Genomic DNA, 288358 nt, shown 5'->3' with positions numbered 1-288358 from the left:
GTCGGAATCCCCGCGGCGGTGCAGCAAGCTGCGCCGCCGCGGAGGATTCAATGGGGCCGCGGTACACTGGCGGGACCCCGCCAGTGGTGCCGGTCCGACCGCGGCTTTACCGCCGCGGTCGGAATCCCCATTGGAGCACCGCCGGCTTGTCGGCGGTGCTCCCGCGGTCCTCCGCCCTGGCGGTCAAAGACCGCCAGGGTCAGAATCAGGCCCTAAGCGTTGAAGACATTGTACCTGGTTATTGATAGCACCAGGTATTTTACCTTGTTACTAAGTGTTGAAGACAATGTACCTGGTTATTGATAGCACCAAGTATTGTACCTTGTTATTAAGGGTTGAAGACACTGTACCTGGTTATTGATGGCACCAGCTATTGTACCTTGTTATTAACGGTGGAAGACATTGTAACTGGTTATTGATGGTGCCAGCTAGTGTACCTTGTTATTCAGTGTTGAAGACATTGTACCTGGTTATTGATAGCAACAGGTATTGTACCTTGTTATTAAGAGTTGAAGACATTGCACCTGGTTATTGATGATGCCAGGTATTATACCTTGTTATTAAGTGTTCAAGACATTGTACCTGGTTATTGATAGCAACAGGTATTGTACCTTGTTATTAAGAGTTGAAGACATTGCACCTGGTTATTGATATCACCAGGTATTGTACCTTGTTACTAAGCGTTGAAGACATTGTACCTGGTTATTGATAGCACCAGGTATCGTACCTTGTTACTAAGTGTTGAAGACATTGTATCTGGTTATTGATAGCACCAAGTATTGTACCTTGTTATTAAGGGTTGAAGACACTGTACCTGGTTATTGATGGCACCAGCTATTGTACCTTGTTATTAACGGTGGAAGACATTGTAACTGATTATTGATGGTGCCAGCTAGTGTACCTTGTTATTCAGTGTTGAAGACATTGTACCTGGTTATAGATGGTGCCAGGTAGTGTACTTTGTTATTAAGTGTTGAAGACATTGCACCTGGTTATTGATGAAGCCAGGTATTATACCTTCCTATTAAGGGTTGAAGACATTGTACCTGGTTATTGTTGGCGCCAGGTATTGTACCTTGTTATTAAGGGTTGAAGACATTGTACCTTGTTAATGATGGTGCCAGGTATTGTACCTTGTTATTAAGGGTTGAAGACATTGTACCTGGTTATTGATGGCACCAGGCAATGTATCTTGTTACCAAGTGTTGAAGACATTGTACCTGGTTATTGATAGGACCAGGTATTGTACCTTGTTATTAAGGGTTGAAGACACTGTACCTTATTATTGATGGCGCCGGGTATTGTACCTTGTTACTAACTGCTGAAGGCATTGCACCTGGTTATTGATAGCACCAGGTATTGTACCTTGTTATTAAGTGTTGAAGACATTGCACCTGGTTATTGATAGCACCAGGTATTGTACCTTGGTATTAAGGGTTGAAGACATTGTACCTGGCTATAGACGGAGCCAGGTATTGTACCTTGTTATTAAGGGTTGACAACAGTGTACCTTGTTATTGATGGCACCAGATATTGTACCTTGTTACTAAGTGTTGAAGACATTGTACCTGGTTATTGATGGCACCAGATATCGTACCTTGGTATTAAGGGTTGAAGACATTGTACGTGGTAATTGATGGCCCTAGGTATTGTACTTTGTTATTAAGGGTTGAAGACATTGCACCTGGTTATTGATAGCACCAGATATTGTACTTTGTTATTAAGGGTTGAAGACATTGCACCTGGTTATTGATAGCACCAGGTATTGTACCTTGTTATTAAGGGTTGAAGACATTGTACCTGGTTATTGATGACACCAGATATCGTACCTTGGTATTAAGGGTTTAAGACATTGTACCTGGTTATTGATGGCACCAGATATCGTACCTTGGTATTAAGGGTTGAAGACATTGCACCCGGTTATTGATAACACCAGGTATTGTACTTTATTATTAAGGGTTGAAGACATTGCACCTGGTTATTGATAGCACCAGGTATTGTACCTTGTTATTAAGGGTTGAAGACATTGTACCTGGTTATTGATGGCACCAGATATCGTACCTTGGTATTAAGGGTTTAAAACATTGTACCTGGTTATTGATGGCACCAGATATCGTACCTTGGTATTAAGGGTTGAAGACATTGTACCTGGTTATTGATGGTGCCAGCTAGTGTACCTTGTTATTAAGGGTTGAAGACATTGTACCTGGTTATAGATGGTGCCAGGTAGTGTACTTTGTTATTAAGTGTTGAAGACATTGCACCTGGTTATTGATGAAGCCAGGTATTATACCTTCCTATTAAGGGTTGATGACATTGTACCTCGCTATTGATAGCACCAGGTATTGTACCTTTTTATTAAGGGTTGAAGACATTCTACCTGGCTATTGATGGTGCCAGATATTGTACCTTGTTATTAAGGGTTGACGACATTGTACCTGGTTATAGACGGCACCAGGTATTGTAACTTGTTATTAAGGGTTGAAGACATTGTACCTGGTTATTGATGGCACCAGATAACGTACCTTGGTATTAAGGGTTGAAGACATTTTAGCTGGTTATAGACAGCGCCAGATATTGCACCTTGTTATTAAGGGTTGACAACAGTGTACCTTGTTATTGATGGCACCAGATATCGTACCTTGGTATTAAGGGTTGAAGATATTGTACCTGGTTATTGACGGTGCCAGGTATTGTACCTTGTAATTGAGGGTTGAAGACACTGTACGTGGTTATTGATAGCGCCAGGTATTGTACCTTGTTTTTAAGGGTTGAAGACATTGTACCTGGTTATTGATGGTGCCAGATATCGTACCTCGTTATTAAGGGTTGACGACATTGTACCTGGTTATAGACGCCGCCAGGCAATGTATCTTGTTACTAAGTGTTGAATACATTGTACCTGGTTATTGATGGTGCCAGGTATTGTACCTTGTTATTCAGTGTTGAAGACATTGTACCTTGTTATTGATGGCACCAGATATCGTACCTTGTTATTATGGGTTGATGACATTGTACCTGGTTATAGACGGCGCCAGGTATTGTACCTTGTTATTAAGGGTTGAAGACATTGCACCTGGTTATTGATGGCGCCAGGCACTGTACCTTGTTATTAAGGGTTGAAGACATTGTACCTTGTTATTGATGGCACCAGATATCGTACCTTGTTATTATGGGTTGACGACATTCTACCTGGTTATAGACGGCGCCAGGTATTGTACCTTGTTATTAAGGGTTGAAGACATTGTACCTGGTTATTGATAGCACCAGATATCGTACCTTGTTATTAAGTGTTGAAGACATTGCACCTGGTTATTGATGGCACCAGGTATTGTACCTTGTTACTAAGTGATGAAGACATTGTACCTGGTTATTGATAGCACCAGGTATTGTACCTTGTTACTAAGTGTTGAAGACATTGTACCTGGTCATTGAGAGCACCAGGTATTGTACCGTGTTATTAGGGTTGAAGACATTGCACCTGGTAATTGATGGCGCCAGGTATTGTACCTTGTTATTAAGGGTTGACAACAGTGTACCTTGTTATTGATAGCACCAGATATCGTACCTTGGTATTAAGAGTTGAAGACATTGTACCTGGTTATTGGCGGCGCCAGGTATTGTACCTTGTTATTAAGGGTTGAAGACATTGTACCTGGTTATAGATGGCGCCAGGTATTGTACCTTGTTATTAAGGGTTGAAGACATTGTACCTGGTTATTGATGGCACTGGAAATCGTACCTTGGTACTAAGGGTTTAAGACATTGTACATGGTTATTGATGGCACCAGATATCGTACCTTGGTATTAAGGGTTGAAGACATTGCAACTGATTATTGATAGCACCAGGTATTGTACTTTGTTATTAAGGATTGAAGACATTGCACCTGGTTATTGATAGCACCAGGTATTGTACCTTGTTATTAAGGGTTGAAGACATTGTACCTGGTTATTGATGGCACCAGATATCGTAACTTGGTATTAAGGGTTTAAGACATTGTGGGGGTCATTCTGACCCTGGCGGGCCAATGACCGCGGAAGCACCGCCAACAGGCTGGCGGTGCTTCCGGGGGCATTCTGACCACGGCGGTAAAGCCGCAGTCAGAAAAGGGAAGCCGGCGGTTTCCCGCCGGCTTCCCGCTGCCCCAGGGAATCCTCCACGGCGGCGCTGCAAGCAGCGCCGCCATGGGGATTCCGACCCCCTTTCCGCCAGCCTGGTTCTGGCGGTTTTCACCGCCAGAACCTGGCTGGCGGGAACGGGTGTCGTGGGGCCCCTGGGGGCCCCTGCAGTGCCCATGCCACTGGCATGGGCACTGCAGGGGCCCCCTAACAGGGCCCCACATAGATTTTCAGTGTCTGCGTGGCAGACACTGAAAATCGCGACGGGTGAAACTGCACCCATCGCACCCCTTCCACTCCGCCGGCTCCATTCGGAGCCGGCATCCTCGTTGAAGGGGGTTTCCCGCTGGGCGGGTGGGCGGCCTTCTGGCGTTCGCCCGCCAGCCCAGCGGGAAACTCAGAATGACCGCCGCGGTCTTTTGACCGCGGTACGGTCTTCTGGCGGTTCCCGCCAGGCCGGCGGCATCCGCTGCCGGCGGGGGTCAGAATGACCCCCTGTATCTGGTTATTGATGGCACCAGATATCCTACCTTGGTATTAAGGGTTGAAGACATTGTACCTGGTTATTGATGGCGCCAGGTATTGTACCTTGTTACTAAGTGTTGAAGACATTGTACCTGGTTATTGATGGTGCCAGCTAGTGTACCTTGTTATTAAGGGTTGAAGACATTGTACCTGGTGTAGGAGGCTGGACTGGCTTGTAGTGAGTACCAAGGGGTACTTGCACCTTGCACCAGGCCCAGTTATCCCTTATTAGTGTATAGGGTGTCTAGCAGCATAGGCTGATAGATAATGGTAGCTTAGCAGAGCAGCTTAGGCTGAACTAGGAGACGAGTGAAGCTCCTACAGTACCACAAGTGTCATATGCACAATATCATAAGAAAACACAATACACAGATATACTAAAAATAAAGGTACTTTATTTTTATGACAATATGCCAAAAGTATCTCAGTGAGTACCCTCAGTATGAGGATAGCAAATATACACAAGATATATGTACACAATACCAAAATATGCAGTAATAGTATTAGAAAACAGTGCAAACAATGTATAGTTACAATAGGATGCAATGGAGACACATAGGGATAGGGTGTGAGAAGGTAGCCTCTTTCTAGCCTTGTTATCCCCACTTTTGGCCTGTTTGTGAGTGTATGTCAGGGTGTTTGTCACTGTTTTCACTGTCTCACTGGGATCCTGATAACCAGGCCTCAGTGCTCATAGTGAAAACACTATGTTTTCAGTATGGTTGTTATGTGTCACTGGGATCCTGCTGGTCAGGACCCCAGTGCTCATAGGTTTGTGGCCTATATGTATGTGTCACTGGGACCCTGTCACACAGGGCCCCAGTGCTCATAGGTGTGCATGTATATGTTCCCTGTGTGGTGCCTAACTGTCTCACTGAGGCTCTGCTAACCAGAACCTCAGTGGTTATGCTCTCTCATTACTTTCAAATTGTCACTAACAGGCTAGTGACCACTTTTACCAATTTACATTGGCTTACTGGAACACCCTTATAATTCCCTAGTATATGGTACTGAGGTACCCAGGGTATTGGGGTTCCAGGAGATCCCTGTGGGCTGCAGCATTTCTTTTGCCACCCATAGGGAGCTCTGACAATTCTTACACAGGCCTGCCACTGCAGCCTGAGTGAAATAACGTCCACGTTATTTCACAGCCATTTTACACTGCACTTAAGTAACTTATAAGTCACCTATATGTCTAACCTTTACCTGGTAAAGGTTAGGTGCAAAGTTACTTAGTGTGAGGGCACCCTGGCACTAGCCAAGGTGCCCCCACATTGTTCAGAGCCAATTCCCTGAACTTTGTGAGTGCGGGGACACCATTACACGCGTGCACTACATATAGGTCACTACCTATATGTAGCTTCACCATGGTAACTCCGAATATGGCCATGTAACATGTCTATGATCATGGAATTGCCCCCTCTATGCCATCCTGGCATTGTTGGTACAATTCCATGATCCCAGTGGTCTGTAGCACAGACCCTGGTACTGCCAAACTGCCCTTCCTGGGGTTTCACTGCAGCTGCTGCTGCTGCCAACCCCTCAGACAGGCATCTGCCCTCCTGGGGTCCAGCCAGGCCTGGCCCAGGATGGCAGAACAAAGAACTTCCTCTGAGAGAGGGTGTGACACCCTCTCCCTTTGGAAAATGGTGTGAAGGCAGGGGAGGAGTAGCCTCCCCCAGCCTCTGGAAATGCTTTGTTGGGCACAGAGGTGCCCAATTCTGCATAAGCCAGTCTACACCGGTTCAGGGACCCCTTAGCCCCTGCTCTGGCGTGAAACTGGACAAAGGAAAGGGGAGTGACCACTCCCCTGACCTGCACCTCCCCTGGGAGGTGTCCAGAGCTCCTCCAGTGTGCTCCAGACCTCTGCCATCTTGGAAACAGAGGTGCTGCTGACACACTGGACTGCTCTGAGTGGCCAGTGCCACCAGGTGACGTCAGAGACTCCTGCTGATAGGCTCCTTCAGGTGTTAGTAGCCTATCCTCTCTCCTAGGTAGCCAAACCCTCTTTTCTGGCTATTTAGGGTCTCTGTCTCTGGGGAAACTTTAGATAACGAATGCATGAGCTCAGCCGAGTTCCTCTGCATCTCCCTCTTCACCTTCTGATAAGGAATCGACCGCTGACCGCGCTGGAAGCCTGCAAACCTGCAACATAGTAGCAAAGACGACTACTGCAACTCTGTAACGCTGATCCTGCCGCCTTCTCGACTGTTTTCCTGCTTGTGCATGCTGTGGGGGTAGTCTGCCTCCTCTCTGCACCAGAAGCTCCGAAGAAATCTCCTGTGGGTCGACGGAATCTTCCCCCTGCAACCGCAGGCACCAAAAAGCTGCATTATCGGTCCCTTGGGTCTCCTCTCAGCACGACGAGCGAGGTCCCTCGAATCCAGCGACACCGTCCAAGTGACCCCCACAGTCCAGTGACTCTTCAGCCCAAGTTTGGTGGAGGTAAGTCCTTGCCTCACCTCGCTGGGCTGCATTGCTGGGAACCGCGACTTTGCAAGCTTCTCCGGCCCCTGTGCACTTCCGGCGGAAATCCTGTGTGCACAGCCAAGCCTGGGTCCACGGCACTCTAACCTGCATTGCACGACTTTCTAAGTTGGTCTCCGGCGACGTGGGACTCCTTTGTGCAACTTCGGCGAGCACCGTTTCACGCATCCTCGTAGTGCCTGTTTCTGGCACTTCTCCGGGTGCTACCTGCTTCAGTGAGGGCTCCTTGTCTTGCTCGACGTCCCCTCTCTCTGCAGGTCCAATTTGCGACCTCCTGGTCCCTCCTGGGCCCCAGCAGCGTCCAAAAACGCCAAACGCACAATTTGCGTGTAGCAAGGCTTGTTGGCATCCATCCGGCGGGAAAACACTTCTGCACGACTCTCCAAGGCGTGGGGGATCCATCCTCCAAAGGGGAAGTCTCTAGCCCTTGTCGTTCCTGCAGTATTCACAGTTCTTCAGCCTAGTAAGAGCTTCTTTGCACCAACCGCTGGCATTTCTTGGGCATCTGCCCATCTCCGAGCTGCTTGTGACTTTTGGACTTGGTCCCCTTGTTCCACAGGTACCCTCAGTCAGGAATCCATCGTTGTTGCATTGCTGATTTGTGTTTTCCTTGCATTTTCCCTCTAACACGACTATTTTGTCCTTAGGGGAACTTTAGTGCACTTTGCACTCACTTTTCAGGGTCTTGGGGAGGGTTATTTTTCTAACTCTCACTATTTTCTAATAGTCCCAGTGACCCTCTACAAGGTCACATAGGTTGGGGGTCCATTCGTGGTTCGCATTCCACTTCTGGAGTATATGGTTTGTGTTGCCCCTATCCCTATGTTTCCCCATTGCATCCTATTGTAACTATACATTGTTTGCACTGTTTTCTAAGACTATACTGCATATTTTTGCTATTGTGTATATATATCTTGTGTATATTTCCTATCCTCTCACTGAGGGTACACTCTGAGATACTTTGGCATATTGTCATAAAAATAAAGTACCTTTATTTTTAGTATAACTGTGTATTGTGTTTTCTTATGATATTGTGCATATGACACTAAGTGGTACTGTAGTAGCTTCACACGTCTCCTAGTTCAGCCTGAGCTGCTTTGCTAAGCTACCATTATCTATCAGCCTAAGCTGCTAGACACCCTATACACTAATAAGGGATACCTGGGCCTGGTGCAAGGTGTAAGTACCCCTTGGTACTCACTACAAGCCAGTCCAGCCTCCTACATTGGTTGTGCAGCGGTGGGATAAGTGCTTTGAGACTACTTACCACTCTTGTCATTGTACTTTTCATAAGAGAAAAATATACAAAACAAGGTCAGTGTATATACACATAGCCAAAAAGTTTTGCATTTCCTCTTTTCACTCTTTTCTAAGTGCTGAAAAGCACTTCTAAACTTTCAAAAAAGTTCTTAAAAGTTTTACAAGTTTTTTCTGTCTTTCCAAAAAGTTCTGAAAACTTTTTTATCTTTGTCTATCACTTTAACTCTCTCTAAAAATGTCTGGCACAGGCCAAAAAATTGAACTGTCCAAACTTGCATATGATCACCTTAGCTGGAAAGGAGCAAGGAGTCTCTGCATAGAGAGAGGTTTGAGTATAGGGAAGAATCCTTCCTTAGAACTGTTAATTAATATGCTTAGAGTACAGGATAAGGCCATAAGTGCCCAATCTGTAGAAAAAGTAGCTAATGGTTCTCAATCTGATCCAGGGACTCCCCCAGGAAAAGGTTCAGGAAAGAAACTTCTCAGCCTGCCCATTACTAGACAGTCTAGCATAGTTGGTACAGAGGTTGAATCACATCATACTGATGATGTGCTCTCACATTATACTGGTAGCCAAGCTGTTAGGGTGCCCTCTGTAAGGGACAGGTCTCCTTCTGTTCATTCCCATCATACCTCTGTATCTAGAAATGTCCCTCCCACCCACCCTGATGACAGATTGTTAGAAAGGGAGCTCAATAGATTGAGAGTGGAACAAACCAGACTGAAGCTCAAGAAGCAACAGCTGGATTTGGATAGACAGTCTTTAGAAGTAGAGAGGGAAAGACAGAAGTTGGGTTTAGATACCCATGGTGGCAGCAGCAGTATTCCCCATAGTCATCCTGCAAAAGAGCATGATTCCAGGAATCTGCACAAGATAGTTCCCCCTTATAAGGAGGGGGATGACATTAACAAGTGGTTTGCTGCACTTGAGAGGGCCTGTGCTGTACAGGATGTCCCTCAAAAGCAGTGGGCTGCTATCCTATGGCTATCATTTAGTGGAAAAGGTAGGGATAGGCTCCTTACTGTGAAAGAAAATGATGCCAATAATTTTACAGTTCTTAAGAATGCACTCCTGGATGGTTATGGCTTAACCACTGAACAGTACAGGATAAAGTTCAGAGAGACCAAAAAGGAGTCTTCACAAGACTGGGTTGATTTCATTGACCATTCAGTGAAGGCCTTGGAGGGGTGGTTACATGGCAGTAAAGTTACTGATTATGAAAGCCTGTATAACACAATCCTGAGAGAGCATATACTTAATAATTGTGTGTCTGATTTGTTGCACCAGTACCTGGTAGACTCTGATCTGACCTCTCCCCAAGAATTGGGAAAGAAGGCAGACAAATGGGTCAGAACAAGGGTGAACAGAAAAGTTCATACAGGGGGTGACAAAGATGGCAATAAGAAGAAAGATGGTGAAAAATCTCAAGATAAGCATGGGGATAAGGGTAAAACCAAAGATCCCACTTCAAATCTTAAACACTCTTCAGAGGGTGGGGATAAAACAAATTCTTCCTCTTCTTCCCAACCTGCACACATTAAAAAGCCTTGGTGCTTTGTGTGTAAAAATAGAGGCCATAGGCCAGGGGATAAGTCCTGTCCAGGTAAACCCCCTGAGCCTACCACCACTAATACATCAAGCTCTAGTGCCCCTAGCAGTAGTGGTACTAGTGGTGGGACTGCTGGCAACAGTCAAGCAAAGGGTGTAGTTGGGTTCACTTATGGGTCCATAGTGGAAACTGATGTCATCAGTCCCAAGACAGTTTCTGTCACACCTAGTGGCATTGGCCTTGCCACACTGGCTGCTTGTCCCCTTACAATGGATAAGTACAGGCAGACAGTTTCAATAAATGGTGTTGAGGCCTTGGCCTACAGGGACACAGGTGCCAGTTTCACTTTGGTGACTGAAAACCTAGTGCCTCCTGAACAACACATCATTGGACAACAGTATAAGATTATTGATGTCCATAACTCCACTAAGTTTCTTCCCTTAGCTATAATTCAGTTTAGTTGGGGTGGAGTTACTGGCCCTAAGCAGGTGGTGGTATCACCTAGCTTACCTGTAGACTGTCTCTTAGGTAATGACCTAGAGGCCTCAGGTTGGGCTGATGTAGAGTTTTATGCCCATGCAGCCATGCTGGGCATCCCTGAGGAATTGTTCCCTCTCATTTCAAGTGAAATGAAAAAGCAAAGGAGAGAAGGCCTGAAAACTCAGGATCCCTCTCCATCAACAGGTAAAAAGGGTATCACAGTATCCCCTAACCACCCTACCATTCAGGATACTATTCCTGTGGTGGGAGAAACCTCTCCTGGGGTGGCACCTGTTCCAAGGGAATCATCAGCTGGCAAAGCTGGACTCCCTGAGGTGGAAGTACCTCTCTGTGGGATAACTAACATTGGTGAGAAAAACAGCACCATTTTAGTTAACATGGAGCATCCCTCCAACCCTCCCAGAGAAACTTTAGTGCAGAAACCCTGCACTACCTCACAACACTTAGGACAGCATCCCGGCCCTAGTGTGGAGCTCATAGGACAGCATCCCTGCCCTGCTCCAACTCAAGAGAAACAGCATCCCTGTTCTCTCTTCCAGCCAGATGGACAAAGTTTTTGCCCAGCTATGGCTTTTCTGAGACAGCATCCCTGTCTGGCATTTCCATCACTACAAATAGGTTCAGTGGACAATTCCCACTGCTCTAAACTAAAACTTACTGAAAGAAACTCTGAAAATACATCTTCACATTGTTGCTTAGCTAAAAAACTTCAAACTGGGTGGTTTACATCCCCACAGGGAAGTAACCATATAGTGGATGATAAAGGGAGTAACCAGTCTATTGCAGAGCTACTCTCTACTTATCACCACTTAGACAATAAAGTCTCAACTGGCCAAGGTTAGCCTTATTGTCCTTCGTTTGGGGGGGGGGTTGTGTGAGAAGGTAGCCTCTTTCTAGCCTTGTTATCCCCACTTTTGGCCTGTTTGTGAGTGTATGTCAGGGTGTTTGTCACTGTTTTCACTGTCTCACTGGGATCCTGATAACCAGGCCTCAGTGCTCATAGTGAAAACACTATGTTTTCAGTATGGTTGTTATGTGTCACTGGGATCCTGCTGGTCAGGACCCCAGTGCTCATAGGTTTGTGGCCTATATGTATGTGTCACTGGGACCCTGTCACACAGGGCCCCAGTGCTCATAGGTGTGCATGTATATGTTCCCTGTGTGGTGCCTAACTGTCTCACTGAGGCTCTGCTAACCAGAACCTCAGTGGTTATGCTCTCTCATTACTTTCAAATTGTCACTAACAGGCTAGTGACCACTTTTACCAATTTACATTGGCTTACTGGAACACCCTTATAATTCCCTAGTATATGGTACTGAGGTACCCAGGGTATTGGGGTTCCAGGAGATCCCTGTGGGCTGCAGCATTTCTTTTGCCACCCATAGGGAGCTCTGACAATTCTTACACAGGCCTGCCACTGCAGCCTGAGTGAAATAACGTCCACGTTATTTCACAGCCATTTTACACTGCACTTAAGTAACTTATAAGTCACCTATATGTCTAACCTTTACCTGGTAAAGGTTAGGTGCAAAGTTACTTAGTGTGAGGGCACCCTGGCACTAGCCAAGGTGCCCCCACATTGTTCAGAGCCAATTCCCTGAACTTTGTGAGTGCGGGGACACCATTACACGCGTGCACTACATATAGGTCACTACCTATATGTAGCTTCACCATGGTAACTCCGAATATGGCCATGTAACATGTCTATGATCATGGAATTGCCCCCTCTATGCCATCCTGGCATTGTTGGTACAATTCCATGATCCCAGTGGTCTGTAGCACAGACCCTGGTACTGCCAAACTGCCCTTCCTGGGGTTTCACTGCAGCTGCTGCTGCTGCCAACCCCTCAGACAGGCATCTGCCCTCCTGGGGTCCAGCCAGGCCTGGCCCAGGATGGCAGAACAAAGAACTTCCTCTGAGAGAGGGTGTGACACCCTCTCCCTTTGGAAAATGGTGTGAAGGCAGGGGAGGAGTAGCCTCCCCCAGCCTCTGGAAATGCTTTGTTGGGCACAGAGGTGCCCAATTCTGCATAAGCCAGTCTACACCGGTTCAGGGACCCCTTAGCCCCTGCTCTGGCGCGAAACTGGACAAAGGAAAGGGGAGTGACCACTCCCCTGACCTGCACCTCCCCTGGGAGGTGTCCAGAGCTCCTCCAGTGTGCTCCAGACCTCTGCCATCTTGGAAACAGAGGTGCTGCTGACACACTGGACTGCTCTGAGTGGCCAGTGCCACCAGGTGACGTCAGAGACTCCTGCTGATAGGCTCCTTCAGGTGTTAGTAGCCTATCCTCTCTCCTAGGTAGCCAAACCCTCTTTTCTGGCTATTTAGGGTCTCTGTCTCTGGGGAAACTTTAGATAACGAATGCATGAGCTCAGCCGAGTTCCTCTGCATCTCCCTCTTCACCTTCTGATAAGGAATCGACCGCTGACCGCGCTGGAAGCCTGCAAACCTGCAACATAGTAGCAAAGACGACTACTGCAACTCTGTAACGCTGATCCTGCCGCCTTCTCGACTGTTTTCCTGCTTGTGCATGCTGTGGGGGTAGTCTGCCTCCTCTCTGCACCAGAAGCTCCGAAGAAATCTCCCGTGGGTCGACGGAATCTTCCCCCTGCAACCGTAGGCACCAAAAAGCTGCATTACCGGTCCCTTGGGTCTCCTCTCAGCACGACGAGCGAGGTCCCTCGAATCCAGCGACACCGTCCAAGTGACCCCCACAGTCCAGTGACTCTTCAGCCCAAGTTTGGTGGAGGTAAGTCCTTGCCTCACCTCGCTGGGCTGCATTGCTGGGAACCGCGACTTTGCAAGCTTCTCCGGCCCCTGTGCACTTCCGGCGGAAATCCTGTGTGCACAGCCAAGCCTGGGTCCACGGCACTCTAACCTGCATTGCACGACTTTCTAAGTTGGTCTCCGGCGACGTGGGACTCCTTTGTGCAACTTCGGCGAGCACCGTTTCACGCATCCTCGTAGTGCCTGTTTCTGGCACTTCTCCGGGTGCTACCTGCTTCAGTGAGGGCTCCTTGTCTTGCTCGACGTCCCCTCTCTCTGCAGGTCCAATTTGCGACCTCCTGGTCCCTCCTGGGCCCCAGCAGCGTCCAAAAACGCCAAACGCACGATTTGCGTGTAGCAAGGCTTGTTGGCGTCCATCCGGCGGGAAAACACTTCTGCACGACTCTCCAAGGCGTGGGGGATCCATCCTCCAAAGGGGAAGTCTCTAGCCCTTGTCGTTCCTGCAGTATTCACAGTTCTTCAGCCTAGTAAGAGCTTCTTTGCACCAACCGCTGGCATTTCTTGGGCATCTGCCCATCTCCGAGCTGCTTGTGACTTTTGGACTTGGTCCCCTTGTTCCACAGGTACCCTCAGTCAGGAATCCATCGTTGTTGCATTGCTGATTTGTGTTTTCCTTGCATTTTCCCTCTAACACGACTATTTTGTCCTTAGGGGAACTTTAGTGCACTTTGCACTCACTTTTCAGGGTCTTGGGGAGGGTTATTTTTCTAACTCTCACTATTTTCTAATAGTCCCAGCGACCCTCTACAAGGTCACATAGGTTTGGGGTCCATTCGTGGTTCGCATTCCACTTTTGGAGTATATGGTTTGTGTTGCCCCTATCCCTATGTTTCCCCATTGCATCCTATTGTAACTATACATTGTTTGCACTGTTTTCTAAGACTATACTGCATATTCTTGCTATTGTGTATATATATCTTGTGTATATTTCCTATCCTCTCACTGAGGGTACACTCTAAGATACTTTGGCATATTGTCATAAAAATAAAGTACCTTTATTTTTAGTATAACTGTGTATTGTGTTTTCTTATGATATTGTGCATATGACACTAAGTGGTACTGTAGGAGCTTCACACGTCTCCTAGTTCAGCCTGAGCTGCTCTGCTAAGCTACCATTATCTATCAGCCTAAGCTGCTAGACACCGTATACACTAATAAGGGATAACTGGGCCTGGTGCAAGGTGCAAGTACCCCTTGGTACTCACTACAAGCCAGTCCAGCCTCCTACATAGGGGCAACACAAACCATATACTCCAAAAGTGGAATGCGAACCACGAATGGACCCCAAACCTATGTGACCTTGTAGAGGGTCGCTGGGACTATTAGAAAATAGTAAGGGTTAGAAAAACAGCCCACCCCAAGACCCTGAAAAGTGAGTGCAAAGTGCACTAAAGTTCCCCAAAGGACATAGAAGTCTTGATAGGGGAATTCTGCAGGAAAGACACAAATCAGCAATGCAACAACAATGGATTTCCAGTCGAGGGTACCTGTGGAACAAGGGGACCAAGTCCAAAAGTCACAAGCAAGTCGGAGATGGGCAGATGCCAAGGAAATGCCAGCTCTGGGTGCAAAGAAGCTGCTACTGGACAGTAGAAGCTGGAGATTCTGCAGGAACGACAAGGGCTAGGAACTTCCCCTTTGGAGGACGGATCCCACACGCCGTGGAGAGTCGTGCAGAAGTGTTTTCCTGAAGAAAGACCGCCAACAAGCCTTGCTAGCTGTAAATCGTGCGGTTAGGGTTTTTGGGTGCTGCTGTGGCCCAGGAGGGACCAGGATGTCACCAATTGCGTCTGGGGACAGAGGGTGCGTCGAGCAAGACAAGGAGCCCTCTCAGCAGCAGGCAGCACCCGCAGAAGTGCCAGAAACAGGCACTACAAGGATGCGTGAAACGGTGCTCACCCGAAGTCGCACAAAGGAGTCCCACGTCGCCGGAGACCAACTTAGAAAGTCGTGCAATGCAGGTTAGAGTGCCGTGGACCCAGGCTGGACTGTGCACAAAGGATTTCCGCCGGAAGTGCGCGGAGGCCGGAGTAGCTGCAAAAGTCGTGGTTCCCAGCAATGCAGTTTGGCGTGGGGAGGCAAGGACTTACCTCCACCAAACTTGGACTGAAGAGTCACTGGACTGTGGGAGTCACTTGGACGGAGTCGCTGGATTCGAGGGACCTCGCTCGTCGTGCTGAGAGGAGACCCAGGGGACCGGTGATGCAGCTTTTTGGTGCCTGCGGTTGCAGGGGGAAGATTCCATCGACCCACAGGAGATTTCTTCGGCGCTTCTAGTGCAGAGAGGAGGCAGACTACCCTCACAGCATGCACAAGCAGGAAAACAGTCGAGAAGGCGGCAGGATCAGCGTTACAGAGTTGCAGTAGTCGTCTTCGCTACTATGTTGCAGTTTTGCAGGCTTCCAGCGCGGTCAGCAGTCGATTCCTTGGCAGAAGGTGAAGAGAGAGATGCAGAGGAACTCGGCTGAGCTCTTGCATTCGTTATCTAAGGAAATCCCCAAAGCAGAGACCCTAAATAGCCAGAAAAGAGGGTTTGGCTACTTAGGAGAGAAGATAGGCTAGCAACACCTGAAGGAGCCTATCAGAAGGAGTCTCTGACGTCACCTGGTGGCACTGGCCACTCAGAGCAGTCCAGTGTGCCAGCAGCACCTCTGTTTCCAAGATGGCAGAGGTCTGGAGCACACTGGAGGAGCTCTGGGCACCTCCCAGGGGAGGTACAGGTCAGGGGAGTGGTCACTCCCCTTTCCTTTGTCCAGTTTCACGCCAGAGCAGGGCTAAGGGGTCCCTGAACCGGTGTAGACTGGCTTATGCAGAAATGGGCACCATGTGTGCCCATGAAAGCATTTCCAGAGGCTGGGGGAGGCTACTCCTCCCCTGCCTTCACACCATTTTCCAAAGGGAAAGGGTGTAACACCCTCTCTCAGAGGAAGTCCTTTGTTCTGCCATCCTGGGCCAGGCCTGGCTGGACTCCAGGAGGGCAGCAGCCTGTCTGAGGGGCTGGCAGCAGCAGCTGCAGTGAAACCCCTGGAAAGGCAGTTTGGCAGTACCAGGGTCTGTGCTACAGACCACTGGGATCATGGGATTGTGCCAACTATGCCAGGATGGCATCGAGGGGGTAATTCCATGATCATAGACATGTTACATGGCCATATTTGGAGTTACCATTGTGAAGCTACATATAGGTAGTGACCTATATGTAGTGCACGCGTGTAATGGTGTCCCTGCACTCACAAAGTCCGGGGAATTGGCCCTGAACAATGTGGGGGCACCTTGGCTAGTGCCAGGGCGCCCACACACTAATTAAATTAGCACCCAACCTTTACCAGGTAAAGGTTAGACATATAGGTGACTTATAAGTTACTTAAGTGCAGTGAAAAATGGCTGTGAAATAACGTGGACGTTATTTCACTCAGGCTGCAGTGGCAGGCCTGTGTAAGAATTGTCAGAGCTCCCTATGGATGGCAAAAGAAATGCTGCAGCCCATAGGGATCTCCTGGAACCCCAATACCCTGGGTACGTGAGTACCATATACTAGGGAATTATAAGGGTGTTCCAGTGTGCCAATGTAAATTGGTAAAATTAGTCACTAGCCTGTTAGTGACAATTTGAAAGAAATGAGAGAGCATAACCACTGAGGTTCTGTTTAGCAGAGCCCCAGTGAGACAGTTAGTCATAACACAGGTAACACATTCAGGCACACTTATGAGCACTGGGGCCCTGGCTGGCAGGGTCCCAGTGACACATACAACTAAAACAACATATATACAGTGAAAAATGGGGGTAACATGCCAGGCAAGATGGTACTTTCCTACACCTGGTTATAGACGGCACCAGGTATTGTACCTTGTTATTAGGGGTTTAAGACATTGTACCTGGTTATTGATGGCACCAGATATCGTACCTTGTTATTAAGGGTTTAAGACATTGTACCTGGTTATAGATGGCGCCAGGTATTGTACCTTGGTATTAATGGTTGACGACATTGTACCTGGTTATTGATGGTGCCAGATATCGTACCTCGTTATTAAGGGTTGACGACATTGTACCTGGTTATTGACGCCGCCAGGCAATGTATCTTGTTACTAAGTGTTGAAGACATTGTACTTGGTTATTGATGGTGCCAGGTATTGTACCTTGTTATTCAGTGTTGAAGACATTGTACCTTGTTATTGATGGCACCAGATATCGTACCTTGTTATTATGGGTTGACGACATTGTACCTGGTTATAGACGGCACCAGGTATTGTACTTTGTTATTAAGGGTTGAAGACATTGCACCTGGTTATTGATGGCGCCAGGCACTGTACCTTGTTATTAAGGGTTGAAGACATTGATCCTGGTTATTGATGGCACCAGATATCGTACCTTGTTATTATGGGTTGACGACATTGTACCTGGTCATAAACGGCGCCAGGTATTGTACCTTGTTATTAAGGGTTGAAGACATTGTAGATGGTTATTGATAGCACCAGATATCGTACCTTGTTATTAAGTGTTGAAGACATTGCACCTGGTTATTGATGGCACCAGGTATTGTACCTTGTTACTAAGTGTTGAAGACATTGTACCTGGTTATTGATAATAACAAGGTACAATACCTGGTGCTAAGTGTTGAAGACATTGTACCTGGTTATTGATGGCACCAGGTATTGTACCTTGTTACTAAGTGTTGAAGACATTGTACCTGGTTATTGATAGCACCAGGTATTGTACCTTGTTATTAAGTGTTGAAGACATTTTACCTGGTCATTGAGAGCACCAGGTATTGTACCTTGTTATTAGGGTTGAAGACATTGCACCTGGTAATTGATGGCGCCAGGTATTGTACCTTGTTATTAAGGGTTGACAACAGTGCACCTTGTTATTGATAGCACCAGATATCGTACCTTGGTATTAAGAGTTGAAGACATTGTACCTGGCTATTGGCGGCGCCAGGTATTGTACCTTGTTATTAAGGGTTGAAGACATTGTACCTGGTTATAGATGGCGCCAGGTATTGTCCCTTGTTATTAAAGGTTGAGGACATTGTACCTGGTTATTGATGGCACCAGATATCGTACCTTGGTATTAAGGGTTTAAGACATTTTACATGGTTATTGATGGCACCAGATATTGTACCTTGGTATTAAGGGTTGAAGACATTGCACCTGGTTATTGATAGCACCAGGTATTGTACTTTGTTATTAAGGATTAAAGACATTGCACCTGGTTATTGATAGCACCAGGTATTGTACCTTGTTATTAAGGGTTGAAGACTTTGTACCTGGTTTTGATGGCACCAGATATCGTACCTTGGTATTAAGGGTTTAAGACATTGTACCTGGTTATTGATGGCACCAGATATCGTACCTTGGTATTAAAGGTTGAAGACATTGTCCCTGGTTATTGATGGCGCCAGGTATTGTACCTTGTTATTAAGGGTTGAAGACATTGTACCTGGTTACAGATGGCGCCAGGTATTGTCCCTTGTTATTAAAGGTTGAGGACATTGTACCTGGTTATTGATGGCACCAGATATCGTACCTTGGTATTAAGGGTTTAAGACATTGTACCTGGTTATTGATGGCACCAGATATCGTACCTTGGTATTAAGGGTTGAAGACATTGTACCTGGTTATTGATGGCGCCAGGTATTGTACCTTGTTACTAAGTGTTGAAGACATTGTACCTGGTTATTGATGGTGCCAGCTAGTGTACCTTGTTATTAAGGGTTGAAGACATTGTACCTGGTTATAGACGGCACCAGGTATTGTACCTGGTTATTGATGGCACCAGATATCGTACCTTGTTATTAAGGGTTGAAGACATTGTACCTGGTTATAGACGGCACCTGGTATTGTAACTTGTTACTAAGTGTTGAAGACATTGTACCTGGTTATAGATGGCGCCAGGTATTGTACCTTGGTATTAAGGGTTGAAGACATTGCACCTGGTTATTGATGGCACCAGGTATTGTACCTTGTTATTAAGGGTTTAAGACATTGTACCTGGTTATAGATGGCGCCAGGTATTGTACCTTGGTATTAAGGGTTGAAGACATTGCACCTGGTTATTGATGGCACCAGATATCGTACCTTGGTATTAAGTGTTGAAGGCATTGCACCTTGTTATTGATAGCACCAGTAGTGTACCTTGTTACTAAGTGTTGAAGGCACTGTACCTTGTTATTGGTAGCGCCAGTATTGTGCCTTGTTACTAGGTGCTGAAGGCATTGCACCTGGTTATTGCTGGCACCGGGTATTGCGCCTGTTTATTTGGGGTGCTGTGTACTGTGCCTTGTGATTTCGAGGTTCGTGGCACTTTACCTAGCCCGCACCGAGGACTGTAGCTGCCTGTGTTGGCCTGAAGGCCTGGTCCCCCGACAACCTTACCAGACCCCATGCCCGGCGCCCCCTGCTCCTGAAGGGGGTGGGCCCATGTCTGGCCGCACCAGCCCTTGCCCTGGACCCAGCAGGAGGGGGGGAGAGACAGAGAGAGAAGAGAGAGAGGGAAGATAGAGGGAGATGAGAGAGGGAGAATAGAGAGGGGACAGAGAGAAGAGACAGTGAGAGGAAAGAGAGACAAAGAGAGGGAAGAGAAAGTGTGAGAGAGAGAGAAAAGAGACAGAGAGAGCGAGAGAGACAGTAAGAGAAGAGAGAGCCAGAGTCACATAGAGAGGGAAGAGAGGAGAGAGGAGATAGAAGGAGGGAGGGAGAAGAGAGAGAAGAGAAGGAGAGCCAGAGAGACAAAAAAGAGAGCTAGAGAGAGCCAGGGAAGAGAGGAGAGTGAGAGAGACAGAGAAGAGAGAGAGGTTAGAGAGAAGGAGAGAGATAAGGAGGGAGACAGAGAGAAGAGACAGTGAGAGAGAAGAGAGACAAAGAGAGGGAAGAGAAAGTGTGAGAGAGAGAGAAAAGAGACAGAGAGAGCGAGAGAGACAGTAAGAGAAGAGAGAGCCAGAGTCACATAGAGAGGGAAGAGAGGAGAGAGGAGATAGAAGGAGGGAGGGAGAAGAGAGAGAAGAGAAGGAGAGCCAGAGAGACAAAAAAGAGAGCTAGAGAGAGCCAGGGAAGAGAGGAGAGTGAGAGAGACAGAGAAGAGAGAGAGGTTAGAGAGAAGGAGAGAGATAAGGAGGGAGACAGAGAGAAGAGACAGTGAGAGAGAAGAGAGACAAAGAGAGGGAAGAGAAAGTGTGAGAGAGAGAGAAAAGAGACAGAGAGAGCGAGAGAGACAGTAAGAGAAGAGAGAGCCAGAGTCACATAGAGAGGGAAGAGAGGAGAGAGGAGATAGAAGGAGGGAGGGAGAAGAGAGAGAAGAGAAGGAGAGCCAGAGAGACAAAAAAGAGAGCTAGAGAGAGCCAGGGAAGAGAGGAGAGTGAGAGAGACAGAGAAGAGAGAGAGGTTAGAGAGAAGGAGAGAGATAAGGAGGGAGACAGAGAGAAGAGACAGTGAGAGAGAAGAGAGACAAAGAGAGGGAAGAGAAAGTGTGAGAGAGAGAGAAAAGAGACAGAGAGCGAGAGAGACAGTGAGAGAAGAGAGAGCCAGAGTCACAGAGAGAGGGAAGAGAGGAGAGAGAGAAGGAAGGAGAGGGAGGGAGAGAGAGAAGGAGGGAGAAGAGAGAGAAGAGAAGGAGAGAGAGAGGGAAAAGAGGTTAGCCAGAGAGAGAGAGAGTGAAAAAAGAGAGCTAGAGAGAGCCAGGGAAGAGAGGAGAGTGAGAGAGACAGAAAAGAGAGAGAGGTTAGACAGAAGGAGAGAGATAAGGAGGGAGATGAGAGAAGAGAGAGAGAGAGAGAAGGAGGGAGAAGAGAGAGAGAAGAGAAGGAGGGAGAAGAGAGAGAGAAGAGAAGGAGAGCCAGAGAGAACGAGGGAAGAGGGGAGAGTGAGAGAGAGCGAGCGAGAGAGAGAGGGGGGGAGATAAAATACTGGAGGGACAGACACCATGTGGATAGTCACATTCCCCTAGGGGTGCACCCCCTGTAGCCGAACCCCCTTTGGGGTGTGTAGTGTAGGGTAAGGCACTGCGGTGAAAGTACTTCTATCACTCAAGAGACAGCCCGGGCTGGGCTTTAGGGTCCAGTATCTGTTGGTTTGCAGGGCGAACCCCAGGATACCAGTGGCAAACAACCTCAACTACCGTGGTTGGGGCCAGTAGGTGGGGACTGACACAGGCCCTTCCTGTCACGCCTTCCCCTATTGCTCTGCTCCGCTGTCATTTACGTTTGGTTCCGCCCAGGCCACCAGAGAAGCAGCACGTATGAATGGACCCGCCCACTGCAGGCATTGGCTTTCTGCTACTGTCAGTCACAGCAAAAACTGATCACATGTGCACATCCACCTAAAAAGAAGTGCATTTGAGTGTCCGGGCAGGTGCGCCAGTAGTGTACTTTGCCAATGTTTTGTTTTCTTTTCTATTCGTTGTTTGTTTTTATTGGGTTTAGGTATCATTGTGTGTTTCAACCTTGTTCACAGATAACTGTAATTAAAACACACTAGTAACTTTTCTCGGCACTACTAAGAAGCATAATTTCCTGCGATGTTCTTTACAAAACATGACATTGAAAAGAAGGGTTTTTATGCCTATTACCAGGGACCTCCCTACCAGGAAGCACTCCATTACTCTATAAATGTTATATGTAAAGTGATTCAATTTGTATTTATTTATTTATCATTTTTTAAGTATTTGTCAACCACCTTTAAGTGGTCGCATGTGTTTTCTTTTTTTAATTTAATGTTTGTGTCATATGCTTGCAATAAAAACCGTGTAAAAAAGACCCCATCCCCCCACACCAGTGCGCCAGGCCTGTTAGCTTTGCCAAGGCTTGTTTGGTTTTGCCTCTTCTCCTGGGAGTGGGTGTAAGTTAATCAGGCTGTGTACGGTCCAGGGGTCGGCGAAGCCATTGACTCACACAGACACATCCTCAGGCTGGAATACATCTTTATTGTCATAAGTTACACAACAGTGTGTTTATTTCAGTGGCATCTGTGGGGCCCCAGTGTGCACCCAGCACCCCCAGTCACCCCCACATGGCTCATCGCTGGTAGAAACATAAAGACACGTTGATGTCCGGGGTGAGGAGTGGGGTATTGGGGGACGCTTCAGGTCTGGGGACATACTTTATCCAGAGGACATTCCATCCCGGGGAGGGTCCTGGGGTCCCCCCTCTCTGATTGGGGTCTCTTAATGCACAGTTTCTTCGCGTGCCGTGTGTTTTACCAGCCCCCCCACATGGGGAGAGCTTTGTCGGAGGGGGTGGGGGGTGGAAGGACGCCAACCTTGACCGTGGACCTTCTTCCCCCTCCCCCCCCCCCTCCAGAGGCCCAGGGTCTCTCTCTATGGGGCACTCAGAGTCGCACTTGCTGAGATAGCGCCCTGGGCGGAGAGACATTTGGCCCCTTGCTGACGGCAGTGAATTCAGTGAGGCAGCAGGGGGGTCCCTCTTGGGTTCACTGTCAGTACCTGGGGGAGCACCCACTGACCCCTGAATACAAACACCCCCGCCCCCCAGGTCACCTAAGTCACCCATAGCTGAGTTGCCTCACCAGAGGAGGGTTTGATGTGTCAGCAGGGGTCGGGGGTGAAGGGGGTAAAAGGGCGTTAAAAACATCGCCCGTGGTATGAAAATGAAAGAATAAAACCACTTTAAACTGGCACATCGGAGAGAAAGGGGCAGGCAGGGCAAAGGCTGGCGCAAGACGAGAAGCCGCTGCTGTTGGGGTCACCTTAATGCACGCAGCTCCGTGCGCCCCTCGGGATACTGGCGCCCCGGGCCTGGGCCCAGCTCGCACATGCTAAGGCCGGCCCTGGGGGCACCAGCAGGGCTGGGGTCGGGAAATGCGATCTCTTATTCCGAAAACACCGCCCCCTACTCCGAGGCGAACCCGCCCTTCGGAAATAAACCCCATCTGGCATCTCTTTCAATATCCGCAGCGCCTGAGGGCTGCAGTCCAGGTTGAGGCGCTATACAAGTGTTTGCGTTTAATCCGTGGTATATACGGAGCATGCAACACAGGAGGGTACACCACAGGAGGCCCTCCCATCTCTCAGCTGCCTGTTCTCGAGGGGACCCTCTCTCGTCGGCCTGCTCTCCAGGAGACCAATCAGCTGCCTGCTCCCAAGGGGCCCTCCCTCCGCTGCCTGATCTCTGTGGGGGCCCTCCCTCAGCTGCCTGCTCCCAGGGGGCCCTCCCTCCGCTGCGTGCTCCCCAGGGGGCCCTCCCTCCGCTGCCTGCTCTCCAGGGGGCCCTCCCTCCGCTGCCTGCTCCCTGGGGGCCCTCCCTCCGCTGCCTGCTCCCCAGGGGGCCCTCCCTCAGCTGCGTGCTCTCCAGGGGGCCCTCCCTCCGCTGCCTGCTCCCTAGGGGCCCTCCCTCCGCTGCCTGCTCTCCAGGGGGCCCTCCCTCAGCTGCGTGCTCTCCAGGGGGCCCTCCCTCAGCTGCCTGCTCCCTGGGGGCCCTCCCTCCGCTGCCTGCTCCCTGGGGGCCCTCCCTCCGCTGCCTGCTCCCTGGGGGCCCTCCCTCCGCTGCGTGCTCTCCAGGGGGCCCTCCCTCCGCTGCCTGCTCTCCAGGGGGCCCTCCCTCCGCTGCCTGCTCCCTGGGGGCCCTCCCTCAGCTGCCTGCTCCCTGGGGGCCCTCCCTCAGCTGCGTGCTCTCCAGGGGGCCCTCCCTCCGCTGCCTGATCTCAGGGGACCCCTCCCTCCGCTGCGTGCTCCCCAGGGGGCCCTCCCTCCGCTGCGTGCTCTCATGGGGACCCTCCCTCAGCTTCCTGCTCTCAGGGGACCCTCCCTCAGCTTCCTGCTCTCAGGGGACCCTCCCTCAGCTGCCTGCTCCCTGGGGGCCCTCCCTCCGCTGCCTGCTCCCTGGGGGCCCTCCCTCCGCTGCCTGCTCTCCGGGGGGCCCTCCCTCCGCTGCGTGCTCTCCAGGGGGCCCTCCCTCCGCTGCCTGCTCCCTGGGGGCCCTCCCTCCGCTGCCTGCTCCCCAGGGGGCCCTCCCTCAGCGGCCTGCTCTCATGGGGGCCCTCCCTCCGCTGCCTGCTCCCCAGGGGGCCCTCCCTCCGCTGCCTGCTCCCAGGGGGCCCTCCCTCCGCTGCCTGCTCCCCAGGGGGCCCTCCCTCCGCTGCGTGCTCTCATGGGGACCCTCCCTCAGCTTCCTGCTCTCAGGGGACCCTCCCTCAGCTTCCTGCTCTCAGGGGACCCTCCCTCAGCTTCCTGCTCTCAGGGGACCCTCCCTCAGCTGCCTGCTCCCTGGGGGCCCTCCCTCCGCTGCCTGCTCCCTGGGGGCCCTCCCTCCGCTGCCTGCTCTCCGGGGGGCCCTCCCTCCGCTGCGTGCTCTCCAGGGGGCCCTCCCTCCGCTGCCTGCTCCCTGGGGGCCCTCCCTCCGCTGCCTGCTCCCTGGGGGCCCTCCCTCCGCTGCCTGCTCCCCAGGGGGCCCTCCCTCCGCTGCCTGCTCCCTGGGGGCCCTCCCTCCGCTGCCTGCTCTCCAGGGGGCCCTCCCTCAGCTGCCTGCTCTGTGGGGCACCCCTCAGCTGCGTGCTCTCCAGGGGGCCCTCCCTCAGCTGCGTGCTCTCCAGGGGGCCCTCCCTCAGCTGCGTGCTCTCCAGGGGGCCCTCCCTCAGCTTCCTGCTCTCAGGGGACCCTCCCTCAGCTTCCTGCTCTCAGGGGACCCTCCCTCAGCTGCCTGCTCCCTGGGGGCCCTCCCTCCGCTGCCTGCTCCCTGGGGGCCCTCCCTCCGCTGCCTGCTCCCAGGGGGCCCTCCCTCCGCTGCCTGCTCTCCAGGGGGCCCTCCCTCCGCTGCCTGCTCCCTGGGGGCCCTCCCTCCGCTGCCTGCTCCCTGGGGGCCCTCCCTCCGCTGCCTGCTCTCCAGGGGGCCTCCCTCAGCTGCCTGCTCCCTGGGGGCCCTCCCTCCGCTGCCTGCTCCCTGGGGGCCCTCCCTCCGCTGCCTGATCTCCAGGGGGCCCTCCCTCCGCTGCCTGCTCCCTGGGGGCCCTCCCTCAGCTGCCTGCTCTGTGGGGCCCCCCTCAGCTGCCTGCTCTCCGCAGGGGGTCGCTCAGCAGCCTGACCTGAGGGGCATCTGCAGCAGGACCCCCTGCCTGCTCTCCAGGGGGTGGCACTTGCTCAGGTGTCTGCTGAGTCCCGAGGAGCTGTAGAAGGAGGCCGGGCAGTGTCTGCAGGGCAGGATCTCCTGTGGCCCCTGGGGGCCCCCCTGCAGCCCCAGGGGCAGGAGCAGCTCGTCGCGGACGGCGTGCCAGAGCCGGTGCTGGTGCCTGCTGTCCGCCGAGGGCAGGTGGGCCCCACACGGGGGGCACAGGTGGGGGGGCTGGGCGTGGCCGGCCCGGTGCTTGCGCAGGTGAGTCTGCCTGCGGGGGCCCTTCTGGCAGCAGGGGCAGAGGTGGTCGGACCCGGGCCTTTCAGGGCTGCTGGGGGGCGGTGGGACCCGGCACTCCTCGGGCTCCCGGGGGGACAGTGGAGCTCTGAAGCCCTCAGGCTCCAGGGGGGGCAGTGGAGCTCTGCGCCCCTCATCTTTCACCTCTGCATGACTCGGGCACCTCTCGGGTCTCTCTTCAGCCAGCGGTCCAGGAGGGGAGCTGTCCTCGCCCCGGGGGTGCTCGACCAGCTCTACGCCACGGGGAGAGCTGTGTAGCTCCCTTCCCGGAGTCCTGTCCAGGTGATGAACTGGGCTAAGAGAAGTTCCCTGCTGCCCAGTTCTGTGTTCAGAGCTCCCCAGTTCCCCAAAGTGCTGCTCTCTCTCCCTAGAGCTGTCCAGTGACTGAAAGTCTCGAGTGGAGCTGTGCCTGTCCTGTCCTCTCACAGAGGAGTTGTCCAGGCGCTGAAAGTCTCGAGTGGAGCTGTGCCTGCCCTGTCCTCTCACAGAGGAGCTGTCGAGGTGCTGAAAGTCTCGAGTGGAGCTGTCCATGGACTGTTCTCTCACAGGGGAGCTGTCGAGGTGCTGAAAGTCTCGAGGGGAGCTGTGCCTCTCCTGACCTCTCACAGGAGAGTTGTCCAGGGGCTGAAAGCCTTGAGTTGAGCTGTGGGTGTCCTGTCCTCTCACAGTGGAGCTGTTGAGGTGCTGAAAGTCTTGAGTGGAGCTGTGCCTCTCCTGGCCTGTCACAGAGGAGCTGTCGAGGTGCTGAAAGCCTCGAGTGGAGCTGTGCCTGTCCTGACCTCTCACAGGAGAGTTGTCCAGGGGTTGAAAGACTTGAGTTGAGCTGTGGGTGTCCTGTCCTCTCACAGGGGAGCTGTTGAGGTGCTGAAAGTCTCGGGTGGAGCTTTCCATGGACTGTTCTCTCACAGGGGAGCTGTCGAGGTGCTGAAAGGCTCGAGGGGAGCTGTGCCTGTCCTGACCTCTCAAAGGAGAGTTGTCCAGGGGTTGAAAGACTTGAGTTGAGCTGTGGGTGTCCTGTCCCCTCACAGGGGAGCGGTCCAGGAGCTGAAACTCTAGAGCTCCCCTCTGGGAGCTCTCCGGGCCCGGCACTCTTACAGGGGAGCTGTCCAACTGCTGAAAGTTTCCATCTCTGCCCAGCTGGTGACCACTCCCCTGGAAGCTGTCCAGGCGCTTCCTTCCCTGCCCGCTCGTCTGGGCGCTCTCCACGTGCCGAACCGCGTCCTGGGAGTTGCCTGGGTGCTGACCGCTTCCGGAGCTCTCCATCTCTTGAACTCCGTGCTGCTCCCTCCTGAGGGAGCTCTCCAAGGGCCACAAGCCTTCCCCTCTCCCCTGGGACATGCCCAGGCCCTGCCCTCTCCACGGGGAGCCGTCTTGTGCCCCCGGGTCTCGGTCTGTGGGGGCTCCGGCCTCTCCTCGTCTCTCGGACGCACTTGGGTTCTGGGTTGGGCACCTTGGTACTTTTGTGCGCTGGTCATGGCTACCGTGCAGCCCGTGGCTCTCTGCTTTGGGGTTTAGCTGGTCCTGCATGCCTGGCACCCCCAGTTTGTTGCTTGGGAGTCTCGGACACTGGGTGGGTGGCATCCCTGGGTGCTGGTCTTGGGTGGTTGGCATTCTTGGATACTGTGGTTGGCAGCTGGGCACTCTTGGGTGTTGCACTTGGTTACCTGGAGCCCTTGGACGAGGGCTATGGCTGTTTGAGAGTCTCAGAAACTGTTCCTGGCTGCTTGGCACCCTTGGGCGCCTGTCGTGGTTGAATTGCCCTCTCAGCTGCTGCTCGTGGGTGGCTGGCATCCTTGGGTGCTGCTCGTGTGCCCTTTGAAATCTCGAGTTCGGTTCATCTACATTTTGGCCGTTTAGATGGTGGTCTGGGCTGGCTGGCACCCTCTGGGGCTGTTCGTGGATGCCTGGCGCGTCCCCTGGCACCCCGCTGTTCTCCTTTCCCTCGGGGCTCAGCGAGTGCCCCAGCAGTGGGTGCTTGCTGGTCACGGTACCCACCAGGGGGTGCTTGGTGGTCCCATGCCCCGGCGGTGCGCTCTTGGTGGCCTCGGAGCCGGGAGCCGGGGCCCCCGGGCGCGGCTTGTGCCAGCGGCGATGGGATGCCAGGTTGGCCGGGCAGCTGAAGACCTTGGCACAGTCGGGGCAGCGGTACTCCACGCGCACGATGCGGGAGCAGCGGTGCTGGGCCAGGCCCAGGGGGTCCGGGTACTCCTCCCCGCACAGCTGGCAAACGAAGCCCCCCAGGGGCGCGGCGGGCGCGCGGGGGGCGCACCCCGGCTCTTCCTGCTTGATCCGCAACCCCAGCACCGGGGACGTGGTGACCTCGTCGGCGAAGCTCAGCCTCCTCATCACCTTGGGTTTCTTGGGGGGCAGCCGGCTCCTGCAGGAGGGGGCTGCCCTGCTGCCCCCGTCCGCCTCGGGGGTCCGGAAGGGGCTGCCATGTGCCAGGACCGGCCGCTCCATGCAGGGGAAGACCCCATCTGGGGAGAGGCAGCCGAGCCCCCTCTTCAGGAAGTACCTCCTCAGACCCGGGTCCCCGTGCAGTGGGGGCCCCTGGGGGCCGCAGGGGCCCGGGCTCCAGCCCCCCTCGGGTGTGGGACTCCCCTCCTCCGGCGCCGGAGGCTGCCTGCTGAGCCACGGGCATGCCTCTTTCTGGGGCAGTGGGGGTCCAGGCAGGTCAGCTGCGGGCTGGACAGCGGGGGTCTGGGGGTCTCCCTCGTCGGGCCGGACCCGGTAGGAGCCCCAGGGTCTCCAGCTCCGCTTCACCAAAAAACCCCGGGGCATGGTGTGGCCACTGTGCCCGGCTCAGCAGCGAGGAGGCACTGGAGGGTGCGCTGCTGGTGGAGGCAAGAGGAGGCACCGGGGGTCACCGGCTGTGGTGCGTGGAGTCACCGCTGTGGTGCGTGGAGTCACCGCTGTGGTACCTGGAGGCACCGGCTGTGGTGCGTGGAGTCACCGGCTGTGGTGCGTGGAGTTACCTCTGTGTTGCGTGGAGTCACCGCTGTGGTGCGTGGAGTCACCGGCTGTGGTGCGTGGAGTTACCTCTGTGTTGCGTGGAGTCACCGCTGTGGTGCGTGGAGTCACCGGCTGTGGTGCGTGGAGTTACCTCTGTGTTGCGTGGAGTCACCGCTGTGGTGCGTGGAGTCACCGGCTGTGGTGCGTGGAGTCACCGCTGTGGCGCGTGGAGTCACCGCTGTGGCGCGTGGAGTCACCGCTGTGGTGCGTGGAGTCACCGCTGTGGTGCGTGGAGTCACCGCTGTGGCGCGTGGATGCACCGGCTGTGGTGCGTGGAGTTACCTCTGTGTTGCGTGGAGTCACCGGCTGTGGTGCGTGGAGTCACCGCTGTGGCGCGTGGAGGCACCGGCTGTGGTACCTGGAGGCACCTGCTGTGGCACGTCGGGGCACCTTCTGTGGTGCATGGAGTTACCGCTGTGGTGCGTGGTGTCACCGGTTGCGGCGCGTGGAGTCACCGCTGTGGTGCGTGGAGTCACCGGCTGTGGCACGGGGGCACCTGCTCTGCCCCAGCCCACGGTGGAGTGAGACCCCTCGCCTTCGTCTGATGCTTTTATACATCTGAGCTCTGTGTTTGGGGGGGAGGGGGGGCTGGTGGAGGGAGGATTCGAGGGGTCAGGCCAGTCCCAGGGGGCACCAGGCCCGCCCACAGCTGCTCCGAGCCCAGTGCCGCTCTGTGCACACAATCAACTGACACAGTACACACAGCAAGCGTGTTACTCAGCAAGAAGCTTACCCTACATGCATCACACACAACATGTTATGCACACACAGCATGGATCGCACGCTGTAAACACACAAAGTACTCTTCAGTACATGCATCCCACACAACATGCTATGCACACACAGCATGGGTCGCACGCCGTAAACAGAACACAGGGCTCTTCTGTACATGCATCACACACAACATGCTAGGCACACACAGCATGGATCGCACGCTGTAAACAGAACACAGGGCTCTTCAGTACATGCATCCCACACAACATGTTATGCACACACAGCATGGATCGCACGCTGTAAACACCACAGTGTCCTCGGTGCATGCATCCCACACAACATGTTATGCACACATAGTATGGATCTCACGCTGTAAACAGCACACAGTGCCCTTGGTACATGCATCCCACACAACATGCTATGCACACAGCATGAATCGCACGCTGTAAACAGAACACAGGGCTCGGTAGTACATGCATCCCACACAACATGCTATGCACACACAGCATGGATCGCACCCCGTAAACAGCACAGTGTCCTCGGTGCATGCATCCCACACAACATGCTATGCACACAGCATGGATCTCACGCTGTAAACAGCACAGTGCCCTTGGTACATGCATCCCACACAACATGCTATGCACACAGCATGGATCGCACGCTGTAAACAGCACACAGTGCCCTTTGTGCATGCATCCCACACAACATGCTATGCACACACAGCATGGATCGCACGCCGTAAACAGCACAGTGTCCTCGGTGCATGCATCCCACACAACATGCTATGCACACAGCATGGATCTCACGCTGTAAACAGCACAGTGTCCTCGGTGCATGCATCCCACACAACATGCTATGCACACAGCATGGATCGCACGCTGTAAACAGCACACAGTGCCCTTGGCACATGCACCCCGCGCAAACTGCGTCACATCCAACCCTCACAACACGCAGAGCACACAACATGCTGCGCACACAACATCCAGGCCTACATATACTACACGCCACACAAGCAACATAACGTACAGTAGAAACAGAGACACGCACACCACAAAGATACACACACAGGAAGGGCAGGAGGCGAGTGTCCCAGGAAAGACTGACAACCACAGGCTGTGACAGCAGAGCACCGATGCAATGGGGGGGGTGGGAGGGGGGGTGCGAAAGCACAGTAGGGAGACCCTGAGAGGAAGGCAACAACACACTGACAAGCAAACACCGACACACACTCAAAACACAGACGAACACACAGACCCAGCGTTACACCCAGAATATCTAACTACAGGAGACCAGACACGCACATCAAACAGCCACGAACAAACACCAATACACACTCAAAACACACACAAACACACAGACCCAGCGTTACACGCAGAACAGCTAACTTAAGGAGACCAAGGACGCACACCGACACGCACATCAAACAACCAGGAACAAACACCAATACATACTCAAAACACACACGAACACACAGACCACAGAACATCTAACTTCAGGAGACCAAGCACATACATCAAACAACCACGAACAAACACCAATACACACTCAAAACACACACGAACACACAGACCCAGCATTACACACAGAACATCTAACTACAGGAGACCAGACACGCACATCAAACAGCCACGAACAAACACCAATACACACTCAAAACACACACAGAACATCTAACTTCAGGAGACCAAGCACACACATCAAAGAACCACGAACAAACACCAATACACACTCAAAACACACACAAACCCATCATTACACACAGAACATCTAACTTCAGGAGACCAAGCACACACAAACAACCACGAACAAACACCAATACACACTGAAAACACACACGATCACACAGACCCAGCGTTACACACAGAACATCTAACTTCAGGAGACCGAGCACGCACAGCAGCACGCATATCAAACAACCACGAACAAACACCAATAGACACTCAAAACCTACACAAACATACAGACCCAGCTTTACACACCGAACATCTATCTACAGGAGACCAAACATGCACATCAAAGAACCACGAACAAACACCAGTACACACTCAAAACTTACACAAACACACAGACCCAGCGTTACACACAGAACATCTATCTACAGGAGACCAAACACGCACATCAAAGAACAACAAACAAACACCAATACACACTTAAAACACACACGACTCATCGTTACACACAGAACATCTAACTTCAGGAGACCAAGCACACACATCAAACAACCACTAAAAAAACACCAATACACACTCAAAACCTACACAAACACACAGACCCAGCCTTACACACCGAACATCTATCTACAGGAGACCAAACACACACATCAAAGAACCACAAACAAACACCAATACACACTCAAAACCTACACAGACCCAGCATTGCACACAGAATATCTATCTACAGGAGACCAAACACGCACATCAAACAACCACAAACAAACACCAATACACACTCAAAACCTACACAAACACACAGACCCAGCCTTACACACAGAACATCTATCTACAGGAGACCAAACATGCACATCAAAGAACCACGAATAAACACCAATACACACTCAAAACCTATACAAACACACAGACCCAGCCTTACACACAGAACATCTATCTACAGGAGACCAAACACGCACATCAAAGAACCACGAACAAACACCAATACACACTCAAAACCTACACAAACACACAGACCCAGCCTTGCACACAGAATATCTATCTATAGGAGGCCAAACACGCACATCAAAGAACCACAAACAAACACCAATACACACTCAAAACACACACAAACACACAGACCCATCGTTACACACAGAACATCTAACTTCAGGAGACCAAGCACACACATCAAACAACCACGAACAAACACCAATACACACTCAAAATCTGCACAAACACACAGACCCAGCCTTACACACCGAACATCTATCTACAGGAGACCAAACACGCACATCAAAGAACCACGAACAAACACCAATACACACTCAAAACACACACAAACACACAGACCCAGCGTTACACACAGAACATCTAACTTAAGGAGACCAAGCACATACATCAAACAACCACGAACAAACACCAATACACACTCAAAACCTACACAAACACACAGACCCAGCCTTACACACAGAACATCTATCTACAGGAGACCAAACACGCACATCAAAGAACCACGAACAAACACCAATACACACTCAAAACACACACAAACACACAGACCCAGCGTTACACACAGAACATCTAACTTAAGGAGACCAAGCACATACATCAAACAACCACAAACAAACACCAATACACACTCAAAACCTACACAAACACACAGACCCAGCCTTACACACAGAACATCTATCTACAGGAGACCAAACACGCACATCAAAGAACCACGAATAAACACCAATACACACTCAAAACCTACACAAACACACAGACCCAGCCTTACACACAAAACATCTATCTACAGGAGACCAAACACGCATATCAAAGAACCATGAACAAACACCAATACACACTCAAAACACACACAGACCCAGCCTTGCACACAGAACATCTAATTTCAGGAGACCAAGCACGCACCCCAACACACACAACAAACAACCCCGAACAAACACCAATACACACTCAAAACACACACAGACCCAGCGTTACACACAAAAATCAAAGTACAGGGCACAGGAGAACAAACACGCACACCAACACACGCACACCAAACAACCACGAACAATGAAGCGGCCGCTCAGGCACCCATCATGCACCATCACAACAGAAAAGAAGAAAAAACACAGACAACTGCACATCAAACGGACACAGAAGCAACAGACCGCTGCTGCACACTCCAAGAAACTGTCACAGATGGACACACACACCTGTATGCACACACACAAACACGTTCGCTAGCAAACACCGACAGAGTAAGGTGAGGGAAAAGGGCACAAACAAAAACAAAGGCACAACCCCTGGGACAAACACATTTAACAATGCACCCTGCTCCGCAACAACCAACACACACGGCAGATAAACAAAGAAACTTTGGAGTGTGAAGAGAAAACTGAAGAGACGCATCAGCGAAAGGTACAGAGACAGCTATATACAGAGGAGAGACACACACTTTCTTCAGAAGTGAAGACATGAAACAGAAGTGGGACTGAGGGCTAACAGGGGTCTGCAGTGACCATTACAGCTCACACGTCTGCAGTGCCTACAGAGTCCACACATGAGCTCACACACGTCTGCAGTGCCTACAGGGAGCTCCCACACGTCTGTAGTGCCTACAGGGAGCTCACACGTCTGCAGTGCCTACAGAGACCACACATGAGCTCCCACACGTCTGCAGTGCCTACAGAGAGCTGACATATGTCTGCAGTGCCTACAGGGAGCTCACATATGTCTGCAGGATCTACAAGGACTCGCATGTCTGCAGTAACTACAGTAATAACAGAGTGCTCACGCGTGTCTGCAGTACCTACAGGGAGCTCACACATGTCTACAGGATCTAGAGGGAGCACACGTCTGGGGTGGGCACACACGTCTGCAGTACCTACAGAGAGCTCAGACACGTCTGCAGTACCTACAGGGAGCTCACACACGTCTGCAGTACCTACAGAGAGCTCATACGTGTCTGAAGTACCTACAGAGAGCTCACATATGTCCGCAGTACCTACAGGGAGCTCACACACGTCTGTAGTACCTACAGGGAGCTCACACACGTCCGCAGTACCTACAGGGAGCTCACACACGTCCGCAGTACCTACAGGGAGCTCACACACGTCCGCAGTACCTACAGGGAGCTCCCACACATCTGCAGTACCTACAGGGAGCTCCCACACGTCTGCAGTACCTACCGGGAGCTCACATATGTCTGCAGTATCCAAAGGCACTCACACACGTCTGTAGTGAGCGCCATGGCTCACAAGTGAGCATACAGAGTTCACAGGAGTCTGCAGAGGGCACAGAGGGCTGAACAGGTCTGCAATGGCCACAGAGAGCTCACACAGTTCTACAGTGGGCACAGAGGGCTCACACAGGTCTACAGTGGGCGCAGAGGGCTCATACATGTCTGCAGTGGGCACAGAGGGCTCACACAGGTCTGCAGTGGGCACAGAGGGCTCACACAGGTCTACAGTTGGCACAGAGGGGCTCACACAGGTCTACAGTTGGCACAGAGGAGCTCACACAGGTCTATAGAGGGCTGATACAGGTCTGCAGTTGGCACAGAGGGTCACACAGGTCTACAGTAGTCAAAGAATGCTCACACATGTCTGCAGTGGGCACAGAGGGCTCACACATGTCTGCAGTGGGCACAGAGGGCTCACACAGGTCTGCAGTGGGCACAGAGGGCTCACACAGGTCTGCAGTGGGCACATAGGGCTCACACAGGTCTACAGTGGGCACAGAGGGCTCACACAGGTCTGCAGTGGGCACAGAGGGCTGATACAGGTCTGCAGTGGGCACAGCAGCTTTCCCGGGTGTACAGGGGACACACCCAATTTCACATAGAATAGCAGTGAGCACATCGGGCTCAAGAAGGTCTGTAGTGGCCACGGAAAGCTCGCATGAATGTGCAGTGGGCACCGGAGCTCAGCAGGTTTGAAGTGGGCACCGGAGCTCACAAAGGTCCACAAGTGGGAACCGCGGGTTCCCATAGGTCCGCAATGGATTTTAGAGTTCACACAGTAAGCACCAAGGCTCATAGGGATCTTCAGATGGCATCAGAGCTCACACAGACATGCATTAGGAAGAGAGGGCTCACACATGTCTGCAGTGGGCACCTGAGCTAACACAGACATGCACTAGCCAGAGAGAGCTCACACATGTCTGCAGTGGGCACCTGAGCTCACACAGACATGCAGTAGCCAGAGAGAGCTCACACATGTCTGCAGTGGCCACCTGAGCTCACACAGACATGCAGTAGCCAGAGAGAGCTCACACATGTCTGCAGTGGGCACCTGAGCTCACACAGACATGCAGTAGGCAGAGAGAGCTCACACATGTCTGCAGTGGGCACCTGAGCTCACACAGACATGCAGTAGGCAGAGAGAGCTCACACATGTCTGCAGTGGGCACCTGAGCTCACACAGACATGCAGTAGGCAGAGAGAGCTCACACATGTCTGCAGTGGGCACCTGAGCTCACACAGACATGCAGTAGGCAGAGAGAGCTCACACATGTCTAGAGTGGGCACCTGAGCTCACACAGACATGCAGTAGGCAGAGAGAGCTCACACATGTCTGCAGTGGGCACCTGAGCTCACACAGACATGCAGTAGGCAGAGAGAGCTCACACATGTCTAGAGTGGGCACCTGAGCTCACACAGATGCATTAGGCAGAGGGAGCTCACACATGTCTGCAGTGGTCACCTGAGCTCACACAGACATGCAGTAGGCAGAGAGAGCTCACACATGTCTGCAGTGGGCACCTGAGCTCACACAGACATGCATTAGGCAGAGAGAGCTCACACATGTCTGCAGTGGGCACCTGAGCTCACACAAACATGCATTAGACACAGGTGTGCACGAGGTTTCCCAAACTCACACAGGTGTGCACTAGATACCCAGAGCCCACACAGGTGTGCACTAGATACCTAGCGCTTGCACAGATGTGCATGTGATACCCAGAGCTCACACAGGTGTGCACGTCATACCCAGAGCTTCCACAGGTGTGCACTTCATACCCAGAGCTCACACAGGGGTGCACTTCATACCCAAAGCTCGCACAGGTGGCACTAGATTCCCAGAGCTCACACAGGTGGCACTAGATACCCAGAGCTCATACAGGTGGCACGAGATACCCAGAACTCACACAGGTGTGCACTAGATACCCAGAGCTCACTCAGGTGTGCACTAGATACCCAGAGCTCACTCAGGTGTGCACTAGATACCCAGAGCTCGCACAGGTGTGTGATAGATACCCAGAGCTCACACAGGTGTGCACTAGATAACCAGAGCTCGCACAGGTGTGTGCTATATATCCAGAGCCCGCACAGATGTGCGCTAGATACATAGAGCTCACACAGGTGTGCACTAGATATCCAGAGGTTACACAGTTGAGCACTAGATACCCAGAGCTCGCACAGGTGTGCAATAGATACCCAGAGCTCACACAGGGGTGCGCTATATACCGAGAGTCTGCACAAGTGTGCACTAGCTACTAAAAGCTCACACAGGTGTGCACTTCACACCCAGAGCTCACACAGTTGAGCACTAGATACCCAGAGTTTGCATAGGTGTGCACTTTTTACCCAGAGCTCATACAGGTGTGCACTATATACCCAGAGCTCGCGCAGGTGTGCACTAGATACCTAGCGCTTGCACAGGTGTGTCCTTCATACCCAGAGCTTACATGGTTCCTCACTGGGCACCGAAAGCATACGTGCCTCTTCATTGGGCACCAGAGACTTCGCATGGGTCAGCAGAGGTGTGCATGTGCAGTCAGAGCTTACAAGCGTCTGTAGTGACACAGGTCTCTATGGGCACCAGAACTTGCACGGATCTGCAGTGGGCAATGACATCTTGTACAGGTCTGCAGTAGGGAAAGCGGGCTCACACACATCTGCAGTGTGCACTGGGGCTCACATAGGTGTGCACTGGGCACCCCGAGCTCACACAGGTCTGTAGTGGGCACTGAGAGGCCTCACATAGATGTGCACATGGGTCTGTGGTGGGCACTGAGAGCTCACACACTTCTGCATTGGCCACCAAAGCTCACACAGGTCTGCAGTGTGCACCAGGGCTCACGTAGGTGTGCAATGGGCACCCAAAGCTCACACAGGTGTGTTGCGGGCTCTGAGAGCTCACACAGCACTGACAGCTCTGCGCTGGCTACCAAAGTCACAGAGGCGTGCAGTGCACCATGAGAGCGCACATGGGTCTTCAGTGGGCACAGCGAGCTTACATGGGTCTTCAGTGGGCACAGCGAGCTTACATGGGTCTTCAGTGGGCACAGCGAACTTACATGGGTCTTCAGTGGGCACAGACAACTTACATGGGTCTTCAGTGGGCACAGCGAGCTTACATGGGTCTTCAGTGGGCACAGACAACTTACATGGGTCTTCAGTGGGCACAGCGAGCTTACATGGGTCTTCAGTGGGCACAGCGAGCTTACATGGGTCTTCAGTGGGCACAGCGAGCTTACATGGGTCTTCAGTGGGCACAGCGAGCTTACATGGGTCTTCAGTGGGCACAGACAACTTACATGGGTCTTCAGTGGGCACAGCGAGCTTACATGGGTCTTCAGTGGGCACAGCAAGCTTACATGGGTCTTCAGTGGGCACAGCGAGCTTACATGGGTCTTCAGTGGGCACAGCGAGCTTACATGGGTCTTCAGTGGGCGCCAAGAGCCCGGACTCTGAAGTTAGAATAGTAAATCTGGCGCCTCCAGTTGCATGCACTCTCGTAAATATTTATTGGATTGCAGTTACAGTGAAACCCGCCTTCTCCGGTGTAGAGAGTTTCACCCATATTTGTAGCTCTGCGATTACTGCATCAGCTCTTACTTCTGGGAATGTCAGCAGCTTTAGCAACTGTGCCAGGTTGAACTTGCAGTAGTGAAATGATTTAATGATATGAATTATATTAGTAAAGTAATATTTGTGGACTGTTACTCAGACAATTGTCACATCATCTTTAGAGTATATTCAAATTAGCGATAAAAATATTTTAATCAAAAGATGCTATTTAAAAATATAAATAATACAATTAGTTTACATTGAAATCAAATACAACTATGTATAGTGTAGGAGGCTGTCCTGGTGTGTGGTGGGTACGTATGGTACTTACACCTTATACCAGGTCCAGTGAAGTGTGGGCAGTGCCTAGAAGCCATGCTGTCTAGACGTAGCTGTGGATGAGCAGCCAAGGCTTATCTAGGAGACATGCAAAGCTCATGCAATACCACTGTAGTCACACAGTGCTCACACAGATGAAAGAAAACACTCAGTTGTACAAAAATAAAGGTACTTTATTTTTGGAACACATTATCCGAAAATACTAGAGAGGCAACCCTCCAATAGGAGGTAAGTAAATACCTTATGGCCCTCATTACAACCCTGGTGGTCGGTGATAAAGCGGCGGTAACCAAAATGGAATTATGACCTCGGTGGAAACCGCTCACACAGACAGCCACTTTTACACACCGACCGCCACGGCGGTAGGAACAAGCACCGAAGCGGTAACCGCCAACAGCCTGGTGGAAAACAATGTACCGCCCACACTATTACAACAGGCGTATCCGCCACCTTTTCTGGGGCAGTACCAACGACATCAAAAGCACGGCAGAAACAGTACACAGAAGGCAAACGACTCACCCCTAGAGACACAAGGAAGAGCCACAACGCCATGGAACCTGAGTTGCAGGTGTACCCCATGCTCGTCTACCTCCTTCTTCACTATGAATACCAATGCCAGCGAAGATAACCACGGTGAGTACTGCCGCCTAGCACACAAGGGAGGGGGGAGGAAAAAGAGAGTGACACACACATGCAACACGCAACGGCCCCACCCCCAACACCATACACATAAACTGATGCAGCAATAAAAAATATTTACACCGCACCCATCAGGAATAATGCAAAGACAAAAGGAAACAATTAAAGTGAGTGTAATAATATAAAATTGTAGAAAATCGTGCTTCAAAATCAAAACAGTATATACATATATATAAATGGCGGGACACAGCCCAGTCCACAATGTCTGTGGGCCACAGGGCCACATCACATAGGCCAAGGCCCCACTTGACTCCTGCAACAACACGGAGAGAACACCGCAGGGGCATCAGGTCGAAAATACACAGGCACCTCAGGGGGACGGGGAACGGGGGGCACCTCAGCCGGAAGATGGTACAACACTACTGGTCCTGGAGGGGCCAACATGCCCTGTGTGCTGTCCTAGGGAGTGCAAGGCCACAGTCTCTCAAGTGGGCGGTTTGCCCACTGCTTGGTCCTGGGGAGTGCAAGGCCACAGTCTCTCTAGTGGGTGGTTTGCCCACTGCTTAGTCCTGGGTAGTGCAAGGCCACAGTCTCTCTAGTGGGTGGTTTGCCCATTGCTTGGTCCTCGGGAGTGCAAGGCCACAGTCTCTCTAGAGGGCGGTTTGCCCACTACTTGGTCCTGGGGAGTGCAAAGCCACAGTCTCTCTAGTGGGTAGTCTGCCAACTGCTTGGTCCCTGGGAGTGCAAAGCCACAGTCTCCCTAGTGGGTGGTCTGCCAACTGCTTGGTCCTGGGGAGTGCAAAGCCACAGTCTCTCAAGTGGATGGCTTCTCCACTGGTTCTGGAGGGGGCCTTGTGCCCAGTGTGCTTCATCCTGACAAGGACGGGGTGAGTGGATGGCTTCTTCTACTGGTTCTGGAGGGGGCATGGTGCCCAGTGTGCTTCATCCTGGCAAGGAGGGGGTGAGTGGATGGCTTCTTCCAGTGGTTCTGGAGGGGGCATTGTGCCCAGTGTGCTTCATCCTGTCAAGGAGGGGGTGAGTGGATGACTTCTTCCACTGGTTCTGGAGGGGGCCTTGTGCCCAGTGTGCTTCATCCTGGCAAGGACGGGGTGAGTGGATGGCTTCTTCTAGTGGTTCTGGAGGGGGCATGGTGCCCAGTGTGCTTCATCCTGGCAAGGAGGGGGTGAGTGGATGGCTTCTTCCAGTGGTTCTGGAGGGGGCATAGTGCCTAGTGTGCTTCATCCTGTCAAGGAGGGGGTGAGTGGATGGCTTCTTCCACTGGTTCTGGAGGGGGCTTTGTGCCCTGTGATGCAGCACTCGGGAAGTGCAAGGTCACAGTCTCTCACCTGGGTGCCACACCCACAGGATTTGCAGGGTCCAGGACGCACTACAGCTCATGGAGGCAGGACTACACACTGCCCGCCGGCGGTGACGTCTGCACAGTGGTGGCAGTGGCGGTGCTGGCAGTGGTGGGGGAGGCTCCAGCCCATCCCTTGCAGCCTCAGACGGCTGCCCACTGGGGCTGCTGCTGCTGGCAGTGCTGCAGGCAGTGGTGCTGGTGGCGGTGCTGGTGTCGGGAATGCCAGTGGTGGGGGGAGGCTCCAGTCCTTCACCTGCAGCCTCGGATGGCTGAACCGCCATGGTTGGTGTTGGGGGCTCCAAATCATTCCCAGCACCAGGCCTCCTGTCCTTACTGCCTGCAGGGGCAGGCCCCTTGCCCTTGCCCTTCCCAGCTGGTGGTGCCCCCTTGCCCTTGCCCTTGGCAGCAGGTGCTGCCTTCTTGCCCTTCCCCTTGGCAGCTGGTGGTGCCTCCTTGCCTTTCCCATTGGCAGCTGGTGGTGCCTCCTTGCCTTTCCCCTTGGCAGCTGGTGGTGCCTCCTTGCCTTTCCCCTTGGCAGCTGGTGGTGCCTCCATGCCTTTCCCCTTGGCAGCTGGTGATGCCTCCTTGCCTTTTCCCTTGGCAGCTGGTGCAGGCACACTGTCAGTGCTGATGGCTGGTTCCCTGGACCCTCTCCCACCTGCAGTAGCTGCCGACACCACTATGACCGTGGACTGGGTGGCTGAGGTGCTCGGCTGGGTTCTGACCACACTGGCCCGACGTGAAGGACGGGGGGAGGGGTAGGGAAGAGGTCAAGGGTGGAGAGGAAAAGCTTCTTGGGGACACTGGGGCGGGAAGAGGGAGAAGGTCTGGGAGTGGAGGAAGAGGGAGTGGTTGTAGGAGGTGTCAGTCTGCTGTGTTTGGGTGCAGGTGCATTGGCTGGATGCTGTTGTGAGGTGGATGGGTGTTGGGTGTCTGAGTGCATGCGTTTGTGCACTTTGGGAGGACGGGGCACAGACACACTGGGAGAGGACAGAGGGGACGTGTGCATGGATGTGGGGGTGGTGACTGCCAGTGAGGGGTGTGTAGTGATAGGCGTGATGGTGATGGGTGTAGTGGATGAGGATGTAGTGCATGCAGGTGTGAGTGGAGACGCTACTGGGAGGGTGGTGGAGGAGGAGGGGGACACAGTGGAGGCAGTGGATGTTGGTGTGTCTGCATCTGGATGGTGTTTGTGTGAGTGCCTGTGGGATGATGTGTGGTGCTTGTGTTTGCCTGAGCCACTCCTGTGTGTTGTCATGGGTGCATGCTGGTCTGAATGTGTGCTTGGGATAGGTTGGGGTTGAGGGCAATGGGACTGGGTAGAGGAAGCTGGAGGGGGGAGGCTAGAGACCGGGACAATTGCTGCCATCAGGGAGGAGGCCAGAGCCTGGATTGATCTCTGTTGGGCTGCCATGCCAGAGTGAATGCCATCAAAGAATGCATTTGTTTGTTGCAAATGGCCTGCCAGCCCCTGGATGGCATTCACTATGGTTGACTGCCCAACAGAGATGGATGGCAGGAGGTCAATAGCCTCCTCACTCAGAGCAGCAGGGCTCACTGGGGCAGGGCCTGAGATGCCTGGGGTGAAGGAGATGCCCACCCTCCTGGTGAGCAGGCACGGGAAACTTGCTGAGGGGCTGCTGGGAGGGTGCTGCTGGTACAGCGGTGGCGGCTGTACCTGTAGTTGGGGTGGCCACAGAGGTGTCCACCTCCACCAGGGAGCTTCCATCGGAGGAGGTATCACTGTCTGAACTGTCCCCTCCTGTCTCCGCCGTGGTGCTCCCCTCGCCCTCCGTCCCACTGGTGCCCTCACCGTCGGTGGATTCAGCCTTATGGGCCATGTAGGATGCAGCTCCCTCCGTCGCTGGTGCCTCTGCTCCTCCGCCAGATGGTGCTAATGCACATAAGGACAGGGTGACAAAACAAAAAGGGGGGGGAGACAAAGGATACACTTGGTCAGTGACTGCACCAACACCACTGTTGCCGTACACAGCACCCTCACACAGGGAACAGGCCTACGTACTATGCAATGCAGTACCAGTCACAATGCTATTCACCAGCCCAAGGACAGGAATACCTAATGCCAATAGCAGCACACCTGACACCCACAGACCCCTGCCCAGTAGTGGATGCCTTCTAGCTTTGTAGGAGGTGGTGTTCATCAGCCCCTGCCCAACATGGCACCTACCCTGCAATGTCAGGCCTGGCCTAGGGGGACCCACAGTACCACATCCCGACCCGTAGATCACCCCACCACGCACAAGTAGTAGATTTGGAAACTGTACTCACCCCCTTGTGGCTGCTGTAATGCTCTCAAGCGCCCACCCAGCTCCGGATAGGCCACCACCAGTATACGGAACATCAGGGGTGTCAGGGTTCGACGTGCACCCCTTCCTCGTTGGGAGGGCATCCCCAGCTGGGACTCCGCCGTCTTCCGTGCCCAGTGTATCAGGTCCTCCCACCGCTTGCAACAGTGGGTGCTCTGTCTGCTGTAGACCCCCAGGGTCCACACGTCCTTGGCGATGGCACGCCATATACCCTTTTTCTGATGGGCGCTGACCTGCAGACAAATAAACATAGAAAAAGGTATCAGCCATACCGTCTGGCCTCTTGCACTCATGGCCCACCATAGCCCTCACATCCCCTGACGCACAGACATTGCCCACCATACATGTAGCACGCTGCCCAGGACCCTTCCACCAACCCCACCCTTACATGAGGCCCTCACACACAGCACTACATTCATTCATGCCCCATGCATCGTGCTCACAGTGTACTCACCTTTTGGTCTGGAGGCCCATACAGCATTCGGTACTGGGGTAGGACTCCATCCACCAGTCTTTCCAACTCCACCGAGGTGAAGGCAGGGGCCCTTTCCCCAGTGGCTCGAGCTATGGTCGGTTTAAGACACAGGTCACAGCAGCACTTGCAGTGTAGGTCCTCTCCTGTTGAATGTTAGGTAGCAAGTGAGAGAACAGATAGAAAATGGTGGTCACCTCCGCGGCGGTGCGTACCGTCACTGTCGGCATACATCAGCATTGGCTACTGTTACCCATAGGGCCCAATGACAACCAATGAGGAGTTGCACGGCGGTACTCGACCGCCTCCCGCAACGGCGCACAACGTAAGTGGCATTACCTCATTTCCACATGTCCATCCACACAGGACAGGCGGCCACCATTTCAGGGGGGGCAGGCCATGGCACCTAACTGCGTCACAGTACACATAGGCACCATTTGGGCCTATCCAAAAACATACTGTTTCTGTCACAACATGCAATGTAGTGTACAGTTTGGAAATGAGGAATACTGACCAGCTGCTCACTCTTTTGCCCCCTAGATTACAACTGCTGCAGACAAATAGGAGATGGAGACATCCCCCGTGTACAGACCCCTGGTGGACTTGGCAACAATGGAGGACAGGCACATTATCCTCACATATAGACTTGACAGCGCCACAATCACAGAGCTGTGTGCCCAGTTGGAGCCAGACCTGATCTCTGCTATCCGTCACCCCACTGGGATCCCCCATCTTGTGCAAGTTCTATCAGTGCCCCATTTCCTAGCAACTGGTTGTTTCCAAGTGACAGTGGGCTTGGCAGCAGGAATGTCTCACCAATGTTCTCAATACTGCTGACCAGAGTGTTGTCTGCCCCGATTAAACACATGCGCAGCTACATTGTTTTCCCCCAGGTTGAGGATTTGGCCACGGTGAAAGCTGACTTCTATGCACTGGGACATATCCCCAACATTATTGGGGCTATTGATGGAACACATATTGCATTTGTCCCCCCTCGGAGAAATGAACAGGTGTTCAGCAATCAAAATAGCTTTCACTCGATGAATGTGCAGATAGTGTGCCTTGCGGACCAGCACATCTTACATGTCAGTGCAAAGTATCCTGGGTCTGTGCATGATGCCCTTATCCTGAGGAATAGCAGCATCCCATATGTGATGGCTCAACTCCAGAGACACCTGGTGTGGCTAATAGGTGAGCCCATGGTTCCAACCCAGTATATGTTGGTGTATGGGTATGGTGTTGGCCATAAGGGTTAGTGTTTGGCTAACAGGTATCCATCAATATTTGCAGTTGACTCTGATTACCCCAACCTCTCATGGCTACTGACCCCAGTGAGGAATCCCAGGACAAGGGCAGAGGAACGCTACAATGAGGCACATGGGCAAACAAGAAGAAGAATCAAGAGGACATTTGGCCTCCTGAAGGCCAGGTTTTGTTGCCTCCATCTAACAGGTGGTTCCCTGTGCTACTCACCCAAGAAGGTCTGCCAGATCATCGTGGCATGCTGTATGTTGCACAACCTGGCCTTGAGACACCAAGTGCCTTTTCTGCAGGAGGATGAGGCTGGAGATCGGCGTGTGGCAGCGATGGAGCCTGTGGACAGTGAGGAAGAGGAGGCAGAGGATGAGGACAACAGAACAGCAATCATACAACAGTACTTCCAGTGACACGCAGGTAAGACACTGTAACTTCACCTTCCATTGATAATTTTGTGTTGGACATTGTCGCTGGCAGGCTGATTTTCCCACTACTATGGCCACTTACTGTACCCTTTGGCATCTCTATTTTCAGATATCTGTGTCCCACTCTGGCTCCTGGTGTGTTGACTGCTGCCAACTACAGGTCATACCTATGTATACATAACTGTACAGTTGAATTGCAATGCTTACAGCTTGTTAAACGAATACATATTTCAATCAATTGACAGACTCCATACTTGTATTTGTTCCAAGAGTGTTTATTTAGGTGCTAATAAGTGGAGGGGGTATTGCAATGGGCCGGGTTGCTGATGGAGGAAAGTCCAGTATAGAGTCCAGTCTATTTGTATCACAGGTGCATTGTCCAAGGGGGCATAGGAAGGGGAGCAATGGCAGTTCAAGGTGGACAGGATGATTGATTGGGACACAGGGTGACATTCAGGAGAGTCTTATTTCCTGGCGGGGGTCTTGGCAATGTTATCTGGCTTCTGCCTGGATCGCAGGGACTGGTTGCAGGGTGCTTCTCCTTCTGCAGGGGGTGGGGTCCTGGTGGCCAGTTGGTCCTGTGGCCAGACCTCCTGTCCACTAGCGCCAGCATAGGTGGAGGGCTGTTCATCGTTCAGGCTACTGTCAGGGGCCCGTTGGTGTGCGACTTCGTCCCTCTTGGTATTGCCCATGTCTGCCAGCACCCTTGCAATGGTGACCAGGGTGGTATAGATGTCCCTTAGGTCCTCTGTGATCCCAAGGTACTGTCCCTCCTGCAGCCGCTGGGTCTCCTGCAACTTGTCCAGTATCTGTCCCATCGTCTCCTGGGAATGGTGGTATGCTCCCAGGATGTTGGTGAGTGCCTCCTGGAGAGTCGGTTCCCTGGGCCTGTCCTCCCCCTGGGGCACAGCAGTCCTCCCAGCTTCCCTGTTGCCCTGTGTCTCTGTCCCCTGAACCGTGTGCCCACTGCCACTGACCCCAGGTACCTGATCGTCCTGTGTTTGTGGGGTGGCCTGGGGTCCCTTTAGCGGTGGACACACTGCAGATTGATGTGTCCTGGGGACAGAGGTATGGGCCCGCTGGTGGGTGCTGTGCTGGTGTTTCCTGAGGGGGAGGCTCTGTGGTGGTGTGTGACTGTGCCTGGGTCACCGACTGTCCGGAGGTCCCTGATGGGCCAGGTTGGTCATCCAGATCCAGGTGTCCAGAGCTGCTGTCATCACTTTGGGCCTCTTCTGGGGGGGGGGGGTGGACTGGAAGTTGCTGGCACCTCCTCTCCGGTGACTTTGGGTGGGTGACCTGTTGGGATGTAAATGCAGTGTTATTGTTTCTGTGTGTGCCATCTTGTGCATGGGTGTGTTGCCCTCTATGGTTGTTATTGCCCTGGCAGCTTAGCCTTGTGTGAGTAGTGATTTGGTGGGCTAGGTGATTCTCTCTAGTGTGCATGCTTTAGTGATAGTGTCCATGCAGGTCTGTGAGTGGTGTCCATGCATTGGTATGGCATTCAGGGTTTGGCATTGGGATGAGTGAGATGTGATGGTGGGGGGTGTGGGACATGGTGATGTGATGGGAGTGAGGGTGAGGGTAGGGGTCTGTGATGGATTGGAGGTGGGGGGGGGCGATAGTAATAGAGAGTTGACTTACCAGAGTCCACTCCTCCTGCTACTCCTGCGAGGCCCTCAGGATGCATGATTGCCAAGACTTGCTCCTCCCATGTTGTTAACTGTGGGGGAGGAGGTGGGGGTCCGCCGCCAGTCCTCTGTACTGCTATCTGGTGTCTTGCTACCACGGAATGCACCTTCCCCCATAGGTTGTTCCACCTCTTCCTGATGTCATCCCTTGTTCTGGGGTGCTGTCCCACGGCGTTGACCCTGTCCACGATTCTCCGCCATAGCTCCATCTTCCTAACAATGGACGTCTGCTGCACCTGTGATCCGAATAGCTGTGGCTCTACCCGGATGATTTCCTCCACCATGACCCTTAGCTCCTCCTCTGAGAACCTGGGGTGTCTTTGTGGTGCCATGGGTGTAGTGTGTGTGGTGTTTGTGAGGGTGTGTGGGGTGATGTGTTGGGGTGTGTGCTGTAAGGTGCGTGGAAGGTGTATGAGTGATGGTGTTTTGTGGCTCTGGTTCTGTGGTTGCTCTTGGTCTGTCTCTCTCAGTTGGCAATATTTTTTCGTCGTAAGGAGTTGTGGATATTGTGGGTGCGTGTTTTATAGAGGTGTGGATGTGTGGGTGTGGTTTGTGTATGTGTATGTGTGTCAGGTGTGTGTAGTTTGAATTGTCCAATGTGATGTAGTTTTGTATGTGTGTATGTATTTTGAGCACCGCGGTACGTACCGCCAATGGTTTACCACGGTTGAATGTCCGCCGTGGTGATTTGTGGGTCATAATGCTGTGGGCGTAGTTCTGTTGGCGTAACGGTGTGGGTTTTGGTACCGCCAATTTAGCACTGACCTTTGAGCTGGCGGACTTGTGTGTGTGTCTGTATAGTGACGGATTGGTATGTGTGTGTCATAATATGGGTAGCGGTAATCCGCCACTGCGCCGGTTTGTTGGCGGCGGTCGGCATGGCGGTAAGCAGGACTTACCGCCTATGTCATAATGAGGGCCTATATATATATATATATATATATATATATATATATATATATATACACATATACACAAATAAACATTCAGAGGCATGAAAAGGTTGGGAAACAGTGTAAAATAACAATATGCTATAGTAGCCCTAGTGGGAGCCCAAACCATATACTAAGAAAGTGGAATGCGAACACAGGAACCCCACCTAGGTAAGTAAATCATGTAGAGGAGAGCTGGGAGTACTAGGAAACCACACGAGTAAGTAGTGCAGTACCCCCCTGCAAACAGGAATGCAGGAGTAAAACACTGGAAATTATCCAAACTCAGGAAAACGAAGAAAAGAAGACACCCAGACAAGACTGCAAGAAAACCAGCGGTAGATTCCTGAAGGACCGGCAGAGAGAGTGGACCAAGTCCAAGAGACACAGTGGAGTCCAGGAGAAGTAGGAGCTACTACCCACCCAGCTGTACTTGCAGGAGTTGGTCGGCAGTGAGAAAGAACAGGTCAACACTGCAGCCCTGGAGCTGGAGAAGAGTTCCTGATGGATGCAGGAGATGCCCCATGCTGGAGTGAAGATTGCAGATGGGTGTCGGTGGAAGAACTCCACCAACTAGCCTTGGCAGAGGCAAACTCGCACTTAGTGGAAAAGTGGTGCTGCCGGGGACCAACAAGGCCCAGGAGGACTCAACCCAGGAGGGGGATTTACAGGGACCTTCAGCATCACAGAGAGTCCACAGGAGCAGAGGCATCGCCCACAGGAGGGGGGACACAGAAGTTGCAGAAGGAACCCATGCAGCGCTACACAAAGGGATCCCAAGCTGGAGGAGAACCATCAAGAGGGCTGTACATAGCAGGAAGAAGTGCTTGGGACTGGAGCTACACTTCGCCTGAAAATCCCTTGGAGGAGATACAAACAAGCCTTGGCAGCTTCAAGAGACGAGGTGCATGGGGATACTGTCCTGCATAGAAATACAAGGGCTTACCTCCAACCAAAGACAGCTGGCAGAGAGGACCAAGAGGACTACTCCAGACCACCATCCATGATGCAGGATCCACGCAGCTCAAGATGAGGGGAGATCCCCGCAGCTGATTGTCGTTGCAGCAGGTGCCTGCGGATGCAGGGGAGTGACTCCTTCACTCCAAGGGAGATTCCTTCTTCTTCTTGTGCAAGCTGAAGAGTTGCTGTCTTCTGAGGATGCACGGCTGGGGAAATGTTGCAAAGCTGGCAGGAGCCATGGAAACAAAGTTGCAGAAAAGTCTTCTTTGTGGATTGCAGCGTCGTCGGTTCCTGGAAGATCCAGTCACAGTTCCAGTGGCCAGAAGTCAAAGTGGAGGCTGCAGAGGAATGCTGCTGGAGTCTTGCAAGCTGAGTCTGAGGACTCACCAAAGAGAGACCCTAAATAGCCCTGAAAGGGGGATTGGTCATCTAGCCAGGTAAGCACCTATCAGGAGGGAACTCTGACATCACCTGCCTGGCCTGGTCACTCAGATGCCCCCAGAGTTCCCTGTCAACCTTGGAAACAAGATGGCAGAAGCCAGGAACCCTCTGGAGGAGCTCTGGGCACCACCCCTAAGGTGGTGATGGACAGGGGAGTGGTCACTCCCCTTTCCATTGTCCAGTTTCGCGCCAGAGCAGGGACTGTGGGTCCCTGAACCGATGTGGACTGGTTTATGCATGGAGGGCACCAAATGTGTCCTTCAAAGCATACCGGTGGCTTGGGGAGCCTACCCCTCCCAAGCCAGACACACCTAATTCCAAAGGGAGCGGGTGTTACTTCCCTCTCCCAAAGGAAATCCTTTGTTCTGCCTTCCTGGGCTTGATCAGATCAAGCAGCAGGAAGGCAGAAACCTGTTGGAGGGGTGGCAGCAGCCGGGGCTGCCCTGAAAACCCTGTAAGGCTGGTGGTAGCAATGCTGGGGGTCCTCTAAGGAGTTCCCAGAGTGCATGGAATCATATATCCAATACTTGAAACAGTATGGGGGTATGATTCTGAGATGTTTGATACCAAACATGCCCAGGTTTGGAGTTACCATTATGTAGCTGGACATAGGTAGTGACCTATGTCCAGTACACGCGTAAAATGGTGTCCGGGCACTCACAAACTCCAGGAAAATCGGCCTGGAGTTAGTGGGGGCTAGTGCAGGGGTGCCAACACACACAGGTACCTGCACCCTACCCTCTGGGCTTTGAGGGCCTACCATAGGGGTGACCTACAGTAACCTGGTGCATGCACCCGTTTCCCATAAACTGCAATGGCAGGCCTGCAGAACTCTTTGCATGGGCTTCCTATAGGTGGCAGAATGACTGCTGCAGCCCATAGGGATCCCCTGGTACCCAAATGTCCTGGGTACCTATGTACCATATACTAGGGACTTACACGGGGGTACAGTTACCAAGTTAGTAGGGAGAGAGCATAATCACTGGGGTCCTGGTTAGCAGGATCCCAGTGAACATAGTCAAGCGCACTGATATCAGGCAGAAAATTGGGGGTAACCATGCAAGAAAGAGGACACTTTCCTACATATAGGCCCACATTATGACATTGGCGGTATAAACCGCCTACCGCCACAGTGACGGCTGCCAAAAGACCGTCATCCCGGCTACTATCCGTCCGTCAGATTATGGTCACAGCCGGAATTCCAACATAAGAAGCGTGGTCATACTGGCGGATCGTGGTAAGGTGGCGTTGCTACCACCAGCACCTCCACACCAGTAGACTGCTGCCAGCCGTATCAGGACCTGTGATATGGCCTGGCAGTGTTCTGCTGGCGGGCGCTGCTGGCGGTAACAGCGCCCCGTCCTGTTCCCTAACAGAAGACCACCTGGATGAAGGTTAGTTGTGCTTCCGACAGGGGAGGTGGATGAGGGGTTTTGTGTGTGTGTGTGTCTGGGGTGGTTGTGTGCATGAATGTGTGTGTGTGTGTGCATGAATGCGTCTGTAGTGTTGTTTGCATGGGTGTATGCATGTGTGTGAATGCGTGTAAGAATGAAAATGTGAATGCGTGTCTGCATGTCAGTGTGAATGTGTGTACGGATGTGTGCGAGCATGACCGGATGTATGTGTGTATAAATGCGTGTATGCCAGTGTGAGTGAGTGGGTATATGCGTGGTGCGTCTGCGGGTGTGTGTGTATGGGGAGTGGGGGATCGGAAGAGGGGAGTGTAGATGGAGAGGGGTGGGGGGTGCCTGGGGAGTGTCTGGGGGGGGTGAGCCTCCTACCAGTGACAGGTAAGGAATTTCCTTTTACTAGTAGGGCCTACCACCATGGTTTTTGTGGCGTTGCTAACGGTAGGCTGACTCAAAATGCCACCAGTGGTACTATAGTGGCCGCCGGGCTGGAGATTGATATCTCCTGCTACTGCCATGGCGGCCTGAGTGGAGAAGTGGTGGGTTGGCTGCAGCCAACCCACCATTCTCATAATGTGGCGGTATGTACCGCCAGCCTGTTGCCGGTACTGCCGCCAAATTACCACTCACCGCCGGGGTCATAATGACCCCCATAGTCTTTTACATCAATATTTGCACAAAACATGCATCTGTACTTTAGGAAGAACATAACTATTGTAAAAGTGAATTAGAAGTACATAATACATCTAAATATATTACACATTTATTGCAATTAAAATACATTGTTTAGTCACAATACATAAAATGGCAGTAGATTAAAACAAATATAGCTACATTTGATAAACATGATAGTGTTTTTTTTAATATGTTTCAGGTCACAACTTTAAAACAGTAAAACTTTCAGCACTTTTGTGAAGGAAAATAAAATTCATTTTAAATATAGTATGTATTATAGTAAATTGTTTTTGAAAAATATAGAAAAAAGTATATATGTTGCTGTGATAAATTGGGTTGTTGGATGAGCCCTAAATTAACCTGTGCTTAACTCTCAGGTAACTTGGCACAGAGCAGTCAGGCCTAACTTAGAGGAAATATGTAAAGTTTTTGTGCACAGTTCAAACAGTATTAAAGTTGAAACACCACATAAACAAGATACCACACTAACTTAGAAAAATAGAACTTTCTTTAATAAAACAAGACCAAAATGCCAAACATCCAATTAGTAGAACCAGAGAGATTCAATTTTAAAGATTTTAGTGGAACTAGCCCTGATTGCGATGGAGCTTTGGCCAGCTACAGGGACCCAGTTAGTCAATCTGAACAGAGTATCTTAAATCCTGGTTTTAGGAGCGTGCGTGGATCTGCTTTGAAGAGGTGCCACACATATCAAACTAATGCGTCGGTTCCCAAGTGCGGTGAGATTGCAATGCGAGGGTGTGTGTCATTGTTGAGGATCCTATCGACGGAGCTTGCAATGCAAAGTCCGGCATCAAAGGTGCAGCATGCATTTGGGGTGATGCATTGATTCCAAAGAGCTGCGACACTTAGGATGTGGGGCCCGTCATCGTTGTTGATTTAGCCCATGAATAATCCCTGATAATTGAACCACTGTAAAGGCGATATATCATGCTTTGAATAACACTGTTAGAATGCCTACTGGATGTTTTAGTAAGGAACATTTCTGCTATACATATAACGAGCCTTGAGAAAGGCCCAGGCTTTCAGCCAGATAGGGGGCAAAACATGCGATGGCTGCTCTCACGGTGATCTTGTATTGAAAACACATTATTGGCTGTAATTATCCATTTGGGAGGAATTAGCTTGCAATAAAAATTTAATTATTCAAGTATTAAGACATCCTATTTTGATATTTAATGCTGTTTGGATCAACCATCTTCTTTCTATACATCATTGTCGTTGAGGCTGCCATCGATGATGAATGGGAGGGCCTGGTTCCAAAGACGTTGCAGGTTGTGGAGACGATGCAGGTCTTTGTGATGAGTTCAATCTACGGAGCACCGGAGATGCGTCAGTTCTGCTTGGGTTGCGCCGCACAGCAGAGGAGATGTATTGGTTCTGCTGGATCCACTGAGGCTGGCAAAGCACCTTAAGCTTACTTACTAGGGTACAGGGACTTGGGTGGCACTGCTTGGCAGGCTAGACTCACAGGTAGCACATGCCAGGTGCAGGTGTAATGTTGTTGGAAGCCTGTTGTGTCCCTGGGGCTTCAGATCAGCAGACCAGCCATCTAGCGCTTAGTGTCACTCTGGGTTCTGGGTTCAAGAGAAACAGGTCCAGTCCTTCTCACCCAGGCAAGAAGACAGCCAGTAGTAAGTTGGCAGAGCAGGGGAGAAGTTCTGTCAGAGCAGCAGTTCAGCAGAGTGGCAATCCTTGTAGCAGCACAGCAGTCGTTCTTCTTGGCAGAGTATCCACAGGTCCAGAAGTGTACTGAAGAGTTGGTGTCTGAAGCCCAGTATTTATAAACAGTTCTGCCTTTGAAGTGGAGAGAAGCTTCCAGAGGCTTGTCTTTGAAGTGCACAAGTACTCTTTCCTCTTGGCCCTGGCTCCAAACTAACTACAGGGGATATGTAGCCCTTTGTGTGAAGACAAGACACAGCCTATTCAAGTGTAAGTGCCCAGCTCCTCCCTCCCATCCTGCCACTAATGGCCCATCAAGTCACACCTAACCACCCCCCATTGTGTGTGGCTGTCTAGGAGGAAATCACAAATCCCAGCTTTCACCCACACCCAGTCATATGACTCAGAGAAAGGCTGCAGGCACCAAATGGCTTAGGCAAGAAAATGCCAACTTTCTAGAAGTGGCATTTTCAGACTTGTAATTTAAAATCCAACTTCACCATCAGCTAGGATTTTAAATTGCGAATTCAGAGAATTGAAAAGTGAAGGCGTAATCTGTTTCCATTTGGAAATTACGCTTATAAAATGTAATAAGGTAACTCCTATGTTATCCTGTAGGAGAAGTAGGCCTTGCAGTGGCGAAAAACAAATTTAAGAGGTTTTCACTACCAGGACATGCAAAACTTACAAAGTACATGTCCAACGTTTTACATACACTGCACCCTGCCCTCTGGGGAGTCCAGGGCCTAACCTAGAGGTGTCTTACATGTATTAAAAAGGAAGGTTTGAGCCTGGCAAAGGGATTATTTTGCCAGGTCAAAATGTCAGTTTAAAACTGCACACACAGACTGCAATGGCAGGCCTGAGAGATGTTTAAAGTGCTACTTTATTTATGATAGTCATATGTCATTCAGCAGTGTTTATTTGGAGTCCATGATCTTTTAAAATATTGGTGGTTATTTGTAAATGTATATTTTGGATAACATCATAACCACAGTATTATCTGTCAGTCTGGATTGTTTTTAGTTTTTGGTTTCATTAGACAGCATCACAATAATTTTGGTTTTCTTCACACAGTTGGGTGAAGCCTCCGGCATGGCTCACATTATTTGTTCATTTTTATTATCTGGTTTCGTTGTGGGACACGTGTTTCACTGTAATCACATGGTTTATTTTAGAGCACTCGATCCAACTGTGTTTGGAGGTTTCATTGCGGGGATCCCTATTGGGCAGTCCAGTCACCGGAGAGTTTGTTTTGTTTGATCACTGATGAAGGAGTGAGGTATGTTTCAGGCATGATGTATACACATTTTCTTTCTGTTTCACGTGTTTTGGGAAGTGAGCACATATTGTGACAGGGGGGTATTTTTCGTTACGGTGGGGCTTCATCGCATGGCATTAACTGTTTCGTTTTAATTTTGGCATGAGGAGGCTGTTTTTATCACGTGGGTTAAATTCAGTAGGCACTTTCAGTTAACTACGCTGAGAGCAGTGCTTAATTTGTGCTTGTTGTTTCCGGTGCTGAGCACCAGCACTTATTTTTGAGGCCCGGGGCTTATTCTTCTGCCTCAAGCATTTGCTGCGAGCAAAAGACACATACGGGAAAGACAGAGGAAGGAAAAAATGAAAAAGCGTCACAATAGGAGAATGTAGAAAGCTGCAAGAGTGAGCTGAAGGGACAGGGAGCACCTGTAAATGGATTGAAGAGGCCCAGGATGGCTTCAGGGTTACGCTGCCTCAGTAATCCGTGGTCGCACATTTAATTGCAGCAGCCGCATGTTTAAGAGGAGGACTTTGGGCAGCGGCACGTTTTTTTATTTACAAATTAAGCACTGGCTGAGAACTGCTCTGTGTCTGAATGAGTTTGAAGTAAACAGTGGAGAAAATGGATGAGAAAATTGACTAAAATGAAATAATTGAATAAACCGGGACAAGACTATGAGCTACATTGGCCTATGCGTGTCAATTGTGCCACATTTATGTTGCGCATTCTGGGACTGGTGAACCTGTGACACAAGATATTTTTTTAAAGGATATTTTGCCAGGTCAAAATGTCAGTTTTAAAACTGCACACACAGACTGCAATGGCAGGCCTGAGACATGTTTAAAGTGCTACTTAATTTGTTTTTATTTATTTAAGAGTTTTATATAGCGCTGGTAAGACCCGAGGGTATTAGAGCGCTTTACACCAGTACTTATTCATAAGAAATCAGTCATAAAATCAGTATAGCTGACTTCAATCAACATATCAGAGTATAAACAGGAGTTAGGAAGAGAAATCGTAGGAGAGGTGAACAGGTGTTGGGGCGGTGGATGACCCGTTAGCTGAGATGTTGGTTGAGGAGGAGATCCTTTAGCTGTCTTTTGAAGATCAGGAAGGAGGGGTTGGTCCTGATGTGTACTGGAGTTCTAGATGCTAGGGGCATTGCTAGCAAAGGAGCGTGTCTGAGTTTTTTGTTTGTGGGCTTTAGGTGGCCAGGTCGGATCGTTGGCGGAGGGCCCTTGGATGAGTTAGGAGTTGACTATTAGGATGACTTAACTATTCTTGTGATTCGATTCTGTTTCTTGTTCAGTTTCTTATCCTTTGTAGAGAGGATGTCCATGGGAGCTCCAGGGTTTTCAACGGATGGTGATCTCATCCCTCAGGAGCTCATCTTCGATGCTCATTCTCTGGCGGCCATCTCGTACTTCGACTTAAGTGGGTGGCACACTCAGTTAATTTAGAGGCCCTGGGCACAAATAGTGCCATTATCACTAGAGACTTACAAATAAATAAAATATGCCAATAGAGTATAGACCAATCTAACATGTTTTAAGGAGCGAGTATAGGCACTTTAGCCGTGGTTAGCAGTGGTAAAGTGTACAGAGTCCTAAGGCCAGCAGAAAGGAATTCAGCAAAAATATAGGATGAGGAAGGCAAAAAGTCTGGGGTTGATCCTGCAGAGAGGGCCACGTCCAACAGCTGCGTCAGAAAAATATTTTAATTAAACATTTTACATGTTAAAAAAATATTTTTTCTACATTTTTTCCACTGTACGTTTTGCTTTTATTTTTACTTTGCCACCATTTTGTTTGTCTATTGCATAGTTTGTTTTATATTATTACTGTGAGGGGTCAGACAGCATATCAGTTCCTGGTGTCCCCTTCCCTGTTTCACCATTCTGAAGCTTCACGTTTACTATTGCTCCACCACTGTGGGGTCAATGGGGCTCTTTGAAGTTAGTTTGGGGGTAATACATTTTTCCCATGTTCCCCTGTAATCAGGACTCGGAAGATTCTCCTTGGCTCCGGGAGAAGCACAGTTTCTCCTATTTACCAGCTTAAGTGGGAGAAGCAGATTGGCTGTGACCCACACATCTCCTACAACCTATGTGTATTTAATGTATATTGGGCACCTATCAAATTCTGTCAGAGATGGTCATTAGTGCATTTTATTTTAGTGGCTTCCTGGATTTTTTCCCAGAAGGTTCCACTCACAGGAAATCCACACTATTATTTTCAAATGCCTCATTAATATATTATAGTCCAATATCTGCACAGAATATATAAAAGGTGCATTGCAGATACAAGCACATTATGGTGAAGGATATGGAAGCCAAACAGGTAAAGAGAATGGAAATTGGCAGCATAATAGCCATGTTTGTGGAATTCCTTCTTTCCTAGTCTTAGCTAGTGTCTACATTTGTACCCAAATCTTGCCAAAAGCTGAAGCTGCCTGAGTGGCAGACATGCCTGCTGGCCACATGTGTGTCTCTTCCAGTGCACTGGCTGCCCGTGGCAGGACCAGTCTTTGCAATGGGTTCTCCCTGGTCTCAAGAGGCCCAGATGGCAAAGAGAGAAGAAAAGGACATTGAGGATGTGACTGAAGAGGGGGAAGGAAGTCGAAGCGAATGTCTTCACAAGCATTGTACAAACACCACCCCACTATTCTGTGTGCACAAACAAAAGATTTCACACGGATGGCCACTGATTCTTACACTTTTGAAAACATTAACAAGCTCTGATGAAACCTCACCAGAATTCACAACAAATCAAAACTGAAAACAGGGAAAGCCTACATCAGATTTGATTTGTTGACAAATGATACATAGCTGTGGGCATGTGCTGGTGGATGTGGGCACTAGTGTTGCTCCTGTGGCACCGATGGTGCAACTTTCACTATTGACTCTGTACCACCAAAGTGTCTGCATGGATCTTTGATTGAGATCAAGTTACAGCAACAACCTCACAGATGCCATCACTTTCATCAGCCTCTGTGCTGATAATGACCAGGTGTAGGTCAGCCCCTTGGACACTCACCTTTTCCTAAAGCTGCTTAGCTTTTATCAGTTTACACTTTGAATTTCTGAATCCCTTTACGTATCAGTGGGATAGGTCAATATTACAAGCGAGTCAACACTATGAGTGTTGGGACTAATGGATCAGATGTTTGAAGGGCCAGGAAGAGCTAATCCCAGCCTCTTGTGCAGGCGAATCAGCAAGTATCTTACTATGTCTACGAAGCACCTCAAAGTCGCCACCTTGAGAAGCTGAGTGCACGTCCGAGCAATCTGCAAGTCACGGCTTGTCACCGGTGCCTGGCCCCACTGCCACCTGCCACTGGTCCTTATACACCACCTCTTATTGAGGGCATAGACACTTAGGGGCATATTTATACTCTGTTAGCGCCGAATGTGCGTCAAAACTTTTGATGCTCATTCGGTGTAAACCATGCACCATATTTCAACTTTGACGCCTGAGCCCGCGGATGTCAAAATTCCTCTGTGTGCGTAATTTTTTGGATGCGGGAAACTGCCTTGCGTTAATGACATGCAAGGTAGGCGTTCCCGCCCAAAAAATGACTTTAAGGCCTGTGCGCCTTATTTATACTCCTGTGTCATTTTGATGCACAGGAGGGGCGGGCCTTAAAAAACGGCGCACAGCCTGATGTGCACCGTTTTGTAATGCCTGGGGGAGGGCAGGCGTTAAGGGACCTGTGGGCTCACTTCCATGGTCTCTGACCATGGAAGGAGCCCAGAGGTGCCCTTCCCTACCCCCAGGGACACCCCCTGCCATCCTCGCCCACCCCTGGAGGACACATCCCAGGTACGTACAGGTAAGTTGAGGTAAGTCTTTTTTTTATTTTTGAAGTGGCATAGGGGGGCCTAATTTGGGCCCCCCCCTACATGCCACTGTGCCCAATGATCATACACAGGGGACAGAAGTCCCCTGGGCATGGCCGTTGGGCAAGGGGGCATGACTCCTGTCTTTGCTAAGACAGGAGTCATTTCAATGGGGGTTGTGCGTCAAAAAATGGCGCAAGTCCGATTTGAGGCATGATTTTTGCCTCAAACCTGACTTGCACCATTTTTTTACGCACAACCCCCATTTTCCCCTACGCCGGCGCTGCCTGGTTTGAGTCATTTTTTTACTCTGACCAGCCAGCAGCGCCGGCTACCGTCATTCCTTAAATAAGGCGCCCGCATAGCGCGTAGGAATGGTGTCAGCCAGCGGTAAAAATGTTGACGCAAACCAGCACCTGCGCTGGTTTGTGTCAAAAAGTATCACTATGGGCCTTAGGACGTTGAACTCACTGCATTAGAGAAGTCACGCCACCAACGGTGGTGCCCCCATCCCCAGTACGGTCAATCCTGTCTCCATGCGGGTCTCACACTCACTCACTGTCATGTCCATCTGGTGCTTCGGGTCCCACACTCACTCACAGACCTCCAAGGTCTCACCGTGACTCACAACCCTGTACATAAGACGGCTCCCAGTGAATCACGTCATGCCCATCTGGGGTCTCAGTCATTCACAGTCCTGAACTTCTGAGTTTTCATAGTCACTCGTAGTCAAAGCTCCTCCAAAGCCTCATAATGACTCAGAACACCATATATAAGTCACTTCCCAGTAATTCACAGTCCTGCCTGCTATGCGTCTCATGGTTTTAGCCACCTGGGGTCCCACAGTCACTCACAGGCCTGCCCATCTAATGTCTCACACTTACACATAGCCTTGGACCACCAAGGTCTCACAGCAGCTCACAACTCCACCCATAAGGCGGCTCTTAGGGACTAACAGTCCCGCCTGTCTGGAGTCTCACTATCACTCTATGCCATTCGAGGTCTCAAAATGACTCACAGCCTTGTGTCTATGGTGTTTCCCCCCCATCTGGGGCCCCACAGTCACTCATAGCCCTACTCATCTCCCATCTTGAGTCTCACAGTCACTCATAGCCCTACTCATCTCCCATCTTGAGTCTCACAGTCACTCATAGCCCTACTGATCTCTCTTCTGGAGTCTCAGTCACTCACAGTCCTGCGCGTCTGGGGTCTCAGAGTTGTGTACACCTGGTGTCTCAGAGCCAATCACAGCCTTGCCAGTCTAGGCCTTACAGTCACTCAGAGTCTAGGCCACTTGAGGTCTCACAGTCACTCACGGTCCTGCGTCCATGGCCACTGAGAGCCACCTGCAATCTTGTCTGTCCAGGCCCTCACAGTGCCAGACGTTCCTGGCTGTCTGGTGTCTCAGTCTTAGTCATCAGTGGTCTCACAGGCGTATGCGCCTGGAATCTCACAGTAACTCATGGCCAGGCTATCCAAGATCTCACAGCTGCTCACAGTGCAGAATATAGGACAACTCACAGCCCAATAATCTCCAGACTTAAACTCACTCACAGCCCAGCTCAGCCCAAATATTACAACTTAGAAGAGCCCAGACCACCCCTGGTCTCACAACCATTGTTGGAGGCGGCACATTCTGGTTGGCTGAGGCAAGACCCGAGCCAGGCAGAACCTGCCCCTCCCGTCAAGGGTGGGTGATTACCCTTACCGTATAGCCCGTGCTCACCCTTGGGGAGTTTGGCATAGAGCAGTCAGGCTTATCACAGAAAGAATGTGTAAAGCAAAGACACAGCACTTCCCCGCCACAACCATGCTGAACGGCACAAAGGAGACTTTGCACGCAATATATGTGTAAAAAGATTGTATTCAACACACACCTTGCCAACACAGTCTAGGTAAAATGTAACTCTGGGCCCCTGCCCCAATTTGCAGTGGAAGCCACGATATGATCCAGCTGTGTTAAACACTACTACTGTATGTAAACATGAGGAAAACAATACATTTCCTCCCCGCACCCACATAAGGTGCCAAACGTTGTCAGCACAAGACCCACCCTAGAATTCCCCACGATCAGTGTAACACATAAATTCAGGGTGCACCCCGGGTCACAATGTTAGCAGCAAAGTGTATATACAAGGTTTACTACACATTTGTGTTGCATTGCGGCCACACTACTAAGACGTAATGCCAACTGTACAAACTTCCTGGCAGGGTAAACGTGCCCAGCAGCAACCACGGTACTGCCTTTGCATTCTCCCGCACTCACTCCTATACATCCACTCTGCCCCGTTGTGTGTCAGCCGGCGCTGCACACACTCACTCGTACGCACTCACTTCCAGCACCCTAATGCGGTGCCCTGATAACCGGATAGTGGATGCCACTGTGTTTGCGAGCATCCTGGGTCTCAAACCACCCCTCATCCACCAACCAACCAACCTCAACTATCCTGCTCCACCACGAACCAAAGATTGCATCAACTTTTCCCTGGTACTGGGCCGCTCGCGACTAGTCACCAGTCTCAGAGCTCCAGAGTCAAGGTGGAGGAATGAAAAGACAACAACCAGTAAACAATTAAGGAGGAGACGTTCGGGCTCCCCACAGGAGGTTACACAGAGGTTCTGCAAAACACAGGTGGAGGGACACAGGGGCCGCTGTTAGACACTGAGGCGCCCAGCCCAGTCAGACAGTACAATGTTAGCGAATAGTTACCAATCTCGGCACCTCCAGAACAGAGAGGCGCTGTCGGGGCTTGTTGTCGTGAGTCGCCCTCAACACTTCCAGTTGCACACAACAAGTTACTAGGCCCGCACCTCCTGTACCAGGAGATGCCACGTCCGGGGCACGAAGACTCCAGTGACCCCAGACGGTTATGATTCCACGTGAAAAGTGCTCAGTGCTGTACCTCTGCAAAAAGGTGGCACAACGTCAGGGGTCCACTGATATGGGTCTCCCTGACCATACAATCATTCACAAGCCAGTTCCCAAGATGGTACCTGTAGGAAAGTACCATCTTGCCTGGCATGTTACCCCCATTTTTCACTGTATATATGTTGTTTTAGTTGTATGTGTCACTGGGACCCTGCCAGCCAGGGCCCCAGTGCTCATAAGTGTGCCTGAATGTGTTACCTGTGTTATGACTAACTGTCTCACTGAGGCTCTGCTAATCAGAACCTCAGTGGTTATGCTCTCTCATTTCTTTCAAATTGTCACTAACAGGCTAGTGACCAATTTTACCAATTTACATTGGCATACTGGAACACCCTTATAATTCCCTAGTACATGGTACTGAGGTACCCAGGGTATTGGGGTTCCAGGAGATCCCTATGGGCTGCAGCATTTCTTTTGCCACCCATAGGGAGCTCTGACAATTCTTACACAGGCCTGCCACTGCAGCCTGAGTGAAATAACGTCCACGTTATTTCACAGCCATTTTTCACTGCACTTAAGTAACTTATAAGTCACCTATATGTCTAACCTTTACCTGGTAAAGGTTGGGTGCTAAGTTACTTAGTGTGTGGGCCTCCTGGCGCTAGCCAAGGTGCCCCCACATTGTTCAGGGCCAATTCCCCGGACTTTGTGAGTGCTGGGACACCATTACACGCGTGCACTACATATAGGTCACTACCTATATGTAGCTTCACAATGGTAACTCTGAATATGGCCATGTAACATGTCTATGATCATGGAATTGCCCCCTCTATGCCATCCTGGCATAGTTAGCACAATCCCATGATCCCACAGGTCTGTAGCTCAGACCTGGGTACTGCCAAACTGCCTTTCCCGGGGTTTCACTGCAGCTGCTGCTGCTGCCAACACCTCAGACAGGTTTCTGCCCTCCTGGGGTCCAGCCAGGCTTGGCCCAGGATGGCAGAAAAAAGGACTTCCTCTGAGAGAGGGTGTTACACCCTCTCCCTTTGGAAAATGGTGTGAAGGCAGAGGAGGAGTAGCCTCCCCCAGCCTCTGGAAATGCTTTCATGGGCACAGATGGTGCCCATTTCTGCATAAGCCAGTCTACACCGGTTCAGGGACCCCTCAGCCCTGCTCTGGCGCGAAACTGGACAAAGGAAAGGGGAGTGACCACTCCCCTGACCTGCACCTCCCCTGGGAGGTGCCCAGAGCTCCTCCAGTGTGCTCCAGACCTCTGCCATCTTGGAAACAGAGGTGCTGCTGGCACACTGGACTGCTCTGAGTGGCCAGTGCCAGCAGGTGACGTCAGAGACTCCTTCTGATAGGCTCCTTCAGGTGTTGCTAGCCTATCCTCTCTCCTAAGTAGCCAAACCCTCTTTTCTGGCTATTTAGGGTCTCTGTCTTTGGGGATTCCTTAGATAACGAATGCAAGAGCTCATCCGAGTTCCTCTGCATCTCTCTCTTCACCTTCTGCCAAGGAATCGACTGCTGACCGCGCTGGAAGCCTGCAAAACTGCAACAAAGTAGCAAAGACGACTACTGCAACTCTGTAACGCTGATCCAGCCGCCTTCTCGACTGCTTTCCTGGTGGTGCATGCTGTGGGGGTAGTCTGCCTCCTCTCTGCACTAGAAGCTCCAAAGAAATCTCCCGGGGGTCGACGGAATCGTCCCCCTGCAACCGCAGGCACCAAAGAACTGCATCACCGGTACCCTGGGTCTGCTCACAGCACGACGAGCGAGGTCCCTTGAATCCAGCAACTCTGTCCAAGTGACTCCCACAGTCCAGTGACTCTTCAGTCCAAGTTTGGTGGAGGTAAGTCCTTGCCTCCCCACGCCAGACTGCATTGCTGGGAACTGTGACTTTTGCAGCTACTCCGGCCTCCGTGCACTTCCGGCGGAAATCCTTTGTGCACAGTCCAGCCTGGGTCCACGGCACTCTAACCTGCATTGCACGACCTCCTAAGTTGTCCTCTGGCGACGTGGGACTCCTTTGTGCGACTTCGGGTGAGCACCGTTTCACTCCACTTCGTAGTGCCTGTTCCAGCACTTCTGTGGGTGCTGCCTGCTTCTGAGAAGGCTCCTTGTCTTGCTCGACACCCCCTCTGTCCCCAGACGCAATTGGCGATATCCTGGTCCCTCCTGGGCCACAGCAGCATCCAAAATCCCTAACTGCACGATTTGCAGCTAGCAAGGCTTGTTGGCAGTCTTTCTTCAGGAAAACACTTCTGCACGACTCTCCACAGCGTGAGGGATCCGTTCTCCAAAGGGGAAGTTCCTAGCCCTTGTCGTTCCTGCAGAATCTTCAGCTTCTACTGTCCAGTAGCAGCTTCTTTGCACCCACAGCTGGCATTTCCTGGGCATCTGCCCATCTCCGACTTGCTTGTGACTTTTGGACTTGGTCCCCTTGTTCCACAGGTACCCTCGTTTGGAAATCCATCGTTGTTGCATTGCTGATTTGTGTCTTTCCTGCAGAATTCCCCTATCACGACTTCTATGTCCTTTGGGGAACTTTAGTGCACTTTGCACTCACTTTTCAGGGTCTTGGGGTGGGCTATTTTTCTAACCCTAACTGTTTTCTTACAGTCCCAGCGACCCTCTACAAGGTCACATAGGTTTGGGGTCCATTCGTGGTTCGCATTCCACTTTTGGAGTGTATGGTTTGTGTTGCCCCTATCCCTATGTGTCCCCATTGCATCCTATTGTAACTATACATTGTTTGCACTGTTTTCTAATACTATTACTGCATATTTTGGTATTGTGTACATATATCTTGTGTATATTTGCTATCCTCATACTGAGGGTACTCACTGAGATACTTTTGGCATATTGTCATAAAAATAAAGTACCTTTATTTTTAGTATATCTGTGTATTGTGTTTTCTTATGATATTGTGCATATGACACTAGTGGTACTGTAGGAGCTTCACTCGTCTCCTAGTTCAGCCTTAGCTGCTCTGCTAAGCTACCATTATCTATCAGCCTATGCTGCTAGACACCCTATACACTAATAAGGGATAACTGGGCCTGGTGCAAGGTGTAAGTACCCCTTGGTACTCACTACACGCCAGTCCAGCCTCCTACATTGGTTGTGCAGTGGTGGGATAAGGTTCTCTGTAACTACTTACCACTTTTGTCATTGTACTTTTCATAAGAGAAAAATATACAAAACAAGTTCAGTGTATGTACACCTAACCAAAAAGTTTTACATTTCTTTTCTCACTTCTTTTCTAAAGTGCTGAAAAGTACTTCTAAACTTTCAAAAAGTTCTTTAAAAGTTTTTTAAAAAAAATTCCTGTCTTTCTAAAAGTTCTGACAAACTTTTTTTCCTTTTTCCGTCACTAAAACACTTTCTAAAATGTCTGGCACAGGCCAAACTGTTGATCTGTCCAAACTTGCTTATGATCACCTTAGCTGGAAAGGAGCAAGGAGTCTCTGCATAGAAAGAGGTTTAAGTGTAGGGAAGAATCCCCCCAGAGAACTATTGGTTAACATGCTTATAGAACAGGATAAGGCTAGAGGTGCCCCATCTGTTGAAAAAGTAGCTAATGGTTCCCAATCTGATCCAGGGACTCCCCTAGAAAAAGAGTCAGGAAAGACACTTCCTAGCCTGCCCATTACCAGACAGCATAACATAGTTGGTACTGATGTAGAGTCACACCATACTGATAGTGTTGTCTCACATCTTAACAAGAGTATTCCTTCAGATCATAGTAGAAGTGATGTTTCTGTTAACCAAGCTGTTAGGATGCCCTCTGTAAGGGATGGTTCTCCTTCTGTACATTCTCACCATACTTCTGTTTCAAGGAATATCCCACCCACCCACCCTGATGACAGAGTGTTAGAAAGGGAGCTCAATAGATTAAGAGTGGAACAAACCAGACTGAAGCTCAAGAAGCAACAGCTGGATTTGGATAGACAGTCCTTTGAACTAGAAAAAGAAAGACAGAAATTGGGTTTAGAAACCCATGGTGGCAGCAGCAGTATTCCCCATAGTCATCCTGCAAAAGAGCATGATTCCAGGAATCTGCATAAGATAGTTCCCCCTTATAAGGAGGGGGATGACATTAACAAGTGGTTTGCTGCACTTGAGAGGGCCTGTGTTGTACAGGAAGTCCCTCAAAGACAGTGGGCTGCTATCCTATGGCTATCATTTAGTGGAAAGGGTAGGGAAAGGCTCCTTACTGTAAAAGAAAGTGATGCCAATAATTTTGCAGTTCTTAAGAATGCACTCCTGGATGGTTATGGCTTAACCACTGAACAGTACAGGATGAAGTTCAGAAAGACCAAAAAGGAGGCTTCACAAGACTGGGTTGATTTCATTGACCATTCAGTGAAGGCCTTGGAGGGGTGGTTACATGGCAGTAAAGTTACTGATTATGAAAGCCTGTATAACTTGATCCTGAGAGAGCATATACTTAATAACTGTGTGTCTGATTTGTTGCACCAGTACCTTGTGGACTCTGATCTGACCTCTCCCCAAGAATTGGGAAAGAAGGCAGACAAATGGGTCAGAACAAGGGTGAACAGAAATGTTCATACAGGGGGTGACAAAGATGGCAACAAGAAGAAGGATGGTAAGTCTTCTGACAAGGGTGGGGACAAATCTAAAAATGAGTCTTCATCAGGCCCACAAAAACACTCTGGTGGGGGTGGTGGGCCCAAATCCTCTTCTAATCAAAACAAAGAAAAGAAACCATGGTGCTATTTATGTAAAATAAAAGGCCATTGGACAACAGATCCCAGTTGTCCAAAGAAAAGCACCAAGCCTCCTACCACTACAACTCCTACTGCTACACCTAGTGTCCCTACTAATAGCAGTGGTGGTGGGAGCAAACCTACTAATAGCCAATCCAAGGGAGTAGCTGGGCTCACTTTTGGTAACTTAGTTGGGGTTGGTCTTGTTAGGGAGACCACAGAGGCTGTGTTAGTCTCTGAGGGGGCCATTGATTTAGCCACCTTAGTTGCTTGTCCCCTTAACATGGATAAGTACAAGCAACTACCCCTAATAAATGGTGTTGAGGTTCAGGCCTACAGGGACACTGGTGCCAGTGTTACAATGGTAATAGAGAAACTGGTCCACCCTGAACAACACCTACTTGGTCTCCAGTACCAAGTAACCGATGCTCACAACAACACACTTAGCCACCCCATGGCTGTTGTAAATCTCAACTGGGTGGGGGGTTACTGGTCCAAAGAAAGTTGTGGTAGCCTCAGGTTTACCTGTAGACTGTCTACTAGGAAATTATTTGGAGACATCAGCTTGGTCAGATGTGGAGTTGGAGGCCCATGCAGCAATGCTGGGCATCCCAGGGCATATTTCTGCTTTAACCAGGGCTCAGGCCAAAAAGCAAAAAGGACAGGGTGACTTGGATCCTGGAACAATGGACCAAGTGCTCCCTAAAGCTAGGGCTAGTAGAAGTAAAGCACTACCTACTATCCCTCCCTCTACAGTGGATTCTACTTCTGAGGAAGAAGAATTTCCACCCTGTGCAGAACCTACACCAGAGGAGCTGGAAGCAGACACTGCTGAGCTTTTGGGTGAAGGGGGGCCTGCCAGGGAGGAGCTGAGTGTGGCACAGCAAACCTGTCCCACACTAGAGGGTCTAAGACAGCAAGCTGTCAAACAAGCTAATGGGGATGTCAGTGACTCTCACAGAGTTTACTGGGAGGAGAATCTCTTGTACACTGAAGCAAGGGATCCTAAACCTGGAACTGCCAGGAGGTTAGTGATTCCTCAGGAGTACAGAAAGTTCCTCCTAAGTCTAGCCCACGACATTCCCCTAGCTGGACATTTGGGACAAATGAAAACTTGGGACAGACTTGTTCCCTTGTTTCATTGGCCTAGAATGTCAGAGGACACAAAAGAATTTTGCAAGTCCTGTGAAACCTGTCAAGCCAGTGGCAAGACAGGTGGCACTCCAAAGGCACCCCTTGTCCCACTGCCTGTGGTTGGGGTTCCCTTTGAAAGGGTAGGGGTTGACATAGTTGGCCCCCTTGACCCTCCTACTGCTTCAGGCAATAGGTTTATCTTGGTGGTAGTGGACCATGCCACGAGATATCCTGAAGCAATTCCTCTAAGGACCACTACAGCACCTGCAGTGGCAAAGGCCCTCCTGGGAACATTTTCCAGGGTGGGCTTCCCAAAAGAGGTGGTATCAGACAGGGGAAGCAATTTTATGTCTGCTTACTTAAAGGCCATGTGGAAGGAGTGTGGTGTGACTTACAAGTTCACTACACCCTATCATCCACAAACAAATGGACTGGTGGAGAGATTTAACAAAACTCTCAAAGGCATGATTATGGGACTCCCTGAAAAACTCCGCAGGAGATGGGATATCCTTTTACCATGCCTCCTTTTTGCCTACAGGGAGGTACCCCAGAAAGGAGTGGGCTTCAGCCCCTTTGAACTCCTCTTTGGACACCCTGTGAGGGGTCCACTAACACTTGTCAAGGAGGGTTGGGAACAACCTTTAAAAGCTCCAAAGCAAGATATAGTGGATTATGTACTTGGCCTCAGATCAAGGATGGCTGAGTACATGAAAAAGGCCAGTAAAAACCTTCAGGCCAGCCAAGAGCTCCAAAAGCAATGGCATGACCAGAAGGCTGTTTTGGTGCAGTACCAACCAGGGCAGAAAGTGTGGGTCTTGGAGCCTGTGGCCGCAAGAGCACTCCAAGATAAATGGAGTGGACCCCACACAATTGTTGAGAAAAAGGGGGAAGTCACCTACTTAGTTGACTTAGGCACTGCCAGGAGTCCCCTTAGGGTGCTCCATGTCAATCGCCTGAAACCCTACTATGACAGGGCTGATCTCACCCTGCTCATGGCAACTGATGAGGGACAGGAAGAAGAGAGTGACCCTCTCCCTGATCTCTTCTCTTCCACAGAACAAGATGCTCTAGTGGAAGGGGTAGTTTTGGCTGATTGTTTTACTGCTGAGCAGAAAGACCATTGCATAAATCTCCTGGGTCAGTTTTCTGAACTCTTCTCTACTGTGCCAGGTACCACTTCTTGGTGTGAGCACACTATAGATACTGGAGACAGCTTGCCTGTCAAAAGTAAAATCTATAGGCAGCCTGACCATGTCAGAGACCGCATAAAGCAAGAGGTGCAGAAAATGTTAGAACTGGGAGTGGTTGAGCACTCTGAAAGTCCATGGGCTTCTCCTGTGGTACTTGTACCAAAACCTCATTCCAAGGATGGAAAGAAGGAAATGCGGTTTTGTGTTGACTACAGAGGTCTCAACCAGGTAACCAAAACTGATGCTCACCCTATACCCAGGGCAGATGAGCTCATAGATACACTGGCATCTGCCAAGTATCTAAGCACTTTTGACTTGACTGCAGGGTATTGGCAGATCAAATTATCAGAAGATGCAAAAGCAAAAACTGCATTTTCAACCATTGGAGGCCATTACCAATTCACAGTAATGCCTTTTGGATTGCAAAATGCACCTGCCACTTTTCAGAGGTTGGTGAACACAGCCCTGCAAGGGCTGGAAGCTTTTAGTGCAGCATATCTGGACGATATAGCTGTCTTTAGCTCCAGCTGGGATGATCACCTGGTCCACCTATGGAAAGTTTTGGAGGCCCTGCAAAAGGCAGGCCTCACTATCAAGGCTTCAAAGTGCCAGATAGGGCAGGGGAAGGTGGTTTATCTGGGACACCTTGTTGGTGGAGAACAGATTGCACCACTTCAGGGGAAAATCCAAACTATTATAGATTGGGTTCCCCCTACTACTCAGACTCAGGTGAGAGCCTTCCTAGGCCTCACTGGGTATTACAGGAGGTTAATTAAGAACTATGGCTCCATTGCAGCCCCTCTTAATGACCTCACATCCAAGAAAATGCCTAAGAAGATATTGTGGACAGCTAGCTGTCAGAAAGCTTTTGAGGAGCTGAAGCAGGCCATGTGCTCTGCACCTGTCCTGAAAAGCCCTTGTTACTCTAAAAAATTCTATGTCCAAACTGATGCATCTGAATTAGGAGTAGGGGCAGTCCTATCACAACTTAATTCTGAGGGCCAGGATCAACCTGTTGCTTTTATTAGTAGGAGGTTGACCCCTAGAGAAAAGCGTTGGTCTGCCATAGAGAGGGAGGCCTTTGCTGTGGTCTGGGCTCTGAAAAAGTTGAGGCCATACCTGTTTGGCACTCACTTCATTGTTCAGACAGACCACAAACCTCTACTTTGGCTAAAACAAATGAAAGGTGAAAATCCTAAATGGTTGAGGTGGTCCATATCCCTACAGGGAATGGACTATACAGTGGAACATAGACCTGGGAGTAGCCACTCCAATGCAGATGGACTCTCCAGATATTTCCACTTAGACAATGAAGACTCATCAGGTCATGGCTAGTCTTATTGTCCTTCGTTTGGGGGGGGGGGGGGTTGTGTAGGAAAGTACCATCTTGCCTGGCATGTTACCCCCATTTTTCACTGTATATATGTTGTTTTAGTTGTATGTGTCACTGGGACCCTGCCAGCCAGGGCCCCAGTGCTCATAAGTGTGCCTGAATGTGTTACCTGTGTTATGACTAACTGTCTCACTGAGGCTCTGCTAATCAGAACCTCAGTGGTTATGCTCTCTCATTTCTTTCAAATTGTCACTAACAGGCTAGTGACCAATTTTACCAATTTACATTGGCATACTGGAACACCCTTATAATTCCTTAGTATATGGTACTGAGGTACCCAGGGTATTGGGGTTCCAGGAGATCCCTATGGGCTGCAGCATTTCTTTTGCCATCCATAGGGAGCTCTGACAATTATTACACAGGCCTGCCACTGCAGCCTGAGTGAAATAACGTCCACGTTATTTCACAGCCATTTTTCATTGCACTTAAGTAACTTATAAGTCACCTATATGTATAACCTTTACCTGGTAAAGGTTGGGTGCTAAGTTACTTAGTGTGTGGGCACCCTGGCACTAGCCAAGGTGCCCCCACATTGTTCAGGGCCAATTCCCCGGACTTTGTGAGTGTGGGGACACCATTACACGCGTGCACTACATATAGGTCACTACCTATATGTAGCTTCACAATGGTAACTCTGAATATGGCCATGTAACATGTCTATGATCATGGAATTGCCCCCTCTATGCCATCCTGGCATAGTTAGCACAATCCCATGATCCCACAGGTCTGTAGCTCAGACCTGGGTACTGCCAAACTGCCTTTCCCGGGGTTTCACTGCAGCTGCTGCTGCTGCCAACCCCTCAGACAGGTTTCTGCCCTCCTGGGGTCCAGCCAGGCTTGGCCCAGGATGGCAGAAGAAAGGACTTCCTCTGAGAGAGGGTGTTACACCCTCTCCCTTTGGAAAATGGTGTGAAGGCAGAGGAGGAGTAGCCTCCCCCAGCCTCTGGAAATGCTTTCATGGGCACAGATGGTGCCCATTTCTGCATAAGCCAGTCTACACCGGTTCAGGGACCCCTCAGCCCTGCTCTAGCGGGAAACTGGACAAAGGAAAGGGAAGTGACCACTCCCCTGACCTGCACCTCCCCTGGGAGGTGCCCAGAGCTCCTCCAGTGTGCTCCAGACCTCTGCCATCTTGGAAACAGAGGTGCTGCTGGCACACTGGACTGCTCTGAGTGGCCAGTGCCAGCAGGTGACGTCAGAGACTCCTTCTGATAGGCTCCTTCAGGTGTTGCTAGCCTATCCTCTCTCCTAAGTAGCCAAACCCTCTTTTCTGGCTATTTAGGGTCTCTGTCTTTGGGGATTCCTTAGATAACGAATGCAAGAGCTCATCCGAGTTCCTCTGCATCTCTCTCTTCACCTTCTGCCAAGGAATCGACTGCTGACCGCGCTGGAAGCCTGCAAAACTGCAACAAAGTAGCAAAGACGACTACTGCAACTCTGTAACGCTGATCCAGCCGCCTTCTCGACTGCTTTCCTGCTGGTGCATGCTGTGGGGGTAGTCTGCCTCATCTCTGCACTAGAAGCTCCGAAGAAATCTTCAGTGGGTCGACGGAATCGTCCCCCTGCAACCGCAGACACCAAAGAACTGCATCACCGGTACCCTGGGTCTCCTCTCAGCACAACGAGCGAGGTCCCTTGAATCCAGCAACTCTGTCCAAGTGACTCCCACAGTCCAGTGACTCTTCAGTCCAAGTTTGGTGGAGGTAAGTCCTTGCCTCCCCACGCCAGACTGCATTGCTGGGAACCGCGACTTTTGCAGCTACTCCGGCCTCCGTGCACTTCCGGCGGAAATCCTTTGTGCACAGTCCAGCCTGGGTCCACGGCACTCTAACCTGCATTGCACGACCTCCTAAGTTGTCCTCCGGCGACGTGGGACTCCTTTGTGCGACTTCGGGTGAGCACTGTTTCACTCCACTTCGTAGTGCCTGTTCCGGCACTTCTGCGGGTGCTTCCTGCTTCTGAGAGGGCTCCTTTGTCTTGCTCGACGTCCCCTCTGTCCCCAGACGCAATTGGCGATATCCCTGGTCCCACAGCAGCATCCAAAAACCCTAACCGTACGATTTGCAGCTAGCAAGGCTTGTTGGCGGTCTTTCTTCAGGAAAACACTTCTGCACGACTCTCCACGGCGTGAGGGATCCGTCCTCCAAAGGGGAAGTTCCTAGCCCTTGTCGTTCCTGCAGAATCTTCAGCTTCTACTGTCCAGTAGCAGCTTCTTTGCACCCACAGCAGGCATTTCCTGGGCATCTGCCCATCTCCGACTTGCTTGTGACTTTTGGACTTGGTCCCCTTGTTCCACAGGTACCCTCGTTTGGAAATCCATCGTTGTTGCATTGCTGATTTGTGTCTTTCCTGCAGAATTCCCCTATCACGACTTCTATGTCCTTTGGGGAACTTTAGTGCACTTTGCACTCACTTTTCAGGGTCTTGGGGTGGGCTATTTTTCTAACCCTAACTGTTTTCTTACAGTCCCAGCGACCCTCTACAAGGTCACATAGGTTTGGGGTCCATTCGTGGTTCGCATTCCACTTTTGGAGTATATGGTTTGTGTTGCACCTATCCCTATGTGTCCCCATTGCATCCTATTGTAACTATACATTGTTTGCACTGTTTTCTAATACTATTACTACATATTTTGGTATTGTGTACATATATCTTGTGTATATTTGCTATCCTAATACTGAGGGTACTCACTGAGATACTTTTGGCATATTGTCATAAAAATAAAGTACCTTTATTTGTAGTATATCTGTGTATTGTGTTTTCTTATGATATTGTGCAGATGATACTAGTGGTACTGTAGGAGCTTCACTCGTCTCCTAGTTCAGCCTAAGCTGCTCTGCTAAGCTACCATTATCTATCAGCCTAAGCTGCTAGACATCCTATACACTAATAAGGGATACCTGGGCCTGGTGCAAGGTGTAAGTACCCCTTGGTACTCACTACAAGCCAGTCCAGCCTCCTACAGTACCTCCTCAGACAGAGGCATGCATCCGGTACGTGATTACCTGAACTGCACAGTTGTATGACTGAACCACGCTTGTTAGAACCACGCATGGCTGAACAACGCGGTTGGAATCATGACCACGTCTTTACCACGCATGCCTTAACCACAAATGCTTTTACAACAAATTTTGTTGTAAAAGCATGCCTAGTAAAGGCATGTGTGGCAAACATATGCCTGGTTCAGCCATACAACCTCCCCCTTAACTTGAAAAACGACCTGACTCCCCACCCACCCTAAGGCCTAAAACTACCCCACCCCTAAAAATGTCCACCCCCAAAACCTAATGCTAAGGCTCTCCCCGCCCTAAGCCCTAAAACCTTGCCTCTGCAAAAAAAAAAAGAAAAACTACCCGAGCCCACCCCCTTAAAAACCTTGGCCCTTGTTATAAAAAAAAGAAATACCCCCAACACCCCCCACCCTGTGGCCTAAAACTTTCTCCTGCACTAAAAACAAAATAACCCCACCAACCCCTGAAACCTGGCACCAGACCCTCCCAGCCCTGAGACCTAAAACCATCCCCCACCCCTAAAAACTGAATTACTACGACACCCCCTGTTAGAAATGGGGTTTCTAGTTTGGCTAGGGTATGCACCCATGCCAGGCAGAACCCACCCACTCTAGTCAGGGCAAGGGAGTTACATGTCCAAGATTACCCCTGCTCTCCCCCTTGGTAGCTTGGCACGAGCAGTCAGGCCTATCCCAGAGGCAATGTGTAAAGTGTTTGCACAACTCACGTGACACGCTACCCCACCACAAAGGAAACACAACATCAAGTTCTATAAAAATGAACTGTATTGTACACAGCATTATTAGACCAAACACAACATGTCAGTTATACCCTGCTACCCAAACAGTTGTCAGAACATTACACAGCGTCTATACTCTGCAAAAACACGCAGTAGTCACATATAATGAGCAGGTAATTATTATTCTGCAACATAAGTAGTAGTCAGGAAAAACATTAGTACAATAATGCACGTCATAAGATCCTCATAAATGCCCATACAAGGAACATCAGGAAACACTTTGCAAGTCCTAAAAACATATTAGCATAAAATGCCCATAACAGGAACATTAGCAAACACATGGCAAGTCATGAAAACATATCAACATGTCATGCCCATAAAAGGAGCTTCAGCAATTATATGGCACATCATAAAGAAAACAGGTTGCCTACACGTCCCAGCATGCCCAGAGAAGGAACATTAGCAAAGCATATGTCTGTTCAGAAGTACCTGTCTCTTTTGTGCAAGGCACCTCCAGTGCCATGAAGATACGACAAGAGGGCCCCAGGTGCTCCCTGTGCAGAACGGGAGCCCTTTGGTGATTTTGGGGGGCAGCACGCACCCCCACCACTTCTTCTATTAGGGCCCCTCTGGGGGGGGCAAAAGGGAGTGACCTAGTGGTATTGGGGGCCATCGGCGAGGCTTCCGCCCTGCCCAGGACTTCCAAACAAAAATAAGGGCTCCGGTGGGGCGGGGAGCCTCTGATGAGGCTTCATTTTCTGCCCTTCATATGAGCACACTGGGGCCTGGCGGGATGGGGAGCCTTCGATGAGGCTTCCTCCCCACTTAGGCCCTGACAGGGACTCACCCGCACCCGATCTGGTGCGCAATTCAAGCAGCCCGGGCTGTGGCATTGAACAGGCACCGAAGTAGATGCCTTCCTGTGCCCCGGGAGCACTCCTCGGAGTGTGCCTCGCCCCAAGGGCACGCTAGGAGTGCGCTCGCTCCTGACTTCACTTATGGGGTGTCCCAGGGGTACCGAGGGCAGCATGTCTCCGGCATGCTTGGAATTTACAACACATGGGTCGTGGCAGTGATTCTCAAAGCGGCAAAGCGCTTTCAGGTGCAGAACGAACCTGCTTAGGATAATTCCAGCAGAGCGCTCTCCAGGCACTATGGGATTAGGATGGAGCGCTTCTGCACTTCGGCAGATGATGGCAGGGGCCACAGCACCCAATCCCTGGGGTACACAACAGATGGAGCACAGGGCGGCAGGGCCCAGCAGCAGGCAGCACAAAGGGTTGCAGACAGTGGCAGTTCCTCCTAGTGACCCGGCAGGTCACAGGTCAGCACAGCAGCAGCAGTCCAAGGCGGCTCCTGGTGAGTCCCTCCAGGACCATTCTATGTCCAGTTACAAGAATGTTTCAGTTCCAAGGGGTTCCGAAATTGTGGGGAAAAATCCCCTGTACTAATACTCAGTTTTGCAGTGGTTTAACAAAAAGGGGAGAGGAAGTTTCAGCCAGTTACAACTGGTTCTGGGAGTGCCCCCTCTCTCCTCCAGCACAGGCTCCAAACATCAGTGGGGGGGTAAACGACCCCTTTGTGTGAGGCCAGGGCACTGCCTTTACTAATGCATGTGTGTCCCGCCTCCCCCTTCTCTCAGCCTAGGAAGACTATTCAGTATGCAGATGCACCTCTGTGACACCTCCGCCCTCCCTGTGTACAGGCTGTCTGAAAACCACACCAGTAAGCAGCATTTCTCACTACCATTACAACCATACCAATCATGCCTACGCTACCCCTCATAAATTAGACAATACCCCCTAGACATAAGGCAGGGCTTTTCCAATACAATCCTATGAGGAGGCAGCACTCACAGCAGTGAGAAACCAATTGGGCTGTTTGTCACTACCAGGACAGGCCACGGTACTAGGCACATGTCCTGCCTTCTACATACATAGCACCCTGCCCATAGGGCTAGCTAGGGCCTACCTTAGGGGTGACTTACATGTAGTAAAAGGGGAGTTCTGGGCCTGGCAAGTAAATTTCGATGCCAGATCCCTGTGGCAGTAAACTGAACACGCAGGTCCTGAGACAGGTTTGAAAAGGCTACTTCTGTGGGTGGCGCAAGCAACGCTGCAGGCCCACTAGTAGCATTTAATTTACAGGCCCTGGGTATAGGGATACCACTTACAGGTAAATTAAATATGCCAATTAGGTATACGCCAATCATACCAATTTTAGAAGGGAGAGCACCTGCACTTTAGCACTGGTCACCATTGAGAAAGTGCTCAGAGTCCTAGAGCCAACAGCGAGAGGTCTGAAAAATAGGAGGAAGCATGCAAAACGTCTGGGGATGAACCTGCAAAAACCACCCGATCCAACACCCCCCACCTGCCCTGAGCCCTAAAACTGTCCCCCCATACTTTGGAATGCTACACAGCAACCGGTAATCAGCCCCAGGCCGGTCCCTAAGCAGAAAGGGGAGTGAGGGTTACCTCCTCGGAAAGTTATCCTCTTGGACACAACAGATTCCTCTGGCATTGTGCCCACATGGTCCAGCAGCACCAGTCTCACGTCGCTGTAAAGGTTACTCTGCCTTGCTGACGTTAAGGGGCATATTTAAGGAAAGTGGAGTTGCAACCAGTGCAGCGCCACCTTCCTTGCGCCCCTTAGCCTCCCCCTACTGCCACCATGTGTGTACCATATCTAAGATACAGTGCACCATGGCACAGGGTAGGGGGTAAAAGCATAATTTTTATTTACACTATTGATGTACTCTGCAGGAGTAGCACCAAAATATTGACACTAATCCTGCAGAGTACTTGGGGGCCCATTATAAATCATGGAAGCCCCCTTTTAACGCCTGCTCTGAGCAGGCGTTGAAAGTACCATAAAAAATGATGCAAGGAAATCTCTTAGATTTCCTTGTACCATTTTTTCGTCCCCCTAACAGGGGAATGCCCCCTTTGCATACATTATGCCTGGCGCAGGTATAATGTAGCACAAAGGGCCACAAAGTGGTGCAATGCATGCATCGCGTGCGCTACTTAGTAAATATGGAGCGAGGATTTTCGCGTTGTTGGGCCACATTAGTGTAAAAAAAACATAAGCTAATGGGGCTGAAGGTGGCGCTAGGTGCTCATAAATATGCCCCTAAGTACCCCTGGTTCCTTTGAAGTTCGGGTGTTCCAAAGGATTCTCCTTTGAACCACACATGTCTCCCCTCAGTTTCCTCCCCGTCTGCCCTGAGGCTCTGGAATGCAGACCTTTACCTTTAGTGGGGCCATGCCCTGAGGGCCAAGTGTCAAAAACCTCTCCCCCAAGTCTATCTATCCAGGCCCCAAATGGTAGGGATCTGTCCTTCTGGATGTCCACGTTTTATAGCGCTCAACTGGTGAATGCAGAGATGTGCTCTACCCCCATTCCCCGTCGAATGCAGCCAGATTTATAAGACACCAGAACCCTTTCAGGACCTAGAAATGCCCACCTCCTAGAAGTGGTATTCCTAGGGCATTTATGACAAAACCACCATTACCATCAGAAGGGGTTTGTCATTCTGAATCCAACGATACTAAACATCACAAGGCTGCTCCCCCGCAATCCACTATTGCAGCCAGACTTAAAGAGCTCATTCTCCCGTGTTACCTTATGGGCAGAGCAGCACTCATAGGAAATGCACACACACATGGGTATTTGGCACTTCCTGGGCACATATGCCCTGACGCACACCCATGCCCGCTGGGGCATGTGGGGCACTTTAGTTAAAGCCACCACAAAGGTGCCAGTGTGCCAGCACTGCCCTGCTCCATCAGGCTCAGTTTCTATCTTAGAATACCCATGCTCACATTTGTACACCCTGGCAAGTGATGCCAGCTCCAGTGTCTATATATAGAAAACACACCCGGGTACGAGCTGCACACCCAGATGAGTGTTACTGCCAGGTGGGTGGAAGGATAGCGATGGCTCTTTCACACTGTGCTTCCAGTGGGGAAGTGCCCATGGCCAGTAGGCCCTTTGTGAGAACCACGTGTCAGGCTTAACTACCAGGATCAGTCCTGGCCTTCTGAAATACCACTACTTCTCTCTGCGAAGGATTAGAGGGAACCAAAACAGGTCACAGCCCAAGGCCATGAATAATCTTACAACTTCTTACAGACCAGACCCTCTGGGAGCTCATAGCAGCTCACAACCCTAGGCCAAATAGAGTCTTACGACTTCTTACAGACCAGACCATCTGGGAGCTCACAGCAGCTCATAATCTTAAATCGGGTAGTGTCTTACAACTTCTTACAGACCAGACCATCTGGGAGCTCACAGCAGCTCATAACCCTAGGCCGGGTAGTCCTACAGCTTCTTACAGACCAGGCCGCATGGGATCTTACAGTCCTGTTCTATGTAAAGCCTTACAAAGTCTTACAGCAAAGCTGTCAGGGAGGCCACAGAAACTCACATCTCTAGGGCATGTGGACTCTCACAGCCTACTCCAGGCACAGCAACTTCCAGTCTGCGTCATGTAGGGTCTGACAGCCAATTTCAGCCAAACCAGTCAGGGATCTCACAATATGTAGAGACATAAAGCCTGTTACTGCCCAAGCCTTCAAGAACCTCACCCCAGCTCACAGCCTGGGCCATGTCGGCGCCTACACCCTCTTACAGCTCAAGCCATCATGGAGCTCACAGAAGCTCACGACCGTAGGCCATGTGGAGGCTTGCAGCGTCTTATAGCTATGCTGGTTACCGCTCGTCCCCTCCACACTGCTGGTTACCTCTCTACCCCTCCACACTGCTGGTTACCTCTCTACCCCTCCACACTGCTGGTTACCTCTCTACCCCTCCGGACTACAGATTACCTTTCCACCCCCGCACTGCTGGTTACCACCCCTGCACTGCTGGTTACCTCTCTACCCCCCCCCGCACTGCTGGTTACCTCTCTGCCCCTCCAGACTACAGATTACCTTTCCACCCCCACAGTGCTGGTTACCTCTCCGCCCCTCCACTCTGCTGGTTACCCCCCGCACTGCTGGTTACCTCTCTACCCCTCCGGACTACAGATTACCTTTCCACCCCCACAGTGCTGGTTACCTCTCTACCCCTCCACTCTGCTGGTTACCTCTCTACCCCTCCGGACTACAGATTACCTTTCCACCCCCGCACTGCTGGTTACCACCCCTGCACTGCTGGTTACCTCTCTACCCCCCCGCACTGCTGGTTACCTCTCTGCCCCTCCAGACTACAGATTACCTTTCCACCCCCACAGTGCTGGTTACCTCTCCGCCCCTCCACTCTGCTGGTTACCCCCCGCACTGCTGGTTACCTCTCTACCCCTCCGGACTACAGATTACCTTTCCACCCCCACAGTGCTGGTTACCTCTCTACCCCTCCACACTGCTGGTTACCTCTCTACCCCTCCGGACTACAGATTACCTTTCCACCCCCGCACTGCTGGTTACCACCCCTGCACTGCTGGTTACCTCTCTACCTCTCCACAGTGCTGGTTACCTCTCCCCCCTCGCACTCCTGGTTGCCTCTCTCTCCCGTACTGCTGGTTACCTATCCCCGTCTTCCCTGCTGGTTATTTCTCCACCCATCCGTACTGCTGGTTACCCCTCTCTCCTTTGAATACTGTTTCTCTCCCCTCCCTCTCCACCAATAGCAGTGACCATATACTGGTTAATTCCTGGCCCTGTCGGTTTCCCTGAGTTCCAGACAGCTGTGATTGCATTTTGAAATACCGTACACTGTCTTACACCCCGGAGCCGTGATCATATAGTGAAGTACTCTGCATTGTGGGCTGCCCCCGGACCCCGAGAGCTGTGATCATATAGTTAAGTACTCTGCATTGTGGGGTGCCCCTGGACCCCCGAGAGCTGTGATCACATAGTGAAGTACTCTTCCCTGTGGGGTGCCCCTGGACCCCAAGAGCTGTTCATATAGTGAAGTACTCTGCATTGTGGGGTGCTCCTGGACCCTGAAGGCTGTGATCATATAGTGAAGTACTCTGCATTGTGAGGTGCCCCTGGACCCCCGAGAGCTGTGATCACATAGTGAAGTACTCTTCCCTGTGGGGTGCCCCTGGACCCCAAGAGCTGTTCATATAGTGAAGTACTCTGCATTGTGGGGTGCTCCTGGACCCTGAAGGCTGTGATCATATAGTGAAGTACTCTGCATTGTGAGGTGCCCCTGGACCCCCGAGAGCTGTGATCACATAGTGAAGTACTCTGCATTGTGGGGCACCCCTGGACCCCGAGAGCTGTCATCATATATTGAAGTACTTTGCATTGTGGGGTGCCCCCGGACCCTGAAGGCTGTGATCATATAGTGAAGTACTCTGCATTGTGGGGTGCCCCTGGACCCCCGAGAGCTGTCATCTTATAGTGAAGTACTCTGCATTGTGGGGTGCCCCCGGACCCTGAAAGCTGTGATCATATAGTGAAGTACTCTGCATTGCGGGGTGCCCCCGGACCCTGAAGGCTGTGATCATATAGTGAAGTACTCTGCATTGTGGGGTGCCCCTGGACCCTGAAAGCTGTGATCATATAGTGAAGTACTCTGCATTGTGGGGTGCCCCGTACCCCAAGAGCTGTCATCATATAGTGAAGTACTCTGCATTGTGGGGTGTCCCTGTACCCCAAGAGCTGTCATCATAAAGTGAAGTACTCTGCATTGTGGGGTGCCCCTGTACCCCAAGAGCTGTCATCATATAGTGAAGTACTCTGCATTGTGGGGTGCCCCTGGACCCCGAGAGCTGTCATCATATAGTGAAGTACTCTGTATTGTGGGGCGCCCCTGGACCCCGAGAGCTGTGATCACATAGTGAAGTACTCTGCATTGTGGGGTGCCCCCGGACCCTGAAAGCTGTGATCATATAGTGAAGTATTCTGCATTGTGTGGTGCCCCCCGACCCCGAGAACTGTGATCATATAGTGAAGTACTCTGCATTGTGGGGTGCCCCCGGACCCTGAAAGCTGCGATCATATAGTGAATTACTCTGCATTGTGGGGTGCCCCCGGACCCCGAGAGCTGTGATCATATAGTGAAGTACTCTGCATTGTGGGGGGCCCCCGGACCCCGAGAGCCCTGATTGTATAATCGTTTGTACTCTGCATTATTGATTGCCCTTGACTTCTGATTATTTAGTGAAATACTCTGCACTCTTGTCTGTGCCATGATTCTATACTGGTTAGTACTCCCCACTGTTAGCTGCCCCCGGAGATGCCATCAGACATGATGGCACAGGGGTAAGTACTTTGCACTGTTGGTTGCCCTGAGACCCAATGAACAGTGATGGTATAGCAGTCAGCACCCCACATTCAGTGCCCCCCTCCCAGGCTGTCCCTAGGAGTTAACACAATACAGGATTGTTGTCATGCTTTAAATGTGGCTGATGCATGCGGCTGTGCTCGCCGGCCACCGTACAGCTGTTCGATTACAGACCGTACATCCGACGCTTCCTCCAGGGTCGCTAATGGGACATAACTTGTTTGTTTCTTCCAGACACCAGCCCCGCTGCCTGCGCCAATAAATTCCTGTAATACCTAATGTGCGTCTGGAAGAATTCTTGTCCTTATTGGAATCTGCGCGGGATGCAGGTCCGGGGAGGCCGGGGCAGCTAATCAGACATGCAGTATTCATTAGCTGCCCCCTCCGCGCCTCTAATGGCGCTAATGAAAGATCACGCAAAGTGCGCGACGCAGCAGATGAGTGCGTAGCGGCTTACCAATGTCTGATTAGCGCCACGCCGGCTGGCGGCTTCCGACACAGCATGTGTGTGCATGTGTGTGAGTGCGCACGAGTGTGTGTGTGTGTGTGTGTGTGTGGCGGCAGTGCTGGGGCTGGGCAGGGCAGCCTGAGGCACTCACAGGGGGTTCATTTACCACCTTTCACCCGGCTCACCCACCACCTTACTGGCCACTCACCCACCACCACTAGCCCACTCACCTGGGTTCACCCACCACCTTACTGGCCACTCACCCACCACCACTAGCCCACTCACCTGGGTTCACCCACCACCTTACTGGCCACTCACCCACCACCACTAGCCCACTCACCTGGGTTCACCCACCACCTTACTGGCCACTCGCCCACCACCACTAGCCCACTTACCAGGGCACACCCACCACCTTACTGGCCACTCACCCACCACCACTAGCCCACTCACCTGGGTTCACCCACCACCTTACTGGCCACTCGCCCACCACCACTAGCCCACTCACCTGGGTTCACCCACCACCTTACTGGCCACTCACCCACCACCACTAGCCCACTTACCAGGGCACACCCACCACCTTACTGGCCACTCACCCACCACCACTAGCCCACTCACCTGGGTTCACCCACCACCTTACTGGCCACTCGCCCACCACCACTAGCCCACTTACCAGGGCACACCCACCACCTTACTGGCCACTCACCCACCACCACTAGCCCACTCACCTGGGTTCACCCACCACCTTACTGGCCACTCGCCCACCACCACTAGCCCACTCACTTGGATCAGACTATTCACTCGGGGTTACATGACACACTGCCTGCTCAGCCTACTGCTGACTACCTATCCCCTGCACTGCAGATTACCTCTCTGCCCCTCCTCACTTCTGGTTACCTCCCCCCACAATGCAGATTACCTCTCTGCCCCTACGCTCTGCTGGATACCTCTCCTCCCCTCCATACTGCTGTTACCTCTCCGCCCCTCCGCACTGCTGGTCACCTCTCCCCCCACACTGCAGGCTACCTCTCTCTCCCTGCACTGCTGGTTATCCCTTTCCCCCCACAATGATGGTTACCTCTCCGCCCCTCCGCATTGCTGGTCACCTCTCCCCCTCCTCAAAGCTGGTTCTCGCTCTCTCCCTCCACATCGCTGGTTACCGCTCTCTCCTCCACTCTACAGGTTACTTCTCTCCCCCCTTCGCACTGCTGGTTATCTCCCCTCCCTCTCCACCAATAGCAGTGACCATATACTAGTAATTCCTGGCCCTGTGGGTTTCCCTGAGTTCCCGACAGCTGTGATTGCATTTTGAAATACCGTACACTGTTTGTCTTACACCCAGGAGCCGTGATCACATAGTGAAGTACTCTGCATTGTGGGGTGCCCCCGGACCCCGAGAGCTGTGATCATATAGTGAAGTACTCTGCATTGTGGGGTGCCCCCGGACCCCTAGAGCTGTGATCACATAGTGAAGTACTCTGCATTGTGGGGTGCCCCTGGACCCCCGAGAGTTGTGATCATATAGTGAAGTACTCTGCATTGTGGGGTGCCCTCGGACCTTAAGAGCCCTGATTGTATAATTGTTAGTGCTCTGCATTATGGAATGCCCCGACTCCTGATTTTGTAGTGAAATACTCTAAAATCTTGTCCGTCCCATGATTTTATGCCGGTGATGGCAACAGACATGATGGCACAGGGGCCAGTACTTTGCACTGTTGGGTGGCCCCCCAGACCCCATGATGGCACTGGGGTCAGTACTTTGCGCTGTTGGGTGCCCCCTCAGACCCCATGATGGCACTGGGGTCAGTACTTTGCGCTGTTGGGTGCCCCCTTCGACCCCATGATGGCACTGGGGTCAGTACTTTGCGCTGTTGGGTGACCCCCCAGACCCCATGATGGCACAGGGGTCGGTACTTTGCGCTGTTGGGTGGCCCCTCAGACCCCATGATGGCACTGGGGTCAGTACTTTGCGCTGTTGGATGGCTCCCCAGACCCCATGATGGCACTGGGGTCAGTACTTTGCGCTGTTGGGTGGCCCCTCAGACCCCATGATGGCTCAGGGGTCAGTACTTTGCACTGTTGGCCCTCACATCCCATTATGGCTCAGGGGTCAGTACTTTGCGCTGTTGGGTGGCTCCCCAGACCCCATGATGGGTCAGTACTTTGCACTGTTGGGTGGCCCCCCAGACCCCGTGATGGCACTGGGGACAGTACTTTGCGCTGTTGGGTGCCCCCTCAGACCCCATGATGGCACTGGGGTCAGTACTTTGCGCTGTTGGGTGACCCCCCAGATCCCATGATGGCACAGGGGTCAGTACTTTGCGCTGTTGGGTGGCCCCTCAGACCCCATGATGGCTCTGGGGTCAGTACTTTGCGCTGTTGGTTACCCTCAGACCCCATGATGGCTCAGGGGTCAGTACTTTGTTCTGTTGGGTGGCCCCTCAGACCCCATGATGGCTCAGGGGTCAGTACTTTGCACTGTTGGGTGGCCCCTCAGACCCCATGATGGCACTGGGGTCAGTACTTTGCGCTGTTGGGTGGCCCCTCAGACCCCATGATGGCTCAGGGGTCAGTACTTTGCGCTGTTGGGTGGCCCCTAAGACCCCATGATCGCACTGGGGTCAGTACTTTGCGCTGTTGGGTGGCCCCTCAGACCCCATGATGGCACTGGGGTCAGTACTTTGCGCTGTTGGTTGGCCCCAGACCCCATGATGGCACAGGGGTCAGTACTTCGCACTGTTGGGTGCCCCCCCCAGGCCCCATGATGGCACTGGGGTCAGTACTTTGCACTGTGGGTGGCTCCCCAGACCCCATGTTGGCACAGGGGTCAGTACTTTGCGCTGTTGGTTACCCTCAGACCCATGATGGCTCAGGGGTCAGTACTTTGCACTGTTGGGTGGCCCCTCAGACCCCATAATGGCACTGGGGTCACTACTTTGCGCTGTTGGGTGGCCCCTCAGACCCCATGCTGGCTCAGGGGTCAGTACTTTGCGCTGTTGGTTACCCTCAGACCCATGATGGCTCAGGGGTCAGTACTTTGCACTGTTGGGTGGCCCCCCAGACCCCATGATGGCACTGGGGTCAGTACTTTGCACTGTTGGGTTCCCCCCAGACCCCATGATGGCACTGGGGTCAGTACTTTGCACTGATGGGTTCCCCCCAGACCCCATGATGGCACTGGGGTCAGTACTTTGCACTGTTGGGTTCCCCCCAATCCCATGATGGCACAGGGGTCAGTACTTTGCACTGTTGGGTTCCCCCCAGACCCCATGATGGCACTGGGGTCAGTACTTTGCACTGTTGGGCTGCTCCCCAGACCCCATGATCGCACTGGGGTCAGTACTTTGCGCTGCTGGGTGGCTCCCCAGACCCCATGTTGGCACAGGGGTCAGTACTTTGCCCTGTTGGGTGGCCCCCAGACCCCATGATCGCACTGGGGTCAGTACTTTGCGCTGCTGGGTGGCTCCCCAGATCCCATGATGGTTCAGGGGTCAGTACTTTGCGCTGTTGGGTGGCTCCCCAGACCCCATGATCGCACTGGGGTCAGTACTTTACACTGTTGGGTGGCCCCCTAGACCCCATGATGGCTCAGGGGTCAGTACTTTGCGCTGTTGGCCCCAGACCCCATGATGGCTCAGGGGTCAGTACTTTGCGCTGTTGGCCCCAGACCCCATGATGGCACTAGGGTCAGTACTTTACACTGTTGGGTGGCCCCCTAGACCCCATGATGGCTCAGGGGTCAGTACTTTGCGCTGTTGGGTGGCCCCTCAGACCCCATGATGGCACTAGGGTCAGTACTTTACACTGTTGGGTGGCCCCCAGACCCCATGATGGCACTGGGGTCAGTACTTTGCGCTGTTGGGTGGCTCCCCAGACCCCATGATCGCACTGGGGTCAGTACTTTACACTGTTGGGTGGCCCCCTAGACCCCATGATGGCTCAGGGGTCAGTACTTTGCGCTGTTGGCCCCAGACCCCATGATGGCTCAGGGGTCAGTACTTTGCGCTGTTGGCCCCAGACCCCATGATGGCACTGGGGTCAGTACTTTGCCCTGTTGGGTGGCCCCCCAGACCCCATGATGGCACTAGGGTCAGTACTTTACACTGTTGGGTGGCCCCCCAGACCCCATGATGGCACTAGGGTCAGTACTTTACACTGTTGGGTGGCCCCCCAGACCCCATGATGGCACTAGGGTCAGTACTTTACACTGTTGGGTGGCCCCCCAGACCCCATGATGGCACTGGGGACAGTACTTTGCGCTGTTGGGTGGCCCCTCAGACCCCATGATGGCACTAGGGTCAGTACTTTACACTGTTGGGTGGCCCCCCAGACCCCATGATGGCTCAGGGGTCAGTACTTTGCGCTGTTGGGTGGCCCCTCAGACCCCATGATGGCACTAGGGTCAGTACTTTACACTGTTGGGTGGCCCCCCAGACCCCATGATGGCTCAGGGGTCAGTACTTTGCGCTGCTGGGTGGCTCCCCAGACCCCATGTTGGCACAGGGGTCAGTACTTTGCCCTGTTGGGTGGCCCCCAGACCCCATGATCGCACTGGGGTCAGTACTTTGCGCTGTTGGGTGGCCCCTCAGACCCCATGATGGCACTAGGGTCAGTACTTTACACTGTTGGGTTCCCCCCAGACCCCATGATGGCACTGGGGTCAGTACTTTGCGCTGTTGGGTGGCCCCTCAGACCCCATGATGGCACTAGGGTCAGTACTTTACACTGTTGGGTGGCCCCCCAGACCCCATGATGGCACTGGGGTCAGTACTTTGCGCTGTTGGGTGGCTCCCCGACCCCACGAACAGTGATGGTATTGCCGTCAGCACCTCACCTTCAAAGCCCCCCCAGGAGTTTCCACTACGCCGGCTTGTTGTCGTGCGGTAAATGCGGCTGATGCATGCGGCGGAGCTCGCCGGCCACCGTACAGCTGGTCGATTAAGGACCGGGGCCGCTAATGGGACGTAACTTGTTTGTTTCTCCCAGACGCCGATGAATTCCTGTAATACCTAATGTGCGTCTGGAAGAATCCCTGTCCTCGTTGGAATCAGCGCGGGATGCGGGCCCGGGAGGCCGGGCCGCTAATCAGACATGCAGCATTCATTAGCTGCCCCCGCCGGGCCTCTAATGGCGCTAATGAAAGATCGCGCAAAGTGCGCGGCGCGCAGGCCGGGCGCGCAGGGGCCTCCCGATGTCTGATTAGCGCCGGCGGCCGGGGGCTTCCGGCGCAGCACCTGTGTGTGGGGTGCGTGGGGGTGTAACCTGACTGTGTGTGTGCGCGTGACAGTGTGTGTGCGCGTGACAGTGTGTGTGTGCGCGCCAGACAGTGTGGGTGCGTGCCTGAGAGTGTGTGCGCGTGACAGTGTGTGTGTGCGCGTGACAGTGTGTGTGTGCGCGTGACAGTGTGTGTGTGCGCGCCAGACAGTGTGGGTGCGTGCCTGAGAGTGTGTGCGCGTGACAGTGTGTGTGTGCGCGTGACAGTGTGTGTGTGCGCGTGACAGTGTGTGTGTGCGCGCCAGACAGTGTGGGTGCGTGCCTGAGAGTGTGTGCGTGCCTGACAGTGTGTGTGTGCGCGTGACAGAGTGCTTGTGCGCGTGACAGTGTGTGTGCTGGCCGGACAGTGTGTGTGCGCGCGTGACAGAGTGCTTGTGCGCGTGACAGTGTGTGTGTGTGTGTGTGGGCGTGACAGTGTGTGCGTGCGCGCCTGACAGTGTGTGTGTGTGCCCGTGACAGTGTGTGTGTGTGCCCGTGACAGTGTGTGTGTGTGCGCGTGACAGTGCTTGTGCGCGTGACAGTGTGTGTGTGCGCGCCAGACAGTGTGGGTGCGCGCGTGACAGTGTGTGTGTGCGTGCCTGACAGAGTGCTTGTGCGCGTGACAGAGTGCTTGTGCGCGTGACAGTGTGTGTGCTGGCCGGACAGTGTGTGTGCGCGCGTGACAGAGTGCTTGTGCGCGTGACAGTGTGTTTGTGTGTGTGGGCGTGACAGTGTGTGTGTGCGCGCCTGACAGTGTGTGTGTGTGCCCGTGACAGTGTGTGTGTGTGTGTGGGCGTGACAGTGTGTGTGTGCGCGCCTGACAGTGTGTGTGTGTGCCCGTGACAGTGTGTGTGTGTGTGCCCGTGACAGTGTGTGTGTGTGCGCGTGACAGTGCTTGTGCGCGTGACAGTGTGTGTGTGCGCGCCAGACAGTGTGGGTGCGCGCGTGACAGTGTGTGTGTGCGTGCCTGACAGAGTGCTTGTGCGCGTGACAGAGTGTGTGTGCGGGCCTGACAGTGTGTGTGTGTGCGGGCGTGACAGTGTGTGTGTCCGCGCGTGACAGTGTGTGTGCGCACGTGTGGCAGTGTCTGTGCGTGTGTGTGTGTGAGAGTGGGCGCGCGGGAGCACTGGGGGTGGGCAGTGCGGTTTGACCCACCCTCAGATGGACACAGTGCGTGCACCTCCCTCCTCTTTAATTTCTGCAGAGGTTCCTAAGACTCCCAGGTGAAGGCCATCAACTGCTCGGGAGGTGTGCACATGCCTACTGCTCAGGGGGTGCGCAGCCCACTTTTGAGACGTGCTCAGGTAGGGTGACCGGATTTTGAGGAGCAAAAAAGGGACAGGTCAGACATAAAAGAAGGACTAAAGACTTCACACCCACTTTTCCATCTGACCTGTCCAGTTTTTTTGCGTAGCTTTGTGAATGTGTGCCTATACATGTGTGTGTTTACATATATATATATATACATATATATACACACACACACACATATACAAGACTACACATATAAAATTAGCTATGGCTTGACCTCCCATCCTGCAAACCCCCCCCCCCCCAACCTGCCGTCACCCACCTCTCTCTGCTCCCCACTTTGGTGTCTCTGTTGGGAGCAGACAGGGGACTGTGTTGCCTCACAGTAACAGATAAATTAATGTAATTATTACATACTTTGTAGGCGTCTGTTAAAGGAGAGCATACCTTTAATTTATGCTTCCTAGATAATCTGTCCTTTGTCCCAAAAACCGGGACATTTGTTTAAAATTGAGAGGCATCGGAACACTGGGACAGTCCTCTAAAAACCGTGACTGTCCGGGAAAATCCGGGATGTCTGGTCACCCTAGCTCAGGGTGTGTGCACCCCACCTTTCAGATGTGCTCAGGGGGTGTGCACCCCACCTTACAGACGTGCTCAAGGGGTGTGCACCCCACCTTTCATACATGCTCAGGGGGTGTGCACCCCACCTTGTGCTCAGGGGGTGTGCACCCCACCTTTGAGACGTGCTCAGGGGGTGTGCACCCCACCTTTGAGACGTGCTCGGGGGTGTGCACCCCCCCTTTGAGACGTGCTCGGGGGTGTGCTGGTTGACGTCCCTGGTCTCTCTGGAGCTGAAGCCGCTCCTGTCCTTCAGTGTGTCAGATGAGGTGTGGCCACAGCGCCCGTTGGGCTCCTTGTCCCCGGCTACTAGTCCCAGCAGTGTGGAAGCGGCTGCCCCCTAGCGTTCAGCGGCAGTCATATATCTGTCTGCCAGAGGGGGCAGTGTGCTGTTATGTGCATTTGTAAAGCGCATTAACACCCGCGGGGATCCTGGCTCCGAGCTCTGCCTATAGTAGGCTGGTCAATAGAGAAACCAGTCCTTCTGCTTCTTGCAAAATTAAAGAGAAAAGGAGGCTCTAATGTGCTGTGGAGGCCTTTCAAAGATGTAGGAGCAGTGTCCAAGAACGCCCAGCCTGCTGACTTCGTGCTGAGTATGCATGGGATGTGTGAGTGGAACGCTAATCCTCCTGAGTATGCATGGGATGTGCGAGTGGAACGCTCATCCTGCTGAGTATGCATGGGATGTGTGAGTGGAACGCTCATCCTGCTGAGTATGCATGGGATGTGTGAGTGGAACGCCCATCCTCCTGAGTATGCTTGGGATGTGTGAGTGGAACGCCCATCCTCCTGAGTATGCATGGGATGTGCGAGTGGAACGCTCATCCTCCTGAGTATGCATGGGATGTGTGAGTGGAACGCTCATCCTGCTGAGTATGCATGGGACGTGTGAGTGGAACGCTCATCCTCCTGAGTATGCATGGGATGTGCGAGTGGAACGCCCATCCTACTGATTTGGTGCTGAGTATGCATGGGATGTGTAAGTGGAACGCTCATCCTCCTGAGTATGCATGGGATGTGCAAGTGGAACGCCCATCCTGCTGATTTGGTACTGAGTATGCATGGGATGTGTGAGTGGAACGCCCATCCTCCAGATTTGGTGCTGAGTATGCATGGGATGAGTGAGTGGAACGCCCATCCTCCAGATTTGGTGCTGAGTATGCATGGGATGTGCGAGTGGAACGCTCATCCTGCTGAGTATGCATGGGATGTGCGAGTGGAATGTACATCCTGCTGAGTATGCATGGGATGTGCGAGTGGAACGCCCATTCTGCTGATTTGGTGCTGAGTCTGCATGGGATGTGCGAGTGGAACGCTCATCCTGCTGAGTATGCATGGGATGTGCGAGTGGAACACTCATCCTCCTGAGTATGCATGGGATGTGTCAGTGGAACGCCCATCCTGCTGATTTGGTGCTGAGTATGCATGGGATGTGCGTGTGGAACGCTCATCCTGCTGAGTATGCATGGGATGTGCGAGTGAAACGCTCATCCTGCTGAGTATGCATGGGATGTGCGAGTGGAACGCTCATCCTGCAGAATATGCATAGGATGTGCAAGTGGAAGGCCCATCCTGCTGATTTGGTGCTGAGTATGCATGGGATGTGTGAGTGGAACGCCCATCCTCCAGATTTGGTGCTGAGTATGCGTGGGATGTGCGAGTGGAACACTCATCCTGATGAGTATGCATGGGATGTGCGAGTGGAACGCTCATCCTGCTGAGTATGCATGGGATGTGCGAGTTGAACGCTCATCCTCCTGAGTATGCATGGGATGTGTGAGTGGAACGCTCATCCTCCTGAGTAGGCATGGGATGTGTGAGTGGAACGCTCATCCTCCTGAGTATGAATGGGATGTGTGAGTGAAACGCCCATCCTCCAGATTTGGTGCTGAGTATGCATGGGATGTGTGAGTGGAACGTCCATCCTCCAGATTTGGTGCTGAGTATGCATGGGATGTGTGAGTGGAACGCTCATCCTGCTGAGTATGCATGGGATGTGTGAGTGAAACGTTCATCCTACTGAGTATGCATGGGATGTGTGAGTGGAACGCTCATCCTCCTGAGTATGCAAGGGATGTGTGAGTGAAACACCCATCCTCCAGATTTGGTGCTGAGTATGCATGGGATGTGCGAGTGGAACGCTTATCCTGCTGAGTATGCATGGGATGTCCGAGTGGAACGCTCATCCTGCTGAGTATGCATGGGATGTGTGAGTGGAACGCCCATCCTGCTGATTTGGTGCTGAGTATGCATGGGATGTGCGAGTGGAACGCTCATCCTCCTGAGTATGCATGGGATGTGTGAGTGGAACGCTCATCCTGCTGAGTATGCATGGGACGTGTGAGTGGAACGCTCATCCTCCTGAGTATGCATGGGATGTGCGAGTGGAACGCCCATCCTACTGATTTGGTGCTGAGTATGCATGGGATGTGTAAGTGGAACGCTCATCCTCCTGAGTATGCATGGGATGTGCAAGTGGAACGCCCATCCTGCTGATTTGGTACTGAGTATGCATGGGATGTGTGAGTGGAACGCCCATCCTCCAGATTTGGTGCTGAGTATGCATGGGATGAGTGAGTGGAACGCCCATCCTCCAGATTTGGTGCTGAGTATGCATGGGATGTGCGAGTGGAACGCTCATCCTGCTGAGTATGCATGGGATGTGCGAGTGGAATGTACATCCTGCTGAGTATGCATGGGATGTGCGAGTGGAACGCCCATTCTGCTGATTTGGTGCTGAGTCTGCATGGGATGTGCGAGTGGAACGCTCATCCTGCTGAGTATGCATGGGATGTGCGAGTGGAACACTCATCCTCCTGAGTATGCATGGGATGTGTCAGTGGAACGCCCATCCTGCTGATTTGGTGCTGAGTATGCATGGGATGTGCGTGTGGAACGCTCATCCTGCTGAGTATGCATGGGATGTGCGAGTGAAACGCTCATCCTGCTGAGTATGCATGGGATGTGCGAGTGGAACGCTCATCCTGCAGAATATGCATAGGATGTGCAAGTGGAAGGCCCATCCTGCTGATTTGGTGCTGAGTATGCATGGGATGTGTGAGTGGAACGCCCATCCTCCAGATTTGGTGCTGAGTATGCGTGGGATGTGCGAGTGGAACACTCATCCTGATGAGTATGCATGGGATGTGCGAGTGGAACGCTCATCCTGCTGAGTATGCATGGGATGTGCGAGTTGAACGCTCATCCTCCTGAGTATGCATGGGATGTGTGAGTGGAACGCTCATCCTCCTGAGTAGGCATGGGATGTGTGAGTGGAACGCTCATCCTCCTGAGTATGAATGGGATGTGTGAGTGAAACGCCCATCCTCCAGATTTGGTGCTGAGTATGCATGGGATGTGTGAGTGGAACGTCCATCCTCCAGATTTGGTGCTGAGTATGCATGGGATGTGTGAGTGGAACGCTCATCCTGCTGAGTATCCATGGGATGTGTGAGTGAAACGTCCATCCTACTGAGTATGCATGGGATGTGTGAGTGGAACGCTCATCCTCCTGAGTATGCAAGGGATGTGTGAGTGAAACACCCATCCTCCAGATTTGGTGCTGAGTATGCATGGGATGTGCGAGTGGAACGCTTATCCTGCTGAGTATGCATGGGATGTCCGAGTGGAACGCTCATCCTGCTGAGTATGCATGGGATGTGTGAGTGGAACGCCCATCCTGCTGATTTGGTGCTGAGTATGCATGGGATGTGCGAGTGGAACGCTCATCCTGCTGAGTATGCATGGGATGTACGAGTGGAACGCCCATCCTGCTGATTTGGTGCTGAGTACGCATGGGATGTGTGAGTGGAACGCTCATCCTGCTGAGTATGCATGGGATGTGCGAGTGAAACGCTCATCCTGCTGAGTATGCATGGGTTTTGCGAGTGGAACGCTCATCCTGCTGAGTATGCATGGGATGTGCGAGTGAAACACTCATCCTGATGAGTATGCATGGGATGTGTGAGTGGAACGCACATCCTCCTGAGTATGGATGGGATGTGTGAGTGGAACGCTCATGGTCCTGAGTATGCATGGGATGTGTGTGAGTGGAACGCTCATCCTCCTGAGTATGCATGGGATGTGTGAGTGGAACGCCCATCCTCCTGAGTATGCATGGGATGTGTGAGTGGGACGCTCATCCTGCTGATTTGGTGCTGAGTATGCATGGGATGTGCGTGTGGAACGCTCATCCTGATGAGTATGCATGGGATGTGCGAGTGAAACGCTCATCCTGCTGAGTATGCATGGGATGTGCGAGTGGAACGCTCATCCTGCAGAGTATGCCTGGGATGTGCAAGTGGAACGCCCATCCTGCTGATGTGGTGCTGAGTATGCATGGGATGTGTGAGTGGAACGCCCATCCTCCAGATTTGGTGCTGAGTATGCAGGGGATGTGCGAGTGGAACACTCATCCTGCTGAGTGTGCATGGGATGTGTGAGTGGAACGCCCATCCTCCAGATTTGGTGCTGAGTATGCAGGGGATGTGCGAGTGGAACACTCATCCTGCTGAGTGTGCATGGGATGTGCGAGTGGAACGCCCATCCTGCTGATTTGGTGCTGAGTATGCATGGGATGTGCGAGTGGAACACTCATCCTGATGAGTATGCATGGGATGTGCGAGTGAAACGCTCATCCTGCTGAGTATGCATGGGATGTGCGAGTGAAACGCTCATCCTGCTGAGTATGCATGGGATGTGTGAGTGGAACGCTCATCCTCCTGAGTAGGCATGGGATGTGTGAGTGGAACGCTCATCCTCCTGAGTATGAATGGGATGTGTGAGTGAAACGCCCATCCTCCAGATTTGGTGCTGAGTATGCATGGGATGTGTGAGTGGAACGTCCATCCTCCAGATTTGGTGCTGAGTATGCATGGGATGTGTGAGTGGAACGCTCATCCTGCTGAGTATGCATGGGATGTGTGAGTGAAAAGTCCATCCTACTGAGTATGCATGGGATGTGTGAGTGGAACGCTCATCCTCCTGAGTATGCATGGGATGTGTGAGTGGAACGCTCATCCTCCTGAGTATGCATGGGATGTGTGAGTGAAACACCCATCCTCCAGATTTGGTGCTGAGTATGCATGGGATGTGCGAGTGGAACGCTTATCCTGCTGAGTATGCATGGGATGTGCGAGTGGAACGCTCATCCTGCTGAGTATGCATGGGATGTGTGAGTGGAACGCCCATCCTGCTGATTTGGTGCTGAGTATGCATGGGATGTGCGAGTGGAACGCTCATCCTGCTGAGTATGCATGGGATGTACGAGTGGAACGCCCATCCTGCTGATTTGGTGCTGAGTACGCATGGGATGTGTGAGTGGAACGCTCATCCTGCTGAGTATGCATGGGATGTGCGAGTGAAACGCTCATCCTGCTGAGTATGCATGGGTTTAGCGAGTGGAACGCTCATCCTGCTGAGTATGCATGGGATGTGCGAGTGAAACACTCATCCTGATGAGTATGCATGGGATGTGTGAGTGGAACGCACATCCTCCTGAGTATGGATGGGATGTGTGAGTGGAACGCTCATGGTCCTGAGTATGCATGGGATGTGTGTGAGTGGAACGCTCATCCTCCTGAGTATGCATGGGATGTGTGAGTGGAACGCCCATCCTCCTGAGTATGCATGGGATGTGTGAGTGGGACGCTCATCCTGCTGATTTGGTGCTGAGTATGCATGGGATGTGCGTGTGGAACGCTCATCCTGATGAGTATGCATGGGATGTGCGAGTGAAACGCTCATCCTGCTGAGTATGCATGGGATGTACGAGTGGAACGCTCATCCTGCAGAGTATGCATGGGATGTGCAAGTGGAACGCCCATCCTGCTGATGTGGTGCTGAGTATGCATGGGATGTGTGAGTGGAACGCCCATCCTCCAGATTTGGTGCTGAGTATGCAGGGGATGTGCGAGTGGAACACTCATCCTGCTGAGTGTGCATGGGATGTGCGAGTGGAACGCCCATCCTGCTGATTTGGTGCTGAGTATGCATGGGATGTGCGAGTGGAACACTCATCCTGATGAGTATGCATGGGATGTGCGAGTGGAACGCTCATCCTGCTGAGTATGCATGGGATGTGCGAGTGAAACGCTCATCCTGCTGAGTATGCATGGGATGTGCGAGTGAAACGCTCATCCTGAGTATGCATGGGATGTGCGAGTGGAACACTCATCCTCCTGAGTATGCATGGGATGTGCGAGTGGAACGCTCATCCTGCTGAGTATGCATGGGATGTGCGAGTGAAACACTCATCCTGCTGAGTATGCATGGGATGTGTGAGTGGAACGCACATCCTCCTAAGTATGCATGGGATGTGTGAGTGGAACGCTCATGGTCCTGAGTATGCATGGGATGTGTGTGAGTGGAACGCTCATCCTCCTGAGTATGCATGGGATGTGTGAGTGGAACGCCCATCCTCCTGAGTATGCATGGGATGTGTGAGTGGAACGCTCATCCTGCTGAGTATGCATGGGATGTGTGAGTGAAACCCCCATCCTGCTGAGTATGCATGGGATGTGTGAGTGGAACGCTCATCCTCCTGAGTATGCATGGGATGTGTGAGTGGAACGCTCATCCTCCTGAGTATGCATGGGATGTGCGAGTGGAACGCTCATCCTCCTGAGTATGCATGGGATGTGTGAGTGAAACGCCCATCCTGCTGAGTATGCATGGGATGTGTGAATGAAACGCTCATCCTCCTGAGTATGCATGGGATGTGTGAGTGGAACGCTCATCCTCCTGAGTATGCATGGGATTTGCGAGTGGAACGCTCATCCTGCTGAGTATGCATGGGATGTGCGAGTGGAACACCCATCCTGCTGATTTGGTGCTGAGTATGCATGGGATGTGTGAGTGGAACGCTCATCCTGCTGAGTATGCATGGGATGTACGAGTGGAACACTCATCCTCCTGAGTATGCATGGGATGTGTGAGTAGAACGCCCATCCTGCTGATTTGGTGCTGAGTATGCATGGGATGTGTGAGTGGAACGCTCATCCTCCTGAGTATGCATGGGATGTGTGAGTGGAACGCTCATCCTCCTGAGTATGCATGGGATGTGTGAGTGGAACACCCATCCTGCTGAGTATGCATGGGATGTGTGAGTGGAACGCTCATCCTCCTGAGTATGCATGGGATGTGTGAATGGAACGCTAATCCTGCTGAGTATGCATAAGATTTGCGAGTGGAACGCTGATCCTGCAGCGTATGCATGGGATGTGCAAGTGGAACGCCCATCCTGCTGATTTGGTGCTGAGTATGCATGGGATGTGTGAGTGGAACGCCCATCCTCCAGATTTGGTGATGAGTATGCATGGGATGTGTGAGTGGAACGCTCATCCTCCTGAGTATGCATGGGATGTGTGAGTGGAACACCCATCCTGCTGAGTATGCATGGGATGTGTGAGTGGAAGGCTCATCCTCCTGAGTATGCATGGGATGTGTGAATGGAACGCTCATCCTGCTGAGTATGCATGGGATGTGCGAGTGGGACGCCCATCCTGCTGATTTGGTGCTGAGTATGCATGGGATGTGCGACTGGAACGCTCATCCTGCTGAGTATGCATGGGATGTACGAGTGGAACGCCCATCCTGCTGATTTGGTGCTGAGTATGCATGGGATGTGCGAGTGGAACGCTCATCCTGCTGAGTATGCATGGGATGTACGAGTGGAACGCCCATCCTGCTGATTTGGTGCGGAGTATGCATGGGATGTGCGAGTGGAACGCTCATCCTGCTGAGTATGCATGGGATGCACGAGTGGAACGCCCATCCTGCTGATTTGGTGCTGAGTATGCATGGGATGTGTGAGTGGAACGCCCATCCTCCAGATTTGGTGCTGAGTATGCGTGGGATGTGCGAGTGGAACACTCATCCTGATGAGTATGCATGGGATGTGCGAGTGGAACGCTCATCCTGCTGAGTATGCATGGGATGTGCGAGTTGAACGCTCATCCTCCTGAGTATGCATGGGATGTGTGAGTGGAACGCTCATCCTCCTGAGTAGGCATGGGATGTGTGAGTGGAACGCTCATCCTCCTGAGTATGAATGGGATGTGTGAGTGAAACGCCCATCCTCCAGATTTGGTGCTGAGTATGCATGGGATGTGTGAGTGGAACGTCCATCCTCCAGATTTGGTGCTGAGTATGCATGGGATGTGTGAGTGGAACGCTCATCCTGCTGAGTATGCATGGGATGTGTGAGTGAAACGTCCATCCTACTGAGTATGCATGGGATGTGTGAGTGGAACGCTCATCCTCCTGAGTATGCAAGGGATGTGTGAGTGAAACACCCATCCTCCAGATTTGGTGCTGAGTATGCATGGGATGTGCGAGTGGAACGCTTATCCTGCTGAGTATGCATGGGATGTCCGAGTGGAACGCTCATCCTGCTGAGTATGCATGGGATGTGTGAGTGGAACGCCCATCCTGCTGATTTGGTGCTGAGTATGCATGGGATGTGCGAGTGGAACGCTCATCCTGCTGAGTATGCATGGGATGTACGAGTGGAACGCCCATCCTGCTGATTTGGTGCTGAGTACGCATGGGATGTGTGAGTGGAACGCTCATCCTGCTGAGTATGCATGGGATGTGCGAGTGAAACGCTCATCCTGCTGAGTATGCATGGGTTTTGCGAGTGGAACGCTCATCCTGCTGAGTATGCATGGGATGTGCGAGTGAAACACTCATCCTGATGAGTATGCATGGGATGTGTGAGTGGAACGCACATCCTCCTGAGTATGGATGGGATGTGTGAGTGGAACGCTCATGGTCCTGAGTATGCATGGGATGTGTGTGAGTGGAACGCTCATCCTCCTGAGTATGCATGGGATGTGTGAGTGGAACGCCCATCCTCCTGAGTATGCATGGGATGTGTGAGTGGGACGCTAATCCTGCTGATTTGGTGCTGAGTATGCATGGGATGTGCGTGTGGAACGCTCATCCTGATGAGTATGCATGGGATGTGCGAGTGAAACGCTCATCCTGCTGAGTATGCATGGGATGTGCGAGTGGAACGCTCATCCTGCAGAGTATGCCTGGGATGTGCAAGTGGAACGCCCATCCTGCTGATGTGGTGCTGAGTATGCATGGGATGTGTGAGTGGAACGCCCATCCTCCAGATTTGGTGCTGAGTATGCAGGGGATGTGCGAGTGGAACACTCATCCTGCTGAGTGTGCATGGGATGTGTGAGTGGAACGCCCATCCTCCAGATTTGGTGCTGAGTATGCAGGGGATGTGCGAGTGGAACACTCATCCTGCTGAGTGTGCATGGGATGTGCGAGTGGAACGCCCATCCTGCTGATTTGGTGCTGAGTATGCATGGGATGTGCGAGTGGAACACTCATCCTGATGAGTATGCATGGGCTGTGCGAGTGAAACGCTCATCCTGCTGAGTATGCATGGGATGTGCGAGTGAAACGCTCATCCTGCTGAGTATGCATGGGATGTGTGAGTGGAACGCTCATCCTCCTGAGTAGGCATGGGATGTGTGAGTGGAACGCTCATCCTCCTGAGTATGAATGGGATGTGTGAGTGAAACGCCCATCCTCCAGATTTGGTGCTGAGTATGCATGGGATGTGTGAGTGGAACGTCCATCCTCCAGATTTGGTGCTGAGTATGCATGGGATGTGTGAGTGGAACGCTCATCCTGCTGAGTATGCATGGGATGTGTGAGTGAAAAGTCCATCCTACTGAGTATGCATGGGATGTGTGAGTGGAACGCTCATCCTCCTGAGTATGCATGGGATGTGTGAGTGGAACGCTCATCCTCCTGAGTATGCATGGGATGTGTGAGTGAAACACCCATCCTCCAGATTTGGTGCTGAGTATGCATGGGATGTGCGAGTGGAACGCTTATCCTGCTGAGTATGCATGGGATGTGCGAGTGGAACGCTCATCCTGCTGAGTATGCATGGGATGTGTGAGTGGAACGCCCATCCTGCTGATTTGGTGCTGAGTATGCATGGGATGTGCGAGTGGAACGCTCATCCTGCTGAGTATGCATGGGATGTACGAGTGGAACGCCCATCCTGCTGATTTGGTGCTGAGTACGCATGGGATGTGTGAGTGGAACGCTCATCCTGCTGAGTATGCATGGGATGTGCGAGTGAAACGCTCATCCTGCTGAGTATGCATGGGTTTTGCGAGTGAACGCTCATCCTGCTGAGTATGCATGGGATGTGCGAGTGAAACACTCATCCTGATGAGTATGCATGGGATGTGTGAGTGGAACGCACATCCTCCTGAGTATGGATGGGATGTGTGAGTGGAACGCTCATGGTCCTGAGTATGCATGGGATGTGTGTGAGTGGAACGCTCATCCTCCTGAGTATGCATGGGATGTGTGAGTGGAACGCCCATCCTCCTGAGTATGCATGGGATGTGTGAGTGGGACGCTCATCCTGCTGATTTGGTGCTGAGTATGCATGGGATGTGCGTGTGGAACGCTCATCCTGATGAGTATGCATGGGATGTGCGAGTGAAACGCTCATCCTGCTGAGTATGCATGGGATGTACGAGTGGAACGCTCATCCTGCAGAGTATGCATGGGATGTACGAGTGGAACGCCCATCCTGCTGATTTGGTGCTGAGTACGCATGGGATGTGTGAGTGGAACGCTCATCCTGCTGAGTATGCATGGGATGTGCGAGTGAAACGCTCATCCTGCTGAGTATGCATGGGTTTTGCGAGTGGAACGCTCATCCTGCTGAGTATGCATGGGATGTGCGAGTGAAACACTCATCCTGATGAGTATGCATGGGATGTGTGAGTGGAACGCACATCCTCCTGAGTATGGATGGGATGTGTGAGTGGAACGCTCATGGTCCTGAGTATGCATGGGATGTGTGTGAGTGGAACGCTCATCCTCCTGAGTATGCATGGGATGTGTGAGTGGAACGCCCATCATCCTGAGTATGCATGGGATGTGTGAGTGGGACGCTAATCCTGCTGATTTGGTGCTGAGTATGCATGGGATGTGCGTGTGGAACGCTCATCCTGATGAGTATGCATGGGATGTGCGAGTGAAACGCTCATCCTGCTGAGTATGCATGGGATGTGCGAGTGGAACGCTCATCCTGCAGAGTATGCCTGGGATGTGCAAGTGGAACGCCCATCCTGCTGATGTGGTGCTGAGTATGCATGGGATGTGTGAGTGGAACGCCCATCCTCCAGATTTGGTGCTGAGTATGCAGGGGATGTGCGAGTGGAACACTCATCCTGCTGAGTGTGCATGGGATGTGTGAGTGGAACGCCCATCCTCCAGATTTGGTGCTGAGTATGCAGGGGATGTGCGAGTGGAACACTCATCCTGCTGAGTGTGCATGGGATGTGCGAGTGGAACGCCCATCCTGCTGATTTGGTGCTGAGTATGCATGGGATGTGCGAGTGGAACACTCATCCTGATGAGTATGCATGGGATGTGCGAGTGAAACGCTCATCCTGCTGAGTATGCATGGGATGTGCGAGTGAAACGCTCATCCTGCTGAGTATGCATGGGATGTGTGAGTGGAACGCTCATCCTCCTGAGTAGGCATGGGATGTGTGAGTGAAACGCTCATCCTCCTGAGTATGAATGGGATGTGTGAGTGAAACGCCCATCCTCCAGATTTGGTGCTGAGTATGCATGGGATGTGTGAGTGGAACGTCCATCCTCCAGATTTGGTGCTGAGTATGCATGGGATGTGTGAGTGGAACGCTCATCCTGCTGAGTATGCATGGGATGTGTGAGTGAAAAGTCCATCCTACTGAGTATGCATGGGATGTGTGAGTGGAACGCTCATCCTCCTGAGTATGCATGGGATGTGTGAGTGGAACGCTCATCCTCCTGAGTATGCATGGGATGTGTGAGTGAAACACCCATCCTCCAGATTTGGTGCTGAGTATGCATGGGATGTGCGAGTGGAACGCTTATCCTGCTGAGTATGCATGGGATGTGCGAGTGGAACGCTCATCCTGCTGAGTATGCATGGGATGTGTGAGTGGAACGCCCATCCTGCTGATTTGGTGCTGAGTATGCATGGGATGTGCGAGTGGAACGCTCATCCTGCTGAGTATGCATGGGATGTACGAGTGGAACGCCCATCCTGCTGATTTGGTGCTGAGTACGCATGGGATGTGTGAGTGGAACGCTCATCCTGCTGAGTATGCATGGGATGTGCGAGTGAAACGCTCATCCTGCTGAGTATGCATGGGTTTTGCGAGTGGAACGCTCATCCTGCTGAGTATGCATGGGATGTGCGAGTGAAACACTCATCCTGATGAGTATGCATGGGATGTGTGAGTGGAACGCACATCCTCCTGAGTATGGATGGGATGTGTGAGTGGAACGCTCATGGTCCTGAGTATGCATGGGATGTGTGTGAGTGGAACGCTCATCCTCCTGAGTATGCATGGGATGTGTGAGTGGAACGCCCATCCTCCTGAGTATGCATGGGATGTGTGAGTGGGACGCTCATCCTGCTGATTTGGTGCTGAGTATGCATGGGATGTGCGTGTGGAACGCTCATCCTGATGAGTATGCATGGGATGTGCGAGTGAAACGCTCATCCTGCTGAGTATGCATGGGATGTACGAGTGGAACGCTCATCCTGCAGAGTATGCATGGGATGTGCAAGTGGAACGCCCATCCTGCTGATGTGGTGCTGAGTATGCATGGGATGTGTGAGTGGAACGCCCATCCTCCAGATTTGGTGCTGAGTATGCAGGGGATGTGCGAGTGGAACACTCATCCTGCTGAGTGTGCATGGGATGTGCGAGTGGAACGCCCATCCTGCTGATTTGGTGCTGAGTATGCATGGGATGTGCGAGTGGAACACTCATCCTGATGAGTATGCATGGGATGTGCGAGTGGAACGCTCATCCTGCTGAGTATGCATGGGATGTGCGAGTGAAACGCTCATCCTGCTGAGTATGCATGGGATGTGCGAGTGAAACGCTCATCCTGAGTATGCATGGGATGTGCGAGTGGAACACTCATCCTCCTGAGTATGCATGGGATGTGCGAGTGGAACGCTCATCCTGCTGAGTATGCATGGGATGTGCGAGTGAAACACTCATCCTGCTGAGTATGCATGGGATGTGTGAGTGGAACGCACATCCTCCTAAGTATGCATGGGATGTGTGAGTGGAACGCTCATGGTCCTGAGTATGCATGGGATGTGTGTGAGTGGAACGCTCATCCTCCTGAGTATGCATGGGATGTGTGAGTGGAACGCCCATCCTCCTGAGTATGCATGGGATGTGTGAGTGGAACGCTCATCCTGCTGATTTGGCGCTGAGTATGCATGGGATGTGCGAGTGGAACGCTCATACTGATGAGTATGCATGGGATGTACGAGTGAAACGCTCATCCTGCTGAGTATGCATGGGATGTGCAAGTGGAACGCTCATCCTGCAGAGTATGCATGGGATGTGCAAGTGGAACGCCCATCCTGCTGATTTGGTGCTGAGTATGCATGGGATGTGTGAGTGGAACGCCCATCCTCCAGATTTGGTGCTGAGTATGCATGGGATGTGCGAGTGGAACACTCATCCTGCTGAGTATGCATGGGATGTGCGAGTGGAACGCTCATCCTGCTGATTTGGTGCTGAGTATGCATGGGATGTGCGAGTGGAACACTCATCCTGATGAGTATGCATGGGATGTGCGAGTGGAACGCTCATCCTGCTGAGTATGCATGGGATGTGCGAGTGAAACGCTCATCCTGAGTATGCATGGGATGTGCGAGTGGAACACTCATCCTCCTGAGTATGCATGGGATGTTTGAGTGGAACGCCCATCCTGCTGATTTGGTGCTGAGTATGCATGGGATGTGCGAGTGGAACGCTCATACTGCTGAGTAAGCATGGGATGTGCGAGCGAAACACTCATCCTGCTGAGTATGCATGGGATGTGTGAGTGGAACGCACATCCTCCTGACTATGCATGGGATGTGTGAGTGGAACGCTCATTGTCCTGAGTATGCATGGGATGCGTGTGAGTGGAACGCTTATCCTCCTGAGTATGTATGGGATGTGTGAGTGGAACGTCCATCCTCCTGAGTATGCATGGGATGTGTGAGTGGAACGCTCATCCTGCTGAGTATGCATGGGATGTGTGAGTGAAACCCCCATCCTGCTGAGTATGCATGGGATGTGTGAGTGGAACGCTCATCCTCCTGAGTATGCATGGGATGTGTGAGTGGAACGCTCATCCTCCTGAGTATGCATGGGATGTGCGAGTGGAACGCTCATCCTCCTGAGTATGCATGGGATGCGTGAGTGAAACGCCCATCCTGCTGAGTATGCATGGGATGTGTGAATGAAACGCTCATCCTCCTGAGTATGCATGGGATGTGTGAGTGGAACGCTCATCCTCCTGAGTATGCATGGGATTTGCGAGTGGAACGCTCATCCTGCTGAGTATGCATGGGATGTGCGAGTGGAACACCCATCCTGCTGATTTGGTGCTGAGTATGCATGGGATGTGTGAGTGGAACGCTCATCCTGCTGAGTATGCATGGGATGTGCGAGTGGAACACTCATCCTCCTGAGTATGCATGGGATGTGTGAGTAGAACGCCCATCCTGCTGATTTGGTGCTGAGTATGCATGGGATGAGTGAGTGGAACGCTCATCCTCCTGAGTATGCATGGGATGTGTGAGTGGAACGCTCATCCTCCTGAGTATGCATGGGATGTGTGAGTGGAACACCCATCCTGCTGAGTATGCATGGGATGTGTGAGTGGAACGCTCATCCTCCTGAGTATGCATGGGATGTGTGAATGGAACGCTAATCCTGCTGAGTATGCATAAGATTTGCGAGTGGAACGCTGATCCTGCAGCGTATGCATGGGATGTGCAAGTGGAACGCCCATCCTGCTGATTTGGTGCTGAGTATGCATGGGATGTGTGAGTGGAACGCCCATCCTCCAGATTTGGTGATGAGTATGCATGGGATGTGTGAGTGGAACGCTCATCCTCCTGAGTATGCATGGGATGTGTGAGTGGAACACCCATCCTGCTGAGTATGCATGGGATGTGTGAGTGGAAGGCTCATCCTCCTGAGTATGCATGGGATGTGTGAATGGAACGCTCATCCTGCTGAGTATGCATGGGATGTGCGAGTGGGACGCCCATCCTGCTGATTTGGTGCTGAGTATGCATGGGATGTGCGAGTGGAACGCTCATCCTGCTGAGTATGCATGGGATGGACGAGTGGAACGCCCATCCTGCTGATTTGGTGCTGAGTATGCATGGGATGTGCGAGTGGAACGCTCATCCTGCTGAGTATGCATGGGATGTACGAGTGGAACGCCCATCCTGCTGATTTGGTGCGGAGTATGCATGGGATGTGTGAGTGGAACGCTCATCCTGCTGAGTATGCATGGGATGTGTGAGTGAAAAGTCCATCCTACTGAGTATGCATGGGATGTGTGAGTGGAACGCTCATCCTCCTGAGTATGCATGGGATGTGTGAGTGGAACGCTCATCCTCCTGAGTATGCATGGGATGTGTGAGTGAAACACCCATCCTCCAGATTTGGTGCTGAGTATGCATGGGATGTGCGAGTGGAACGCTTATCCTGCTGAGTATGCATGGGATGTGCGAGTGGAACGCTCATCCTGCTGAGTATGCATGGGATGTGTGAGTGGAACGCCCATCCTGCTGATTTGGTGCTGAGTATGCATGGGATGTGCGAGTGGAACGCTCATCCTGCTGAGTATGCATGGGATGTACGAGTGGAACGCCCATCCTGCTGATTTGGTGCTGAGTACGCATGGGATGTGTGAGTGGAACGCTCATCCTGCTGAGTATGCATGGGATGTGCGAGTGAAACGCTCATCCTGCTGAGTATGCATGGGTTTTGCGAGTGGAACGCTCATCCTGCTGAGTATGCATGGGATGTGCGAGTGAAACACTCATCCTGATGAGTATGCATGGGATGTGTGAGTGGAACGCACATCCTCCTGAGTATGGATGGGATGTGTGAGTGGAACGCTCATGGTCCTGAGTATGCATGGGATGTGTGTGAGTGGAACGCTCATCCTCCTGAGTATGCATGGGATGTGTGAGTGGAACGCCCATCCTCCTGAGTATGCATGGGATGTGTGAGTGGGACGCTCATCCTGCTGATTTGGTGCTGAGTATGCATGGGATGTGCGTGTGGAACGCTCATCCTGATGAGTATGCATGGGATGTGCGAGTGAAACGCTCATCCTGCTGAGTATGCATGGGATGTACGAGTGGAACGCTCATCCTGCAGACTATGCATGGGATGTGCAAGTGGAACGCCCATCCTGCTGATGTGGTGCTGAGTATGCATGGGATGTGTGAGTGGAACGCCCATCCTCCAGATTTGGTGCTGAGTATGCAGGGGATGTGCGAGTGGAACACTCATCCTGCTGAGTGTGCATGGGATGTGCGAGTGGAACGCCCATCCTGCTGATTTGGTGCTGAGTATGCATGGGATGTGCGAGTGGAACACTCATCCTGATGAGTATGCATGGGATGTGCGAGTGGAACGCTCATCCTGCTGAGTATGCATGGGATGTGCGAGTGAAACGCTCATCCTGCTGAGTATGCATGGGATGTGCGAGTGAAACGCTCATCCTGAGTATGCATGGGATGTGCGAGTGGAACACTCATCCTCCTGAGTATGCATGGGATGTGCGAGTGGAACGCTCATCCTGCTGAGTATGCATGGGATGTGCGAGTGAAACACTCATCCTGCTGAGTATGCATGGGATGTGTGAGTGGAACGCACATCCTCCTAAGTATGCATGGGATGTGTGAGTGGAACGCTCATGGTCCTGAGTATGCATGGGATGTGTGTGAGTGGAACGCTCATCCTCCTGAGTATGCATGGGATGTGTGAGTGGAACGCCCATCCTCCTGAGTATGCATGGGATGTGTGAGTGGAACACTCATCCTGCTCAGTATGCATAAGATTTGCGAGTGGAACGCTGATCCTGCAGCGTATGCATGGGATGTGCAAGTGGAACGCCCATCCTGCTGATTTGGTGCTGAGTATGCATGGGATGTGTGAGTGGAACGCCCATCCTCCAGATTTGGTGATGAGTATGCATGGGATGTGTGAGTGGAACGCTCATCCTCCTGAGTATGCATGGGATGTGTGAGTGGAACACCCATCCTGCTGAGTATGCATGGGATGTGTGAGTGGAAGGCTCATCCTCCTGAGTATGCATGGGATGTGTGAATGGAACGCTCATCCTGCTGAGTATGCATGGGATGTGCGAGTGGGACGCCCATCCTGCTGATTTGGTGCTGAGTATGCATGGGATGTGCGAGTGGAACGCTCATCCTGCTGAGTATGCATGGGATGTACGAGTGGAACGCCCATCCTGCTGATTTGGTGCTGAGTATGCATGGGATGTGCGAGTGGAACGCTCATCCTGCTGAGTATGCATGGGATGTACGAGTGGAACGCCCATCCTGCTGATTTGGTGCGGAGTATGCATGGGATGTGTGAGTGGAACGCTCATCCTGCTGAGTATGCATGGGATGTGTGAGTGAAAAGTCCATCCTACTGAGTATGCATGGGATGTGTGAGTGGAACGCTCATCCTCCTGAGTATGCATGGGATGTGTGAGTGGAACGCTCATCCTCCTGAGTATGCATGGGATGTGTGAGTGAAACACCCATCCTCCAGATTTGGTGCTGAGTATGCATGGGATGTGCGAGTGGAACGCTTATCCTGCTGAGTATGCATGGGATGTGCGAGTGGAACGCTCATCCTGCTGAGTATGCATGGGATGTGTGAGTGGAACGCCCATCCTGCTGATTTGGTGCTGAGTATGCATGGGATGTGCGAGTGGAACGCTCATCCTGCTGAGTATGCATGGGATGTACGAGTGGAACGCCCATCCTGCTGATTTGGTGCTGAGTACGCATGGGATGTGTGAGTGGAACGCTCATCCTGCTGAGTATGCATGGGATGTGCGAGTGAAACGCTCATCCTGCTGAGTATGCATGGGTTTTGCGAGTGGAACGCTCATCCTGCTGAGTATGCATGGGATGTGCGAGTGAAACACTCATCCTGATGAGTATGCATGGGATGTGTGAGTGGAACGCACATCCTCCTGAGTATGGATGGGATGTGTGAGTGGAACGCTCATGGTCCTGAGTATGCATGGGATGTGTGTGAGTGGAACGCTCATCCTCCTGAGTATGCATGGGATGTGTGAGTGGAACGCCCATCCTCCTGAGTATGCATGGGATGTGTGAGTGGGACGCTCATCCTGCTGATTTGGTGCTGAGTATGCATGGGATGTGCGTGTGGAACGCTCATCCTGATGAGTATGCATAGGATGTGCGAGTGAAACGCTCATCCTGCTGAGTATGCATGGATTGTACGAGTGGAACGCTCATCCTGCAGAGTATGCATGGGATGTGCAAGTGGAACGCCCATCCTGCTGATGTGGTGCTGAGTATGCATGGGATGTGTGAGTGGAACGCCCATCCTCCATATTTGGTGCTGAGTATGCAGGGGATGTGCGAGTGGAACACTCATCCTGCTGAGTGTGCATGGGATGTGCGAGTGGAACGCCCATCCTGCTGATTTGGTGCTGAGTATGCATGGGATGTGCGAGTGGAACACTCATCCTGATGAGTATGCATGGGATGTGCGAGTGGAACGCTCATCCTGCTGAGTATGCATGGGATGTGCGAGTGAAACGCTCATCCTGCTGAGTATGCATGGGATGTGCGAGTGAAACGCTCATCCTGAGTATGCATGGGATGTGCGAGTGGAACACTCATCCTCCTGAGTATGCATGGGATGTGCGAGTGGAACGCTCATCCTGCTGAGTATGCATGGGATGTGCGAGTGAAACACTCATCCTGCTGAGTATGCATGGGATGTGTGAGTGGAACGCACATCCTCCTAAGTATGCATGGGATGTGTGAGTGGAACGCTCATGGTCCTGAGTATGCATGGGATGTGTGTGAGTGGAACGCTCATCCTCCTGAGTATGCATGGGATGTGTGAGTGGAACGCCCATCCTCCTGAGTATGCATGGGATGTGTGAGTGGAACGCTCATCCTGCTGATTTGGCGCTGAGTATGCATGGGATGTGCGAGTGGAACGCTCATACTGATGAGTATGCATGGGATGTACGAGTGAAACGCTCATCCTGCTGAGTATGCATGGGATGTGCAAGTGGAACGCTCATCCTGCAGAGTATGCATGGGATGTGCAAGTGGAACGCCCATCCTGCTGATTTGGTGCTGAGTATGCATGGGATGTGTGAGTGGAACGCCCATCCTCCAGATTTGGTGCTGAGTATGCATGGGATGTGCGAGTGGAACACTCATCCTGCTGAGTATGCATGGGATGTGCGAGTGGAACGCTCATCCTGCTGATTTGGTGCTGAGTATGCATGGGATGTGCGAGTGGAACACTCATCCTGATGAGTATGCATGGGATGTGCGAGTGGAACGCTCATCCTGCTGAGTATGCATGGGATGTGCGAGTGAAACGCTCATCCTGAGTATGCATGGGATGTGCGAGTGGAACACTCATCCTCCTGAGTATGCATGGGATGTTTGAGTGGAACGCCCATCCTGCTGATTTGGTGCTGAGTATGCATGGGATGTGCGAGTGGAACGCTCATACTGCTGAGTAAGCATGGGATGTGCGAGCGAAACACTCATCCTGCTGAGTATGCATGGGATGTGTGAGTGGAACGCACATCCTCCTGACTATGCATGGGATGTGTGAGTGGAACGCTCATTGTCCTGAGTATGCATGGGATGCGTGTGAGTGGAACGCTTATCCTCCTGAGTATGTATGGGATGTGTGAGTGGAACGCCCATCCTCCTGAGTATGCATGGGATGTGTGAGTGGAACGCTCATCCTGCTGAGTATGCATGGGATGTGTGAGTGAAACCCCCATCCTGCTGAGTATGCATGGGATGTGTGAGTGGAACGCTCATCCTCCTGAGTATGCATGGGATGTGTGAGTGGAACGCTCATCCTCCTGAGTATGCATGGGATGTGCGAGTGGAACGCTCATCCTCCTGAGTATGCATGGGATGTGTGAGTGAAACGCCCATCCTGCTGAGTATGCATGGGATGTGTGAATGAAACGCTCATCCTCCTGAGTATGCATGGGATGTGTGAGTGGAACGCTCATCCTCCTGAGTATGCATGGGATTTGCGAGTGGAACGCTCATCCTGCTGAGTATGCATGGGATGTGCGAGTGGAACACCCATCCTGCTGATTTGGTGCTGAGTATGCATGGGATGTGTGAGTGGAACGCTCATGCTGCTGAGTATGCATGGGATGTGCGAGTGGAACACTCATCCTCCTGAGTATGCATGGGATGTGTGAGTAGAACGCCCATCCTGCTGATTTGGTGCTGAGTATGCATGGGATGTGTGAGTGGAATGCTCATCCTCCTGAGTATGCATGGGATGTGTGAGTGGAACGCTCATCCTCCTGAGTATGCATGGGATGTGTGAGTGGAACACCCATCCTGCTGAGTATGCATGGGATGTGTGAGTGGAACGCTCATCCTCCTGAGTATGCATGGGATGTGTGAATGGAACGCTAATCCTGCTGAGTATGCATAAGATTTGGGAGTGGAACGCTGATCCTGCAGCGTATGCATGGGATGTGCAAGTGGAACGCCCATCCTGCTGATTTGGTGCTGAGTATGCATGGGATGTGTGAGTGGAACGCCCATCCTCCAGATTTGGTGATGAGTATGCATGGGATGTGTGAGTGGAACGCTCATCCTCCTGAGTATGCATGGGATGTGTGAGTGGAACACCCATCCTGCTGAGTATGCATGGGATGTGTGAGTGGAAGGCTCATCCTCCTGAGTATGCATGGGATGTGTGAATGGAACGCTCATCCTGCTGAGTATGCATGGGATGTGCGAGTGGGACGCCCATCCTGCTGATTTGGTGCTGAGTATGCATGGGATGTGCGAGTGGAACGCTCATCCTGCTGAGTATGCATGGGATGTACGAGTGGAACGCCCATCCTGCTGATTTGGTGCGGAGTATGCATGGGATGTGCTAGTGGAACGCTCATCCTGCTGAGTATGCATGGGATGCACGAGTGGAACGCCCATCCTGCTGATTTGGTGCTGAGTATGCATGGGATGTGCGAGTGGAACGCTCATCCTGCTGAGTATGCATGGGATGTACGAGTGGAACGCCCATCCTGCTGATTTGGTGGTGAGTATGCATGGGATGTGCGAGTGGAATGCTCATCCTGCTAAGTATGCATGGGATGTGTGAGTGGAACGCTCATCCTCCTGAGTATGCATGGGATGTATGAGTGGAACGCCCATCCTGCTGATTTGGTGCTGAGTATGCATGGGATGTGTGAGTGGAACGCTCATCCTGCTGAGTATGCATGGGATGTGCGAGTGGAACGCTCATCCTCCTGAGTATGCATGGGATGTGTGAGTGGAACGCCCATCCCGCTGAGTTGGTGCTGAGTATGCATGGGATGTGCGAGTGGAACGCCCATCCTCCAGATTTGGTGCTGAGTATGCATGGGATGTGCGAGTGGAACGCTCATCCTGCTGAGTATGCATGGGATGTGTGAGTGGAACACTCATCCTGCTGAGTATGCATGGGATGTGCGAGTGGAACACCCATCCTGCTGATTTGGTGCTGAGTATGCATGGGATGTGTGTGAGTGGAACGCTCATTCTGCTGAGTATGCATGGGATGTGTGTGAGTGGAACGCTCATCCTCCTGAGTATGCATGGGATGTGTGAGTAGAACGCTCAGCCTCCTGAGTATGAATGGGATGTGTGAGTGGAAAGCCCATCCTCCTGAGTATGCATGGGATGTGTGTGAGTGGAACGCCCATCCTCCTGAGTATGCATGGGATGTGTGAGTGGAACGCCCATCCTGCTGATTTGGTGCTGAGTATGCATGGGATGTGTGTGAGTGGAACGCTCATCCTGCTGAGTATGCATGGGATGTGTATGAGTGGAACGCTCATCCTCCTGAGTATGCATGGGATGTGTGAGTGGAACGCCCATCCCGCTGAGTTGGTGCTGAGTATGCATGGGATGTGCGAGTGGAACGCCCATCCTCCAGATTTGATGCTGAGTATGCATGGGATGTGCGAGTGGAACACCCATCCTGCTGATTTGGTGCTGAGTATGCATGGGATGTGTGTGAGTGGAACGCTCATTCTGCTGAGTATGCATGGGATGTGTGTGAGTGGAACGCTCATCCTCCTGAGTATGCATGGGATGTGTGAGTAGAACGCTCAGCCTCCTGAGTATGAATGGGATGTGTGAGTGGAAAGCCCATCCTCCTGAGTATGCATGGGATGTGTGTGAGTGGAACGCCCATCCTCCTGAGTATGCATGGGATGTGTGAGTGGAACGCCCATCCTGCTGATTTGGTGCTGAGTATGCATGGGATGTGTGTGAGTGGAACGCTCATCCTGCTGAGTATGCATGGGATGTGTGTGAGTGGAACGCTCATCCTCCTGAGTATGCATGGGATGTGTGAGTGGAACGCCCATCCCGCTGAGTTGGTGCTGAGTATGCATGGGATGTGCGAGTGGAACGCCCATCCTCCAGATTTGATGCTGAGTATGCATGGGATGTGCGAGTGGAACGCTCATCCTGCTGAGTATGCATGGGATGTGCGAGTGGAACGCTCATCCTACTGAGTATGCATGGGATGTGCGAGTGGAACGCCCATCCTGCTGATTTGGTGCTGAGTATGCATGGGATGTGTGAGTGGAACACTCATCCTGCTGAGTATGCATGGGATGTGTGAGTGAAACGCCCATCCTGCTGAGTATGCATGGGATGTGTGAATGAAACGCTCATTCTCCTGAGTATGCATGGGATGTGTGAGTGGAACGCTCATCCTCCTGAGTATGCATGGGATTTGCGAGTGGAACGCTCATCCTGCTGAGTATGCATGGGATGTGCGAGTGGAACACCCATCCTGCTGATTTGGTGCTGAGTATGCATGGGATGTGTGAGTGGAACGCTCATCCTGCTGAGTATGCATGGGATGTGCGAGTGGAACACTCATCCTCCTGAGTATGCATGGGATGTGTGAGTGGAACGCCCATCCTGCTGATTTGGTGCTGAGTATGCATGGGATGTGTGAGTGGAACGCTCATCCTCCTGAGTATGCATGGGATGTGTGAGTGGAACGCTCATCCTCCTGAGTATGCATGGGATGTGTGAGTGGAACACCCATCCTGCTGAGTATGCATGGGATGTGTGAGTGGAACGCTCATCCTCCTGAGTATGCATGGGATGTGTGAATGGAACGCTAATCCTGCTGAGTATGCATGGGATTTGCGAGTGGAACGCTGATCCTGCAGCGTATGCATGGGATGTGCAAGTGGAACGCCCATCCTGCTGATTTGGTGCTGAGTATGCATGGGATGTGTGAGTGGAACGCCCATCCTCCAGATTTGGTGATGAGTATGCATGGGATGTGTGAGTGGAACGCTCATCCACCTGAGTATGCATGGGATGTGTGAGTGGAACACCCATCCTGCTGAGTATGCATGGGATGTGTGAGTGGAAGGCTCATCCTCCTGAGTATGCATGGGATGTGTGAATGGAACGCTCATCCTCCTGAGTATGCATCGGATGTGCGAGTGGGACGCCCATCCTGCTGATTTGGTGCTGAGTATGCATGGGATGTGCGAGTGGAATGCTCATCCTGCTGAGTATGCATGGGATGTACGAGTGTAACGCCCATCCTGCTGATTTGGTGCTGAGTATGCATGGGATGTGCGAGTGGAACGCTCATCCTGCTGAGTATGCATGGGATGTACGAGTGGAACGCCCATCCTGCTGATTTGGTGCTGAGTATGCATGGGATGTGCGAGTGGAACGCTCATCCTGCTGAGTATGCATGGGATGTACGAGTGGAACGCCCATCCTGCTGATTTGGTGGTGAGTATGCATGGGATGTGCGAGTGGTATGCTCATCCTGCTAAGTATGCATGGGATGTGTGAGTGGAACGCTCATCCTCCTGAGTATGCATGGGATGTATTAGTGGAACGCCCATCCTGCTGATTTGGTGCTGAGTATGCATGGGATGTGTGAGTGGAACGCTCATCCTGCTGAGTATGCATGGGATGTGCGAGTGGAACGCTCATCCTCCTGAGTATGCATGGGATGTGTGAGTGGAACGCCCATCCCGCTGAGTTGGTGCTGAGTATGCATGGGATGTGCGAGTGGAACGCCCATCCTCCAGATTTGGTGCTGAGTATGCATGGGATGTGCGAGTGGAACGCTCATCCTGCTGAGTATGCATGGGATGTGTGAGTGGAACACTCATCCTGCTGAGTATGCATGGGATGTGCGAGTGGAACGCCCATCCTGCTGATTTGGTGCTGAGTATGCATGGGATGTGTGTGAGTGGAACGCTCATTCTGCTGAGTATGCATGGGATGTGTGTGAGTGGAACGCTCATCCTCCTGAGTATGCATGGGATGTGTGAGTAGAACGCTCAGCCTCCTGAGTATGAATGGGATGTGTGAGTGGAAAGCCCATCCTCCTGAGTATGCATGGGATGTGTGTGAGTGGAACGCCCATCCTCCTGAGTATGCATGGGATGTGTGAGTGGAACGCCCATCCTGCTGATTTGGTGCTGAGTATGCATGGGATGTGTGTGAGTGGAACGCTCATCCTGCTGAGTATGCATGGGATGTGTGTGAGTGGAACGCTCATCCTGCTGAGTATGCATGGGATGTGTGTGAGTGGAACGCTCATCCTCCTGAGTATGCATGGGATGTGTGAGTAAAACGCTCATCCTCCTGAGTATGAATGGGATGTGTGACTGGAACGTCCATCCTCCTGAGTATGCATGGGATGTGTGTCAGTGGAACGCCCATCCTCCTGAGTATACATGGGATGTGTGCGAGTGGAACGCTCATCCTCATGAGTATGAATGGGATGTGTGAGTGGAACGCTCATCCTGCTGAGTATGCATGGGATGTGCGAGTGGAACGCTCATCCTCCTGAGTATGCATGGGATGTGTGAGTGGAATGCCCATCCTGCTCAGTATGCATGGGATGTGTGAGTGGAACGCTCATCCTCCTGAGTATGCTTGGGATGTGTGAGTGGAACGCCCATCCTCCTGAGTATGCATGGGATGTGTGAGTGGAACGCCCATCCTCCTGAGTATGCATGGGATGTGCGAGTGGAACGCCCATCCTGCTGAGTATGCATGGGATGTGCGAGTGGAACGGCCATCCTGCTGAGAATGCATGGGATGTGTGATTGGAACGCCCATCCTCCTGAGTATGCATGGGATGTGCGAGTGGAACGCTCATCCTCCTGAGTATGCATGGGATGTGTGAGTGGAACGCTCATCCTCCTGAGTATGAATGGGATATGCGAGTGGAACGCTCATCCTCCTGAGTATGCATGGGATGTGTGAGTGGAACGCTCATCCTTCTGAGTATGCATGAGATGTGTGAGTGGAACGCTCATCCTGCTGAGTATGCATGGGATGTGCGAGTGGAACGCTCATCCTTCTGAGTATGCATGGGATGTGTGAGTGGAAGTCCTGCGCAGCGGAGATGTCTGGCTAGTTGGTGGAAGGACACGCGGCAGTCGGTGGGTCTATATTTTCCATTTGACTTCAGTGTGTGTGAGAGGAATTTGAAATGTTCGTGGTTCGGTGGTGCCCCGAGGTGTGATGTGAGTCCTGCGTGGGGGGTTGCGGATGAGTTTGGCTGCCTAGTTCTGGATGGTTTGTAGTCTTGTAGTGAGTTGCTTGGTGACGCCAGCGCACAGGGTGTTCCCTTAGTCCGTCTTCCTGATCACTGGGGCACAAGTGGCAGTTTTTTTGTGTTGCTTGGAAGCCATTTGCAGGTCTTTGTGCGTGTCCTCAGGGTGTGGAAGCAGTGGCGGTGTTGACTTGCAGTCGTGTCCCGATGATTATTCCGAGCCTCCTGGTGTAAGTGGTGGTTGTGGCTCTGATTTCAGATGGCCCTCAGTGGAGTCCCACAGTGAGGCATTCTTGCCAGAGATCACCACTTCTGTCTTGTCGGTGTTGTGCTTGAGACAGTTGGTTTCATTCAGTTAGTGGCTTTGGTGCTGAACTTGTTTCTTGTATTAAGGGACTTGTCCAAGAGGGCGATTATGAGTTGTGTGTCACCAACATGGGAGAGCCTGCTGACAGCATATGCGTGGATGACGTTGGCCAGAGAGATCATGCATGCGTTGAGGAGAGTGGGACTGAGCAGTGAACCTTGAGTCACTCCTCGGATGAGTGTGCAGTCTTCCAAGGTGTAAGGTGCCCGGCCGACGGCTTGTGTTCTATCTCCAAACAACTACTACACAGACTGAAGACCACCCAGGACGCAGCTGCAAGACTCATGCTCGGTCTCCCATGTTGTGCTTACAGCAGGCCGCACCCCAAGAAGCTTCACCGGCTCCCCCTTACAGCACGCCACACCCCAAGAAGCTTCACCGGCTCCCCCTTACAGGACGCCGCACCCCAAGAAGCTTCACCGGCTCCCCCTTACAGCACGCCGCACCCCAAGAAGCTTCACCAGCTCCCCCTTACAGGACGCCGCACCCCAAGAAGCTTCACCGGCTCCCCCTTACAGCACGCCGCACCCCAAGAAGCTTCACCAGCTCCCCCTTACAGCACGCCACACCCCAAGAAGGTTCACCGGCTCCCCCTTACAGCACGCCGCACCCCAAGAAGCTTCACCAGCTCCCCCTTACAGGATGCCGCACCCCAAGAAGCTTCACCAGCTCCCCTTTACAGGACGCCGCACCCCAAGAAGCTTCACCGGCTCCCCCTTAAAGCACGCTGCACCCCAGGAAGTTTCACCGGCTCCCCCTTACAGCACGCCGCACCCCAAGAAGGTTCACCGGCTCCCCCTTACAGCACGCCGCACCCCAAGAAGGTTCACCGGCTCCCCATTCACAAGCGCAGCCAATTCAACCTTCTCACGCACACATACAAAGCCCGACACACCACAGGACCAGAATACTTAAACACATGTGTTCACCGACCCACCAGACACCCACACTCTGCTGCACACACACCTACATCCGCAGACAGGCCGCTGTTTCTCCCACATCGCACCCAGGACATGGAAGAACCGTCCTCCACAGATCGGAGCCGCCTCCTCCTCACTTCTTGAGTTCTGCAGGAAGCTAAGACCTGCCTCTAAGCACCTTGGGGAGCACACACCTGCCAAAGCGCCTGGATACCCTCTCGGGGATTAGTGCACTGTACAAATCAACACAACATAAGATCCTGAGTGTGCAGACTGCACGTGCAGCACACAGCTTGCAGTCGGTCTCTCTGGCCTGTCCCAGTACTCTCCAGCAGCCTACTGGGGTGTTTGTTGTCTCCAGTCCTCTGATCACCCGGCTTCTCTCTCCCTCCCCCCCCCCCCCTCTGTCCTTGTTTCTCTTCCCCCCACCCGGCCCCTACTGCCCACTACCTACATGTACGGGCTCTCTTCGGCGGGGTGCCCTCGCTTTGGGGCGCCACCCTCTTCACAGTGCTCCTTCTTCGTCTCCTCTACCCCGCTCTCAGCCTTTCATCCCTCCCCAGCGCTGTGAAGTGCGTCAGTGTGCATGGAGCGCTATAGTAGCACAACTGACACAACAAGATGAGGTGCAGAGTGCAGTGCCCGTCATTTCTCCCAGGAACACCGCGTGGCGCCCCCAGGACCTCAGTGCGCACAGCCCCCCTCTCTCCACCCAAGGTGAGTGAGGCCGCAGCACTGAGGTCCTGGGGGGCGTATATTCATGTTTTTCCAGCAAATGTTTTGCAATTTTCGCCTGTAATCAGTTTTACAAAGAAAATGAAATACGTGAGGAGCCCTGGGGGCCCCTAATGCTGTTAATAACCTGATACACATTCACATGCAGCCCCCCCCCGCCCCCCCCCGGCAGGACCGGAGCCTGTACTGAAGAGGCAGCCGCTCAGAGTGAGGGCTGTGACTGGCACTGGTCCTGGCACTGGTACCGACCCTGGCACTGCTGCTGGTACTGAGCATCACTGCCGACCCCCTCCCTGACAAGGGCCAGTACTGAAGAGGCAGCCGCTCAGAGTGAGGGCTGAGACTGGCACTGGTCCTGGCACTGGTACCGACCCTGGCACTGCTGCTGGTACTGAGCATCACTGCCGACCCCCTCCCTGACAAGGGCCAGTACTGGAGGGGCAGCCGCTCAGAGTGAGGGCTGAGACTGGCACTGGTCCTGGCACTGGTACCGACCCTGGCACTGCTGCTGGTACTGAGCATCACTGCCGACCCCCTCCCTGACAAGGGCCAGTACTGGAGGGGCAGCCGCTCAGAGTGAGTGCTGAGACTGGCACTGGTCCTGGCACTGGTACCGACCCTGGCACTGCTGCTGGTACTGAGCATCACTGCCGACCCCCTCCCTGACAAGGGCCAGTACTGGAGGGGCAGCCGCTCAGAGTGAGGGCTGTGACTGGCACTGGTCCTGGCACTGGTACCGACCCTGGCACTGCTGCTGCTACTGAGCATCACTGCCGACCCCCTCCCTGACAAGGGCCAGTACTGGAGGGGCAGCCGCTCAGAGTGAGGGCTGAGACTGGCACTGGTCCTGGCACTGGTACCGACCCTGGCACTGCTGCTGGTACTGAGCATCACTGCCGACCCCCTCCCTGACAAGGGCCAGTACTGGAGGGGCAGCCGCTCAGAGTGAGGGCTGTGACTGGCACTGGTCCTGGCACTGGTACCGACCCTGGCACTGCTGCTGGTACTGAGCATCACTGCCGACCCCCTCCCTGACAAGGGCCAGTACTGGAGGGGCAGCCGCTCAGAGTGAGGGCTGTGACTGGCACTGGTCCTGGCACTGGTACCGACCCTGGCACTGCTGCTGGTACTGAGCATCACTGCCGACCCCCTCCCTGACAAGGGCCAGTACTGAAGAGGCAGCCGCTCAGAGTGAGGGCTGAGACTGGCACTGGTCCTGGCACTGGTACCGACCCTGGCACTGCTGCTGGTACTGGCACTGGTACCGACCCTGGCACTGCTGCTGGTACTGAGCATCACTGCCGACCCCCTCCCTGACAAGGGCCAGTACTGGAGGGGCAGCCGCTCAGAGTGAGGGCTGTGACTGGCACTGGTCCTGGCACTGGTACCGACCCTGGCACTGCTGCTGGTACTGAGCATCACTGCCGACCCCCTCCCTGACAAGGGCCAGTACTGGAGGGGCAGCCGCTCAGAGTGAGGGCTGAGACTGGCACTGGTCCTGGCACTGGTACCGACCCTGGCACTGCTGCTGGTACTGAGCATCACTGCCGACCCCCTCCCTGACAAGGGCCAGTACTGGAGGGGCAGCCGCTCAGAGTGAGGGCTGAGACTGGCACTGGTCCTGGCACTGGTACCGACCCTGGCACTGCTGCTGGTACTGAGCATCACTGCCGACCCCCTCCCTGACAAGGGCCAGTACTGGAGGGGCAGCCGCTCAGAGTGAGGGCTGAGACTGGCACTGGTCCTGGCACTGGTACCGACCCTGGCACTGCTGCTGGTACTGAGCATCACTGCCGACCCCCTCCCTGACAAGGGCCAGTACTGGAGGGGCAGCCGCTCAGAGTGAGGGCTGAGACTGGCACTGGCACTGGTCCTGGCACTGGTACCGACCCTGGCACTACTGCTGGTACTGACACTGGTCCTGGCAGTACTGCTGGTCCTGGCACTGGTACCGACCCTGGCACTGCTGCTGGTACTGAGCATCACTGCCGACCCCCTCCCTGACAAGGGCCAGTACTGGAGGGGCAGCCGCTCAGAGTGAGGGCTGAGACTGGCACTGGTCCTGGCACTGGTACCGACCCTGGCACTGCTGCTGGTACTGAGCATCACTGCCGACCCCCTGGTCCTGGCACTGGTACCGACCCTGGCACTGCTGCTGGTACTGAGCATCACTGCCGACCCCCTCCCTGACAAGGGCCAGTACTGGAGGGGCAGCCGCTCAGAGTGAGGGCTGTGACTGGCACTGGTCCTGGCACTGGTACCGACCCTGGCACTGCTGCTGGTACTGAGCATCACTGCCGACCCCCTCCCTGACAAGGGCCAGTACTGGAGAGGCAGCCGCTCAGAGTGAGGGCTGAGACTGGCACTGGTCCTGGCACTGGTACCGACCCTGGCACTGCTGCTGGTACTGAGCATCACTGCCGACCCCCTCCCTGACAAGGGCCAGTACTGGAGGGGCAGCCGCTCAGAGTGAGGGCTGAGACTGGCACTGGTCCTGGCACTGGTACCGACCCTGGCACTGCTGCTGGTACTGAGCATCACTGCCGACCCCCTCCCTGACAAGGGCCAGTACTGAAGAGGCAGCCGCTCAGAGTGAGGGCTGAGACTGGCACTGGTCCTGGCACTGGTACCGACCCTGGCACTGCTGCTGGTACTGAGCATCACTGCCGACCCCCTCCCTGACAAGGGCCAGTACTGGAGGGGCAGCCGCTCAGAGTGAGGGCTGTGTCTGGCACTGGTCCTGGCACTGGTACCGACCCTGGCACTGCTGCTGGTACTGAGCATCACTGCCGACCCCCTCCCTGACAAGGGCCAGTACTGGAGGGGCAGCCGCTCAGAGTGAGGGCTGTGACTGGCACTGGTCCTGGCACTGGTACCGACCCTGGCACTGCTGCTGGTACTGAGCATCACTGCCGACCCCCTCCCTGACAAGGGCCAGTACTGGAGGGGCAGCCGCTCAGAGTGAGGGCTGAGACTGGCACTGGTCCTGGCACTGGTACCGACCCTGGCACTGCTGCTGGTACTGAGCATCACTGCCGACCCCCTCCCTGACAAGGGCCAGTACTGGAGGGGCAGCCGCTCAGAGTGAGGGCTGAGACTGGCACTGGTCCTGGCACTGGTACCGACCCTGGCACTACTGCTGGTACTGACACTGGTCCTGGCAGTACTGCTGGTCCTGGCACTGGTACCGACCCTGGCAGTACTGCTGGTACTGACAATCACTACTGGCCCACACCTCCTCCCAGACGATACTGGCGAGTCAGACGCTCAGAGTGAGGGCTGAGACTGGCACTGACCCAGGACCTGGCACCGACCCTGGCACTGGTGCTGGCACCGACCCTGGCACTACTCCCTCCCTGACAGGGGCCGGTACTGGAGCGGCACCAGGGAGAGGGCAGGAGCTGAGACTAGCACTCAGTCACACAAGCAGTAATCCCCAGGGCCCGCTGTCCCCGACAGGAGCTGCGCCTGACATGAGTACTGACAGCGGTACTGGTCCTGACACCGGACTCAGTCTGGCCGATGTACCGATGCTGCCGCTTCTGAATGATATCCGTACCTCTTCAGTGCTGGTGAGTTTCACCCAGACGTGTAGCTCAGTGCATCCAATGTGCTTCACCTCGACAGGTACGTCCGTGCACCAGGTGTGTTTTACTAGAACAGGTAACTCAATGGATCCGGTGGGATCCACCTAAACATGTAGCTAAGTGGATTCGATGTGAATCACCTGAACAGCTAACTCAGTGGCCGGGTGTTTCATCTGAATAGGTAACTCAGTGGATCAAGTGTGTTTCACCTGAACAGGTAACTCAGTAGATCTGGCGTGTTTCACCTGAACAGGTAACTCAGTGCATCCAGTGTGTTTCTCTTGAACATGTAACTCAGTGGTCCGGTGTTTCACCCGGTGTTTCACTTGTATAGGTAACACAGCGGATCTAGTGTGTTTCACCTGAGCAGGTAACTCAAAGGATCCCATCTTTCACCTATATAGGTAACTCAGTAGATCTGGTGTGTTTCACCTGAACAGGTAACTGAGTAGTCTGGTCTTTTGCCTGAACAGGTGGCACAGTGGATCCAGTATGCGTCTCCTGAACAGGTAACTCAGTGGTCCAGTCTTTCACCTGAACAGGTGGCTCAGTGGATCCAGTATGCGTCTCCTGAACAGGTAACTCAGTGGTCCAGTCTTTCACCTGAACAGGTGACTCAGTGGGTCCAGTATGCATCAGTTGAACAGGTAACTCAGTGGTCCAGTCTTTCACCTGAACAGGTGGCTCAGTGTGTCCAATATGCATAAGCTGAACAGGTAACTCAGTGGTCCAGTCTTTCACCTGAATAGGTGACTCAGTGGGTCCAGTGTGCGTCACCTGAACAGTTAACTCAGTGGTCCAGACTTTCACCTGAACAGGTGGCTCAGTGGATCCAGTATGTTTCGCCTAGACAGGTGACTCAGTGGTCCAGACTTTCACCTGAACAGGTGGCTCAGTGGATCCAGTATGTTTCGCCTAGACAGGTGACTCAGTGGTCCAGTACTTCACCTGAACAGGTGGCTCAGTGGGTCTAGTATGCACCAGCTGAACAGGTAACTCAGTGATCCAGTCCTTCACCTGAACAGGTGGCTCAGTGGATCCAGTATGTTTCACCTGAACAGGTAACTCAATGGTCCAGTCTTTCACCTGAACAGGTGGCTCAGTGGATCAAGTGTGTTTCACCTGAACAGGTAACTCAGTAGATCTGGCGTGTTTCACCTGAACAGGTAACTCAGTGCATCCAGTGTGTTTCTCTTGAACATGTAACTCAGTGGTCCGGTGTTTCACCCGGTGTTTCACTTGTATAGGTAACACAGCGGATCTAGTGTGTTTCACCTGAGCAGGTAACTCAAAGGATCCCATCTTTCACCTATATAGGTAACTCAGTAGATCTGGTGTGTTTCACCTGAACAGGTAACTGAGTAGTCTGGTCTTTTGCCTGAACAGGTGGCACAGTGGATCCAGTATGCGTCTCCTGAACAGGTAACTCAGTGGTCCAGTCTTTCACCTGAACAGGTGGCTCAGTGGATCCAGTATGCGTCTCCTGAACAGGTAACTCAGTGGTCCAGTCTTTCACCTGAACAGGTGACTCAGTGGGTCCAGTATGCATCAGTTGAACAGGTAACTCAGTGGTCCAGTCTTTCACCTGAACAGGTGGCTCAGTGTGTCCAATATGCATAAGCTGAACAGGTAACTCAGTGGTCCAGTCTTTCACCTGAATAGGTGACTCAGTGGGTCCAGTGTGCGTCACCTGAACAGTTAACTCAGTGGTCCAGACTTTCACCTGAACAGGTGGCTCAGTGGATCCAGTATGTTTCGCCTAGACAGGTGACTCAGTGGTCCAGACTTTCACCTGAACAGGTGGCTCAGTGGATCCAGTATGTTTCGCCTAGACAGGTGACTCAGTGGTCCAGTACTTCACCTGAACAGGTGGCTCAGTGGGTCTAGTATGCACCAGCTGAACAGGTAACTCAGTGATCCAGTCCTTCACCTGAACAGGTGGCTCAGTGGATCCAGTATGTTTCACCTGAACAGGTAACTCAATGGTCCAGTCTTTCACCTGAACAGGTGGCTCAGTGGATCCAGTATGTTTCACCTGAACAGGTAACTCAGTGGTCCAGTCTTCCACCTGAACAGGTAACTCAGTGGTCCAGTCTTTCGCCTAAACAGGTGGCTCAGTGGATCCAGTATGTTTCACCTGAACAGGTAACTCAGTGGTCCAGACTTCCACCTGAACAGGTAACTCAGTGGTCCAGTCTTTCACCTGAACAGGTGGCTCAGTGGATCCAGTATGTTTCACCTGAACAGGTAACTCAGTGGTCCAGTCTTTCACCTGAACAGGTGGCTCAGTGGGTCCAGTGTGCTTCACCGGGAGCCCTCAGCTGCACTTGTAATGAGGCCCTAAGAGGTCATAAGCTACAGGGTCTAACAGACAGCTGTTATAGACATCCTGGCCTGGGTCTGGCGGCGAGGGGAGAGCTGGGGGTGCGGTGTTCCGAAGTGGAGTTTACGCAAGAAGTGGAGTTTTCCATCCGGCCTGGGGCTCCATGAAGTCACAGGTGGTCCTGGCCCATAGTGGGTGGACTCAGAGGACACAGGCCCTCCCAGGGTGACTGGCACATGGTCAGTATAGGCTCCTGCTGGGCATGACACTAATGCATCATGCAAGGAGAGATGACCTGGTGCACTGACTGGCCCCCAGTTCATAGAACAGATGGAAGGAGTGCTGAGTAGGTGATCATAAGGAGGAGCTGAGGGGACCTCAGCAGAGAGCCCTCAGAGGGGCAGCTACAAGGAGAGATCAGGAAAGTGTATAGAAAAGTTACTATTCATTTTTGTTTTAGGTTTAAGGGAAGTTAGCAAGTGTGAGGTATTCACGGCCGCCCTTGTCCAGTAGCACAAGGTTTGCTGACCATCAGCAGGTCCCAGTACTCAGGAACCAAGACATCTAGCAGTTATTATGAGACCGGGAGATCTGGAAGCTATTCAGGGACAGAGGGATCTAAAAGTTTTTCAGGAACTGAAAGGCCTAGAAGTTATTCAGAGACATCTAGAAGGTAGTCAATGACGAGCGTATTCAGGACTGAGAGGTCTGGAAGGTAGGGACGAGAGATCCAGAAGGTATCAAGATATGTAGAACATATTCAGGGACTGCAAGTTCTAGAAGGTATTCAGGGAGCGAGAGGTCTAGAAGTTATTCAGAGATGGATAGGTCCAGAAGGTACTAAGAGATATAGAACATATTCAGGGACTGCAAGATCTAGAAGGTATTCAGGGAGCGAGAGGTCTAGAAGTTATTCAGAGATGGATAGGCCCAGAAGGTACTAAGAGATGTAGAACATATTCAGGGACTGCAAGAAGGTATTCAGGGAGCGAGAGGTCTAGAAGTTATTCAGAGACAGAGGGATCTAGAACATACCAAAAGATCTAGAAGGTATTTAGGGACCAAGAGAGTTCAGGAAGTTACAGAGAGATCTAGAACATGTTCAGAAAGAACACGAGATCTAGAAGTTATACAAGGATCAAGAAATCTGGAAGCTATTCAGGGACAGAGATAACTAGAAGGTATTCAGGGACTGAGAGATCTGTAGGTTATTCAGAGTTAGAGAGCTCTAGAAGGTATTCGGGGACAGAGAAATGTAGAACGTGTTCAGGGATTCAGAGGTCTGGAATCTATTCAGGGATGGGAAGTCTTGAAGGTACTCAGGGACTGAGAGATCTAGAACATATACCAAGAGATCTAGAACATATTCAGGGACCAACAGATCTAGAAGTTATTCAGGGACTGAGAGATCTAGAAGGTAATGAGAGATTTAGAAGGTATTCAGGAACACTGAGATCTAGATGGTATTCAGGGACCAAGGGGGTCATTCTGACCCTGGCGGTAAATACCGCCAGGGCGGAGGTTGGCGGTAGCACCGCCAACAGGCTGGCGGTGCACCGCCGGGCATTCTGACCGCGGCGGTACAGCCGCGGCCAGAAGCGGAAAGCCGGCGGTGTACCGCCGACTTTCCGCTGCCCATGGGAATCCGCCATCGCCATGGGGATTCTGACACCGCATACCGCCATCCTGTTCCTGGCGGTTCGCCCGCCAGGAACAGGATGGCGGTATGGGGTGCCGTGGGGCACCTGGGGGCCCCTGCAGTGCCCATGCCGATGGCATGGGCACTGCAGGGGCCCCCGTAAGAGGGCCCCACAAAGAATTTCAGTGTCTGCTCTGCAGACACTGAAATTTGCGACGGGTGCAACTGCACCCATCGCACCTTCCCACTCCGCCGGCTCCATTCTGAGCCGGCGTCCTCGTGGGAAGGGTGTTTCCCGCTGGGCTGGCGGGCAGACTTTCGGCGGTCGCCCGCCAGCCCAGTGGGAAACCCAGAATGACCGCCGCGGTCTTTCGACCGCGGTACGGTCTTCTGGCGGTTCCCGCTTGGCGGGCGGCGGGCATCAGAATCACCCCCCAAGTGTGTGAAACCTATTCAGGGACAAAAAATCTAGAAGATATTCAGGAAGCGAGAGAGATCTGGAAGGTTCCAAGAGATCTTAAACCTATTCAGAGACAGAGAGAGCTAGAAGTTATTCTGGGATTAAAAGGTCTAGAAGTTATTCGGAGACAGAGAGATCTAGAAGGTATTCAGGGACTAAGAGATCTAGAAGATATTAAGGGACCAATGGATCTAGAAGGTATTCAGAGAGATTTAGAAGGTGTTTAGGGAAAAAGAAATCTAGAAAGTATTCAGGAATTGAGAGTTCTGGAAGCTATTCAGGGTTAAGAGATCTTGAAGGTATTCAGGGACTGAGAGATCTAGAACATTTGCTGAGAGATCTAGAATGTGCTCAGGGACCAAGGGATCTAGAAGGTGTTCAGGGACTGAGCGATCTAGAAGGTAGTGAGATATTTAGAAATTATTGAGGGACACTCAGATCTAGAAGGTATTCAGGTACCAAGAGTTCTGCAATCTATTCAGGGACAACAAATCTAGAAGCTATTCAGGGAGCAAGAGGTCTGGAAGATACCAAGATATCTAGAAGGTATTCAGGGACCAAGAGAGATCAGGAAGGTTCCAAGAGATCTGGAACATATTCAGAGACCAAGAGAGCTAGAAGTTTTTCAAGGATAGAGATATCTGGAAGCTATTCAGGGAGGGAGAAATGTAAAAGGTATTTAGGGACCAAGAGGTCAAGAAGTCATTCAGAGACAGAGAGATCTAGAAGGTATTCAGGGACCAAGAGATCTAGAATGTATCCAGAGACAGAGAGATTTAGAAGTTATTCAGGGACTGCGCGATCTAGAAGTTATTCAGGGACTGCGCGATCTAGAAGTTATTCAGGGTACTGCGGCGATCTAGAAGTTATTCAGGGACTGCGCAATCTAGAAGTTATTCAGGGACTGAGAGGCCTAGAAGCATTCAGAGACATTAGATGGCATTCAGGGACCAAGAGGTCTAGAAGATACTGAGAGATCTAGAATGTATTCAGGTAATGAGAGATCTAGAAGGTATTCAGAGACAGAGAGGTCTGGAAGCTATTCGGGGACAAGAAATCTAGAAGATATTCAAGGATAGAGAGATCTAGAAGATACAGAGAGATCTAGAACATTCTCAGAGACTGCAAGATCTAGAAATTATTTAGGGGGCGATAGGTCTAGAAGTTATTCAGAGACAGCGAGATCTAGAAGGTATTCAGGGAGGCTTCTGGAAGCTATTCAGGATGAGAGATCTAGAATGTATTCAAGAACCAAGAGATCTAAAAGGTACAGAAAGATCTACAAGGTATTCAGGGACTGATAGATCTAGAAGGTATTCAGAAACCAAGAGATCCAGAAGGTACCTAGAGAACAAGAATATATTGAGGGCATCACCTGGGCACCTCTGACGGTGCTGGACTCTGTCCACATCCCTTGCAGGTCCTGCACATTTGAAATTTGTCCCTGGGCTCCACCCGCGTGGTCCACTGGTCGTGGCAGAAGCTGGACAATGCGAGGCTTCGACTGACTTTAGAGAGAGTCCCTTTTCCCCTCCGCATTGGGGTCCCCTGATGTAGGTACTACTGCCTTCTGGTAACCTTGGGCATGGGCACTCTCCAACCTTCCTCTTGTCTGTTGATTCCTTGGGGTGTACTGGGAAGGGTCCTCCTGAAACACACAAACTCCAACCACTACTTCCCTGTGTTAGTCTGTGGGACGACTGGGTGGGTAACCACTCTGCACCTTGTAGTTGGGACTGTTACCGTACTTACCTCTGGTGTTTTCATCCCCCCTCAGCTAGCTACCACACTTACCTTGGTTCGGTTCACTATTTCACATTCCACTTTCTTAGTATGTGGTTTGCCCTCTCCCCACCCCCCCAAATACGTCCCTTTACATTTTATGCAATTTCTGCTGGTTATTGTGCATATACCATGTGTAGATATCTCCAAAGGGAGATATACCAATGCCAGTTTAGTAGTAGTGCTGTAATAAAGAATCCTTTATTTTTGTAACACTTGTGTGGTTCTTTCTTGTGAGTGAGTTACTGTCTGACTACTGTGGTACTGCAAGTGCTTTACATGCCTCCTGTATAAGCTTCAGCTGCTCGTCTCAGCTACCCTAAGAGAGCGTCTTCTATCTAGACACCTATTCACTATCACTAAGGGTTGCCTGAACTCAGTATAGGGTGCCGCACCATAGGTGTACACCATAAACTGAGCCAGCATTGCCTCTTACAGGAGGGACTCAGTCCAACATCAAAAATAAATAAAACTGGACGTCAAGCAGTTAAAACACTTCTCAGAGTCCAAAGCTGGAGGTTATGTTTTTAATTTCAGTGCAGTCTAGAGAAGATACAGATATCTCGTCAGGATTAAGATAGGGAGAGTCAAATGTTCAGTTTCCAGGTCTTAAGGGTTACGTGAAAGTAGGAGAGATGAGGAAACAACAGAAACTACAAGTCCCAAGATGCCTTGCAAGAAGAAAAAGGAGACTGTAGAGAATGTGTTGTTGGAAAGTTGGAGGAAAGACTTGACCAGTAACCTGAAAGTGCACTCGCTTCCAGGTCGGACCTACCACTTCCAGGGCTTGGTAGGCAGATGGATTCATAAGACTCGCGAGAGCATGTACAGTTCTTCATCCTGTTCATCTTTCCGTTCCTTATACGCCATTTCCCTGCCCTGTTCCCTTCTCGAACATCTGAAGTTGACAAGAATTACCTGTTTCACTCTTTCTTGGTCACTTCATTCTTTCCGACAGGTTAGCGGGAGGAGCCGGATTCCGTAGCTGCCAAGTTACCCAGGTCCATGCATGATGTGCTGCTCCAGGCCAAGTTTTTTCCTCTGAATTCTGGGAGCTGTAGTCCTGTTTTATAATAGAATAAACAAAACTTCAAGCCCCAGAATACAAAGAAAAAACCTGTACTGACATAGCACATCATGTATAGACCTGGGAAACTTGGCAGGGCTGAGATACTCATCGGAACTACAACCTTGCTCGCAGAGTGTACCACATTTTGGCTATTAATGTTAACTTTTTTTGTACAGAAAAGTAAGCATTTGCAATGCCAATAGGTGTGGCTTATAACAGAGAATGCTTCTTCAGTCACTGGTGAGTTTAGATACTTCATACCTCATGAGACATGCACTTTGTCAGTCTTCCTAGCACTTGTTTGTTCATTCATCCGCACACTTAATCATTCTCGTGTTCACTCACTCCCTTGCCACATTAAAACTCATGCACAAACGCAAAAGCGTATGAAAGATACATCAAAGGGATAAAAGTTCAAAACAAAAAAAATAATGCTGCCAGCTAAATCTGACGTCCACGTGCTTGCATTAAAAAATAAGCAAAAATGTTAACTATAGCAATATGACCTTCTTTGGAATTTGCTTCACGTAGTGTATTGTTATTTTAAAGTGCAAACATGACGGTCACTTTAGAAGCAATTTGTCAGCCATCTTGAAACTATAAAAAAATAATACTCTATACACTGCCCCACTTCAAGACTGTTGTTCACATCACAGTGGGTGGCCATCTTCGAATGGTATTGTGCATAGTGTATCATTTTTGTACCAAGCCAAGAATGCCAATATGCTTCTAAACATGGCAGACATCTTGTAATGGTAAAAACATCATAATATGCTGCGCGGCGGAGTGTTCCAAGATGGCTGTCACGTTTAAAAGCCGACACAGGATCTGGCACATGACTGATGAAATGAGCTGCAAGCGAACAGCCCAGTAGCATGACATGGAGAGCTGCAGGCACTCTAAAAAGGACAAGCAAAATAAAAAAAATAGAAGAAAGAAATGAAAGGAGAAATAGAAAATAAGAAGATGCGGACTTGAGGCGCCCTCATTTTTGGCAGTCGTGCACATATGATCTGGTGAAATGCGGTCACTCGCAGGGCAGAAGATCCAATGGCTGAAGTTGGCTGACCTAGTGCTGTCTGAAAACCAGCATCTGACAAAGCGGGCAACCAATACCAAGACTCTTGCCTTGTGATTCCATCTAACATAATCTGTGTCTATGCTTTAACACTATGCAATAGCACCCACTGTTAAAGATCTATTGTTTGCAACGTATGCTTTTCCCAATAAATATGCCAAGACTATTGCCTTTGTCGTACCTTTTCATAATAAACAGATCAGGCCCATAGCATCTGGTATAAGCTTTCACAATGACCCAATCAGGTTTGTAGTGTTGTTTACTGGATTGTCACCATAAGTTCCTTAGACCTCCTTTATGGACTACAACCTTTACTGACAAAGGATCCCTTTTCAGTGAAAGCACCAAAGTTCTGCCCAGTCATGCGCAGTAGGAAGTGTAGGAAATTAGCCTCTTTCTACCTTGGTTACCCCCACTTTAGGCCTGTTTGTCAGTGTGTTTCACTGTATCTACTGGGATCCTGCTAATCAGGACTCCAGTAGTTATGCTCTCTCCCTTAAATTTGGTTAACACAGTATTTCATCCACAATTGGCACACTGGACCCCCCTTATAAGTCCTTAGTAAATGGTACTTAGGTACCCAGGGCATTGGGGTTCCAAGGGATCCCTATGGGCTGCAGCATTTCTTTTGCCACCCATAGGGAGCCCATGCAAAGACTTCCACAGGACTGCCATTGTAGCCTGTGTGAGATGGTGCATGCACCCTTTCAATGTCATTTACACTGCATCAGGTCACTTATAAGTCACCCCTATGACAGGCCCTCCAGTCATGAAGGCAGGGTGCAGAGTATCTGTGTGTGAGGGCACCCCTGCACTAGCAGAGGTGCCCCCACAACATCCAGGACCATTTTCCCAGACTTCATGAGTGTGGGGACGCCATTTTAAGCTTGTTCTGGACATAGGTCACTACCTATGTCCAGCTACATAATGGTAACTCCTAACATAGGCATGTTTGATATCAAACATGCAGGAATCATACCCCTATACTTTTGCAAGCATTGGTTATATGATCCCATGCACTCTGGGGGCTCCTTAGAGGACCCCCAGTACTGCCATTCCAGCCTTCTGAGGTTTTCCAGGCAGCCCCAGCTGTTGCCACCTCACAGACAAGTTTCTGTCCTGTTACTTGAAAAGCTCAAGCCCAGGAAGGTAGATCCAAGGATTTCCTTTGGGAGAGGAGTGTTACACCCTCTGCCTTTGGAAATAGGTGTTACAGGCTTGGGAGGAGTAGCCTCCCCAAGCCACTGGAAATGCTTTAAAGGGCACATTTGGCTCCCTCCTTGCATAATCCAGTCTACGCCGGTTCAGGGACCCCCAGTCCATGCTCTGGCCCAACATTGGACAAAGGAAAGGGGAGTGAACTCTCCCCTGTCCATCACCACCCCCCGGGGTGGTGCTCAGAGCGCCTGCTGAGGGTCCCTGAGGTTTGCCATCTTGAATTCGTAGTTGACAGGGAACTTTGGGAGCATCTGAGTGGCCAGTGCCAGAAGATGACGTCGGAGCCCTCCCCTGATAGGTGCTTACCTGTTTAGCTGACCAATCCCCCTTTCAGGGCTATTTAGGGTCTCTCTTGTGTGATTCTTCAGATCCAGATTGCAAGACTCCAGCAGGAATCCTCTGCATCCTCCACTTCAACTTCTAACCAAAGAAACTGCATCTGGACCCTCCAAGAACTCTACAAACTGCAACAAAGAAGCAAGACGCCTTCTGCTATATTGTATCTTCAGCTCCTGCCAGCAACTGCAACGGTTTCACAGTTGTGCATACTCTGAGGACTGCCCATCTTCAGCCTGCACCAGAAGAGCGAAGGAATCTCCCTTAGGGTGAAGGAATTACTCCCCTGCTTCAGCAGGCACCTACTGCAATGACAACCGCCTGCGTTGATCCCCTCTCCTGCTGAGCTGTGTGAATCCTGCATCACGGCTGGTGGACTGAAGTGGTCCTGTGGTCCTGACATCCTACTGCCCAACTTTGGTGGAGGAAAGAGCTTGCCTCCTCACGCAAGACAGTACCCCTGTGCACTGCATGTTTCGAAGTTGCCAAGGCTTGTTGGCATCCTTCCACGAAGTTCTTCGTGCACCGTGCAGCTCCGGCCCCAGCACTCTATCCTGCAACGTACATCTTCCTGAGCGGCGGCATGGGTCCCTTTGTCATAGTGCTGCGTGGGCCTCCTTTTGCACCTATTTTGTCCTTGTGCTGTGGGACTCCTGTGCACACTGCCTGGACTTCTGTGGGCTCTCTGAGTTGCTGAGAGCCCTCTCTGAGTCCCCCTCTTGGGTGGAGTCCACCTGGTCCTTCCTGGTCCCGGGCAGCACCATTTTCCACTAACCGCAAACTTTGTATGTGCCAAGCCTTGTTGGCGGACTCCAGCGAGGCAAACCAGACTGCAATCATCCATCCGGTGTGGGACATCACTTGCACCAACCAGGAATCCGACTCCGTCTTCTTGGGTGCAATAGTGACTGTTCTTCTTCACCAGTGGTTCTTCTTTTGCACCTTCATCCGGGTTACCAGGGGCTCCTGTTCTCCCTTGACTCTTCAGTGTTTCTTGGACTTGGTCCCCTTCTTCCACAGGTCTTCAGGTCCAGGAATCCACTGTTGGTGTCTTGCAGTCTCTTCTGTTTCTTGCATAATCTTCTTTCTTGTGTTTCTCTGTGTTCTAGGAACGTTACTGTGTTTTACTCCTGCTTTCCTGGGCACTGGGGTGGGTTCTAGTACTTACCTTTGGGGTTTTCTAGCACTCCCAGCGCCCCTCTACACACTACACCTGCCTAGGTGGGAAACCGACATTCGCACTCCACTTTCTTAGTATATGGTTTGTGCTCTCCGTAGGCCCATTTTAACTATTGTGATTTTCACTAATTGCACTGTTTTCTAACTGTCTTTACACCTGTTTTTATATACTAGTGTATATAATTTGTGTCTTACTTACCGCCTAAGGGAAGTATAGTCTCTATGGTATTTTTGACATTTGTGTCACCAAAATGAAGTACTTTTATTTTTGTAATACTGAGTGTTTTCCTTCATGTGTGTAAGTGCTGTGTGACTATAGTGGTATTGCATGAGCTTTGCATGTCTCCTAGATAAGCCTTGGCTGCTCATCCACAGCTACCTCTAAAGAGCCTGGCTTCTAGACACTGACTACACTAATAAGGGATAACTGGCCCTGGTATAAGGTGTAGTTACCTTAGGTACCCACTACAAACCAGGCAGCCTCCTACAGGAATGAAGTTCAACATGCAGGCATAGCCTAAAATTTAACACGTCTTCTAATAGCTGCTTTACTAGTGGTTAGTGATCACATGTGGTCTTGAGCAACAACGCCATCAGGGCAGACCTAAAAAAAGGGCTTAACTGAAGCTCCTGAGTAGTGAGTAGGCATGAGAGGGAGCTGCTATGGGGAGATCATGACGTAATGGCGGATGGGATAATGACGTGGGAGACAGGAAGCCAGGGCTGAGAGATCGCCATCTTACTGCTGGTGTGTTGCTCCGCCTGCCATACAGTGGGTCCGCTTGTGACAGGCGGCGACGTATCACGGAGGACCAGCGGCGAGCAGTGGTGCATTATCTAGAAAGAAACCACAGCGGGATACAGGTAGGGTTAAAAAAGTACATAGTGCTGTGTGTGTGTATGTGTGTGTGCATGAGTGTGTGTGTTGCAAGGGTAATGCACAACCCCTGTTGTAACACTGGTTCTGGCTTGTTATTGTTTATTCCTGACATTTTGTGGGCATTCATTGCATGATTTTACCCTCTACTGTGCTGTCCCTGGCATCTCTGTAGTAATTCTTGATACATTGTAGGCCTTAGGGGCATAAGGCTGCCCGCACCTTGTCTGGCATCATGGTGGTAGCCATGGCCAAGGGATCCATGACATGAGATGGTGAAATACAGGGCCAGAAGCTATGCATGTGTGGCAGTAGTACAAATGAATGATGAAACTGATAAACAATGTTTATGCACCAAAGTGTACCAAAAACTAACAAAAAAAGATGCTTTTAGGGATAAAGATATATATTTTTTTAATATGACAAACTTTGGTTTTCAGGAATGTAGTTTATTTTTCCAAAATGTGAAGCGTGCATGTTATGTTGTGGTATGTTATCTGTATTTGTAAAGTGTACTTTCACCCGGGAGGGTGTCCTGGCGCTGAGCAGGTGTGTGTGTGCCTAGCCCTGCCTGTGGTATGTTGGTTAATTGGAAAAACAGGTCCTCTGCTTCTTGCAGAACTCAAGAAGAGAGGAGGATGCTGTGATGTGGAGTGGGAGGTTGTTCCACCCTATAGGAGTGACGTAAGAGAATTCTCGTCCTCCTGATCTGGTTCTGTGTATGCATGGCATGTGTGCAGTTAGGAGTCCTGCATAGTGGAGATGTCTGGGTGGTTGGTGGAATGAGATGCGACTGCTCACGTAGGTGGGGCCTACGTTCTGTAGTGCCTTGAATGTGTGTGATGAGTTTAAAATGAGCCCATTTACTGTATGTATCGGGAATCAATGGAGCTTCCTAAGATATGGTGCTATGTGTTCTGTGTGGGTAATTGGGGATGAGTCTGGCTTCAGAGTTCTGGATAGTTTGTGGTCTTCTAGTGAGTTGCTTGGTGAGCCTGGCATAGAGGGTGTTCCCGGATTAGACTTGCTGGTGACTATGGCATGGGTGACAGTGTTTCTAGTGTTGCTTTGAAGCCATTTAAAGAGCTTCCTCAGCATCCTCAGGGTGCGGAAGCTGGATGCAGTGAAGGCGTTGATGTGTGCAGTAATGTCCAGTTTGCTGTTCATTACTATTCTGAGGTTCCTGGCGTGGGTCCTGGGTGTGCGTCTGATTTCGGCCGGCCATCACCTGGAGTTCCATAGTGAGGTGTTCTTGCTAAAGATCAGTACTTCAGTCTTGTTGGTGTTTAGCTTGAGACAGTTGTCTTTCATCTAGTTGGCACTTCAGTCACTGAAATTGTTTCTTCTGTTGGGGGTCTTCTCCGAGAGGGAGACTATGAGTTTCATGTCATTGGCATAAGACAGGATGTTGATGTGTGCATGGATGGCGCTGGCCAGAGGGATTATGTATGCTTTGAAGAGGGTAGGGCTGAGTGATGAACCTTAAAAGAGTCTGCAGATGGGTTTGAGGGATTCCGAGGAGTAAGGTGCCAGGCTGACCATCTGTGATCTATCTGTTAAGAAGGAGCTGATCCAGCAGAGTGCAGGTCCTTGGATGCCAATCTTGCGCAGGCCTCTAGGATGAGGTGTGAGACCATGCCAAAAGGTGCAGAGAGGTCCAGGAGAAAGAGGGCTGCAGTGTCTCCTCTGTAAATGTCATGTGGATGTCATCTGTGATGGCGTGGAGGGCCGTTTCTGTATTGTGGTTGGGCCTGAATCCGCACAGAGTGCCGTCAAGGAGCTAGTGGTTGCTGATGCTGAGGTGTCAGTTGATTAGTTTCTCTAAGACCTTTGCAAAGAGGAGAGAGAGAGATGGGTCTGGAGTTGAAAAGCGTCGCTGGGTCAGCGAATGGTTCCTTGAGCAGGGACATGACAGTGGCATGTTCCCATGTATATGGCTGATTCAATGGAGGCGTAATGGATGGGGTTTAGTGCTTCACTGCTCTGTAGGAGTCCTTTGTGAAGGCATGGTAGAGGCAATTGTCTGATGTGGCCTCCGTGTGGATGGTCTTCAATTTCAACAGTGATGACGGCAAAGTACGAGGTCAATGGCTGTTCTTTGCCTGTGATGGGAAGTTGAGTTGCAGGGGTGATGGGGTCCAATTGAGGGTCGAAGTTGCTGTACATGGAGCTGATTTTGTTACTGAAAAATTCTAAGAGCTTGTTGCAAATGTCTTGTGAGGGGGTGATGTTGCTGAAAGTGGCAGGAGGCACTTGAGATTATTGATGATGGTGCTTTTAGTTCTAGTATCTATGCGACCTGCAAGATCTTTGCACTTGGTGTTCCGTATCTGTGGGTGGTAGCGTCGGGTTAGTTTGTAGATCTTTATCTGATGTGTTTTGACTCATTCTTCATTTGCGCTCCAGTTGTGTTTCGTCACTCTGAGTTCCGTTGTGGACCGACTGGTCTCTGGTCGGGCTGTTGCCATTGGGTTGCAAATGAGAAGACCCAGGGTGTTGGTGCATGTGGTGATATAACTGTTTGATGTCTTTTGGGTAGTAGCTGGTGTTCTCAGGTTGGAGCAGGGGGAGAGTGGAAGCCCACTCCTCTTTTGTGATGCTCTTCCAGCTGTGGCAGGCAATTCTGGTGGTGATAGGTCTGATGGTGTGGGAAGAGTATGCTAAAACTTACGAAGAAATGGTCAGTCCAGGTCATGGTTACCAGCTTGTCGACTGTGTTGTTGCAGATTGAGGAGAAAATCGGATCCAACAGGTGTCTGGCAGTGTGGATGGGTTTGGTAACATTGAGGGTGAGGCCAAGGTTTCCGAGGTTTTTTAGAAGGACAGTAGAGTTTGGGTCAGTGCAGTCTTCTAGAGGAAAGTTAAGGTCTCGGATGAGGAAGAAGGTGCTGGCGTTGATGATGAGGGGTGCGACAATGTCTACAACATTGTTGGCGAAACTGATGCAAGGTCCTTATGATCCATGTTTCAATGGTTCCACCCAGGGAAAAGTTGGCTGATGCGTGTCTTGAATGTAAGGTGTTCCACGTAGCTGGCGGGGGTGTCACTGTAGGTGGTGCAGCCTTGAATATGATGGCAACTCAACACCCAGGTTGCGCTGATGGTCCTGCCTGGAGAGCATGTAGCTGGTGCGAATGGCTGTAGCCATGTTCAATGCAGAGTTTGAGTTTAGCCATGTGTCCGTGAGGAAGAGCAGGTCCGGAGCGTGTTTGCACAGTAGGTGCCATACCTCGGGAGCACATTTAGTGAGCATGTGGGTGTTGAGGAGCTTGCCTAGCAATTTGTCATATTGTGTGGGTGGTGTTTGTTAAGTGTGAGTGGATGGCTGGTTTGTATGTGAGCAAGAGGGGTGCTGGGGGCTGTAGTGCAGGAACAGTGGGTGTAGAGTGTGTGAGAGTGCATGAGCACTTGCAGAAGGTGCATCTAAATGCTCTTTCCATGTTGTGTGGTGTAGTGTGGCAGCACCACGGTGAGCAGTGTTTGAGGCTGAGAGCACAGAGGCGCCATGATTCCTGGTGCTCGCCAAGGTCCATGCGCAAATTGGTACAGACAGGGTTACCTTTGGCGCACCTTCAACAGCGGCGCATTCGCTGCATGTGTCCTCTGCATGTCCGCACTGCAGCTGCCATTAAATAGATCATGGGAGAGTGGAGAAGCGCAGGGTGACGTGGGCGAGAAACAAGTGATGTCATTTCCTGTGCAGATGGATGACAGGGCATCCAGTGATGTCAGTTCCTGTGCAGATTGGTGGTGGAAAATGAATTCCTTTTGCTTGGCTTCTTCTTTTAAAGAGTGTTTTGCCAGAAACCAGAAATGTCACTTCTTGTGCAGATTGGGGTTGGGAATTCCAGTGATGTAATTTCCTATGCAGATGGGGGATGGGAAATCCAGTGATGTAATTTCCTGTGAAGATGGGTAATGGGAAATCCAGTGATGTCACTTTCATTGCAGATGTGTGATGGGAAATGAAGTCCTCTTGCCTGCCTTCTTCTTTTAAAGATGGTGTTGGTGGGAAATCAGAGATGTCACTTCCTGTGCTGATGATTGATGGGGAATGCAGTGATGTCCCTTCCTTGAGAACAAAACTTGTATTTCATAGCAAAATTGGTGTGCGCTCATAAATATGAAAATCTGATGTTTGGGGACAAAAACGACTGCCTGCCCAAATAAATAATTAAGACTGGTATTTGTCATTACTGCTGTGTGTGGCCCAGGCCCTTACATCTGCTGTCCAACCCTGAAAATCTCAGTACAATCTGTAGTTGTGATGTCTACAGACTGAGGCTCTGAGGGTTGTGTTATTTTTAGGGTCGCAGCCAGACGCTTTAAGTATTAGAAAAGGGCTCGGAGCCCTGTCAACGTCACGTCAGTGTTTTTCATTGGTTCGTGGGCTTGCCTATTAAAATCTGCTTGCTTTCATTAGTTGAAGGCATGCATACGTCATGCCTTTTCTGGTGGCTAGCCCTCCTCGAGCGCATTGACCAAGTACAGAAAACATGCGAGGCTCGCTGTTTTCTGTCCGGCTCGTGGACTACTTGTAGGAGGCTGGCCTGGCTTGTAGTGGGTACCAGAGGTACTTACACCTTGTGCCAGGTCCAGTTATCCCTTATTAGTGTAGAAGAGGTGTTTCTAGCAGCTTAGGCTGATAGAAGGTAGCTATGGCAAAGCAGCTTAGGCTGAACTACAAGACATGTAAAGCTCCTACTATACCACTGGTGTCACATGCACAATATCATAAGAAAACACAATACACAGAATTACTAAAAATAAAGGTACTTTAATTTTATGACAATATGCCAAAAATATATCAGTGAGTACCCTCAGTATGAGGATGTTATATACACAAGATATATATACACAAACCAAAATTAGGTAAGTAATAGCAAGAAAAGTAATGCAAGCAGTGTAGAATGACAGTAGATTGCAATAGGAGCACATAGGTATGGGGCAACACAAACCATATAGTCCAAAAGTGGAATGCGAACCACAAATGGACCCCAAACCTATGTGAGCTTGTAGAGGGTCGCTGGGACTGTAAGAAAACAGTGAGGATTAGAAAAATAGCCCACCCCAAGACCTTGAAAGGTAGGTGTAAAGTGCACCTACTACCCCCAGAGAGCACAGAAGTCGTGATAGGGGGATTCTGCAGGAAGAGCAAACACCAGCAATGCAACAACAGTGGATTTCCGGACCTGAGTACCTGTAAGACAAGTGGACCAAGTTCAATAGTCGCGACAGTGTCGAGAGTGGGCAGGAAATGCCAGCTGAGGGTGCGAGGAAGCTGCCACCTGTTGGAAGAAGCTTGGAGTTCAGCAAAAAAGAAGAGGACTAGGAACTTCTCCTTTGGAGGATGGATGTACCGCATCGCGATGAAGCTTGCAGAGGTGTTCCCACACAGAAAGACTGCAAACAAGCCTTGCTAGCTGCAAGGGTCGCAGTAGAGGTTTTTGGGTGTTGCTGTGGCCCAGGAGGGACCAGGATGTTGCCACTTGGAAGAGGAGACAGAGGAGGCACCCAGCAACTCAGGGAGCCCTCACAGAAGCAGGCAGCACATGCACAAGTACCTGAACAGGCACTTGGAAGGAAAGTGAACCGGAGTCCATGCGAAGTCACAAAAGAGAGTCCAACGACACCGGAGGACAACTCAGAAGGTTGTGCACTGCAGGAAGGAGTGTCGGGGACCCAGGATTGGCTGTGCATGAAGGAAATCCTGGAAGAGTGCACAGGAGCTGGAGCAGCTGCAAATCACGTGGTACCCAGCAATGCAGTCTCACGTGGGGAGGCAAGGACTTACCTCCACCAAACTTGGACTGAAGAGTCACTGGACTGTGGGAGTCACATGGACAGAGTTGCTGAGTTCCAGGGACCACGCTCGTCAGGATGAGAGGGGACCCAGAGGACCGGTGATGCAGTCTTTTGTTGCCTGCGGTTGCAGGGGGAAGATTCCGTCGACCCACAGGAGATTTCTTCAGAGCTCCTGGTGCAGAGAGGAGGCAGGCTACCCCCAGAGCATGCACCACCAGGAAACAGTCAAGAAAGCCGGCAGGATGAGGCGATACAAGGTTGCTAGTAGTCATCTTGCTACTTTGTTGCAGTTTTGCAGGCGCCCTGAGCAGTCAGCGGTCGATCCTTTGGTAGAAGGTGAAGAGGGAGATGGAGAGGAACTCTGGTGAGCTCTTGCATTCGTTATCTAAACAGTTCCCCAAAGCAGAGACCCTAAATAGCCAGAAAAGGAGGTTAGGAGGATTGTCTACCAAGAGAGGTAAGAGCCTATCAGAAGGAGCCTCTGACGTCACCTGATGGCACTGGCCACTCAGAGCAGTCCAGTGTGCCCCCAACACCTCTGTTTCCAAGATGGCAGAGGTCTGGGACACACTGGAGGAGCTCTGGGCACCTCCCAGGGGAGGTGCAGGTCAGGGGAGTGGTCACTCCCCTTTCCTTTGTCCAGTTTCGCGCCAGAGCAGGGCTGGGGGATCCCTGAACCGGTGTAGACTTGCTTATGCAGAGATGGGCACCACCTGTGCCCATCAAAGCATTTGCAGAGGCTGGGGGAGGCTACTCCTCCCCAGCCTTCACACCTATTTCCAAAGGGAGAGGGTGTAACACCCTCTCTCACAGGAAATCATTTGTTCTGCCTTCCTGGGCCAGGGCTGCCTGGACCCCAAGAGGGCAGAAACCTGTCTGAGGTGTTGGCAGCAGCAGCAGCTGCAGTGGAGACCCCAGAAAGGCAGTTTGGCAGTACCCGGGTGCTGTGCTAGAGACCCGGGGGATCATGGAATTGTCCCCCCAATACCAGAATGCTATTGGGGTGACAATTCCATGATCTTAGACACGTTACATGGCCATGTTCGGAGTTACCATTGTGATGCTACACATAGGTAGTGACCTATGTGTAGTGCACGCGTGTAATGGTGTCCCCGCACTCACAAAGTCTGGGGAATTTACCCTGAACGATGTGGGGGCACCTTGGCTAGTGCCAGGGTGCCCACACACTAAGTAACTTTGCACCCAACCTTCATCAGGTGAAGGTTAGACATATAGGTGAGTTATAAACTACTTAAGTGCAGTGGTAAATGGCTGTGAAATAACGTGGATGTTATTTCACGCAGGCTGCAATGGCAGGCCTGTGTAAGAATTGTCAGAGCTCCTTATGGGTGGCAAAAGAAATGCTGCATCCCATAGGGATCTCCTGGAAGCCCAATACCCTGGGTACCTCAGTACCATATACTAGGGAATTATATGGGTGTACCAGTGTGCCAATGTGAATTCGTAATTTTAGTCACTAGCCTGTTAGTGACAAATTTGGAAAGCAGAGAGAGCATAACCACTGAGGTTCTGGTTAGCAGAGCCTCAGTGAGACAGTTAGGCATCACACAGGGAACACATACAGGGCACATACTTATGAGCACTGGGGCCCTGCCTGGCAGAGTCCCAGTGACACATAGACTAAAACAACATATATACAGTGAAATATGGGGGTAACATGCCAGGCAAGATGGTACTTTCCTACACTGCTTTTTCTCTATTTTCCTAGCGCGATTTCGCTTTGCAGAAGTCGAGCGCTTTACACAGTTAATTGCACTTTTTCGGGTTACGTACATAAATGCACTTTTGCCGATAGGTGAAAAGTCGGGTTAGGAGTTTACAACGCTATCAGCTCTAACATGAGCAAACGCGAGACCCGTTGCATTGCAAATGCTTGTTGTTCTTGTTTTTCCGCCCTTTTCTTTTCCAAGGGGATTCTCAGTCATAGTAAAAATAAAATTGACCCCTCAACTGCTGCGGCTTTCAAACTTCAATGCTGAAGTCTTTTGTTGCATTTTGGTATACTTTGTGCTTAGGCCTCCAAAACTATTTTCCACATAAGGCATGCACACCAGGTTTGCCCCCCTTTTTCCCAACATCCCTTAGAGGCGACCAAGAAAATTGCAAGAATACAGCTACATTTTGGGTTTTTGTGAAAAAATGGGACAAAATTGCTGTGCACGGAAGTGTGTTTTTTCAAAAAATGGCATCAACAAGAGGCTTGCTGTAGTTAGATCACCATCTTGCCAGCTTTCAGAAACAAGCAGAGCTGTATCGGGAAAAAAAGTTACAGCAATTTCATCATTTTCCCCAATTTTGGCGGTTTAGCCTATGTGCCGTTTGTGGAGGAAACACTTGTGAAACCCCTGGGTGATGCTTTAAAGCCATACATTTCTGAAACATAAACAATTTTCTGAATTCAGCAAGGGTGATTTGTGTAGATGCCTCAAGGGCTTCCCAGAGAAACTAACTGTTGAAATAAAAAATAATCAAAATGAGTAGGAAAAAAGTAGCAATTTGTGACAACTTTTTTTTCAGTAACTTCTTGTCAATGGCTGGGTCACAAAAGCAATATACTGTTATGTCAGATAGATCCATCTGGTTGCAGGGGTATATAGGATTTGTATGTTCTGCAAGAAACTGAGATACATAGTGCCAGCAATTGAGCTGCACCCTACAATGATTTGTCAAAGTGTACGGAGTATAGAGCAATTCATATATTTCTGAAATGTACACAAGAGACTAAGGGCCTAATTATGATATTGGTTTAAAAGCAGTGGTTATTTGTTTACCTGTACATTTGTGGTTACTCTTACTAGCAACGATTCAGAGGACATTTTGCAAGATGCTTTCTTTCGTTCAAATTGTTGTACGTTTCTGTTAGAACAGGGGTCTCTAGTTGGCAGTTAGTTTACACCCTGTCCAAGCAGGGACCATCACTCTTGTCGGGGTAAGGGAGTCACACACCTAAGATAACTCCTACTCACCCCCTTGGTAGCTTGGCACACGCAGTCAGGCTTATCTCAGAGGCGATGTGTAAAGTATTTGCACAAACACAGTTAGTAACAAAGTAAGAACACTGCAAAAGGACTCCACACCAGTTGAGACATATAGCCAATATTTTTCTAAATCAAACAAAACCAAAACCACAAAAATCCGACACACAAAAGTAAAGATATCAATTTTTAAAATTAAAAGAGTCTTAATCCATAGGAATCAATGGATGCATTGTTGTAGCACAAAGTACCTGATAAGCATAAAAAATAAAGCTGCAGGAGAGGTGATGCGTCAGAAAAGCAAGCAAGGCGTTGATTTCTTACTTGCAAGTGAGGCCATGCGTTGATTCTTTCCCCACCAGGTAGACGACGCCACACAATAGGGGGCTGGAGAATGTATTGTGTGAGGTCAGGCACAGCCCTTGCAAGTGCAGATGTCAGCCCCTCCCTCCCACACTTGCCCAGGAAGACTCAATGCAGGACACACCTCAGATTTCTTTGTGTCACTGTCTAGAGTAAATACACAAACAGCCTAACTGTCAGTCTGACCCAGACGTGAATTCAGCAGCCAAGCAGAGGCACAAAATGGTTAAGCAAGAAAATGCCCACTTTCTAAAAGTGGCGTTTTCAAACTCACAATCTAAAAAACAACTTTACCAAGAGATATATTTTTAAATTGTAAGTTCAGAGACCCCAAACTCCAGATCTGTATCTGCTCCCACTGGGAAACTAAACTTAAAAGGTATTTAAAAGCAATTCCCATGTTAACCTATGGGAGAGATAGGCCTTGTAATAGTGAAAAACGAATTTGGCAGCATTTCACTATCAGGACATATAAAACACACCAGTACATGTCCTACCTTTTAGATACACTGCACCCTGCCCATGGGGCTGCCTTAAGCCTACCATAGGGGTGACTTACGTGCAGTAAAAGGGAAGGTTTGGGCCTGGCAAGTGGGAACACTTGCCAGGTTGAACTGGCAGTGCAAAACTGCCCACACAGGTCATGGTATTTTGCACTTGCAAAATACCATTCTGCGAAAAATCGCAATTTGCGATTTTTTGCAGAATTGCATTGCGACCTAGATTTTGCGAATCGCAAATTGCGATTCACAAAATCCAGGTCGCAACGCAGAAAATCGCAATTTTTGCGATTTTCTGTTTTTGGTCTGCGAATGCATTTGATGCATTGCAGACACTGATTTTGCACTCGCAAACGGCCGATTTCGCTGTTTGCGAGTGCAAAATCAGATGATACATCTGGCCCTTAGTTTTAAATCAGATATGCCAATCATGGATAAACCAATACAATTTAGATAGAAAGCAGGTGTTCTTTAGCACTGTTCAGCAGTGTTAAAGTGTCCAGAGTCCTAATGCCAGCAAAAACAAAATTCAGCACAGGATCAAGAACTGGAGGTCAGAAGCAAAAAAGACAGGAGAAACTATGCCAAGAGCTGACAAGTCTAACAATTTGGAATCCAGCAAAGCAGAGAAACCCAATTGATAAAAATATATGTTTTACTATTCTATGATCTCACAAATGGGTTGGGGGGGCCTAGGCCCTGAGCGGAAGAGATTCTGCCTCAGACCCACCCTTCGGCTGGAAAATAGGATGCCTTTGGTACAAGCATGGGAGGTTGCTTTGTAGCTCTCCCCAGCATCAGCCATCTGCTCGCTGCACTGGGGTCCAGCTGACACCCGCAATAAAGGGTGGATGTGGCTTAACAGCCAGAGCTGCATACTGTGGAGATGGGGAACCAGGTTCGAGTCGCGGCGTCGGCTCCACATCCTGTGATTCTAGACAAATCACTTCATCTCCCGGTGCCTACCAAAAAAAGAAGGTGTCCTTATGTAATGTAATCGGTGGTTATGTATAGCGCTCTGGTACCTTTGGGTCGTGTTTGCGCTATATAAAAGCTGACAAAAATAAAAAATTAAGTGGTTAAAGAAAGATGTTATGAAAAACAAAAGACCACATGGCATTTCATTTTTAGAATTGCCTGTTTCACATATAGCTTTTTAGAAATTTATAGGAAAATTGAGGTAAAAAATCCATCATTTTAGCTCCATTGCTCAATCTTTTCTTGGGGCCCAGTGACCCCCGCCAGGCACTGCACAAGTTCTAAATATGTCCTTCACAACCTCTAACCTTTTTACAAATGGTGAAAGTTGAGCTGTAAAACGCCCCGTTTGCTCTGATTTTCTAAAGATTTTGCCTGGGACGCTCTTCCGCACCCCCGTGGGACGTCTTGTTAGCTCAGTTGGTTTGCTGGATGCTGCTCAGAGTTCGTGTTCACGCCAGACAAGCAAATACATCTCAAGCATTTTGGGGGCCCGGGGCCAAGCGTATTTTTTTTGGGGGGGGGCTGTTCGGAACAGCTTAGAATTTATGATCCAGTTTCAGCTCTTTCAAGCCCTCAGTCCAGGGCACTGACACCCCACAGGCTCACTCGTCCTGTCTCCATCTAATATTCCGGGCAGGGACGTGTGTTTTTAATATTGTAACAGCAGCTCATGAATATTACTGCAAATAATCTCTGTGACATCCTCCCGGGTCTCATATGTGAGGGCCTGTTTTGATCTAGAATAAAGTTTTTTTATGGCAGTTGCATGGAAATTAAACACATTTATCTGCAAAATGCCCGTAGTAGACTCCCATATACAGGGAGTGCAGAATTATTAGGCAAGTTGTATTTTTGAGGATTAATTTTATTATTGAACAACAACCATGTTCTCAATGAACCCAAAAAACTCATTAATATCAAAGCTGAATATTTTTGGAAGTAGTTTTTAGTTTGTTTTTAGTTTTAGCTATGTTAGGGGGATATCTGTGTGTGCAGGTGACTATTACTGTGCATAATTATTAGGCAACTTAACAAAAAAAAATATATACCCATTTCAATTATTTATTATTACCAGTGAAACCAATATAACATCTCAACATTCACAAATATACATTTCTGACATTCAAAAACAAAACAAAAACAAATCAGTGACCAATATAGCCACCTTTCTTTGCAAGGACACTCAAAAGCCTGCCATCCATGGATTCTGTCAGTGTTTTGATCTGTTCACCATCAACATTGCGTGCAGCAGCAACCACAGCCTCCCAGACACTGTTCAGAGAGGTGTACTGTTTTCCCTCCTTGTAAATCTCACATTTGATGATGGACCACAGGTTCTCAATGGGGTTCAGATCAGGTGAACAAGGAGGCCATGTCATTAGATTTCCTTCTTTTATAACCTTTCTTGCCAGCCACGCTGTGGAGTACTTGGACGCGTGTGATGGAGCATTGTCCTGCATGAAAATCATGTTTTTCTTGAAGGATGCAGACTTCTTCCTGTACCACTGCTTGAAGAAGGTGTCTTCCAGGAACTGGCAGTAGGACTGGGAGTTGAGCTTGACTCCATCCTCAACCCGAAAAGGCCCCACAAGCTCATCTTTGATGATACCAGCCCAAACCAGTACTCCACCTCCACCTTGCTGGCGTCTGAGTCGGACTGGAGCTCTCTGCCCTTTACCAATCCAGCCACGGGCCCATACATCTGGCCCATCAAGACTCACTCTCATTTCATCAGTCCATAAAACCTTAGAAAAATCAGTCTTGAGATATTTCTTGGCCCAGTCTTGATGTTTCAGCTTGTGTGTCTTGTTCAGTGGTGGTCGTCTTTCAGCCTTTCTTACCTTGGCCATGTCTCTGAGTATTGCACACCTTGTGCTTTTGGGCACTCCAGTGATGTTGCAGCTCTGAAATATGGCCAAACTGGTGGCAAGTGGCATCTGCACGCTTGACTTTTCTCAGTTCATGGGCAGTTATTTTGCGCCTTGGTTTTTCCACACGCTTCTTGCGACCCTGTTGACTATTTTGAATGAAACCCTTGATTGTTCGATGATCACGCTTCAGAAGCTTTGCAATTTTAAGAGTGCTGCATCCCTCTGCAAGATATCTCACTATTCTTGACTTTTCTGAGCCTGTCAAGTCCTTCTTTTGACCCATTTTGCCAAAGGAAAGGAAGTTGCCTAATAATTATGCACACCTGATATAGGGTGTTGATGTCATTAGACCACACCCCTTCTCATTACAGAGATGCACATCACCTAATATGCTTAATTGGTAGTAGGCTTTCGAGCCTATACAGCTTGGAGTAAGACAACATGCATAAAGAGGATGATGTGGTCAAAATACTCATTTGCCTAATAATTCTGCACTCCCTGTAGCACCCGCATTGAACATGAATTAGAGGGAAACAGCCTGTTTAAGAATGATTCAGAGCCTCGGGGGAAGCCTCTCTGCAGAAGAGAGCTGGCCCTGTCAGGGGCCCCTGGGAGACTGGGGCCCGGGGCCAGGGCACACTTTTGCCTTCGCACGTCTCAGCAGACCAGCTCCAGAGACCAGCAGTTTGCAAATGTCAGCCTGCCCCGCGCGCTGCGTCCGCTCTGCTCACAATGCGGCTAAAATTGAGCAGAAATTGTTAAAATGCCGGAGTTTTCTGTAAGTGCAACTTGGCTTCACAGAGGTGGTCAACTTTCAAAAACCACTTTCGGGGGCATTTTGGCAAAAGTGGTGGCGTCATTCAGCAGGAGTATTTTAAATTCCCATTTGCAGCTTGGATAGCAAAGGGGCAGCCAGCATTGTTCAGGTCACGTGTGCCCCCGTCTGTGCCAGGCAGGAAGTGGCCTCCCTCCATGTGGCCTGTGCCTCCGGGTGTACCATTATACACAAAGCTGCAGGGGGGCTCTGTAAACCACGCACTGCACACTTTCTTGTGGCCGCAGGAGAAGGCTTGTGTGGTGACAATGTGTTTCAGCATGGGAGCAATAGCCCTCGCCCTTCCCCAGGTGCATGCCTGGGTGCCTTGGCAGCCCTCCCCACAGGGCATCCCCTGAAACCCCTTCACGCAAACCAGCCCCATGGATGATGTTGTCACTTATGTGACCACCGCATTCTCTACCAAAGGTGCCCACCAATAAGCAGCCAAGGTGCGTTCCCAAACAACATGAAACTCACATTTTCCGTTGGTTGTAAGGTTAAAAACTGGGTATGGGTTTGCATCTGCCTGTTACATTCCTAGCGCCTTGAAGTCCTATCACTGATTCTGTGTATTTTACAAATGACCCATGTTGGAGGTGGCACGCTCCGGTTGGCTGAGGTGAGGCCCTAGCCAGGCAGACCCTGCCACTCCCGTCAGGCGTGGGTGATCAAACTCACTGTATAACCTGCGCTCACCCTTGGGTAGCTTGGCTCGGAGCAGTCAGGCTTATCACTGGGGCAATGTGTAGAGCATTAGCACTGCACTACCACACAACAATTACACTGAGCATCACAAAAGAGACTTCACACAAGGTGCATGTAGATAAAATGTATATTCAACATCCACATTCGTTAGCATAACATGAACAACATGTCAGTTTGGGCATAAATCACATTTAGAAATATGACCAGCAGTACTAGGCACAACTCTGTGAAAACGACATTAGCAATATGTGCACGAGAGAAGAAATACTTTCCCTACCAGCACCCTCATGCGGGGCATAAACCTTTCCAGCCCAAGACACACCCTAGCGATTACCCCAGTTCAATATCATACAGTTATAGGGTGCACGTTGGTTCACATTGATAACAGCAATGCAGACATACAGGGAATTGCAATATTGTTTATTAGTTCCATGGCCTAGGCCACACAGCTAAACCCAAGGTAAATCGCAAAGATCTTTTGACAAGTTCACAACGGGCATGGTAACAACAACGTACGATATAGTCAATCACAGGCAGTCTCTCCCACACACTCACTCACTCCGCATCCCAACACGGTGCCACGGATATCAGGCAGACTCTAATAGCATCCACACACATTCGCTCTCAGCACCCGTATGTGGTGCACTGATATCCAGCAGATCAGTTATCCCTGTGTTCCCAGATCACATGGGCCCAAACCTTCCTCCACCCTCCAACCACTTCCTACTACTCCGTCCCATGAGCTGGAAATGAAAAGCAACCTCTCCCTGGATAATAAGCTGATCGCGGCCAGAGTCATACATTCAGGCTCCCGAGAGAAAGATGGGGGTAAGAATAGATATCAGGCAAACGTTGACAAATAGAGGTTTGGCCACCACTCTGGAAATTCACTCAGTTATTTCCACTCCGTTCCTTCTGGAGCAGGCCCCGATCTGCCAAGTGCAGGAGGAGGGGCACCGTGGGACACTCACTGTTCACAGGAGCACCCAGCCAAGCCAGGCACTCCAATACCCAATAGTTACCAATTCCAAAACCCCTCAAGTTGCGCAAGAGTATTCAAACATGCTGGCTAGTTTAGGTATGCTTTGAAAATAACACGTTGGGATTTGGCCACAATCCCAAGATGTCAAGTCAAAGCAAGGACGTTGCCTGCCGTCTGAGTACATTCTTATCAGCCAAATCCCTTGGTGGGAATTAATACGGGAACAACACAGAATGCACAGTTTACAATGTGGAAAATTACGGGCAGCCTTTAACATGGCAGGGTCTAAGGCTATGATAAAGTCAATAGGCAGAATGAAGCTAAGGCTAAACTGAATACAAAATGGAGTCTGTAACTGGTGAACACTGGACAGCTAGGCCAGGTGCAAAGCGGTGCAACACGAAATTAGTGGTCAAAACACACATTTCACTACAGCCACGCAGTGTCCCGTAACCGGTGAATACGCTCAGTACCAACCAAACACTTATGCGTGTCATGGCCCTGCGATGAAGTGCCACAATCCTTGAATGCAGGCCGTACTTTGAGGGTTCTGCTCCAGGCAACTCCGATCTACAGGCACTTCACTTAGTCCCATGCTCACACTGCTGCTGCTAGGTGACGTCCATCAGCTGGTGTATGCACTTACGAGGGCACCACTCTCAAGATGACACAGGTAGAAGGTGTAGGTCCCTCACGGGAGGTCTTTGACAGCAGCAGGCAATCCGCCCAGTCCAATCACAATTAAGGAAGAGTGTCTCTTACCTCGGCAGCACAACAGAATTCTCTGGTATGTGTACGACGCAGTCCAGTATCTCCGGTCCTACGCCTCCACAAGAAAATCTCTAATTTGCTGCAATATAGCACCAGTAGTTATACTGTAGTGTGCCTTTGAAGTTGGGGAGAGGTACAAAGGGTTCCCTTTGAACCACAGATGTCTCCCCTAAATTTCAGTCCTGTCTGCCATGTGGCTTGGAATGTAAATCTTATTCTTTGGTGGTGCCATGATCTGGCTCCGAGAGGCCAAGTGTCAAAACCTCGCTCTCCAATCTATCCAGCCAGACCTGCAGATGACAGAGGTCTTCATTTGAGCTGTGTGCCCAAGTTTGATAGCTTTCGCTGGGGAATGCACAGATGTGCTCTCCCCAAATTTCAGTGTGGACTTCAGTCAAATTATTAGGCACACAAAGCATTTAAGGGCAGAGAAATGCCCACTTTCTAATAATGGCATTTCTCCATGATTATGGAGAAAACCACCTTTCACATAAAAAAGGGTCTGTAAATACGATTACAGGCTTCTCTGCTACAGTCCACTGTAGCGAGTACGCACACAAGCTTGCAACGTCAGGCGGGATTCTTGTTCAAAGCACCAGTCATGCTTGGGCGCACACACAGGCCTGTTATGACAGGCTGGACTCTTGTTGCAAAGTACCATTGGTGCATGGGCGTGCATAGGCCTGCTATGGCAGGCTCAGCCCGTGTTGGGCACACCAGTGGGCACGCATGCGCACACTGACCAGCACCATTTCCCCATATGGAACACACTTTCCCACTGTCAGTACAGTCGGAAAGTGCCTGAGGCCCTAAGGCCTCTGGGTATGGAATCAGCAACCCCTATGGGAAGAGTTGACCCCCCAGGTAGAGAAAACCCATGTGGGGGGGTCTTCACTACTGGCATGGGACACCCATGTGTACCTGCCCAGCCCTCCATCTTCTACCCGCTCCTCCCTTTGGGCGGGTGCTCTAGGGGTAGCGGAGGGTCAACTCAGGATTGGCTACCAAGTTAGTAGTGCCAACCTAAGCCCAAACACAACTGCGTCTCCACCAGCCTGCATTGGCAGGCCAGAAACATGCCTAACAGGCTATTCTAGTGGGTGGCACACCCAGTGCAATGTTCCACCGATAGCCGGCCTGTCCCCGCTCCGGGTATGTAGTGTACCTTGTTACAGGGCACTCTGGGGTACAGCGCCTGAATCAATCATGTAAGTGCCCCCTCTAAGCATGTGTAGGAAGGGTGCGTGCACTTTCCCACTGTCGTACAGTAAAAAAGTGCCCAGAGTCCTAATGCCACGCAAAGAGAAGCAGCAAAAGGCCGGAAGGAAGAAAAAAAAATCCAAGGAAATCCCCTGTGAAGAGCCATCCCCAACAACCCATAACAGAAGTTTACCCCTAAAGGAAAACTATTCTCCCATGTGGTGTGGATTTTCTATTACTAACCTGAAAGGGCCGATATTTTTTGTAAACAATATTTATTTATTATTTCCTTCAGGTGACATACTGCTTACAATATTCTGGTACTTTACAACCAATGAACAATGTGGTCAAAGTCAAGTGACCTCCCCCATCAAACGCCAGAGACAGCAAATCAGCAACCGTCATCATTTACCAAACCTCCACTATGGCGTCCACCGTCCATGGCCCAGAGCAAAGCATGAACCTGGCCAGTGGCCTCTTTGTGTGGTCCTGGTGGGGCCAGTGGAGGCCTAACAGCTGGAACACATACACCTCTCACCTGAAATAAAACAGACCAACAAACTTGCATGTGTGCTTCCTCCTACCATCTCCATTCCAAATCACAGCCATCTCTTACACACGTTGCAACCCACACACCAGCGCAACCTGTATCAGCAACCCCAACAACCTCAAACATTCTAGCCATCACCGCCCACACCAAATGCACCCACCACACCATGCCCAAGGAACCACCAGGCGACGTACAGACTGCCAGCACAGCAGATCTCACTACCATCAACAGCCGCCATGCCATTTTTATTACAAAACCATGCATTACCAGGACATTCACTCACAGCCTCAAAGTTGTGAGCTTTCAAGACTGGAGTACCCACCACATCAACAGGCCAAATCTCCATATAGGAGGCACCGCAGTCATCCACAGAACATTGTGTCCCTGCATGTGCCAGCAGCAACAAGCGATCAGACTCTTCAAGCTCCTCCCGTGCCACTTTTCTCTGAGTGCCACACTGATGACCTCAACTCATCGTAGCCAGCCACACAGCTCCAAGCAAGCACTCAGCAATGACCTCATCACATCAGCCTCCAACAGTAATGGAAGCCCCATCTTCCATGGTGACTTCAACCTCAAAGGTGATGCATCTACAAATGCCATGATGGATTAATGTGTCAGTCTGCTGGGCACCGTTCACATTATATACTACCAACCCAAAACCAAGGGAAACATCTCTGGCCCTGGTAGGAACGTATGTGACCAACATCATCTGCCACCTGCCACTGCATCTTTGCTGGACCGATCAGGGTTCTGTCTCTCTTGACCTATGATACACCTGCCCAAAGGGGCCACCTCAAGCCAGTGAAGACATTGTGCATCTCCTGTAGAAACTTCCCACCGGCAGCTCAATCCTCATTCGGCCCCAACAAAGACGTCAGTTTCCTGCACGAGGACTCTCTATGTGTGTGCAGATGCCCACACCATGCACACATCCTGCTCAGGGAAAGCTAATGCATCCATGCCTTGGTACAGCAAGGAGCCAATCTGCAGCAGATATGGTAATAAATGCCAAGAAAAGAAATGGAGGGAGACCCACCTGATAAACAGCCTGACGCCCCCAAAGCAACTACAGATCTCCAGTAAGCAGCTCATAGGAGGCTAAGTCTAGACCCCCTGCTGCTTTACTCGTGGAGGGACTTTGTCAAGGTGCCCAATGGGGCCCCGGAGGACTCATGTATCCAGCAGCCAACTCGCCCGGAGGTTCGACAGCAGCGTGCATCGGCGAGGAGCTGTGGTCAGGCATAGATATGCTGAAAAGTGCCCTCAGCAACCGCACCGGGACAGCGCCCAGGGCAAGGGCGGGCACATCCACAACCACCAGAGCATGGAGGAGGCTGGCTGGGCACCCCTTTAACGTTCTTTGTCTGGGCCTACTGAGGTACTGTTTACTGTCTTTCTCTCCAGTGCCCAACTGACAAAGGACTGTGCAGCTTTGGGAGGCTTTGGTTGTTTAGAAACTGAATTAATTATCTTTAAATGGGGAAGAGGAAGGCTGTAGAGGGTGGCACTGGGCTAGATAAAAAGAAAACTAGAAAGCAGCTGAAGCATGCAGGAGATAACTGTGCGATGGGTAGAAGTGACAGTATTTAGTAGAGTGTGAGGAAGAGCTTGCATCCCCCTTACAACCCCTATGGTTTCCCCAGAGACTTCTCCTAACCCCGGAAAGGAAGTGAGTAACCCAAAGAGATTCCAAGAATGTTTAACAAACTGAAGAAACCAGGGCTGGAACCACTGGGGGACGATAGTGTGGCTTTAGTTACTGTGCAAGACCCACTTACCTCTGTGAATACCACTCAGGTGGGCCGTGGGCACACCAACCTTGTCTATAGCAATCGCCATGCTCTCCTATGCAACATCCCGGAGGATCAGGGCCACGCCACCACACAGCCCCGACTGCTGAGCTGATTACACCAAATGTGGCTTCGCATTCTGAACATCTAGAATGCACCTTCCTCCTTTCAGAGATAAATGTGGAGGTGAGGGTATGGTAGTGTCTGACCTCTACACCAAACCAACTGATGGCTGACAAGGGGGAGAAGACAGAAAGGTCAGTGCAGGTGGTAGGTGATTGCTCCAGTCGACATGCACAACCATTTACTGAATCCTTGCCGCTTGTTCCAAATAAGCTTTCCTCTGTTTCTCCTAGGCGCTCAGTCATTTTTGACCCTCCCATTGCTGGCTGGAATGATATGCAAAAAGTGGGGTTAAATCATCAAGGGCTGAATGGTCTGGACCCTAATTCCAGGCAGTTGCCGAGATGGCAATTAGCAGTAGAACGCAGTGCCCCCGCAGGTCTACCAGCAAGAGTGTGGTAAACCATCCTGAGCATCTAACTAGGAATGGCCAATACAATTCAAACATTGTATGGCTAGTTAATGTTCCAAAAAGTACTGTTTCGCAAAGCATTGAGGACGACGAGTCCATTAAGAACAAAGCTGCGCATTGGATTTGGCACGTTAGAGGCTGTTACTCTGTAAATCATGGTGGTATAGTTGGGGCCCACAGGCTACCAGAGCCTCGGCTGCCGCATGAGGGAGAGGAACGTGGTGGATAGCTGGTAGCCCTTGATGTTAGATCATGCCCCCCACAAATACGTGCATTCAGTTCAAGGATCTAAAACATTGCAGAGTCCAACTATAGTACTGCCACTGCCTTGCACGATTAAGTGATATTGATTGACATGTGGGGGCCGACGAGTTTGCTTCGGGTCTTTCTGTTTTCTGTTATCTACCACTTCTGTTCCCTTGGTCCCCGCAAGTAGACAGGATGGGGTTGGACCAGTCAATGGGTGTGTACAAGAAGCTTCGGGGGACCAAGTTCAGGACCATCTCCAGGGCTCCATCCCCCTATGGTGGTGTGGCCGCCTTGAATGGTCTGTTGGTGAAAGATAATTTAAATGTTTTCGATGGATACAACATCTATCTCTTTCAAGAGTCGTCGGCTTTGGAAGCTGTTTATAGAACAGGTTTCTTGAACTTCTCTACCCCAGCATTAACGCGCAAGAGGGGTAGGCCATCGTGTGATTTAGGTATATGGGTGAAAACTACGTTGAAATGTCGTTTCTGATAGCTTCCAGTTGTAGGAGGCTGGACAGGTTTGTAGTGGTACCTTGGGTATTTACACCCTATACAGGTCCAGTTAACCCTTCTTAGTGAATGTAGCAGTGTTCTAGCATCTTCGGCTGATAGAGGTAGCTATAGCAGAGGAGCTTAGGCTGAACTAGGAGACATGCAAAGCTCATGCAATATCACTTATAGTTACACAGTACTTATACACAAGCAAAGACAATACTCAGTGTTACCAAAAATAAAGGTACTTTATTTTAGTGACACAAGGCCAAAAATATCTTAGAGGTAATACTTCTTCTAGAGGTAAGTATTATACACAATATATACACTAGAGACCAAAATCAGGTAAGTAAACAGTCATAGAATAGTGCAAACAGTACAGAGAACAATAGAATGCATTAGGCCTAGGGTCAACACAAATCATATACTAAGAAAGTGGAATTGAGGTACTGGGTTTTTCAGAACCGGTACTGATCCGGTAACCCAGTGGTGCCAGGGTACACCCAAAGACCTCGGGTACTTTCCTGATTCAGACCACAGAAACTCAGAGTCTTCTAGGTGAAGTCAAAGATCGAATTTATTGGCTGCAACCAAGTGACAAGCGTCCTAGAAGTACAACAGCACGGTTTGTATGTTCTCAGGAGACTGTGTTTCAATGCAAAGTCAGGTTTCCTTATATACAGTTTTTTAAGCTTCAGGCAAACATTCTTGACATTTTGGTTGGTCATTCACATGTTTTCACTACAAAGGAAAAAACTGTGTCATGATGAAACCTCATATTTCATGTCATCCAACCCATAATAAATTACCCGGCAAGGCCTAATATTTTACATCAGATAAGTGTGGACCCCCAATAAAAACGGGCACCTCCCCCTCGTAAAGTAAGAAGAAGAAAAGAGCAGGTGCAGGTGTGAGCAAGATTAGGCAGGGTGTGTGAGCGATAATAAGGGTTTTATGGCATGGTGTGCCTTGATGCTATCTGATTCGGCCACTGGGAGAGGGACTGACCAAACAGGTTTGGCCTGAGGCAATGGTTCCAGCTTGCCCAGGTCAGAGAAAAGTCAATCAAGGTGTACGTGTCCTTGGAATGAAATCTGACTGTATTATAAGCCTATGTGAGGGCAACTTTTAAAAATGGCTGCCGTGTATAAAATGGGAGCCACGAGTGCAGGACGAAAATGGCGATTTCGAGGTGAAAACGCTGCTGGAATTGAGCGAAAATGCTCATGCTTAGTGTACTAGTCATTATCGGTCTTTTGATACTAAAATCGTACTGCTGTGGCAAAGTAAATTACATGGGTCCAGAATTTTTAGAACCACAGATTGTGAATCACAAATTTCCCCCTAGGCAAATGTAGAGTAGAGGGTTGCTGGGAGTGTAAGAAATCACCAAAGGTAAGTAATATACCCCACCCCCACAGCCCAGGAAAGTAGGAGTCAAGTACTGCAAGTTTCCTCAGGACACACTACGTCGTGATAAGAGTTATTGCAAGAACCAAGCAATACTGCAAGCAACAAATGGGGGATTCCTGGACCCGAAGACCTGTGACCAAGTCCAGAAGTCGCAGAAGATCCCAGAAAGGACAGGAGCCCCTGCCAACCTAGAAGATGGTGCAAAAGAGGATTCTCCGGTTAGAAGAAGTCTGTAGAAGAGCACCAAAGATGATGGTTGCGAGTTCCTGCATGGTGCAGGAGATGTCCCATGTCAAGATGTTGGATGCAGCCTGTTTGCGTCGCTGGATTCGTCCAACAAGCCTGGGTTCAAGCAAGGTCAAATTTTGCGTCAAAATGGTGCTGCCTGGACCCAGGAGGGACCTGGGGGCCTCAACTCGGACTGAGGAGGCAGAGGGGGCTTCCAACCAGGCAGCACCCACGGGAGTCCCAGGACACGGGGACAAAGAAGGTGCAAATTGCGGTTGGTGCACCACAACAAAAGAAGGTCCCACGCCGCCGGAGAACACCTCAGCGAGTTGTGCATCGCAGGATGGAGTGCTGGGGACCTTGGCTACACTGTGCACGAAGGATTCTTGGAAGAAGTGCACAGAAGCCCAAGGAGCTAGAGATGACGTGGTGCAAAGGGGTACTGTCGCAAAGCAGGAAGGCAAGCTCTTACCCCTGACAGTTTTGGACAGCTGGACCTTAGGACAGTCTGGGTTGGATGGATCCACCACCTCTGTTCCAGGGAGCACACTCGTCATCAGGAGAGGAGTCCCAGAGAACCAGTCGTCGTCTTGGAAGGTGCCTACAGGAGCAGGGAAGTCACTCAGTCACTCCACTGGAGATTCCTTTGGTTCTTCTGGTGCAGGGTGAAGGCAGGGAGTGCTTAGAGCATGCACACCTTGGAAACTGTTGCAGTTGCTTGCTGGAGCTGAAGTTGCAGTAGCCTTTCTGGGTACTTTGTTGCAGTTACAGCGGTTCCTGGAACAGTCTGCGGTTGGTCTGACAGTCAGAAGCTGAAGCAGAGGATGCAGAGGATTCCTGCTGGAGTCTTGCAAGCTGAATCTGAAGAGGAACTCACAGGAGAGACCCTAAATAGCCCTGAGAGGGGGATTGGCTACCTACCCAGGTATGCACCTATCAGGAGTGGTCTCTGACATCACTTGCTGGCACTGGCCACTCGGAGATCTCCACAGTGTCCCCACACCGTGCAATACAAGATGGCAAATGCCAGGGATACACAGGAGGAGCTCTGGGCACCACCCCTGGAGTGGTGATGGACAGGGGAGTGGTCACTCCCCTTTCCTTTGTTCAGTTTCGTGCCAGAGCAGGGACTAGGGGTCCCTTAACCGGTGTAGAGTGGCTAATGCAAGGCACCATCTGTGCCCTTCAAAGCATTTTCAGAGGCTCTGGGAGGCTACCACTCCCAAGCCTGTAACACATATTTCCAAAGAGAGAGGGTGTAACACCCTCCTCCCAAAGGAAATGCTTTGTTCGGCCTTCCTGGGACTGAGCTGCTAGGACCACAGGAGGGCAGAACCCTGTCTGTGAGGTGGCAGCAGCTGTACCTGCAGTGCAAGCCTCAGAGAGCTGGTTTGGCAGTACTTTGGGTCCATGGTGGAGCCCACATAATGCATGGGATTGGCCCCCCAGTACCATATTTGGAATGGGGGGAAAATTCCATGATCTTCAACACCTTACATGGCCATATTCAGAGTTACCATTGTGACGCTACACATAGGTGGTGCCCTATGTGTAGGGCACGCGTGTAATGGTGTCCCCGCACTCACAAAGTCTGGGGAAATTGCCCTGAACAATGTGGGGGCACCTTGGCTAGTGCCAGGGTGCCTTCACACTTATTAACTTTGCACCTAGCCTTCAGTAAATGAAGGTTAGACATATAGGTAACTTATAAGTTACGTAAGTGTAGTGAAAATGGCTGTGAAATAGTGTGTGCGTTATTTCACTCAGGCTGCAGCGGCAGTCCTGTGTAAGAATAGTCAGATCTCCCTATGGGTGGCAAAAGAAATGCTGCAGCCCATATGGGTCTCCTGGAACCCCAATGCCCTGGGTACCTAGGTACCATATACCAGGGACTTATAATGGGGGTCCAGTATGCCAATTGAAATTGGTAAATGAAGTCACTGGCCTACACTGACAAATTTAAAGGCAGAGAGAGCATAAGCACTGCGGTTCTGGTTAGCAGAGCCTCAGTGACACAGTTAGGCACTACACAGGCATGCACATTAGGCCACAAACTATGAGCACTGGGGTCCTGACCAGCAGGATCCCAGTGAGACAGGCAAAAACATACTGACATACATGTGAAAAATGAGGGTAACATGCCAAGCAAGATTGTACTTTCCTACAGTCGGTGATAAAACGGCGTCAATACCGCCAACAGGCCGGCGGTAACAAAAATGGAATTATGACCACGACGGAAACCGCTAAGACAGACAGCCACTTTAACACTCCGACCACCACAGTGGTAGCAACAAGCACCACGGCGGTAACCGCCAACAGCCAGGCGGAAGACAATGTACCGCCCACTGTATTAAGACCGGCCTATCCGCCACCATTTCCGGGGCGGTACCAACGACATCAAAAGTCAAAGGACTCACCTCTGGACACTCAGGGAACAACCATGACTCCATGGAGCCCGAGCTGCACATTTTCCCCATGCTCGTATAGCTCTTCCTGCATTACGAGCAGCAACGCCGGTAAAGATGACCACGGTGAGTACTGCCGCCTAGCACACAAGAGAGGGGGGAGGAAAAAGAGAGTGACACACGCACGCAGCACCCCCACCCCAACACCATACACACAAACAGATGCAGTAATATTACATATACATCCTGCACCCTTCAGGAATAAGGGAAGGACAATAAGATTGGAAGAAAGTGAGTGTAATACGAATAAAGAACATGAATAAGTGCATCAAAATACAAACGTATATACATATTTACAAATGGAGGGATACTGCCCAGTCCTCAACGTCCGTGGGCCACAGGGCCTCAACACATAGGCCAAGGCCTCACCTCACTCCTGCAACAATACGGAGAGAACACTGCAGGGGCATCAGGTCAAAAACACACAGGCTCCTCAGGGGGGCAGGGAATGGGGGGGCACCTCAGCCGGAAGATGGTACAACGCCACTGGTCCTGGAAGGGGCTACATGCCCTGTGTGATGTCCTGGGGAGTGCAAGGTCACAGTCTCTCTAGTGGGTGGTTTGCCCACTGCTTGGTCCTGGGGAGTGCAAGGCCACAGTCTCTCTGCTCAGTGGTGGCAGTGGCGGGTTTGGTGTCGGGGCTGGCAGTAGTGGGGGGAGGCTCCAGTCCATCCCCTGCAGCCTGGGATGGCTGCCCACTGGGGCTGCTGCTGCTGGCATTGGCGGGTCTGGTGTCGGGTTGGCGGTGGTGGGGGGAGGCTCCAGCCCATCCCCTGTCGCCTCAGATGGCTGCCCACTTGGGCTGCTGCTGCTGGTGGCGGTGCAGGCGGCGTTGCTGATAGCGGTGCTGGCAGTGGTGAGAGAAGGCTCCAGCCCTTCCCTGCAGCCTCGGACGGCTGAACCACCATGGTTGGTGGTGGGGGCCGATTGAGTCCCAGCACCAGGCCTCCTGTCCTTCCTGCCTGCTGGTGCAGGCCCCTTGCCCTTCCCTTCCGCAGCTGGTGGTGCCTCTTTGCCCTTCCCTTTGGTAGCTGGTGGTGCCTCCTTTACCTTCACTTTAGCAGCTGGTGGTGCCTCCTTGCCCTTCCCCTTGGCAGCTGGTGGGGCCTCCTTGCCCTTCCTTGATGCACCTGGTGCAGGCACACTTCCAGTAGTGCTGGCTAGTTCCCGGGATCCTCTCCCACCTGCAGTAGTTGTCGACACTACTGTGGCCGTGGACTGGGTGGCTGAGGTGCTTGCCTGGGTTCTGACCACCCTGGCCCGACGTGAAGGACGGGGGGAGGGGGAGGGAAGAGGTCAAGGGTGGAGAGGAAAAGCTTCTTAGGGACACTGGGGCAGGAAGAGGGAGAGGGTTTGGGAGTGGAGGAAGAGGGAGTGGTTGTAGGAGGTGTCAGTCTGCTGTGTTTGGGTGCAGGTGCATGGGCTGGATGCTGTTGTGAGGTGGATGGCTGTTGGGTGTCTGAGTGCTTGCGTTTGTGTACTTTGGGAGAAGGGGGCACAGACACAGTGGGAGAGCACACAGGGGACGTGTGCATGGATGTGAGGGTGGTGACTGCCAGTGAGGTGTGTGCTCTGATAGGCGTGGTGGTGATGGGTGTAGTGGATGAGGATGTAGTGCATGCAGGCGTGAGTGTAGACAAAACTGGGAAGGAGGTGGATGAGGAGGAGGAGGGGGCACAGTGGAGGCAGGGGATGTTGGTATGTCTGCATCTGGATGGTGTTTGTGTGAGTGCCTGTGGGATGATGTGTGGTGCTTGTGTTTGCCTGAACCACTCCTGTGTGTTGTCTCGGTGCATGCTGGTCTGCCTGTGTGCTTGGGATAGGTTGGGGTTGAGGGGATTGGGACTGGGTAGAGAAAGTTGGAGGGGGGAGACTGGACACAGGGACAATGGCTGCCATCAGGGAGGAGGCCAGAGCCTGGATTGATCTGTGTTGGGCCACCATGCCAGAGGGAATGCCCTCCAGGAATGCATGTGTTTGTTGCAAATGGCCTGCCAGCCCCTGGATGACATTCACTATGGTTGACTGCCCAGCAGAGATGGATCTCAGGAGGTCAATAGCCTCCTCACTCTGGGCAGCAGGTCTCACTGGAGCAGGGCCCGAGGTGCCTGGGGCGAAGGAGATGCCCACCCTCCTGGGTGAGCGGGCACAGGAAACTCGCTGAGGGGCTGCTGGGAGGGCAGTGCTGGTACGGGGGTGGCGGTTGTACCTGTAATTGGGGTGGCCACAGACATGTCCGCCACCACCAGGGAGCTTCCATGGGAGGAGGAATCACTGTCCGAACTGCCCCCTCCTGTCTCCGCTGTGATGCTCTCCTCGCCCTCCGTCCCACTTGTGCAGTCAACGTCGGTGGATTCGGCCTCCTAGGCCCTGTGGGATGCAGCTCCCTCCATCGCCGGTGCCTCTGCTCCTCCGTCAGATGATGCTAATGCACAGAAGGACAGGATGACAAAACAAGAACGGGGGGAAAGAGACAAAGGATACACTGGCTCAATGGCTGCTCCAACACCACTGTTGGCATGCACGACACACACACAGGGAACAGCCCTACGCAATAGGCAATGTACAACCAGTCACAATGCTAGTCTCCAGCCCATGGACAGTAATACCTAACGCCACTGACAGCATACCAGAGACCCACAGACCCCTGCCCAGTAGTGAATGCCTACTAGCTTGGTTGGAGCTGGTTCACATCATACCCTGCCCAACATGGGACCTACCCTGCAATGTCCGGCCTGGCCTAGGGGCACCCACAGGCCCACATCCCCCACCGGGAGACCACCCCACCACGTTCAAGTAGTATATTTGGAAACTGTATTCACCCCTTTGTGGCTGCTGTGATGCCCTCAAGCACCCATCCAGCTCCGGATAAGCCACTGCCAGTATGCGGGCCATCAGGGGGATCAGGGTTCGACGGGCACCCCTTCCTCGTTGGGAGGCCATCCTTAGCTGGGCCTCCACCGTCTTACTTGCCCAGCGTCTCAGGTCCTGCCACCGTTTCCGACAGTGGGAGCTCCGCCTGCCATAAACCCCCAGGGTCCACACGTCCTTAGCGATGGCATGCCATATACCCTTTTTCTGATGGGTGCTGACCTTCAGAAAAATACACATAGAAAAAAGGTATCAGTCATACCGTCTGGCCTGTTACACTCATGTCCCACCATAGCCCTTCCATCCCCTTACGCACAGACATTGCCCACCATACATGCAGCACGCAGCCCAGGGCCCTTCCACCACCCCCCCTTACACGAGGCCCTCACACACAGCACTCTATGCATTCATGCCCCATTCATCCTGCTCACAGTGTACTCATTCATTCATTCATTCATTCGCATTTATAAAGCGCGCTACTCACCCGTAAGGGTCTCAAGGCGCTGGGGGGGTGGGGGGGGTCAGTGCTCAAAGAGCCAGGTCTTGAGCTGCCTCCTGAAGGAGAGGTGGTCAGGTATGGTGCGAAGGTGGCTGGGCAGAGAGTTCCAGGTCTTCGCTGCCAGGAAAGAGAAGGATCTTCCTCCGGCGGTGGCTTTGCGGATGCGGGGTACAGCTGCCAGGGCTTGTCCGGTCGAGCGTAGGGTGCGCGGAGGAGTGTAGAAGGAGATGCGGTGGTTGATGAGTTTTGGTCCGAGGTTGTGAAGGGCTTTGTGTGCGTGGGTGAGGAGTCTGAAGGTGATCCTCTTGTTGACTGGGAGCCAGTGAAGTTTCTTCAAGTGTCCGGAGATGTGGTGGTGGCGGGGTATGTTCAGGATGAGTCGTGCGGCAGCGTTCTGGATCCGTTGAAGTTTCCTCTGCAGCTTGATGGTGATGCCGGCGTACAGAGTGTTCCCATAGTCCAAGCGACTGGTGACGAGGGCGTGGGTGACGGTCTTTCTGGTATCGGTGGGGATCCAGCGGAAGATCTTGCGGAGCATGCGTAGGGTGTTGAAGCATGCCGAGGTCACCGAGTTGACCTGTCTGGACATGGAGAGGGATGAGTCCAGGATGAAGCCGAGGTTGTGTGCGTGGTCGGTGGGTTGGGGAGTGCTGCCTAGGGCGGGAGGCCACCAGGAGTCGTCCCAGGCGGTGGGTGTGGGGCCGAGGATGAGAACCTCCGTCTTCTCTGTGTTCAGTTTCAGCCTGCTGTCTGTCATCCAGTTCGCTACTTCCTTCATGCCTTCGTGTAGTCTGGTCCTTGCTGAGGTGGGGTTGTTGGTGAGGGATAAGATGAGCTGGGTGTCGTCGGTGTAGGATATGAGGTTGAGTCCGTGTTTTCGTGCGATGTTCGCCAGGGGGGTCATGTAAATGTTGAAGAGGGTGGGGCTTAGGGAGGATCCTTGGGGGACTCCGCAGATGATCTCCGTGGCTGTAGATCTGAAGGGGGGGAGGCGGACTCTCTGAGTTCTTCCGGAGAGGAAGGAGATGATCCATTCCAGGGCCTTGCCTCTGATGCCGGCGTTGCTGAGGCGGTGTATCAGGGTACGGTGGCAGACCGTGTTGAAGGCTGCAGAGAGGTCCAGGAGTATGAGGGCCACGGTTTCTCCCTTGTCGGTCAGGGATCTGATGTCGTCCATGGCTGCGATGAGGGCGGTTTCGGTGCTGTGGTTAGCTCTGAAGCCGAACTGTGTGGGGTCGAGTGAGTCGTTGGTTTCCAAGGCGGTGGTGAGTTGAGCGTTGACGATTTTCTCAATCACTTTGGCGGGGAACGGTAGGAGGGAGATGGGCCGGAAGTTTTTGAGTTCGGTGGGGTCTGCTGTTGGTTTCTTTAAGAGGGCGTTGAGCTATGCGTGTTTCCAGCTCTCTGGGAAGGTGGCGAAGGTGAGAGATGCGTTGATGACGTCTCGGAGATGGGGTGCGATGATGTTGTCGGCTTTGTTGTAGATGTGGTGCGGGCAGGGGTCGGATGGAGATCCCGAGTGGATCGAGTTCATGACGCGGGTGGTTTCCTCGGTGGTGGTTGGGTTCCAGGTGAGGATGGTGGTGATGTCGGTGGCGGGTTCTGGGGGTGGGTTCGTGTTGGTAGTTGTGAAGCTGTTGTATATGTCGGCGATTTTGTGGTGGAAGAAGGCTGCGAGGGAGTCGCAGAGGTCCTGTGAGGGAGGGATGGAGTTGTTTTCTGCGTCGGGGTTGGAGAGCTCTTTGACGATGCCAAAAAGTTCCTTGCTGTCGTGGGCTTTGTTGTCTAGTCTGTTCTGGTAGGCTGATTTTCGTGCGGCGCGGAGGCGTTGGTGGTGTTGGCGGGTGGCGTTCTTGAGGGCTGACATGTTCTCCTCGGTCTGGTTGAGGCGCCAAGACTTCTCGAGGGTGCGGCATTCTTTTTTGGAGTCCTTGAGGTCGGGGGTGAACCAGAAGTTTTTCTTGTGGTTGTTGGTGTTAGCTTGGGTCTTCAGGGGGGCCAGGAGGTTTGGCGCAGTCTGAGATCCAGCTCGTGAGGTTGTTGGCGGCTTCGTTGGGGTTAGTGGTGCTGGTGGGTTGGTTCTGGGAGAGGGTCGATGCGAGCTGTTCTGTGGTGATTCGATTCCAGTGTCTTCTTGGTGGTTGCTGGGTGTGGTGGTGCATGGTGGTCTTCTTGAAGCTGAAGTGGACACAGCTGTGGTCCGACCAGGTGAGTTCGGTGGTGTGGCTGAAGGAGATGTGTTTGCTGGAGGAGAAGATGGGGTCGAGCGTGTGTCCGGTGTAGTGGGTGGGGGTGTTGACTAGCTGTTTCAGTCCTAGGTTGGCGAGGTTGTCCAGTAAGGGTGTGGTGTTGTTGTCGGTGTGGTTCTCCAGGTGAAAGTTGAGGTCCCCTAGGAGGATGTAGTCGGTGGACGAGAGTGCGTGAGGGTTGATGAAGTCTGCGATGTCTTCGCTGAACTTGGTGCGTGGTCCTGGTGGTCTGTACATGAGGGTGCCTCTGAGGGTGGTCTTGGGGTCGCTGTGGATCGTGAAGTGGAGGTGTTCGGCGTTGGGGAGTGAGTTGTCGATGTGGGTCGAGATACGGATGGAGCTTTTGTGTGCGATGGCGACGCCTCCTCCGATGCGGTTGGTGCGGTCTTTCCGGATGATTTTGTAGCCGTCGGGGATGGCTATGGCGATGTCGGGTGCCGAGGAGGGGTTCATCCAGGTCTCGGTGAGGAAGGCGATGTCCAGGTTCGTTGAGTTGATGAGGTTCCACAGTTCGATGGCGTGTCTGTGGACGGAACGGGTGTTGACCAGGATGCAGTGGAGATTGCTTCCGGGGGAGTCGTTCTTGATGGGAGCGGTGTGAGTCCGTAGGCAGGTGAAGCAGCAGCTGCTGCAGATGAAGGGTCCGTGGGTTAGTTTCGGGGTGGCGCGGTAGCAGCCCGGCGTGCGGGTTGAGGGTGGTGGAGTCGTAGGTCAGGCAGGGGTCGGGGGGGCCAGGGGTTCGGGCGCTGGGCGCGGTCCAGGCGCGGACGGACGCAGACGGGCTTGCCTTAGGCGCGCCTTTGGCGCGCCCGCTGCGCGGTCGCGCAGCGGCTGCCATTTAAGGCTAGCTGGGAGGAGGGGTCAGCTGGGAGGCGGGTGGCGGGAGGGTAGGGGCCAATGGGATGCGGGCAAAAAACGGCGGGAAAAGCGGGAGAGGGAATGAAGCGGTGAGGGCCGCAAAAGGTGGGAAAAAAACTAGGAATAAAGCGATCGAGAAAACGAGGCAGAAAAAAGGCGACGGGCACAGCGAGGGGGGCACACACAGGCAAACAGGGGTACAAAAGGCAAAAAAGGAGAACACTCGCTCAAACAACCAGGGGTACAGAAGGCAAAAAGGAAAAACACTCGCTCAGACAACCAGGGGTACAGAAGGCAAAAAGGAAAAACACTCGCTCAGACAACCAGGGGTACAGAAGGCAAAAAGGAAAAAACACTCGCTCAGACAACCAGGGGTACAGAAGGCAAAAAGGAAAAACACTCTCTCAAACAACCAGGGGTACAGAAGGCAAAAAGGAAAAACACTCGCTCAGACAACCAGGGGTACAGAAGGCAAAAAGGAAAAACACTCGCTCAGACAACCAGGGGTACAGAAGGCAAAAAGGTAAAACACTCGCTCAGACAACCAGGGGTACAGAAGGCAAAAAGGAAAAACACTCGCTCAGACAACCAGGGGTACAGAAGGCAAAAAGGAAAAACACTCGCTCAGACAACCAGGGGTACAGAAGGCAAAAAGGAAAAACACTCGCTCAGACAACAAGGGCACACTCACGCTCAGGGGCAGCAGTAACCAGGGGGGCAGGGGGCAGAGGTGGCGCTCGCTGTCGCGGCGCGGGGAGCGACCTACCCGGGGGTCAAGGGTACTCACCTGTTGGTCTGGAGGCCCATACAGCATTCGGTACTGGGGTAGGACCCCATCCACCAGTCTCTCCAACTCCGCAGCGGTGAAGGCAGGGGCCCTTTCCGCAGTGACTCGAGCCATGGTCGGTCCCAGACACAGGTCACAGCAGCACATGCAGTGTAGGTCCTCTCCTGTTGAATGTCAGGTAGCAAGTGAGTGAACAGATAGAAAATGGTGGTCACGTCCACGGCGGTGCGTACCGTCACTGCCGGCATACATACCATTGGCCACTGTAACCCATAGGGCCCAATGGGATCCAATGAGGAGTTGCACAGCGGTTCCCGACCGCCTCCCGCAATGGCTCACAATGTCAGCGGAATTACCTCATTTCCACGTGTCACTCCATACAGGACAGGCGGAAGCCATTTCAGGGGGGAGGGCAGGCCATGGCACCTAACTGCGTCACAGAACACATAGGTACCATTTGGGTCTATACAACAATCTTGTGTTACAGTCACAACATGCAATGCAGTGTAGTCTTTTGAAATATGAGATACTGACCAGCTGCTCACCGTTTTCCCCTAGATTGCAACCGCTGCGGATGAATAGGAGATGGAGACATCCCCCCTTGTACAGGCCACTGGTGGACTTGGCAACAATGGAAGACAGGCACATTATCCTCAACTATAGACTGGACAGGGCCACAATCACAGAGATGTGTGCCCAATTGGAACCTGACCTGATATCTGCTATCCGTCAGCCCACCGGGATCCCCCCTCTTGTGCAAATCCTATTTAGTGGGCAAGTGACAGTGGGCTTGGCAGCAGGAATGTCTCAGCCAATGTTCTCAATAGTGCAGACCAGAGTGTTGTCTGCCTGATTAAACACATGCGCAGCTACATCGTTTTCCCCCAGGAGGAGGATTTGGCCACAGTGAAAGCTGTCTTCTATGCAATGGGACATATCCCCAACATTATTGGGGCAATTGATGGAACACATATTGCCTTTGTCTCCCCCCCCCCTGGAGAAATGAACAGGTGTTCAGAAGTCGAAAGGGCTTTCACTCCATAAATGTGCAGATATTGTGCATGGCGGACCAGTACATCGCCCATGTCAATGCAAAATATCCTGGCTGTGCATGATGCCTTTATCCTGAGGAATAGCAGCATCCCAAATGTGATGGCTCAACTTCAGAGGCACAGGGTGTGGCTATTAGGTGAGCCCTGGTTCCCACCCAGTATGTGTTGATGTATAGATATGGTGTGGGCCCTAAGGGTTAGTGTGTGGCTAACAGTTGCTCCTCGATATTTGCAGGTGACTCTGGTTACCCCAACCTCTCATGGCAACTGACCCCTGTGAGCAATCCCAGGACAAGGGCAGAGGAACGTTACAATGAGGCACATGGGTGAACAAGAAGGATCATAGAAAGGACATTCGGCCTCCTGAAGGCCAGGTTTTGTTGCCTCCATCTAACAGGTGGGTCCCTGTACTACTCACCCAAGAAGGTCTGCAGATCCTCGTAGCATGCTGTATGTTGCACAACCTTGCCTTACGTCGCCAGGTGCCTTTTCTGCAGGAGGATGAGGCTGGAGATGGGCGTGTGGCAGCAGGGGACCCTGTGGACAGTGACGAAGAGGAGGCAGAGGATGAGGATGAGGACAACAGAACAGCAATCATACGACAGTATGTAACTGTAATTACACTTTATATTGACAGTTTTGTGTTTGATATTGTCACTGGCAGGCTAATTGTCCAACTTCTATGGCCACTTACTGTACCCTTTGGCATCTCTATTTGCAGATATTTGTGTCCCACTATCGCTCCTGGTGTGTTGACTACAGCCAACTACAGGTCATTTATATGTATACATTACTGTGCAGTTATATGGCAGTGTTTAAAGCTTGTTAAACGAATACATGGTTAAATGATTTCACAGACTCCATACTTGTATTTATTCAAATGGTATTTATTTAAGTGCTAATGATTAGAGGGGGATGTGCATTGGGCTGGGGTGATGATGGAGGAAAGTCCAGGATAGAGTCAAGTCTATTTGTATCACAGGAGCATTGTCCTAGGGGGCATAGGAAGGGGAGCAATGGCAGTTCAAGGTGGACAGGGTGGCAGAGTCGGACCCAAGGGTGACAATCAGGAGAGTCTTATTTCCTGGCAGGGGTCTTGGCAATAGTCTCTGGCTTCTGCCTGGATCGCAGGGACCTTTTGCGGGGTAGTTCTCCTTCTGCAGGGGGTGGGGTGCTGGTGGCCTGTTGGTCCTGTGGCGGGACCTCCTGTCCATTAGCATCAGCGGAGGTGGAGGGCTGTTCATCGGTTTGGCTAGTGTCAGGGGCCCAGTGGTATGCCCTTCATGGTGTTGGCCATGTCTGCCAGCACCCCTGCAATGGTGACCAGGGTGGTGTTTATGTCCTTCAAGTCCTCCCTGATCCTCCGGTACTGTCCCTCCTGCAGCCGCTGGGTCTCCTGCAACTTGTCCAGTATCTGGCCTATCGTCTCCTGGGAATGGTGGTATGCTCCCCGGATGCTGGTGAGTGCCTCGTGGAGAGTCGGTTCCCTGGGCCTGCCCTCCCCCTGTCACACAGCAGTCCTCCCAGCTTCCCTGTTATCCTGTGCCTCTGTCCCCTGAACCGTGTACCCACTGCCACTGCCCTAGCTCCCTGATCGTCCTGTGTTTGTGGGGTGGCCTGGGGTCCCTGTAGTGGTGGAAAACACTGCTGACTGACGTGTCCTGGGGACAGAGGTATGGGCCCGCTGGATGGGTACTGTGGTGGTGTTTCCTGAGGGGGAGGCTCTGTGGTGGTATGGGACTGTGCCTGGGTAACAGACTGCCCGGAGATCCCTGATGGGCAAGGTTGGTCATCCAGATCCAGGCGTCCAGAGCTGGGCCTCTTCTTGGGGTGGATTGGAAGTTGCTGGCACCTCCTCTCCGGTGACGTTGGGTGGGTGACCTGTGGGGATATAAATGCAGTGTTATTGTTTCTGCGTGTGACATCTTGTGCATGGGTGTGTTGCCCTGTATGGTTGTTATTGCCCTGGCAGCTTTGCCTTGTGTGAGTAGTGATTTTGTGGGCTAGGTGATTGTCTCAAGTGTGCACGCTTTGGTGATGGGCGTCCATGCAGGTCTGTGAGCGGTGTCATGCATTGGTGTTGCATGCAGGGCTTGGTATTGGGATGGGTGGGTTGTGATGGTGGGGTGTATGTGAGGTGGTGGGGTTATGGGGTGGGAGCAGGGGGGGTATGTGATGGCATGCAGGTAGGGGGGTGATAGTAATAGAAATTTGACTTACCAGAGTCCTGTCCTCCTCCTACTCCTGCCAGCCCCTCAGGATGCATGATTGCCAAGACTTGCTCTTCCCATGTTGTTAATTGTGGGGGAGGAGGTGGGGGTCCACCGCAGTCCTCTGTACAGCTAGTTGGTGTCTTGCTGCCACGGAACGCACCTTCTCCCGTAGGTCGTTCCACCTCTTCCTGATGTCTTCCCTTGTTCTGGGGTGCTGTCCCACGACGTTGACCCTGTCCACGATTCTCTGCCATAGCTCCATCTTCCTAGCAATGGATGTCTGCTGCACCTGTGATCTGAATAGCTGTGGCTCTACCCGGATGATTTCCTCCACCATGACCCTTAGCTCCTCCTCTGAGAACCTGGGGTGTTATTGCGGTGCCATGGGCGTAGTGTGAGTGGTGTGGCTGAGGGTGTGTGAGGTGCTGTGTTGGGGTGTGTGATGTGGGGTGCGTGGATGGTGTATAGGTGAGGGTGGTGTGTGTCTGTGGTCTTGCTATCTCTCTTGTGGTACTAGTTTGTAATGGTAAAGTGTTGTGGGTAATGTGGGTGGGTGTTTTATAGTGGTGTGGGTGTGGTGTGTGTAAGTGTGTCAGGTGTGTGTAGTTTGAATTGTCCAATGTGGTGTTGTTTTGTATGTGTGTGTGTATTTTGTGAGCCATAATGCTGTCGGCGTAGTTCTGTTGGCGTAACGGTGTGGGTTTTGGTACCGCCAGTTTATCACTGACCTTTGGGCTGGCGGACTTGTGTGTTGCTGTATAGTGACTGATTGCTATGTGTGGGTCATAATATGGGTGGCGGTATTCCGCTGCGGCGGCGGTATGTTGCTGACAGTCAGCATGGCAGTAAGTGGGATTTACCGCCTAGGTCATAATGAGGGCCGATGTGCTACTCGCAGTTAGTTTGTTGTGTTGCTTCCTAGCACCTTCTTATTATTGTTACTAGTTTGTCGATGTTCTCTATTTGACACCCTGTTTTGCTTCCACTGAGTTTGTTGTGTTACTTCCTTGCACCTTGGTATTATGGTTATTAGTTTATTGGTGTTCTCTTTTTCACACCTTTTGCTGCTCGCAGTAATTTGTTGGTGTTGTCTTTCTGACAACACATTTTGCTTGAAGTTAGTTTGTTGGTGTTGCTTCCAATCACCTTGTTATTATTGTTATTAGTTTGTTGGTCTTGTCTTTTTGATACCCTGTGTTGCACGCAGTTAGTTTGTTGGTGTTGTTTCCTATCACCTTATTATTGTTATTAGTTAGTTGGTGTTGTCTTTTTGACACCATGTGTTGCCCACAGTTAGTTTTTTGGTATAGCTTCCTATCACCTTGTTATTGTTGTTATTAGTTTCTTGGTGTTGTCTCTGACACCTTTTATTGCTCGCAGTTAGTTTGTTGGTATTGTCTGTTTGACACCATGTGTTGCTCGCAGATAGCTTTTTGGTATTGCTTCCTATCACTTTTTATAGTTGTTATCAGACTGTTGGTGTTGTCTTTTTGACACCTTTTGTTGCTCACAGATAGTTAGTTTTTTTTCTTTTTGACACCTTTTGACAGTTTGTTGGTGTTGTCTTTTTGACACCATGTGTTGCTAGCAGGTAGTTTTTTTGGTATTGTTTCCTATTACCTTGTATTGTTGTTATTAGTTTGTTGGTGTTGTCTTTTTGCCACCATGTATTGATCACAGTTTGTTGGTGTTTTCATTTTGACACAGAGTTGCTCGCAGTTAGTTTGTTGGTGTTGTCTTTGTGCCACCATGTGTTCCTCGCAGTTAGTTTGTTGGTGTTGTCTTTGTGCCACCATGTGTTCCTCGCAGTTAGTTTGTTGGTGCTGTCTTTTTAGCACCATGTGTTCCTCGCAGTTAGTTTGTTGGTGCTGTCTTTTTAGCACCATGTGTTCCTCGCAGTTAGTTTGTTGGTGTTCATACCCTTGGCTCAGCTGGCACACGGGCGTCTAGACCCATGGCTGGGCTTGCGCGTGGACATCTAGGGCCAAGTCAGACCCTTGGCTCAGCTTTGGCGCTCAGAGCCACATCAGACACTCGGCTTGCGCACGGGCACCTGGAGCCATGTCACACCCTTGGCTCAGCTTGCGCGCTCAGAGCCACATCAGACACTCGGCTTGCGCACGGGCACCTGGAGCCATGTCAGACCCTTGGCTCAGCTTGCGCGCTCAGAGCCACATCAGACACTCGGCTTGCGCACGGGCACCTGGAGCCATGTCAGACCCTTGGCTCAGCTTGCGCGCTCAGAGCCACATCAGACACTCGGCTTGCGCACGGGCGCCGAGAACCAAGTCAGACCACCGGCTTGTGCGGGGGCATCTAGAGCCACATCAGACTCTTGGGCTCGGCTCACGCATGGGCGCCGAGAACCAAGTCAGACCCATGGCTCGGCTCACGCACGGGCACCTAGAGACACGTCAGACCCTTGGCTCGCCTCAAGCATGGGTGCCTAGAGCCAAGTCAGACCCATGGCTCGGCTCACGCACAGGCACGTCAGACCCTTGGCTCAGCACACAGATGTCTAGACCCACATCAGACCCTTGGCTCGGCTCGCGCACGGGCTCCTGGAGCCATGTCAGACCCTTGGCTCAGCACATAGATGTCTAGAGCCACCTCAGACCCTTGACTCGGCTCGCGCACGGGCACCTAGAGACACGTCAGACCCTTGCCTCGCCTCAAGCATGGGTGCCTAGAGCCAAGTCAGACCCATGGCTCGGCTCACGCACAGGCACAGGCACAGGCACGTCAGACCCTTGGCTCAGCACACAGATGTCTAGAGCCACCTCAGACCCTTGACTCGGCTCGTGCATGGGCGCCTAGATCCAATTCAGTATCTTGGCTCGGCTCCTGCAGTAGCATCTAGAGGCAGGTCAGACTCTTGGCTTGGCTCGCACATGGGCATCTAGAGCCAAGTCAGACCCTTGGCTCGCCTTGCATACGGGCACCTAGAGCCACATCAGACCCCGGGCTTGGTTCATGCAAGGGTGCCTATAGCCAAGTCAGACCCTTGCCTTGGCGTACAGACATCTAGAGGCACATCAGACCCCTGGCTCGGCTCGTGAGCGTGCCTAGAGGCACATCAGACACCTGGCACGTGCACCTAGAGCCAAATCAGACCCCTAGCTCGGCCTGCGCACCTAGAGCTACTTCAGACCCTGGACTCAGCTCGCGGGCCTAGAGCCGCTTCAGACCCTGGGCTCGGCTGGTGCGTGGACACCTAGACCCCTGTCTCAGCTTGTGCAGGGGCGCCTAGAGCCAAAGTCAGACCCTTGTCTCATCTTATGCACGGGCCCAAAGAGACAAGTCAGGCATGTATCACTTGCACGGGTCCCAAGAGACACGTCAGACCCCTGGCTTGGCGCGTGCACAGGAGCCTTGAGACAACTCAGAACCCTGGCTCATCTCAAGCAGGGGCCTAGAGACAAGTCAGACCCCTGGCTCTGCTCGCAAACAGGTGCCTAGAGACAAATCGGACCCCTGTCTCAGCTTGTGCAGGGGCGCCTAGAGCCAAAGTCAGACCCTTGTCTCATCTTATGCACGGGCCCCAAGAGACAAGTCAGACATGTGTCACTTGCACGGGTCCCAAGAGAAAAGTCAGACATGTGTCTCTTGCACGGGTCCCAAGAGACAAGTCAGACATGTGTCACTTGCACGGGTCCCAAGAGACAAGTTAGACCCCGGGCTCGGCTTGTGCTCCTAGAGCTACTTCAGACCCCTGGCTCGGCTCATGCACGGGCACCTAGAGACAAGTCAGACCCCTGGTTCAGCTCGTGCACGGGCACCCAGAGACAAGTCAGACCCCGGGCCCAACTTGGTTCATGCACGGGCACCTAGAGACAAGTCAAACCCCTGGCTCGGCTCGTGCACAAGCACCTAGAGACAAGTCAGACCCTTGCTCGACTAGAGACAAGTCAGACCCCTGGCTCGGCTCGTGCACAGGTGCCTAGAGACAAGTCGGACCTCCGGCTTGGCTCGGTCATGGGCGCATAGAGACAAGTCAGACTCCCGGCTCAGCTCGTACACTGGCACCTATAGACAAGTTGACCCCTGGTTCGCCTCGTGCACCAGCACCAAGAGACAAGTCAGACCCCTGGCTCGGCTCACACACGGGTGCCTAGAGACAAGTCAGTCCCCTGGCTCGACTCGCGCACGGGTGCCTAGAGACGAGTCAGACCCCTGGCTCGGCTTGTGCATGGGCGCCTAGAGACAAGTCAGACCCCTGGCTCAGCTCATGCACGGGCCCCTAGAGACAAGTGAGACCCCCGGCTCGGCTAGAGACAAGTCAGACCCCTGGCTCGGCTCATGTGTCTAGAGACAAGTGAAACCCCTGGCTTGGCTCGGCTCGTGTGCCTAGAGACAAGTCAGACCCCGGCTCGGCTCGTGCACAGGCGCCTAAAGACAAGTCAGACCCCTGTCTCGTCTGTCCCTGATAATTTGTTGGCTCGCCACCTCTAAAAAAAGGTGGGGGCTACATCCAGCCCCTCCCCGTACCTCGTCGGTGCCTCTGGCAGAAATCTAATTACCCTTCTCTGGTGGACTCCTGAGCGGCCCCGATGAAACTGCCATCGATCCGTGCACCGAGAGGCCTGTAGCGCCTCCGAGCCGTGGGCACTTAACAGGTGCGAAGAGTCCCGGAGCGATCGATACCTGCCCCGCTCACCCCACCCCGCTTTAGTCCGCCCCCTCCACTCTGGAGAGCTCAGACCAGAAGGGCCAGAGAGCAGGTGAGCCCAAGGGAGAGTCATTCACCTGCTGGAGAGATTGTATTAAACAAGTCATACAGCGCCTGGAGTCCACCCAGAAGCGACAGGGTCTCACCCTCCCCATCCACACTCACCCCCCTCCCCTCAGGAGACCTCAGACTAGAGGGGTCAGACAGCAGGTGAGCCCAAGGTGGCTCAGCGAGTCATCGAGCTGCTGGAGAGATTGTATTAAACAATAGTCATACAGCGCCTGGAGTCCCACCCAGAAGAGACAGGGGTTCACCCCCCTCCACTCAGGAGAGCTCAGACTAGAGGGGCCAGAGGGCAGGTCAGCCCAAGGGAGAGTCATTCACCTGCGGAGAGATTGTATTAATCAAGTTATACAGCGCCTGGAGTCCACCCAAGAAGAGACAGGGGTTCACACCCCCTCCACTCTGGAGAGCTTAGACTAGAGGGGCCAGAGAACAGGTGAGCCCAAGGGAGAGTCATCCACCTGCGGAGAGATTGTATTAAACAAGTCATACACCGCCTGGAGTCCACCCAGAAGAGACAGGGGCTCAGTCCCCCCCCTCACCCACTCCCCTCAGGAGACCTCAGACTAGAGGGGCCAGAGGGCAGGTGAGCCCAAGGAAGAGTCATTCACCTGCGGAGAGATTGTATTAAACAAGTCATACAGCGCCTGGAGTCCACCCAAGAAGAGACAGGGGTTCACCCCCCTCCATTCTGGAGAGCTCAGACTAGAGGGGCCAGAGGGCAGGTGAGCCCAAGGGAGAGTCATTCACCTGCGGAGAGATTGTATTAAACAAGAGTCATACAGCGCCTGGAGTCCACCCAAGAAGAGACAGGGGTTCACCCCCCTCCACTCTGGAGAGCTCAGACTAGAGGGGCCAGAGGGCAGGTGAGCCCAAGGAAGATTCATTCACCTGCGGAGAGATTGTATTAAACAAGTCATACAGCGCCTGGAGTCCACCCAAGAAGAGACAGGGGTTCACCCCCCCTCCACTCTGGAGAGCTCAGACTAGAGGGGCCAGAGGGCAGGTGAGCCCAAGGGAGAGTCATTCACCTGCGGAGAGATTGTATTAAACAAGAGTCATACAGCGCCTGGAGTCCACCCAAGAAGAGACAGGGGTTCACCCACCTCCACTCTGGAGAGCTCAGACTAGAGGGGTCAGAGGGCAGGTGAGCCCAAGGGAGAGTCATCCACCTGCTGGAGAGATTGTATTAAACAAGAGTCATACAGCGCCTGGAGCCCACCCAGAAGCGACAGGGGCTCACCCCCACCACCCCCCACACCTCACCCTCTCCCCCTCCCCTCAGGAGAGGTCAGACTAGAGGGGCCAGAGGGCAGGTGAGCCCAAGGTGGCTCAACGAGTCCTCCAGCTGCTGGAGAGAGTGTATTAAACAAGAGTCATACAGCGCCTGGAGTCCACACAGAAGCGACAGGCGTTCAACTGCCCCCCTCCACCCCCACCGGGACAGTGTCACAAGCAGGGCACATGAATGCGGTTCATGGGTACTCACAAGACCACTGAGGGGGGCACATCAGAGGGACCTGTGCACCCACCTAGAGGCTGTAGAGGCGAAGGTGCCACAAAGGATGGCCTTTTCAGGGACCCCTCAGGTATCAGGGACTTCCAGCCCCATAGCCCAGTGGGCTAATGCCTCCGCGGCAGATGTGGGTGCACCTTCTGGGTCACAGGCTGTAATCAGGCCGAGGTAGCTCAGGGGGTGATGTCCCTGCTCAGAGATGTGTGTGACCGGCCGGACATGTGTGTCACAGGCTGTAATCAGGCCGAGGTAGCTCAGGGGGTGATGTCCCTGCTCAGAGATGTGTGTGACCGGCCGGACATGTGTGTCACAGGCTGTAATCAGGCCGAGGTAGCTCAGGGGGCGATGTCCCTGCTGCAGAGATGTGTGTGACCGGCCGGACATGTGTGTCACAGGCTGTAATCAGGCCGAGGTAGCTCAGGGGGCGATGTCCCTGCTGCAGGGATGTGTGTGACCGGCCGGACATGTGTGTGACTGGCCGGACATGTGTGTCACAGGCTGTAATCACGGCGAGGTAGCTCAGGGGGTGATGTCCCTGCTCAGAGATGTGTGTGACCGGCCGGACATGTGTGTTACAGGCTGTAATCAGGCCGAGCTACCTCAGGAAGTGATGTCCCTGCTCCCGGCCGGATGTGTGTGACTGGCCGGACGTGTGTGTGACCGGCCGGACATGTGTGTCACAGGCTGTAATCTCGGTGAGGTAACTCAGGGGGTGATGTCCCTGCTGCAGAGATGCATGTGATTGGCCGGACATGTGTGTGACTGGCCGGACATGTGTGTCACAGGCTGTAATCAGGCCGAGGTAGCTCAGGGGGCGATGTCCCTGCTGCAGAGATGTGTGTGACTGGCCGGATGTGTGTGACTGGCCGGACATGTGTGTCACAGGCTGTAATCAGGCCGAGCTACCTCAGGGAGTGATGTCCCTGCTCAGAGATGTGTGTGACCGGCCGTACATGTGTGTTACAGGCTGTAATCACGGCGAGGTAGCTCAGGGGGTGATGTCCCTGCTCAGAGATGTGTGTGACCGGCCGGACATGTGTGTCACAGGCTGTAATCAGGGCGAGGTAGCTCAGGGGGTGATGTTCCTGCTGCAGAGATGCATGTGATTGGCCGGACATGTGTGTGACTGACCGGACGTGTGTGTCACAGGCTGTAATCTCGGTGAGGTAACTCAGGGGGTGATGTTCCTGCTGCAGAGATGCATGTGATTGGCCGGACATGTGTGTGACTGACCGGACGTGTGTGTCACAGGCTGTAATCACGGCGAGGTAGCTCAGGGGGTGATGTTCCTGCTGCAGAGATGCATGTGACTTGCCGGACATGTGTGTGACCGGCCGGACATGTGTGTTACAGGCTGTAATCACGGCGAGGTAGCTCAGGGGGTGATGTCCCTGCTCAGAGATGTGTGTGACCGGCCGAACATGTGTGTCACAGGCTGTAATCAGGGCGAGGTAGCTCAGGGGGTGATGTTCCTGCTGCAGAGATGCATGTGATTGGCCGGACATGTGTGTGACTGACCGGACGTGTGTGTCACAGGCTGTAATCTCGGTGAGGTAACTCAGGGGGTGATGTTCCTGCTGCAGAGATGCATGTGATTGGCCGGACATGTGTGTGACTGACCGGACGTGTGTGTCACAGGCTGTAATCACGGCGAGGTAGCTCAGGGGGTGATGTTCCTGCTGCAGAGATGCATGTGACTGGCCGGACATGTGTGTGACCGGCCGGACATGTGTGTTACAGGCTGTAATCACGGCGAGGTAGCTCAGGGGGTGATGTCCCTGCTCAGAGATGTGTGTGACCGGCCGTACATGTGTGTTACAGGCTGTAATCACGGCGAGGTAGCTCAGGGGGTGATGTCCCTGCTCAGAGATGTGTGTGACCGGCCGTACATGTGGGTCACAGGCTGTAATCAGGGCGAGGTAGCTCAGGGGGTGATGTCCCTGCTCAGAGATGTGTGTGACTGGCCGGACGTGTGTGTCACAGGCTGTAATCAGGGCGAGGTAGCTCAGGGGGTGATGTCCCTGCTCAGAGATGTGTGTGACCGGCCGTACATGTGTGTCACAGGCTGTAATCAGGGCGAGGTAGCTCAGGGGGTGATGTCCCTGCTCAGAGATGTGTGTGACTGGCCGGACGTGTGTGTCACAGGCTGTAATCAGGGCGAGGTAGCTCAGGGGGTGATGTCCCTGCTCAGAGATGTGTGTGACTGGCCGGACGTGTGTGTCACAGGCTGTAATCAGGGCGAGGTAGCTCAGGGGGTGATGTTCCTGCTGCAGAGATGCATGTGATTGGCCGGACATGTGTGTGTGTACCCTCCGGCCATGGAATTATCAGCCCGCACACAGGTGGTTCATGTGTGCTTTGGGGGACAGAGCCCACGCCGTACCTTGGTACAGACATCAGCTTTATTCTGGTTCACAAATGGCCTTTTCAGCGTGCTGGGAGAGGTGCTGGGAGAGGTGCTGGGAGAGATGCTGGGAGAGGTGCTGGGAGAGGTGCTGGGAGAGATGCTGGGAGAGGTGCTGGGAGAGGTGCTGGGGGAGAGGTGCTGGGAGAGGTGCTGGGAGAGATGCTGGGAGAGGTGCTGGGAGAGGTGCTGGGAGAGATGGGCCAATTAATACTCACAGAAAGATCAAACAGGGTCCGGCTGTTCCCCACTTTGGTGGTGTCACCCCCGGGCACAGCGCCCTCTGTCCACTCACCTCTGGCAGCGCCGCCCCGGATGTGGGGTCCTCGGGATGACTCACTGAGCAAGGATTGGGGTGTCCTTCTCCAGCCCGGCCGGGGGGGGGGGGGGGGGGGGGGCCTGGCACGCCGCCGTGGCACCTGCTGACTCGTGTGTTGGCAGCACCAGTACTGGGTGGAAGTTGGCACTCGGGTGGCGCTGCTCGTGCTCTGGCGCATCCACCACTTGGGTTCTTCCTTCGGCCCAATCAGGAACCCACCACTCAGCCTAGCCCATCCCCCACCCGATGGGTTTATAGCGCTGTCCAAACCCTTCTGGCATTGGGGTCACCCCCCCTTGCACAGCACCTCTTCTGCTTCTCTGGTTCTTCACTGGAGACTGCCTGCTGCCTTCAGGACTCTTTAGCACCCTGACGCTTCGAAGCGCTTGAGGGGCATATCTACACCAGACTGCCGCAGGGCAGCGCCACAAGGCTGTATGCTGCGCTCCCTAGGCCAATGAGATACAGCGCATTGCTGTCCTTTCACTCAGCACAAGCGCTTAATTCGGTCTCGAGCGCCCACGCAGGCACCCTTGCACCATGGCGCATGGGGTCACCACTGCAGGCGGGATAGTGTTTGTGCAGGAGGGGCACGAAACAACCCATGGAGGCGCTTTCCTCCTTCTCTGTGTGTTCCAGCAGCGGAGGATCTCCTCCTCCTCCTGCCTCGCAGCACCCTGGAACGCCCCTCCTCTCCACATCAGACAAACCACCTGCCTCCCCAGCTTCAGGAAGGCACTGAAGACATGGCCTTTTCCAGAACCACCTCACCGGTAAACGCTACACTCCCTCCCACCCCCCAAGCGCCTTGAGACTCTAAGGTGGGAGTTGTTGCACTTTACAAGCACTGATTGATTGATTGAGGATGCTTCCACTCACCACTCCACCGCTCTGGTATTCTTTAGTGGAAACTGCAAAGTGCAGGCAGGATCTTTTGGTCCCCAATGCTTCTAGGCGCTTGGTCCCTTGAGCAGAACTCCTAGTACAGAGCGTCCTACAGAACCAGGAGCGCTGCCTCAGTTGGCTCCTCGACAGCACCTCAGCAGACCCTTCTTCACCCTCTGGCAGAACAATGGGTGCCCTCCCCAGTGTGGCAGGACAATGGGTGCCCTCCCCAGTGTGGCAGGACAATGGGTGCCCTCCACAGTGTGGCAGGACAATGGGTGCCCTCCACAGTGTGGCAGGACAATGGGTGCCCTCTACAGTGTGGCAGATCTTCACAGTGTGGCAGGACAATGGGTGCCCTCCACAGTGTGGCAGGACAATGGGTGCCCTCCACAGTGAGGCAGATCTTCACAGTGTGGCAGGACAATGGGTGCCCTCCACAGTGTGGCAGGACAATGGGTGCCCTCCACAGTGTGGCAGGACAATGGGTGCCCTCCACAGTGTGGCAGAACAATGGGTGCCCTCCCCAGTGTGGCAGGACTATGGGTGCCCTCCACAGTGTGGCAGATCTTCACAGTGTGGCAGGACAATGGGTGCCCTCCACTGTGTGGCAGGACAATGGGTGCCCTCAACAGTGTGGCAGAACAATGGGTGCCCTCAACAGTGTGGCAGGACAATGGGTGCCCTCCACAGTGTGGCAGGACAATGGGTGCCCTCCCCAGTGTGGCAGGACAATGGGTGCCCTCCCCAGTGTGGCAGGACAATGGGTGCCCTCCCCAGTGTGGCAGGACTATGGGTGCCCTCCACAGTGAGGCAGATCTTCACAGTGTGGCAGGACAATGGGTGCCCTCCACAGTGTGGCAGGACAATGGGTGCCCTCCACAGTGTGGCAGGACAATGGGTGCCCTCCACTGTGTGGCAGGAGATGCTTTGGTTTCCCTCCCCTCAGCTCCTTCACAGCTTCTCTTCTTCCTGACAATTGTTTCAAGTCTCGGGGTCACTTCCACTGCCCTGTCCTGGGCATGCTCAGCCCCCCCAGTAAAGAGGGCTGAAGACAGCCTCTCCTGGCAGGCTTTCCGGTCCAGAGCCTGGCAAGGGGAACTGGTGATAAAATACCCGACCCCTGGAGCGCAGAGTTCATTGACCACCACTGGTGTAAGATTCTGATAGAGAAATCTTGTACACTGTCTGGAAATGTCTGTCCCATCTTTATGCTGAAGTTGCAGACGGCTCTGTGATCCAATAGTCAGCTCTGAAACCAGTTGGGGCAGTTCTGTCCTTTCGTTATTCCTCCCAGATTGGTCCATCCACCGTCTCTGACTTCAGAAGTGTTTTTACATGCCAGGCAGGAGGGGTGCAATAGGCATGTGTGCCCATTGTCTGCACCGCAGGGGCACTGTAGTATTACAAAAGGGGCCGCAGATACTCGTGCAAATCCTTCTGCAATATATATTGCACCAGTGCTACCCTAAGGGGGCGTTCTCCCATTAGAAGGGGGCGGGGTCCTTTGCTAATGAGGGAAACACATTACCGCTATGTGTGCACGCTTTATGGAACTGGGCGCAGAGGCAACGAGACGTCCAGAGGTGCACTGACTGTGCACCCTAAAGATCTGGTGCACAAGCTCCCCCCACCGATATCTCCCTGCAATCACTCACTGCACCAACCTGAAGGGAGATCCCTGCCCCCACCGTTGAGAGTGAAGGTCAGGGCCCTGCACTGTGAAAGGATGATCCATAGATACAAACAGCCAGTCTGCCTTTCACAGATGCACTGCCCCCAGGTAGGCTCGAGTGTGTACCTGGCCTCAGGGCATCACTACCTGTAATATGGCACACTGTCCCTTTTGTGCCTAGTGCAGCTAGTGAGAGGCGCGCCCTGCACCAACGAGGACAGGCCACATTCATGTAATAGGTATCTGAACTCTGTGGGTTTTTGGCACAATATCTCAAATCTTGTAGGGTGTTTGTTTCACTCACCAGGCTCCACAAGGCCTCCTGAGGAGACCACAGACAGCACAGAACTCAGCAGGTAGACTCCTCCTGGGACTCCCCAGGCAGACTCACATCACCCGCCCCACAAGAAGGTGCACTGACTCCTGATCCGGAAGAGATGTCAGTTCCAGATGTGGATCCGGGCACACAAGGCCCTGCACAACCAAGGAGCAGCATCCATCAACAAACGCATGACCTTCCACCAACCAACTAGACACCTACAGTCCGCCTCCCTCTCCCTTCCACCCCCCCAGATCTGCAGAGGACGCTCCGCCTCACACCTGGACCTCCCCTACACCTCAGGAACCCTCAACATTCCAGCAATTCAGGAAAGGACTCAAGACCTGGTCCTTAGAATGAACAGATCAGCAGCAACTCCAGCGCCTTGAAACCCTCACGGGTGATTTGCCGCACTTTATAAACCCTTGATTCATTGATTGATAGAGTCAGCCAGTTCAGAGCATGAATGCACCTGCGGGGCCTGGGGGACCTGCCCGCCGGGCCCGGTCCATGCAGACAGGGTTCTTGTGGCAGCCGGAGGTGGCTGCTTGGGCCTCCTTGAGCACCTGGGTCACTTCTTAGCAGATCTGCATCTGTTGGGGGTTGGTTTGGGCACAAAGTGGGCAGTTTCTTACTTCAGGGCTGCCTGAGGACTCTTGCTCTGGGTGCCAAGGGGAGTCTCTTGGCTCAGGTAATGGGATGTTTATTGGGGCAACTCGTCTCCGCCGGGGTGGGGGGGCTGTGGGTTTATTTTACTTTAAAAAAAAATGATTTTGGACATTTTTGTCTCAGATTTCAAAAACCCTCTCCACGCAAAATACCGTCGAAGGAAATGACGCACCCGGGTGAACTCAGCACTGACTGACTGACTGCCCCCGGCCATCACGCACCTCACGCCATCGCCCTGCAAATGTACATCATACGATCGACGCAACGTTATGGTTTATTCACCTATTTAACATATCTTTTAAGCAGTGTGTTTTTATGCAATGGTTGCTATTAACTAAGCATATAATGCATTTTGAATCTAATGATATAGAAAGCAGATCCCTGTTGAATGTTGGTGCACTTTTACTCAACAGCGTCGTCTGGTCCATTTGTTTGTCAAACTCTAAAAAGTATTTGAATATATAATTTCACTTTTGTTTCTACCACAAAAACAACAAGCGAACATCGGGGGGCGACACAAAATCACACCCGTCTCCCTTTCTATGAAAAACAACTTGTTTTGCCCCCAGAGTGTTTCAGAAATACTTTAGCATGTTCCAGAGGGTCTTTCAGACACAAATGACCTTTGTGAAACCCGCGAGCCCTGCTGTTTCTTGCATTTTCAGAGCACATCAAGAGGTTCTGGCTCGACCGCTCACAAATTAAGACACGCATTTTCTTCGCTTCTAGTGGTGAATGTTTCTAAACGGCACGTGCTGTAGGCCCAGGCCAGGTTGGTTTTCCGTTCAAGTATCCTTGCCAGGCCCTCTCCAGAGGCGCCTGTGTGTAGGGATCCCCCAACGGCAGGGTGGGCTCTGGCCTGGAGCACCCACCGGAGGCCCAAGGAGGGGTGAGGTCTCACCATCAGTCCAACTGAAGTGTGATCCAGGAAGGCCGCAGGCTCTGCCTCACCTAGAGGGTCCCCTTCACCTTGCAGAACAGCCACTTCCGCCCCCCAGTGTCCAGGAAAGGGCAGAGCTTCAGAGTGGAGCCGGCGGGCCTTCCTTGGGTTAGTCAAGAGAGCTCCCTGACCACCGGCGGGCCCTGGCTCTCAGCCTTCCTTGGGTTAGTCCAGGGAGCTCCCTGGCCACCGGCGGGCCCTGGCTCCCAGCCTTCCTTCGGTTAGTCCAGGGAGGTCAATGACCACCGGCGGGTCCTGGCTCTCAGCCTTCCTTGGGTTAGTCCAGGGAGCTCCCTGACCACCGGCGGGCCCTGGCTCTCAGCCTTCCTAGGGTTAGTCCAGGGAGCTCCCTGACCACCGGCGGGTCCTGGCTCTCAGCCTTCCTTGGGTTAGTCAAGAGAGCTCCCTGACCACCGGCGGGCCCTGGCTCTCAGCCTTCCTTGGGTTAGTCCAGGGAGCTCCCTGGCCACCGGCGGGCCCTGGCTCCCAGCCTTCCTTCGGTTAGTCCAGGGAGGTCAATGACCACCGGCGGGTCCTGGCTCTCAGCCTTCCTTGGGTTAGTCCAGGGAGCTCCCTGACCACCGGCGGGCCCTGGCTCTCAGCCTTCCTAGGGTTAGTCCAGGGAGCTCCCTGACCACCGGCGGGCCCTGGCTCTCAGCATTCCTTTGGTTAGTCCAGGGAGCTCCCTGACCACCGGCGGGCCCTGGCTCTCTGCCTTCCTAGGGTTAGTCCAGGGAGCTCCCTGACCACTGGCGGGCCCTGGCTCTCAGCCTTCCTTTGGTTAGTCCAGGGAGCTCCCCGACCACCGGCAGACACTGGCTCTCAGCCTCCCTCAGCCTTCCTTGGGTTAGTCCAGGGAGCTCCCTGGCCACCGGCGGGCCCTGGCTCTCAGCCTTCCTTGGGTTAGTCCAGGGAGCTCCCTGACCACCGGCAGACCCTGGCTCTCAGCCTTCCTTGGGTTAGTCCAGGGAGCTCCCTGACCACCAGCGGGGCCTGGCTCTCAGCCTTCCTTGGGTTAGTCCAGGGAGCTCCCTGACCACCGGCAGACCCTGGCTCTCAGCCTTCCTTGGGTTAGTCCAGGGAGCTCCCTGGCCACCGGCGGGCCCTGGCTCCCAGCCTTCCTTCGGTTAGTCCAGGGAGGTCAATGACCACCGGCGGGTCCTGGCTCTCAGCCTTCCTTGGGTTAGTCCAGGGAGCCCCCTGACCACCGGCGGGCCCTGGCTCTCAGCCTTCCTTGGGTTAGTCCAGGGAGCTCCCTGGCCACCGGCGGGCCCTGGCTCCCAGCCTTCCTTCGGTTAGTCCAGGGAGGTCAATGACCACCGGCGGGTCCTGGCTCTCAGCCTTCCTTGGGTTAGTCCAGAGAGCTCCCTGAACACCGGCGGGCCCTGGCTCTCAGCCTTCCTTGGGTTAGTCCAGGGAGCTCCCTGACCACCGGCGGGCCCTGGCTCCCAGCCTTCCTTGGGTTAGTCAAGAGAGCTCCCTGACCACCGGCGGGCCCTGGCTCTCAGCCTTCCTTGGGTTAGTCAAGAGAGCTCCCTGACCACCGGCGGGCCCTGGCTCTCAGCCTTCCTTGGGTTAGTCCAGGGAGCTCCCTGACCACCGGCGGGCCCTGGCTCTCAGCCTTCCTTTGGTTAGTCCAGGGAGGTCCCTGGCCACCGGCGGGCCCTGGCTCCCAGCCTTCCTTGGGTTAGTCCAGGGAGCTCCCTGGCCACCGGCGGGCCCTGTCTCTCAGCCTTCCTTGGGTTAGTCCAGAGAGCTCCCTGACCACCGGCGGGCCCTGGCTCTCAGCCTTCCTTTGGTTAGTCCAGGGAGCTCCCTGGCCACCGGTGGGCCCTGGCTCCCAACCTTCCTTGGGTTAGTCCAGGGAGCTCCCTGACCACCGGCAGACCCTGGCTCTCAGCCTTCCTTGAGTTAGTCCAGGGAGCTCCCTGACCACCGGCAGACACTGGCTCTCAGCCTCCCTCAGCCTTCCTTGGGTTAGTCCAGGGAGCTCCCTGGCCACCGGCGGGCCCTGGCTCTCAGCCTTCCTTGGGTTAGTCCAGGGAGCTCCCTGACCACCGGCGGGCCCTGGCTCTCAGCCTTCCTTGGGTTAGTCCAGGGAGCTCCCTGACAACCGGCGGGCCCTGGCTCCCAGCCTTCCTTGGGTTAGTCCAGGGAGCTCCCTGACCACCGGCGGGCCCTGGCTCTCAGCCTTCCTTGGGTTAGTCCAGGGAGCTCCCTGACCACCGGCGGGCCCTGGCTCTCAGCCTTCCTTGGGTTAGTCCAGGGAGCTCCCTGACAACCGGCGGGCCCTGGCTCCCAGCCTTCCTTGGGTTAGTCCAGGGAGCTCCCTGACCACCGGTGGGCCCTGGCTCTCAGCCTTCCTTGGGTTAGTCCAGGGAGCTCCCTGACCACCGGCGGGCCCTGGCTCCCAGACTTCCTTGGGTTAGTCCAGGGAGCTCCCTGACCACCGGCGGGCCCTGCCTCTCAGCCTCCCTAGGGTTAGTCCAGGGAGCTCCCTGACCACCGGCGGGCCCTGGCTCTCAGCCTTCCTTTGGTTAGTCCAGGGAGCTCCCTGACCACCGGAGGGCCCTGGCTCTCTGCCTTCCTAGGGTTAGTCCAGGGAGCTCCCTGACCACCGGCGGGCCCTGGCTCCCAGCCTTCCTTGGGTTAGTCAAGAGAGCTCCCTGACCACCGGCGGGCCCTGGCTCCCAGCCTTCCTTCGGTTAGCCAGGGAGCTCCCTGACCACCGGCGGGCCCTGGCTCTCAGCCTTCCTTGGGTTAGTCCAGGGAGCTCCCTGACCACCGGCGGGCCCTGGCTCTCAGCCTTCCTTCGGTTAGCCAGGGAGCTCCCTGACCACCGGCAGGCCCTGGCTGTCAGCCTTCCTTGGGTTAGTCCAGGGAGCTCCCTGACCACCGGCGGGCCCTGCCTCCCAGCCTTCCTTGGGTTAGTCCAGGGAGGTCAATGACCACCGGCGGGTCCTGGCTCTCAGCCTTCCTTGGGTTAGTCCAGGGAGCTCCCTGGCCACCGGTGGGCCCTGGCTCTCAGCCTTCCTTGGGTTAGTCCAGGGAGGTCCCTGGCCACCGGTGGGCCCTGGCTCTCTGCCTTCCTTGGGTTAGTCCAGGGAGCTCCCTGACCACCGGCAGACCCTGGCTCTCAGCCTTCCTTGAGTTAGTCCAGGGAGCTCCCTGACCACCGGCAGACACTGGCTCTCAGCCTCCCTCAGCCTTCCTTGGGTTAGTCCAGGGAGCTCCCTGGCCACCGGCGGGCCCTGGCTCTCAGCCTTCCTTGGGTTAGTCCAGGGAGCTCCCTGACCACCGGCGGACCCTGGCTCTGAGCCTTCCTTGGGTTAGTCCAGGGAGCTCCCTGACAACCGGCGGGCCCTGGCTCCCAGCCTTCCTTGGGTTAGTCCAGGGAGCTCCCTGACCACCGGTGGGCCCTGGCTCTCAGCCTTCCTTGGGTTAGTCCAGGGAGCTCCCTGACCACCGGCGGGCCCTGGCTCCCAGACTTCCTTGGGTTAGTCCAGGGAGCTCCCTGACCACCGGCGGGCCCTGCCTCTCAGCCTCCCTAGGGTTAGTCCAGGGAGCTCCCTGACCACCGGCGGGCCCTGGCTCTCAGCCTTCCTTTGGTTAGTCCAGGGAGCTCCCTGACCACCGGCGGGCCCTGGCTCTCTGCCTTCCTAGGGTTAGTCCAGGGAGCTCCCTGACCACTGGCGGGCCCTGGCTCTCAGCCTCCCTCAGCCTTCCTTGGGTTAGTCCAGGGAGCTCCCTGGCCACCGGCGGGCCCTGGCTCTCAGCCTTCCTTGGGTTAGTCCAGGGAGCTCCCTGACCACCGGTGGGCCCTGGCTCTCAGCCTTCCTTGGGTTAGTCCAGGGAGCTCCCTGACCACCGGCGGGCCCTGGCTCCCAGACTTCCTTGGGTTAGTCCAGGGAGCTCCCTGACCACCGGCGGGCCCTGCCTCTCAGCCTCCCTAGGGTTAGTCCAGGGAGCTCCCTGACCACCGGCGGGCCCTGGCTCTCAGCCTTCCTTTGGTTAGTCCAGGGAGCTCCCTGACCACCGGCGGGCCCTGGCTCTCTGCCTTCCTAGGGTTAGTCCAGGGAGCTCCCTGACCACCGGCGGGCCCTGGCTCCCAGCCTTCCTTGGGTTAGTCAAGAGAGCTCCCTGACCACCGGCGGGCCCTGGCTCCCAGCCTTCCTTCGGTTAGCCAGGGAGCTCCCTGACCACCGGCGGGCCCTGGCTCTCAGCCTTCCTTGGGTTAGTCCAGGGAGCTCCCTGACCACCGGCGGGCCCTGGCTCTCAGCCTTCCTTCGGTTAGCCAGGGAGCTCCCTGACCACCGGCAGGCCCTGGCTGTCAGCCTTCCTTGGGTTAGTCCAGGGAGCTCCCTGACCACCGGCGGGCCCTGCCTCCCAGCCTTCCTTGGGTTAGTCCAGGGAGGTCAATGACCACCGGCGGGTCCTGGCTCTCAGCCTTCCTTGGGTTAGTCCAGGGAGCTCCCTGGCCACCGGTGGGCCCTGGCTCTCAGCCTTCCTTGGGTTAGTCCAGGGAGGTCCCTGGCCACCGGTGGGCCCTGGCTCTCTGCCTTCCTTGGGTTAGTCCAGGGAGCTCCCTGACCACCGGCAGACCCTGGCTCTCAGCCTTCCTTGAGTTAGTCCAGGGAGCTCCCTGACCACCGGCAGACACTGGCTCTCAGCCTCCCTCAGCCTTCCTTGGGTTAGTCCAGGGAGCTCCCTGGCCACCGGCGGGCCCTGGCTCTCAGCCTTCCTTGGGTTAGTCCAGGGAGCTCCCTGACCACCGGCGGACCCTGGCTCTCAGCCTTCCTTGGGTTAGTCCAGGGAGCTCCCTGACAACCGGCGGGCCCTGGCTCCCAGCCTTCCTTGGGTTACTCCAGGGAGCTCCCTGACCACCGGTGGGCCCTGGCTCTCAGCCTTCCTTGGGTTAGTCCAGGGAGCTCCCTGACCACAGGCGGGCCCTGGCTCCCAGACTTCCTTGGGTTAGTCCAGGGAGCACCCTGACCACCGGCGGGCCCTGCCTCTCAGCCTCCCTAGGGTTAGTCCAGGGAGCTCCCTGACCACCGGCGGGCCCTGGCTCTCAGCCTTCCTTTGGTTAGTCCAGGGAGCTCCCTGACCACCGGCGGGCCCTGGCTCTCTGCCTTCCTAGGGTTAGTCCAGGGAGCTCCCTGACCACCGGCGGGCCCTAGCTCCCAGCCTTCCTTGGGTTAGTCCAGGGAGGTCAATGACCACCGGCGGGTCCTGGCTCTCAGCCTTCCTTGGGTTAGTCCAGGGAGCTCCCTGGCCACCGGTGGGCCCTGGCTCTCAGCCTTCCTTGGGTCAGTCCAGGGAGGTCCCTGGCCACCGGTGGGCCCTGGCTCTCTGCCTTCCTTGGGTTAGTCCAGGGAGCTCCCTGACCACCGGCAGACCCTGGCTCTCAGCCTTCCTTGAGTTAGTCCAGGGAGCTCCCTGACCACCGGCAGACACTGGCTCTCAGCCTCCCTCAGCCTTCCTTGGGTTAGTCCAGGGAGCTCCCTGGCCACCGGCGGGCCCTGGCTCTCAGCCTTCCTTGGGTTAGTTCCAGGGAGCTCCCTGACCACCGGCGGACCCTGGCTCTCAGCCTTCCTTGGGTTAGTCCAGGGAGCTCCCTGACAACCGGCGGGCCCTGGCTCCCAGCCTTCCTTGGGTTAGTCCAGGGAGCTCCCTGACCACCGGTGGGCCCTGGCTCTCAGCCTTCCTTGGGTTAGTCCAGGGAGGTCCCTGGCCACCGGTGGGCCCTGGCTCTCTGCCTTCCTTGGGTTAGTCCAGGGAGCTCCCTGACCACCGGCAGACCCTGGCTCTCAGCCTTCCTTGAGTTAGTCCAGGGAGCTCCCTGACCACCGGCAGACACTGGCTCTCAGCCTCCCTCAGCCTTCCTTGGGTTAGTCCAGGGAGCTCCCTGGCCACCGGCGGGCCCTGGCTCTCAGCCTTCCTTGGGTTAGTCCAGGGAGCTCCCTGACAACCGGCGGGCCCTGGCTCCCAGCCTTCCTTGGGTTAGTCCAGGGAGCTCCCTGACCACCGGTGGGCCCTGGCTCTCAGCCTTCCTTGGGTTAGTCCAGGGAGCTCCCTGACCACCGGCGGGCCCTGGCTCCCAGACTTCCTTGGGTTAGTCCAGGGAGCTCCCTGACCACCGGCGGGCCCTGCCTCTCAGCCTCCCTAGGGTTAGTCCAGGGAGCTCCCTGACCACCGGCGGGCCCTGGCTCTCAGCCTTCCTTTGGTTAGTCCAGGGAGCTCCCTGACCACCGGCGGGCCCTGGCTCTCTGCCTTCCTAGGGTTAGTCCAGGGAGCTCCCTGACCACTGGCGGGCCCTGGCTCTCAGCCTCCCTCAGCCTTCCTTGGGTTAGTCCAGGGAGCTCCCTGGCCACCGGCGGGCCCTGGCTCTCAGCCTTCCTTGGGTTAGTCCAGGGAGCTCCCTGACCACCGGTGGGCCCTGGCTCTCAGCCTTCCTTGGGTTAGTCCAGGGAGCTCCCTGACCACCGGCGGGCCCTGGCTCCCAGACTTCCTTGGGTTAGTCCAGGGAGCTCCCTGACCACCGGCGGGCCCTGCCTCTCAGCCTCCCTAGGGTTAGTCCAGGGAGCTCCCTGACCACCGGCGGGCCCTGGCTCTCAGCCTTCCTTTGGTTAGTCCAGGGAGCTCCCTGACCACCGGCGGGCCCTGGCTCTCTGCCTTCCTAGGGTTAGTCCAGGGAGCTCCCTGACCACCGGCGGGCCCTGGCTCCCAGCCTTCCTTGGGTTAGTCAAGAGAGCTCCCTGACCACCGGCGGGCCCTGGCTCCCAGCCTTCCTTCGGTTAGCCAGGGAGCTCCCTGACCACCGGCGGGCCCTGGCTCTCAGCCTTCCTTGGGTTAGTCCAGGGAGCTCCCTGACCACCGGCGGGCCCTGGCTCTCAGCCTTCCTTCGGTTAGCCAGGGAGCTCCCTGACCACCGGCAGGCCCTGGCTGTCAGCCTTCCTTGGGTTAGTCCAGGGAGCTCCCTGACCACCGGCGGGCCCTGCCTCCCAGCCTTCCTTGGGTTAGTCCAGGGAGGTCAATGACCACCGGCGGGTCCTGGCTCTCAGCCTTCCTTGGGTTAGTCCAGGGAGCTCCCTGGCCACCGGTGGGCCCTGGCTCTCAGCCTTCCTTGGGTTAGTCCAGGGAGGTCCCTGGCCACCGGTGGGCCCTGGCTCTCTGCCTTCCTTGGGTTAGTCCAGGGAGCTCCCTGACCACCGGCAGACCCTGGCTCTCAGCCTTCCTTGAGTTAGTCCAGGGAGCTCCCTGACCACCGGCAGACACTGGCTCTCAGCCTCCCTCAGCCTTCCTTGGGTTAGTCCAGGGAGCTCCCTGGCCACCGGCGGGCCCTGGCTCTCAGCCTTCCTTGGGTTAGTCCAGGGAGCTCCCTGACCACCGGCGGACCCTGGCTCTCAGCCTTCCTTGGGTTAGTCCAGGGAGCTCCCTGACAACCGGCGGGCCCTGGCTCCCAGCCTTCCTTGGGTTACTCCAGGGAGCTCCCTGACCACCGGTGGGCCCTGGCTCTCAGCCTTCCTTGGGTTAGTCCAGGGAGCTCCCTGACCACAGGCGTGCCCTGGCTCCCAGACTTCCTTGGGTTAGTCCAGGGAGCACCCTGACCACCGGCGGGCCCTGCCTCTCAGCCTCCCTAGGGTTAGTCCAGGGAGCTCCCTGACCACCGGCGGGCCCTGGCTCTCAGCCTTCCTTTGGTTAGTCCAGGGAGCTCCCTGACCACCGGCGGGCCCTGGCTCTCTGCCTTCCTAGGGTTAGTCCAGGGAGCTCCCTGACCACCGGCGGGCCCTAGCTCCCAGCCTTCCTTGGGTTAGTCCAGGGAGGTCAATGACCACCGGCGGGTCCTGGCTCTCAGCCTTCCTTGGGTTAGTCCAGGGAGCTCCCTGGCCACCGGTGGGCCCTGGCTCTCAGCCTTCCTTGGGTCAGTCCAGGGAGGTCCCTGGCCACCGGTGGGCCCTGGCTCTCTGCCTTCCTTGGGTTAGTCCAGGGAGCTCCCTGACCACCGGCAGACCCTGGCTCTCAGCCTTCCTTGAGTTAGTCCAGGGAGCTCCCTGACCACCGGCAGACACTGGCTCTCAGCCTCCCTCAGCCTTCCTTGGGTTAGTCCAGGGAGCTCCCTGGCCACCGGCGGGCCCTGGCTCTCAGCCTTCCTTGGGTTAGTTCCAGGGAGCTCCCTGACCACCGGCGGACCCTGGCTCTCAGCCTTCCTTGGGTTAGTCCAGGGAGCTCCCTGACAACCGGCGGGCCCTGGCTCCCAGCCTTCCTTGGGTTAGTCCAGGGAGCTCCCTGACCACCGGTGGGCCCTGGCTCTCAGCCTTCCTTGGGTTAGTCCAGGGAGCTCCCTGACCACCGGCGGGCCCTGGCTCCCAGACTTCCTTGGGTTAGTCCAGGGAGCTCCCTGACCACCGGCGGGCCCTGCCTCTCAGCCTCCCTAGGGTTAGTCCAGGGAGCTCCCTGACCACCGGCGGGCCCTGGCTCTCAGCCTTCCTTTGGTTAGTCCAGGGAGCTCCCTGACCACCGGCGGGCCCTGGCTCTCTGCCTTCCTAGGGTTAGTCCAGGGAGCTCCCTGACCACCGGCGGGCCCTGGCTCTCAGCCTTCCTTTGGTTAGTCCAGGGAGCTCCCCGACCACCGGCAGACCCTGGCTCTCAGCCTTCCTTGGGTTAGTCCAGGGAGCTCCCTGGCCACCGGCGGGCCCTGTCTCTCAGCCTTCCTTCGGTTAGCCAGGGAGCTCCCTGACCACCGGCGGGCCCTGGCTGTCAGCCTTCCTTCGGTAAGTCCAGGGAGCTCCCTGGCCACCGGCGGGCCCTGGCTCCCATCCTTCCTTGGGTTAGTCCAGGGAGCTCCCTGGCCACCGGTGGGCCCTGGCTCCCAACCTTCCTTGGGTTAGTCCAGGGAGGTCAATGACCACCGGCGGGCCCTGGCTCTCAGCCTTCCTTGGGTTAGTCCAGGGAGCTCCCTGACCACCGGCGGGCCCTGGCTCTCAGCCTTCCTTGGGTTAGTCCAGGGAGGTCCCTGGCCACCGGCGGGCCCTGGCTCTCTGCCTTCCTTGGGTTAGTCCAGGGAGCTCCCTGACCACCGGCAGACCCTGGCTCTCAGCCTCCCTCAGCGTTCCTTAAGTTAGTCCAGGGAGCTCCCTGACCACCGGCAGACACTGGCTCTCAGCCTCCCTCAGCCTTCCTTGGGTTAGTCCAGGGAGCTCCCTGACCACCGGCGGGCCCTGGCTCTCAGCCTTCCTTGGGTTAGTCCAGGGAGCTCCCTGACCACCGGCGGGGCCTGGCTCTCAGCCTTCCTTGGGTTAGTCCAGGGAGCTCCCTGACCACCGGCAGACCCTGGCTCTCAGCCTTCCTTGGGTTAGTCCAGGGAGCTCCCTGGCCACCGGCGGGCCCTGTCTCTCAGCCTTCCTTCGGTTAGCCAGGGAGCTCCCTGACCACCGGCGGGCCCTGGCTGTCAGCCTTCCTTGGGTAATTCCAGGGAGCTCCCTGGCCACCGGCGGGCCCTGGCTCCCAGCCTTCCTTGGGTTAGTCCAGGGAGGTCAATGACCACCGGCGGGCCCTGGCTCTCAGCCTTCCTTGGGTTAGTCCAGGGAGCTCCCTGACCACTGGCGGGCCCTGGCTCTCAGCCATCCTTCGGTTAGCCAGGGAGCTCCCTGACCACCGGTGGGCCCTGGCTGCCAGCCTTCCTTGGGTTAGTCCAGGGAGCTCCCTGGCCACCGGCGGGCCCTGGCTCTCAGCCTTTCTTGGGTTAGTCCAGGGAGCTCCCTGGCCACCGGCGGGCCCTGGCTCCCAGCCTTCCTTCGGTTGTCCAGGGAGCTCCCTGGCCACCGGTGGGCCCTGGCTGCCAGCCTTCCTTGGGTTAGTCCAGGGAGGTCAATGACCACCGGCGGGCCCTGGCTCTCAGCCTTCCTTGGGTTAGTCCAGGGAGCTCCCTGACCACCGGCGGGCCCTGTCTCTCATCCTTCCTTCGGTTAGCCAGGGAGCTCCCTGACCACCGGCAGGCCCTGGCTCTCAGCCTTCCTTGGGTTAGCCAGGGAGCTCCCTGACCACCGGCGGGCCCTGGCTCTCAGCCTTCCTTCAGTTAGTCCATGGAGCACCCTGGCCACCGGCGGGCCTTGGCTCCCAGCCTTCCTTCGATTGTCCAGGGAGCTCCCTGGCCACCGGCGGGCCCTGGCTCTCAGCCTTCCTTTGGTTAATCCAGGGAGCTCCCTGGCCACAGGCGGGCCCTGGCTCTCTGCCTTCCATGGGTTAGTCCAGGGAGGTCCCTGGCCACCGGCGGGCCCTGTCTCTCAGCCTTCCTTCGGTTAGCCAGGGAGCTCCCTGACCACCGGCGGGCCCTGGCTGTCAGCCTTCCTTCGGTAAGTCCAGGGAGCTCCCTGACCACCGGCGGATCCCTGGCTCCCAGCCTTCCTTCGGTTAGCCAGGGAGCTCCCTGGCCACTGGCGGGCCCTGGCTCCCAGCCTTCCTTGGGTTAGCCAGGGAGCTCCCTGACCACCGGCGGGCCCTGGCTCTCTGCCTTCCTTTGGTTAGTCCAGGGAGCTCCCTGGCCACCAGCGGGCCCTGGCTCTCAGCCTTCCTTCGGTTAGCCAGGGAGCTCCCTGACCACCGGCGGGCCCTGGCTCTCTGCCTTCCTTTGGTTAGTCCAGGGAGCTCCCTGGCCACCGGCGGGCCCTGGCTCTCAGCCTTCCTTGGGTTAGTCCAGGGAGGTCCCTGGCCACCGGCGGGCCCTGGCTCCCAGCCTTCCTTGGGTTAGTCCAGGGAGCTCCCTGGCCACCGGCGGGCCCTGTCTCTCAGCCTTCCTTCGGTTAGCCAGGGAGCTCCCTGGCCACCGGCGGGCCCTGGCTCTCAGCCTTCCTTGGGTTAGTCCAGGGAGGGTCCTGACCACCGGCGGGCCCTGGCTCTCAGCCTTCCTTGGGTTAGTCCAGGGAGCTCCCCGACCACCGGCGGGCCCTGGCTCTCTGCCTTCCTGTGGTTAGTCCAGGGAGCTCCCTGACCACCGGCGGGCCCTGGCTCTCAGTCTTCCTTGGGTTAGTCCAGGGAGCTCCCTGACCACCGGCGGGCTCTGGCTCTCAGCCTTCCTTGGGATAGCCCAGGGAGCTCTCTGACCACCGGCGGGCCCTGGCTCTCTGCCTTCCTTGGGTTAGTCCAGGGAGCTCCCCGACCACCGGCGGGCCCTGGCTCTCTGCCTTCCTTTGGTTGTCCAGGGAGCTCCCCGGCCACCGGCGGGCCCTGGCTCTCTGCCTTCCTTCGGTTAGTCCAGGGAGGTCCCTGGCCATCGGCGGGCCCTGGCTCTCAGCCTTCCTTGGGTTAGTCCAGGGAGCTCCCTGACCACCGGCGGGCCCTGGCTCCCAGCCTTCCTTGGGTTAGTCCAGGGAGCTCCCTGACCACCGGCGGGCCCTGGCTCTCAGCCTTCCTTCGGTTAGTCCAGGGAGCTCTCTGGCCACCGGCGGGCCCTGGCTCTCAGCCTTCCTTCGGTTAGCCAGGGAGCTCCCTGGCCACCGGAGGGCCCTGGCTCTCAGCCTTCCTTGGGTTAGTCCAGGGAGCTCCCTGACCACCGGCGGGCCCTGGCTCTCAGCCTTCCTTCGGTTAGTCCAGGGAGCTCCCTGACCACCGGCGGGCCCCGGCGGGCCCTGGCTCTCAGCCTTCCTTCAGTTAGTCCAGGGAGCTCCCTGGCCACCGGCGGGCCCTGGCTTTCAGCCTTCCTTGGGTTAGTCCAGGGAGCTCCCCGGCCACCGGCGGGCCCTGGCTCTCAGCCTTCCTTGGGTTAGTCCAGGGAGCTCTCTGACCACCGGCGGGCCCTGGCTCTCAGCCTTCCTTGCTCCCTGACCACCGGCGGGCCCTGGCTCCCAGCCTTCCTTCGGTTAGTCCAGGGAGCTCCCTGACCACCGGCGACCTGGCGGGCCCTGGCTCTCAGCCTTCCTTGGGTTAGTCCAGGGAGGTCAATGACCACCCTCCGGCCTGCAGGCAGCGCACTTCCTCTGCCCGGGGAAGCTGTTCTCGCCCTCTCTCCTGTCCCTGCCAGAGCCAGAGAGCCTAATTAGAGCCCGCTGAGCGCTCTAATTACTGGTGAGCCGAAGCTGGCAGTCACCTCAGCGTGTGCAGACTCCCCTTCCAGGGCTTCATCCAGCCACTGCTGTCCGCTTCCATCCTCCTTGCTAAAGCTGTGCTGTAGCGCCTACTTGACAGCCGGCTCCTTATTTGACTTACTCTAGCGCCTATCAAATGACCTGCTAAGGCGCTATCTTCAAATGCAAATGGAATTGCTTCATTCTACACTCTTACATCATCATGTGGTACGCTGTCCCCCCAAAAACGATTTATGCCTAAAACCTGCCACGAAGAACAACAAGCATTTGTTATGCAATAGGTCTCGAATTTTCTTGAGTTAGAGCTATCGGCATTGTAAATTCATAACTGGATTTTTCTTGCCACATAAATTGGTTAACCCTGCCTCATAATTTCATCTTTTCCTGCCATATAATTCCGATGGCCAAACATTTAACTAAAGCACTTCCCTTTACCTTCTTCTTCCATCTTATACATATACAATTATCATATAGACCTTTAGCAGAAACAAACTCTTGGTCTTAAAGTGTGATGCTCAAAGCACCATAACAAAAATATCATTTGGGCCGGATTGGAGAGTGAAAGGAAAGAGGGAGTCGGGAGTAAAGATGGAGAGGACTGGTGGAGTAGTAACGGTGTCACGGGCCCTGGAGTAAGAAAGGAGAAAGGTTGACTCCAATTTCGATAGAGAAATACAGCAGTATTTAGAGTTGAGTGAGGTCCATAGGTCTCTGGGCCCCGGTGCCACTGCACCTGTTGCTCCATTGATAACTAGGCCTCGCGAGAGAAATCGGAATGGGGCAGAAAAAGAGAAGTGAAAGGAATACAACAGACAAAAGGAAGAAACAGACGGGGTCACAAAGAAATAAAAGAAAGAAGGGAACGAAAGAACGTGAACATGAAAATACAACTAACAGAAGAAATAGAGCAAACGAGAGACAAAAGAAAAAAGGGAAAGACGCTAGCGAAGGAAAGATAAAGAGGAAAAACTAATGAAAGAAGTGTGAATGACGGCCGTGAAGAACAAAAACTGGGCTTTCCTTGGAAGGTCTGATGGTCCCCTCTCCCGTTTCCTTTTAAGTGGCTCTCTGCTGCTCTCCATCACCTCCTGTATCCCCTCACTGCACCTTCAGCTTTAACCCCATCACTGCCTTTCTGCAAATTACCCACAAACGATTGCAGCAATCAAAGTCTCCTTTTTAGGTCGCGTGGCCAAGCGCTTTGACCTGTGGTAATCTATCTGTGGGCTTTTAACCACGCCCACCGCACGCCCATCATTTACACTCGTTCCTGGGCTTGCCTTTCAAAAACACTTTATCATCAGTAGTAAATGCTTTACATTTGTCCCTCCTTGGTGCGATTTGCTTACCCCCTTCAGACTGACCCTGTTACACGGATATTTGCACGTTTGACGATACGTTTGACTGTGCGCAAACTTATTTTTCCTTTTGTGTCTCTCCTTCGTGCTCACACTCATGGCAGCTGTGACGCTTTAAATCAGCTCGCTTATGTCTACTGATGGTTTACTTTTCATTTTCTGGCTGAGAAAGCCGAGCGAGAGTTACTTCCACCATACGCGTCACCAGTGCAGTGCTTGGCGGAAAGCACACTTGCCACATCTTCTACTGATTCGTACTGCGAGGAAGCCCACGCTGCTATGTTTCAGTGTGTTGCTCATTGGTAACATTCCCCATGTGTTTTCATCTAGCTAGACACTGCTGTGCTCAATGTATGTGGCAAAAAAAGTCGAATTAAGAATTTACAGCGCCAATAGCTCTAACACCAGCAAACACGAGACCCATTGCATTGCAAGTGCTTGTTAGGAAACTGAGGCCCCTCCAACCTAACATGACCTGTTCTCCCCTAGCTCATCTGTTACCCCCCCCCCCACCCAACACCTGCATGAACCCCCAGGCCCGCTCCCCACCAATGACCACACCCAAATCCTATTACTTGAACCTACCACAAGAGACCTGCGTGACTGCCTGGGATGGTTGAAATCACCGCGTAATAACCAATAACCCTGGACTAACCACTGGACTTGGGTTCTGGAGAGCGTGCTGCCTGCGTAAAGCGCTTCAACGCCTCATCGGGGGTACTAAGCACTGTATAGATGCAATTAGATGTATTCTAGTGTCAGTGAGATGGTCGCGGGAGTTGGGAGTCTCCTGTCCAGGGAGACTAAACAAGAGCACGGGGGGAGGGGGCGGGGGTCGCACTTGTCCACCTGCTAAGCCGCAGAAAGTGGCCCTTCCGGTGAGCAAAGATCAAACAAGGGCTGGGAAAACTCCCGATACCTCAACAGGGCCCTGGCCTCCTCTCCTCTGCAACCAAAAGTCCAACCTAGTGCAGAGGGGTTCAGGACTGCCCGAGAGGGGCCGCAGCTTGAGCCACTGTCTAGGGGTCTCCACTCCCACCTCGGGTATCATCTGGATTCAGTGTGGCCACAGCCACGTGTGACGCCCGCTCCAGACACAACCTCTGTGCACACAAGAGGGGATACACATCACTGTCCGTGTCCCACGAGGATAGGTCGAAGGACACCGACTGACAGAGCAATTTCAGGAATGAAAGAGGGCAGACATCTGCCTCAGCTCAGCTCATCTTCGGTTGTGTGCACTGGCTCTAGCCACCCCTCTGACTCAGCTCAGGCTCGGTTGTGTGCACTAGCGAGCCCTCCAGCTCAGCTTCGGTTGTGTGCACTGGCTCTAGCCACCCCTCTGACTCTGCTCAGGCTCGGTTGTGTGCACTAGCGAGCCCTCCAGCTCAGCTTCGGTTGTGTGCACTGGCTCTAGCCACCCCTCTGACTCAGCTCAGGCTCGGTTGTGTGCACTGGCTCCCAGCCACAGCTCTGACTCAGCTCTGGCTCGACTGTGTGCACTGGTTCCCAGCCACAGCTCTGACTCAGCTCTAGCACGGTTGTGTGCACTGGCTCCCAGCCACAGCTCTGACTCAGCTCTAGCACGGTTGTGTGCACTGGCTCCCAGCCACAGCTCTGACTCAGCTCTAGCACGGTTGTGTGCACTGGCTCCCATCCACAGCTCTGACTCAGCTTCAGCACGGTTGTGTGCACTGGCTCCCATCCACAGCTCTGACTCAGCTCTAGCACGGTTGTGTGCACCGGCTCCCAGCCACAGCTCTGACTCAGCTCTAGCTTGGTTGTGTGCACCGGCTCCCAGCCACAGCTCTGACTCAGCTCTAGCACGGTTGTGTGCACTGGCTCCCATCCACAGCTCTGACTCAGCTCTAGCTTGGTTGTGTGCACTGGCTCCCAGCCACAGCTCTGACTCAGCTTCAGCACGGTTGTGTGCACTGGCTCCCATCCACAGCTCTGACTCAGCTCTAGCACGGTTGTGTGCACTGCCTCCCATCCACAGCTCTGACTCAGCTCTAGCACGGTTGTGTGCACTGGCTCCCATCCACAGCTCCGACTCAGCTCTAGCTTGGTTGTGTGCACTGGCTCCCATCCACCGCTCTGACTCAGCTTCAGCACGGTTCTGTGCACTGGCTATCATGCAAAGCTCTGACTCAGCTCTAGCACGGTTGTGTGCACTGGCTCCCATCCACAGCTCTGACTCAGCTCTAGCACGGTTGTGTGCACTGGCTCCCATCCACAGCTCGGACTCAGCTTCAGCACGGTTGTGTGCACTGGCTCCCGTCCACAGCTCTGACTCAGCTTCAGCACGGTTGTGTGCACTGGCTCCCGTCCACAGCTCTGACTCAGCTTCAGCACGGTTGTGTGCACTGGCTCCCATGCACAGCTCTGACTCAGCTCTAGCACGGTTGTGTGCACTGGCTCCCGTCCACAGCTCTGACTCAGCTTCAGCACGGTTGTGTGCACTGGCTCCCATGCACAGCTCTGACTCAGCTCTAGCACGGTTGTGTGCACTGGCTCCCAGCCACAGCTCTGACTCAGCTCTAGCACGGTTGTGTGCACTGGCTCCCAGACACAGCTCTGACTCAGCTTCTGTTGAAAAGCCAGGTCTTGAGTCCTTACCTGAATCCCAGCAGAAAGGATGGGGACCTTGGGCGAAGGGGGAGGCCACTCCAGGACTTCACTGTGAGGTAGTAGACAGAGCTCCATCCACTACTGCTTCAGCGGATGTGGGGGGTGTGGCCAGTGAGAGGGGGGCAGCTGGGAGTTGTCTGGAGGCTTAGTGAAAGTTCCGGCAGTGGTTGATGTAGGCTGGTCCTTGGTTGTGTAGGGGTTTGCGGGTGTGGATCACCATCTTGAAATGGGGAGTCGAGCTTCTTGAGGTGGGGTGATGTGGGTCCGTTTTGGGACGTCCAGAATGAGTCTGGACACTGAATTCTGTATGGTCTGCTGTCTCTTCAGGACGTGTGAGGTGATTCCTACTTGCTGTAGTCCAACTGGCTGGTGACCAGAGCTTGAGTGATAGTTCTTCTGGTGTTGATGGGTAACCACTTGAAGATCTTACGAAGTTGCGAAGAGTGACGAAGTAGGTGGAGACTGCATTGATCTGGCTGTTCATGGTGAGCTTTCTGTCCAGGGTGATGCCAAGGTTGCGGGCATGGTCTGTCGGACTGGATAAGGGTCCTAGTTTGGAAGGCCACTGTTTGGACCTGGCCCTTTTTGCAGGGTCATCTCCAAACTTTTTGATTTTTTCCTCCTATTTTGTGGACCTGTTTTTGTTATCTTAATGACTCTGGACACTAGAGGTGCCCAGGGCCTGTAAATCAAATGCTACTAGTGGGCCTGCAGCACTAATTGTGCCACCCACAAGAGTAGCCCTGTAATCATGTTTCAGGCCCGCCACTGCAGTGCCTGTGTGTGCAGTTTTGCACTGCCATTTCAACCAAACCTTCCCTTTTACTACATGTAAGTCACTCAGGTAGGCCCTGGCTAGCCCCATGGGCAAAGTGCAGTGTATTTAAAAGGTATGACGTGTACTGTTGTGTTTTACATGTCCTGATAGTGAAATACTGCCAAGTTCAATTTTCACTGTTGCAAGGCCTATCTCTCCCATAGGTAAACATGAGGATTGCCTTTAAATATCTTTTTTAATGCAGTTTCCCATTGGAGGAAGATAGAGATGTAGAGTTTGGGGTCTCAGAACTCACAATTTAAAGATACGTCTTTTAGTAAAGTTAGTTTTAGGTTGTCTGTTTGAAAATGCCACTTTTAGAAAGTGTGCATTTTCTTGCGTAACCATTCTGGGCCTCTGCTTGGCTACTGAATACACATCTGGGTCAAAATGACAGTTGAGCTGTTTGTGAATCAACTCTAGACAGTGACACAAAGGGAGCTGAGGTGTGTCATGTATATCCTGATGAGTCTTCCTGAGCTAGAATGGGAGGGAAGAGCTGACACCTGCACTTGAAGTGGCTGTGCTTGTCCTCACAATGCAGTCTCCAACCCCCTGGTGCATGTCTGGGGCAGGGCAAGGGAGAGTCAGGGTCGTGTGCACTACAAATACTTTCCTTTGAAGTTTGCCTACTTCAAATGCAGAAATGAGTATACATATTGGACTGCTGACCCCACAACTTTAGATTACTTCTGGATCAAAAGGAACCTCTGCCAAGGAGAAGAGCTTGATGCTTGAGGAGGACCTGCCACTCGCCCTGTTGCCTTTCTGTGCTGGCATACTGCTGCTGCTTCTGCCTTAAGAGGGAAAAGACTGTACTATGCTTTCTGAAATCCTGCTTCTGAAGTTTCTCCAAGGGCTTGGACTGAGCTTGCCCCCTGTCATGAAGTTTCAGGGACATCAAAGACTTCATCTGTCAGTGGCAGGCTCTGGTGCCGAGAGTCCTGACTTGCTAAGTGGTGCCTAAATCCAGTCCTTGGGCCCTTACAAGTGGAAGCTGGTAACCTGCAGGGGAAAATCCACGCACCACTGTGTGCACCTCATAAAAACTGATGCAGCACATTTGACACAGCGCCTGCCTCGCAGCTGGAGAATCAATGTGGCGCCTGTTCTCAATGTGGACCCTTCGCACAGCGTGACAGAATTTTCAACGCACAGACCCTGGGTGCTAACAATCTTCAACATCAGTGCACGGACCTGAGGCTGCTTGTGCGGAAATAAACGCATCCCTTCCCTGTGAGGAAAGAATCAACGTATTGCTTGACCGGCAGAGAAAGAATTGACGCATGGCCTCCTTTGTGAGTAAGGAATCAACGCATTGCTTACTTTTCTGATGCACTCTTGCCGGTGTGGCTTTATTTTTTACACATACCAGGTACTTTGTGCTAAAACAATGCATCCATTGATTTCTATGGATTTAGACTCTTTTTATTTTAAAAATTCATATCTTTGCTTGTGTATGTTGGACTTTTGATCTTTGTCATTTTGGTTTTGTTTGATTTAGATAAATATTGGCGTTTTTTAAAAATTGATGTGGAGTTCTTTTGTGGTGCTTTCACTGTTTTACTCTTTGGTTTGTAAGACAATGCCCTTCCTGGGTGGAGGAGCTAACACCCCCTCCCTCAGGAATGTGCAACACCCTGGCAGTGAGCTTCAAAGGGCTACTGCCCCTGAAACTCAAGCCCCCAGGCCTGCTGTTAGAAGCAGATGTCTTCCCCCTTTGCAAACCCCCACTTTTGGCATGGGCAAAGGCGAGAAACCAGACAAAGGGTAGGAGGAGTGGCCTCACTGAGCATGCACCCCCCCTACGGGCTTGCAGGTGAAGTGGACACTCCATCTCATTTTCCTCCATGTTGGATGGAAGGAAAATATCCAATAGGGTCTAGGGAAGTGACCCTTCCCATGGGTAGCGGCCACTGTAGTGGGTGTAGCCACCCAAGGGCAGGTTCCCCCTAAAGGGCAGGTTCCCCCTAAAAGGCCCACTAAATTCAGTAATTAGTGGGCTCCCCTAGACCAAGAAATTAGAGTCATCTTGAAGAAAAGAAGACAGCACCAAAGAACCCGCCAAGACAAGAACAGAGAACCTGCTGCACCAGAAGGGGCTCCAAGACCCCTGCTTGCTGCACCAGAGTCCCGACAATGGAGGAGCTAACCACTGGACTGACCTCAGAAGACCCCGAGGACCTCCAGGCTTTGCAACTAGCCTGAGATCACCCTCCTGAGTGGAGGCACCACTCAAGAAACCAAGGGAACCGGCAAGGAACCTCCAAACTGATGAGGGACACTTCACCGACCGGACGATATCACTGCAACCAGAAGTTGCAGCTGGACCTGACAACACACTAACAACAGCCTGGACAAGACCTGTAAGTGTGGCAAGTTTGGTGGCACAGCACCCTCCCGTGGCAGAGTTGTGGGAATACCCCATGTACTGACCAGTCCATGTCAGACACCATCAAAAACAGCTCTCCCAGAGCTGCAACTGGACCAGGAGGAAGCCCCAGTCAAGGGACTTCAGTGACGTCCTGGATCTCCCACGAGAGTGCCCGTGACATCCTGCAAGACCCCAAGAAGAAGAATTACCTCCAACTCCAAAGGGTCCCTTTACGCACAGCATCCAAGACCTCCAACACGCCCTGCCCCTGGCTGCCCTGTTCCTTGCATTGCGGGATCTGCTGTGTGCCTGAGTCCCCAAACCCTTGCAGCCTCAAGGGGACCCCCAGGCACCAAATTTAAACCTGCAAACCAACTCCTTTTCCAAGTGGCCCATCCAGGTGGCCCTGGGCTTGTGCCACAAGGTTTTCCAACACTGCTCCCATCAGAACTGGGAGCCGCCCGAGGCGCACTAGCTGGCACAAGGTGACTACTGAGTGCTGCGATCATCCTGCAAAAGAGACTGGTAACTCAACTATACGATTTTTAATGCATTTTTAAAGGTGACTCCCTATTGATTTCTAACATGTGTAATTACGCACAGAAAGACTAACTTTATTGAAATTTTGAAAAATCATATCTCAAAAAGTACTTAACGTATCTTAAAGATCTTGGTCTTAAAATGTATATAAAAGTCTGAAGTATTTTTATAAATTCTCGTTTTGAGTTATTTATTGAGTGTGTGTGTGGTGCATGATTGGATTTGTGAGTACAGCAAATACTTAGCAATTTCTCCTGGATTAGCCTAACTGCTCGACCAGCTCCCTCAAAAATTGGGGTATTAGGTGGTCTAGTTTTTACCTCTGGGAACCAACGTGTGGTTGCCTGGACCCCCTGCACAGTGCGCCTAGTTTTGCACACTACATAGAGGGCCAGCCTCCTACAATGGATGCGTTGAAAATGGTGGTGGGCTCATTGCTGATCATCTTGCTCCCAAGGTTGAAGAAGTTGTGGGGTCAGGGTTCCGTGGGTTCTCCTAAGTGGACAAGTTCATGATGGCTCTGGGGTTTGGTGTGGTGAGCTGGTCCCAGGCGAGGGCAGGTGGTCGGGGCTTGCATGTGTGGGATCAAGGCAGCTGAGGATGGTGACGGCGGTGAGTTGGAGTTTGAAGTTTTCGTAGATGGTGGAGATCTTGTCATGGAAGAAGTCCACCAAGGTGTTGCAGAGTTCTCAGAAGGAGACCGAGGTGGCCGAGGGGAGAACACTCTGATGATGTTGAAGAGTTCTTTGCTGTGGTTAGAACTGGCTTTGATGCGGTCTGCAAGGCTGCTCCTTTTCATCTCTTTTAAGAGTTGGTGGTATTTGTTTAGGGATGTCTTGAATGTGGCTCGGTCTGTGGACTCCTTGCTGGTTCGCCATTTCCTTTAAAGTCACTTGCGTTTTGGGGTTCTCAGTTCCATGGTGTAACAACTGGCCTGTTCGGAGGATCTCTTGAGTTTGCTGGGCCTGACGGGTGCGACTCTGTCTGTGCAGTGGGTGATCTAGGTGTAGAAGTTAACAGCTTGATCTAGGTTGGCTGTGGTGTGAGGGTGGGAGGTGTTGAGGGCTTCGGTCCATTGGCTCTCTGACACTTTATTCCAGCTCCCGTGTGAAGTGCTGGGTGGTTGGTGGCGGTGCTGGGGAATCCTGTGATGATGAAGAGAATGATCCCGTAGTCTGTCCAGGTGAGCCCAGTGACATGTCTGTACTTGACTCTGTCACTGGCTGTAAAGGTGGGGTCCAGTGTGTGTCCTGCAATGTCTGTGGGGTTGGTGACTAGTTGGGTGAGACCGATGTTCATGCATTCGAGGAGGTTGGTGGTATTGGTGTAATTAAGGTTGTTGAGGTGAAAACTGAGGTCTCCGAGGAGGATGTAGCGTTTGGAGTCCGTGGCGAGCGGGGCGATGACTTCTGGGATGGTGTCGCAGAAGCAGGGGCATGGGCCATGATGTCTATAAGTGAGGGTGCCACTGATGGTTTTGCCATCAGTTTAGAGTTGAAAGTTGAGGTGTTCCATGATCGGGGTGGTTTCTTTTGCGGTGGTGGTGCAGTGGTGCTCTAGGTCGATTGTGTGGACTGGCTGCCAGCCATGCCTCTGGCTCAGACCTGGTTCCATGTTACTATGAATTTGCTGGCTGGTCTGTCGGACCAATTAATACAGTTACTGCAGAGATCAGGGATGTGTATCTGGGGGTTGTAGTTTACAATCTGAGTAAGATGGATCAGTGAATTATTGCACTCGCTGCAGAGATCAGCCGGTTTGTATCTGGGGGGGCACAGTTTACAATCTGAGTAAGATAGATCAGTGAGTTAATGCACTCGCCGCAGAGATCAGCCGGTTTGTATATGGGGGTGGCGGGGGTGCAGTTTACAATCTGAGTAAGATAGATCAGTGAGCTAATGTACTCACTGAAGAGATCAGACGGTTTGTATTTGGGGGGGTTACAGTTTACAATCTAAGTAAGATAGATCAGTGAGTTAATGCACTCGCTGCAGAGATCAGACGGTTTGTATTTGGTGGGGTTACAGTTTACAATCTTAGTAAGATAGATCAGTGAGTTAATGCACTCGCTGCAGAGATCAGCCGGTTTCTATGGGGGGGTGCAGTTTACAATCTTAGTAAGATGGATCAGTGAGTTAATGCACTTGCTGCAGAGATCAGCTGATTTGTATCTGGGGGTGGTGGGGTGTAGTTTACAATCTTAGTAAGATAGATCAGTGAGTTAATGCACTTGCTGCAGAGATCAGACGGTTTCTATGGGGGGGTGCAGTTTACAATCTTAGTAAGATGGATCAGTGAGTTAATGCAGTCGTTGCAGAGATCAGCCGATTTGTATCTGGGGGGGGTGCAGTTTACAATCTGAGTAAGATAGATCAGTGAGTTAATGCACTCGCTGCAGAGATCAACCGGTTTGTATCTGGGGGTGGCGGGGTGCAGTTTACAATCTGAGTAAGATAGATCAGTGAGTTAATGTACTCGCTGCAGAGATCAGACGGTCCGTATTGGGGGCGTGCAGTTTACAATCGTAGTAAGATAGATCAGTGAGTTAATGCACTCGCTGCAGAGATCAGTCGGTTTGTATCGGGGGAGGGGTGCAGTTTACAATCTGAGTAAGATAGATCAGTGAGTTAATGCACTCGCTGCAGAGATCAGACGGTTTGTATTTGGGGGGGGTTACAGTTTACAATCTAAGTAAGAAAGATCAGTGAGTTAATGCACTCGCTGCAGAGATCAGCCGGTTTCTATGGGCGGGGGTGCAGTTTACAACCTTAGTAAGATAGATCAGTGGATTAATGCACTCGCTGCAGAGATCAGCCGGTTTGTATTTGGGGGGGTTGCAGTTTACAATCTGAGTAAGATAGATAAGTGAGTTAATGCACTCGCTGCAGAGATCAGCCGCTTTGTATCGGGCAGGGGGGTGCAGTTTACAATCTAAGTAAGATAGATCAGTGAGTTAATGCACTCGCTGCAGAGATCAACAGGTTTGTATCTGGGGGTGGCGGGGGTGCAGTTTACAATCTGAGTAAGATAGATCAGTGAGTTAATGCACTCGCTGCAGAGATCAACCGGTTTGTATCTGGGGGTGGCGGGGGTGCAGTTTACAATCTGAGTAAGATAGATCAGTGAGTTTATGCACTTGCTGCTGAGATCAGTCGGTTTGTATCTGGGGGGGTGCAGTTTACAATCTGAGTAAGATAGATCAGTGAGTTAATGCACTCGCAGAGATCAGCCGATTTGTATCTGGGGGGGGGGTTGCAGTTTACAATCTTAGTAAGATAGATTAGTGAGTTAATGCACTCGTTGCAGAGATCAGTCGGTTTGTATCTGGGGGGTGCAGTTTACAATCTGAGTAAGATAGATCAGTGAGTTAATGCACTCGCTGCAGAGATCAGACGGTTTGTATTTGGTGGGGTTACAGTTTACAATCTTAGTAAGATAGATCAGTGAGTTAATGCACTCGCTGCAGAGATCAGCCGGTTTCTATGGGGGGGTGCAGTTTACAATCTTAGTAAGATGGATCAGTGAGTTAATGCACTCGCTGCAGAGATCAGCTGATTTGTATCTGGGGGTTGGGGGGCGCAGTTTACAATCTTAGTAAGATAGATCAGTGAGTTAATGCAATTGCTGCAGAGATCAGCCGGTTTCTATGGGGCGGGTGCAGTTTACAATCTTAGTAAGATGGATCAGTGAGTTAGTGCACTCGTTGCAGAGATCAGCCGATTTGTATCTGGGGGGGGGGTGCAGTTTACAATCTGAGTAAGATAGATCAGTGAGTTAATGCACTCGCTGCAGAGATCAACTGGTTTGTATCTGGGGGTGGCGGGGTGCAGTTTACAATCTGAGTAAGATAGATCAGTGAGTTAATGTACTCGCTGCAGAGATCAGATGGTCCATATTGGGGGCGTGCAGTTTACAATCTTAGTAAGATAGATCAGTGAGTTAATGCACTCGTTGCAGAGATCAGTCGGTTTGTATCTGGGGGAGGGGTGCAGTTTACAATCTGAGTAAGATAGATCAGTGAGTTAATGCACTCGCTGCAGAGATCAGACGGTTTGTATTTGGGGGGTTACAGTTTACAATCTTAGTAAGATGGATCAGTGAGTTAATGCACTCGCTGCAGTGATCAGCCGGTTTCTATGGGGGGGGTGCAGTTTACAACCTTAGTAAGATAGATCAGTGGATTAATGCACTCGCTGCAGAGATCAGGGATGTGTATCTGGGGGTGGGGGAGGGTGTGCAGTTTACAATCTGAGTAAGATAGATCAGTGAGTTAATGCACTCGCTGCAGAGATCAGCCGCTTTGTATCGGGCAGGGGGGGTGCAGTTTACAATCTAAGTAAGATAGATCAGTGAGTTAATGCACTCGCTGCAGAGATCAACCGGTTTGTATCTGAGGGTGGCGGGGTGCAGTTTACAATCTGAGTAAGATAGATCAGTGAGTTAATGCACTCGCTGCAGAGATCAACCGGTTTGTATCTGGGGGTGGCGGGGTGCAGTTTACAATCTGAGTAAGATAGATCAGTGAGTTAATGCACTCGCTGCAGAGATCAGCCGGTTTCTATGGGGGCGGGGGGTGCAGTTTACAACCTTAGTAAGATAGATCAGTGGATTAATGCACTCGCTGCAGAGATCAGCCGGTTTCTATTGGGGGGGAGGGGTGCAGTTTACAATCTTAGTAAGATGGATCAGTGAGTTAATGCACTCGCTGCAGAGATCAGCCGGTTTCTATGGGGGGGGGGGTGCAGTTTACAATCTGAGTAAGATAGATCAGTGAGTTAATGCACTCGTTGCAGAGATCAGTCGGTTTGTATCTGGGGGGGTGCAGTTTACAATCTGAGTAAGATAGATCAGTGAGTTAATGCACTCGCTGCAGAGATCAGCCGGTTTCTATGGGGGCGGGGGTGCAGTTTACAACCTTAGTAAGATAGATCAGTGGATTAATGCACTCGCTGCAGAGATCAGCCGGTTTCTATTGGGGGGGAGGGGTGCAGTTTACAATCTTAGTAAGATGGATCAGTGAGTTAATGCACTCGCTGCAGAGATCAGCCGGTTTCTATGGGGGGGGGTGCAGTTTACAATCTTAGTAAGATGGATCAGTGAGTTAATGCAGTCGCTGCAGAGATCAGCCGGTTTCTATGGGGGGGTGCAGTTTACAATCTTAGTAAGATGGATCAGTGAGTTAATGCACTCGCTGCAGAGATCAGCTGATTTGTATCTGGGGGTGGCGGGGTGCAGTTTACAATCTTAGTAAGATAGATCAGTGAGTTAATGCAATTGCTGCAGAGATCAGCCGGTTTCTATGGGGCGGGTGCAGTTTACAATCTTAGTAAGATGGATCAGTGAGTTAGTGCACTCGTTGCAGAGATCAGCCGATTTGTATCTGGGGGGGGGGTGCAGTTTACAATCTGAGTAAGATAGATCAGTGAGTTAATGCACTCGCTGCAGAGATCAACTGGTTTGTATCTGGGGGTGGCGGGGTGCAGTTTACAATCTGAGTAAGATAGATCAGTGAGTTAATGTACTCGCTGCAGAGATCAGATGGTCCATATTGGGGGCGTGCAGTTTACAATCTTAGTAAGATAGATCAGTGAGTTAATGCACTCGCTGCAGAGATCAGTCGGTTTGTATCTGGGGGAGGGGTGCAGTTTACAATCTGAGTAAGATAGATCAGTGAGTTAATGCACTCGCTGCAGAGATCAGACGGTTTGTATTTGGGGGGTTACAGTTTACAATCTTAGTAAGATGGATCAGTTAGTTAATCCACTCGCTGCAGTGATCAGCCGGTTTCTATGGGGGGGGTGCAGTTTACAACCTTAGTAAGATAGATCAGTGGATTAATGCACTCGCTGCAGAGATCAGGGATGTGTATCTGGGGGTGGGGGAGGGTGTGCAGTTTACAATCTGAGTAAGATAGATCAGTGAGTTAATGCACTCGCTGCAGAGATCAGCCGCTTTGTATCGGGCAGGGGGGGTGCAGTTTACAATCTAAGTAAGATAGATCAGTGAGTTAATGCACTCGCTGCAGAGATCAACCGGTTTGTATCTGAGGGTGGCGGGGTGCAGTTTACAATCTGAGTAAGATAGATCAGTGAGTTAATGCACTCGCTGCAGAGATCAACCGGTTTGTATCTGGGGGTGGCGGGGTGCAGTTTACAATCTGAGTAAGATAGATCAGTGAGTTAATGCACTCGCTGCAGAGATCAGCCGGTTTCTATGGGGGCGGGGGGTGCAGTTTACAACCTTAGTAAGATAGATCAGTGGATTAATGCACTCGCTGCAGAGATCAGCCGGTTTCTATTGGGGGGGGAGGGGTGCAGTTTACAATCTTAGTAAGATGGATCAGTGAGTTAATGCACTCGCTGCAGAGATCAGCCGGTTTCTATGGGGGGGGTGCAGTTTACAATCTGAGTAAGATAGATCAGTGAGTTAATGCACTCGTTGCAGAGATCAGTCGGTTTGTATCTGGGGGGGTGCAGTTTACAATCTGAGTAAGATAGATCAGTGAGTTAATGCACTCGCTGCAGAGATCAGCCGGTTTCTATGGGGGCGGGGGTGCAGTTTACAACCTTAGTAAGATAGATCAGTGGATTAATGCACTCGCTGCAGAGATCAGCCGGTTTCTATTGGGGGGAGGGGTGCAGTTTACAATCTTAGTAAGATGGATCAGTGAGTTAATGCACTCGTTGCAGAGATCAGCTGGTTTGTATCTGGGGGGGGGGGCAGTTTACAATCTGAGTAAAATAGATCAGTGAATGAATGCACTCGCTGCAGAGATCAGCCGGTTTGTATTTGGGGGAGTTACAGTTTACAATCTAAGTAAGAAAGATCAGTGAGTTAATGCACTCGCTGCAGAGATCAGCCGGTTTCTATGGGGGGGGGGTGCAGTTTACAATCTGAGTAAGATAGATCAGTGAATGAATGCACTCGCTGCAGAGATCAGCCGGTTTGTATCTGGGGGAGGGGCGGGGGTGCAGTTTACAATCTTAGTAAGATAGCCCAGTGAGTGAATGCGCTTGCTGTAGAGCTCTGTGCACAGTGTATATAGAGGTGGGCTCGCCAGGTAAGGCTCGATCTTGGCTCGAGCCAAGTGTGTGGGGCTGGCTCAGATCCTGTCTGAATGAGACTGGTGCCAAAAACTGAACCCAGCGCCCCAGGCCCCGACCAACACCCCAACAATGCAGTTTTGCTCCCAAAGCATTATTTCGGTCGCGTCATTTAAAGTATTAAATTGAAACACGCGTCATGAAGAAATAACTTTTCATTGTTAAGTGTTTTGAAGAGTCTATCATGTTACATATACGTGTTTCGTGATGTACACACTAGATCTTTCCACGGCCCGGCTCTGGCTCGGGGGCCCTGGCCCGGCTCTGGGGCTCTGGCTCGGCTCTGGGGCCCTGGCCCGGCTCTGGCTCGGGGGCCCTGGCCCGGCTCTGGGGCTCTGGCCCGGCTCTGGCTCGGCTGCCCCTCTCGAGGTGCGGGTCCGGGCTCCAGGACGGACAAGTCCCTCCCGTCCCAGAGGTCGATGGAACCAGGAGGTGTGAATATAACAACTATTACTGCAGCTCCGAGGCACAGACCCCTCCGAGGGGGTATATAATCTGTCGATATGTTATTAGAGCCGCCCTGCCCCCGCGGGGGGTGAAGAGGCTAATAAAACCCACTGCATGTGCTTGGGGGGCGCTTGTCTCTCTGTCACCACCCCACGGGGGGCGGGGGACAGGGGGGGGGGGGCTTGAAACCCTTGGTCACTCTGCTCCCCACCCCACGACCTTTCAGTGGTGCCCGAGGGGACCTAAAACACAAGGGGTGGCATCAGTGTGCACTCGCGTGTGGAAAGGACCTCGACCCGGAAGAGAGTTGATCTGGAAGCGTCACCTCTGAAAGGCCGGCGGGGCTGGGGCGGAATCAGGGGATTAACAGACTTTCGAGACATCTGTCTGACTCTGCCCCAGCCCACCGGCTTGACTTCTCAGAGGCCCCAGCCTGACCTGACCAACCCTGCCCCAGCCCAGGTAGCTTTTAAAGTCCAATGATGGCACTTTCCTCTCAGGTCCACCAGCCTTTCAGAGGCACCGGCCTACAGGGTGACACCTAACTGGCTCTGCCCCAGCCCCGTTGGCCTGTCTGAACCCTCCAGATTCCGGAATTGAAGAAGAATCCGGCACACACATCGGAGTGATGTTTACTTCTTCTGGAGTGAGTTCACCAGCAGCGCCCTGAAGCCTCAGGAGCCTGTCCGCGAGGCCCTGGTCCCTCCATCTCCCAGAACACCACGAGCTTATGGGATCCTACCAGGCCGATGACGTGTGAAGGCTCAAATAGTGTTAGACCCTCCACCTGGCACGTGCTCTGATCAACCATACACAAAAAACATGCACTCCATCATAACACAGCTCCTTCTTCAACACAGATAAGACAAATCGTATTAAACAAAGTTGTATAATTTTCCATACATTCACTAGGCTGATAAAAAGATAACCTTATCAAATGCTGAATATGGGGCTAATGCAAGTCAACCCAGGACATAATCTTACAACCTCTAAGGCCCGGGCAGAACTGGCGGAGTTTCACTCTGCGGAGTTACATAAAAACTCCACAAGATTCCACGGAGTTCCGCGAGTGGCCGAATTCGGACACAAGCTTGTAATCAGCAACACGTGACGCACCAGATGGCGTTGCTTCTTTCTACGGCTTGAGTAGATTTTCTGCTTTCTCAAACCTGAATGGTCGCAACCTGCTGCAACTGTCTGCGTTGAGAAATCTTCCCAGGAGGTGTTCTTGCACCCACAAAATTGTGCTAAGGGATAGAAATTCTTGCTTGTGCTCATCCACTTAACGTTGGCGAGCTATGCGCACGAAAAAAACTCTACCACACAGTGGTTCCCAGAGTTTTGCTGGACTCTGCGCTCCAAGCAGACTGTGCAAAACTCCTCGAACTCTGCCGACATAGCGGAATTCTTCACCCACCCCTGGTCTTACCCTTGAATGTGTGTCTCTTCCCCCATCCTTCCCTTTTGCACAAACCATTCATATCTTCATTTCCTCCCACCCTCATATTATCTCCTGATCTACATGTACACTGCCCTCCATCCAATATTTTCTCATCGTTCATCATATGTCCTCGAGACCCTGCTCCATTTACTTCCCTCACACTTCTGCCAACTTCAACATTTCATTCCTTTTTTTTACGCCACTTTCCACCTGCATGGGACTTGAAAACGTCTTAATTGTCTCTCCTTTCCTTCCTAATTTGATTTTCCCCCAGTCTACTCGCTGCACCCAACTGTCTGTAGATTTTATCCCACTTCTAACATCAATTCTTCTATCAATCTACCACTTCAATGACAACTTATTTTTAGGTTCTCTACCCCTCATAAACTTGAAGGGAGTACTTCTAGTCACATTGCGAGTGGTATGATACGCCCATACCATCTCTTCCACTGACTCTCTTATATTCCTTTGTCCACTGAGGGCCACTTGTATTTTATCTTTAACCATGCAGTTTGCTCGCTCCTCTATGCCATCAGCTTGAGGGTTGTAGATGAGGTCTTTGAAGGTTTTACTCCATTTCTCCCACCAGAAAACTCTGCATTTCAGCAGAAACTAGCTACTTTAGGAACTAAAAACGATGAACACCCTACCTAAAGATTCCAAACAAATTCCACTTCTAACCACCTAGAGAATACACTATGGCATACAGGGGTCATAGAGAACACCTCAGTACACCTGAAAGAGCGACAGGCCATCATAAGATAATGGTAGAGTCAAAAGTAACCTCATTAAAGGGGAATACACCAAGGCACAGGGGTGGGTGGGGCATAGAGAAGACACCAGTACATCTGAAGAAATGGCCAGCCATCATCAGATAATGGTAGAGTCAAGTCTTACCTCATTAAAGGAGAATACACCAAGGCATGGGGGGCAAATGGAAGATCTCAGTACACCTGAAGAAGTGACAGGCCATCATCAGGTAATGGTAGAGTCCAGTTTGACCCTGGGAAAGGAAAATGCACCCTAATGCAATAACCAGTGTTGCAAATCTTCATAGAAAAGCACCCCGGTACACCAGAAAGAGTGACCTGTCATAATCAGAGAATTGTAGAGTCCAGGCTCACCCCAGATGAAGAGACTACATCAAGGCAGGGGGTGGTTGCAGGGGTCCTAGAGAAGACCTGATATACCGGAAGTGGCATCATCAGATAACAACAAGTTCCAGCCTGACCCCATGAGAGAAGGATTCACCAAGACACGCTGGTGGAGGGCAGTTATAGGGCACAACTGATCTACCCACAAGGATTGACGGGCCATCATTAGGTAATCATACGTGCCAACCCTGCCAATTCAGGCGGGAGACTACCAATTTCAAGACTAGTCTCCAGCCTCACGATTCCTGCATGTAAAAACCTGATTTCTCTGTGGGCTTCAGCTGACACGGTCTGGTCTTGTGCAACCCAGAATATACACTGCCAGTAATCTACTCCTGCAGGCCAGTGCACAGCACTTGCATCACGCTCTCTCTGCCTGCCATAGCGCTTTATCCATGCTCCTGACAGGTACAGAAAAAAACGTACATTTGCATATCTAATATCTGATCCTGTGGCAGCAGACTTGCAAATCCCAGGCATAACAGTGACCCGATACAGGCCCCAATAGAACTCAATGGGGAAAATACATTCTCTTGATTTAGTTTCCTAGAAAGCTTCCATTTTTCTCTTCTAAAATGTTGGCATGTGTGGGTAATAGCAGGCCCAAACTGATCTATCAGAACTGGAAGTGACATCATCAGATAACAACCAGGCCCATCCTAACCCCACGGGAGAACGATACACCAAGGCACGCTGGGTGAGGGTGTTTCTAGGGCACAACTGATGTACCCAAAGGAGTGACTGGCCATCATTAGGTAACAACAGAGCCCAAGCTGACATGCCGGAAGTGACATCATCAGATAACAAGAAGGCCCAACCCGACCCCAGGAGAGAAGGATGCACCCAGGCACATCGGGGTAGAGGGAGTCATAGAGAGGACTGATATACCGGAAGTGACATCAGGTACTAGGAGGGTCCAGCCTGACCCGAAGAGAGAAGGATACACCAAAGCACAAGCTATAGACAAGACTGATATACCGGAAGTGACATCATCAGATAACAAGAAGGCCCAACCCGACCCCAGGAGAGAAGGATGCACCCAGGCATGTCGGGGTAGAGGTAGACATAGAGAGGACTGATACACCGGAAGTGACATCAGGTACTAGCAGGGTCCAGCCTGACCCGAAGAGAGAAGGATACACCAAAGCACAAGCTATAGACAAGACTGATACACCGGAAGTGACATCAGGTACTAGCAGGGCTCAGCCTGACCCCAAGAGAAAAGGATACACCAAGGCACATCGGCTGGGAGCCATAGAGAAGACTGATATACCGGAAGTGACATCATCTGCTCATATTAGAGTCCGGCCTCACCCAATGCATCCCTTCTCAAAGTATCTGAAGGATGGATACCGAGAAATTACCGCAGATTAATGCACAGAGTAAGTGACAAAGACGCTGCTAATGAGGGCTGATGAACCGATATCTAATGGGGCAAGGGCGGGAGAGGGGGGAGGTGTAATCTAATTGTGTTCACAGATTTACACTGAGATGAAAACAATTTGTAATCCGCTAACAGACGAGCCACCGAAAATCAAAAAATCTATAGATGATTAGAGCAGAGATTGAGAGGCGGAATTAAAGGTAATTAGTAGCTCCTAGAAGCTGTGACGGGTCACTGCGGGGGGTGGGGTGTATACCGACAGGACAAAGAACAGTGTAACAACAAAGCGAGCCCGAAGGACGACAACATGCCCATGGTATGTCAACAGAGCCCATAGTATGTCAACACGGTTCATTGTATGTCAACACCGTTCATTGTATGTCAACACCGTTCATTGTATGTCAACAGGGTTCATTCTATGTCAACAGGGCCCATTGTATGTCAACACGGTTTATAGTATGTCAACACGGTTCATAGTATGTCAACACGGTTCATTGTATGTCAACACCGTTCATTGTATGTCAACAGAGCCCATTGTATGTCAACAGGGTGAGGCCTACTGTATGTCAACCCGGACCATTGTATGTCAACCGAGCGCATTGTATGTCAACAGGGTCCATTGTATGTCAACTGGGTGTGGCCCATTGTGTGTCAACAGAGCCCATAGTATGTCAACACGGTTCATTGTATGTCAACAGGGCTCATTGTATGTCAACACCGTTCATTGTATGTCAACAGGGCTCATTCTATGTCAACACGGTTTATAGTATGTCAACACGGTTCATAGTATGTCAACACCGTTCATTGTATGTCAACACCGTTCATTGTATGTCAACAGGGCCCATTGTATGTCAACAGGGCCCATTGTATGTCAACACGGTTTATAGTATGTCAACACGGTTCATAGTATGTCAACACGGTTCATTGTATGTCAACACCGTTCATTGTATGTCAACAGAGCCCATTGTATGTCAACAGGGTGAGGCCTACTGTATGTCAACCCGGACCATTGTATGTCAACCGAGCGCATTGTATGTCAACAGGGTCCATTGTATGTCAACTGGGTGTGGCCCATTGTGTGTCAACAGAGCCCATAGTATGTCAACACGGTTCATTGTATGTCAACAGGGCTCATTGTATGTCAACAGGGTGGGGCCCATGGCATGTCAACAGAGCCCATAGTATGTCAACAGGGTCCACTGTATGTCAACTGGGTGTGGCCCATTGTATGTCAACAGTGTGAGGACCACTGTATGTCAAGAGAGCCCACTGTATGTCACCTGCACAAGGTCCTTTGTATGTCACCTGGGTGAGGCCCACTGCATGCCAAGAGAGCCCACTGTATGTCACCTGGGTGAGGCCCACTGCATGCCAAGAGAGCCCACTGTATGTCAACTGGGTGAGGCCCACTGCATGCCAAGAGAGCCCACCGTATGTCACCTGGGGGAGGCCCACTGCATGCCAAGAGAGCCCACCGTATGTCACCTGGGGGAGGCCCACTGCATGCCAAGAGAGCCCACCGTATGTCACCTGGGGGAGGCCCACTGCATGCCAAGAGAGCCCACTGAATGTCACCTGGGGGAGGCCCACTGCATGCCAAGAGAGCCCACTGTATGTCACCTGGGGGAGGCCCACTGCATGCCAAGAGAGCCCACTGTATGTCACCTGGGGGAGGCCCACTGCATGCCAAGAGACGCCACTGTATGTCACCTGGGGGAGGCCCACTGCATGCCAACAGGATGAACTAGCTCCCCATCCACAGGAGGAGACTTTACTGCATGTCTGCAGGATGTGCCAATGTCTCTGCACAGGCATGTGCCACTGTACAGACCCAGCTGCGGAGCGCCATCGTTAGGAACACAAGTTAATTAATTTAATTAATATTCCAAACCCATAATTACAAAGGAACAGTATACTTCTGGAGCTGGAACATGAGACAAGGCCAGTAACATTATTCTGAAGGTGACGCCTCTGGATCTGGGATATGTGTGTGTGACCGGACACCCTCCCAACACCAGGGCACCTGAGAGCCGGTGGACCTTACACTGCAAGGCCCCTTCCTGTCCTCGCAGACTCCAGCGACGGTATGCCAATGGGACAAAACCAGGTGTACGTCCACAGGGCACGATCACCTGCACAACAGGACAAGTCCCACTGTATGTCCACGGGGTATGTTCACATGCATTACAATAGTACAAGGCCACTGTATGTCCAGAGGGCACGTTCACATATATAACAAGAGTAAAAAGCGCCCTGTATGTCCACAGGGCACGTTCACATGTATAACAAGAGTACAAGGCCCCCTGTATGTCCACAGGGCATGTTCACATCCATAGCAAAAGGACAAGGGCCACTGTATGTCCACAGGGCACGCTCACCTATACGACAACAGGACAAGGCCACTGTATTAGGTCCACAGGGCACGTTCACATGCATAACAAAGGGACACGGCCACTGTATGTCCACAGGGCACGTTCACATGCATTACAAGAGTACAAGGCCACTGTACGTCCAGAGGGCACGTTCACATATATAACAAGAGTACAAAGCGCCCTGTATATCCACAGGGCACGTTCACATGTATAACAAGAGTACTAGGACCACTGTATGTCCACAGGGCACGTTCATATGTATAACAAGAGTACTGGGACCACTGTATTTCCACAGGGCACGTTCATACAGTGAGTCTTGCACTCTTGTTATGCAGGCTCTCCAGGCCATGGTACCCGAGCCCCCCTGTAGGCGGTGGCTGGCCGATGCCTCACATGCCCCCGGTCCAACCCTTTGTTAGGCCTGGTGTAAAGCAGGCTGTGATAGGGTCCAGGCGGCACAAGCATGCCAGAGGGCGAGACCATCTCTCCCACTATAGGCTCTTGAAGACCCCCCCAAGCCATAGTAACCCTCAGGAGGCGGTGGCTGCGCGGTGCCTCACATGCCCCCAGTGGAACCCTTTGTTAAGCATGGTGTATAAGGAGGCTGTGAGAGTGTGCCAGGCAGCCAAGCATGCCAGGGCACTGAGGACAGGGCCAGGCCCCCTCCCCGGCGCCCTTTCCACGGCTCTGCGGAATTAATGGGATTCGATCCAAGTTGTGCATCTTTCTAAAGTGCAGCGATGCCGCCCGGCCCGGCCTGCGAGGGTGGAATTTCAATTTGTAGGTGTGATGGCCGCTTTCCGCGGTAATTGGCCCCATCCCGGGTCCGTGCTGCTCGGGGGCTGATTAGCACCTCAGGCCGGGGTGTTGCATCAGCCCCGACCCGGGGCCTCTGATTAAACCGGGATTTAATGCAGCGGGGGCTGGGGCTTCCAGAACATTCTGCATCCGCCATGATGGGGGTGGGTGGTGTGTGTTGGGGGGCCCTCAGGGGGTGTGACACAGCTCCCCTGCCTTACAGGTGACACAAGTCTATACCCGAGACACCCCTGACACAGCTCCTGTGCCTTACAGGTGACATAGGTCTATACTCGAGACACCCCTAGACAGAGGTCTGTACCCGAGACACCCCAGACACATCTCCTGTGCCTCAGAGGTGACACAGGTCTGTACCTGAGACACCCCTGACAGAGGTCTATACCCCTGACACCCCAGACAGCTCCTGTGCCTCACAGGTGAGACAGGTCTGTACCTGACACAGGTCTATACCCGAGACACCCCTGACACAGTTCCTGTGCTTCACAGGTAACACAGGTCTGTACCTGAGACACCCCTGACAGAGATCTATACCCGTGACACCCTGACACAGCTCCTGTGCTTCACAGGTGACACAGGTCTATCTATACCCGAGACACCCCTGACACAGCTCCTGTGCCTTACAGGTGACATAGGTCTATACTCGAGACACCCCAGACACATCTCCTGTGCCTCAGAGGTGACACAGGTCTGTACCTGAGACACCCCTGACACAGGTCTATACCCGAGACACCCCTGACACAGTTCCTGTGCTTCACAGGTGACACAGGTCTGTACCTGAGACACCCCTGACACAGATCTATACCCGTGACACCCTGACACAGCTCCTGTGCCTTACAGGTGACATAGGTCTATACTCGAGACACCCCTAGACAGAGGTCTGTACCCGAGACACCCCAGACACATCTCCTGTGCCTCAGAGGTGACACAGGTCTGTACCTGAGACACCCCTGACAGAGGTCTATACCCCTGACACCCCAGACAGCTCAAGTGCCTCACAGGTAACCCAGGTCTGTACCTGAGACAGGTCTATACCCGAGACACCCCAGACAAAGTTCTGTACCCGTGACACCCCTGACACAGCTCCTCTGCCTCACAGGTGACACATGTCTGTACCTGAGACACCCCAGACAGAGGTCTGTACCTGAGACACCCCTGACACAGCTCCTGTGCCTCACAGGTAACCCAGGTCTGTACCTGAGACACCCCAGACACAGCTCCCCTGCTTCACAGGTGACACAGGTCTATACCCGAGAAACCCCTGACAGAGGTCTGTACCTGAGACACCTCTGACAAAGGTCTATACCCGTGACACCCCTGACACAGCTCCTCTGCCTCACAGGTGACACAGGTCTGTACCGGAGACACCCCTGACACAGCTCCTGTGCCTCACAGGTGACACAGGTCTGTACCTGAGACAGGTCTATACCCGAGACACCCCTGACACAGCTCCCCTGCCTTACAGGTGACACAGGTCTATACCCGAGAAACCCCTGACAGAGGTTTGTACCTGAGACACCCCTGACACAGCTCCCGTGCCTCACAGGTAACACAGGTCTGTACCTGAGACACCCCAGACACAGCTCCCCTGCCTTACAGGTGACACAGGTCTATACCCGAGAAACCCCTGACAGAGGTCTGTACCTGATACACCCCTGACAAAGGTCTATACCCGTGACACCCCTGACAGAGGTCTGTACCTCAGACACCCCTATCACAGCAGCTGTGCCTCACATGTGACACAGGTCTATACCCGAGACACCCCTGACACAGCTCCTGTGCCTCACAGGTGAGACAGGTCTATACCCGAGACACCCCTGACAGAGGTCTGTACCTGGGACACCCCTGACACAGCTCCTGTGCCTCACAGGTGACACAGGTCTATACCCGAGACACCCCTGACAGAGGTCTGTACCTGAGACACACCTATCACAGCTCCTGTGCCTCACAGGTGAGACAGGTCTATACCCGGGACATCCCGGACAGAGGTCTGTACCTGAGACATCCCTGACACAGCTCCTCTGCCTCACAGGTGACACAGGTCTATACCCGAGACACCCCAGACAGAGGTCTGTACCTGAGACACCCCTGACACAGCTCCTCTGCCTCACAGGTGACACAGGTCTATACCCGAGACACCCCGGACAGAGGTCTGTACCTGAGACACCCCAGACACAGCTCCTGTGCCTCACAAGTGACACAGGTCTATACAGGTGACACCGGTCTGTACCTGAGACACCCCAGACACAGCTCCTGTGCCTCACAGGTGACATAGGTCTGTACCTGAGACACCCCTGACAGAGGTCTATACCCGTGACACCCCTGATACAGCTCCTGTGCCTCAAAGGTGACACAGGTCTGTATCTGAGACACCGCTGACAGCTCCTGTGCCTCACAGATGACACCGGTCTGTACCTGAGACATCTGTCATACACAGCTCCTGTGCCTCACAGGTGACACAGGTCTGTACAGGTGACACAGGTCTGTACCTGAGTTATCTCTGACACAGCTCCTGTACCTCACAGGTGACACAGGTCTGTACAGGTGACACAGGTCTGTACCAGAGACACCCCTGACACAGCTCCTCTGCCTCACAGGTGACACAGGTCTATACCCGAGACACCTCTGACAGCTCCTATATTGCACAGGTGACAGAGGTCACTACCAGTTTCACACCTCAGACACAGCTCCAGGCACAGGCCTGTACTTCAAGCTCAGGTACAGATCCATGGCACACTCCGTGCCCCAAGCGCCTCGCACAGTGCACCTCCTCTCTCTGTGACCTCGCGGCTCCTCACCCCTGTGTGTCCGTGCACCCCAAGCTCCTCACACTGTGTGTCCGTGCACCCCAAGCTCCTCACACTGTGTGTCCGTGCACCCCAAGCTCCTCACACTGTTTGTGCACCCCAAGCTCCTTACACTGTCTGTCCGTGCACCCCAAGCTCCTCACACTGTGTCCATGCACCCCAAGCTCCTCACACTGTCCGTGCACCCCAAGCTCCTCACACTGTCTGTCCATGCACCCCAAGTTCCACACACTGGCTGTCCGTGCACCCCAAGTTCCACACACTGGCTGTCCGTGCACCCCAAGCTCCTCACACTGTCCATGCAACCCAAGCTTCTCACACTGTCCGTGCACCCCAAGCTCCTCACAGTGTGTATGTGTACCCCAAGCTCGTCACACAGTGCACGTCTCAAGCACCCCTTCATACGGTCTCTCTGTGACCCCGGGGCTCCTCACACTGTCTGTCAGTGCACCCCAAGCTCCTCACACTGTGTCCGTGCACCCCAAGGTCCTCACACTGTGTCCGTGCACCCCAAGCTCCTCACACGGTGCACGTCTCAAGCACCCCTTCATACTGTGACCCCGGGGCTCCTCACACCATCCGGCAGAGGGTCTCAGATCACTCAACCGCCCCAGACTCCTGACTCGGGGGGAAGTATTAGGAGGTGTGGTAGAATCTCCCAGCTCAGGAGGGACCTCGAAGCTCATTCACTGACAGGAAGGAGCTTTCTATGGACAAGAACAGCAAACACCGCTCTACGTCATCAACACATCGACCCGCTGCGTGTGGAAACCTATATTCGGGCTCTAGCGCCCAGAGGCGCGCGCCTTGAAACAGCATGAACCGCAGCCATGGAGCAACCATTCCCCTGCAGGCTAGGGGGGAGAGAGAGAGAAGCGAGAGGGAGAGGAACAGGAGAGAGAGAGGGAGATAGAGAAGAGAGAGAGAGGGAGAGAGAGAAGAGAGAGAGATAGAGACAGGCGAGAGAGAAGAGAGAGAGGGAGAGAGAGATAGAGACAGGCGAAAGAGAGAGGGACAGGAGAGAGAGAGAGAGAGAGATAGAGACAGGCGAGAGAGAGGGACAGGAGAGAGAGAGAGAGAGAGAGAGAGAGACAGGCGAGAGAGAGAGAGGAACAGGAGAGCGAGAGAGACAGGCGAGAGAGAAACAGGAGAGAGAGAGAGACAGGCGAAAGAGAGAGGGAGTGAGAGAAGAGAGAGAGATAGAGACAGGCGAGAGAGAGAGAGAAGAGAGAGAGATAGAGACAGGCGAGAGAGAGAGAGAAGAGAGAGAGGGAGAGAGAGATAGAGACAGGCGAGAGAGAGAGAGGGACAGGAGAGAGAGAGAGAGAGAGAGAGAGACAGGCGAGAGAGAGAGAGGGACAGGAGAGAGAGAGAGAGAGAGAGAGACAGGCGAGAGAGAGAGAGGGACAGGAGAGAGAGAGAGATAGAGACAGGCGAGAGAGAGAGAGGAACAGGAGAGCGAGAGAGACAGGCGAGAGAGAAACAGGAGAGAGAGAGAGACAGGCGAAAGAGAGAGGGAGTGAGAGAAGAGAGAGATAGACACAAGAGAGAGAGAGGGGAGAGGAACAGAGGAGAGAGAGAAACAGAGAGAAGTGAGCGAGAGGAGGGATAGAGAGACAGACAGGAGAGAGAGAGACAGGAGAGAGAGAGAGAGAGACAGGAGAGAGAGGAACAGGAGAGAGAGAGAGAGGGACAGAGAGAAGCGAGCGAGAGGAGTGAGAGACAGGAGAGAGAGAGGAGGGGGGAACAGGAGAGAGAGGGAAAGAGAGAAGAGAGAGAGAGAGACAAGAGTGAGAGGAACAGGAGAGAGAGAGGGAAGAAAGAGAGAGATAGAGACAGGAGAGAGAGGAAGAGAGAGAGGGAGAGAGAGAAGAGAGATAGAGACAAGAGAGGGGGAGAGAAGAACAGGAGAGAGAGGGACAGAGAGAAGCGAGCGAGAGGAGAGAGAGACAGGAGAGAGAGAAAAGAGAGACAAGAGAAAGAGAGAGAGCGAAAGAACAGAGGGATGAGAGAAAGGAAAGATAAAGATAGGAGGAGAAAGACAGAAGAGAGACAGGAGAAAGGAGGAGAGCGAGAGGGAGAGAGACAGAGAGGGGTGAGAAGGGAGAGAGAGAGAGGAAGAAACAGGTGAGAGGGAGAGACAGAAGAGGGGGAGAGAAAGAGAAAGACGGACAGTAGACAGAGAGAGCGAAAGAGAGCAAGAGACACAGAAGAGAGAGAGAGACAGAGAGAGACAGAGTGAGGGGGCGAAAGAGAAAAGAAAGAGAGAGGGGGTGAGAGAAGAGAGGGAGCGATAGAGAGACAGGAAGAGAGAGAGAGACAGCTAAGGGGCGTGGGAGAGAGGGAAGGAGGGAGAGAGGAAAGGCAGGAGGGATAGCGAGAATAAGAAAGAGGGAGAGAGTCAGGAGAGAGAGAGTGAAAGAGAAAGAGAGAGACGTGAGAGAGACAGACAAAAGAGGCAGGAGAGAGAGGGAGACAGGAGAAAGAGAGAGGAAAGAGAAGAGAGACAGAGAGAGGGGGAGAGAAAGAACGAGCGAGAGAGAGACACAGGAGAGAGTGAGAATGAGAATAAGAGAGCGAGAGAGGGTTGAGAGAGACAGGAGAGAGGCAGAGACAGGAGAGAGAGGGAGAGACAGGAGAGAAAGAACATAGGGAGAGAGAAGAGAGAGATAAAGATGAGGGGAGAAAGACAGAAGAGAGACAGGAGAAAAAGGAGGGGAGAGAGGGAGAGAGAGGAGAGAGACAGCAGAGAGAAAGAGGGAGCAAGAGAGAGAGAGAGGGGTGAGAGAAGAGAGAGGGCGAGAGAGGAAGAGAGATGGGAAGGGGAGAGAGAGAGGTGAGAGACAGGAGAGAGCGAGAATAAGGGAGAGAGCGAGAATAAGAGAGAGAGGCAGACAGAAGAGAGAGACATGAGAAAGAGAGGAAAGAGGAGAGAGGAGAGAAAGAGGAGAGAGAAGGGGAGAGAGAGAGAAAGAGCAACAGAGAGAATGAGAATAAGAGAGCGAGAGAGGGGTGAGAGAGACAGAAGGAGAGAAAGAACAGAGGGAGAGAGAAGAGAGATAAAAATAAAGAAAGGGGAGAAAGACAGTAGAGAGACAGGAGAAAGAGGAGGAGAGAGAGAGAGGAGAGAGACAGCAGAGAGAGAGCGAAAGCAAGAGAGAGCGAGAGAGAGAGACAGAAGAGAGCGAGAGACGGGAAGAGAGGGGTGAGAGAGAGGTAGGGGAGAGAGAAAGAAACAGGAGAACGAGAGAGACAGGAGAGAGAGAGAGAGAGAGAGACAGAGAGAGGGGGCGAGAGAAAAGAAAGAGAGAGAGGGGTGAGGGAAGAGAGAGGGCGAGAGAGGAAGAGAGATAGCTAAGGGAAGGGGAGAGAGAGAGGTGAGAGACAGGAGAGAGCGAGAATAAGAGAGAGAGGTAGAGAGAGAGAGAGAGATACAGAGAGCAAAAGAGAGAGAGACAAAGAGAGGTATGAGAGAGACAGACAAAATAGACAGGAGAGAGAGAGGCAGACAGAAGAGAGAGACATGAGAAAGAGAGGAAAGAGGAGAGAGAGGAGAGAGAGGAGAGAGAGGAGAGAGAAGGGGAGAGAGAGAGAAAGAGCAACAGAGAGAGAATGAGAATAAGAGAGCGAGAGAGGGGTGAGAGAGAGACAGAGAAGGAGAGAAAGAACAGAGGGAGAGAGAAGAGAGAGATAAAAATAAAGATAGGGGAGAAAGACAGTCGAGAGACAGGAGAAAGAGGAGGAGAGAGAGAGGAAGAGGAAGAGGGAGAGAGAGGAGAGAGACAGCAGAGAGAGCCAAAGCAAGAGAGAGCGAGAGAGAGAGACAGGCGAGAGAGAGAGTTTAAGACAGGAGAGAAAGAGAGAGAATAAGAGGGAGAGAGAGGGATAAGAGAGAAAGGGAGAGACAGGAGAAAGAGAGAGGAGAGAAAGACAGGGGGAGAGAGGGACAGGAGAGAGAGAGAGACAGGAGAGAGGGAGAGAGGGTGAGAGAGAAGAGAGAGAGGAAGAAACAGGAGAGAGGGAGAGGGAGTAGAGGGAGAAAAAAAGTGAGAAAGGCGGACAGTAGGCAGGGAGAGAGACAGAGAGAGAAAGAGCGAGAGAGGGACAGAAGAGAGAGGGACAGAAGAGAGAGAGAGAGAGACAGAGAGAGGGGGTGAGAGAAAAGAAAGAGAGAGAGGGGTGAGAGAAGAGAGGGGGAGAGAGACAGGAAGTGGGAGAGAGAGAGGGGAGAGAGAGAGGAGAGAGGGAGCGAGAATAGGAGAGAGGGAGAGAGACGGGGAGAAAGACAGAGAGCGAAAGAGAGAGAGAGAGACTTGAGAGAGACAGACAAAAGAGACAGGAGAGAAAGGGAGACAGGAGAGAGAGAGAGAGACATGAGAAAGAGAGGAAAGAGGAGAGAGACAGAGAGAGGGGAGAGCGAGAGAAAGAGCAAGAGAGAAAGACAGGAAAGAGAGAGAGAGAGAGAGAGAGAGTAAGAAAGAAAAAGAGACAGGAGAGAGAGAGAGAAAGAGTGCCACAGGAGAGAGGGTGAGAAGAGAGAGAGACAGGAGAGAGAAAGGATGAGACAGGAGAAGGAAAGAGAATGGGAGACGGGAGAGAGAAAGAGTGAGAGAAAGAAAGAAAGAGACAGGAGACAGAGAGAGAGAGAGATGGAGCCAGAGAGGGACAGATAAGAGAGATAGAGGAGATTGAGAGAGAGAAGAAAGAGAGAGGGACAGGAGAGAGAGAGAGACAGCAAGTGGGAGTGGGAGAGAGAAAGATGGAAGAGAGAGAGAGAAGAGAGAGAAAGTGAGAATAAGAGAGAGGGGGAGAGAGACAGGAGCGAGAGAGACAGGAGAGAGAGAGAGCGCGAAAGGAGACAGAGAGCAAAAGAGAGAGAGACAGGAGAGAAAGAGAGAGACAGACCAGAGAGAGAGAGAGAGAGAGACAGACCAGAGAGAGAGAGGGAGACAGGAGAGAGAGAGAGAGACATACCAGAGAGTAAGAGAAAGAGACAAGAGGCTGAGAGAAAGAGAGAGAGAAAGGAAGAGGGAGAGACAGGAGACAGAGAATGAGAGAAAGATCTGAGAGAGAGAAGAGACAGACAGGAGGGAGAGAGGGAGGGACAGAAGAGAGAGAGAGACAGACAGAGAGAGAGGAGGTGAGAGAAGAAAGAGGGAGGAGAGAGACAGGAGAGAGAGGGAGGGGAGAGAGACAGAGAGGGAGGGGGAGAGAGAGATAGGAGAGAGAGGAGAGTGAAAGAGGAGGACAGAGAGAAAGAGAGAGAGACGGGAGACAGCAGAAGAGAGAGAAAGAGGGGGTGAGAGAACAGAGAAAAGGAGAGAGAGAGGGACAGGAGAGAGAGAAAGAGAGAGGAAGAAAGAGAAAGACAGGGAGAGGTAAGAGAGAAGAGAGAGGGACAGAAGAGAGACAGAGAGAGGGACAGAAGAGAGGCAGAGAGAGGGGTTGAGAGAAGCAAGAGAGGGAGAGAGAGAGAGGCAGGAGAGAGAGGGAGAGAGAAAGAGAGGGGAGAGAAAAGAGAGCGAGAAAGAGAGAGAGGCAGGAGACAGAGAGAGAGAGAGAGAAAGGGAGAAAGACAGAGGTGAAAGAGAAGAGACAGAGACAGGGACAGAATAGAGAGAGACAGAGAGAGGGGGTGAGAGAAGAAAGAGAGGGAAAGAGAGAAGGGTGGGAGAAGAGAGAGGGAGAGATAGAGAGAGACAGGAGAGAGAGGGGATAGAAAGAGAGAGGGGAGCGAGACAGATGGGGAGGGAGAGACAAAAGAGAGAGGGAGAGAGAGAGACAGGGAGGGAGAAAGAGAGAGAGGGAGGGAGAGAAGGAGAGAGAGACAGGAGGGAGCCAAGGATAGACGGAAGGTGAGAGAGAGCGGGATGGAGAGAACGGTAGGGAGGAAGAGAGAGAGGGAGGGAGGGAGAGGGGCAGGGGAAGAGAGAGACAGAGGGGGAGAGAGAGGGAGAGAGAGCGAGAGAGAGCGACGGAGAGGGAGGGAGAGAGCTATAGGGAGGGAGAGAGAGAGGGAGAGGGAGGGAGAGGGAGGAAGTGAGAGAGAGAGAGAGAGAGAGAGAGAGCGCAGGAGGCCGGCTCTCTATATACTGTACAAAAACGATGTGCACTGTACAGAGAGTCCAAGGAACCCCACCTTGGTATTCAGGTAACAAATAGACCACCTAATGTTCTGTTTTTTATGGTAGCTTGGACAAGCAGTTAGGCTACTCTTGGAGATGTGCTAAGCATTTGTTATACTCACAGTATCAACAAATGTGGACACACACACTCAAAAAAATTACTTGAGACCAATTAAAAAAATACTTCAGATTTTTATAAAATTTTTAAGACCAAGATCATCAAAATCCGGTAAGCACTTCTTAAGTTGTGATTTTTCAAATTTTAGAAAATGTTCTGTTTCTGTGTGTAATTACACACCATAGGAATCAATGGGAGAAAACTTTAAAAATACATATAAAATCAGGCAATGCTCTCACAAGTGGCACCTTTTGTTTCCAAGTCAAGGTCATCGAGATGTCCTGTGGACCAGCCGGAGAAGTTCGGGCAGCTTTGGCGGGTGTACCGGCTGAAGGTCTTGGAGCTGGTGTGCCACAGGGAAGGGGACCACTTGGAAATGCACTACACAGGGGGCTTAGAGGTAAGTCCGGTGGGTCCACTTGGATGGTGGAGGTTGTAAGGGGTGAGGGACCCCTGGAGCAGAGCTGGTTAACCAGTGCAAGGGCCATGGAGGCCGGGCACAGAGCAGATAGGTCAGCCAAGGGTTTTGGTCATGGAGCCTTTTGAGCCAGGTGCAGGTCACTTGGAGGGTGGTTTGCAGGTCAGCAGGGCCACTCTGGGGATGTTTTTGGGGTGTCCTGCAGACCCTGGATTGGTGCTCGCTTCTTGTCCTTGGAGAGTCCAGAGTGAATTTTTCTTCTGGGTGTCTGGCGTTGGGTGTCCAGTACCACTGGCTGTTGCACGGTTCAGCCACTGGAGGCCGCAGTGCCACCACGCTTGGCATACTTGCATGGGTTGTCCACCAGGTCCAATGGTTGAAATTTAGTCAGGCTGCTGTGTCCAGTTCATTGGTCAGCGGCCAGTCAGTGAACTGGACATCACTGGGTCTTGCTTGCTGGTTGCAGGGGGCGATGCCTTCACTCTGGAGGGTTGTTATTGGCAATTTTTAGAAGGCTTGAGGTCCTCTGGAGTTTCTTAGAGTACAACCAATTTACAGTCAACCCCTCAGCGGCGATTGTCGAGTCCCGGGTGCAGCAGGGAGGGTTTGCCGCCTTTTTCTTCTTGCAACAGAACTTCTGTTCTCGAGCCTTGGGTCTTCGTTGTCAATGGTCTTCTTGTGTCTGTTGAATCTACTCTGCAAGTCTAGGGATGCCAACTAAATATTGCATTTAGTGGGTGTTTAGGGGATTACCTGGTAGCGGTCAATGGGCCACTTACCGCAGGGTGGCTACACCCACTATGTCACCACTTCCATTGGAAAGAGGTCACATCCCTAACCCTGGTTGGCTATTTTCCTGCCATCCAAGATGTAGTAAAATGAATTGGAGTGGTCAGATCCCCTGCCACACCTAAGCAGTAAATGGCTGGAGCGGTGCTTCAGAGGTGGCATGGCCTTTGAAGTTTCCGGCCAGAGCAGGGCACTTTCCTAGAGGAGGAGGTGTGACATCTCCACCCAGGAAGGGCTTTGTCTTCTGGTCCCAGAGAGCAGAGGCTCTCACCCCAGGGATCCAGAATCGTGTTGTGGTGGCAGGCTGGCTTGAACTAGCCAGCAACCATGCCAGGGGGGTGTAAGTTTTGCAAGGGCACCTCTAAGGTGGCCCCTGGGTACATTTTATAATAAATCCAACATTGGTACCAGTGAGAATTTATTACTCTGAGTTGTTTGATACCAAACAACCCAGAGTTCACAGTAGCGATCATGTAGCTGGGGAACTCGTAATGACCAGTGTCCAGCACATGCATTTGTTATGGCCCCACTGTACACATACTGTGTCTTAAGGTTTTGTAAAGCCACAGTAGGGGCATATTTTCTCATGCAACTATATACCCTCACATGCGTTACAGTGCACCCTGCCTTAGGGCTGTAGGGCCTGCCACAGAGGTGATTTACCTACAGTGCATGCAGTGTTGGTGGACAGGGCATTCTTGGTGAGTGCCAGGTCCAGTTTGCAACTTTTAAGTACACCTTGACAAGCACTTGCAATGGCAGTCTGCATGAGACTGGTGTGGGGCTTCTCGGAGTGGCACAATTGGTGCTGCAGCTCTGAGGGGCCCTCTTCAGTACCCATCCCCTAGGTACCAAGGGTACTATTTTCTAGGGACTTACAAGCACACTACTTGGGTTCCAGAGTAGCGTGCTACTCACCGAAAAGCACTTCGTCGCCTCATCAGGGGTAGTAAGCACTATATAAATACGATTACAATAAAATACAATACAATGGTGGCTGAAGGGCCAATACATAGTACAGTTCTGGGGAAGAAGAGTTGGCCCTGGGAACCTGTTTAGCAGGGCCCCTGGCACTTACAGTTTTGAAACCACATCATTTTCCATGTAAAAAGTGGGGGGCTAGCCATGCAACAAGAGGCCTCTCTCACAGGGAGAGGGAGAGAAAGAGATGGGGGGAGAGAGATAGAGGAGAGGGGGTGAGAGAGAGGGAGGGGGAGGGAGGGAGGTGTGAAAGAGGGAGGGAGAGAGAGAGAAAGGGAGAGAGAGGGTGAGAGGGAGGTGGAAGAAGGGAGAGAGAGGAGGAGCGAGAGAGGGGGGAGAGAGGGAGAGAAAAAGAGAGTTAGAGAGGGAGAGAAAGAGGGAGGGAAGGAGTGAGAAGGTGAGAGAAAGAGGAAGGGGAGGAAGGGAGAGGGAGAGAGAGAAGAGAGAGAGAGGGAGAGAAGGTGAGAGAGAGTGAGGGTGCGAGGGAGAGGAAGGGAGAGAGGAGAGAGAAAGAGGAGGAGAGAAAGAGGGAGGGGGAGGAAGGGAGATAGATAGATAGGGAGAGGGAAAGAGACAGGAGAGAAAGAGGGGGAGAGGAAGAGAGTGTGTGAGAGAGGGAGGGAGGGAGAAAGAGGGGAGAGAGAGAGAGAGAGGCGCAGTGCACGATTGACACTACTGATCACCAGAGCACCAGTGCATGATTGAAATATGCACTTTGCTTTCAGGGCGCTAGGGACTGCACCTGCTGCACACCAGAGCCCATTGTGGGGACTGGGGTTTATGGTTCATGGTCAGACTTTGAGGATAAGAGAGAGACAATGGGGGGGTTTATAACAGTGACAGATGGAGAGCGCATGGATGCAAGTGAACCTGCAGGAGTGCGATAAAGAGACCGGAAGTAGAGGATGTGCAGGAATGTCTCTTGCAAGTTAAGCACTGGCTAAAACAGGTTATACTTAACATGTATGGAACAGAATGTACAAAGCTTGTCTGGATAAACAATGTACTACATAGCTGAAGTCGGTGTAGTTTGTCCTGTACAGGAATCAGAATCTCTGTGTGCTTTCTATGGAGTCTGCAGATTTTGGTAATTTCTGCACAGACTTTATTTGTTTTCTTAAGATTTACGCAAACTTTTCCACAGATTGTGTCATGTTTTCATTCAGATGTGGGCTGCCTCTTCGAAGCGCTTCGCCTGCTGGCTGCACTGCAGGGCACAAGTCCTAAAAAAAGAAATTAACTAAGTTAGGCGGTATGCAAGTCACATCATGGCATGTGACATCACAGCGCGCGACAAGGCACGTGGAATCACAGAGAGTGGCATCACAACCCATGACCTCTCCGGAAGTGACATCACAAGAAGTGACATCAGATCTTAAGTCCTCACACATCTGTGTAGCAGGTCTATCATGAGTACATTTGAGCGCTTTACGATATTTAACAAATGAGATTTAGTGTCGAGGTTTGGCCAAAAAAGTGAAGTAACCCCGAAGCAAAAACCGGGCTTCAACTAATATATATATTTTTTTAAAACCCATACAAAAAGAAACATGGCAGTAAATCTGTTCTCCCTAAATCCTGACAAAAGCCTGCATTTTAAAATATTGGGTGGGGTTTAGGCACCTGCTGCAGAGGTCTTTGTGTGCCTAGTAAATCTCAGGGAGTAACAATAATGGTGAGAAAACTCAGGAGGTTAATGTATTTCCTGGAGAGTGTAGGAGGCGGACTCTCTGTGTCGTGTGCAAAGCAATGCACACTATCCAGGGGGTCCAGGCAACCACACGTTGGTTTCCAGAGGTAAAAATGAGACCACCTAATGCTCCAATTTTTAAGGGAGCTGGTCGAGCAGTTAGGTTAATCCAGGAGATGTGTTACGTATTTGCTGTACTCACAAATCCAATCATGCACCACACACACTCAACTCGAGACCAGAATTTGTACAAATACTTCAGACTTTTACATACATTTTAAGACCAAGATGCTTAAGATATGTTAAGTACTTTTTGGGATATGACTTTTCACATTTTTAATAAGGTTAGTCTTTCTGTGCGTAATTACGCACCATAGGAATTAATAGGTAGTCACTTTTAAATATACATTAAAAAGCACACTAAGGGAAAATACCAAGGCACTCCAGAAAACAGTCTGAGCAGTATAGCCAAAATAGGAAAGAGAGTCCAAAATTCAAACAAGGTTATTTTTCCAATTAGTGACCTTTATTCCTGGTCAGCAAATACATTGCGCAAACAGCCAACACGTGTTTCGTCCAAAGGACTTTTTCAAGGCTGTGACTACAGAAATCAAATACACGATATAACGGTGCAGGTAAATAAGGACATTATAATGAAAACTACTCAGGAGTAGAAAAAAAGTGAAAGAAAAGTATGATGGAAGCACTCATCTTATCATTATGATGTCCATATCTACGAATAAAAGGAACCTACTACAACCAAACTCATCTGGATGATGTGTTGATTACAAACTACTTTTGAGTGCTGCGGTAACTTGGAAAAATATTTGCATGGTGTTTCTCTGGAACACTATATTATGCTTTTGGATAGTGGAACATACCTCTCCGCTTATCACAGTGTTCTACCCTACTTTGGATAAACACCAAGATGAACTATCATTGATTAGACTCTGATAAAGTTTAGGAGGTGCACAACTCTATACCACCAGTACCCATACCTTTCTTTGTATCTCATCTGGGCTGTTGGTGTGTCATCGGGTCCAGCTGCAACTTCTGGTTGTGGAGATATCGTCCGGTCGGTGAAGTGTCCCTCACCAGTTTGCAGGTTCCTCGCAGGTTCTTTTGGTGTCTTGAGTGGTGCCTCCGCTCAGGAGGGAGATCTCGGGCTATTTGCAAAGCCTGGAGGTCCTCGGGGGTCTTCTGAGGTCGGTCCAGTGGTCAGCTTCTCCACATCGGCGATTGTTGGGACACTGGTGCAGAAAGCAGGGGTCTTGGAGCCTCTTCTGATGCAGCAGGTCCTCTGCTCAAGTCTTGGCGGGTTTTTGGTGCTGTCTTCTTTCTTCCAGATGAATCTAAAATCCTTGGTCTAGGGGAGCCCACTAAATACTGAATTTAGTGGGCGTTTTAGGGGGAACCTGGTAGTGTCCAATGGGACACTTACCCTTGGGTGGCTATAACCCACTACAGTGACCACTTCCTGTGGGAAGGGTCACTTCCCTAAGCCCTATTGGATATTTTCCTGCCATCCAACATGGAGGAAAATGAGATGGAGGGTCCACTTTGCCTGCAAGCCCTTAGGGGTGGTGCATGCTCAGTGAGGCCACTCCTCCTACCCTTTGTCTGGTTTCTCGCCTTTGCCCCTGCCAAAAGTAGGGGTTTGCAAGGGGGTAGCCATCTGTTGCTAGCAGCAGGCCTGGGGGCTCGAGTTTCAGGGGCAGTAGCCCTTTGAAGCTCACTGCCAGGATGTTGCACATTCCTGAGGGAGGGGGTGTTAGCTCCTCCACCCAGGAAGGGCATTGTTTTACAAACCAGAGAGCCATGGCTCTCCCCCAGGTTTGTATATTGGCCATCTGGAATTGGCTGGCTGGTTCAAACCCGTCACCAACTATGCCAGTCTAAGTTAGCTTTTGCAGGGGGCACTTCTAAGGTGGTCCCTGGGTACATTTGGGATTAAATCCAACACTGGTACCAGTTTGGATTTAATATTCTGAGTTGTTTGATACCAAACAACCCAGGGTACAGCGTGACCATCATGTAGCTGGGGAACTCGTGTTTGACCAGTGTCCAGTAAAATGGCTGCTCTGTTCACTCATTATGTGCCAGGTTTGGTAAGGACACAGGGGGGCATATTGCTCATGCAATGATGCCTCACATATAGTATGGTGCCATAGGGCTGTAAGGCCTACCAGAGGGGTGACCTACCCATATCATATGCAGTGTAGGGTGGACAGGGCACACAGGGAGTGTGCCATGTCAAGTTTGCCTTTTTAGGTTTGCCCCAGTACACTCAGCCTGCACTGGCAGTGCTGGGTGCATGGCACTAGAGGGTGGCACAATCAGTGCGGCTGCCCTCAGGGGCCTACTCAAACTATCCCATGACCTCGGTACTGGGGTACCCATTAACTAGGGTCTTACAGTGATATATAAGAGTGTATCCAATTGTGCCAAGCATCACAACCGATTTAGGGAAAGAACTCTGGCCCAGGGAACCTGGTTAGCAGGGGCCTAGGCACTAACAACTTCTAGGCTACATCACATACCTGGCAATAAGTGGGGGCTAACCATGTCAAAAGAGTCCTCTCCTCAGAGAGATCTGTGTTTTGTCTATTCCCAGTTTTGAATCAAAGTATCTTAGAGGGTTAATATATCCCTTCCAAAGCACATTATGTACCACGCAGATGACAGATTTTTATTTTATGTAAATATGCAAGTGGGTTACTGCTTTTAACACAAAGATTGTTACTTGCAGTTCATAAACTGTAATCCTTCCAGTATAGTACAGTGAGCTATGAAGGACGTGTGACTCCTACACCTTGTTTAAAGCATGCCCTCCTTAATACCTGTGAAGTGATAATCTGTGTGCCTTTGTTTCGCCTCCTTTGCATTTAGGTCTGAGGCTCCTGATAGCTCCCAGCTGGGCTACTGGAACAAAAGGAGCCCTGATGCCCCTGAAGTCCAGCCTTTGTTATGGGCCCAGCTGGAATCTGCTAAGCCCCTCCCTCACTCGGAATGAAAAGGGAAACCTGCAGCCACTGCTGAATGTGTCCCTGTGTCAGAAAATTACACCAGGACAAGTTTAGCAAATGTCTGTGGGGCCCAAACTGTTGCAGGTGGACTGGAAAGAGTGGGAAGACGCTGTCTACCTGCATGCACCCTTGACTGATGCCCTGCTACAGGGTGGCATGAGGCTGGTGCGTCGTGCATGGGTGCTGTTCATGAGAGGTGGCAGTGGGTGTGTACTATTCTGTGCCAGACATGGGGGTGCAGCAGGCCCTAACGTGACTCCTAGAAAGGGGGGTGAAGAGAGGGGTTCACAGGACCCTCCCAAACTTTACAAACTCTTTCTGGTCTGTGCAGTGCATGGTGTGGCCCAGAGCCCTGGGTCCTTGCTACTGGGCTAGCTGGATGGCAGGGGGCTCAGGGGCCCACCTCTCCAGCCAGACCATAGCGTTGCATGCAGCTTCCACTGGAAGGTTTTACACGGTACCGGGTTCAAAGCCTGGTTATTCACTGCTGTGACTTCAGAAGGGTGAAAAGATGCTCTTAGAAGTTGTGTCAGTGGCACTCTGACTCTCCGGGGCTCTGGCACCTCAGGAGAGAGGATGGGATTGGGGGAAACAACATTCAGGTGTGAGGGAAGGCTCAGAGGGTGGTGCGGAGGGGGCAGGGCTCCTTAATATTTGGGTGAGGCACAAGAGGTGTTATCTAGTGTTGTGGGGGCAGGTGTTGCAGTCTTGGTTTCGGTTTTTTAATTTCGGCACACAAGACATTTTTTTGCAGTTTTTTGTTGTTGCAGTTTTTTATGTAGCGTGAACTCAACCCGAAGGTATTGGAGCTCTTTACATTATACACGGACACATTCATTTTTGGTTCTCATGGGGACATTCACTGATTTGCCCAGAATCACAGGGCGTTGAGACTTGAACCTTCTTCCCCAGCTCCAAAGTCAGCAGCTCCGGCCTTTACGCCACACCCTCTCCCCACACCTTTCATGTTGGTTTCATTTATTTATTATGCGCTATTACAGAATTCTCACTCACGAGTGTCGTGTTCTATGACACAGAATCAGCTGAGTTTACACATATACTGAGGGCATCATTTGAAGAACACAAGAATGAGGCACATCCCAGTTTATCAGCGTTCATCAGTGCGCAGCTACAAAGATAGCGCTTCCTCACCCTCAAGCGCGGGGGCCAGAAAGCACCGTAGGTTCTGATTGGTCACACATGAATTGTATCTACTTCTACCGTTGTATCACCCGCCCCCGCCCGCACCCTCCCTTCACTGGGCTCTTCTGTGCTCTCCAATCAAGGCCTTAGCATAGGCCCCTGCACCCCATGCGGTGCCGGGGGGGGAGATCTGTCAATGGCCCCCACTAACTGAGCTGATCAGGGCTCACAAACAGTAGAACAATATTAGACTGTCCCCTTCCTGTCAGAACTGGGCCTGTAGGAAAGTACCCTCTTTCTTGGCATGTTCCCCCCATTTTCTGCCTGTTGTCAGTGTGTTTGACTGTGTTCACTGGGATCCTGCTAACCAGGACCTCAGTGATTATGCCCTCTCCCTTCTAAGTTTGTAACTTATACCATTTTCACCCCACATTTGGCATACTGGTGCTCCCATGTAAGTCCCTAGTATATGGTACTCAGGGCATTGGGGTACCAGGGGATCCCCATGGACTGCAGCATGCATCATGCCACCCATGGGGAGCCCATGCAAAGTGTTCTGCAGGCCTGCCATTGCAGCCTGCATGAAAGGGTGAATGCACCCTTTTTCACCATAGGTCACTGCACCAAGCCAATGTAAGTCACCCCTATGGTAGGCCCCCCTAGCCCAGAGGACAGGGTGCAAGTACCTGTGGGTGAGGGCACCCCTGCACTAGCAGAGGTGCCCCCACAATCTCCAGTGCCATTTTCATGGACTTCGTGAGTGCGGGGAAGCCATTTTATGTGTGTACTGGACACAGGTCACTACCTATGTCCAGCTACATAATGGTAACTCCGAACCTAGGCATGTTTGGTATCAAACACGTCAGAATCATTCCCCAGTACTGTTGCAAGTATTGGATGCATGATTCCATGCACTCTGGGGGCACCTTAGAGGACTCCCAGAATTGCTCCTACCAGCCTTCTAGGGTTTTCCGGGCAGCCCAAGCTGTTGCCACCCCTCAGACAGGTTCCTGTCCTCCTGTTGCTTGAAAAACTCAAGCTCAGGAGGCAGAACAAAGGATTTCCTTTGGGAGAGGGAGGCAACACCCTCTCCCTTTGGAAATAGGTGTGGTAGCCTCCCGAACCCACTGGTTTGCGTTGAAGGGCACATTTGGTGCCCTCCGTGCATAAACCAGTCCCCACCGTTTCAGGGACCCTCAGTCCCTGCTCTAGCGCGAAACTGAACAATGGAAAGGGGAGTGTCCACTCCCCTGTCCATCACTACCCCAAGGGTGGTGCTCAGAGCTTCTCCAGAGGGTCCCTGGGTTCTGCCACCTTGAATCCAAGGTTGGCAGAGACCTCTGGGAGCATCTGAGTGGCCAGGCAAGGCAGGTGACGTCAGACCTCCTCCTGATAGGTGGTCACCTGGCTAGGTGACCAATCCCTCATTCAGGGCTATTTGGGGTCTCTCTTGGGTGGGTCCTCAGATTCAGTTTGTAAGATTCCAGCAGGACTCCTCTACAACCTCTACTTGGAAATCTAGCCACTGGAACCGTGACTGGACCCTCCAGGAACCGACAGTCTGCATCCATGATGAAGACTCTGCTTGCACCATTGTTTCCACGGCTCCTTCCAGCTTCTGCAACATTTCCCCTGCTGTGCATCCTCTGAGGGCAGCAAGTCTTCAGTCTGGATGAGAAGGAAGAAGGAATCTCCCTTGGACTGAAGGAGTCACTCCCCTGCATCTGCAGGCACCTACTGCAACAACGACTGGCTGCGTGGATCTCCTCTGATCCTGAGCTGCATGGATCCTTCGTTACGGGTGGTGGTCCGGAGTATTCTGACTGGTCCTGTCTGCCAGCTGTCTAACTTTGGTGGAGGTAAGCCCTTGCCTTCCCACACAGCACAGTACCCCCGTGCACTGCGTCTCTTGCAGCTGCCAAGGCTTGTTGGCATCTCCTCCAAGGGATCTTCAGGCTTGGTGTAGCCCCAGGCTCCAGCACTCCTTCCTGTGATGCACAGTCCTCTGTGTGCTTCTCCTGCGGCGTGGGACCCTTCTCTGGTTGTGCTGCATAGGCTCCTCTGTGACTCCTGGTTCCTCGTCCAGTGGGTCTCCCGTGGGGGTTGCCTCTTCTTCTGTGGTCTCTCTGCCCTACTGAGGGTCTCCCTTGGACTCCCCCCATGGGTTGAGTTCTCCTGGATCTTGCTGGTCCCTGGAAGCTCCACTTTTGTTTTGCCATGACTTCTGCCTTTGCCCAGGCTTGTTGGTGGCTTTTCCATGCCACTGACTGACTGCAATCATCCATCCGGTGTGGGATGTCAAATGGATCCTCCAGGAACTCCAACTGCTCCAGGGCTGCATTCCTGACCGTCTTCGTCTCACCGTCGACCAACTCCTGCATCCACAGCTGGGTGGGTAGTAACTCCTGCTCCCCCTGGATTCTTCTGTGACACCTGGGCTTGGTCCCTTCCTACACAGGTCTACCTCTTCAGGAATCCACCGCTGGTTTCTTGCAATCTTGTCTGGTGTTGCATTTTCTTCCTTTTGGGTGGTTTGGGGAAAATCCAGTAACTTACTCATTTCTTCCTGGTCGCTAGGGGGCACTGTGGTACTTACCTTTGGAGTTTCTTAGTACCCCCAACTCCCCTCTACACATTCCACGTATCTAGGTGGGGGTCCTTTGTTCGCCTTCCTTTTTTTAGTATATGGTTTGGGCTCCCCCTAGGGTCACTATTGTCTAATTGCATTTGCACTGTTTTCTATCACTTTCTATGCCTATTGCTGATAACTAGTGTATATATTTGGTGTGTTACTTACCTCCTATTGGAGGGTTGCCTCTCTAGTACTTTTTGGTATTGTGTCACTAAAATAAAGTACCTCTATTTTTGTAACACTGAGGGGGTTATTATGATCCCGGCGGATGGCGTTAATATGGAGAAAAGTACTGCCAACAGGCTGGCGGTACTTTTCTCCATTAAAGCCACACCGCCAATGTACCACACCGACCGTCACAGTGGTAACGACTGCCGGGCTGGAGACTTCAGTCTCCACCCCGGCGGTCATCAATTGCCCGCCTGCGGGATTATGACCCCGCCTACCGCCATGGATTTCGTGGCAACCTTACCGCTACAAAAACCATGACGGTAGGCACTATCAGTGACAGGGAATCCCTTCTCTGTCACTGATAGGGGTCTAGACCCACCCCCCTCCCCCACAACCCCCCTTCTCCCCACACCCCCACGACATACATGCACATTCATGCACACACAAACACACACTTATACCCACATTCATCCATGCATGCCTACATCCATTGACACACACATCCACACACATGACACACACATACAAGCACACACGCATTCACACAACACAACATACATGCACTCACACATCCATACATGCACACACATACAACACGCATCAAACACCCGCATACACACACGCACAGACATATTTACACAGACCCCCACACACACAACACCCCTCATCCCCTTCCCCTGTCGGAGCACCAGCCTTATCTGGTGTCAGGGGGTCCTCCAGCAGGAGACGGGACGGGGCGCTGCTGCCAGCAGTAGCATCCGCCAGCAGAACACCACCAGGCCGTATCATGGGTCATGATACCATCTGCGGCGGTCAACTGGCATGGCACTGCAGCTGGCAGCAGCGCCACCTTACCGCCATCAGCCGGCATGGCCACAGCCGGATTTCCGCCATCCTTCTGGCGGAAATCCGGCTGTGGTCATAATCCAGCTGACGGCTGGTAGCCGCGGCGACGGTCTTTTGGTGCCCGTTGCCGCGGCGGTAGGTGGTTTTTACCACCAATATCATAATGAGGGCCTGAGTGTTTTCCTTCATGTGTGTAAGTGCTGCGTGACTATAGTGGTACTGCATGAGCTTTGCATGTCTCTTAGATAAGCCTTGGCTGCTCATCCACAGCTACCTCTGGAGAGCCTGGCTTCTAGGCACTGACTACATTTCACTAAGAGGGGGTACCGGGACCTGGTATAAGGTGTAAGTACCTTATGTACCCACCACACACTAGGCCAGCTTCCTACAGGGCCGACCTGGAGAAAGTGCCCAGCAGAACTCAGTCAAGATGGAGGAGGGGGGACAGTGACCTTAATGCTCCCATCCCCCCCCCCCCACACACACACACACACACACTAGTCACTTCTGATAAGAGAGCTGACTCAATACCTGCAGGACCCCTTTTATGGATGGGTGAAAAATGCCACTCTGCTGGGGAAGTATGCAGCGTTTTGGCTACTCCGCAGAGATTTGTCTAAATTCCGCACTTTTTAACTACTGTCCAGCACCACCTGGGACAACCACTGGCACTGCAACATCCTCCCATTGAAAATAATGTAGGCAGAGACTTACAATAACACCCTACAGGAAATAATGTTTAATCACCTTCAATTCTTTATATTAAGTAATCATATAGGTAAACATTTTTTAATGTTTTAAAAAATCTACAAATAAAACATTTATTTATTTATAGAATATTCTAACAACTTTTTTGAATTTATAAATTGATGCAACATTACTTTTTACAAATGCAATTAAATTTCTTTTAATTATTGCTATACATCAATTTAAATTGTTATTAACACATAACAGCGTTTTTGTTATTTTAGGTGGATATTATTTCTAATTTTAACCACAGGAAAATTATTTTTATTTAATTGTTTATATATTTACACACATTTAATATATATGTATATATATATATATCAGGAATTGAATAATAGCAAAAAAGGAACTCCCAGCAATTGCTGAATAATGACGAAGTTTATTTAAATCTTCAAAGACATTCCTCAATCCAGCTTGTTAAGCCTGGCTTTTATATATGGGTCCTGCGCCCATAATGGTGCACCAGCTTCGGTAGGCCAGCGCTGGAAGAACAGAAGGAGCAGTTTGAATATATATATATATATATATATATATATATATATATATATATATATATATATATATATACACATACACATCACATACATTTATATCTCGCATTAAACATTTAAATTATTTTTTATTTCTATACATTTAAAATAAATTTATAAAAATAATTTACATTAATATTTAACAAAAATTTATTTTCCAAATGTAATGTATAGTTTAATAAAGCTCTCTACATTTCCCTATACTTTACCATGGGGAGAGCTTTACTCCATCTGTGGAATCTCCCTATGGTGAAGTATAGGGAAATGTAAAAAACCTTTATTTAACTTGAAAAAAATATATTTTATGTTAAATATTAGTGTAAACTAAGTTAAATATTCATGTACACTAAGTTTCTACTATTAAATATAAAGGCAGAACCAAATAAAACAGTGCTTCAACACTAATCATCTTATTTTGATTTAGATCTTTCATTAATTTAAATGTATATTATATCAAATATTAATATTTTTTGAAGTTTAAATTAAAAACGAATTCCCACCTAAAGTAATAAAAAGTATGTTTTAGTATGCATTAATAATGATAAAAAGAGATGTATAGAATTCATTAAAAGTACTATTTTAATAAAAAATAGGTGTATTCATTTTGAAATTTTAAAAACATTTTACAATATTTTATAATTAAATGAAAAATATATTCTATTTTTAAAAACATTAAAGTATTGTCCCTTATATTTTAAGTATTTTATCTAATCTAATTTATTTTAACATTATATTCAATTGGGTTTTATTTGAAGTCTATACCTTCAATATTTTCAATGGGAGAGTGCTGCAGTGCTAGTGGCCGGCCACATGTGGTACTGGACTTACTCCAGCCCTGAGCTAGAGTTAGTTACATCTGGTTTGACCACCTTTACAACTTCAGAAATGCACTTTGTGACTAGCAATGGGCGAACTCTTCTGTGGGTGGGGGCATGTCTCTCCCTAAACCCCTCCCTAACCCTACTTGCCCCTCCCCGCTCTTCCCAAAACCCCTCCCATTTACTAGTAAGTGCCCCCTTTTCCAGCCACTCCCCTGGCCCCTCCCACATTCACTACTAAGTAGTAAACTTCTATGTGTAAGAATCTCCCCTTAGAACAGAGAGTAGAGGGGGCGACTGTAGGAAGGTGGCTCTGTATATACTATTTCAAAGTAAGAGATAGTGTGCACAGAGTCCAAGGGTTCCCCTTACAGGTTGATAGTGGCAAAAGTAGACAATACTAATGCTCTATTTTGTGGTAGTGTGGTCGAGCAGTAGGCTTATGAGAGGGTAGTGTTAAGTATTTGTTGTACACACACAGGCAATAAATGAGGAACACACACTTAAAGACTTACTCCAGCCAATAGGTTTTTATAAAGAAAAATATATTTTCTTAATTTATTTTAGAACCTCAAGATTCAAGATTTGAAGTAAATACATAAAATGCAAGGTACTCCACACAGGTAAGTTAGGAACTTTGAATTAAAGCAGTAGTACACACAGTATAGGTTAAAATGGCAATAAGCTATTTTAAAAGTGGACACTGCAAAAATCAACAGTTCCTGGGGGAGGTAAGTATGGTCAAGTTTCTGAGGTAAGTAAAGCACTTACACAGTCAGTCTCCTGGGCATAGGCAGCCCACCGTTGGGGGTTCAAGGCAACCCCAAAGTCACCACACCAGCTAGACAGGGCCGGTCAGGTGCAGAGGTCAAAGGAGGGCCCAAAACACATAGGCGCCAATGGAGAACAGGGGTGCTCCGGTTCCGGTCTGCTGGCAGGTAAGTACATGCGTCCTTGGGGAGCAGACCAGGGGGGTTTTGTAGAGCACTGGGGGGACACAATCAGGCACGCAAAACACACCCTCAGCAGCACAGGGGCGGCCGGGTGCAGTGTGCAAAGTTGGCGTGGAGTTTGCTATTGAAAGCAATGGAGGGACCCGGGGGTCGCTTAGACGATGCAGGTAGGGCACAGGGGGGCTTCTCGGGCCAGCCACCAACTGGGCTAGGATGAAGGCCACCTGCGGGCCACTCCTACACTGGTAGATGGTTCCTCTCGGTCCTGGGGGCTGCGGGTGCAGTGCTTGGACCAGGCGTCGGGTTCCTTTGTTACCAGGCAGTCGCGGTCAGGAGAAGCCTCTGGATCCTCTCTGCAGGCGTCGCTGTGGAGGTGTAGGGGGGTCATCTCAGGTTACTCACAAGGTCGCAGTCACCTGGTAGTCCTCTCTGCAGTGTTGGTTCTCTGAAGCTCGAGCCAGGGGCGTGAGGTGCAGAGTGTGAAGTCTCAAGCTTCCGGTGGGAAAGATGCAAAGTTGTTGCTGTTGTTAAACAGTGCTGCTGTTCTCAGGAGTTTTTTGGTCCTTCGGTTTTAGGGCAGTCCTCTGAGTCTTCAGAGGTCGCTGGTCACAGTCAGATGTGTCGCTGTGCAGGTTCTTTGAGACTGGAGACAGGCCGGGAAGGCTGGGGCCGAGTCAGTTTTCGTCTCCGTCGTCTCTATAGGGCTTTCAGGTTAGCAGTCCTTCTTTGTGTAGGTTGCAGGAATCTGATTTCCTGGGGTGCCCCTAAATACTAAATTTAGGGGGGTGTTTAGGTCATGAGGGCAGTAGCCAATGGCTACTGTGCTGGAGGGTGGCTACAACCTCTTTGTGCCTCCTCCCTGAGGGGAGGGGGGCACATCCCTATTCCTATTGGGGGAATCCTCCAAAATCAAGATGGAGGATTTCTAAAGGCGGGGGTCACCTCAGCTCAGGACACCTTATTGGCTGTCCTCACTGGTAGGTGACTCCTGCACATATGCCCTCACCTGTGGTATAGTGCACCCTGCCATAGGGCTGGAAGGCCTGCTAGAGGGGTGACTTACCTATGCCACAGGCAGTGTGAGGTTGGCATGGCACTCTGAGGGGAGTGCCATGTCGACTTAGTCATTTTCTCCCCACCAGCACACACAAGCTGTGAAGCAGTGGGCATGTGCCGAGTGAGGGGTCCCCAGGGTGGCATAACACATGCTGCAGCCCTTAGAGACCTTCCCTGGCATCAGGGCCCTTGGTACCAGGGGTACCAGTTACAAGGGACTTACCTGAGTGCCAGGGTTGTGCCAATTGTGGAGACAAAGGTACAGTTTAGGGAAAGGACACTGGTGCTGGGGCCTGGTTAGCAGGGTCCCAGCACACTTTCATTCATAACTGGCATCGACAAAAGGCAAAAAGTCAGGGGGTAACCATGTCAAGGGGGCATTTCCTTACAGAGACTTACCCTCACAGGTTGGTAAATAGCATTCTGTGGTACTTTAGAAGTACTGCTGCAGTACCAAGCATACTACACAATGAAGGTCAGGCTCCTCAGAGGTTTGAGATTAAATACAGAACAAAAGAGGTTTCTGGACTTTGTAAATCATGGACGTGTACAGGAAGATGACGCTAAAATAAAATCAACTTCAGGGGAAGGGACGTGAAATGGGGCCATCATTACGACGGACTCGTCAAGGTGGCAGGAGGGTGGAACAATAACACACAGAGTTATACGCACCCTATTGTGATCTATAAATTCTGAGTTTGAATCCTTGAACTTCCTTCTTTTGGAGACCCATCTATCGAGGGTTATTACATTGTAGAATCTTTTCTTTGACTTGGGTAATCGGTCATTTATTTACACATCTTAGAACTTACAGCACTAGCTCACCCCTGGAGTTCAGACAGAATGGAGGGTCTCATCTTGTTCACACTGTTCTGGTGAAATTCCCGCCATGGCCAAGGATTGGCACCACTCAAAGAGACGGGTTGAAACCCTGAGAGTTCAGCTTCTTCCTTTCTTTGGTATCTATATTTCTCAGTCTTCCTTCATTCTGGTGATAATGCTCTCTTTCCCTGTTTTCTGATTTCTTTCCTCATTCCTGCCTCCTCTAGTCTCCCACGCCACTGGATGAATAGGCCTCTTTCACTGCACTCACTTTCACGTTTGTTCTGACTTCACGACAACAGGGTCATCGGAATGGCCAACAAGGTGGAGTCTCCCTCTGTGAGGCGCTGCAGACCTCAGGTCACAATCATGCGAAGATCCTGTAAGCATCTAGGCATCGAAGGACATCTGCACACCTCTGCATGAAAGATTTAACCATCAACGCAGATGCTTGGACATCTCAACTACTGGTATCTCTAATGGTTAAAAACAAAGTTTCACCCTTGATGCACTTCAGCGCCAATCCTAGTTCCATTTACAAGTTTTGATCGGACGTTACCCATTTAGCCTTGCTAGATCACCTTTCCCAATCCCTCAATCTGAACTCTGACTCTCAACCTCTTCCACCCTCAGATATCTCTGCCCCTTCCCAACTTACCTAGTCTTGACATCACTCCAGTTGTCTCGACACCATCACGTAGTTCTCCCCTTCATCCTCTTCTTCCCTGCCGAGCTGCCCTTACACTAATCCACTCGTCGCAGCCCTCTCTCAACTCCCTTATGCCATATGCTCCAATACTTTCACTCATCCCCCCAATCATCTGTTCTGCCTAACTCCTCTTCTTCTTCTAAAAGCCCTACTACTGTTCACGTGTCCCCCCTCCCTCTACATCTCGCCAATGCAATCCTGGCCTCCTGGCTCCCACCATTTGTCCTCTCTGGCCTTACTCCCTACTCACTGAGGCACGACAACCCAAGTGACCTCACAGCCTCCTACCACGCGTACCACCCACGTGACATCGCTCTTGCCAACACACCATTCCATGTGACACTAATCCATTCAGACTCTTCCTACCACCCTCCATCTAGACACAGCTCACCCCCCTTTGATGCACCCACTCATTCTGTTTCCCTCCACCCAAGTTTGGACACTACTTCAGCCAACTCACCAGCCATCCAGCTCCACCCTTCTTTTAGCTCAACACGTTATTCTTCCTCCTTCGTCCACCCCAGTTGGACCTCCTAACAGGACTTCTCTGAACACCAGCATATCTACTCCGAGGACTACTCCTCATAGATGTATCTTGTAAAGAGACCACTTGATGTAATAAAGATAAAGTGTTCCAACCCTCCCTACCCGATCCATATCCACCTCTCCTGAGGCACTATCCGCCCTGATGTTTCTGTGCAATAACATTTACACCCATTCACAAGCAATCTCCCAAGGCTTATCGTTGTTGTCCACATTCTAACGCCGCTGTCACCGTTTCCCTCAATCTTGTCTTCATCCCCTGAGGAACAGCTCCCGGGGTCTGACTCCACACCAGAGCAACCACGATCTCAGGCCTAAGAGAACTGAATCGACGCCAGATAAAGATGATCTGAAAGCACTTGATGAAAGCTTAAGTTACTTCAACGTAGACTACAAACCCACCTGAAATCAGCTTCAAAAGGTCTCTTTTATCCTCATCGTTCAGAGCCACAGACCCAGTCTCTCCACGTAGGAATAAGGGTCCGACCGACCTCGTTAAGGTTCCCTTCGAATGCCGCAATAGCCCTAACTCCATATCCACCCACTCAACGCTTCGATGTAGGTTACTTTACTGATTTAGATATTGCTGGACAGGTTACTCTGTCACAACGGTGATGGATATCCCATCCGCCGAAATCTAAATCCCGTTATATTCTATGGGATATGGATCATGGCAGATGGGATATCCGTCACCATTGTGACGGAGTAACACGTTCGCCAGTATCTAAATCAGGCCCTTAGTCATGACACAACCTTGGCACTACAACACTTCGAACAATGTCCCGGACCGTCTTCATCCCAAAGCATTCCATTCCCCGCTGAACAATGTCCCAGACCGTCTTCTTCCCAAAGTATTCCATTCCCCGCTCAACATGTCCTGGACCTTCTTCTTCCCAAAGTATTCCATTCCCCGCTGAACAGTGTCCCGGGCCGTCTTCTTCCCAAAGTATTCCATTCCCCGCTGAATAATGTCCTGGACCGTCTTCTTCCCAAAGTATTCCATTCCCCACTGAACAATGTCCCATACCGTCTTCTTCCCAAACTATTCCATTCCCCGCTGTGACAGTGACTTCAGACAAGTTGGATGGAGCAGTAATTTACAAGAACTTTCCTATCTGCAAATTACTTTAAATCAAATGTTCCCACTCCTTGCAATGCCTGTGTCTTGAAAGCTGTGCTCATAAGGCCTCTAATCTCGGGACGAATGTTATATACCAGCCTCCTGGTGAAAACAACACTTTGGACTTCATATCATCACAGTTGGTACAGACACCTTTGTCATCCAGGTGACTTCAGTCTCCACTGAGGTGAAGAGAACGAGACAGCTAATTCGCTCTTTTCTTTTCTCCCTGATGACAACTTTGTCCAACGCTGTGAGAAACCAACGGACTGCAGAGGGTCTATGCAGGACCTCATTATCTCCAAGAGCGCGCTTCTGACTACTGAGGACCCCATCCTAGTGGACTGGTCCCACCACCCACAAATTCCTTTCAAGCTTTCTGTAAGACCAGATACATTGACACCAGCAACCTGGCAACCAGGGCTTGAGGTGTCTGTCCCGCCCATCGCTTCCTGTGGGCATCAGCGCCACAGCAGTGGATCACACTAAATAAACCTGACGAATGAGGACACATGGCTGAAAAGTGGAAGAGCTTCAAACCTTCTCTCCCTGGTACTTGAAGGAGCTTCATACCCCAAGTCAACAGATGAGACTTCTGGAGGAAAACTGGAGACTGACACTCTCTCCCTGCAGTCTCTCTGCCCTTAGGGCTGCCAGAAGAGACTGCATCTTGAATATTTCCAAAGAAGCTAAAGCTGGCCACATTAAATCTATGCTTGTCCGTCCAGAGCTCCCTTTTGACTTTATCAAACAATCCTATTCCTACTCTGCGACCAGTAACAGCCTCTGTAACTCCTGTTAAGCGTGAAGGACCTTCAACCTTCTTTGCCAAGAAGTAAAGTCTTGCACCAAGCTCGTCCACCCCACATACCCGCACGCTGAACCGCAAAGACCAAACCTTCTATTCTCTTCTCCAACACACTCCCTGGTACCCTGAGCAAGGAAATGACAAACTACTGCTACCATACTGGACTTCTCTGGTTACCTCCTCACTGATGCAAGGTGTATTCCCTGACAGGTTGCAAATAGACCAGGTCTCTCCCACCCTCAAAAAGCCCCAGTGCAGACACCAGTGACCTGTACAATCAGCCCTGCCAAGTTTCCCAGGGCCATGAGTGATGTCCTACTTCAGTCAAGTTTTTTCTTTCAATTCTGGGACTTGTACTCCTGTGTTTTGTCCATTATAATACAGGACTGCAAATCCCTGAGTTCAAAGAATAAAACCTGCCGTGGAGCACCATATCATGCATGCACCTGGGAAACTTGGCAGCTCTGAACCAGTCTCCCCGGTGTCAACACTTCCCTTCTTAGTGAAGGTGATAGAAAGCTGTGTAGTCTCTCAACTATATCTCCATAACCAGGCAAACGACCTCCTTGATGTTTTCCAGTCTGGATTTAGACGGTGTGGAGGTTGCAGCACAGAGATGCACCTTCTCCAAAGTGAGAATGATTCCTGCTGCGTCCTTGATTCTGGTGACTCCTGCCTGCTGGTGCGTCTGAACCTCTCGCCTGCCTCCGGGACAGTCGGCTACCTGCTCTGGTTAACATCCTGAAGGAATGGATGGGCGTCAAAGGGAGGGTCCCACAGTGGCTTCAGTCCTACTTGTTTAACTGTTCATATATGGTGAAAATGGAGAGGCCGAGCTTGAGGAAAACCACCCTAAAGCAAGGGGGTTCTACTGGGGTTGATTCCTTGCCCAACTCTGTTTCATCCCTACCTTGAAGCACTTGTTGAGAGTCAGAGGCAATCTGGAATTCTATACCATTGATATGCGGATGATATGGAAATTTAACAGAAGAACTCATCCCGGATGAAGTCAGTCTCTTCTCCATCACCGTCAACAGCATTCAAAAATGTATATCTCACTGCCATCTAAAACTCAGTCCTACAAAAAATTAATTCTCACCAAAAATATGATCATCCTATCCAAGAGTGGTTGGAGTCCTTCTCTCCCCTGAACTGCAATCCAACCATCATGGAGCATGCCAAATTGCTTTGGCCTATATTTATGGGTGTGGGAAAATGGCTCCCTGTTGCAGTTCCCCCTACTTTTTGCCTGATAGTGATGCTGACTTGACTGAGAAGTGTGCTGGGACCCTGCTAACCAGGCACGAGCACCAGTGTTCTTTCACAAAAAATGTACCATTGTTTCCACAATTGGCACACCCTTGGCACACAGATAAGTCCCTTGTAAAAGGTATCATTGGTACCAAGGGCTCTGTGACCAAGGAAGGTCCCTAGGGGCTGCAGCGTGTGTTGTGCCACCCTAAGGAACCCCTCACCTAACACATGCACACTGCCATTGCAGATTGTGTGTGTTGGTGGGGAGAAAAAGGCAAAGTCGACATGACACCCCCCTCAGGATGCCATGCACACAAAATACTGCCTGTGGCATAGGTAAGTCACCCCTCTAGCAGGCCTTACAGCCCTAAGGCAGGGTGCACTATACCACAGGTGAGGGCATAGCTGCATGAGCAATATGCCCCTACAGTGTCTAAGTCCATTCTTAGACATTGTAAGTACAGTGTGACCATATTAAGTATATGGTCTGGGGGTTTGTCAAAAATGAACTCCACAGTTCTATAATGGCTACACTGAATACTGGGAAGTGTGGTATCAAACTTCTCAGAATAATAAACCCACACTGATGCCAGTGTTGGATTTATTACAAAATGCACACAGAGGGCATCATAGAAGATACCCCTTGTAATTTACCCAATCCTTCAGTGCAGGACTGACTGGTCTGTGCCAGCCTGCCACTGAGATGAGTTTCTGCCCCCCTGGGATGAGAGCCTTTGTGCTCTCTGAGGACAGAAACAAAGCCTGCACTGGGTGGAGGTGCTTCTCACCTCCCATGCAGGAATGTAACACCTGGCGGTGAGCCTCAAAGGCTCATGCCTTTTGTTACAGCACCCAAGGGCATCGCAGCTAGTGGAGATGCCCGCCCCCTGGACACAGCCCCCACTTTTGGCGGCAAGGCTGGAGGAGATAATGAGAAAAACAAGGAGGAGTCACCCACCAGTCAGGACTGCCCCTAAGGTGCCCTGAGCTGAGGTGACCCCGCCTTTAGAAATCCTCCATCTTGAGATTGGAGGATTCCCCCAATAGGATTAGGGATGTACCCCCCTCCCTTAAGGGAGGAGGCACAAAGAGGGTGTAGCCACCCTCAAGTACAGTAGCCATTGGCTACTGCCCTCCCAGACCTAAAAAAAAAAACTGAATTTAGTATTTAGGGGCACCCCAGAACCCAGGAAATCAGATTCTTACAAACTGAACTAAAAAGGACTGCTGACCTACAAGCCTGCAGAGACGACGGAAGACGACAACTGCTTTGGCCCCAGCCCTACCGGCCTGTCTCCTGACTCGAAAACCTGCAACCAGCGACGCATCCAACAGGGACCAATTGACCTCTGAAGCCTCAGAGGACTGCCCTGACCCCCAGGACCAACAAACTCCTGTGAGCAGCGGCTCTGCTCAACAACCTGCAACAAACTTGCAACTTTTCTACAACTTTAAAGACCTAACTCTTCCCGCTGGAAGCGTGAGACTTCACACTCTGCACCTGACGCCCCCGGCTCCAGATCCAGAGAACCAACACCACAGGGAGGACTCCCCGGCGACTGTGACCCCGTGAGTAGCCCGAGACGACCCCCCTGGAGCCCCACAGCGCCACCTGCAGAGAGAATCTCGAGGCTCCCCCTGACCGCAACTGCCTGTAACAAGGGACCCGATGCCTGGAACAAGCACTGCACCCGCAGCCCCCAGGACCAGAAGGAACCGAACCTCAGTGCAGGAGTGACCCCCAGGCGACCCTCTGCCTAGCCCAGGTAGTGGTTGACCCGAGAAGCCCCCATATGCCCTGCCTGCACCGCTAGAGTGACCTCCGGGTCCCTCCATTGTTTCCTATACAAAACCCGACGCCTGCTTTGCACACTGCACCCGGCCGCCCCTGTCCCGCTGAGGGTGTGTTTTGTGTGCCTACTTGTGTCCCCCCCCCCCCAGTGCTCTACAAAACCCCCCTGGTCTGCCCCCCTGAGGATGCGGGTACTTACCTGCTGGCAGACTGGAACCGGAGCACCCCTGTTCTCCATAGGGGCCTATGTGTTTTGGGCACCTCTTTGACCTCTGCACCTGACCGGCCCTGAGCTGCTGGTGTGGTAACTTTGGGGTTGCCTTGAACCCCCAACAGTGGGCTGTCTATGCTCAGGAACTGAGACTTGTAAGTGTCTTACTTACCTCACAATCTAACCAATACTTACCTCACCCAGGAACTGTTGATTTTTGCACTGTCTACTTTTAAAATAGCTTATTGCCATTTTAACAAAAACTGTGTATGCTATTGCTCTAATTCAAAGTTCCTAACTTACCTGTGTGGAGTACCTTGCATTTTATGTATTTACTTCAAATCTTGAGCTTGGGGTTCTTAAAATAAATTAAGAAAATATATTTTTCTATGTAAAACTATTGGCCTGAAGTTAAGTCTTTGAGTGTGTGTTCCTCATTTATTGCCTGTGTGTGTACAACAAATGCTTAACACTACCCTCTGATAAGCCAACTGCTCGACCACACTACCACAAAATAGAGTATTAGTATTATCTAATTTTGCCACTATCTTACCTCTAAGGGGAGCCCTTGGACTCTGTGCACACTGTCTCTCACTCTGAGATAGTGCATACAGAGCCAACTTCCTACAATGGGCAATTGACAACGGGGGTGACGCATGTCTTCTTGCTGCGTTGCTGTATACCAGTGTGAAAGGGCAGGAATGCACCGTATTTATGAAATACGATATGTTCCTTTCCTTTCCCCCGTTCCTGCACAAAATGTGCTGCCTAGCACCAATGCAGACACCCTCGCACCATGGTGCATGCAGGATTATCTTTGTGCAGGAAGGAGCACCTTCCTGCACAAAAACATTCTCAAGAAACCTTTTCCTCCTTCTATGTGTGCTGCAGAATACAGCACTCAAGGAAAGAGAAGAAACAAGGAGAACTAGAACGAGAAGTGCTTCTCCTTGTTACGCCACCCCTGGGGATGCGTAAGGTTTTGGCATGGCTCCAGGTTTACTAAGTAAATCAGGGGCAGCATCAAAATCCACGGGTGTTGCATGAGAAATACAAAAAACAGCTACGCTCCAGCGCAAGCACCTCATAAATATGCCCCTTCGTGTTACCTTAGAAAATTGTTTAGACTTTGACAGGCAAGTCCTGATCACGAACAAAAGTGTTAAATAGTAGCTAAGACTGCTGATGCGGTTCATCCTGGAGCAGGGATTGAAATCAGTGGCCCGACATTGCTCCTTTCCAGCTGAATTATAGGAACACACTCCCCTCTGGTCTCCCTAAAGTGCATGTTGCACCCCCTAGAGCAGGTTTGCACACAGCAGCGTGCGTTGTATCAAGTCACAAGTAATTCTTCTACTCTTCAGACTTCACACTGGCTCCCACGGACGCAAAGCCCAATTTAAGACTGCCTGTATCATATATAAAGTCTTCCACATCACGAGCCTTCTTACCAGGTGGGAAAACTGAAAGACTTGGGTGGCCTCTGAGAATCAATAAATGCTGAACGACGCTTCACGAGACAGGCATTCCATGGAAGTGGAGGAAGCAGAGTCGTTGTAAGGCATGACCAAAGTGGGCTCTGGCCCCAGGCCCCAGGCTTTCAGAAGGGCCCCTGAGGGAGCCAACTCTGTTCTGTCCTGATAGCCTTGAATAATTCTTAAACAGATTGTTTTAAATACTGTTTCCCTTTGATGTATTTTTAATGCGAGTGATGTGTGAGAGTCCATTACAGGCATTTTGCAGCGAAATGTTGTGTTTATGTTTCATGCAACAGCCATAAAAAAGTTTCTTTTGGTTCAAAACAGGATCTCAGATATGAGAAATGGGGGTGTCACAGAGATTATTTGCAGTATTATTAATGAGCTGCTGCTGTGTCACAATATTGAAACACGTCACTAATATTAGATGTAAACAGTTAGTATTTGGACAAGTGTGTCTGTCACTGTCAGTGGCCATGAAAGAGCTGAAATTGGATCATAAATGTAGAACTGTTCCAAACAGGGGACCCCAAAATAAATTTTGCCCAGGGGCCCCAAAATCCTTAAGATGTCCCAAGCAACATGGTTTTGGAAATCCCTCCCACAAGCCCATCGCACAACTTCTTCCCTGATCAAGCTCAAAAGGGATCTTAAAATCCTCACTTTTAAGAGCAGTGGCAGCCGCCGCATAATGCAAGGGGAGGGGCCAGGGGCATGGGGGACAGAGACAAGGTAAAAAAAAAGCACTTACCTAGCCTCCATCCGTGCCGCCTCACTCGTCGCTCCTCTTGTGGTGTACCAGCATTCACTGCTGGGATACCAGCACAGGCTGCCCAGCAATCCTGACGCTGCTTTCACTCTAAGCTTAGCATGAAAGCAGCACCAGGATTGGTCTGAGCAGCCGTCACTGCCGCTCAGACACAGCCCTTGGGTCTGTGCAGTTTCTCCAGCCCGGCCGTTTAACACAGCCGGGCTGGAGAAACCTAAGTGCACATATGTGTTTGGCTGGCCTGAGACGGCCGGCCAAACACACATGCGCACTTAGGTGCACTCTCCCCTCCTCCCACCTCCCGTGGCCCAGCCCCGCCCCTCCCTGCGCTGCTGGCTCAGCCCGAAGCAGAAAAATAAAACAGTAGTAAACTATCATTTTATTTTTCTGCTTCTGGCTCAGCCATTGGGGCGATACTCCTACACAATAGTGAAGGAGCCGCCCCTGTTTAAGAGATTAAGGCGGGCTCGTTACATCGCCTTGGCTGTCCTGAACACTTAGCTCGAGTCGACCTGAGGACTCGCTCACTCACTCTGTTTCTTCTTGTTTTTTTACTGCTTGATGGCTCCTTTACTATTAACTACTGTTTTCTAAAATATATATATCTATATCTATATATCTATACATATATATCTTTGTATATAACATGCCCCGACACCTAATAGAACATTTAGTCCTATTTCTATGTCTGTGCCCGTCCAGGTTGGTCACCTGTGCCAATCTCTTTTTCTTCTCCAGTTGTTAATTATTGGTTTTATGACGTTTGTTATCCGGAACACACGTCTCGCTCTCTACTGAAGCGCTCTGACGCCCTGGGACCAAGACTGCGCTCCAGAAAAGTGCAAAAATAAAATGAATACAGAAATAAATGATTCCCAATTAAGGAAGGTTTTAGAGATTGATGAGAGGTTGTTTGTCCTCTGCTGCCCTCCGGTGGTAGCTTCTTGCACTCACCCGGCACCTCGGACCCCCGAGTCCTGGCTTCTGTGCTATGCATGGCTCTGCTGCCCCCTCGTGGACGACTGTGAGGTTTGCTGTCCTCTTTCAAGGTCACCAAAGGAAGCTTTGGGCAAGCCTCGGTGTAACATACCTGCCATCTGAAGGCCCCAAACTGACTAACCTTTTTTCAGCTTTTAAAAGTGGCATTCAATAAACTGAACCTAAGACTGTCCGACTTGTAAAGGTTACGAAGAAAGGAAAAACTGCAGAGGCAAAACTCCAAATTGCAATATCTGAAAATGCGTTACTGCAATGCCAAATGGGTGCAGGTCCTGCCTTTTTCAATTACAAAGCTTCTTAATCCGAACATCCTGCTTTCAACTGAGCTAAGAATACTATGGAGACACTGAGGACCAGATTCATCCAAGTATTGCATCATCTTAGTTTTACGCAAGGTGACGCAATGGCACTGCAATCCTTAAGTTGGCGTTACCAAGCCACTCGCAGCCACCTTGCGTGGCCTGGTGAATCCAGAGTAACAGAAGACAGGGCACGGTGCTGCCTTGCAGTGCCCTGCATTGTTAGGGCATTCCATGGGTGGCGTCTGGGGGTTCCTGCATGTTCACCCATGGTTTTTGGCACATTCCCAGATTTACCAAGACAAGTAAACCTGGAACAGTGTCCACATTGTATGGCTTCCCGATAGAGGTGGAATAAGGAGAATTATCTTTATTTCTTCTCTCTTTTACTACTTTATAAGTTTGCTGCTTTGTGCACCCTTAGAAAGAGGAAAACACATCTCAGGATTATTTTGTGCAGGAAGGTGTCCTCCTGCATAAAAAGGATCCTTCCGGCAGTGCAGACACCGTTGCACCGTGGCACGAGGGGGCCTGCATTGGAGCTAGATACCACACAGTGCACCAGCGCCGAGAGAGGGCAGGAGTGTTAGTAGACATGCGCATTCCCACTCCCTCCCTTCGACGCAGCTCAGCTCTTGCTGCCTTGAGCTGCATCAAATATTGAGAAATCTGGCCCTTCATGTTTGTAGAAAATGCACAACTTTTCTCTTATGTTGCTTTCAACCACTGACGTCAACCACCTTAAGAACTTTTTTCTGCATTATTCAAGCACCGATGGCCAAGAAGTACGTGACTTTGACCCAATGAAAGCAAAGTTTGTGCTGAAAACAAATAACACGGAAGCCCGAGTCCAAAAGTGAGACTCTACAGTAAATATCAACGGTTTCACACATCACCCTTCAGACGCCGCAGTGACGCAACTTCTGCTTCAAGCTGAAACACTTAAGGGATCTGATGAGTCATATTGAAGTCTGAGCTGACAGCACTCCACTCTATTGACCAAGATGTAGTGTTCCGACCCACGCATCTTTGTCTGAAGGAACAAAAGTCCCTTGAGTTTGAAAAGTGGAGAGTAATAAAGACAGAGAAACAATGAAGTCCCTCAAAATGTTTCCAAATGGATAAATATAAACATTTATTCAAACAAATTAAATAAACATTGCAGCAGGAAAACGACCATAAAAAAGTCACGAAGGACTTCCATTCTCAGGCATTACACAAGTGGCTTGAATGATACAATGGAGAAGTCATTAACTCAAACTAGCCATGCTGTGTAAACGTATAAACAAATATGGGAAACTAAGTCAAACTACTCTTGTCGACAACGTTTCGATCCCTTAACAACTTATCGGGATCATCATCAGGACATAAAGAATTTGTTCTAATAAATGTTAATATTTATCCATTTGGAAATTTTTTGATGAACTTCATTGTATCTCTATCCATATTACTCTCTACCTTTCAAATTCAAGGGACCTTTGTTCCTTCAGAAATAGTCTTACCCTTGGTCCCTTGATACCCAAGGGTTTCCCTTGTTATTTTACAGATATTGTGACCCATACCTCAACACACATGATGAGCATTTTTGCCACATGTGTGAGTGGAGTTCAGAGGTTGGAGGGGCATACCATGTGCATCCTCCCTAAACATGTTTAACTTCCTAAGCTGTAAGGACTGTCAGTGGTGACAGCAAAACTGTTCTTTGTAAGCAGAGCAGATCATTTACCTGTTGTCAGCTAGCTGAAGGACCTATCGGTCTCTCCCAACTGTTCCACTGTGTCTGCCAGTCCCTGCAACTGTGTCCTTTGCACTTGTGTGCGTAAACTTGTCTATGTGGGTATCAGGAGAGAGTGGTGTATGTGTGGTGCCTGTAGCCGTGGCCATAGTCAAGGCCTAGCAAAGAGTGTTTGTTTAGGGGAGCATGGCCTCTCAATAATGCCAACACACAGGAAGGGCCACCTAGCAGTCAAACTGAATAGCATACATATATAGGGCCATATTTATGGCAGAGTCATGCAGTCAAGCACAGCGCAGTAAGTCACCTTCCTGCGCTGCGCTGCATGATGCGGAAAGGGCAGGAATGAACTGTATTTAAAAGAATAGAGTGCATTCCTGCCTTTCTCCCTGTGCTGTTGCCATTTTGGCAGCCTAGCGCCAACGCCGGCACTCTTGCGTCATGGTGCCTCCACTGTAAGAAGGACTGTTTTGTGCAGGACTGTTTTGTGCAGGAAGGTACACCTTCCTGCACAAAAAGATTCCCCTGAGACCTATTCTGCTTTCGATGTGTGCTGCAGAACGCAGAAATCCCAAAGACAGTCAGAAGACTGGCTGCCATTTCAATACTCCTGGCTAAGTAAAGAGGAAGTGTGTTATGGACCCCCAGTCCAGCCCCCACAGGAGAAGACTGGTTTAGAGACACAGTGGTGTGCGATGAAGGGGCGGAGCCCAATGCTATGGGCCAACCCAGCATAGCTCGTCCCGCGGTACCTGGGGCCCTAGGATACGCTACTTCACCAAGATGGAGGAACACAAGAGGTTATAAGGCGACGTTTAGCCTTACACGTTGGAACTTGCGCTCCTGATAAAAAAAACACTGACTCAGTGCAATGTGGCTTTCGGACGTTCCGTATTTACAGATTTATAGTGCGCAGAACTTTCTGGGGTCTGATGCGATGTGTTCTTTCTGCCAGACTTCCAAAGGTACTGGACGCTGAAGGTTACCGTCATTTTACCCACTATTGCGATGTAAACGTGAAACTGACCTTTTTTTTATCAGACTGCCAATGGAAATGTGATCTCTTCTTTATTTTCACCCTTTGCTACTAAGGGCCTGATTCAGAGTTTGGCAGACGGGTTACTCCGGCGCCGTATTACAATCCCATCATATCCTATGAACATCGTAATATGGCGGACAGGATATGCATCACGTCGTGACGGAGTAAGCGTCCGCCAAACTCCAAATCATGCCCTGTATCAGTTGCTGTCAACACGTCTGCTAACAGTAACATTATTCAGCCACCCTTGTGATGCTTGTTCTGCTAATCTGAAGCCACGGGTTGCAGGGGCGCTGCCAGGGGTCAAAAAGAACAAGACACTGGTTGCGGGTGTGACCCTTGTTGACACCTCGTTGACGTCCATTGGGGATGAATACTCTAGCTCCTATCCCACTAATATCGAGGAAAGTACAGATATTAGGAGAGTCAGGGTAGGGGATGGGTTGAATCATTACTGTAAATCCCACCAGCAATGTTATAATTAATAAACAAATATATATTTGGCAAATTTATTTAGATATCTCATCACCATTCTAATGCTTTTTTATTGTTTAATATAGCATTTAAATAGTTTACGTTATTTTTTAATCATCAAATTTTGAAATAATACGAGGTCTTCTATATTAAATATTCTTTTTAAATTTAAAAACTCAAACAAGAAAACTAATTGTGAATCCCAATTTGTATGGGGTATTAAATTCGATTTTTTAATAAAGCTACTTAAACACTAAGGACCTGATTACAAGTGTGACGGTCTACACTCGCAATGCTTGTGGTGGTCTGACCGCCACATTATGAGGTTGGTGAGCAACCCCTCAACCTACCGTGGTCCCCGCCAGGCTCTTCGATCTCAACGGGCTGACGGCGTGGAGGTCGGAATCAGCAAGGGCAGCGCTGAACTGAGCGCCGCCCTGCTGATTACCACCTGGTTCTCACCCAGCCTTTTCAAGGTGGTCACATGAAAAAGCTGGAGGAGAACAGGTGCAGGGGGCAACAGCTGGACCCCTGCACCACCCACGTGCTTGGCATGGGCAGTGCAGGGGTTCTCCTGCCCAGCACCCTCGCAGTGCTAACTGTCTGCATTGTGAGGATGCTGGTGCACCCTGCGGGCGACAGCATTGCCGCTGGCTAGATCACGAGCCAGAGACAATGCTGCTGCAACTTTAGCGCTGGACTGACACCCGTCAGCAGAAAAGTCATAATGGGCCTGGCGGGGAGGTAACCAGTATGGTGGCAGCCTCCCCGTCTAAAGTTTGGTGGATGGGTCATGCCGTCTGCCAAATTCACAATCAAGCCCTAAATCCCATTTTTTGAATTAAAAATCTTCACAATTTCGATAGCAATTTACAAATAAATTCATGTATACATTAAGGGCCAGATGTAGCAAACAGTTTGCGAGTCGCAAACGGCAAAAATCGCCGTTTGCGAGTCGCAAACGTGTGTTTGCTATGCAGAAATGCATTTTGCGAGTCAAAACCGACTCTCAAAATGCATTTCAGAGTCGCAAATAGGAAGGGGTGTTCCCTTCCTATTTGCGAGTCGCAGTGGTATGCAACTGCATTTGCGACCGCATACGCGGTCGCAAATGGAGTCGCAGTTACCATCCACTTGAAGTGGATGGTAACCCACTCGCAAACGGGAAGGGGTCCCCATGGGACCCCTTCCCCTTTGTGACTGGACCCCAAATTATTTTTTCAGAGCAGGTAGTGGTCCTATGGACCACTACCTGCCCTGAAAAAATCCGAAACAAAAGATTTCGTTTTTTTTTCTCTAAGTGCAGCTCGCTTTCCTTTAAGGAAAACGGGTTACACTTTGAGAAAAAAAAACTGCTTTATTTAAAAGCGGGTCACGAACATGGAGCTCTGCTGACGTCAGCAGGCCTCCATACCCGTGAGTGCCCTGAGTCGCTATGGGGCCGCAATTTGTGACCCACCTCATTAATATTAATGAGGTGGGTCTTTGCGACCTCATAGCGACTCGCAGACGGTGTCTGAGACACCGTACTGCATTGCAAATTGCGAGTTGCAATTTGCGAGTCGCTCGGACTCGCAAATTGCAAGTCGCTATTTGCCAACTTCCTACATCCGGCCCCAGATTCCCAAACATATATATAAATTGACTGAAAAAAACAAAGGTTACAGGGATGTTATATTTAGGGACTAGAATTTTTAAAAGAAACCTTAGTTAGGTTGAAATTTAAACACACAAACCAATAGAAATTCAACAGTTATATTTATTCTTATCTCAAAGAAACTATAACTAATGCCGTAAGGTAACTATAACTCGCACCCCCACCATGCACAATTTTGTCATCATTATTTTATTAGAAATCTTGCAGTCATGTTATGAATGATGTCATAGAAGATGTCATTATTGATGTAATATGTGGGGCAAGTGGCAGTGCATGCGAGAGCGCAGGTTATAGTTACCTTAGGACACGAGTTATAGTTCCCTGAGATAAACACACCCCTCGAGGTAGCAAGGAAGCCTCAGGCACTCCTGTGCTGCAAATGCTGATATAATGAGACCACTTCTCCCGACGCATTTCTGCCATAGTCTTAGTCACGTGTTACGAGTGAAGCAAAACACCAATTACAAATAGTATAATTAAACAGAGAAGACAGACTATACTCCTCAGGTGCCTCGCGACATCTAGAAAAACAGAGGCCAACTTAAGAGGTGCACAAACTGCATAATAAATGCACAAAATAAATACAGAGCAATAAAGGATAGTTTGTAAAACCATGCACCACTACATGTTCAAATTAGGAACCTTACAGAGTAATACTGACTTAGAAACAAAATAATATTATTCCTGAATAAGTACATGCTAAATAGGCGTCAGTTGACATGGTTCTATCATGCAAAGCATTATTCATGTAGTGATTTCGTACATCCTATTTAATCCAATAAATGACAACAGACCCAAAGAGATTACCAGCTGAATGTCAGCTCAGGGTACCGTAACTTCCGCTGTAATCGGAATCATACACGAATGTCTAAAGCGTCTCGCCTCGTGCACACGCCATTCCCATACATGTACATTGTTTGTCTTGAAGTGGTCACAACATAGAATTGATCATTAAACAGATAAGTGTAATGCACATTTGTACTAAAAATCGGCGTAACGGCTACCATCCCGGTGTTCAGCATCATCCATAATGCAGGCTATAGCAGGATCGAGTGTCACTATAATAAGCGTAAAACCAGCGGGATATTGAACATTGTTGTGCCAGGTGTAAGCGACCACATGCATATAATAATGCTCCAACATGCTGGAATTCACAATCCAATGTTTTGCCGTATGAGAGTAATGTAATAAAGCGTCCCCCCAAAAAAACACTCACCTGACCCGATGAGCACTTGATTCAATCAAAATGATCACAGTTAGATATAGGGCCAAAATCAAGAAAGCCAGACGGCACCATCTTGCCCATGTGGGCAATAGTCCTGCAGATCACTTGAGGACACAGAGTGAAGAGGATAGTACAAAACTGACTACACTCTATTCTGGGTAGTGAGGTTACCTGGATATAAAGAATATAAAACTCACAATTAAAACCAATGTAAAATCAGTATTACATACCTAAGCAATACTGCACTCTAAGAAACCAGGAACGAGGACAAATTGGTCTGCATTGCAGAGAACAAACATTACATTAGTGCAAATGTACCGATAATTCTTCGCTGGAGTTAAGGCCATTGGGTATCAAAGTGTCAAAGTCTGGGATAAATTTAGATTCCAAGATGCACAATTTCCTCTCCCTGCTCCCACCCGTGATGTCAGCACTGATGGCATCCATAACTGCAAACCTGGGAAGTCTCTCATTCTGAAAATGTCGGTCTGCAAAGTGCCGAGTTACTGGATACAGCTTATCAGTATGGGGCATCACCCTCATGTGGTCCAGAACACATTTTTCGGCCTTGTGAATGGTGCTGCCCACATACATCTTCCCACTTGAATGTATATAGTACACACTGTATTCTGTATTGCACAAAGACGTCCTGCTAATAGTGTAATATCTAGTGGTGTTCAGAATCTGTAGTTGGGAACAATTTGAGCTCCTGCTACAGGCTTTGCAGTTCCTGCAACAGTAAAAATCCACCCCCTGTCATTTGTAGTTTTGCATTGTGTGCCTAGTTATTTGAATTTTGACTCAGGCTATCACGTAAAGAGCGCCTTTTCCCGAATGTAATCTGTGGAATGCCGTGCATGTACCTGGCTCATATTTCATCTGTCTTGACAGGCCTTGAAAAATCATAAAAATGTTAGCAGGCCTGCAAGTCAAATACCTTGAATAAACTACTCGACCCAACTGTAATGTACTTGATCCATGAACGGGTCTCAAACTGTGTGATCCTAGACAAATCTTTTAGTTTACAGAGTTGCCTTTTTCTTTATTCTCTCATATAACTGCACCTAAAAATATGTGGGCTCAGCATTTCTGCTGTACAAAAAACCTCTTTTGTTTGATTAAATAGATTAAACGTTTCTCCATGTATAGAAATATTCTAGCCCACATAGAGGGGCCACATGATCCATGGCTTCCCGCTTAGTTTACTAATAGCATTGCCATTAGGGCAGGAGTGTTTCTCAGTTGATGTTTAAACCAGGGGTGGCTCCTCCCCAGTGGTGGGGGGCATCACCCCCCCTCCCCAGCTGAGCCAGCAGATGAAAAATTAAACAATATCTTGCTATTGTTTTATTTTTCATAATCATTTTTCAACTGCTGGCTCAGCCAGTCAGGTACAGGGAGGGACGGGACTGGGCCATGGGAGAGGTAAGAAGGGGGAGTAGGGGAGAGTGCACTAAATGCATATGTGTATTTGGCCGGCTGTCTTGGGCCAGCCAAACACACATGCGCACTTAGGTTTCTCCAAACCGGCTTTATACAGAGTAACAGTCACTACCCCTCAGACCAATCCTGACGCTGCTTATATGCTAGGTTTAGTATGTAAGCGGCGCCAGGATTGCTGGGAAGCCTGTGCTGGTGTCCCAGAGAATGCTGGGACACCACAAGAGCAGCAAGGTGGCAGACGTCAGCCGGAGACGGGCGGCAGAGGGAAGTGTTTTCTTTTTTTTAATGTTTCACCCATAGTCCCCCCCTTATTCCCCCACCTGCCCCCACGCCCTTGACATATGCGACGGCCGCTGCTGGTTTAAACACTCATTTTTAATAAATATATGACTAAAGCATGGTGTGGTAGCGCACTGTCATTTACAGACAGTAAATTTCCAAGAAGTGTCCTAAAACCATTTCTCTAACTTGCAGTTTTACTGATAACACTATATAGAGTATTAACAATAAACTGTGGAAATTGTGTTTCATAAAACATTTATCATTTTGTACATCACCAACTGTTCTGATTTCTGTTCATCCTATTAAAAAGAATGTATCGCACAGAAGCACAAACAATTGGCTTTCACAACGACTGAAATATATTTTGAAATGGTTGTACAGTTAACTTAGGTATTTAAGTGTTTTGTGTTAGGAAAAACCTGCCACCCTTCAGCCTTTCATTTCACACTCTGTACAGCAGGTCACACAGTTCACCTTACAAAATCCTGGAACTCTGCAGTCAGAAGGAAAAGTAATTGTAAGAAAACAGACTAACTTCTGACCTCTGACTCTGAACACAGAGCAAATGTAACAAGATTTAAAGGTCTTTTATTGCTCCTTCACTTTATGACTATACAGAACACCTGTTCTTTGTCAACTCGCCAGAAGGGATGAGTAGGTCCTGAAAATAGCTCGACCTGATAAAATATGACTCGCCATAGCAAAAAGAGTAGACAGTGTTTGTTGAATATCCTCCTAATGTTAAATGCCTGATTGGAGAACATGGTAATGAATCCAATGGTCTACAGGTGCCCTGGAGGTCTTGGCTACGCTGTTATAGTGAGATGGGGGGGGGGGGGGGGGTAGAGTTAGGAGAAATTATGAACCCAGAAAAACGGAAATATTGTTGCGCTCAAACCAAACTAGTTTCTATTTATTATAGATATAAACGAATGCATCACAATTTCTTAGCAGGATGTGCTGCTCTCCTAGTTTCTAGCATAAGACAGACCCTTGCAAACCCACCAGTGTGAGAGATGCCAAGCAAACCTTCCAGGGTGTTATCACTTAGGAGGGGATTGCTCCGCGGCGGGTGAGTACTGGGTGGAGCCAGAGCAGACAATAGTCTGTCATTCAATTGAATGCACTCTCTGGCTGATGCTACTGGGATTTACTAAACAGATACCCCAGCCAATCAGGAGACTGTGGCAGTAATGGCGTTACTGGCAAAACGACGACTAGAGATGACCTGGATGAAAGGTTCAGCCCTAAAGCAGTAGATTGGTCAAGGCATGTGGTCTTTAACAAACCATGGCAATGAAGTCTGCCACTTTGCAACACCCGCAGGTCAGACCAGGTGACATATGGGAACCTTTGCGGGCATATCTTGGCCAATCTTGAGATGTCCTGTCAGTATATTAACACTAATGTTCAAGCCTAAAATAATATTGATGCTGGTACCTGGTTAGCTTTGCTCAAGCAAATGTAAGAACAGGACACAAAGTAAAACAGTCTTTTGTATGGAATGAATGTATGTGTAACTAACTTGTGTACTTTTAACAATGTCGCTGTCTTTGGTGTAGGAGATTATACCCAGTAAAAGTTGCTTTGATGTTATACAAAAATTGTTGTATTGCTACCACTGAAAGTAAATAAACTAAAAAAAACTTTTTTTTAAATACCCCAGGACCTCTTCTTGGACTTGGCTGCATCTCTGTCACCCTCAGCTCAAGCACTGTGTCATCCTAATTCTGCCCTGGATTGAGTCCAACAACTGCTCAAAAATTAAAGCCATGTTGTGAAATGAGCGATTTTCTGTGATACATCGCCATGAAGTTGCAGAACTGTGTAAGACGCATGACATAGATCTATGTTGTGTAACCGAAACATGGCTGCATTATGCCACTAATCTTTGCCTCAATTAACTGGTTACAACAAAGTAATGAATTCTGAGACAAGACGCTTTAATAAAATAGACGTAAGAGTACCCGTACTGTGTAAAGACTCAATGGCCCTTTAAACCAAACCCTTTAATAAATGATTCAATGGAGAACTCATCAGCTGAGAATGCAAGTTTCATCCCTACTTAGGCTATCTTTGCCTGGTCTATTGTCATCTTCAGGTGACCTCAAACACCTCTGACACATATTAGACATTAGTCAGTAATTTTGTTCTGAACAACCATCGTGTGTTTGGGCCTAATTTAGAGTTTGGCGGAGGGTCTACTCCGTCATAACTGTGATGGCTATCCCATCCGTCGAAATATAAATCCCATTATATCCTATGGGAGTTAGAATTTGGCAAACAGGATATCAGTCAATGTTGTGATGGACTAAACCCTCCACCAATATCTAAATCAGGCCCTTAGTTTTGGATGGCCTTAATTTACAGTTGGATCTACCCTTGCCTACAACTACCAACGTTTTGAGAGACCTAGACATCTATAATCTTTTCGCTGGTAAACTCCAAAGGTACACACTAGGGGGTTCATCTAATTGATGCCATTTTTTGGACCAAAGCCTGTGTATACCTGTGGCTTGGTCAGAGCACTTGGGTGTTCCTTCCATGCTCCTTGTCCTGAGGCACCCACAGCCCCACAACAAATGTTACCAAAAGACCCTGGAAGCCCTTTTCCTAATCTGCGGCCACCAGCCTCATCCTGCAGTCTTCTAAGTCAGCCATCCAACTCAAAATGACTACGATATCAATCATCTTACTTCATTCAATTCAGATTTAACCCAGTTCTCGGTTATCCTACCACTGGTAGAGACCAGTGTTTTGTCCCAGGTGTGACCCCTGGTTTACCCAGAACTTGTCTCATTCAACCAATCAATTTATAAAGTACAGCTTATCACCCCGCAGGGGTATCCAGGCGCTAAAGGATGTTGCTGTGATTAGGTTGCTACTCCTCGAAGAGCCATGTCTTAAGTTTTTTCCTGAAGTCGAGAATGGTGTGAGAGGTGCGTAAGTGGAGAGGGAGGTCGTTCCAGATCTTGGCTGCAAGGTAGGAAAAGGAGTGACCTCCGCTGCTGCTGCATTGAATTCTTGGGACCTGTGCGGGTGTGCTGGTAGTTAAGTGGAGCTCCCTGGTAGGCTGGTGGAAGGGGAGTTTGTGGTTGATTAGATTGGGTCCAATGTTCTGAAGGGCTTTGTATACGATGGTGAGGGCCTTGAATATGCACCTCTTGAGCACCGGTAGCCAGAGAAGATCTCAGAGGTGGGAGGTGATGTGGGTCTGTCTTGGGAGGTCTAGGACGAGTCTCGCTGCAGCGTTCTGAATGGTCTGGAGGAGAGCAGTAGCTGGGCGGGGAGTCCGACGTAGAGGGCGTTTCCGTAGTCAAGTCTGCTGGTGATGATGATGGCTTGGGGGACCGTCTTTCTGGTTTCGAAGGAGATCCATCAGAAGATCTTCCAGAGCAGGTCCTGCGCCAGCTCCCTCCCGGTGCTCATAGCCACTGCTAGCCTCTTTCCCACTCTTCTGAGTCGGTGCAGGGTGCTGTAGGGCATTTTTGCTGCCTGCCTGTTGCTGCCCTCTGCCCCAGAAGAGTTGCTGCCTTTATTTGTAGCCTCTCAGGCCTGTGTAGCGTGGCCCTGCCCCCTCAACCCCGCTGCCTTTCCTGCCGTTCCTCTTCCAGTGCTTTCCCCACCCTCCTGCCTCCCACTGCCCACAGGGGCTACAAAATGGCAGTCGCAACATGACCGCGTCGCCCTGAAGGCACCCCAAGGGCCAGCCCGTCGGCACCTGGACTGCACCTAGCGCCAAGAACTCTGGCTCGCCCACCATCTGCCGATGCTTTGCCACCAAACTCCGGGCCCTGGCCCCCAGGAACCGGGACAACAACTGCTGCATCACCTCCCTCAGAATCACAATCGGACCCTTCAGATGCCTCCAATGCCACTTCACCTGCTGCACTGAGAGCCTCACTGCTCCCTCACTGCTGCCTTCCAAACCTGAGCAACAACTCAAATGCCTGCTGCTCAAAGCACGACCCCTCGGCAAACGCGCCACAGAAATCTGGGACATCGTATCCACACTCAGACCGGACCTGATATTTATCACTGAGAGCTGGTTCATGCCGGCCCGCCCAACATTACCTGCGCCACTCCACAAGGATATAAACTGATCCACAAAGACCGTCACAACAAGCACGGAGGAGGCATCGCCATCATGGTTAAGGACAACCTCCTGTGCACCACCTTCGAAGAAGAGGTGCGCCCCACCTCATGGAACACCTAAACTTCTGAATCCAAGCCAACACCAAAACAACCATAAGAGGAACCCTCGCATGCAGACACCCAGGCCCCCGCTCCACATTCTGCAAGGCCATCACTGACCTCATCGCCCACCTAGCCATCGACTTGACAGACTATCTATTCCTAGGAGACCTGAATTTCCATTTAGGAAATCCCCGAGGCCATAATACCTTGGATCTTCTGGACAACCTAAGTAACATCAGAGTCAAACAATTAGTCACCAGCCCCACACACACAGTGATCCACACCCTGGACCCCATCTTCACAAATAGCAAGAAAATCATGTTCAGCCACACAACAGAGCTTGCATGCACAGACCTCCACCTTGTACACTTCAAAGTAACCAGCAGACCGGAGCCATCCAACACTCCTCCCTCCTACCCCTCTCCACAGATGGGGAAGAGTCACAGAGACTCAATGGATCACCGCACTCCAGGCCAGCAAACCCATCCTCTCCTGCAACCTCGAACAAGACGCCTGCAGCCTCTCGGATGGATCATCAACAGTGTCAACGAACTGGCCCCAGCAAGAAACTCTTCTCATTGAGACCAGGCACCAGAGGGCAGAGCGGCGTGGGAGGCTTAAATATTTCCACAATGTCAAACAATTCTACTAGGTCACACTAGTCAAATATAAAAGTTGTGTTTGTTTGGCTAAGCAAGAAACCCACTCCCTGTTTATCAGTCAACCTTTACATTTGTGTATGAAGCTGTACAGAGTGACCTATGATCCATCTGTTCTGTTGGCAGGACCAAACTAGGTAACATCCTTTCAGAAAGTCTGTAGTGGTCGTTCTACATTTTTCTAAATAAAAGTAATGGTATTGGGTGCTGAACATTGGAGACACCCGACACAAACAGAATCCATCAACAGGGGTTGCCTCCTGTCATCTGGCCTACAAAAAGATTGTCTGCTATAATGAAACAACTGGCTGCTCTCAACCTCTGACCTGACCATTTGGTTAAATCACCCCTCGATGGTAGGAATAGTGCTGGAGAAATGGAAAACTGCTTTAAGCATCTTCTAGATACGGCTACTCCTTCTCCAATCCCATCAATGTTCTCCCAATATCCTTGTTGCCATTTGCAGTGAAGATTTAAGAAGAGTTGGTCTTTACACCTCTCCAAACATTTGTGGAATCCAATAACCTACTCTATTCTTTCCACAGTGATTTCAGGCCAGGGAACAACACGGAGGTGGTTGTAACATTGGTCTTAGATGACCTTCGATGGATATTAGACAACAGAGGCACCAATATACTAGTCCTGTTAGACCTATCAGCAGCATTTGATACCCTCGAGCATTACACACTTCTCTCCAAGGGACCTGGACGATCTTTCCTCCAAATGGATCGAGTGCTTTCTGACTTCCAGCAGTCACTCCATCTTCTTTCGTCCATTCATGTCTGAAAAAAATCCATCAGTTGTGGGGTACTCGAGGATTAAATTCTCTTGCGTCTGATACTTAACATACATATGACACCATAGGCTCAACTCTGTCATACAAATGGAATACCTTATTTCTTGTAAGCAGATCATGCACTGTTGATGTTCAGCTTTCAACTAATCAGACCAGTCAACCCGATGTTGCATCAGCTCATAATCCTCTCACCAGCACGATAACAACAGCATGCCACTGGATAGCTGCATATTTTCTGAAACAGAATCCTGGTAAAACAGAGCTCATTGGGGGTGGGCGGAATGATTCAATCTGCCGCAGAGATGGCAGAACTTGTCAACTCCTCGTTAGTTTTGTAACGCGGTGTTCCGGCCAAATTTTGACAGTCGCCTCATGGAGGAATTTTTTCCCGCAAGGCTCCAGAAATGTGAGCGAGATTCGGTACCTCCTAACACCATTTTCTAATGCTGGCGGTCACAGGCAGTTGCAAGCGGTCTGAGTGAGATATCTGCTTCTCGAGTAGATTTGCTGCCACTCAAGTAGATTTTCTACTCAAGCGGCAGCAAAATCAACTCGAATAGCCATGCGCTCTTGCGCACTGTCTGGTGCTGTTCACACTGATTTTTTAGTGCTGCTCATGCTGCTGGTGCTAAAGTGCAGTGGGACCACCACGCCATGCATATTCCACCTGTTGGCTGAACTCTGCAGAATCTTGCGGTGTTTTTATGTAACTCTATAGAATTCCACTCTGTGAAACTCTGCGAGTTCCGCCCAACCCTACTTCCCATCACCAAAAAAACACCATTCATTTAAGTCTCAGTAGTTTTCCAGAAGGGCCCTAGCCCTCAAACGTATCTGTATTCTAGGCACCCACTTATACCCAGGCCTTTCCTTAGGACACCAGATCTACACAGGGGCCAGCACCTGCGTCTGGCACATCAAACTTCTGAGGAACATTCTACCCTATATTGGTATGAATTACTAAGTGCCAGCTGCTACAGGTTTTGTTCAGCCCCATCCTGATTATGGTAATTCCTGTAACCAGGCACGGGTGTTAGGGTATTTGTACCCAGCCACCTTTTCTTTTTTTCTGTGTTTGGTGAAGGCAGTGCATGGTACGCAATCTCTGCTGCACATGGCCAAAGGTGATGGTGGCATGAGGTTGGATACTTATAGGGGGTAGGCTGCAGCGCCTGGCCAGGGCCTGCGGCCAACCCCTGGCCCATGTGCAGTGGCGGTTGGATTAATGTAAAGTAATTCAAATTACTTAACGTTTAAAAAAAAAAAACGTCAGGGCCATGCACTGCTAATTACCCCACATATTACATCACTCATGACATTTTCTATGACATCATTGATAATAATGTAACATGAGCAGTAAAATTATTGCAGAGAAAGCTGTGCATGGTGGGGGTGCAAGTTATTGTTACCTTAGGGCACGAGTTATAGTTACTTGAGGTAACTATAACGGGTGAATTTCTATGGTTTTGTATGAGTAAATTTGGAACCTTACTATAACATCCCTGTAACCTTTGATTTTTTTTAAGTGAATTTCTATGGTTATTTTTTAATCTATTTCCTAACTTCAACGTCCCTGTGTAGTGAATCCAATTTAGCTTTTATTGGGACTCAGGAGTTTATCTCAGCCCTCTAGCTTGCAGGGTTGTGCCCCCGTCGTCTAGTGATTTTTAACCTACCTAGTGTGCTCTGTTTTAGTCCATTTATTTTATTATTTATTTTAAGATGGCTGCCATTGTTTATATTTAGAAAAATGTTTTGATTTGCATTATCAGTGCCACTCTGTGAAGGCGTCACTATCAGAGTCATAATCGAGTAATGTATATAGGTTTTCACAACACGTCCCTTTCTGACTTACGTGTGACAGGAACATAATGTACACTTGTTGGGGATTGTTTACATAATTGCTGCAACAAGTCTGCCTCCTTAATCAATTGTTTGGGAATACACCTGCGTCAGGGGTCCTACATCATCTGTATAAATACATCTCACACAGACAAGGTTATCAGAGGGATTCCTTCCAGACGCCATCTATACTGCACGTCATCTTGCTGCAGAATTCAGCCTTCGTGTCACGATCAAGGTAACAAAGGTTGAGGGGTGCTTCTCATGGACATGGTTCTGGCAGATTAGGTTTATCACACCTAGCTCTCATGAGGTTAGAGATTAGGTTCTCGATGCTAGAGATTTTACATTTCATGTTTATTGCAAGATGGTGGGGGTCTTTATATTCACGACTCTCATCTTCACAATTAGGCTTCTTTTATTGTTTGTTACCCTAATCAGTGTAGCTCATGCATACAAGATTGCAGTCTTTCAAAAAATATATTGAAAACTCTCCTGCATCTCCATCATTGCCTGCGTGTGACTGAGACTTGTTGCTAACGTGAGAAAGGGGTAACTTCTGTTCCACCCCGACTCCCCTGAGGTGTCGCACTCTAGAGTCCATGCGTTAAGCTGCCAGAAATCACCTTTTACTGTTTGGATTTTTGGTGAGGTACTGTGTGTGAGACGGGAGGGTTGGGCCGACAGTTGCTACTTGTTGTAGGAATATCTCAGTCGCCTACAAACAGAAGTGCTGTCATCCCTAAACCAGCAGTCTCGCCTAGGAGCGAGAGTCCAACTACTACATGGCACCACCAACAATGGTGTTTTTGCACTAATTTACGGTCTCACACACAGCAGGTACCCTAAGTCCCATTATACGGAGGAGTCCATGGTCTTGGGGATAATCCTCCGCAGCTGAAAAGGGAGCACATAACTAGGTTGTAGGTGGGTGTTCAAGCTTGAACTCGTAAAAGGACTTCTCCCCATTTGGTGTTCCATCTCTGTTCCCCTTACTGACCATGTCTAACGCCATAGACATTCCAGAAAATGTCAGACAGGCATTTACACTACATCTAACTGCCCATGGTTTAACAGATGAGGGTGGGGATGTCACATTTATAGTGGAAGGTCATGAATCTTACCATTGTATTCCTGGGTCACCTTTCCTGAGTAAGATAGACAACATATACATTTCACAATTACAAAATAGCAAACGTGAGATTAGGTCCCTTAAGTAATGACAGACCATGTTTGCTACACACACACACCCCATCCTGACATACAGGCACTACAAATAGCTGTCATACACACACTTTAAAATGAGCTGGTACAAATTTACAGATGATTAGTACAATTCGCTATGCAGACCTTGAATACCGCCCCAGCATGGGCTGCACTAGCTGGTAACCAAATGTCCATTACTGGAATGTTGATGGGATTCCTATGAAGATGGTTGAGATGTGAGAGAGTCTGGCTAGGAGTGGTTGGAGTTCTCCTTATCTCTACTGCCTTAATCCAGAATAAATACTTAGGAATTCAATCTCCCTGGACTGTGCACCTTTTCTTCATTACTTTCTACGATACTTCATTTGGCGACGAGGATTTCTTCCCTACGCTGTGGTACTTGTGATAAATGAAGGAGAACTCTAATACCTGCACCGTATTATGGACTTCCATTTTCTTCAAAGGTACTTTTAAATGTTACATTTTTTTCATCTTGTTATCTGCTTTTCTCCTGTTTTTTTTGGGAGCTTCTGAACTGGGCAATTTTCCAGGCGAGCGTTACTGTGTTGCCACGCGCTTTCGCTCGCTCCGACAGTCACGTTGTTGCATTGCTTACCAACATTCTCTTGTGACACCAGCTTCATTTCAGCGCTTCCATGTCTCTTGGCTTCAGCCGCGTGTTTGCGCTGCCTGGATACAGACACACGCTTCTGCCGGCAGCCACGTCATCATTTCCTTGTTCCTTACCATGTCATTGCATTGCCTGGTTACAGGCACACGCTGCGGAGCCTTGACGGCCGCGTCATCGCGTTGCCTAGTTACAGGCACACGCTACCGCTGCTGCATTGCTGTATCATCTAATTTCAGGTACACGCTGCTGAGGATCGACAACCACATCATCGCATTGCCTAGTTACAGGCACACGCTACCGCGGCTGCATTGCTGTATTGCCTAGTTTCAGGGACAGACTTCACAGGTTTTTTTTTCTCAGCTGCTTCCGCGGCTTCGTCACTGTGTGCCTCATTTTTAGCACACTCTCTGGAAGTCCTTCACTGCCTCATTTGAGCTTCTTTTGTTTATTGACTTTGGGCTGAAATTACATTGTGCGGCTTTCTTCTGTTCTACACATCTTGGGAAGTTGTACAATCATGCAAAATATTTCTCCGCCACCTTTTTTCTTAACAGTGCCAGGCGAACCTTCCATTCCTTGGATCAAGTGGAAGAAGGTTTTCTTAACATACTTAAAGGTTTGCGGCAGCAACTTCTCTGCTGAAAGAAAGACTTCAGTGCTTCAGCATTGCTTAGGCGTGGAAGGCCAAGAAGTTTTTGAGACTTTACCTGCCATTTCTACTTCTGAGGGAGCAGAGGGAGATGCTCCTTTGAACGAATCTGAGGAAACATGACTCAGATTTGACAGACACTTTGTACCCAAGATTTCTATTATTCTTCAGAGGTTCTACTTCGGAAAGTGTAAACAAAACGATGAGGAATCAATTGAGGACTTCGTAACAAACCTCCGGAAATTAGCTGCTCTTTGCAATTTTGGAGGTAGTGTTGATGAACGCATTCGCGATCAGTTCATGCTGGAATGCAAGAGTGACAAGATTAGGGAAGCTTTATGGTCCAAAGGTGATCCTTCCTTAGATGAAGTTTTACGGACTGCGAAACAAATTGAGCATACTGAATCTTGTATTAATCACTTGAAGAAATCGAAGTCTTCCATCTCTGTTCAAAAAATTGATTCAAAATCTAAAATTAATCCTAATTTAAGAATGAGGACTAAATTGTTATGTTTCAGGTGCGGTTTACCCTCACATTTGGCAAACTGTAAAGAATGTCCTGCTTTTTCTGTTAATTGCAACAAGTGTGGTAAGAAGGAGCACTTTGCAAAGTACTGCAAGTCTTACAACAAGGGTGATGTAAAACTCAATGAAGTTGTATGTGATGATGAAGAGAAAGATTTTATTTTACAGGACCTCGATGGTGTCAACAGTGACATCTCTGCTGTGGGTTGTGACTATCCAACAGATTTTGTTGATGTCAATGGTGCTCTGATTTCCATGATGATGGACTCAGGTGCTAAACTGTCTCTCGTCTCTGAAGGGGATTACAAAAAGTATTTTTATGGAATGGTAACACTTCGAGAGTCTGATGTAATGCTGTTCTCTTATGGTGGTAAACCAATTCAATTGAAGGGTTACTTCAATGCTTGCATCCAGTTTAAAGGCAATAAGATTTTTGGCAAAGTTTATGTTCCAGTTGTTGGTGACACCATTTTGAGTTGGCCTCATCAGAAACAATTGGGCATTATCCTGAATCCCAATGCTACTCCTCAAGTACAAGTACAAAAAGTATCTGACCTTAAACATGACTTGTGGGTTGAATTTCCTGATGTCTTTACTTCCAGAGTGGGGTGCATCAAAGGGTATAAACATCGTATTGTATTAAAGGATAATGCTCAACCTGTTGCTTCAAAATCTAGGCATATTCCCATTAGCTTGCGTGACAAGGTAAAGTTGGAGCTACTCAGACTGAAGGAGGACGGGATTATAGAGGAGGTGGAGGCAGCTCAATGGATTGCTCCTATCGTCGTTGCTACCAAACGTTGTGGTGATGTGAGACTTTGCATTGATCTATGTAATTCAATAAGGAAGTGGTGGAGGATAAATTTCCATTACCTAATATTTCTGAAATGATTAGTTCTTTGGGTAATGCGAAAAAAAAATCGACTCTTGATCTAACCTCTGACTATCATCAGGTGCAATTAACAGAAGATTCAAAGTTACTGACTTCTTTCATCACACCATTTGGTGTTTATAAATTCAACAGAATAGCCTTTGGGCTATGCTCAGCAGCTGCAGTGTTTCAAAGATTAATGAGTAAGATGTTGGGTAGCATTGATGCGGTCTGTTTCTTTCAGGATGATGTTCTCATTTTTACTGAGACACAAGATCAGCATGAGAAAATTATCAGGGATGTACTCAAGATCTTTAGATTGAAAGGTGTAACTGTGAAAAAATAAAAATGCAAATTTTTGAAGTCAGAAATTGAATATTTAGGTCATGTCATTTCTAGTGGTGGGGTAAAACCGAAAGGTGATCTAGTTCAATCTATTGTAAATTTGTCTTCCCCGGAAAAGAAAAGTGATGTTCAAGTGTTTTTGGGAATGGCTGAATTCTTTGCTAAGTATATCCCTGATTTTGCCAAAAGGTCTAGTTCCATTAGAAGTCTACTGAAAAAAAAAACTGTGTTTGATTGGTCGAGTGAGTGTGAGTTGGAATTTCAAGATTTGAAGAGTGCTTTATCTTCTGCTCAATCCCTCAGTTGTTTTCAACCTGGATTTCCCTGTTATCTCACAACTGATGCTTCAGATAAAGGTTTAGGGTGTGTTTTGAAACAGGTGATAGACGGGCAAATCGTAACTGTGGCGTTTGTTTCCCGTACGTTAAGGGGCGCTGAATTCAGGTACTCAACGATAGAAAAGGAGGCGCTAGCTATATTTTGGGCCATTAACAAGTTCAAGCAGTTTCTTTAGGGTGTGCGTTTTGAGGAACATTCCGATCACAAGCCTTTACGTGAAATCTTTGAGAAAAAGGGACTTGATAATGTTTCTTCTCGCATCTGTAAGTGGGTCATAGCGCTATAGGATTTTCAATTTACTGTTAGATATGTTCCTGGATTGTTTGTCTAGAATGAGTTCTGATGCAGGAGTTGAGAATACCAACAGCACTTCTTGGTGGGTTGATGAAGATGTTAAGGTATGTGTAGTAACAGATGGGTGTATCTTAGAACAGGAGTGGTTAGAGGCGATGTCTAAAGATGAGGAGTTATTGAAGGTTAGCGATTTGCTGCTAACTGGTAGATTGGGAGATAGCAGAGATCAGGCTGTTTTGCCTTTAAAAAAAGTTTAGACGGAGCTTACACTTTCTAACGGATTGTTGCTTAGAGGGTCCAGGTTAATACCACCTTCTTGTCTACGGGAGCGTCCTCTCGACCTTGCTCATTCTGGTCATCATGTAATTAGTAAGACCAAGGAAAGCATGAGGAGTATATATTGGTGGCCTGGCATGGACTTAGCTGTGCAAAGGAGAGTTAGAAAATGTGTTGAGTGTAGGCTGGCAGGCAAAACTTTGAAAGTCAGGACTCAACCTTTGGTACTTAAGGACATTCTTAAAGAGGTCTGGGAGGAAGTTTCCATTGACATTATGGGGCCCATTTCGTGTGGATCTGTCTCCAAGTATGTTTATGGTACTGATGGAGATGTTGTCTCATTGGCCGGAAGTGTTAATCACCAATGAGGTGACTTCAAGGACGGTTGTAGGTTTTCTTACTGATGTTTTCGGCAGAGAAGGCAATCCCAAATTAATTTTATCTGACAATGGTGTTCAGTTTACCTCAAAACTTATGTGTAATTTTCTTGCTTCAAGGGGTATTGTTCATAAAAAGTGTTCATTGTATCATCCAGAGACTAATGGGATGGTAGAGCGCTTTAACAGGATATTAAAGGAGTCTATTCAGTTGGGCAAGCAAGTTGGGGTTAGTTGGGAAGAACTGGTTAGGTCCAAAGTTGAAGATTACAGATTTAGCCCACATTCTAGTACAAACCAGTCTCCTTTTGTTTTGTTCAGGAAGCGTGTACCTCATACCAAAGTGAGTCCACCATTTGTCAAGAAGTATCTTAAGGCTGATTTGGATCAATAAGTTATTAAGAGGGAGGCTATTAGGAAAGACGTGCTTTGTCAGTGTAAGAGAAAGGTGGTGTATGATGATAGAAAATCAGTAATGGAGAAAGTAGTGTGAGTAGGTGATGAGGTTAAAATCAAGTTGCCTATGAAAACCAAGTCTGGTGCTTCACAGTTTAGCAGTGTGCACAGAGTTGTAAAACTGTTCAAAGGAGCTGTAAAGCTTGATGACGGTCACATCTGGAATCTTAATAGAATTGCTGTTTTGTAACCTGTAATCTTTATCTTTTTGGTTGAGGGGGGTGGTGTGGTATTGTGGAGTTAGCCATGTTTTGTATTTTTATTATTTTTGTATTTCCTCTGTTTACTTTGTTTGTGTCACTTAGTTTATTTCGTCTCTCCCCCTGGCTTGCTCTCACTTCTCCTGTCTGGAATGTTGATGGGATTCCTATGAAGACAGTTGAGATGTGAGCAAGTCTGGCTAGGAGTGGTTGGAGTTCTCCTTATCTCTACTGCTTTAATACAGAATAAATACTTAGGAATTCAATCTCCCTGGACTATGGACCTTTTCTTCATTACTTTCTACGATACTTCAATGACCCTCTCATTCCTTTCAGGACGCACCGGATAAATGTAGTGAGAGAGTGGGCCGGCCAGAGAAACGTCCTGACCACATGAAACAGAAGAAAGGCTAACAGCAGTCTTCAGACAAGAAAGAAGACAAATCCCCACAACAAAAGCCACAATGTAAAAAGAAAAAGGTGGCAGCAATTTCAATTAAACATGCCAGTAAACTTGAGAACATTGCAGAAGACAAGTCGTGGGCAGTGACCCTGCTGGACAGCACGGCAGAAGTCACGATATGTAGCCAGAGTCAGAAAGATTATCTGGATGCGACAGCAACTAACGACTTTCTTGCAGTTGCGATTGCAGATGAGTGCGTTCTCCCACCCGGCAGGGTTTATGATTTAAATATCCAGATTGAGGGAGACATAGAGAGTATCATTAGTGTAATTTTTTGGGATTAACTTAATTGTGATATCCTATTGGCAGAAAGAGACTGGCCACCCGAACACGTCCGTAAGCTCCCCATGGGAAAGATGTAATTTTGCCTTCTTTCTCAGATCTTGTTCCAGTTGCTGTAAAAGAAGCCTCTGCTATTGACTGCGCTTTGGTGCAGGCACCAGCACTATACTCCAACCATGTAGGGTGGGATAGAGACTCTCCCTATCATGTAATCCTGGTTAGGTCTACACCTCGGCCTCAGCCCCAATATCCTGTTAAACACGAGGCTAAAGCTCCAGTGTGGGAGATCCTCACTCAGCTCGAGTACCAGGGAGTAATAGAGCCTTGTGTCTCTGCAATGAATAACCTGATATTCTCCTGTGCAAATCCAGACCATTCATAGAGAATAGTCTTAGACTACAGACATTTCAACAAATATACACGCACATATACAATTCAAAATTCACACAGCAGTGCACTAATTAGCAACATAGTGCATAAAAAATACAAAACAACTTTGGATATTTCCAATGTTTTTTTCTGCCAACACTTAGCACATGAAAGTTGAGATCTGAGTGCACTCTCATTCTGCTCACAAAAACGTTTCTGTTATTTGCCCAAAGGCCATAAAAACAGCCTAGGGTTGTTTTCAGGCCGTGTAACATCAATATAGATGATATGGATCCCAGGGCATTGTCCTATGTGGATGATTTCTATCTCACAGATGATGACCTCAACATTCATCTTGCCAGGGTTGATCGGGTCATTCTAGGATTTGCAGCCCTGGGCTACAAATTCAATTTCAAGAAAACTAAAATAGCATTTCTCAGTGTCATGTTACTGGGATACGAGCTATCAAACAAGGGCAGGAGCCTGGCCCCACAATTTTTAGAAAAATGTGCTCAACTCCAGCCACCAAATACTTTTAAGAAACTACAGTCTTTACTCGGTTTCTGCAACTTTTGCAGAATTTACATTCCAGATTATGCACAACGCATCAAACCACTCTATGATTTAATTCCCCAGATTTCTCAAATAGCCACTGGATAGTTGCACACGTGCATCCTTAGAGGATTGCAGCAAGACATGCTAGAAGCAAAACACTTACACACGTGACAACAAAACAAATGTGATCATCAGAATAATTGCTGGTGCCATCGGGTTCACTTATGTCACGTTTAATGAGGTTGACTTGGTGCCCATAGCATATAAATCACACTTCTATTCCAATGCAGAACAACGCTTTGCACCCACAGAAAAAAATCGGACTGCAGTTCAGATGGCTGTCATCAAGCACAGGCCACTTGCCCAAGGGAAACACATCATTGTCATTACCCCGGTGCCAGATTTAGAGGCCGTCACCAAAGCTTGTGTTCCTAAAGTTAAAGTATTACATCCACGCTGGATTCAGTGGGCAACCTCTCTTACTGCAACAGATGCGGATTACATCTCTGTCCTCAAATACAATAATTTTTCCAATACGAACAGGTGTACGCTGCACCTCTTAACATCTTGCCACTTGACAAATACCACACTGTCATCTACACTGATGGTTCAGCACAACCAGCTGTAGGTACAAAACATCAGTACTCAGCCGCTTGCACAGCCATGAGCGGAGTGATGAAGGATGGTGTATTCACCCTCAGAATACCTACATGCAGACCCTGGAGGACTGCACAGCTCAGCTGGCTGAATTTAAAGTCCTTATCCTGGCATTGGAACATACAGATCCAGCACAGCTCAAATTGATTGTGGGCAATTCATGTTATTGTATCCAGTCCTACAATGATTATCTCAAATGGAGGTTGAACAGGTTCGGAGACTCAGAGGGGAACACCATAAAACACAGACCTCTGTGGGGGAAGGGTGGCTGATCTTAAGGATAACCTGCCAGAGCCTCATGTAGTCCATATATTGGGACACCAACGTGTAGGAGTACACGTTATTGAAAACACTTTGGCTGATAAAGCGGCCAAATCTTCAGTAGCCACGGCTTCCGTTGCTGCAGCATCTCGTTCTCACACGAGACTAGATAGTGAAATTCCGGCTGCCGTGAAAGTTTCTGCTGAGGGCAAGCTGCTTACAAAACCAAGCAATGTGTCCTTTGCTATGACATTTGCCAGCAAATAAAGGGCTCGAACATCAAACACCCGCCACAGACATCCCTCTTAGTGTCCAAAAGGCCACTACAATGTGTGTACCTGGACCATTATGGTCCCCTACAACCTGATGGAGCATACAAATTCATTTTAGTCGCTGTTGATTCTTGTTCTAGATTCCCGTGGGTATGGCCACAGTGGTCGGCTTACGCTCAAACTGTTATAAATGACTTGCTGGTCTTTACCGGTACATATGCGGTTGCAGCATTCCTCCCGGACCAGGGCCCTGCTTTTGCCTCAAGGGCATTCGGTAACACCATGAGGACAATGAGTCTTGAACTCCATTGATCTTCCCCATATCATCCCGAGGGAAATTCTATTGTGGAGAGAAGGAATCATGGCCAAAAGCAGTCCTCAACAGCTAGAGTATTAGGTTCAGGCCGCAGTTGACTTCATCCCCTATATGGGATCCAGAGAGCACTGAATAATCTGCCAAGATGATCCTTGGGGGGACGCACTTCTTACGAGGTCCTCTTAAGCATACTGTATGTCATAGATCTAGATGGCCCTGCTATGGTGGCAGCAGACACACTTTTTGACATAAATGAACGCCTCACTGTCTTACAGGAGCTTCAACAATTTTGTGATGATAATTCATCCACCAGTGCTGCCACTTTAGGAATAAGGGATTTGCCAACAACTTCTACAAGCTGGATTCCTAAAGTCGGGGATCTGGTTAGTGAGAAGATCGCTGTGAAGAAGGAATTTGGTCCATGCTATAGAGCACCAGTTCCAGTCCTGGGGATACAAGGCACCCAAACTGTCACCTTACCACGCTGCCAGGCTCTAAAGGGAACAGATTTCTCTCCAACGACAAAAAATTGCATCATGTGGCTGATCCTGTACAGTAGACCCAGAGGCCCCATGGGTAGTTCCCAGTCCCCTCTCACTACCCAACTGGATATACCTCTTCGAAGAAGGAACATCAACCCTTCTGAATATACCAGCATGTACAACAATGCTATAACTGCCTCCTCAAGCATGGGAGGGCAGAGAATGAGCTTCTGCTGATTCTTGTTACCACTTCACCAAGAAGACCTGTCCAAGATGTGGTTGTTTTGTACTCCTATTCAACACAAACTGACGACAGCATCTGCTATGAACCTCCATGTGAACTGGATCCATCCACCGGTAACGCACTGGCTCCTGTGTTCACAGAGACTGCTGCTGTTTATTTCATTGATCTAGGTGACTTTTCTTCAACTTCATCTGAAACTGAAAATGTTTCAAAGGCACATAAGCTGTACATATGGCTTAAAAATAACTTTTTGGCTTATCCATGGAATTATCTGTGGATACTTCTGACATTGCTTGCATTTCTGTTATGGATTGATTTTGTGACTGTTTTCTTTCTCCTGATAAAAGGTCATTATGTTTCTGAACACTGTTCTGTCGAGCCAGTGGATGAAGTTTTAACTCCGTCTCTTTCCTCACATAAGGTTCTAAGAGACTTGTCCTGTGAGAACATTTCAGCAGTATCGATTCCATATGGGATTGTTTGGGATAAAATTCCTTTTGAAATATATGGGCCTACTGAGGTTATTCAAATTCCTTATGTAGTCAAAATTCCAATTACTGATGTAATTACACCTGGTGTTGTTTGTGATGACAGGGATGTTCAAGCAGTTGATTCAATGCTTGCTGAGCTACATGATTAAACTATATGTTAAAGTGATGATGTATTTATAAACACAGCAAATTATGGGGAAATGTTCTGTTATAATCATTGGTAACATTACTACCTCACTGAGCAACTAGACATAGATCAGTATTTAATTACACACACCGTGGGAACACTGTTCAACACCACTTGTGGGGAGCCCCAAAGCATATGTAGACAAATGTGCATACTTTTCTGGGCATGACACTACAAATGCAGAGTCATATTATTTTGAATTACCACCATCCAAAATACGGAAGAGTTTGCTAACTGACACCAAATTGATCTATCAGATTCCTTTGTTTCCCGACTTGTTGTAAAAGGTAATAAACACTGGAAGAGCACTATTGATGTGAAAGGAGTATGGGGAACACAAGATTGGCAAATTCAGGGAAGGGAAGCATTGTTTAGAGCATACCTTATTCCTGTCCAAATGATATTTTTAAATGACACAGTTCAACAAACATCCTGCCTAGGGTTGGCAAAAATAAAGGAAATGAATGCACCCAGTATCTTCACACCAGCCAAATTCACCAACAGGCAATCATTCCTCAAAGTCACCAAGGAAGAACTAAATGCTTGGTTTCAGGATGGTACCTATAATTCTACAGTTTCAAGTCCCAGCTGGTGGGTATTGTGGCCAATAGACACAAATGGGCTTGAGGCGCGTTTTGTTAATTGCTCAGAGGGTTTCAAGATTAGCCAGTCGGACCCTCGCTATGTCTCGGGTCAACACTCAGGTATAGTTACCACATATAATGTAGGTAAACTGTGCCAACAATGGTTACGCACTAGCACCTTAGCAACAGTTAAGGAACATCTTAATCTCCTATCAGAGGAAATAGATTTGCAAGATTTCTTGCTATGTCCAAGAAAGCCCCACTCTAAACGATTCCTGTATACCATATACAATGAAACATGGAAGCTTTCTCAAATGGAAGCAGCTGCACGTTTAAGGCAGATAGATAAGGAAAATATGGAGAAGGCTTTAGCTGTTGTTGCTAATTGCATGAATACTCTGCCCAACAGAATATACATACTTAATAACATCGTGTCTTCTGCAATTTATATCTTACAGAATGACATGTCCCTTTTACAATATGGGCAAAGTCAGCTGCGCTCCGTCATGCAGTTGGGTTGGACGTTACAGATTCTGAAAAATGGCTGCATCCAATGGAAATACATCAACTGAAGCGATTTGTTCGCTGCTTTTAATTTATCCAGGGAACAACCGATAATGGCTAAAAAGGAAGCGAGTTACACCATGGTCAACACTGAAAAGTTTGAAAAGCTGCCTTTCACCATAGCAGAGACACCATAAACAGTATGCCACGTACATGGCATTACAAATCTGCTATTTTCCACCTTTTGTTTCACAAATTGTTTGAAACATTTTGCTGTAGGCAGATATGAGCGGCTAGGAGATAGTTATATTAAAGAAGAGTTGGAGTTGCATTTCGAGTTCAAATATCTGAATGGCGAAACAGAGGTCTTTCTGAGCGCAAGTGAACGTGAGACTATTGTTAGTCATTCAGTGATCTGCAAACAGATGTCACTTCACGGCTTTTGCAATGGGGGTTCGCAAACTTGGCATGCTTTCTGAAGGGTAGTCCCGGCCCATTGATTCGTCCAGCAATTCATATTCTTTTGAATGGAAGTTATGTGGTCCTGAATGATCAGAGCTGTTGCATAATGAGACCAGGACTTGCCTACGCAATTTCAATCTCTCAAATTGTAACTTGTTGTGGACATGTTTTATTCCCTCCAACACAAGAGATTTGAGTAGCAGAAATGTGGTTTCACATTGATACTACCAAGGTAAATTATGACAAGCTTAGCAGAATAAAGGCGCTACTGCTCCAAAAAGAAGTGGCGTTAACATCGGCCAGAGAGACGTATGCATTCCAGATAGCAAGATCATCAGTCGAGATATAATCCCTATTAAAAACCAACTTTTCCAAGCACTTTGGAGAGCTGGTTTCCAGAATATTTAAAATCTCGAGCTCTATGGGGATTGTGCACTTCTTTAAGCCTGTTGGGTCTGGATTTGTTTCCATCTCCTAGACTGTCTTCTGGGTCATTCCTTCTGCCATCCATTCACTCTTTTTAAGTGTGTTTGGCAGCTTTCCTGTGACTTTGGCACTGATTGGCGGCAGACAGCTGCTGCTGTTCCTAATACACAGTGGTTTTGCCTTCTCAGCTAAACGGAGTGATGGAGCTGCTACCACCAGCCCAACTGTGCAGTGATCATATGGTACAGTTCTTTGGTGCTCTGTTGCTGGAGGACTTGGACCATGATTGGTCACTGTCATTCTGACCAGTCCTGTGGTGCGTGCAACCTGTCTTTTATTGCACCTGGTGCCTCTTTGAGTGCCTACCATTGGTGTGTCTTGCTGTTCCGGCAGTGCCTCCTGTGGACAAGGAACTGCTGATGTCCCTGATGAGGGTTCATTCACAGTTGTGCCCCATGAGACTGAGGCCGATTCGCAAGGCCACTTGTGAGCCACCTCTTGTGAACTGTTTGGCTCCTTCAGGCACTTTGGATGGTGCTGCCAACGTGGATGAGCCTGCGTTTGAGGCTTCTGCGCACTTCTGCTTAGTGGATCCTTCTGCCAATCCTGTCATAGATTTGACATCTGACAATGATGAGTCATTCCTGTATGCGCTTCCATTCGAAGACTTTGGAGACATTCTTCAAGATCATGCCTACTGTTATATGCTTTGAACATTGTCCTTATTAAATGTTTCAAAATGTTATGCCAAATTGCTTTATTATTTTGATTTGCATTTGGCTTGCTGTGCTTGTCAAAGTCGACATTTTATCCCTTTGTATGTTTTTAGCTTGGTTTTAATTAGTTTTAGCCTGGACTCATGTACCCTCTATATCGTATTCTTGTTCTGGCAATGGAGAAGGTGTAGTGAATCCAATTTAGCTTTTATTGGGACTCAGGAGGTTGACTTAACCTTTTGGCTTGCAGGCCTGTGCCCCTGCCACCTAGTGATTTTTAAGCTACTTAGCATTCTCGGTCTTAGTCCATTTATTTTATTATTTATTTTAAGATGGCTTTTATTGTTTATAGTTAGAGAAATGTTTTGATTTGCATTATCAGTGCCACTCTGTGAAGGAGTCACTATCAGCATCATAATCAAGTGATGTACGTATGTTTTCACATCATGTCCCTTCCTCACTTACCTGTGACAGGAAAATAATGTTCACTTGTTGGGGATTGTTTACATAATTGCCGCCACAAATCTGCCTCCTTATCAATTGTTTGGGAATATACCTGAATCAGGGGTCCTACATGATCGGTATAAATACATCTCACACAGACAAGGTTATCAGAGGGTTCCCTATGAGATGTCATCTACACCTTCTATGCTCCAAGTCACCTTGCTGCAGGAATCAGCCTTCGTGTCACCACTGAGTCTGACCTAGAGACCTCATTCCAAGGAAACAAGGCTTGCAGGGCACTTCTCATGGGCATGGTTCTGGCAGATTACGTTTATCACACTCACCTTTTATTAGGTTAGGGATTAGGTTCTTCGTGCTAGGGATTTTACATTTCATGCTTATTGCAAGACGGTGGGTCTTTATATACACAACTCTCATCTTCATATTTTTGTTTCTTGCATTGTTTGTTATCCTAATCATTGCAGCACAAGCATTTTATCGTAGATTGCAGCCTTTTCATTAAATATATGGAAAACTCTCCTGCATCTCCTTCGTTGCCTGTGTGTGACCGAGAATTGCTGCTAACATGAGAAAAGGGTAACTTCTGTTCCACCACAACTCCCCTGAGATGTCGCACTCTTGAGACCATGCGTAAGGCTGGCAGAAATCATCTTCTTATGTTTGGGTTAGGTACTGCTTGTGAGCTGGGAGGGCTGGGCCGACAGTTACGACTTGATGTAGGAGTGACTCAGTCGCCTACAAACAAAAGTGCTGTCCTCCCTAAACTAGCAGTCTCGCCTAGGAGCGAGAGACCAACTACGACACCTATAACCTTGGCTTTTTTTTCAATGAACATATTATATATATTCACTGAAACAACCAAAGGTTACAGGGATGTTATAGTTAGGTTCTGAATTTACTCATACAAAACCATAGAAACTCAGCAGTTATAGTTAGAGTTCAGTTCTTTCAAGTAACTAAGTAAGTATAACTTGCGTCCTAAGGTAGCTATAACTTGTGTCCCCGCCATGCACAGTTAATTACTCCACATGTTATATCATTGATGAGATATTCTATCTCACCTTTAGCAATAAAATAATTGATCAGACAATTGCGCATGGCAAGGGTGGGAGTTATAGTTAACTTAGGGTGTGAGTAACCTTTTTTTTTTCAGTGAAAAAAAAATAAAAATAAAAATAAAATAAAATATATTGATATAGTCCCTGCTGCCAACCCCTCCTAACCACCCAACCCGTTGCAGTGCACAGCCCTTTGAGCATGCACTGCAGAAGTTGTCTGCCCCCTCTCTGGGTGTGAGAACAGGTGTGAGAGGCTGTATCTGGGGGTAAGAGTGGCTGTCAGAGTGTCTGTCTGGGTGTGAGAGTGCATACATCAGTGTTTTAGTGGGTGCATCATTATGTACGTGGGTCTGTGAGTGGGTGCATCAGGGTGCCAGTAGGTCTGTGAGTTGGTGTGTGATGTCTGAGTGGGTGCGTAACTACCTGAGTGGGTGCGTGAGGGTCTGACTGGGGCTGTGAGTGAATGCATGAGGGTCTGAGTGGGTGCGTAATTGTCTGAGTGGGTGTGTGAGTGGGAGAATTGATTCAAAGAGACAGAGTGTGAAAGAAAGTGAGAGGGAGAGATATTTTTTAGCCCTTGATGTCTGATATACTTAAAAAGAGTTATTAGTTACTAATTTAAAATCAAAAATGTATTTTTAAATATAATTCTTTTTATTAAAAATAAATTTGAAATGAGTCCAGGTGGACTTGAACCCCCAAAGCTCAGTGTGAATGTCTGCATCCTTCACAGGGTAGGAATCAGGCTCTGTATATACTATATCAAAATGAGATACAGTGTGCACAGAGTCCAGGGATTCCCAAGAGGCTTGACAGAGGCTGAAATAGATAAAACTAATGCTCTCTTTGTGGTAGTGTGGTCGAGCAGTTAGGCTTATCAGAGGGTTGTGCAAAGCATTTGTTGTGCACACACAGACAATAAAGTGAAGCACACACTCAATGACTAACTCCAGGCCAATGTTTTTTTTATACATCAAAAGTATATTTTGTTACTTTATTTCTTGAACCACAAGATTCAAGTTGCAAATAAGTACATTTGCAAGTAAGTATCGAACAAATGTATCAATACCCCTTTGTTTCAATTCGAGAAGTTAAATGGGTTTCAAGAATATAGCAAGTATCTGTTTTAAAAGTTGACACAGCAATTTTCACAAACAGTTCTAGGGGGGAAGGAAAGTTAGCATAGTTTTGAGGTTAGTACAAGACTTACAGTTGCAGTCGCCAAGGGTTAAGATGTACACAGGTTGGGGTTCATGTTAACCTCAAACACCCTCCACCAGCAGCACGGAGCCGGCTGGGTGCAGAGCTCAAAGTTGAGGTTGATTTAGCATGGGCTCCTATGGAGACTGGGAACGCGGCCCACCCCGCACATATAAAAATAAAATTCCCTGGGGAGGTGGCGGTCCCTAGGGCAGTGGGGGGGGGTGGCCCCCCTCATGTATTAAAATGAAAGCTCTGAGGAGGTAGTGGTCCCCAGGTTGTGGGAGAGGCGGGAGGCCCCTAGACACAACATTTGTAATGCCACCAGGACCTGGCCCACACGGGAGCCCATGCTTGGTTTTTTAAATTATTCTTTTGCTGCAAATTTGCGGATCTTGCTAGCTCGCGGCAAATAAATCATTTTAAAAACATGTTTTTTTGGTCTGGTGCCCATCAGTGCTAAGGGATCAGGGTGACTCTACCCTGGCCCCTTTTATTCATTTTTTTAAACTTTTTTTCTGGGACTCTGCTCAGCTGAGTCCCACGATGGTTGCCAACACCTACTGGTTTGAAGTGTTGGCAGCCAATCAGAGCTGCGCATTTCCCTGCACTAACTCGTCTTTGTGCACGAATACTTTGCGGCCAGAAATATATAAATTTGAATTTCCATAAATTTCTCAAAAACTACTGAAAGGATTTACACCAAATAAGTGAAAGCGTAATCTGTGTAGTGAGAGCTAGCTTTCTGACAAATTTTGTGTAATTCCGTCTAGTGGTTCGGCCTGTAGTCTTATCCGAAGGTCCTATGGGAATTAACATGGGAAATGCAACATTTTTGTAGCCCCCTTTTCCTCGGCTCCTTCTTGATGGATCACCCCAAAACTTTCCATGCTCAACAAGAATCACTGTAACACTTTTTTTGGAACATTTCGTGAAGATTTCTCAAAAGATGCCAAAGATATAAGCAAGTCAACAAATGCTTTTTCTATGGAAACATTGTCCTAGCTATGACTACCTAGTGGTGACCGCCAGTAGGTAATAGACGAGCATGTGTGTATATATGTGTGTGTACCTGCACTGCCAGAAAGGATCAGATAAATTGTGTCAGACATTAGATCGGTTCAGTGGAGAGAACACATAGTTTCTATTCTGCTTTGCAGGATGATGTGACCATTGTCGCAAAAACCCAGGACATGTATTTAAAATTAAGAAAATTGTCGGGACAGGCCCCTGAAATCCAGGACTGTTGGGGGAAATCTGGGAAGTCTGGTCACTCTAACACTAGAGTCTTTATACTGGGGGCGGCCCCCTCAGCAGGGCCTCAAATGATCCGGGGGCACCAGGCTCTGGCCAAAAGAAGCATTATGTTAATAACGGGGCTTTGTTTCAAGCTGAATGATAATGAGCCGCAGTGAACCGCTCTGAAATGCGCCATCACTTACATGTTTTGTCATTTATATCCAAGCTGAGAGTAAGTATCTAAAGGGAAGGGTCTCCAAATATTCTTCAAACCCCCACCCCTTCTAATAATCACACTGTGGATACTTTTACACATTAGTAACGCCTGCCTGACCAGAAGACTATGCTGGGCATCATGTATTTGATTGCATTTTTAAAACAGTTACAGAACTTAACTGCAATGTATAAATACCTGCAAACATATTTAAACATTGCTAATGTAATAGAATAATTTATGAAAATGTGGAAGGGGGGAAGAGGGGCGCGACAGTGCAAAGTTTGAAAACTACTTCCCTGGCACATTGGCCTCTGGGTTTGGTCCCCTGTAGTGAGTCTCCCCCACCGGCAGCTTCTTTTGGCAGCAGTATCGCGCTGCACCGCTAGATGGCGCTGCGGCGCTGCACAAGGAGGGCGGTATTTCGTAACTTCCCTGTTCTAACATCACGGGAGCGGGAAACCGGAGCCCAGGTCTGCAAAGAGCTTGTGTCCGTGCAAAGGGGAGGAGGGCAGAGATTAACAGACAGGGAGAGCCGAGCCAAGGGCCGGCGCACGAGCCGAGCCCTGAAAAACACAGCATGCAAATCATGCAAAGATCATGGAAAAATACTATGAGGTCTTTTCGTTATTCACGAAAAAAATCTTTTACATGCGGAGGTTTTCTCCTTCGTACCTCGGGTTACATCACTGCATTGAGATGATATTTGCTGAAAGTCATATTTTTTAAATATTAACTCAAAAACTTTCCTGCCACCGCCCTCTTGACAACGTCACTGGTGAATTAACGGGTCAGTGAATTATCACGTGAATCCCGCACGTGGCATAGATTTCTACCACAGACCGAGCAGCATTACAGCCTTTTAAATAGAACACAAGTGGGGTTTCACATCCTAAACGTGTGGTTCAGGTCTCCCTCATATGTGACAATCAGGGCCATTGCAATCATGGGATTTTGCGGCTGTGGCGATTTTCACATAATTATATATTTCCCACATGTTCCACATAATCACCTCCTGTAGAATCTCCAGATGTTAACAAAAAAATTGTTTCTAGCTCTGATGGTTCAAAAGTTACTAGAAATGCAGCGACACATGTTGCTGCGCAGTGGAAGGTCCTGTGCAAAGCTGGACTGGTGCCTTTCTGTTGCGTAATGCTATATCTGGGGTAAGATTGGTACTACTGAGGTGCAGCCAATGCACAGGCAGGGTAACCAAGTATAACAATGACAAAATACTGAAGAAATACTATTCCAAAATGTGCAGCATTATGGCGCGTACTTTGCCTTTTCTTGCCACATAATTTACTCAACCCGTCGCATAATTTGGCCCTCCCTGCCGCATAATTCCATTACCCGGGTGATAATGAAGAAAAAGCAGCGAAGCGGGGAAGTTGGGATTTCAGGCTTCACAATGTGCAGTTCAGCCATTAGATGAGTATCTATTTCTCTCACCCGTTTTGCACCGTTTCCTTGCTTTGTTTGTAATTCTTGGTGCGTGAGGTCAGAGGGTGAGTGGCAGGCCGAAGCCACGTGAAAGCTCGGCTCGTTTTGGGCTCGAGAGTCCAGGAGGACCTCGAGCTGAGCCAGAACCAGGCAGATGGCTCGAGCTTTCAGTGGCTCGCACAACTCTAGTGCAAAGTGAGGCGGGCGTAGTTACTATGCAGCTTCTGCACCGGAAAGATGCTCCATTCTCAGAGCAGAGAGCACTTCGTGCTGCATGCCACTGCACTATCACTGCACTACGTTACATCAAGGGACTTTACGTGGGTGGCACGGGGTGGATCACTTCGAGCACCCATAGCTTGTGACGCAAAACCTCCTCGACTAAGACACAGGGACCAGGCTTTGCATCAAAACTAACTCCTCCTCGAAGCGGGCGCCAACCTGGAGGGATGTTTTTATTTTTGCTAAATTTTCTGCACATTGCATCTGCGGATTCCACAGCGCACAGACAATGTGTGAAATGTTTCAGACGTTGCCGAGATCAATGATTTTATAACACAAAGGTGTGCTCCCACAACAAATCCTACGCTAGCCAGGACGCGCACACCTGTGCACAATGGTTGTGCAAAGCACGAGGCCACCTTTATAGAATGCCAGCACAGGGGGTGACAGCACCAGCAGCCAATTTTTTTATAAATATGGCTCTGTGCTGTGATCTGGATCTTGCTAAAAAATAATAAATATTGTTGGAAATGGACCTGCATCTCATTAACTGAACATGCCCCTGAAGCAGCTTTGTGCAGGCTCCGCCCCTCCTGCACTGCAGCTCCGCCCTCCTAGCCACCACCGCCAATAGCCCCCTCCCCACCTCTGCTGCTGCTCTGCCCTCCCAGCCACCACCAACAGGCCCCTCCCCACCTGTGCTGCAGCTCCGCCCTCCCAGCCACCACCAACAGGCCCCTCCCCACCTGTGCTGCAGCTCCACCCTCCCAGCCTACACCAACAGGCCTCTCCCCACCTCTGCTGCAGCTCCGCCCCCTCCCCACCTGTGCTGCAGCTCCGCCCTCCCAGCCACCACCAACCGGCCCCTCCCCACCTGTGCTGCAGCTCCACCCTTCCAGCCACCACCAATAGGATCCCTCCCCACCTGTGCTGCAGCTCCGCCTTCCCAGGCACCACCAACAGGCCCCTCCCCACCTGTGCTGCAGCTCTGCCCTCGCAGCCACCACCAACAGGCCCCTCCCCACCTGTGCTGCAGCTCCGCCCTCCCAGCCACCACCAACAGGCCCCTCCCCAACTGTGCTGCAGCTCCACCCTTCCAGCCACCACCAATAGGATCCCTCCCCACCTGTGCTGCAGCTCCGCCCACCCAGGCAACACCAACAGGCCCCTCCCCACCTGTGCTGCAGCTCCGCCCTCCCAGCCACCACCAACAGGCCCCTCCCCACCTGTGCTGCAGCTCCACCCTCCCAGCCTACACCAACAGGCCTCTCCCCACCTCTGCTGCAGCTCCGCCCCCTCCCCACCTGTGCTGCAGCTCCGCCCTCCCAGCCACCACCAACCGACCCCTCCCCACCTGTGCTGCAGCTCCACCCTTCCAGCCACCACCAATAGGATCCCTCCCCACCTGTGCTGCAGCTTCGCCTTCCCAGGCACCACCAACAGGCCCCTCCCCACCTGTGCTGCAGCTCTGCCCTCGCAGCCACCACCAACAGGCCCCTCCCCACCTGTGCTGCAGCTCCACCCTCCCAGCCACCACCAACAGGCCCCTCCCCAACTGTGCTGCAGCTCCACCCTTCCAGCCACCACCAATAGGATCCCTCCCCACCTGTGCTGCAGCTCCGCCCACCCAGGCAACACCAACAGGCCCCTCCCCACCTGTGCTGCAGCTCCGCCCTCCCAGCCACCACCAACAGGCCCCTCCCCACCTGTGCTGCAGCTCCGCCCTCCCAGCCACCACCAACAGGCCCCTCCCCACCTGTGCTGCAGCTCCGCCCTCCCATTCCCTCCTACCAACAGGACCCCCCTCCTGTGCTGCAGCTGTGCCCTCCCAGCCACCATCGCCAACAGCCCTCTCCCCACCTCTGCTGCAGCTCCGCCCTCCTATTCCCTCCCACCAACAGGACTCCCCTCCTGTGCTGCAGCTGTGCCCTCCCAGCCACCATCGCCAACAGCCCCCTCCCCACCTCTGCTGCAGCTCTGCCCTCCCAGCCACCAACAGGCCCCTCCCTTCCTATGCAGCAAGCCCTCCCATTCCCCTCCACCAACAGGACCCCCCCCCTCCTGCACTGCAGCTCCGCCCTGCCAGCCACCAACAGGCCCCTCCCTTCCTATGCAGCAGCTCCGCCCTCCCCCTCCCCTCCACCAACAGGCCCCCCCTCCTGCGCTGCAGCTCCGCCCTCCCAGCCACCACCAACAGCCCCCTCCCCACCGCTGCTGCAGCTCCGCCCTCCCATTCCCCCACACCAACAGGCCCCTCCCCACCTGTGCTGCAGCACCGCCCTCCCAGCCACCACCAACAGGCCCCTCCCCACCTGTGCTGCAGCTCCTCTGTCCAAGCAACCACCACTGACAAGCCCCTCCCCACCTGTGCTGCAGCTCCGCCCTCCCAGCCACCACCAACAGGCCCCTCCCCACCTGTGCTGCCTTTCCCCCCCCCCCCCCACCGCCCCCAGCCACCACCAACAGGCCCCTCCCCACCTCTGCTGCAGCTCCGCCCTCCCAGGTACCAACAGGCCCTTCCCCACCTGTGCTGCAGCTCCGCCCTCCCATTCCCTCCCACCAACAGGCCCCTCCCCACCTGTGCTGCAGCTCCGCCCTCCCAGCCACCACCACTGACAAGCCCCTCCCCACCTGTGCTGCAGCTCCGCCCTCCCATTCCCTCCCACCAACAGGCCCCTCCCCACCTGTGCTGCAGCTCCGCCCTCCCAGCCACCACCACTGACAAGCCCCTCCCCTCCTGTGCTGCCTTTCCACCCCCACCCCACCCCCCAGCCACCACCAACAGGCCCCTCTTTCACAACTCATAAAGGGCTGTCAGTGTGAGCTGGACATGAGCTCACAGCTCTCCTTTGACTCACTCATTGTGTGCAGTTTGTGGTTTTTGCATTGAATATTCGCTCCAGTGGGGGCCCGTCAGCGCCCCCTGGGGTCAGAAGCTTCTGTGTCTGTGGACTCGTCAGTTTCAAATGGTGGAAGAAAGAAAATCAGAGACCATATCCAGCCAATTACATTCCTTTAAAAAATATCAAAATATGATTGACCGGGCTCGTGAGTTAAAATGGCAAAGACCACCAAGTGTTAACCCTTTAAAGCCCGCTCAGCAAACCTTTCACCAATATCTAAAAAACTACAGAATGAGTTTACGCCAAACCAGCGAAAGCAACAAGAGCTTCCTGGGGACGTTCTGCCCTCAGCCCGAGCTTGGGGTGAATCCATTCCGGGTCTCAGGGTTTGGACTTCAGCCTCATTTCCTCCGGGAGCTTCAAGGAGTGATCATTTCTTTTCGGGCCCTCTCTGAACGCTTTTCCTCTGCATGGATCTGCACAAGTATTGGCATGCCTGACCTCAGCGAACTAAGCTAGTGACAGGACAAGTTTCATGCAGATCCACCGGCGAGGTACAAAGTTATGGACAAAAGAAATAAACGCCTTTTTAACGGAAACTGCATCTGCACCAAAAACACGCAATGATGACCCCCGAAGTGTGATATTTACACATCCGGATATGAATGATTACTCTGATTGTTTGGGAAAACACAAGGCAGGCGAGAGAGCTAAAGCTGTCTCTACGCTAGACCTAAAAACAATACAGGAAAGACTGAGTGGAGGGCAGAAACTGATCTAGAGCTGGGTGGATGCAGGATAGACTGAGAGGAGGGCAGTAACTGACCTAGAGCTGGGTGGATGCAGGAAAGACTGAGTGGAGGGAAGTAACTGATCTAGAGCTGGGTGGATGCAGGAAAGACTGAGTGGAGGGAAGTAACTGATCTAGAGCTGGGTGGATGCAGGAAAGACTGAGTGGAGGGCAGTAACTGATCTAGAGATGGGTGGATGCAGGATAGACTGAGAGGAGGGCAGTAACTGATCTAGAGCTGGGTGGATGCAGGAAAGACTGAGAGGAGGGCAGAAACTGATCTAGAGCTGGGTGGATGCAGGATAGACTGAGAGGAGGGCAGTAACTGATCTAGAGCTGGGTGGATGCAGGAAAGACTGAGTGGAGGGCAGTCACTGATCTAGAGCTGGGTGGATGCAGGAAAGACTGAGAGGAGGGCAGAAACTGATCTAGAGATGGGTGGATGCAGGATAGACTGAGAGGAGGGCAGTAACTGATCTAGAGCTGGGTGGATGCAGGAAAGACTGAGAGGAGGGCAGTAACTGATCTAGAGATGGGTGGATGCAGGATAGACTGAGAGGAGGGCAGTAACTGATCTAGAGCTGGGTGGATGCAGGAAAGACTGAGAGGAGGGCAGTAACTGATC

At 51.2% G+C, this 288358-nt stretch overlaps 1 protein-coding gene across 1 annotated transcript; it reads right to left on the bottom strand.

The window, feature by feature from the left end:
* Positions 1-25244: 25244 nt before the first annotated feature.
* Positions 25245-28435, bottom strand: INSM2 (INSM transcriptional repressor 2). The gene has a single exon (XM_069207712.1). It carries the CDS (start codon positions 28359-28361, stop codon positions 25245-25247), a length of 3117 nt encoding a protein of 1038 aa, XP_069063813.1. The 5' UTR covers positions 28362-28435.
* Positions 28436-288358: the final 259923 nt, after the last annotated feature.

The sequence above is a fragment of the Pleurodeles waltl genome, chromosome 9 (assembly GCF_031143425.1).
Source record: "Pleurodeles waltl isolate 20211129_DDA chromosome 9, aPleWal1.hap1.20221129, whole genome shotgun sequence".
NCBI classification, from domain to species: Eukaryota; Metazoa; Chordata; class Amphibia; order Caudata; family Salamandridae; genus Pleurodeles; species Pleurodeles waltl.
Note: the sequence above shows the minus strand (reverse complement) of the source record. Positions and strands in the feature narration are given on the sequence as shown.

Excerpts from the sequence above, each read along its gene's own strand:
- INSM2 (XM_069207712.1), bottom strand. The coding sequence starts at position 28,361 with ATGCCCCGGGGTTTTTTGGTGAAGCGGAGCTGGAGACCCTGGGGCTCC.